Below are 263,249 nucleotides of genomic sequence, written 5' to 3' on the forward strand. Positions count from 1 at the left end.
TGAGTCTACATTTGGGTGGAAACACTTTTGAGTAAGAGACTCGAGTCCCATTTTTTATGTTAAATATACGTATTTATTTAACCTCCTGAGACCCAGGAAAAAAAGTTTGATTTTTTCATATAAGTATGTATTTCAAGTATTGGGTTGGTAAAAAAAAAACAAAAAAAAAAAACACATTGCAAAAACAATTAAAAATTTAAATTAAAAATTAAAATTTTACAACATGTCCACTTCAGTGCACAAGGGGAGTTCATTGATCACGAATGTGAAGCTAACAATATTCAAGCGCTATTTAAGAATATTAAATGATCCACTGAACTCTGTGTAAGCAGGATATTAAAACATGTTTACATAACAATATCATAAAAAAGTAGATTAATGGTCAAGTCATTGACATTTCACTAGCTGTAAGCCATTGGTTTAGGAACAAGTGATTGCACTGGGCTTTCTATTTCACAAAAGTCCATTCATTTATGATATCTGAGAAAGCACTGTGATTTTTCTGGAGACACAGGCTAACATTTGCCAATTCACACATCTCACATATGTTTTACTGTTGCACCCAAGCATTCTGCAACTGAAAGGCTTTGGACTATTAATCATTTCAGGCAAGTGGAGTGCACCATATTTTCTTACACTCTCATCCAGTTGGGGCATCCGTTTCTTGACTTCTGGAGAGAACTCTTCATCACTGGTATTATTCAGGTCTTGTTCACATGTTTGTCCCTTGTTTATCAGTTACTCGGCCAAGAGGAGCTTGAACTCCAGGTACTGGGAGTTCTTTTCAGCTCGTTTCATGACCTCGCTATACGCCATATGCTGGTTGGTGAAGAAGGACAAGTCCTGAATTAGTTTTTAGTCAATGTACTGCTGGAAATACTGCTGTAGGCTCCAATCATTAAGTGTCATTAGGGTACCTTCATCTCCAATTCTGCATTCTTTCAACAAAGGCATGAACCTAAGATAATGGAAAATTATTTAGCAAATCAAAATTCAGAAAAATGATCTATACTCAAATATCCAATATAGTTCATGTTGAACACTTTTACACCATCTTTATAAGTTAAATCAATTTACTGGAAATTTACTGGAAAACATTTACCCATACTTTTTATTACTCAAAATCAAAAATTCCAGATTCTCCTACATGTTGGTTCTGGACCAGATAGGACGACGGCACATTTCAGCTGACCCTGTGTCTTTCTCCATTACATCTGCCCCTGCATCTTGATATTCTTCGTCTGACTCCTTGGTTCTCACCCTCTCCTATCTGGCTCGCATGACTCTCATCTTCTGAAAGATCTATGTCTGAATCTCCTTCAGTGATTCTGTTAAGAATTCTCTCTGCCTCTGTCAAAATAAATTTAAGTTCAAAGTCCAGACGTCCACTAGAGTACACATTAAAAAATTAGTCATTTCCTCTGTGAAACTAAATAAGCTTCGTTCTGAAAACCCCTTCAAATTACTTACTAGATGTTGATTTTTGAAAATTAATCAAAATCTGAGTTTAAAAAACATTTTAAATGTAAATATCATGCTTACCTTTCTTTCCTCCATAAAATGTGCTTGTGGGCGTGCCAGCCATTTTGAAAAGGTGGAAAAAAGACCGTTGGCAAGGCCACACCCCCACACATGTGACATCATTTTAAAGGTACTGTTGTCCTCTCAAAGGCTACGTTCACACTGCAGGTCTTAATGCTCAATTCCGATTTTTTTAATCAAATCCGATTTTTTTTGTCTGGTTGTTCATACTACAAATAAAATGTGACAGCAAATGCACTCTAGTGTGAACGGTTCATGGCCCTCAAAGTGGCCCGCATGCGCAAAAGAAGACGTCACAAACAACATGCTCTGTTTACTGAAGTAAAAATGGCAGCTACAGAGCTAGTAGGTGTTGTTGCAGCAGTCTATCAATTTCTGCACAGTCATAACCGACAGAATTTTGACAAATTAATTAGAGAAAGAAGGACACTGAGAAAACAGAGAGCCCGTGCTTTAACAATGGCCTTGTTTGGAGCAGTGGCTGCTACCTCCGTGCAGAGGTATATATGGACACTGAGTCGTCAGGACTCAGCACAGTGGCATGTAGCGTATGAGAGATACAAACAAAAACTAAATGTGTACTACAGTGCACAAAAATGAATTTATGGGTCTGAATTACTGGTGGCAAATGTTCTAGCCTCTTAAACACAGCCATGTGTGTCTGCATATATTATCTGCATTTTATTTTAGGTAAGTGAGCTTCTTTAACTAAAAAATCTTGCTGATTAGTAACAGTGATGGGCTGGGTCTATGGGCCGTAACCTGAGAAGCAGCTATTTGTAAGTAATGTCGAGTGTGTGTTGGTGCTGCAAAGAAGGAAAGCCTGCCACATTAATGACAGCCACACTTATGTAAAGCTCCAAGCAGTATTTATAGAGTCAGCTGGGCTTCAGAAAGGGCGCAGTCAGAAAGTCCACAAACCACAAGTCATGGCATGCTGTACTCGATGCACATGGTACACAGTAAAAGTACAAATGTCTTGTGTTCTGGGGGCCTCTGGATGTCTGGAGTTTTGATCTCCTCCATACCTGCTTGATACCATAGAGGACAGGGCTGTGGCTCCCCACACTCTCTAGCACATCATTACATGGAGAAACCTTTGGAATGCAAGCATGCTGATCCACACAGGTATGCACACAGGTGTACACATGGGTATTCACAGATGCGGACTACAGCTTTCTTGGCTGCTGCCTCAAAGCACACTGTGCGCTGTCTATCTTGCGTGCTGCACAATATCGTTTATTATTTAGTAACTATTGATATCTATGACTAGCTAGTTTATTGTGATGGTGCTTTTTTTTTTATTATTATTATGTTGCTCTTTGTTGTTTGCTGTCTCCCCTGTTTTTTTTGTTTTTCTTTCTCTCCATACAGGTGACCCAGGAGTTTTTTTTTTTGTTTTTTGTTTTTTTTTTCTCTCTTCCCCCCCTTCTCACCGTCTCTTCTCCCCTTTGGTTTTCTTTCTTCCTCTCCCCCTCTTTCTTTCATTCTTTCCCCCTGTCCTATTAAAAAAAAAAAAAAAAAAAAAGGATGACAAAGGATGAACTGAAGCTCCGCCATCACGTGATGTCACATGCTGCTGTTTCTGATGTCACTTCCAAAAAAAAAAAAAAAAAAGTACAAATGTTTCTTAATCAAGGCAGGAGCATGCGGTGGTGAAAAAGCAAAAGATCAAAGAAGAGTTTGCAGGCAATGAAGAGGCCAAAACATTTATACTACCTCTTAACTCAGAGTGTAATGGAAGTGTGTAGAATTCTTATCTTAAAATATGGAAAATTAAAACTTCATGTATAGACCAAACCACTAACTGTAAAGTGTGGTGTTGATGTTTCCTTGCTTTTTTACTTGTTTGGGTTTTTTATGTGGTATGTATGACTGGATACCACTGTGCTCAATGACACCGTGTCTCTGATTGTGACTTCAGTTCTTTTCTGCCATATCTGCCAGAGCTGCATCTGTGTTTACAGAGCTGCCCAGGAAACACACACAACGTGAATACTGACACATCTGTATCTGTATATATTACCATGAAGGCTATTAATAGTAAATACATGAGTATGGCTCTCTTGTAATGAAGGGAAAGGAAGTGTATACCCCCTCTGTTCTCCCACTCGCTATTTTTCTGGTGTCACTGATTCATTTTCTGGAGTACCTTCATCTTCCCAATCCCTGACTGACTATAATTAGTTGGTGGTAAATTACTGTAAGTTAAAATAGGTTAAGTAAAGTCATGTAAAATAGCCAGTTGAAGAGAAATGATCAGTTGCTTAGCGGTTCCATAGTTCCATAGTTCCAACACGTGGGAGGAGACTTATCTCTTTCAGGTTGTGTCGGGAAAGGCATCTGCTGTAAAAATCAAAAATGCAAAGCTACCCATGGTGGTGACCCCTTGTGAATAATAACAGAATATAGCTTATTCTTTTGCTGAGTATATGATCAAGGAAGGAAGGTGCTGTAAAGTGAAACAGTTATGGCCTTAGTGCCAAAATGTGCCAACAGGTGTTTTACAGCTGACATTTGACTTGTAGTTGTAGACTTCACACGGCCGATTATCTTAACCAGGGTTCCTGTATGTGGCTTCTCCATGGTAAGAAATGGAGTCGTTCAATTTACAAACTTCTTTCCAGTAAATTGTACTAATCCATGGTACAAATGAAAATGCTCCCAGGAGCCTGCAGTTTTTGGCTACACCAACATCTTCACTCAAAACTTGTCCCTGCTGCGACATGTGCCACCACAAAACTTTCCTGCATCCTGATAATGAAATTCAAGTTGATACAGGGGAGACCTACATCAGCAGCAGCTCTAAAATTGATACAGATTTTAGAGCTGATGTAAAGTGTTGTGTTGTTGCAGTGTTGTGTCTACAAATATCAGACCTAATTTTAAATTGTATCTTTAGGCGCTTGGAGGAGGTGGAGACAGACGCAGACTCCAAAACCGGAGGTGTGTAGTGAGTTTAATAAAGAAGTTTATTTTCCAACAAGGTGGATACAAAACTCGAATTTAAATTATGACTTTTGAACTTAGATAGCATGAGATGATAACTAGGAAATTAAAACTGGAAAAAACTAGGCAATCATGGGTGCTATGGAGTCACTGTGACTTTGAGGTGCAGGGAATGAAAGTGATTGAAAAGAAGCCAAGACCAAGATCCAGGTAAGCAAATTTGGCAGTGATGAGAAGTCAACTCCAGGAACAGGCTATGAAAAGAGAGAGATAGGTAAGTATTCACACTGTAGCCTAATCAAAAAGACGTGAGGCCACAGACTAACATTAGTTAGCAGATACTCTGGCGAGGACTACTTGAGCGCGTAGATCTCATATACTGCTGGAGTAATTGCCCACAAGTGGCCAGCCAGGGAGGAGCAACCCGTCTCCACCCAGAGGAGGAGAGCTGCTGCTCAAGAACATACCGTGACTCACCCGGACAATAGCACATGGTGTGCAGTGTGTCCTTCAAAATATTTGAGGAAAGTGAACAAGTGGAGGACAAAAAAAACCCAAAACAATTATCCATCCATCCATTTTCTTAACGTTCACATGTTGTGACAAGGCAGAATCAGTCAAGGCTAAAAATAAACAAAGTGTTAGATGTGACTGTGTCCAAGCTAATAGGTGGTGTTAACATACATGATTCTTTGTCAGTGCTGCTTTCTGGTGTTGGAAGCAAACAAGTGGTAAAAGTTAATCTAACAAATAAAGCTACCAAGACCAAAACAATGATCTGAAAGATGTTTAAATGCAGCACAGCATTCTCTCTGGAGTCTTCATCATAAGTGATGTTTTCACATACATGGCCAATGGATCCGTTACTAATTGTTTGGCTCCATCCTGGTATTTTGAGCCCCAGGTGGAATTCTTGTTGAAAATGAGTTTTGCCACTAAACTTTGACAATATTGCACTGAGTGGGGAAGACAAGTAACACACTCGGTCATTTAACATGCACAGTTGAGCTACATAAACGGTAATGGTACACCAAGGTAAATGGGTTTCACAGTACACTGCTGACAATTTAAACTCCACCAAAGCCCTAACAGCATATTTCTTAGTTATTTTTTAGAGTTCTCAGGCGACCAGCAGCAGGATGTACGCACAGTAACGTGACGGGAAAGGCTGTCCACTGGAGACTTATTTCTGTCCTCCAGAGAATAAATAACCCTCTCTTCAGTCATCCATCCATCTATAATCATGTTTCATAGAGCCTGAGACATGTCCACAATCATTTTCCACAGCATAAATCTGCTTTTACAGCTGGAATATCTATCCATGCCTCTGTATGGTTTTCACAACAGCTTGTTGAAAAACACTGAATCATTCAGAAGCCTCCATTTTTGTGCAACTACAAAACCTATGTGGTTTATGCTAAAACTTCAAGAGCTTTTGAAGTTGTTTAGCTTCGGGGGCTCAAGTGTATACTGAAAAATAGTAAGGCGCGTACTAGGTGATGACTGTTATTAAAAATCAGAAGCTGTGTGTGTGTGTGTGTGTGTGTGTGTGTGTGTGTGTGTGTGTGTGTGTGTGTGTGTGTGTGTGTGTAATATATATACATATATATATATATATATATATGTCATACACAAACCACAAACCACAAAGACGCCTGCACCTTAAAATCATAAAATGATTTCTGTTGTGAGATCTTGGTTTTTGGATGTTTGTTTCCCCACAGCACAAGTAACACCTTGAGTGTGCATACACACACACACCCGCACACGCACACACACACACACACACACACACACACACACACACACACACACACACGCACAAACAACCATAATGGTAACATGAAAGGACAGCAGCTGCCCAATAAAGAGCACAAGGACAAACCAAGGGAAATAAAACCTACTAAAGGTGTGCTGACAGCCCTTCCATTTTCAAACTTAGTTTTCTTCTCACTTTTGAGACTGTTGTCTCTTTTTTTTTTTTCTTTTTTTTTTGTTTACTCTGCATGTCTCTCAGCTCAGCAGGTGCTGTGCTGCAGCGGCAGTCTGCTCCAGCATAAAGATGGGTAGTTTTGTCCTGTGAGCTCGACACCTGGGAGGCTGATTAAAACTGCTGGAAGTTCAAACACACAAGACAGGATGTCCCCCGAGTCCCTGGGACAAACACAAAGAACTTGGAAAGACAAACCTTTCTCTCTTCCACTCCCTCCCCCCCTCTCCCTCTGCTGACTTTCAAGGCCAGAGGTGTCTCTGCAGTCCAACCAGTCCAATTGTGAAGCCTTTGCTCCCATTCCTTTTGTCTTTCAACCCCCTGCTTTCCTTACAGGTGACGTTCCTGTTTTTGTTGTTGCAGCCACTGGTGTCTGGGTACCTGTCAGTTTATTTGGTCCCCAAACAGAACAAAAACAAAAAGAAATGAATATAAACCCAGGTAACAAAAATGGAAAAATAAACTGTATAAATATAAATATGAGCATAGCCCCACCACCATCATAAGTGAGGTTATGGATATATAAATGATGCAGACTGTTAGCCTATATGGTTACATAACATTTGAAATCTATTGAGTTATTTGCTTTTCTAGTACTCAGTCACTTTCTTTAGTTTTTCACCCTCTGTATTTACTCATCTTCTATACTGATAGAAAATCAGATTAAATATGCACACACTAGCAAATGAAAATGTGCCTTTGTCAAGTTCAACCCGCACACATTGTGTGTGAAGACATAATCGCACAAAGATATGGTGCTGGCAGTCAGAGCCTTCAGCTTTTCTCCACTGTGTTCTGTTGTGTGTTGTTTGTCTCATTCACCAGATCAGCAGCTTTGGAGAGCGTTCATCTATCTCTGTCAATGAACACTCACACATACACACACACTGCTCACAGGTGCAAACACCTCAAATGTGCAGATTCATGGCACATTTTTGTGTTGGCAGACTGATCTGTCACAATCTCCAGATTGGTCCACCAATTCAGGGGAAACTTCCGTGCTCTGTTTGCTGTTGTGCTTTTTGTTTGTTTGTTCACTTGCTTTGTTTACTGCTTGTACTTCCTGGGTGTTTTATTCATTCTGTCGATAATTACTGAGTGGCCATTGCCCTGTATCACACAGACAAAAATATGGAGCTGTCCGAGCCTGCAGCCATTAAATGTTTCTGTCTCACTCTGCTTTTCTCCATTGGAAAGATTTTGGCATCTGAGTCTGGGACAGTCGGCAGCTTTATGACCCTTTGAGAAAGTCGCTATGTGAGTACCTGCATCACACTGAAGCAGCTTCCCTGTTCAATGTCTATTAAACCCAAGAGACAGATACAAGCTTTTGAACAGAAAACATGCCAAGAAAAAAAAATCAAAAGTGAAAGAGAAACGCTTTATATAGATTCTTGAAATTGTACTTTTCATAAGGTGAACGTCAAGTATTATCCAAAAGAAACTCCACAAGCCGCTATGGTCTACAGTTTGACCCAAAAATTCAGTTCAGTTCAATATTTATTTATGTGAAATCAAATAACAACAAGAGTTATATGCAGGCACTTGATATTAAAAGGTAAAGACACTACAATATTAGACAGAAACCTGACAATCAGACAACATCCTCTGACCAAACACTTGGTGACAGTGGGAAGGAAAAACTCCCTTTCAACACGAAGAAACCTCAAGCAGAATCAGACTCAAGGAGGGCCAACCATCTGCCACGTCTGGTTGGGGGTGAGTGGAGGGAGACGGGACAAAATGCACATGTGGATGAAAGCCAGACATTAATAATAACTAATTATTAAATGCAGAGTGGTGTGTAAACACACAGAGATTGAAAAAAGAAGGAATAAGAAACACTCAGTGCACATGGGAAGCCCCCAGCAGCCGAAGCCTATCCTAGCATGATTAAGGGAGGGTTCAGGGTCACCTGATCAAGGCCTAACCATAACAGTGATCAAAGATTATCCAAAAACTTTCAAAGAAAGAAACTAAATTTTTAAGCCACCATTAAGAACTTTGTTTGCCAAAAGATTTTTTTCACAATAAAATTGTAAAATCTATACTTATAAGTTTATGCAATCGAAAAAGATTCGACTGAGGTAGCATGATTATTTGTGTCTCTGCATGCTGCTCGTCTGTACATACACTGCACATCACACAAGATCAGCAATTATTGTGGTGATTAAACTATTATTATAACAGATGACAGTCTGGAAAAAACATGAAAATTAAGACAAAAATTGTAGAAGATAAAGGATTCATTGACCAAAACTGAATGATCTGGCTGGTCCAGTTTTCTGGATGACACATCATTTCTTTTTCTTAATAAAACGTTTTTTAATAAATATTTTCAATTTCCTCTCGGTTACCCATAGCAGCCCCCACCTTTCTCTACCACCAAAGACAAAAGGTTTTATCCCATTCCGAATGAGACGGACTGTGCCGCGGCTGTACACTGAGCTGTGTCCAAGCCTGTTCCCAAGAGTCTGAGTAATTCATCAACAGACACAATAACAGATCACTGATTAGATTACGTTGTGTGAGAGTGTGTGTCTGTGTGTGTGTGTGCGAGTTTGTGTCTTTGTCAGTGAATACATCTCAATGTACAGCCTGGAGGGGCAGACTCAGTCACAGGGATTGACGGGGTGTTAGAGATAGAAATGAAGCAGCCAGTCCAAATCTCTGATTCTACAGTCGTGGAACTGTTGCTTGGAAACAAGGTGTTGTGCAAACAGTGCACACTGTACGGGCTTAAGAAAGGTTAAATTACCCATTGAGTTTTCTTTTGTAAATCCCCAATCAAAACACACGTGTCTCCTTCATCATCGTTTCTTTCATTCTTGGAGAAACATTATGTGCTTTTTATCAGCAGAGCTGCAGAGTCCCAACTGAATTTTATGTATTACGAAGAAAATCTGCATCCATCCATCCATCCATTCGCTTCCGCTTATCCTTTTCAGGGTCGCGGGGGGCGCTGGAGCCTATCCCAGCTGTCATAGGGCGAGAGGCGGGGTACACCCTGGACAGGTCGCCAGTCTGTCGCAGGGCTAACACACAGGGACAGACAACCATTCGCACTCACATTCACTCGCACATTCACACCTAATGGCAATTTGGATTTTCCAATTAACCTATCCCCACAAGCTGCATGTCTTTGGACGGTGGGAGGAAGCCGGAGTACCCGGAGGGAACCCACGCAGACATGCATGATTCAAAATTTCTGATTTTATTCTAAATTTGTTTAATCGTTGTTGAAGATAGATAAACTTTGCAAGAGAAGAAAACAACAAATGAAATTCCTTTATCTGTGCAATGGCCATTATCTTATGATATAACTTGACATCAAATGTGAAAGCAAAAATAAATGAAACGCTGTTATTGGCAATGACGTGAATGCTGTTTCTTAAACTTTACTCCAAATGTGCTAAATTTATCACAGCTGCATAGAGGCTTCAGTCATTTGATTTTTAGACTTCATAGGGATCGGTGGAAGGATGTAATTTACAGATCAATGTTTACAATTGAATGTAGCAATAAATAATAACATTAGTGTAAAAGTTTCCTGTTTTTACTCTGGGAAAATTACTGAGTAAAAACATCTGAAAGAGGAAAACTTAATAACGATATATTTAGGACACATAAGCATGTGTGCATATGCACCAGTTGTTGTATGATGAACTGGTCCTAATGGTATTCTTGCCATGTTTTCACCTCCGACCCCCCTCCAGCACATTTTGCCCCTAATAGCTTATCCCCCTGTCGCCATCATTCCCATGATGCTTGACGCCTTTAGTCCTCGTTGCGCTCCTCTGTCTGCGACCAAGCAGCGCCTCATTGTGATGTTCTCGCGGCAGATGGGGGCCCATTCAACATCATCAGCTGGGGCTTCAGCCCACCAAGACATTAGTCATGCCTCCAGGCTACTAGCCACACAAGAGGGCTAATTGGAAACAGATCACACACACTCACACTTGTGATCAGATTTACACGCAAAAATCACACACACAGACCAAGTAAACCTACGCGCAAATGTGCACACACAATATCCCGCACTTAATTACCCGAGCCCTCACTCTAATACAGTCTAACACAATGTGTCGCACACTTGCACTCTCTGTCTTTCAGAGGCCCCTCCATCTCCCCAAAGGATGCACCTCAGGGTGAGAGGAAGGGGGTCAGTTTATTGTTTCTTATGAAGAGCATGTGAAACAAATGAGGGACTCCACAGACGGGTAACGAGAGAGGGTTTGAGGCATTGAAGGACAGAGAGAATGAGAATCCTTCACCTCTTTTACTGTGGCTTTTCCGCTCTCTGTATAAAGGATAGCTGTGTCCCCCGTACACATTGTGTGAAGTCAGCCCAGCGTGAATCCTTAATGACTAATAGCAGATTACACCCACAATCCCCAGTCTGGCTGCACATCAACTCTGTAGGTCCCACAATCAACTAAGGGCCTCTTAATTAGCTCATCAAAACATGACAGGTGGCTACACTTTAGACATGCAAAATTACACGTCCGGGCATGTCTATGAATGAGAACATCAGGATCATGGAAGTTTTGGACTAGATATAATTAGAAGTGTTTGGAAAAGGAATACTACATGTGTGCTGCCTGGACAGTTTTCTGGTCTTGCGGCTGACTTTACTAAAGAGAAAAAAATATAAGTGTTAGCCACCACTTACTACTAGAAAAGCTTCATTGTGACTTGACATTGATTCAAGATCTCCAGAGGTTTACTGGTGGAGAGCACTGTCTTACATTATGGGTTCAAAATATCAAACTGCGTTGAAAGCTGCTGACTGTGAATGCCGTAGGATGTGACTGGCATTCATTTCATACACCGTAGAGCATTCAGTGAGCACTCATAATCAGTCTAGCCAAAAAAATATAAAACAATATGCTACCTACATCCTTACAGACACAAAAAGCTGTGCTAAGTAAAAGTTAGCCTGACAGTCATGAAAATAAAGAGAGGGGTGTGTTAAAATAAATAATAATACCTTCAGAAATGACACATAGTTATTTTTGAGGGACATGCTGGACACAGCGCAGCATTCCTGCTAGTTAAATCTGGACAACAAAAGCAGAGATTCATAGTCAGGTATTTGTACCAAGCATAGCATCTAGACATTAAATATATCTATAGTAAATGGTGTTGACGTACAAACATGCTGATTTTATTTTTTTTATTTTTTATTTTTTGCCTTATTCTATCACCCAGAGAAATTTTTTGCCAAGTTTTGAAATGACAAGGCCATCATCTTTAGGATCAAGCCTTACAACCCATTAACAAAGCAATTTTATAAGCAGGACAGCATATCTCATGATGCAAAGAAGTACCACTACCAGGACATGGAACCATGAAATTAAAATTACGAGCATTTTTTTCACTTCTGTTCAATACATTCACCACTTCAGGAATTTATATAGCAAATAATGTTGCAAAATTAAACTTTGGCGACTTGCTCTGTGATAGATTAGTGACATGTTCAGAGTGTACCCTGCCTCTCAACAGTCAAATATGAAAATGAATCACACTGCATGCAAGCTGCTGACCGCTTACAGTATCTTAAAGTAGCCAGAGACGGCTTTAACAAGCAGTGTTTAATACCTTCTCAGTCTTACTGACTTGTTAACAAATGCATTGTAAAAAGCAGGTTTTAGAGAAACTGTCCTCTTAGGACACATCTGACATGCTCCGTTTAAATTGTTGTGTCCAGTATTATCATACTGCAAAAACAATCACAAAGGCAGTGAGGAATAGCAGTAAAACCAGCAGGAAGAAACAGCAGGTAGCTTCAGCATCGAACGTGGAAATACATGTCTGAGAGTGCAAACACACATCTATGCAGTCATTTACAGTAGAAATACTGAAACCAGTGTGTGAATGAAGGCCAGTGCATGAAAGGCAAATATATATGTGAGAATATATGCAGGCTGTTGGGATGGAAACAACAAGGTTGAAGCCTGCTAGTTTGAGTCAAGGTGACTGAGTTTATTTCCCACCACCACACACTGAAGAAATAGTGTCGAGGATGTAATTCAGTATCTGCCAATTAAATGATGCCCTGGAGCGTGCCTCGCTAACACAGCTAATTTGTGAATATTTAAAGATAGCAGCTTGGCGGCAGCCTTGGTAGTGGAGGTGGGTGGGCAGCTACTATACTGTAGTTGTTCTCTGTATCAGCCGACTCAGCAGCAGCAGAGCAGGGGCAGCTATGATGGACAGCAGCTTATTAGGGAAAGTCCAGAACATGTTAGGTTTGCTCTGATGCCCCAAGGCTTTGTCAAGGAAGAAAACATTTCAGCCCACAGGGCAAACACACCCCCCTCCATTACTTATTTATCTATTCTCTCTGGATGATGTGCTGACAGCCAGGAGCAGTAGGGAGGTGCGATGAACAGGATATTGTTGTTTACAGCAGATTCTGTGACGAACTGCTCTACGGTCCACTGGGCTCACCTCTCACGCTGAAAATTAGGCAATGAATGACATTAAGGAGGCTGAAGCAGAAAGGAAGACGACAGACGACAGACCACAGGCACACGCGTAAGAAAAGAGGCCGAGACACCAGAGCTGGTTGTCAAAACTGACAGGTGTCATGTCATCGCAGCAGAGCAAGGTAGAATTTGTCCTGAGGTTTCATACCTACATGTTGTGTGATTCATTATATATTAGTATAGTACATTAAAATGCAATTATTTTAGTTTGCAAATATTTATATTTCCTTTATATTCATCCTTCTCGGAAAATTTGTATATCCTGAAAAAGATTTTCAGATTCGGGAATTTTCTTGTAACTTCATTCTAAAAGGTAAACTTTCACATGATCTGTATTCATGCATAAAGGGAAATATTTTGACCCTTTTCATTATTGTTTAATCCTGAGTATTATGACCTTAAGATCACAAAAACTCGAAATCCAATATCCTTTTAGTTTTTAGAATACTCTCGTCGTCCTTGATTTCTAGATGAAATGGAAAGTGTTCTTTCATATGAAAAGCCTGCTGAGAAACAGAGAAACAGTCCTGTTCTTGTCTCCTTAGCCCAGGTAACATGTTTCTGTCTTTGTCTCTGGTTCAAGAGTGACTTGAAGCACATGGTGGGAAAGTGACAGTTGTGGCCCCATTCCTGAAGACATCTAAGTGTGGTGGCTCTTGATCCACTGACACCAGCCTCAATCCACTCCTTCCTCTACAATCCTTTCAAGGCTGTGTGTGTAATCAAAACAGGCTTTTAGAAATATATAATTTCCCTAAATTATAAGCTGAGCTTTCAAGCTGTGCTGAAAAAAGAAATAACACAGCAATAGTCTGAGTGTTTCAACACACAATCCTGAAATGTCACCATACTGAAAATACAAATATAATATTGAAGCCTAATGTTCCTTGTGGCTCAAGTGACATATTTCATATATTGATTCCCTAACCTCTTTCTTGGGTTACATAAATACACAAAAGTCAATGTATTCAGTTCAAGCTGAGGCACTGGCTGTTGTTAGAGAACCAATCTGTATATCGACACACTCTGTGTGATCAGTATCGCAACAGAGCGATGTTTTTATGAATAATAATTTATTAGTTTGCTATTTCTTTACCGTGTAACAGAATGCTATCTGTATGGCATTTAATGAATATTTAATGGTAGAACAACATACTGTCAGGAAACTTGTTCCTCTGAAATTTCATAAGTTGCTTGAAAAAAATGTTTACATCCTGGTTTTGTGGTTTCCTCTCTGAATTAATAATGTGGGAGTTGCGGGACTAGCAACAGAAATATATAACTGTAATTTATGACTGCAGGAGCTCTGAGTGCAGCTACTTAGGGGGTGTGCATGTGCATTCAATCAATAATCACATTGCGCAAGAGAGCATGAAATTGGTAATATTAACATAACATTCTTTTGCTATGCAAGTAAACACATAAATTGAATTATTTTCGTAATCAAAGTAAGAGCAGGAATTGTATTACATCTGTGTTATGCATAAAACTGGAGTCACTTATTCTATTAGTGGCCACCACATAGGCCCATTAGATTATACAAATGTTAGCTCAGTGCTAATGTGCCTCCATTTGTCTTGTTTTGGTCCCTTTTGTGAAGTAAAAATCAGTGTTTCAGCCGAGGTGTTGGCGTATTGTTCAAATTTTTGAAGGGTCAAGAAGTTTGAATGCTTGTTCTGTGGGTGAAAAGGTTTAAACTTTCATATAAGACACCACAAGACAAAAGAAACTCCAGAGAGAAATTAGAAAACAGTCACGCAATCAACAAAATCATGAAATGGGAAATAAGTGAAGCTATCTGAGTAGAAGTTGACAAAGTGGTTAGGGTTCTTGGTAGGTCCTGACTCTGTTTCTACATAACAGCATTTCCTATCAGGGACATTAATAGGTTTCTACTCTTAATATCTGAAACTACTTTATCAGCTCTAAACCTACTCTGGGATTAAAATCACCACAAAAGCTGTGTACTGAAAGCTTCATGGCAGGCGTTTCCTGACCAGGCAACTCCTACAGATTGGATAGGTGGCCAAGTACTTTGGTCTATATAGCAGGGACTGGCAACTAAGCCAGTACAACTAAGTTGTGTTAATTTTCAACTAAGTTGCTCCAATAATTGCATTTATCAAAGTATGGCTTTTATAATGAGATATGTAACGTGCTTTGAGCTTGTGCATGAACCAGTCCCTTTACCATAGTGTAATATAAACATTTTACATATTATATAAATCATTGCTTATTATTTACACATTTAAATATGTATATATAGTTAAATGTGTATACATATTTATACACACTAGCATTACTATTATTATTCTATAATATGTGTAATTTTTTTAATTAATAGCTCAATGAATATTTTGCATGGGTCCTTTCTGGCTGACAGTTCCTCTGTGCACTATGTGCTACAGACAGCACTCTTACCCAGATGCCTTCACTGATAAGGTAAAAAGGTTGTGCATGCAGTGCCAAGCAAAACAACAATGAGGATTCAAATTCAGTAAATTTACAGATTTATTATTGCTGCCTTAAATCAACCCAAATCAACTGATAAGAAAAACCATAATGACGGTTGTATAATTCACTCCACAGGCTTATTTTGTGGTAAACTGTAGATCCCAGAAAAGGTTAGAAAAGCTTTCTTTTCCTGCTTGAGGTCAAAGGGGATTGACTCCTCTTTCCCTTGTCTGTCTCAGAAGCAGATAAACACCACTTTCCTCTCATTATCCAATCAGACTGTAAAAAAACACCACAGGGGCTGACATTTCCTGTAAGACTAAGATAGAAAAAAAAACATTGTGAGAATGTAAGAAAGGTGGAGAGGAAGGTCAGAATCGCTAGTTTGGCAATTTAAAAACTATATTTAAGAAAAGAATACAAGAGTAATAGACAACTAGATGATCATCGGTCATGCTGAATTAAAATAACCCTCAGATGACATTTCATAACCAAGAAATAAACAGTGGCATTCAGACAGCAAATTAATGCAACTCCTTTGTATTCAGTGTTGTGAACCAGTACTCAATGTTGTGACAATGACATGAATGAGTGGCAATTAAATAAGTAGGTCAGGAAGTCAAAAAGAAAAACAGATTCACTGAAACGGGTGAAAGAATACCCAACCACAGACCCTCCACTGTGCTGACAGGAGAGGAGGAAAGCAGGGTGATGGACATCAGAATTATTTGTCACTGCCAAACCACCGTCTCCTCGTACTCTCACTCTAGACGGCAGAATGTTTATGGTGGAGACAGCGTGCAGGAACAGAGGAAAGCGCTGGTGTTTCACAAGTGGACTTCTCCAACATTCGGAAGCTTCTTATCTTTGAGAGCGAAACTTTCAAACTTGAAGCTTGTAAACAATTAAATCATCTTACAATTCACCAGACATAACAAGCTACCCAATTTAAAAGTAATAGGATAAAAAGTACTATAAAGTGCTCACTCAGTCTAATTTGTGTATTGGATAATATCTGAGGAAACTGGGGTGAGATGAACACCTGATTATTTTGGTTCATTTCATCAAAGTCATCTTTCTGTCCTGGCTCAAAGCAAACGTCAGGAGGGCCATACATTAAAAAAATGCATACATTCTAATGTTTTGCTTAATAGTATCTGATTACTTTGTATTTGTTCTACTTCATCTTTTCATCTTATCTAAAAATCTGGTTGTAAAACTCTTGAGTGTGTGCGTTTTTTTGTCTTACCTTTTGCTCCGTACTCTGATATGGATGTTTGATATGCTCATGATTCAGATCTTTATTAGGGCACTTTAAGTCAGTGGATATTGTTACAGTGCCATTATACACACGGGCACAGAGGGAAACAAACACAGTTAAACACAGCCTACAGTACAAACTTGCTTCTGTTGCCATTGTTACTGTCGGTTACGGTTACCACAGCAACTAATATACAAACACACACATATATAGTTGCTTTTGCACACATGTCTATACCCTCTGCCTGCACCCTCCCCTCCACCACACCACAAAGACACACACACACACACACACACACACACACACACACACACACACAGACAGTGCTGTTGAATGACAGTGCTCTCCTGACCTTGGCGCCACTTGGAGCTCATCCAAGCTTGAAGTTGCTGGAGCTGTTGAAGCCAGAGTATCAGCTCCAGCGCTTACAGCATTGCCCGTCCTTTGCCTTGCTGTTCCACTTCTCATTCTTTACCTCACTTTCCTCCCCCAGCAGAAGCACCCGTCAAATTATTCTGACTCTACATTCACCCATGAATACATACATACCCTCATACCCCCGCTCATTACTGTCCCCGTTGCTCTTCATGACTTGCATGAAAGGCTGAGTCCTGAAATAAACGTTCAAAGTTTTGTGAGGGAAAGTGACGACAATTAGAGTTTAATTTTATAAAATAAATCAGCTTACTTAATGAGCACCAATTAAAGGCCTGTCGTAGCTGTGCCCCTTTTTTATGATGATGTTGTTGGATAGGAGGAGGGCCTCATTATTTGCCTGATACTGAAGAGAGGCGTAACATAGTGGTATTAAATTATAAAGACAATATTATCCTATCTGTATGGTAATCATTTTTCTTTGTCTACCAGACATGAACAACCTCCACATTCAACCTCCTAAGAGGTCACAAAATTCTTCATTATTTTTCAGACAATATGACTCTAGGTGATCTGGTGAAAAACTAAATTCACCACATGATTCAGCAGTTTGTAGAACCACCTTTAGCAGTCATAACTTGAATGTATGACTATCAGTTTCTCATGTTGTTGCTGACGTGAGCAGCACAATCTTCTTTATAACCTTCCTTCAGTTTATTGAAGTTTGCAGTCACTGATTTATGTATGGCTCCATTGAGGTCCCATTACAGATTTCAGTATGGTTGAGGTCCCATCATTTGACGGGGCCATTGCAACACCTTGATTTTTTTCTTTTTCAGCCAGTGTGCTGTAAATCCAATCCAATGTAACTTGATTTCTAAAGGATTTTAAAGCATCCAACACAGGACCAAAGTGCTGTACAGTTAAGAACAACAGATAAAATGAAACAGCAAAAATAAAAAACTTAATAAAACATATAATAAATAGTTATTAAAACAGCCCCATATTAAAAACATTATAAAATCAACTAAAAGACAACTAAAATTAAAAAATCAACAACAACAACAACAAGAACATCTCACAAAGTGTCAAAGGCCTGGATGAAGAGATGGGTTTTCAGAAGGGATTTAAAAACAGGGGGAGAAGAGGTCTGTCTAATCTCTAAATTGCTGCTGTGTCCTGAATCATTGTCCTGTAGCAAGATCTAATCTCAGCAAGGTTATAGCTATCAGACAGATGGTCTCACTTTAGAATATGTTAAACAGTACTATACAGAGTTATGCAGAGTTCATGGTCAACTCAGTGACTGCAAGGTACCCAGGTTCTGTCACTCTATATCAAGCCCAAATCCCCACCTCTCCGTGGTATACGGTTGATATAAGGTATTTGTTCTGATATCCTGTGTTGCCAATATGGCAGTGTGCATTATGGCTAGACATTTAAACTTGGCCTTGTCTGCCCAAAGGACAATGTTCTATAAGTCTTGTGGTTTGTTCAGAGGCAATTTTTTCAAACTTAAGACATGGCGCTATGTTTTGGGTTTTTTTAGAGAGAAGAGGCTTATGTTCTGGATTATCTGTCATGAACTTTAACATTTAACATGCTAACTGAGGCCTGTAGAATCTAATGTGCTTTTTGCAGTTTCTCTGAGCATTGCATGGTCAGACTTTGCTTGGACATCAACTCTTGGAAGATTGTGGCATTGTGTAGCACATACCTGAATGCTCCAGACCAGCAAACGGCTTTTATAGATGTGCTCTCACTTGCTGATGATCAGTTACTGAATTAGATTTGATTAGCAGCACCTGCCTCCTACTTACCCTCTTAATTCCTGTAGAAGCAGTAAGGGTGCACATAGTTTTTCACACCCTAGTAAAAACTTTCTTTTTCAGATGACTGTATACTACAAGGTCATTATTTTTTCATTATTAAACTATAGACTAAAAAAGTGTGAAAAAAATAGATGTTAACTAAGTAAATAAAAATGTAGAGGGAATCTCTCGACCTGTAGTTTTTGTCGTATGTCAACACATGCAGGACACTGACATATTTGTAAGCAAGCCAACAAATGAATGTTTATTGGTTTGCTTTGCTTGGCTTTATTTTATGTGATATACTCTAGTGATGAATAACATATATTAGTGCTGTACATAAAAATGGCACAAGTTCTTTAAGTTTCTCAAGTGGATTCCAGTCTTCTAGAGTTTCCACATTCCCACTGCCGCTGATCCTCCAGTAGATGAAATCCACCTCATTACACTTGCTTTGGAAAGCAGTCATCAGTAATAAAGTATTTACAATGTGTAGGAAGTGATGAGGAACATGAACAAACTTCTCAAACATCTGGAATTACACCAGCAGTCAAGAGCACATCCGAAGCACTCAAAAGAGATGCTTGTTGGTTTCAACAATATTAGCAATATAAGTTTGGATCAGCACACTTTTCTTTTTTTTCCTAGTGTCATGAAGTCTGGAGTGAACTTTTGCCAGAAACTGACTTTGCTTTCTCCTTTTTGTTCTTTGCCTTGTTGCACTTTGTCAGTGTGTCAGAATAATGAGGGTAAAAGAAACACAGCATTTGGGCTGGAGCAGGGACAATGTGCCGTGTCCCATGCATGAATATTCAGTCCTGCATATGGCGCTGCGCATAAGGATCTGCATCCACTTAAAGACACTAATTAAGATGCTTGATTTGAAAAGAAGGGGCTGGGGTTTCTGTCAAAAGCCTCTTAAGCTTAGTAGTTTCACTTCACTCGAGAGGAACAGTGAGAGTGAGAAAGGGAGAAGGTGGATCTTTGGAAAGGGATTACTTAAGTGTGGAGTGACCTGTAACAAAACACAGAGGAGCTTTTATTTGGAAGGGAGAGAGAATGTCATGTCACATCATGTTAAGGATCACTGAGTTTAAATAACTGGCTCCCTTTAAAGAATAATCCTGGCGAGTGTGGCTTTGTTTGCCTATTATTTTTGCTTATTTATTTGTTTTGCTTTTCTTAGTTTAGTTAGGGTTCACCTCTCTGGAGGTGAGATATTTACACATATCAGCCCCCCCCCCCCCCCCACAGAAACAACGATGTTTAATACTGTTCCAAATGAAAAACTGCTTCCTTCATGAGGCATTTATTTTCAGTCCAATTACAGAGTGCAGACCTATATATCAGAATCAGAATCCTTTAAAATATCTTCTATAATACCATTAGAATAACAAATTATACATAATATTTTACATAATATTTAAATTAAGAAAACTGACAGAATCAATAAAAGCACTGAAAAGAAAATAAGTTATATGTAATGATAAATAATGAATGTTTGTGCTGTCTAGGTTGACTAGGCTGAAAATAGCAGTGCACTGAAAAATAAATTCCAAAGAGAAATGTTGGCAGGTGTGGGTGTGTTGTTTCAGGCACTCTACACAAAAGTGATTTGCAAGCCCTATTAGCATGTAGATTGATGGCACTGTCACCTCTCACAAATGACTGTTGCTTTAACAGAACACATACATGTGTGAGCCCTACAGGCCTTTGGATTTTACTCATAAAACTGTTATGAGTGAAAACAAACTACCTGGTGTTGCACATTCGGTAAACAGGCCCCAGCAGGTTGGATAAAGGCAGAGCTGTAATTTACTCATCTTTAAATATTTTAAGGTTCTTCATGTAACACACTGAAATCCTATTATTAATGACTCCAGCAGGTGTTAAATGAACTACAGCTACCATTGTGTTTCTCCAATGTATGTTCACTGCCCAGAGGCACACACAGGCAAAGACATCAGCAAAACCAATGACATCACATACTGAAAACTGTCCTGTTATGCTGTAATGTTGCGTGTACAGTGCATTTATTGGATGATCTAAAACATTTAAGTGTGACAAATATGCAAAAACTAAGGAATCAGGAATGCTTTTTCATGGTATTGTGCTGCACAGTATGCAATGCATGTATTACTGTGACAGAGACAAGCCTATAAACTTCCATGCCGTTGTTTACCTGAAATATCCAAGTATCATTTGTATAAATACAAAGTTACATTTAATTTGAATATTAAAAAGCAATTAATTGTCACTTGTTCCTTGCATCTCTCTTGATTATGAAACCAGTCATTAGTTATACACCATTGCTTTCTAAAAATCAGTTGTTAATCATATCAAGTAATTAGCCAATGAGAACCGTGCCACTTTAGCAGTACGTTCAATTTCAGGAATAAGCCTATGTTCTCACCCAAGCCAGTATTTTGCTTTATTTTGCTAGCAGTCTGTCACATTAGCAGGCACGTTAACATAAACTTGAGAAAGGTCCTTGATGGCCATTTAACACATTTAACATAGACTAATGTTCAAATACCCAACGATCAAGCAATAACAAGTTTGTTTACTGTTTGTTACAAAATAGCTGCTTGTAAAGTTCAGTCTCAAATTCCTAGCAAAGACCGTTTATGCAATATCAGTTGTCTCTAATCAATGTTCAGAGAGTAATTTGATGGCAAGCCAAAATGCCAACAAGAGCTACTTGCAGCCAGTGTTTATATCCAGGCAATGACCTTGTGAGGGAAGAACATCCACATTTGTTGCAAATCTCTGCAGCTTTACTCAGCAGGAAACTTGTCAAATAAACACAACAGCCTCGTTCATTTATATCAGTGGCGTCTTTTTTCATAATACAGACATGATGGCAAGATAGATAGAAATGCATTCTAAATCTGATGCAGACAGAAATATGTGTATGTATTTCTACAATAGGTGTTCACGCTGGGAATTGGAAATTCTTGACCACATCCTGAGGTCGTCTCTTCAGCCGGAGCCAGCCTGTCAAGCAAAGCGTCGACGATGAGTTAAGGTTTTGTCCTGCTGTAAATATCTGGCAACCCACTAAGTAGCTATTTGGTGGTTTGAGGCGAGTGCTTCCCTTGCAGATGTGTCTCCTTTCTCCTGGGTAAACTGGTTTATCACACTCACTGGGTTGTCTCTGCTATCCTCACCATGGTTTTTTTTATACAAGAAGCACTCTTGAGTCCAAGCCTGCAAAAAAATTCTTTCCCAGTTTTCCTTTTTATGACTTGGCAAGAGTTGTTGTTTTTTTTCACTTAATGCCTGCTTTTAATCAGTCTAATTAGACTGTGACATAACAGTGATGTGTGTGTCTCTGAAATCTTGTTGGAAACTATAGTCTGTTAATATGTAAAACTATATGTTTTACATGATTCTCTGTTGGTGTCTAAACTGAATATAACTAGATGACAATCTAAACTCAGTACATAATTGTGAAAGAGAACACACTGCAGTATTGTTGAGGATTTTTTCCCCTTTGGGATCTCATTATTTCATTCACAACAAAATACCCGCACAGCTTATTTTTACATAGTTATCCATTTAAACCAATTTTTACTTGGACTGCATGACCCCCATAACCGCAAACATCACACAAGGATTGTGCTATTTATGCATGACACTGATCTTATTTTCATGTTATCTTTTAATCTTATATTTTCGGTTGACAGCTCTGACAGGCTATTTTATTTAGAAACAGCAGGGGAGCTACCTTGTACTTGATGTAATTTGATTCTAAAGCAGACAGGGAAAAGGTGCAAAACCACTTTTGTCTTCGGCAACCTGATGTTTCCAGAGTTTTATCCAGCTGTAACTGTTACTCCAAAAAAAAGTTCTAACAAATGCTGTTCTATATAGATTCCAGCAACCTGCGCTTGTGAATCAGCACTAAGTTTTATGGCACCTGTTCTATTCTTTCAATGGCAAGTCAAAAAAGGCACAAGATTTTGTTGAAGTTGCAAACATAAAACCATAATAGTTTATTCAAAATACAAAGAATAAAAGCTGACCTTTTCGTTTTAAAATGCCATAAAAATTAAAGTTAATGTGGAAACTGCTTTACAAATCTTCAAAGAAAATGTGGATTAAAATAATTATGTTGTTCAACAGAAAGACCTCGTTTTGCAGTGTTACCATGAACTGTTCATTTGTTAGGGTTTTCTTTCTGCTCTAAATGAAAACATTGTGGAAAAGCTAGTGCCAACAGAAATATTGGTGGTCATTTTCATGGGCCAGAGATTTTTCCACTGATAAGAAAACTAAGAAATTACAGAGAGACGGCAAGCTTGCACATGAAACACAGGCTGGCAGTAGCTTAACCAAACTTAGACAAGCAGTACTGAGCTGTTACAACACTGAACAAAAGTAGATTGATTATTTTCTAGTACAGACACATTTCTGAATGGGTTTGGAAACTGGGGATGGAAGCTTAAAAGTGAACCATTTTGAGGAAAACCAAAATGTTGTGAAGATAAAATGAGAGGGTTTTTTTTTTTTCATTTAACCATAATGTGTCGGTGGACAGGGGTAAAAAAAAAAAGTCTAGTCTTTGTGCTGTAGCAGGATTTCTTTTTCTTTTTTTCGCCAGTCATTTAGCAAAGCTAAAACCTTAAGCTAATGTTTCATCTACTTTCATATTGTCAGCTCTTCAGGCTCAAATCTAAGTAAATATAACTATAGCCTAGCTTGCTTCTTTTGCTACCAGCTAGCTTGATCAGCTATGTCACTTTGATAAAAAAAAAATTGAATGCAAAGTTTTCTTTACGTGGATGATTGATTGCTTTTAGACTTCTTTTTTTTTTTTTGATTTCCGTGTCAGCATTGGAATCCATGTCTCTGATGATGATCCAATATATTCAGTATTTCATCCAATGACATTTACATGACATATCCATTGTCTTAAATAATTTCCTCAGGGATTAATAAAGTATTCTGATTCTAACTTCAGCGTGTAGCCAGGGATCAAATCACTGATTTTCCGATTAGCAAATAGAGGTCATTTCTTCTCGGTGAGTTCCAAACATCCCAGCAGCTGGTCGGGGCCTTTCAAAAATGCTAACAGCAGCTACATACTGTACATGCTTTCATTCAATAAATATTTATGATCTTTGCATTATACTGTTCATAGAGACAGGTATGTAGAAAAGTTTATGCAGCTGCAGAAGTGGTGCAGCAATTTTGCAGAGCCTCTTCTCTCAAGCTGCCTTACAGGCATATATGGGCTTTGGAGTGAGATTTCTTAAACTTAAACAGGAGCTGTGGGGAAAACAAATCCTAATGGCAGTATCATAAATTTCTTGTCTTATCAAGGAGCTATTGTACATCTCATAAATTGTTATTGTTAGGAGCAAAGCAGAGCCTGCTGGAAACGACAAAAAAAGAAAAGCTTTCGAACAATGTTCAGAATTTGTATACATGCAGGCTACGGTTTTTAATCCAGGTAAACAAAGGTATGGTTGTCCTGCTTACAGGAATGAGGTGCTTGCTGAGAAATGCTAAAGCATTTAATTGTGGCAGTTTTTTAGGATGATGAGCAATGCATCCATATGGGGGCTTAATGGATTCACTTATAATCACAAGAGCTTACGATTCAAAACAAAGAGTCTCTCAGTTGGAAAGCCTTTTCTGTGATTATGTAATGCGAGTGGTGTTGATACAAAAGCCTTCTCTGTGACTGGATACTAATGATACTATCTGAGCTTTGGGCTTAATCCAGGATGGCTGGTCCAGCATGTAGAGCCTGGATCACGATGAAGTAACTGCTTCTAAACAGAAAGACGCCTTCCCCAACATTGGAAGAGTAAATTTTTTCCATTTTTTTCTACCTTTATACACACATCTTTGATGTGGCTATACTGCATGACTCTAGTTTGCTTAAAAAGCACTTGAAGACATTTAGTCATCTTTCTCTAAAACATTTCTTTCAGAGTAGAATTATCATAAACCAATTCTTTCTGTAGTCCTCCAATTAAGTGATCTAATGCAGAACCAGAGGAACGTCAAACTAATGATTTATTTTCATTATGAATTATTTTGGCACCCACTGATAAAAAGACAAGAGGTGGAAAAGAGTTGGAGATGGTAGAGCTTATTTTTGTTGGGAGTGATCCAGAGAGCCAGGAGTAGAAGTGAGACAAAGTAAAAGAGGCTAGATTGAGATGGATATGTACAGAGGAGGGAAAACTGGGCAAATGATTTTTAGGGTGGAACTGCCAGGCAAAAAGAAAAGAGGAATACCACAGAAAAGAGTCATGGATGTAAGGGATAGGGTGAGGTGGAGGCAGATGATCGACTGTGGTGAGCCCTAAAGGGAGGAGCTGAAAGAAGAAAAAGAAGAATCAGTAAATCATGACGACTTCTTTTGGCAATTACAAACATTTTTATCTGCTGTTATATATAAACAAAATGGGGGGAAAAAAACAGATTGTGACCTTTCCAAACAAAGCTGGAATGCTGTGTAATAATGAAAGTGAAAACAGCATGCGATGAGCTGCAGAGAATTAAAACAAGATAAAGTAAAATGTTGAATAAATGTTAAACCTGAGAGATGTTGCTGTGATCTACTTGAACAAAAACATTGGTTCATTTCGAGTTTAGGTCAGTGGCAACATCTCACAAGTGTGTAGCAAGGCAGCTATACGAGTTGTTTTTTAAAAGATTGAAAGCGTTTAACAACTGTGACAGAGTGGGAGAACAACTAGTTTAACATTTCTCAACATAACTATGTGTGGTACATGATATTAAGAATCAGAGAATCTGTATTTAATGATATACTGCATTAAAAAAATAATTTTGCTTTGGAAACCATTGGATTTTTTCAGCAACATCTCTAAACATCAGTAAACAGAGCATTGCTACTTTGGCATATGGATGTTAAAACTGTCATCCAAAGAAAGATCTCACGATGATGCGAGATGAAGTGAGGCAGAGAAGAAAACTGTCCAACGATCTGGCCGATCCAAAGTTAAGGTTTTCCTTAAGATCCCTACAGGCTAAAGACCAGCTTATCAAAATCCAGTTTCTATGATGCTATGTTGGTGCACATGACATTGATAATTTACACATATAGAAATGTATAGACATACAGAAAAAGACTCATACTCTGAAAACTCTGCCCACTGGGTCAAGTCCCATAATTTTAGATTGTACAAGGATTCGTTTGGCCCTTCTGTGTTTCATTAAGTCCAGAGTGAAAGCAGCTGAAATCTTACCAGAAGAAGAAAATGTTTCCCTTTCAGAATTAAAGCAGTTTGTTTCCTCAGATCATAGTTACTCACAAGGTTGATGTTGAAAGGAGTGGTGATGCAGCATGGATGGAAACATGCCCCTATCATAACATTTTTAACATGTTGATGGAATCAGCTTTAACCCTTTAGAGCCGATCGGAGCGGGAACGCTCTGTTATGCGTAACTATTTTTAAATCCCAGTAGCACTGCAACCACGTAAGCTAGCGCAAAAAATTTTTTTGCATATGAAACCGGAGGAGTTGTACTTACATCTGATGCCATCAGCTTGTCCTAGGTCACGGTTTCCTTCCACATAAAGCTTTGCAAAAACAGCATAAAAAGCGCTTGCAGGAACAAAAACATAATATTCCAGAAACACGCTTTACCGATCTGATCAGCTGTTCATAACACTTCCTACGTTGGAATAGACGTCAGCGCGAACTTTTGCATTTCCGCCATTACCTGCCCGAAACCGGAAGTGATGTCATTTTCGCGGAAATGTAGTCTTTTTTGCGATCAGGGCCTCAGGGCCTATACTGCTCTTTTTAAAAGTTATCTTTGACTTTATGACTTTCTGTGTCGTTTCTGGGATGCTTAGGACTCATATTGCACTGCTGGAAATAGTTTATTTTGATGCATATGCTGCTTTTTTGCAAATTTGCAGTATAATATTTATTTTCGTTTTTCCTGCAGTGTATAAAAATTGGTGTATTTCAAAAATAAAACTATGAAGACACTCAAAATAATTTTCCTGTGGTGGGAAACTATTTTGTGCAACTTTTTTGTATTTACAGTTTTGAGGGATAAGCCTCTTAAATTTCTCTAACTACAAATATATGTCAAAAAATCAAAAACGATTTTCAATTTTTTTGTAGTTTATTGCACTTTTTTGCAATTTATGTAATTACTATGCACTTAATGAATACATATTATTAAAATCTGGGCTATAATGGTTGTATTGATGTATAGCAACTTGAAATGCTCCCAAAAATGGCTCCACAGCATGTAAAAATATAATATAAGCTCTGGCGGACTTGGTTCTATGGTAGGTCTTAAAGGGTTAAACATTTTAAAATGTGTTTCAAGTTTGTTGAAACTGAGCTTGTATTTTTACACTGATGATTTGCACCATGGTTTGAAGGGTCAATCTTTGACTTGTATCTTTGAAAATTTGTCTTGAAAATTGTATTTATTTATTTATTTTTAAACTAAATTTCCCTCTTGCTCATAGCCACAACATTTAAACTAGATGCATTTATGTACTTGTTGATTTACTATAAATATTTTCTCTACTTACAGCTGCAATATCACCAGCTGCATTTGAGCAGTAATGCTCAGCTTCTTCCAAACAAGACTTTATAAGGCAGCATTAAAAGAATGTAAAAAGTGCTGCATTGACACTGTTTACTAAAAAATACAGGAGCACTGAGCAGCTTATGGGAAACAAAATCTTCTCAAGGCTGATAATGAAAAGCTTGTATAACTGTAGAAGGAACCAGGATAGAAGATGAGCCCATGTTTGATTTCCTCCTCTCTGTGCACGCTCAATTTAATTGTATTCCTTTTATTCCTTTGCCAAATCATGATATCGCTTTATCTATCCTTTCCTTCTCCTCCTCTGTCTTTGGATACCCTTCCCCCTTGTTTCACCCTCATAGAAGGGGCAGCAAAGCTGATCTGAGTCGGCCTTGCTGACAGAAACAGGATGTCCCCCTCCCTGTGGGATGCACGAGTGTCAGGCTGAGACAGATACAAAAGAGGACTGCAGGTCTCACATTAACAACCCTATACATGCACACTCACATATTTGCCCCATATGCTCATCACTATTCATCACCAGTTAAATGCATGCCCTCATAAGCTGACAGGAGGTGGATGGAGAGAAAGAGAGCACACAAAACAGAGAGGAAAAAGGAGGATGAAAAGAGAGCCTACATTTCAACTTCAACAGAGTCAATGTGGGGTTGATAGTTTCTTGTGTGGAGTAGGGGAAAAATGCTTTTCTCACATTTTCCAGCTTTTTTTATTCCTTGAAATAAATGCAGCCCAGGAATAAAAAAGCAATGTGTGATTGAAAGGAATCAGACTAAAGCCATGTTTTTGTCAGTTGTCAGCCATGGTAACACCAAAGACGGCAATAATTGATCATTTTGTTTCTCCCCCAGTGAAATATCCCTGATGCCTCAGTGTTTTTGTTTGCACTAGGGTTTGTGCAGATTCTTTACTTTTCTGTGAAATATGTTGACATTTACAAGGTTGACTGGGAGAACATCACACATCAGTGACATTTAAGACTTATTTTCATCTAGGCGTGATGATATGAATAAGTTAAACATTTACGTATTAATCATTGTTCAGTTATGACTGACAGCACGGTGGCACGGTGGTTAGCACTGTTGCCGCACAGCAAGAAGGTCCTGAGTTCATTTCCAACATCATTTTCTGTGTGGAGTTTGCATGTTCTCCCCGTGTTTGTGTGGGTTCTCTCCGGGTACTCCGGCTTCCTCCCACCATCCAAAGACATGCAGCTTGTGGGGATAGGTTAATTGGATAATCCAAATTGTCACTAGGTGTGAATGTGAGCGCGAATGGTTGTCTGTCCCTGTATGTTGGCCCTGCGACAGACTGGCGACCTGTCCAGGGTGTACCCCATTTCTCACCCTATGACAGCTGGGATAGGCTCCAGCGACCCTGAAAAGGATATGCGGATGGATGGATCATTGTTTTGTTATGACTGAATTTTGTAAAACAACCCCCCCCCCCCCAATATTTTTCACTACTTTCAGTCACTTGCCATTGCAATTGAACTTTTATACATTTTATTGCCATTCTCTTTACTGGACATAACACAACCTCACACAGCAACAAGAAAGATTGTTGATTCTAAGGCCTGATTTAGACTTTTGTGGGGACATTGGAGAGAGTATGATGAAACCTACATGTACGTCTTTGTGCATTATTACCTTGTTGTTGTATCCCAGTGTTTTATTTGTGGTGCCAGCCATGACAGTAACAAATAAAATGTCCATTTGCAATGGAAGGATGGATGGCACCCTTGGCGGAGGCCCTAGCAGACTAATCCCAGGCTATTGAGGCTAGCAATTGGGACATGGAACACCAAATAAAATGCGTGGACTTTTTTCCTACTGGGTTCTCACTCTTTGTTGTGGTCAGTTTGTTTGGGAACAAAAATATTTTCATTTTAATTCAATAAAATGTTATTTATATAGCCCCAAGTAACAACAGCAGTTGACTCAGGGCACTTTATATCGTAAGGTACAGACCCTACAAGAATACAGAGAAAACAACAATCAAACGGCCCCCTATAATAAAGCACTTGGTGACAGTGGAAAGGAAAAACTCCCTTTTAACAAGATGAAACCTCCAACAGAACCAGGCTCAGGAAGGAGCTGCCATCTGCCACAACCACTCTGAGGTGAGGAGAGAAAGACAGGTCAAAGACACACTGCGAGAGATGAAAAATTAATGATTAAATGCAAAGTGGTGTATAAACACAAAGAAAGTGAAAAGACGTGACTGAAGAAAAATGTTTTAAACCTAATCGTAAAAGTAGAGAGTGTGTCTCTTTCCTGAATCCAAACTAGGGTACTATGAGGTCCAAATTTGGCTATATTTGTCCCTTAACTCTTTCCAGTTTTTGTTACATTTTAATAGTTTCAGCAATCTTCCTATAGGAAATTTTCTGAAACTATTAAAATGGACCCAAGGAAATTTTGTGAGGTTTATACTAATGCTATAATTATTGCTCATTTTATTGATACAATTATTCACTTAGTGATAGATTCAAAAACTCAGGCAAAAAGTAGCTGGAAAATGCACAGGAGGAATCGACGGTGCTGAATGGGCTAATCATTGACCTGTATGTAGTTATGTTTCAGGGAGGTGCATGTCAGATTATGGTGTAGGGTTTCCAAACACCACACAGAAAATCCTCACCCAGCTGGTAGACCTACTTGCTGTGAGGAAATAGTGCTCACCACTTCACCACTGTGCTGAAAGGAATTGATTATTAATAATAACAAAATAATAATGCTAAATGAAAAGAAAGCTTTTACATTTATTGTAGTTTTTCTGGAACATGTTTGACAGCTATTCGGATCTCTGATCCTCGTCATCTTCATGAGATGCTTTCTGACATCTCTCTGTCAACAGACAAATATGAATTGGACTAATGGCATAGATGTTGTGTTTACTGTCTATATGAATACACTTTCTGACTCCACTAAGAAATTGTCTCAAACAAGCTTTTCAACGCATCCTTGAAGTCTGCCTCTTATTGATTATTGATGCTCCAGAAAACCCTCCGCTGGTACAAGTCGACTGTGTGGCTCCTAGTTTTGTAAGACAATCTTTTGCAGTCAAAAATATTGATCCAATTACTTGGATTCCCTTTAATGGAGATGGAAGAGCCAAAATATTAAAATCTGGTCTCTGCAAACCCAGAGGAAATGTAGCTCACATGTTTATCTCTGGTCAAATCACTGGCTGAGCTGACTCAAACTGAAAGGAGAAGAAAAAAGACTGAGCTCTGTTCTCTCTCTCTTGTTTTTCCTCCCTGCCCTCAGTACTTTTAAGCAAAAAAATGAGCAACTTCCAAGAACCACATGGTACAGGGGACGAAAATGGAAACAGCCCCACTTGTTGGTGCAGCACCACAATTTTGAATGTTTGAGTTGAAACAAGGACAGCTGATGACTTCTTCTTGCATGAATGTGTTTTCTTAAAGAGGAGGGGCAGTGGCAGATATAATAAGGGGGTTTGTGATATAGCGACACAAAACATATTGAAACATTGTCCTGACGTGACCCACCCCTCCTTCTAATGCCCCTCTTTCTTTTCCTTTGCCTTTAGTCCTTCACGTTCCTCCCTCTCTCTAATATGGCTTCTTTTAATGCCTGCATCGGTTTGTGTATTCAAGTGTATGTGCTATACTGCATGCATACACACGTGCATGCTAACTCTGCGTAATGTTAGACCTACAGATTGAATCAGGGCACATCTGCAAGGCATTAGAGATTAATAATACGATCAGACTGCACAGCAAAGGAAAATTAAGCAAAACAGAGGGGCGATTTTATCCTTTCGGGCCTGTTTAGACACAGTTAAATATAGTATATGCTTAAGGTTTCGCTTGGCGCAACCATCCCCCATCCCCTACTGGAGGAAATGTCTTTCACATTGTCACTTTTTCCTCCACCTTTAGATGTGTCGCTGCTTGCGATGATGGAAGCTAATGAAGTGTCGCAGGGCTGCGCTACTGGGGAAGCTGTGGGAGTTACAGGGGAGGAAAAAACAGAAGAACAAGGAAAATGAAGGAGAAAGAGGAAATGTGGGAGGCTTTAAAAAAAAAGTTTGACAGAGAGGCTCTTCTTCTGTGTCCTGACACTGCAGACGAACCACCAAGCGTCAGGTCCCAAGTGCTCAACTCCGAGATGGCTCTTAAGGTCAGCATCTTTGCGGTGTTCTTGTATTGGATTCAGAAGAACATGAGAAGTAGCTGCAATACTTCAACTCTGTTTATCAGTTACTGGTGGTTTAAGGATACAGCCTGCATCCTAGACCGATCTGAAAAGTTAATGAGGAAAAAATGAGATAGCAGCATTGTGGACATGAGCCTCAAGGCCAAACAAAACGTTATCATGAAGGAGACTGGTAAACAAACAACACAAATATGAAAGTGTATGTATTTAAAGATGTCTTTATGCAGAAAATAAATTCATGGGAAGAGTTCAGCTATAATTATGGAAAGGTGGGCCTATGAGAGAAATGAAATTTCCTTCCTTGCAGAAGCAAATTTCATTAAATTTCAGACATTTTTTCTTTTCTTTTTTTACAAATAGACAAAAAGACTTGTTGTTCCTGCTTTGCTGTTCTATTTGGCAAAAATGACATTCATTAAAGCACAAAGAAACAGACTCACTGTAGAAGTAAATGCACTGAGGCTTGTTTTCTTGAGTATTGTGTGTAGCTTAATTTCATTCCATTTGCCTGAAAGTAGGAGTTTCAGATGAGGAGTCTGGATTCTGGTTACTACTAATGGTTATGATTATACCTCTTTTAATCTGGACACATGGGACACATCTCTTTTCAGAGCTTGTACTGCTGGCAGTATACTACTGTAAAGGCAGGCTATAGGTGGCGTTCAGGCTGGCTCTGTGGATTCTGTCAGGCATTTTTCAGGGCTACATTTCAGGTCAGTTATTAGACTGAGATGAGTTTAGTTGACTGTTTCAAGCTTCAGTAACCTTCTGCCGGGGGGGAAGAAAAAAAAATCAGCCACTCATTGTTAATGCACTGTGAGCTCTAGATTTTTTACTTGTGAAAAGATGAGCTGAAGGGAAAGCTTAGCACTAAATCATAAAATATATCTATTAATCTATTAATCCTTAAAAATAACAAATTAAAATAAATTTGGGCAGATCAATCCAAATATAGATATCCTATTGTGCTAGAATTGATCCGATACCAACACTAACCAGCACTGGTATTGATTCTTTGTTTCTATGCTAGAAGTTCAGTAACTAGCACACTGAATCACACTAAATATTTTTTAACTAAAAAATATAAAAACTGTGTGAACCTTTTGGTGTTTGTTTGTCACATCCATTTCATTGATAGCCTATAGCACATTTAAATAACAGAAGCTAGATATCAGCTCTCCGAAAAGCAGTGTTTCGAAAGACATGAGAAGCAGAAAGGTGTGTTTTGTTATGTTAACTAATTACTGTGGAAAGTAAAAATCACAGTAGTTTATTGGTAATTAAAATGTGAAATTGATAATGATTCATCTCATAAAACATGACATACTGCTCTCCCCTGTAGAAGCTGCCTTTATGGATTTCAAGTATTGCTATCAGTATTGATGTTGGCAGTACTGGCCCTGTATTTACTTGGTATCGGGCCGATGCAAAATTTGCAGTACCACACAGCACTACTGATTCCTGACTACTGAAAACTTAGGGTACCTGTTTTATGAATAATTACAGTACCTGCAAGCATGCTGTAAAAACACTCAAACAGTGCTGTGTACTTTTTCTAAGTTCATTGCCACTTAGCAAGTGCTAGCATTCAAACAGACTTAATTAAGATGGTGGCCATACTTAAAAAATATAGTGGCTATATCCAAAATTCAGTGTTACTGTAAGTCCATCATGTAATATGCTGCACGAAAAAAAGTATGTTTTTGTATAATAACTATGCAGTCCAGTGGGATATATGACACATAACAGATATTTCTGGATGGTGATCAAGGAAGATGAAATCAAAAATAAATAATGCTTCAGTCACATGAAACCGTAGTTTATCTGAAGAGATGCTTAATACTGTTTATTCATCCAAAAGTATATCATTGTGGATTATGGCAATGGTCATGAATCTTTAGCTCGCATACAGTCAGGTCCATGTATATTTGGACATTGACACAAGTTGGAGTTTTTTTTTCCGTGTTTACTGAAATATATTCCATTCTACTTATATAATGGACAATGACCCAAAATGTGCTGACTCTCAGCCTTCATTTGAGAGTATCCACATTCAAATTGGATGAAGAGTTCAGCTCCTTAACATGTGCCACCGTCTTTTTAAAGGGACCAAAAGTAATTGGACAATTGGTTCAAAGGCTATTTCATGGGCAGGTGTGGACAATTCTTTCATTATGTCTTTGTCAGTTAAGCAGATAAAAGGTCTGGCATTTTGTAATCTTGCATTTGGAGGATTTTGCTGTGAACAGACAACACTCTCCAGGAGCTCTCCATGCAGGTGAAATAAGCCATCCTTAAGCTGCAAAAATAGAAAAAAAAAACCATCAGAGAAATTGCTACAATATTAGGAGTGACAAAATCTACAGTTTGGCACATCCTGAGAAAGAAAGAATGCACTGGTGAACTCAGCAACGTAAAAAGACCTGGATGTCCACGGAAGACAACAATGGTGGAGGATCGCAGAATCATTTCCATGGTGATGAGAACCCCCTTCACAACAGCCAACCGAGTAAATAACAGTCTGCAGGAGGTAGGCGTATCGATATTCAAGTCTACCATAAAGAGAAGACTGCATGAAAGTTCACTGCAAGAAACAACTCATAAGCCTCAAGAATAGAAAGGCTAGACCAGACTTTGCTCAAAAAAAAACAAAACAACCAAAAAACATCTAAAATAGCCGGCACAGTTCTGCAACAATATTCTTTGGACAGATCAACCACAATCAACCTTTTTTCATGATGGTAAGAAAAAAGCATGGAGACAGCATGAGCCAAAGCATACCACATAATCTGTAAGGCACGACGGCGGCAGTGTGATAGCTTGGGCATGCATGGCTGCCTGTGGCACTGAGACACTTTATTGATGATGTGACACAGGACAGAAGCAGCCTAATGAATTCTGAGGTGTTTAGAGACATACTGCTCAAATCCAGCTAAATGTAGTCAAACTGATTGGGTGGTGTTTCATAATACAGATGGACAATGGCCCAAAACATGCAGCCAAAGCAAAGCAACAAGAGTTTATTAAAGCAAAGAAGTGGAATATTCTTAACTGGCCACCTGGTCTTAGCCCAGCTGAGTTTGCATTTCACTCACTGAAGACTAAACTTCGGACAGAAACACAAACAAACAGCAACTGAAAGTCGCTGCAGTAAAGGTCTGGCAGAGCATTAAAAAGGATGAAACCCAGCATCTGGTGATGTCCATGAGTTCGAGACTTCAGGCTGTCATTCCCACGAAACCAAGTATTAAAAATGAACATTTTATTTTCAGTTATTTAATTTGTGCAATTACTTCTGAGCCCCTGAAATGAATAGATTAAAAATGCTTTAGTTCCTCATATTTTTATACAATCATTTTGTTCAACCCACTGAATTAAAGCTGAAGGTCTGCACGTCTGCACGTCTGCACAAGTTTTTTTCATTTAAGATTCATTGTGGCAATGTACAGAAGAAGAAAAAATGAAAAATGGTCTCTGTCCAAATATTCATGGGCCTAACTGCATCTCTTAAACCTACATGTTAGGTTTGCATGATAATCGGCTAAGCTATTTAAAGGTCGCAAACATTTAGTAAGCTAAACAATGACATCACAAAACTGCCAGAGAGAAGGAACTCTTGCTAACTTTGACTGAAACATCGTACTAAATTACAGAAACACTTTTCTGCAGAGACTGTGACTCCTACAATAATAAACACTGAAAAACATATACTAGCGCACCAAAAAAGGAAACCTTGAATGATTTTTGTACACAAGATCAGGGCCCCAGCTCCTGAATTTAGTTCCTTTTGATGAGAGAAGGATCACAGGAGGCAGTCTGCAGCCAAATCAATCACTAATCAATGCTCTGTAAGTGTGTGTGGGTGGAGAGGTTGGGAGATAGGGAGAGGTCTTGTTGGAAAGCAAGCAGCCTGGTGGTGTATAACAATGGAAAATGTCAGCCTGTCTCTTTTCTGCCACAACTATTATGAGAAATTGCTGCATTTATGGGATTGAAATACATCAACACATTTCACAATGTCTCTTGGTCCTCGTTCCCTCTCCCTCCTTCATTCCCCACTTCAGCCCCAATGCTCTGTTTTTTTGTACTCCACCTACCATCATCATCATCATCATCGGACATCAACCATCTCTCCCACGTTTTTTTTTCCTCCTTCCTTCTGTCTGCAAACAGCAGCCTTCCTAATCTAAAATCAATATGATATGGAGTGTGGCCACTTGCCTCTCAGCTGCCATTGGAGCAGTTGTGACACACACAGCCTCTATTATGTTTAATTTAGCCCCGAAAGGCATGCACGGGATTTCTCCTGTTACTTTGAGGCAAACAGTGTGCACATTTTATGTGTTGAGAAATAAATAAATAACAATCATACCAACAATAAATGTTTTTAAAGCTAATGCTATTATACATGTTCAATAGATGGTACATGCAATACATATATCAGTGTGTGGACTGATGAAAGTATGAGAGGTGAGAACAGGCTTCTCTTTTTCCCTTATTCTTTGTTTTCTGTAACGACTGCTATGGCTACAAATACAAATGGCTACATTTGATGGAAAAAGCTCTCCTGCTTCTAGCACAATGAGAACTCTTCTGGGGGAGCTAATCCCAATCAATAAACAGAAATCCGTAACAGAAATCCGACTTAAATTAACAATAAAAATGCAAACGCACTAGGATTTTAATGGCAACCGCAGCAGCAAGCAGCCCTAGAATAAGATAATCATCAACACATGATGTCAGAATATCACTTCTACTCTCAACTGGGAACCTTCATAAATATAACATAAATGTACTTACCACACAGTTGTAAATGAGCCAATCACTCAAAAGTATGCAATAAATCCTGAGAAAAATATCTAAGAAATCCTCCTGAGAAATAATATATCATGCAAGATGTTCTTTTTTCCTCAGTGCCAACTCCAGCAATTTGGTGCTACAGTTAAATGACTGTATAGTCAGTATATCTGAATTTCTTTACACAAACTAGTTGCCCATTGCTGCAACTGCCTGGAAATACAGTTTGTTTTTTAATCATCCAAAATCCTAAACAACAAGAGCACTCAGAGAATACAACTCCAACCACCCTCTGAAGGACAGTGGCTATACCGAAACTTTGATGTTTTATGATGTTTTTATTACAATATGATGGCATCAGCCTGTTATGGCACCACAGTGATATTGTAGGGCGTTGTACTGAATAAATAAAAGGTGCATTGTAAAACTTTCTCCGTGACTTTCAAAGAACATATTACTTAAGATATTGTTTCCTAGAAAAAAATGTTCAAGCTCCACTTTGACCTTGGGCGCTAACAGTAAATGTCAAGGTCAAATGCTTAGCCAAGCTAGGTACCTATGTTCCCCAAGGACATATTGTTGTAAAGTTTGAAGAAGGTCCATAAAAATGTGTGGGTAATACAAAGTTTTTACTGACTTACTGAAAGACTGTTAAAAATGAGCTTATCTATTTGTAAAGGACCTGGTAATAATTATTTGCATTTTAACACTGAAAAGTTTGTTTATAGAATAGAATAGAATAGAATAGAATAGAATAGAATAGCACATCGGTGCGTTGGTGGTTCTTTGTGTCCGGGGATGGGCGTCCAGGTACACACCGGCTCACTCCTTGGCGGCCGCTTATCGGGGCCTGGAGCCTGGGGCTCGCTCGGGCCACTTCAGAGGTGGGGTGCCCCCGGCCTCTCGGCCTGGGGCTCGGTCACTCAGGCGCAGCTGGCTGCCGGCGGAGCTCACGGGCGCGTCACTGCAACTCCCCCTGGCTTCTGCTCCGCGGCTGCTGAGTGAGCCCTCATCTGGGACTCTCCTCAGCTCTTTCCGGGACAGTGGCGCAGCTGCCCCCCTGTTGGTCTTCCTTGGTCTCTTGTGTTCTGGGGGCCTCTGGATGTCTGGAGTTTTGATCTCCTCCACACCTGCTTCACGCCCTGGAGGACGGGGCTGTGGCCCCCCCACACCCTCTAGCAGATTATTACATGAAGGAACCTTTTAAAAAAACAAAAAACAAGCGCGTCCATGCTCACAGGTGTACACACGGGTGATCACACCCACAAACTACACCCTTTTTGGCTCCTACCTCAAAGCACACTGTGTTCTGTTGATCTTATGTGCTGCACAATAATGTTTAACATTTAGTATTTACTGTCATATTCCCATATATCATTGTGATGTTGTTTATTCTATTACTCTTGTTCTCTTCTGCTTGTTTTCTTTTTTCTTTCTCAGCAGGTGATCCAGGTGATTGATATATGCATTTTTTTTCTCTGCCCGTTCTGTTGGTTTTTGTCTTTTGCCCTTCTCCCCCGTCCCTCTTCTCAGCTGTTTCTCTTTCCCTCTTTCTTTCTCCCCTTCTTTCCCCCAGTCAAGTCTGTCCCGTATTCAGTAAGTGAAAATAAAATAAACAATAAAAGGTGAATCAAATGGACCATTACGGCAAGGCTGGGATGGTCAGTTTGGTAAAGTAAATCCGTTGGGCATCTTTCTTTGCCTTTAGACAACAATTCTGATGGCAAAAGAGCCAAACGGGACAGGCCAAAAAAAAAAAAAAAAAAAAAAAAAAAAAAAAGAATAGAATAGAATAGAATAGAATAGCCTTTATTGTCATTGTACAGAGTACAACGAAATTGGAGTGCCACTCCCTTGGTGCAAGTTTCAATAATAAATATAAATGTAAAATATAAAAAGTACAAAAAAAACAATCGTAAGTACTCAAACAATAGTATGTACAATATATACAGGATAGCAGCATTAATATAATGACAGTATGAATAGCAGCATAATATAATGACAGTGACGGTATGGAATAGGTTCAATTGTTTTTGTGCTTATTTACTACGGTGTTATGCGTTTGTACAATGGACGTTTTTTACCATCAGCATCTCACCAGTGTCCAAAAACAGACATGGTATTAACAGGCACTTGAGTTTGAGCTCAATTTAGTTTAGAAAAAAGCCAAGATTCCTTTCTGAGACTCCTTTCTATATTATAAGTAATAATAATAATAATAATAATAATAATAATAATAATAATAATAATAATAATAATAATAATAATAATGGATTGGATTTATATAGCGCTTTTCAAAGCACCCAAAGCGCTTTACAATTCCATAAGTGGAACATAAGTGATGTTTATTTCTTTTAGGCACAAACCAGTAGCCAGTGTGTGTCTAATAAAAAAAGGGGGAACAATGATCTGCATAATAATCAAGTTTCTATGCTAGCTGTGACTGAGTGAGACACAAATGTGTTATTGCAAGAGGCAAGTATCTACAATGCTACAGTTCAGTTGTTTTAATGGTTTAAAGAAATGCTGTATTTGTTAATACTTTTATCTCTCTACAAGATATAAAATAAGTCAGTGATCAAGACTATTTTAAGTTAGCTATTACAGTCGCAAAACACAAACTTAACACCCTTTTGTAGTTCATCATTGCACTTACTTTGAAAACCTGATGTTCTCTTAACGTCTTTGATGATGTCTTAAAATCTTTAAGACAAGATGTTTTTAGAATATATTTAGAATTTGTATAGGTTTTAGTTCCTTTTTCACATAAGGTTTGTATAGCACTTCATTCAAATGTGGTCACATCAAGTTTCAAAAATGAAAACAGCAAGAAAAACTAGACTCTTCAAAATAATCTTTTGTATACAGCACATGGTATTTAGAGTGCCTGAATCCAGAAGTCTGACATATATGTTTTAAACAACAGTCCCCAACAACGCCACTACTATTAATGTTTGCTATGCCCAAAAGAAGTAAGATATTCTTTTTTAAGAAATGGAAGAAAGTATATCATTGCCAGTTTTATGCTTGAAGTCATTTTTAACTTACTTTTCTTTATGTGAATACTAGATGAAGCAATGCACAACACAGAGCACAACCCAAAGCGGCACTGACACAAAACATTAATCTTGGCAGAAGGAAAAACAATTGAAAAAAAGGATTTTTTAATGTTTTTCATTTCCAAACTCAATCTTATTCTCATAGATCATAAACTCTCAGCTTTGGGGAAAAAAAACAAAGGGGGAAAAAACACACACTGAATGGCTATGCATTTTTGAGCAGCATGCTTCAGGTGTCAGCCAGGTAAATTGCAAAAGTTTTACTGTGATCCCACATGAATCACTACATATTTATGTGCTGATGAGCTGTTTTGTTTGCTGTCATCAGTCTTGAGTTTCTCAGTTGGCGTCCCACATCATTGACCAGACCTGCTGCGCCTCTTATGAGTGGATCATGAAAAGTTTTTATTGCCTTCCCAGCTTCTATATTTTACTCATTTTGCAAGCTGCAGGCTCTGATTCAGGAGTGGCACTGCTCTGTGCCAAAACAGGCCAAGGTGAAATTTCTCTTTGAGTGGAATGCAGAGTTTCCAAACAACAAATGAGGCTGTTTACTCTGCAGAGGGGTTGTAAATGAAGGCATCAGGCCCACATAGGCTTCACACCCATCAAGTTCTTGGCAGCTTATTTTATTGTTTAAGTATTTTAGCCTTTAGTGCCTGTTTTTTTCATATAATGCTGTCAGTTCAAAACATTGAGTTGAAAGGCACACAGTCAGAACGCTCTCTTGAGATTTCTTGAGCTGTTCTGATCCAACTCTTCCAGCAAATATCTTCATATATATTATGTTGTGTCAAAATGTTGCTGGTAACACAAAGCTGTGATGTCTGGATTCTCATTATACAGATTCCTGGGCTCTCATACACACCTGTTCCACTGGGGTTCTGTGAATGTGTACAATTCAACCAAACATACATACTATTGCTTCATCAGCCTTTAGCGATTATATTAGAGACTTTACATCTATGCCATTAATAGGGGCTCTGTGATGTAGCGGTTAGCACATTCCCTGTTAAATCTAGAATCTAATTTAAAATACAAATCTTCATATAAAAGGCCTTGATCCCATCTTATATTAAAGGCCTCATAGTACCATACCATAGCACTTTGCTGTCAGACTGCTGGTGTATTTAAAAAGAAAATTGGAGGCAGAGCCTTCAGCCATCAGGACCCTCTCCTGTGGAAGCAGGTGAGCCTGGTTATGAGGTTTCTTCCTGTTGAAAGGACGTTTTTCCTTCCAGCTTTTGCCAAGTGCTTACCTTTAGGGGGTCATCTGATTTTGGGGGTTTTCTCTATATTATTGTTGGGTCTTTAACTTAACTGTTGACATGCAAGAAATCCCTACGACTATGGGACTATTCTTTGGTCAACATGTAGCACTTTACAGTTGTAGGACAGTAAAAGAAGCCAGAACTGCTGTGCTTTAATAAATGAACATTATTTAGGACAAGGAGTTCCATGGCAAAAATGAATGAATGACATTAAAAAGTAATTTAAAAATCTCGCTTTTGGGAATATGTGTTTAATTTGATCTTTTGTGAAGAACCGTGTATAGTAGCATCATACTTTCATATATCTAATCCAGCTACAGGAGTTGGCCTCCCAGTGTTGGCTTGGAGACTGGATTTTGACATGTTGAGTGCTAAAACAGAACAATAACTCTGGAGTCCTGTCTCCATAGCCAATCTCTTTAAACTCACAAGGTGAAAGCTCATCAAAACTTTGTCCAATAAAAAGAGCTACCTGCTAGTCCATATGACTGCAGTTTACAAGTCCTGCCCGGCTTGTAATTGAAGTGTGAAATTAAATGGAGCAAGTACAAGATTCAGTAAAGCAAACTTTTCCACTGCAGTTTGACCCAAAGAAAAAACACATTTGCTCTCAACTCTATCCTTCTGTTATTTTTTTTTCCAAGTCCTAGCTTCGTTGAATTGCTCTGCAACTAATCTTTGTCCCTCAACCGTTTCTCCATTCTTCGCTGCCCACAAACATCCTTCACCTCTTTCACCCTCAGAGCTGTAGCTTTAATGACGGTTGATGGAATTACAGTAAAAATATTGATCTGTGCCTGGAACATTGAGCAGGTCTACAGCTTGGTTGCTGGTTTTCCCTGGTTTTCAAGGTCTGCTTTTGTTCTTTCAGAAAGGGAAGGGAAAGACCACCTGAACTGAAATTACACAATTACAAAACATGGAAACTGAAATGTCACTCTTAGTTAGCAAATTACTTACAAAACAGTTTCTCCTAATTTTACTTAAAGGCCAGATCACGACCCAGGGATCATGTATTTAGGTTTTGGAACAACTCCTCATACCTAAACAACGTTTTGTGTAGATTTTCAATAAGGCAACATAGTAATGGTCCGCAGGCGCAACATATACCATATGAGTTAAGAAAAACATACAAGTGTAACACTAGCACCAGGCAGGCAGTATAAGACAAACAAAAACACCCAAGTCTAGTTAGAGCTACACAGAAGGACAATTTCAACCATCTGCAGTAAAGTTTTCCTCCATTTTCTTTGTTACCACGGTGACGAGTCAGTCTCCAGGCCTGCTTCCTTGTATAACCCCAAGAAGTGGCCAAAATAAAAGTGGCTTGAAAAATCAACCTCTGCCGTCAATATTTTTTTTGGTGATCTCAAGCTTTTAGGTTTAGGTTCTTTCAAGTTCTTGGGGTCACAGTAGAAAAGCTCTTGCTATCGCAGAGGTTGTGATTGCTATCTTAGGTAGGTATTACCCATCCAATCAAAAGTAAAAGATTGGGTGGGCAGTATACAGCTTTGATCCAAAATGAGCACACACCAGCCCCCTCTTGTCACACACAAAGCACTGAAGCAGGCAGACCCCCCCACCGTACAAAATGATCGATCAGATTGCTCACATATGGTCCCACTGCTCAACAAAAAAATCACACTCTAAATGCATGACCTGCTCTGACTCGTGAATGGACTGGAGCAAATTAGTGCTCTAAACAATAGTTTGACTTCAGTGGGGGTTTTTTTGCATTGCTCTTATTTTTGTCAGGTATAAAAAATGTAATCAAACCAGCAACCTCAGAACTACAAAGCCACTTTTCCAGGCTTTGGGCTACGTCTGTTTCTCAAGTTATTTCCAAAGGCTCCAGAAAGCAGGCTGAAATACTAGTCCTGTGGCCCATTCTGGCAGAACTGGAGTTAAGAAACCTCTGCTTCATTTTTCACTACTGAGAAGTGCAGCTCTCTGATTATTTGCCCATTGTTAACATACCAAGTCAAGCACTGATCTGATGAATGCTCACATTTTAAGGGCAAGTAATCCTGTCCTTTTTTGGTTTATGTGGAAATATTAATAACAGTGAAAGAACCTTTTTTGATAACGGAAGTGGCCTACAGCACAGACGATTAAGATGAATCAGATTTTAGTATGCAGGCAATATTTGATCAATGGCTTATTGACTTTTTATGAGATTAGATGATTATGAGAATATACTACCAAAGGCAACATCCTGATCACCTGAAAATGTGCTTTGGGTTTTCCAGCACTGGTCCATTTATAAATGATGATGCAGAGTGTTGGGAAGGTTTAAAATGTATTCCAATACAGATTACAGAATACACGCCCCAAAATGTAGTTTGTAATATATTATGTTAAGTTACTCAACGTGAGTAATGTATTCTGAATACTTTTGATATACTTAATATATTGTCATGCTTTTTACAACTACTTGAATGTAGCACATCCTGCAAATTCTTCGGTTCTTCTTGTTTTTCTCTACTGTTGAGCCCAAATCTCCCTGAATAGACAATAAATTTACTATAGAGGAGAAAAGACTTATGTTAACATAAGATAAGGTGTACGCTCGGTGATGAGTAGCCTTCAGTAATAGTAATAAATCACACAGCAATAGTACATCGAAGATACTGAAGTGGCACATAACCCAAGTAGCTACCACAACTAAAACAAGGTAGTTACAGTAGGCCAACGTTAGTACCTAAAGATGTTTCTTTAGGTTGAAGGTGAAGTCTTTTGACACTGAGCGCAGTTTGGTTGCTTGCAGAGTTTCCAAGTAAATTTCCAAGTAAACAATGCATTCCTGCCCGTGCACTGCCCGTCCATTGTATAATTGATGGCACCAACATTACCAGGACGCAATTGCATTAGAGCCTCTTATTGCATGTTTTGTTTGGGTTTCTGGCGTGGCATTACCAAAATTAGAGAGGAGATAGATAACGATATAGAGGGGATAGCCTAACATATGAAACAGAAAAAGACCTCAGTGTAAGCCATTTTTTTCAACAAAGTAACTGTATTCTAATTATCACCTATTTAAGCAGTAACTGTAACGGAATAAAGCTACTCATATTTTGTATTTTAAATACACAACGCCGGTACTCTGTTACTCCCTAACACTGATGATGCAGGATGTCAACTCCTGATCTGCCTAACTGTACAGTTAACTAACCTGTGTGTTTATGAAGGGTTTTGTTATAATTCACTGGCTGTTTGCAAGCCAAACAAGTTCCAAAATGTCCTAAAATAAAAAATATTGATCTGTGACCCTCAACGCAGTCTCCACTGGAGAAAACATCCACAGTCCATGAGAAGGGGACACAAGAAATACTGTTGCCGTTGTTGTTATTGTGTGTGTGTGTGTGTGTGTGTGTGTGTGTGTGTGTGTGTGTGTGTGTGTGTGTGTGTGTGTGTGTGTGTGTGTGGTGAGTCAATGAAACAGGTTTGCCCAAGAAAAGAAAATGATGATTGAGTCATAGCCACAGAGTGTTTACAGCTTTTCAGCACTGCTCTGCTTATTGTACCTATAAAACTCTTTTATCATTTTATAACTTCCATAAAAAGAACACACACACAGGCTCATTTTTTTTCCCGTACCATGAGTGTGAGCCAAAAACTGAATGAAACTCTTAATGGCATAATGATTATTAGTTCTTGTAAGTGCTCCAGCTGGTTGCATTGGGTTTGGCCTTTGGCTTCAGTCCAAAGTCAGAACTTCTGCAAAGTTGTAGGAACTTGGTCGGGTGGATGCTTAACTTTCCTCCTACGTCAGGCCAGGATGAGGGATTGAGGGATACAGAGGGAGCTTGTTCAATTGCTGTTCCACCACAGTTATCTAATCTTCCAGCCATCTCTGCGATGATGAGTCTGGGGACAACAAAGCTACTTTCCCCGGCTGACCGAGTTAATCTAATTGTGCTCTTATCCCGCTGCTTCCTGTCTCTTTACCTCTGCTTACAGTCTGTCTTTCGGCAAAGGAAACTACAATTTCCAAGTTGCACAGGGTCACATATGGATGGGTTTTGTGTCTTCAAGTTACTTCTCTCATCTAAAGAAACAGAAAAATGGAACATTAAAGGTTCTCATATAGCAGCTTTCTACTCGAGCACTCAAAATGCTTTATGCAACAGGTATCATTCACCCATGCGCTTTTCTATATTCACACTGAGATGAACACATTGGAGAGCAAGTTTGAGGTTCAGAAATTTTGCCAAAGGAGACTTTGGTTGGAGCAGCCAAGGATCAAACCGCAAACCTTCCGGTTAGTAACTTACCTGTTAAGCCACTTCCACTAACTTCATATGATTACAGAATCATATTACACAATAAGACAAACACTATATTTTTAAATGCATATCCATTGATTGGTTGAAAACACTGGAACCCAGGACCAGTGAGAACAGAAAATGTTTTATATTCTGGCTAACAAGACCAAGCTGTAGGAATAAAAGAAGAGAAAAAAAGGTGCAGGTGTTATCACAGAAAGTCTTTTGTGTTTCCAGCTATATGATTCACACCGATTCTGCCTGTACGGTTTTGCTATGTGCATGTTTTGGGTGCTGATGTGTCAGCGATCTAAACTACAAGATTATTCAATTCCCTTTGAATCAAAAGATGTGGGAGTGGTTGTTGGCGTTGATGTGGCCGCACTGTCTCCACCGTTCCTGTAACATTCATTAGCATTCCCTTGAGCTTGTTGATGAATGTTGTTTTACTCACATATAGCGCCAATCCTCCTCAGTTATTTCTATTTTTAGTTCTTTTTCCCATTTTGTTTTAATGTCCTTGGTGTTATTACCTTTCAGTCACCGAAGGCCTTGCTATAATATAAGATAATTTTCCAATGAATCTGTTTGTATGCTTCCATCAAAATATCTTTCAGTGCATTTCCTTCTTGAGATAGTTCTCCCATCACCAGCGGTAGTCTTTTTACTGCCAGAGTCAGGACAGCTGTCTCTTATTGGCCCCCACCTGACTTGTCAGGGCCTAGATGGAGATGATATGGATGGCCCTCTATTCTGTCTGATCAAAACCAAGCAGCGTTCCTAAAGGCAACTTGATCTCCTGCTGCAGGACCAAGGAGGTAATACTAGAGCTTGAAACACAAGACTGCAAAATGACAGAAGGAGACTTTGAGGGGAAAGTCACACAGAGAGAGCTTTATTGAATTTCTAAAAACACTGTTATTACACTTTGCATCGACTCGAGAAATCAGAGTAACATTCCCCTGGGCTAAAACAAGTCAGCAACCTATGAGATCATTCTACAGATGAGCTATGTCAACAGAATGGGATGTCTAGACTCATGTTAACACTTGTATGTCATAAATTCCTTTCCATAACTACACTGATTTTGCCAGAGGCACTGTTTTCAATCCCAATTTTTTTTCTCTTTTTCCCTTTTTAGTTATTTACTTATTGATGGGGGGCTTTCCATTTATCACTTCCTGTTCAACTTTCTGCAAATGTGAGAAAACTTGACAGGATTACATGCCAAGAGCTTCTATTTAACACTTAGTCAGAGAGAAGTGAAAGCAGAAAACTTGAAAATCACTCCTGACAGCAAGGTAATCATCAGCACTGGAGTCTGTTGTTCTCTAAAGGCCCCGTGTCCATTTTTAGCTGCAAGTCGTTTTGGAGTTTATGATGTCATTCCGGCATTGGCTTTCAGGCTTCTATTCCCAAATCCTGCTTTTAAAACCTGCCATTAACCAACCAAGGGACAGGGAGAGTAAACCAGTTATTCATCGTCCTGAGTTGTGCAGTATGTTTGAGGAGCAGATCATCAAGATAGTTGGAAACATGCAGAGCAAGTATTTCATCCATACAGATACCCTCACTGCAGGTACCCAGTGCAAGCAGAGCTCTTTTATCCTGTGTATCTTTGCTTTAGTTATGCCATTCAACGTGTCAAACACCATAATCTTCGCCCACTGAATAACACACTCACACTGCAGATGATACCGTCCTTCACATCCCATCTTTCACGTTCATGATTTCACATTTGTATTTGTTTGCTTTTCAGTTTGTTTGTGGTTTTGTTTAAATAAGCAGGTATTCACTTGCTCTCATCCTGCGTCTCGCTGTTTTTTCCTGGCGTTTGAGCCAGGTGGCTGTAAAAATGATTCTGTGCCATTTTGATTTGCTAAAAAATATCTTAGGTATATTTGATGAGAGAAAATCCCACAACCAGGCTGAGATATTTGTCCATCTGTGCAGGTGTATGATATGACCACAGGTAATCAGCGTGAGCAACCAGGAGCCCACACCTGCTGCAGGTATTCCCAGGAAATGAAAAAGGTAGAACACAAGCTACATCAATGTTGCTGCACTTTCGGGCATATTACGGTAAGTGGTAGATTGACTGGTTCTTTTTCTGATCTACCTGAGCACTCAAAGAGCTTTATGCGACATGCCTCATTCACCCATTCATACGAGCCTTTTTTCTTAGCTTGAATTGCTTTCTACCTAACATTCACACACATTCACAGTTGGGGTTAGCATCTTGCCCAAGGATATTTGGCACGCAGACTGGAACTACCAGCCTTCCTATTAGTAGGTGACCTGCTCTACCTCCTGAGCTACAGCCACCCCCATATTAGCAACCTCTTTTTTATTTATTGTATATATTTGGTCAACAGCATGTTGCATTTTCAGCTTTTTTCGCATTACAAATTGAATATTTAAGTAGCCCACTTGTAATAGCTCCATGTAAAAGGGAAATTCTGACATGTTAGCATTAATGTTAAAGGTCTACAAAGTCTGGTCTAGAATCCAGGCTGAGACTTTTCTGTGTGACATGGAAAGAGCATGTCCTTCTGCTATTCAAACTTCCTCCCAAAGACATGCAAAGGGTTAGGATGACTAGTGATTATAAAATAGCCATAGATGTGATGTGAGAGTATAAGTGCAAAGTGGATGGATGGATAAATGAATGGCTGGAATATTATGTTTTCAATATTTCATATTAATTGTCTGTGAATATTGTAGAAATAAATTAATCTACAGACATTCATATATTCTTGCAAACCACTTAACCAGTCCTGTGTTTTTGTTTAGTTTTTAGTTTTCTTGTTTCTTGTTTTTTCACAGAAACCCTGAGGACTTACACCAATAGGACAAAGAAAAGTCTACAGAAATGAAAAAATTACTACAATTCATCATAAGCAAACCATGTGGACATGCCGTCTCAATAAAATAAAATAAAAAACACTACAATGCAAAGTCCAAAAACAATATGTCCTCTGCAATTTTCAGTCTAGTGGACTGGGTGGATCCTTAGGCCACCTGTTTTGTTTTGGTGGGGTTTTTTGGCCGTATGTCACCCTTGACTTGAACAATGTGTCATTAAGTGAGACAAGTCGAATGTGTCGCTTTAAACTCGTTGACGTTCTTTTAGACCTAGAGGGCAAAATTTCCATTAAGATGGAAAAAATTTTTTCATCTGAATCTGTACCTATTCACTCATAACTCGCATATTAACTGGCAAAGCCTGCTTCCTAAAACAAGCCTCAGGAGCCACTAAACTACTTGGACTAGCAAACAAATGATTATTTATTTCTTTAATTCATTCGTGAAAATGTGTACCTTATAGCTCCCTGTACCCCTTCATAGCCTGTTCCTGCTAGATTTCCATCTGTGTCTGCTCATGCCTCAGACAATGCAATATTTTTGATTGGTTATTGATGACTGGCGGAAGCTGTTTTGAAGTCTTGAGAGGAGTGGAGGTAAGAATTGCCTCTTTTGTACAATGTGAAGAGTCATTATACAGTATTATCCATCACTTTACCAGCATCAGATGCTTGAATTATTATTTATTTATTTATTTATTTTGCCACGTTCCAGCCACAAAGAAAGACAATAAATCTCATTGTGTTCTTAAACATTCTTTCGCTGGGCTGAGAGGAGATGTGGAAAATTCTCTATGCTGCTTTTCAATAAGTTGAAAGGAAAAAGAGGAGGAACACTCGATTTATGTTTTCCACATTAAATTTGCTATCCATCACTAAACAGCAGAGAAATACTACAAGAGAACATCTGTTTAAAGCTGGACACCACAATGTGTAAGATACTGGAGGTACTGGAGACAAAAATAGATGAAACAGGTGATTTAGGTCTCTGTGTAGCCTGTAGAGCAGGTCTCTGACTGTCATGAAAGTTTATATGACCTGTAGAGATAAATTACAAACAAGCCTGGCTACAGTCCTGTCTTCCTGAAGTTGATATTAGTCATTTTTAACAGCAATGCTACTTTTGTCCTGATTGTGTAGATTTACCGTCCATAACATTTGCTGAGGAAGATAATGTGAATTTTCAAGAACACCTCCCAAGTAAAGCTGTGTTTAACATAATGCTGATTGGACTGTGTTTTTCATCAACCTAATAAGGACACATTTTAGATGATTATATGTGGAAATGTTTAAACTAAAAATCACTGCAAAGCACCCACTGAGGACAGAAAGATTTAGCAGTCGAATGAGTTCCAACATGAAATGAAAGAGGACCCTGTTCTGCTTCTTTCCAGCCTCATTTTTATCCTCTAAATGTCCACTAAAAGCAGTTTTAAATAATTCACATTTCCAACTTTTAGCAGCTCCTCAGTTTATTCTTTCTGAAACAAGCAGTCAAATCCACTCTGAGTGGACAACTTTTGGGCTGTCTGCCACAGGGCGTATCTAAGGCTCAGGAGTTGCACCATGTAGCAAATAACCACACCAAGATGGTCAGCTGACATCAGCTCAGTATGACAAAAAAAAATTTAAAAAGTTGGAAATCAAGCATTTACACTAGATAAGGTCTGCTGACCACATTGTTGGAAACTCTCAATGTTGAATATAACAGAAAATAAGAAAAAGTACAATAGGTCCCCTTTGAAGGTTACAGAAACATAGAAAACAGACACAGGAATCTTTTTGCTTTTGACTATTTAATCAACATGAAACACTTTTTTAGCCATATTTTTTGATGCACAAACCTGACCACACTCTAAGACTTAACCCCCAAAGTCTAACAACATGGAGCTATTACAAGTGGACTACTTAGATATTCAATTTGTAATGCGAAAAAAGCTGAAAATGCAACATGCTGTTGATTAAATATATACAATAAATAAAAAAGAGGTTGCTAATATTGGGGTGGCTGTAGCTCAGGAGGTAGAGCAGGTCACCTACTAATAGGAAGGCTGGCAATTCCAGTCTGCGTGCCAAATATCCTTGGGCAAGATGCTAACCCCAGCTGTGAATGTGTGTGAATGTTAGGTAGAAACTACAGTGTGGTCTTTGTTCTCAAAAGTCCTCATCCATAGATAGCTCACAATATCATCATAGCAATAGATTTCTTTCCAAACATAAGAGGCAGCACCATACACAGATTTACATAAACAAAGCATACAGTCATTTGTAGTAAATATATGGAGACTTTCTCATTTCTTGCTGTTAGATTGATTTACCAGCTGGCCAAAGAGACACCAGCAAACAGACTAAAACTTGTGCTGCATGCCTCTGCCAGAGTGCTAGAACAAAAGGCAATGATCACCTGTGTTGGCCGACTCACAGAGGGTTTTTCTTTTACCATTGATTCTAACATCCTGGAACTTGTTTTGTAAAGATAAAGAACCTTACGTGACTCTTTATCAAACAGCATATCAGATTGCCTACAGAATCAGACATGCTCGCAGTTTAAGATCAACAAACAAGAACTGTCTTTGTTTGCCTCAAGTAATAAAAAAAAAAAGACAAAAATACCTTGATGATAAGTTTCTTAATCCAACTGACATGGCTCATTCACACAGAGCTGTCCAGCTGTTTAGACTAGTACTTTTGCACTAGTGCCAAGAAAAATCTGCCATAATGGTGGTCACGAGACTGGCCACACACTTGTTCAGGACACCTTTACTTCACATTTTTTATGTATTGGGTAAAAAAAAAAAAAAGTAAAGAAAAAAGCCCCACTTGTTATTGATAACTTTAACTGACACAATCTTCTTGTGGACTGAACTGAACTTGAACCTGAGAACAGCTTTATACTACAGGCAGTAAATATAGTGCTGCTTGCAATGTTTCTCACCAACCCTCACGGAGCTAAAGTATCAACCAAATATCCTGCTGGACATCAGCCCAAATTCAGATTTTTCCCCTTTTTTTATTTATATGTTTTTTGCATGGTAGCTTTTATTTTCAAATTTTGGTCGCATAGAGTGAAATTGAGCAAAACTAAATACGGCAGTCACAACTAACAGAGGCTACATAATAGAAAAGTAACAAGAAACTGTGATGTGTGAAAGAAGGATTATATCAGCGTGCTTAAGCTCACATCGACAAAAGTGAACATTTTTTGGGAAGTAAAAAAAAAAAAGTGCCCTTTGAAGTGAAGCATAAAAGACACTTGTGCAACTGAGCTCCAGGAGTGAAGTGATGATTAAAGGAAGAAGAAAAACCTATCTGTTCCTCTAGGGTCACTGGACTGCTGTTCACCTTGTCAGTCAAGACATTTAGCTTCCTCAGTCTCAGAGTCTGAGGACACAGCTCACTCGACATCAACAGCATTGTGAAGACTCTGTTAGTTTCACATGACCAAACAAAGTTCTAAGACTCATTCTCCGAGCAAGAAGCAGAAATCCAGTTGGACGCACTTTTATTAAAAGAAAACAGTCTTCACTGTAGTCCATGTGACAGCACAGAGCCACTGATGTGCTAATGGGATTGTCATCATTTAAGGAAATCCTAAACTGAGGATAATGTATATGTGGAGTCTGTAATGATGATCCAATGGCTGAAAAAATCGAATACAATTAAAATATTTAATAAATATTTTAATAAAGTATTATTTAAAAAAAAAAATGTTGTAAGGACATCTCCAGCCATTATGTAACTTTATGTCTATCCGCAGGCAATCACACCACCACACAGTACTGACCCACACATATGGTTCTTATACACACTGGACATTCTGGACATTGTTTTCACTTCATCACTTAAATCACTTTAAGCATATTTGCACTGCACAAGACATAATGTGGATTGCACAACACTGGTCACTATATTCTTCATTTCCAGTTAATACTTGTACAGCTGCTGTTATTGTGTATATATATATATTTATATTTCTTCATACATTCTTATATAGTTCTATACTGTGTATTGTGTATTTTGTTGTACAGTTATTTTATTTTCAACTTTAATTTATATATTTTATCTTATTCTTCCCAGTTAAATTTACCCTTCATTCTAATTTGTGTTGTACAGTTATTTCATTTTTAACCTTAATTTATATTTTATTCCTTCCTAGTTAAATTTACCCTTTTTAATTTTTCATATTTATTTCCTATCTTATTCATAGCCTTTTCCTTCTTTTTTTTTTTTCTTTAGGTCACGAGCAGTTGTCTAAGCATTTCACTGCATATCGTACTGTGTATGACTGTGTACGTGACAAATAAATTTTGAATTTGAATTTGTGTAATTGTAACATTTATGTGAAATTAAACAAAAACGATGGCAGATGGTATCATTCTCAACGATGAGTAAAAATGCACAGTATAAAGAACTGAAAAAAACATTTTTTTTAAATTGGCTAATTACATGAAACCTAACAACTATCACAATTGTGAAAGTGTCCAGATAAGCTGAGACTGCAGCATGGTGTTAGAAGTTCGTGCAGACTGTTCACTGCAAAGGAAATAAAGCTCCTCTTTTTATCAGTGGCACTCTACACCATCATTTATCAGGAGAGTTGACAGGCCACTAAAGCTAATTGCCATCTATGGGTCACACTAATCTAAAAATACCAGTATGTGCACAGCTATGGCTTGTAGTCAAAGAGCTGGATGAGGATGTGCACTTTCTAGTAGGTGGAGCTCGGCCTGTCTAAAGCTTAGTCGAGTTCACAAGCATAACAAGAGAACAGTGTCGTAAAAGGCTGTTTTAGTGTCTCCAGCTCAGCAAACACTGCTGTTCATTCAGGTTTTTCATTTTCGCCCTTGAAGTCCATTGATGTTTGGTATTGTTATTGCTTGACTCTACTGTAGAGGTGATGTTACAGTTTCATCAGTGGATGAGTTGTAGCTTTGAGTGTTAGTAGCGTGGGTAACACTCTTGTACTTTTTTTATAATAAAATTGCATATGGTAAATGCCATTTTAACAAAAATGCTTTTTCATTTGTCTCCACAACACAAAGTGATGCTCTTGCCCTTTAATTTAAAACCCTTTCAAGTCCTGTGGTTGAAACTTAAAAGAAGATTGGTTTCCATTTTGAAGACACAGCAAAACTGTCATCGGAATTATGAAATGTTTTATATAAGAAAGGCTTCACGAGGTCAAGCGTCGCATGTAACACTCATAAATTAGTCTTGAATCTATGTGATACATCCTAATACGTGTTGTCCACTCTGGGAATGGCTCTAGTACAACAAGCACAGCTGTTGGCGGAGCGGTGTGAGAGGGATCAAAAGCAGCAGTGTGAGAAGTGACAGGCAGAAAAAGGTGACAAAGGTGCGTAACCACAGGAGGAAACCCAGTCTGTTTACACAAGTAATATTTTCATTTGAACTGCAGGCTTCGTGTTCATGTTTTTTCTCTGGATCCTTTCAACATGGACAGATTTTTTTACTTCCTGCAACTGGGCCCGGGACCTTAACACAACATTGAATTTGGCACGAGGGCAACGACTTGGGAAGTGATGGGAGTTTTAAAGAAGTTTTCCCTTCTCCATCTGTGTGCCTGCACTCTGATCAGCGTCAGAGCAGACATTCAAAACAAGCAGACACGCCGGCTCGTGTCCCCTTTCACCATGCCACGCTGATGATGTCACAGACTCCTGCAGAGGTCGGAGCTAATGAGAGTCAGTGCATATGGAAATTTAATACATATTGGAAAGAAGTATCTTTAACACCATTAACCAAGTAACTCTGCTTAAGTTGCACCAGTTCACAAAGCAAGCTTTTTTACTTTGCAAAGACCCTACACTGTTAGACAGAGAGCCCCCAGAGTCCCCTTTCAGCAAATATTTGGCAACACTGAGTAGGAAACGGTGACATTTGACCTCATATTATTTCCTTGCACACTTCAAGGGTAATTTCCTTCAGCAACCTGATAAAGTGCCATGAATGCTTTATATTTAGAATTCAGCAAAAGCAAAGCTCAGGGTGACAGAAAACAAAAGTCTGGTAAAAAGCTGGTAAATTGTCTAAACAGTCAAAGGGGACTGAGGAATGCTCTTACTTGACAGGCAACTGATGGAAACTGACAAAGAAATTGATTTCTGTTGTCTCTGGATATCTGACGAGCTGTTCCATCACATTTGGGCATACATCAGCCACCACAGCGCCGACACCAGCACAGTGGAGCTTTAGATTTACCATCTTCTCATTTTTATTTGATTAGATATTTGATTAGATGATATCTTCTTGACATTTTGCCCTGAGAAAGCCACAATAGGACATCTGATGTGATCAAAATCAATGGGATATTTTTTTTTCCTCTGAGGGAGTGAATGCACTTGTATTTATCATTACAAGACAACTTACAAAGGTTTGCACAGCAGAAGACTTTCCATTACTTTCCATAGTAGCTTTTCTACCCTTTTTTATTTACTTTAAAGGTCCACTTTTCAGTACATTCTGTTGTGTAAAAGGGAAAAAAAAGCTAAAAATAAATTGAACTGAAATTAATTTGTGTCACACCACCTCAGTCCTACATTTTTCCAGGCAGAGCTGAACATTGAGAGTATAGCATGCTGCTAAATCTAAATTGTCTCACCTTGTCTCAGTGTCTGTTGTTGGGTCCACAAGAGTGAGGCATTAGATGGTGGTCCACATGCCCAGAGTAGCAGGACAGATAGGACAGGATAGAATCATGACTTTCTACTGTATGTAGAATATTTTCACTTTTTGAAAATACTTTCCTCTGGGCAGTCTTTTCTGTGGGAGAAATGAAGCCATTATTTTGTCAACTCCACCAAACTGTTAATGACAAACAACTATTTCATTTACAGCATTTACTGGGTGGCTGTGACATCCAGTGGTTTGTGAAATCCAACTGTAAAACCTCGACCCGAGGGTGGAGTTTGAAACCAGACACGATGATACTGAAAGCTCACATGCTGGAAACATCACTTTACATTAAGTATGACTTGAAACCATATACAGTATGAAACACGGATGTAGCTTCCAGGTGAAAGAAATTAAGTCCACGCAGAAGTGCCTTAAGTCTGCAGTATATCTGAAAGCCAGCAGGCGTCTGTTCCTTTAAATGTCTGACGACTACCTGATCTGACTTCCGTTAATATTTTCCTTATGAGTTTATGTGCTCAGTCACACATATTGCATTATAATAAAAAAAAAAGTCAGTTTTTTAAAGTCTTGGTCATCTCATATTTCAAAACAGAGGATGATCTGTGGTATGAAACGGCACGATTGTTAGCTTATGAGCTATCAATGGTTGTATCCCAATTCAGGGTCTGCAGCCTTAAAGTACGCAGCCTCAACGGTCCTCAAGGGCCGCGTACTCAAAGACCGCTAAGGCCGGAAGTGTGAGGCTTGTGAAATGGGACGGTCTAGCCTCCGTCGCGCTGCCCAGGTTGCCTAGCAACCATGATAATAACAGCTGGAAACTTTTCATACAGCTTTGTTTGACAGAAATGAAGGAGAAAATCCTTTGTTCAGTTGTTTGTTTGTTTCTACATGAGCTTTGATCATTCTCTGTAAGATTAAGGTCAGCTATTGAACGGCGTATATTTTAAAGTAAAGGCTTTAAAACCAAGTTAGTACAAACGTCACTAATGTCACATAACTTTGCTGACATGTGGCCAACAGTAATGTTTTAATGTTCTTCATTATTAAACATTTGCACATAAATAAGTGACATAATATTCAGTACTTACTTAAAGTTTATTCTTTGGGCACCCCTCATCCGCCGTTTTTTTTTTCGGCAAAATTATCCACACCAATCCACACCCTCCGCTGCACTATGCATTCTGGGATATGTTGGGCCACAAAGTCTACACCGCCACGTCCTTAAAATTCAGGGAAATGAAGGACGCATTTGAGGGCCGCATTTCGAGCAGCCTTCGAATTGGGACAGTCTTCGTCGCGTCGCTGTGACGTAATCGGCCTTAAAATGCGGCCTTTAAGGCTGCAGACCCTGAATTGGGATAGAGCCAATGTTAAGTTATTAGCGTGCGGTTTCACAGTATGGCCCGCCCCTTCTTGTCCCATATGGTTCTTTGCAACTAAGTCTTTTTTTTTTTTTTTTTTGCCTGTCCCATTTGGTTCTTTAGCCATCAGAATTGTTGTCTGAAGACCAACAAGGATACCCAATGGATTTACTTTGCCAAATGGATCATCGTGGCATTGCCGTATTGGTCCATTTGGTCGATCTTTGTTTTTATTATTTATTATATTTTATTTTCAGATGTTACAGACGGGGCAGACATGAGTGAGGGATAGGAAAGGGAGAAAGAAAGAGGAAGGAAAGGAAAAACAGAAGGGGAGAGGGACAGTGAGAAAGGGGGGGGAGAAAAAAACTAAAAATCTCCTGGATCACCTGTTGAGAGAAGAATAGAAAACAAGCAGAAAAAAAAAAAAACAAAGCAACATACTAAACACAACACCATCGTATTAATCTAGCTAAGTGTAAACAGCAGTAAATACTAAATATTCAATGTTGTTGTGCAGCACGCAGGACAGATGTGCTTCGAAGTAGCAGCCAAGAAAGGTGTAATTTGGGTCTACGAGCAGTGAACACCCGTGTGCATACCTGTGTGGATCCGCGCGCTTGCATTCCAAAGGTTTCTCCATGTAATGATCTGCTAGGGAGTGTGTGGGGGGGCCACAGCCCCGTCCTCTGGGGTGTGAAGCGGGTATGGAGGAGATCAAAACTCCAGACATCCAGAGGCCCCCAGAACACAAGAGACCATGGAAGACCAACAGAGGGGCAGCCGCGCCACTGTCCCAGTAAGAGCTGAGGAGAGTCCCAGATGAGGGCTCACTCAGCAGCCGCGGAGCAGAAGCCAGGGGGAGTTGCAGTGACGCGCCCATGAGCTCCGCCGGCCCCCAGCTGTGCCTGAGTGACCGAGCCCCAGGCCGGGGGCACCCAACCTCCGAAGGGGCCCAAGCGAGCCCTAGGCTCCAGGCCCCGATAAGCGGCCGCCAAGGAGTGAGCCGGTGTGTACCTGGACGCCCACCCCCAGACACAAAGAACCACCAACGCACCGACACCTGAGGGAGTCCGCCACCGGCAGGGGAAGTGGTGGTGGGCGGAGATAGGCCTCCAAACCTTGGAGGGCCTGAGATGTCCCCAGAGAGGTGGCGTCTGATACCCAACCTGACATATAGACACAGACATACAGGCACACACAGACACAAACATCCATTCCCCCCCCCCCCCCCCCCCCCCCCATGCTCTCATATGCACTCACTCCACACTCAACCAACGTGGAGACAGACATAAAGAGACGCTGTACACACGATCACACTCCCCAAGCGTACTCTACAAACCGGGTCTAGGTACCCTTGCCCCTGGAGGGGGGAACTGCACCCAGACCCAGGTGGTGTTACCCTTTTCCCTGCGGTGGGGAGAGGCAGACCACCCCGACTCCGTAGCAGCAGGGAGGCCCCACACTCCAGACCGCAGTCGGACGGCCAACTCCTCCTAGCCCCCCCCCCCGCTCCAGCAGGCCGCAGAGAACGGGGGTGGGAGAAGACTCCAAACCTCACTCCACCCGCTCATTGTAGTGTTGATGCATGTGTGTTCTAAGGTGCAATTAAAACCCAGGAGGGCATGGAGCTACCTGCCAAGGAGCAGCAGGTAAGCGCATAGTCCCTCCTGCTAGCCCTCAATGTCTAAGTGTATTTAAAATTGAGAGGTGGGCAACGACGCCAGGGGTGAGGTGTACACCCTGATGGTAATTTGGACTCCGTGATTGTGCCCACCCCCAAGATCCTATATGTATGTGTAATGAGAGTGTGAATAATGTGAATGTCTAAGTTGTGGGATAAAATTGAGGCAGAGGCAGCTAGAAGGGGACAGAGGGGGGGGGGGGGGGTAGCCTCCTCTGCACCCTGGTGACATACCCCTACTCCAAGGCCCTGCATGTGTGGGTGGTTGTGGTGGAGCGGGAAGAGGGAGGCAGCTGGAGATGGGGAGGGAAGGAAGGGAGGGGCAGGTAACCCCTCCCTGGGGCCAGCTCCCCCGCTGACCCCAGTAGGCACTCCCATACTCCGCGACCCGCCAGGGAAAGGGGGCCCAGGCCCATCCAGACCGGGGCCCAGTGCAGCAGCGCCCCCCGGCCCCACAGAGCCCGGGACAGTCCACCCAACCCCACCACAGAGAAAACTGCACCCACCCCACCATCCACTCATCTTCCAGACTACATAAGACAGTAAACGCCCAGGCTGAGATCTTCCTCCACCTCTCCTGTATCTCCCCCTCCTGCAGAGAGAGTTCCTGAAGGGAGGAAAGCTCCTGCAAGATGTGACCATCTCCCCCACCAGTTGAAGAGCCCCCCAGGCGGCTCGACGCACCGGCGGCACCCTGCTCCAGGGCTGGGCCCCCATGCACCCACCCGCCCACAACCCCGGCAACACACCAACCAGGACCCAAGCCCCCAAGGCCCGGCCCGGGCCCCAGCCCAGAGACGGAGCACCCCCAGAACCCCACGCCCATCCCGGACCCACCCAGGGCCAGCCAGGCTACCAGGTCAGTAACCCACGTCCGTCAGCACAGACCCTCCCCTAGCCCCGCTGCACGCAGCCGCGAGGAAACAGTCACCTGAGAGCCAACAGAGCCCCCAACCGGACATGACCGCTACCCCGGGTTGAGCCCCCCAAGGAAGATGCCTCCGGTGAACCCCCCGACGCCCTAAGCCTGTCCCTACCCCCACACCAATCACAACAGTGAAGGCGGGACCAAACTATGACCCCCCACCCCCACTAGGTGATGGAGCTGATAAAAGGAGCCCAGAGCAATTGATCTGATGTGGTGGCAGAGGCTGTGTCAAGACTAATGTAATCTAATAGATAATTTCTATATTGGTTAGAATTAAGATTATTTTTATTTTTCCAGTTCATGAGGACTGTTTTCTTGGCTATGCATAGGGCAGTGAAAATCATATGGGCTATATTCTTTTCTGAAGTGACATTATCTAAGCTGCCCAGTAAACACACTAAGGGGGAAGTTGGAATGTTACATTTCAGACACTTTGATAAGTCTTCACATATCTTGCGCCAAAACTTTTGCACTGGTGGACAGAACCAAAGAGCGTGGATGTAATTGTCTGGTGTATTGCCTTGACAGTCTGAGCAGTTGTTGGAAGATGTAAAGCCCATCTTGAACATCCGATGACCTGTATAGTGCACTCTATGTAGTATTTTGTATTGTATTAATTGCAGACTGGGTTTTTTAATTAATTTAAAGGTTTTTAAGCAAATCTGAGACCAGAAGTTTTGGTCTAAGCTGACTGATAAATCTGCTTCCCACTTTGCAATAGGAAGGGATATTGATTCATCTAATTTAGAAAGTGTTCTGTATATTTTAGATAATAATTTGGGGGATTTAAGAGTAAGAAAATGTGCCGCGCTTGGTGGTGTTTGTAATTCAACTTGACTGAGGTTAAATTTTTTTTTTACTATGGATTTAATTTGTTGATATTCTAAAAATCTTGTCTTGTTGATCCCATATTGTGCAACTAGTCTGTCAAATGGAATAAATTCTGTTCCCACTAATATATGTTCTAAGTATTTAATTCCTTTACAACTCCATTCTGGGAAATTAATCATATTATTGTTTTGTAATATGTCAGGGTTATTCCAGATAGGTGTACGTTTGCATGGGATTAATGAAGACTCCGTTATTTTTAGAAACTCCCACCATGCTGTCAGAGAAAAGCTGATGTTGATACTTTTAAAGCATTCATGTCTTTTGATGTTTGAGCTAATAAATGGTAGGTCTGAAATCTCTAGATCCTTGCATAGTGCCTGTTCAACATCTAGCCAGGGCTCAACTAAGAAGGTATGTTTTAACCATTCTGAGATGAACTGAAGCCTGTTGGCTAAGAAGTATTGGTGAAAATTAGGCAGATCTAATCCTCCTCTATCCTTGGTTCTTTGTAGCGTTTTTAAGCTGATACGCGGGGGTTTATCTTTCCAAAGGAATTTGGAAATATATGAATCCAGAGATCTGAACCAATCTTGTGATGGTTTGTTAGGGATCATCGAAAATAAGTAATTTATTTTTGGCAAGATCATCATTTTTATAGTGGCGACCCTTCCCATGAGTGATATGGGTAAGGATTTCCATCTAGTCAGATCGCCTTCTACTTTCTTTAGAAGTGGGATGTGGTTTAATTTAGTTAAGTCTGAAAGCTTAGGAGAGACATTAATACCTAAATATTTAATATTTCCGGATTGCAGTGGGGCAGAGGAAGAATTATGGAAGGAGCAGTTAATGGGGAGAACTGTAGATTTTGGCCAGTTAATTGAATAATCTGAAACTCTTGAAAACCAGTTTATTAAAGTAATTACCTCTGAGAGGTTGGTTTGTGTGTTTTGCAGAAAAAGCAACACATCATCCGCATAGAGACTGATTTTATGTTCTATGTTCTTACATTTTATGCCCTTAATTGTTGTAGCCTGTCTAAATGCTGCTGCTAGAGGTTCGATAAAAATTGCAAAAAGTGAAGGGGAGAGTGGGCATCCCTGTCTGGTGCCCCTCAGGAGACAGAAGCTGGAGGATGTCTGGTCATTTGTTCTGATACGAGCTGTTGGGGAATTGTATAATATTCTTATCCAGTTTATGAAAGAGTTTCCAAAACCAAATTTGTGTAAAGTTGCGAATAAAAATTTCCAGTTAACTCTGTCAAATGCTTTTTCTGCATCTAGAGATAATATTATGGTTTCGATGTTTTTATCGTATGAGTAGTCTATTAAATTAAGTAATCTACGAGTGTTTGTTGAGGAGTGCCGACCTTTTATGAAACCAGTTTGGTCAGGATGAATTAAGAGGGGGGTCATTTTCTCTAATCTCTTTGAGAGAGCTTTGCAGATTATTTTAAGGTCTACATTTAAAAGAGAAATTGGACGATAGCTTGAGTGAAATAGAGGGTCTTTGCCTGGTTTTAGCAGGAGACTAATGTTGGCAGAATTCATATTTGGTGGTAGTCTGCCATTTTCCTCGATTTCCTGCAACATGCCGTGGAATACTGGTGCCAAAATTGTCCAGAATTCTTTGTAGAATTCTGCAGGGAAGCCGTCTAGACCTGGAGCCTTATTATTGGGCATACTTATCAGGGCTTCCTGGAGTTCACTTGGCGTCAGTGGCGAATCCAGTTCCATTGCTTGACTGTCTAGTAATTTTGGAAGAGTTACGTTGTCAAGAAACAGATCAATTTCATTTTTAGATGGGTTTATTTGTGGTGAGTATAAAGTTTCATAGAAATCCCTAAAAATGTTGTTTATTCTTCCAGGATCATATGTTGTGTTCCCCGATAAATCTTTAGCAGCACATATAGTTGTTTTTTCTTTATTTATTTTTAGCTGGTTAGCTAGAAATCGACCTGATTTGTTACTGTGTTCAAAATTCTGCAAGCGTAGTCTTTGTATAAGGAATTGTGTTTTTTTATTAATAATTTCATTTAATTCTAGTTTTGTTTTGCATATTTTGTTCAATGTTTCCTGATCTTGGTCGCACGCGTAGGCTTCTTCTAGTGATTTGATGTTTTTTTCTAATTCCTGAATATTTTTGTTTTCTTCTTTCTTTTTGTGTGATGAGAAAGAAATTATTTTACCTCTCATCACAGCTTTCCCTGCTTCCCATAGAACAGAAGCAGATATTCCGGGAGTGTCATTAAAGTCTAAATATGAAGTCCATTCCTTTTTAAAATATTTAATAAAGTCTTCATCTTTAAGTAGTGATATATTAAATCTCCAGTTTTTTCTTGGCGTAGTGTTATTCTTGTGCATTAGTGTTAAAGATACAGGAGCATGATCGCTGACAGCTATAGGATGAATCTCAGTGTCTGAAATGTCACACAGCAGTGAGCTGCTGACCAAAAAATAATCCAGACGAGAGTAGGAGTGATGAACATGCGAGAAAAAAGTATATTCCTTACTGGTGGGGTGAAGGGAGCGCCATGCATCGCAAAGACCAAAGTCGCTCATATACTGTTTGATTATATTTGTGGATTGCCAATTGCGCTGAGTTCCTGTTGTGTTGAGCCTATCCATGTCTTCATTTAGTCCAAGGTTGAGGTCACCGCCAAGAATGAGTGTGCAATCAAGGTGTTCAGAGAGTGCACTAAAAAATCCGTGGAAGAATGAGGGTTCATCAACATTTGGACCGTATATACTTACAATACATAGTTTTTTGTTCAATATTGATAGTTTAATAATTAGAAATCTACCCTCTGGATCTATAACTGTATCGAGTACTGTAAAATTAACATTTTTATGTATTAAAATTGCTACTCCCCGTTGTCTAGAATTATAACAGGCTGCAAACACGTTAGGAAACTCAGGTGTTTTAAGTTCGTTTAAACCTGTGACAGGTTTATGAGTTTCTTGTAATAAAACAACATCTGCCTGTAGTTTTTTAAGCTGGTTAAATATCTTTAACCTCTTTCCTCTGGTGCCAGCTCCATTTACATTCCATGTGACAAACCTCAGCATGCCCATAATTGTGTGTGTATGTCTAATGATGTACGCTGGGTGTTTCGTTTAGACAGGTGGAGAGAATGTGGAAACATCCCTTGTTTGTAAATAGAAAGAGAAAAAGAAGTGTGGTGAGAGGCTCCATAAGTCTGACTATGTGTGTGAATATTCACTAATATGAACAAGCGTGGCTTGCTTATGTGTCCTGCAAGTCTGTGCGTGCTGTTAGGCTGTTGTAAATGTGCTGCCCTTGAGCTGATGTGTTTGCGTGATCGTGGTGTGAAAATATGGAGAAATAGAGGGTGTTGTTTGTAGGTGAGTGGGGAAGTAGGTGACCACAGCAGTGAAAGACAAGAGAAAGAAAGAAACCACCTGAACTGTGAGCAACAACAACAAAAAAGAAACGAAACGGAAACATTCCAATTAAAGCAATGACGGAGGGTGACGGTGTTATATCTGCTATGACATCATATTGATATTACTAGGTTAAACCCATGTTAAAGGGGAAAGTGTGAATGAATAAGAAAAGAGTGTAGCGGGTTCTTATCTGGAGTGCAGTTAATATAACCACGGTGTGGTGCCGGGGTCGCGGTACAGCTGTCCGTCCACGTAGAGCCGGTCCACGGCGATGACAGCACGGGAGCCTTTCTGGATGAAGCTACGTCGAACTGGGAACAGGACCTTGCGTCGTTCCAGGATCTCTTTGGGGAACTGGTCGTTCACGCTGAAGTCCGTTCCTTTCAGCTCTCTGCCGCGACTCTTCACCTGTTCCTTCTGTTTGAATTGACCGAATTTGGCCACAATAGGCCGTGGTCTCCCGGTCCGCGACCGCGCGCCCCCCAAGCGATGTACTCTATCGAAGTTGATGTTCTTTACGGTGTCCTCCGGCAGCTTCAGGTGGATTTTGATGAAGCTTTTCAGCGTTGCCTCTGCGTCCTCTCCGGCAGTTTCTGGAATACCAGAAAACACAAGATTATCTCTCATGCTACGGGCTTGTAGATCGATAACGGACTCTTTTATTTTTTTATTTTCAATGTTTAGCTGGGTCACGTTATCGGTGAGAGATTTGACCAACTCCCGTAGCGTGGCATTTTCAGCGGCAAGCGATTCCACCTGCTGCTGGCTGAATTCCAGGGATTCTCTCAGAGATTTAAATTCCCGGTGTAAAATCTCCACCAGGGACAGCCTCGCATCGAAACTGGACAATCGCTTGTCGATTGACTCCAGGATGTCTGCGATGTCTTTGCCGGCAGGCGATGTTGTACCGGGGGAGTCTGCCGGGCGACATCTCTTCGATGACGGCGTCTCAATTTTGGCCGGGGAAGATGCACTCTGGGCCTTCTTCATTACTAAATCTTGAAAACAGCGGTCGATGTAATCTTGGAGAGCGTCTAAACTCTCCCCGTTGTCCTCCAGGGTGTTAGAGATGATAAAACAGATGTTGTTAGTTATGACAATTGATTAGTATATTTGGTAATACTGAAGCTTGAAAAACCTTTGTTAAACTCTATGCTACCATTTGCTTTTTTTCCGCCAAAATCTCCGGCGTCTGACGTCACCTACAACATGGGTCGCTTACCTTGTCCGTCACTTCCGTCACTTACCTTTCCCTACCGTCACTTTGCAACTAAGTCTTAAAAAAAATTTTATGCTGAAGAGCCAAGGACCTTTCTCCCATAAGCTTCTACACAGCCTGAAGTCTTTATTGAAAAACAGAGATGTTGCCCCCTTTTGGCCATTAGAAAGAATGCAGGGTTAACCCACTGCTCCATTGGCTAGACTTCACCCATCTTTTATTTACATTCTATGTATATATGTTGTTGTGTGACTTTGGTGCTTTATCTAACACGTTAACACACTAAAATTCCTTTTAAGGCTTTGAGAAGGTAATATTTCACTTACAGGCATGCTTTGTGTTTGTCGTCTATATGTGGTCGGTATGACACTGCCACCCAGCTCAAACTACAGAGGACAAGCTGATGACTAGCTGTGTGTAGCGACTCCTCACCCACTGAGAGCAGAGACTGGAGCTAAACTGTGCCTTGAACACAGACTAATCGTCCTCTCTATGTTTACAGCACCCAAGGGTGAGCTTTAATGAGGCTAATGGTGATATGACTAAACATCCTGCAGCCTTCATCTGTCAGGAAAGCAGCAGGCCCAGGGCTTTTGATGCCTGTCTGAGTAGCAAAATAAGCAGAATCCATCCTCCTGTCCTTTCAGGTGACTTTGTCCTTGTCGAAGTCCAGATATGAAATGTCACAAAGTGTGGCGTGCATGCTTGAAAATGTCACAGAGGCAGCAGCTTGTCGTACACGGATCTGAAAAAGGCTGGAGTTAGATTAGAGAAGAATCAAGAACAACTTTGCTAAAGAGAAAATAACCAATGCAGCCTCTGAGAGTTTTTGAGTGCCACTGACATTTCCAGCAATCAAAAGGTCTTTCTGGTATAAATCTAGTCTGAAACAGAAGCTCGTCAACGTGGTGCAACACATTTTGTTCTCATGCCAAAATGCAAATGCTACTACACACACTCTCTATTCGTTTGCATAGTAGCGTATTTATTCTGTTTTTGTTTCTGCACTGATTAGCCTTCCAGTCCCCTTTGTTGTGACATCTTAAAAAAAATTTGTCATTCACATGACACCATGAACTGCACTCTGCATTGTTCTATTTGTCCTCACATTCACAAGTTTAAGTGTTATCTATTCAATGAGCTTAAGTAAGCAAACATGAAAACACATCATCTGGAATACATTTAAAACCTAGAGCCTTGCGATCTAAACTTTGGGGAAAAGTGAAGTGGACAGCACTGCGATTATGAAGGGGATAAAGCGAAACTAGTTACACACATGATAAAACAGTTATTGCGAGTGAATTTCTGTTTGGTTTAAGGTAACAAATGAAGTCCACAAGTCTGAAAGTTTTGTAAACTCCAAAATCTTTTTTTTATATTGTGTGTGTTGTTGGGCTCTGTCCTATGAATATAGTGTAGTTTGCTCATATTTAAAGATGTTGCCTTCCAGCAGATGAATAATGCTGTTATCTTTCAAGATCCAACAGTGAAACCTTAAACATCCTGAATCTGTGCTGCCTTTGGAGCGCTATTAACTGCCCTTGCTGTCTCCTACTGTCCCACAGTCAGTGGCCCGGACTCAAGGCTAATTCATGCACTGTTTGAGCTCAGGGGTGGGTGTGGGGGGTTGGGGGTATGAATGTTCTTTCCAAGGTGAGACCACCTGAGTAAGTGAACCGTTGTGAGGGACATCAAAGCAGTGATGAATATGGATGCTGTGTGGCTGCAGAGTCTTCCATCCTACTCCTATAAAAGGCCCTTACAGTAGTGACACTGAAGCATATATACTCTATATGGACATGATGTGGTTTATATAAATGTCTCAGGGACACCCAAAACATAAAATAAGTGTAGGTATATATCATCAATTTCATTAGAGATTTCTTTGCACACTAAAAATGAGTTTAAGTTCAAAATATAGATTGCGTGAACCCTAGTGTCAGTGTTTTGGGGGATTTTATATACAGGTGCTCTGTGTTGCATTACCAGTCCAAATAATTAATACTTACATACTCTAAGTATGTACTGAGTCAATTCTGATCAGTTTTGACAAGAGATGGCATGCGTTACGGTAATCTGATTACTTTTTTAAAGAAAAGGTAAAGTAATGGATTACTATTGCAAAAAAGTAATTAGATTACTGTTAATTTTCTGTAAGCACGCTGGGTTACTGCGTTACTAAACCGTGATTTTGTTTGTTAGAGTGTTTCATGACAATGACGTACGAGCGTGCGACGTTCGTGGCAGCAACAGACGTGTGCAGATCAACAATAGACAATATGGAGTGCGGGAGAGAGTACGACCATGCAGCGTTTAAAGCTTGGAAGTACTGACATTGCTTTGAGTTTGAGTCCGAAAAAAACATTAGCGTCCGCTGTACACTCCGCGTGGGAAGAAAATTTTCCACAACAAAAAATTTAACTTCAAATCTGAGCAAGCACCACGGGAATGTGAAATTCATAGAGAAACCCCCGGATCCCCCTGCTGACATGACCACTGCAGCACCAGGCAACTCTCCACTGGCCCCATTCCTGCTAAACAAGAGAAAATAGACTTAAGAGACCCAGGACTTAGTGCCGTTGAAGCTTTTATTTTATTTATTTTTTGCTGTGTTTTACTTGCATCTACTTAAAAGAGTGAGTGTAAACACAATATGCTGGAATATGCAGAAAATAGTTTTAAATGTTAAACAAATTTCTTCAAGTCAAAGACTGTTGCATATAATTTAATTTGTCCTTGATGTGTGCATAAAGTTAAAAGATTAAAACTAATAAAACAAATTTTAAAAAGAGACTTTTTTGCAGAAAAAATAGAATTGGACTCAAGGGTCTATTGCTTTATTACGTATTCAGGTTGTATATCATGTTTTTTAAAAGTAACTAAGAAATGAAGTAACTAATTACCTCTGAAAAAGTAATCAGTAAAGTAACAGGATTACTTGCTTGGAGAAGTAATCAGTAATTGGTAAATAATTACTATTTTCAAGTAACTTGACCAACACTGGTTTTCACATCTGACAACAGTAAAAAATAATAAATAAAAACCTAATTGTCAATCTTTATGCCTTAAAATGAATGAGTATTACTGAAGTGACCCAAAATTCATCAAAAGCAAAATATGAAATCACAACACTGTCACAAGATCAGTCTGTGTTCTCACCGCATTTGCACAGGCTGCTTTATATAGAGGTCAGAGGGTGCCTTGAGAAATGGACACAAGAACAGACACAAGAGCTGTAATAGGTCAGCCTGATGGTTAGCACCGTGGTTAGCATAGCAAGAAGGTTACTGGTTCAAACCGCAGCAGTGGAGTTTGAGTGCCTGACTACGGCTACTCCAGTTTCCTCCCGAGTCCAAAGACATGCATGTTTGGTTAAATGGTGAATCTGAATTTGATGGATGTGGGGTAGATGAAGTGCTTGAAGCCTATAGGATAAAGTGCTTTAAGAATGTATAATTAAAGTGTGACTTTTTGTTAAAAGCACTTTGAGTGGTGAGTAAGACTAATAATATGTAGTTGTGAGTGCATTACATCGCATTCAAACCTCCAATGTAACAAAAATATCTAAAATCACAAAACTTGGAATCCATTTATTCTGAGCCAACTGAGAGCTACTTGATATTAAAACAGAGATCAAAGGAGAGGGCTGGAGAAGTCAGACGACTATAAAACCACCTGAGCTGCCATTTCAGTGAGTGCAGGAAACACGTGCAAATCTCTCTCACGCAAGGTTTCCTACCAAACACCACAGACGAGTTTGCAAAAAGAAAATTTTGTGTATTTAATATCACTGAAAGTTGAATTCATATTGATAACCATAAACTGTAGGCTTTTCTGTGATCTAGCAGTGACAGCAGTGTTTAACAGCTGTATAGCTCTAATGGTTATACAGTACATACTTATTATTACATATTTATTTTGTTTTTCACGTGTTAAATAAAACAAGACATTATATTGTATGAAATTATGCTTTCAATCAGAAACCCAAACTACGTGAAGAAAATGTATTGGTTAAAAACTGCACAGCTTTAGGGAGGCATGATTCATCTGAGGAATGCCTCACATTCTGCAGAGATCTCTGTTCATACTTAGCGCTGCTGCTGTTCTGTGAATGTGCCAGCTGAACTACCTCCAGATCAACGCCAGTAAAACCAAGGAACTGGTGGTAGACTTCCGCAGGCACAAGCATTCTCCACTGCAACCACTGAACATCCAAGGTATGGACATTGAGGCTGTGGACAGCTACAGGTACCTTGGTGTTCATCTGAACAATAGACTGGACTGGACTCATAACTCAGACGCCCTCTACAGGAAAGGGCAGAGCAGGCTGTACCTGCTGCGGAGACTCAGGTCGTTTGGAGTGGAGGGCCCACTCCTGAAGAAATTCTATGACTCTGTTGTGGCTTCTGCTATCTTTTATGGCGTGGTCTGCTGGGGCGGCAGCATCTCTGCTGGGGACAGGAAGAGACTGAACAGGGTGATCCGAAGGGCCAGCTCTGTTCTAGGATGCCCTCTGGACCCAGTGGAGGTGGTGAGTGACAGGAGAACGGCGGCTAAGCTGTCATCCCTGATGGACAACATCTCCCACCCCATGCAGCAGACTGTGACAGCACTGAGCAGCTCCTTCAGTGGGAGACTGCGGCACCCACGGTGTGGGACGGAGAGATTTCGCAGGTCTTTCCTCCCCACTGCTGTCAGACTCCATAATAAAGACTTTAACTGATCAAGCACACACATCCATACATATGCAATAATACTAAGTGCAATAATCCTTTCTGTCATCGTTGTATTTTTACTCAGTTGTATATAGTATTTGTATTTGTATTCTATTTTTATCTTATTGTATATTTATTTTATTTTATTCTACTGTATATAGTATTTTATTTTATTCTATTCTGTACAGTTGTGTACTGTATTTATTCTTATTGTATTCTAATTTTTGCCTCATAACTTTTGCACTGTCCACTTCCTGCTGTGACAAAACAAATTTCCCACGTGTGGGACTAATAAAGGTTATCTTATCTTATCTTATCTTATCTTATCTTAAAACTATACAAACACATCCATGAACCCATCGAACTGTAGGCATTTGGCTTTATGACTGTTGTCAGGTTTGTTTTTATCACCAGGCTCAGGTGGCTGACACTGAGGTGTGTATCTGTATTACCATTATTGGATAATGGGGGTTGTGGTATATTGCTGGCTTTTTTTTTTCCCTCCATCCACTCCGCTAGAGCAAGTCATAACAGCTTCATGGCTGGGCCGCAGAGGCCCGGTAAAGGTAGTGCAAGTCTGTCTGCGCTGAAGTCTTCATCAAATTGAAGTTTCATTTTCCTTCCCTGCAAAATCCCTAAAGCTGTGCCACAGTTGATCCATTTCACACCTGGAAATAGTTTCCTCAGCGTGTGGGTCCACGACGGGCTTACAGGCAGGCGGAGGAGGCACGGGACGTTTAAGCCACCATCAAATGATGGCTTAGTAATTTCACAGCAAACAGCCACGTCGAGCCAGTCCCAGCCGCTGCCTTTCTCTAATTTTATCTCTTCAGCCGCTTCTCTTTTGCCTTGTTTTCCTGTCTGTTCCACCTCAGAGACGTTACCCTCCCCCCACCCCCCCATCTTGCTCTGTGTCTGGAGCTGTCTCTATCTCTGACAGCTATGGACTCTATTAGCTGTGATTGGTTACAGCTCACAGCCATGAAATGATCATTGGAACAGAAACACCTAAACCAAAACAACTCACATTAACTGCAATGTGAAACCTGCTGTATCTGTAAATGTAGAATTTGACAGGTAAGTCATCTGATGGTCATACCACTTCAAAAGCCTGAAAGAAACCCGCTGTCCAACTTGGTGGTGTTTGTTTGGTTTCACTGGAAAGAAAATGGAGGGAAATTTACCCCCACTGTGAGCAGAATGGGAATCATGGCTGAATTTCTTTCTTTTTCTTGTTCCAAGGTGCTGCTTACATAAAAGTAAACTCCTCTTGTGTGGGTTGTTTGAGTTATTGTCAGGTTGTTTAGGACTCGGTGCTTCTTCAAAAGAAAGGTTGACAGCGGGGATATATTCTGTCAGGTGGCAATGATTCTCTCCTCCTTAAGGCGCATGTGGAGTCAAACACTATCATTACACTGCACTTTGTGTGCTTAACTGAATATGAGTAAAATCAGACGAAGGAAGACAAGAAGAGGAAGACTTCTTTTGCGATGTGGCACAAAGGTAACAGAAAGATGTAGATAACAAAGAGATTCAAATTAACTGCATTAGGTATGACTCTACCTAGGAATCCACTGGCTATCAATTATGGATTTAGGGTAGCCGGAAGATACCAGATCAACACTTCCTGTTACGTAGTCGATAAAGAGAAGCCAGAAAAATTGTGTGCCTTGCATATGGAGATGCAAGTATGCGCGTGCGTGTCCCCGTGTACCATGTTCAGATATCTTTGTGAGGACCAAAAATTTGAATGCTGCTATACTTGTGGGGACCAAAATGCCCGTCCCTGCAAGTTTAAAGGCATTTATGAGACTCAAAGCGTGGTTTTAGTGTCAGGGTTACAGTTAGGTCATGGTTAGGTTTAGGCTAAGGGTTAGTGTGTGGGTGTGTGTATGTGGTTTATCATGTGTTGTTCTGTCATGTAAAATTTGTTTACACATATTATTAAGGCAAATACCCATATTAGTAAAATTTTAAGATGAAGACATTTTAAGGTTATGATAAGGTTAGGTTAACATTAGAGTAGGCCCTTAAAAACTGTATGTAAATAATGTGAGTGTATGCATGTGTGTGTGTGTCTGTGTGTGTGTGTGTGTGTGTGGCGTGGAGGGGTTGGGGCTGTTCAGAGTGTGCGAGAGCATGTAATTCATAGAGCGGTGAGGGGGAGCGTGTGGGAGATTTAGTGATGATTTAGCGCAAGCAGTTATAGCTCTGGAGAAGTGGAAATGTTTTCCTAAGGCGTGCGGCACTTAACAGGCATGGGTTATGCTCACAAACACACACACGCTCTCTGTCACACACACACGCACACACATATAACAGCCATAAACACACCTGATTTTCCCACCTGCTGGAACACAGATGGAACACAAAAATGATGTGCAGAATGAAAAAGTGTTTGATGTGAGAACCTGCCAGTTATATTCATTCACACACACAACTCCATTGTACATCTTTTATACAGTCAGCTATACTGTATGCAACTTTTTAGCTGTGGGATCTCACGAGCAGACCACAGCATGCCTGTACTTATCATGGTAGCACTAACACTGATGACAAATTTATGATAGTGAGGGGATGGTTAACTTTTCCACCTCAGTGTCTTTGTGCATTCATCTTTATATCTACCACCCTGTGGAACTCAGCTGCAATCATTTTTCATCCCTCTAACATAGTGCTAAAGGCCTTACTGGTGTCATGAAGGGAAACTCCACAGTAAAACACAAATGTTTAAAATGTGGCAAATGTTTTGTGTTTTTTGAATGCTACTGTATGAGATTGAGAACTTACTTGTAGATACTAAGTAACAAACTAGAGAGGTTTCCAGGTTCTTAGTGGAGAGATCACACACACACATAAACACACAAAAAACCTATGAGCTGAAACTATACAAATGCTAAGCAACTACAGTTGGGTCCAAATATCTTTGGTAAAAACTTACTGTTTTATCACGAATATAAGGTTAAATCTCTTTAATTTGACAAATAACACCCATTTGTGTGCAAACTCTCCTGTTTGAGGAAATATATGTAAAGACAAATTAACACAAACAACTACTAATTGATCATAGTTTCATCTCTCTAGAGATTTCAGCTCCAGAACTGTTCTGACGTTTATAGCTGACAACGTTTAATGTGGCCTTTCTGTACCAATCCCAGTTTTCACCTTATAAACATTTTGTATTTTCTCTTGTTAAGGTTACTCTTTATTGAAGACTTGGATAATGATATGCCAGCCCCTCTAAAGAGTATTCTTCACCAGGCTGGATGTTGTTGATCTGCGTTTTCCACACCATGCAAAGTACCCTGCAATGATGTTTCTGCTGATTTGATTTGGCCACTTTTAATGCTCCTGCTTTACCTTTGCTACATTTCTGGTGGATTTTGCCTAATAAAGGTCTATTTATGAGACTGGGAGGACCTTTAGTCACATGTTGTGGGTTCTCAGCAACAGTTTTCAAATCTATAATGCCACCATACTTTTAATAACAACAAAGGCCCACATCTGTTCATAAGACAGATTCTCAGGGAAAATAATTGTGTATGAGGACACTGTTTAAAGAGGTGGCTGTAAATCTTGTGTGGTTAATATCCTCTTCTTAGCCCCTCAGTCAGGGCTGAAAGTCTACACATTAACATTAACATTAAATATGTTGTGTTACTCAGAGCACATCAGGTATAAGTGTGGTGTTTAGAATGATGGCGGCTGTGTGCTAAAAATTAGCATGATGGTATGAATCGGCCTTGTTGAACATTCACTACTCCAGAGAGAAGAAAGAATACGTATATGTGATGTGGTTCACAGGTATTCAGGCAGGTACATCTGGTACACCCTTGCCAGTTGTTACAATTCATACTCTACGTTCAGGACACATTAAGGAACACTCACAACATTCAGGTGTCATTTTTGCAGCTTTCAAAATCAATCACCTACAAAAGAGCACTTGTTATAGTTTAAGTCTCTCACAGGCTGGTACATTTATTAAAGAATAAACATGGAGATTCAGTCTCTGGGTTATCAGAATGCTTCACCAAGGACACAAACTCTATATGAGGTGTTTTGAATCTAAAGACCATGTATGGTTGGCCCCATAAAAACTGGATGAAAATCATTGTAGTTTAGTACTAATGGGAAAGCAAAAGGATTCATTTTAAAAAAATGTAAATTTTTACACTTTATCTGAAAAAAATAACTCTTGATTGGTACAGAACATCACAGAATAATCAGATCTGGAGCTTAAACAAGGATCTCATGGCGCTTCTTCCATGCGGATACCCATTTCCAAATGCCTCGCAGATTAATTCACCTCTGGTTTATAAACTTAACCTAAAGATGTTTTCTCACATGAAATGTTTGTCTATATGTTTTTTATTTTTCAATGCAAAATCTGCAGTGAGCGTAATCTGTTGGTGGCCAGACATGGATCGTGAATAATTTAGACTTTAAACTGTCTGATGCTGCTCAGTCGCTTCATCTCAGATTCAGTCACAGAAACAGGTCACCAGAACCTCATCAATAATCCACAAAGAGGGTTTTCCCATCCATTAACACCATCACTGTTGAACACACATAGGACCTGAAAACCAGCGCAAGCTAACCACGGGTGGGGGGTTAAGGTATAAATGTTTGTGTGGGACAAGATTGTTGTCAGGGGTTTCAAGTGCTTTGTTATTTAGTTTTGAGTGTCAGTGCCATCTTTCACATGATCTCGTTTGTAAGAGTTTGCTGATTAACCTGATCAGCTTTGGCTAAATTTCAAATAGCAACTCTTCATTATGGCTTGACTGAGTTTGTGTCAATTTAAGAGCCGTTACATACTTAATAATTAACCACTTAAGTGCTGAAACACTCAGAGAGCATCCCAGAAGCACAATGTAATTCCGCTTCCCCTCCCCCACTCATGAAAAGTGAATAAAAAGATCACTTAATTATTAATTCATTTTTACGGTTTCTCTGGTTTAGAAATATAAACAGGTGAAAAAAGAAAATGTTTCAAAAAACTTTATACGCTGAATAAAATCTTCAACCGTTACCATTAAGAGCAGAGTGTATGATATCGGCCACATTATCAGTTAGCCAGTGATGTACAACTATGGCTCAACTACAATCTAATATTCACACAGAGGTATTCTGGGATTTAGAAATTTTCCAAATAGTTTAGCAGGTGAAAATAACACAGCCAGCATCATCATGTATACATGCATAACTGCAGTGGGGGTTTTAAACTACAGAAAATAAGAAATAGCTCTGAATGAAGCCGATGTAGCTTGCCAGTTATTGAAAGTCAGCCCTTGAATGAGTAATATTATTAAGGTCATTAATTAATATCCTTATTTAATAAAAAATGAAAAACTGTTAATTAACTGTTCCCAGCACCTGCTACCTCAGCATTTGCGTTTGCCCGCGAGTGATTGGTTAAGCTTGGGCAGTGGGGGGATTTCCCCTCTCAGCAAGAAAATGGTTATCACACACAGCATGTTTGGCCAAATTAATCAAGTGAAAAAGAAATGGCAGTTAGAATGTATCCTTCTTTGTTTCTTGCTATACTGATGGATAATGGATATATTGAAGGAAAGTCAACATGCAGTTGTGGAAAAATGCATCCAGGTTCTACTGGTGAATGTGAATGGGAAAATCCATGCAACATTTCTATGCAAAATATACTCTGGGTAGAATTTGTTTGTTTTTTTTAAGTGGCTATTGTAAATTCTTAAATAAACATTATAATAACAATATATGTAATCCATTAAGAAAAAGTGAATAATGCCAGTCAAACTTTGAAGCGTACATGGTGTATTTAGTAGTAGTTCGTGCTTTGCTTTGGGTGGAATAGTGGGCCTGTTTACATGCCTAGATGAAGTAAAGAAAGGCTACCTTTGTTGAAACATGGTATTCTTTTATGCTTTTAGTAGTAATGTTGCACTGGATGTGATTTCTGCAAGACTATAATAAGAATAAATATTTTTGCTTAAATAATTACTGCCTTGCTGAAGAACAGCAACTTTTTGTTATGACTCATGTTAGTCCTAAATGTGTTTTAATCTAAATCTCAAAGCATTTAGTTGGACATTGGTAAACTGTCGGTAACTGACTGACTTTGCCATATTTGGAGCGAGTGGCTAAAAAACAGTGCAAAATCGGCAAATCTTGCAGACATGACAGATGCACAGATCCATTTTGAATAATGCATTTAGTAAACACGCCTGCATTAATTTTGTTGATGAATGAATACTTAGATGCCACCTGAAAGGAAACGCCTACCCTTGTGGAAAATAAGAAAATAACCAGACATTGGCCTGATCAATGATCTCATTCAGTCACTATACAAATGGAGATACACGAGCAGTGGTTCAGGTGAGATTTAATGTTAGCTCCATAATTTTTAACTGTTGCTAAACTGAAATCAAACTACCAGATTTTTGCTCATGGGATTTCCATGCCTGTATGTGAGTATGTCAGATTCTTAACTGTGGCAATGTATCATTTTTCATACAGTAACTGTTATCTTGCGTGAAAAAAATTACAACACGCACATTTATACTTACATACAGTGATTGGGCATAAAATTATGACCTCCTGTCTAAATCTGTTCTGGTCAATCTTTTGTTGCCAAAACATCCCTGACCCATTGAGGCATGGACTCCCTGAAGGTGTAGTCTGCACCAAGATGTTAGCAACAGATCCTTTGAGTCATGTAGGTTGTGAGGTGGGGTCTCCATCAATTGGACTTGTTTGTCCAACATGTCCTACAGATGATCTGGGTAATCTGGATGCCAAATCAACATCTCAAACACATTGTTGTTCTCCTCAATCACATTTCTGAACTATTTTTGCTTTGTGGCAGAATTCAGTATCCTGCTGAAAGAGGCCACAGGTATTGGGTAATATAGTTTCCATGGAAAAGGTATAGATGATCTGCAACAAGGTTTAGATAGGTGCTACATGTCAAAGTAACATCTACATTGATGGCAGGACCAAAGGTTTCCCAGCAGAACATTGCTGCTGCATCAGACTGCAGCTGCCAACATGCCTTCTTGCCATAGTGCATCCTGGTGTCAGGTGTGCAGATAAGCCAGGTAAGCAACACACACAACCTGGCCATCCAGGGTCATGCGTGTTGTTTAGGGATGGGTACTGGTATCCGGTGCCATGACATAAACGGTAGTAACCAGACCGAAAAGCAGCACACATTTTGGTGCTTTATTTCGGTGCTTTTTTTCTTGAGATGTCATACACTTTGGATTCTAGCCAATCACTTTACCTTTCCAAGGATAGTAGGCGGGCCCGGGTACGTACGTTCTTTTAGAGCAGAGCAGAAAAATGCCCAAGGTGAAGCGGTCAAAAGTCTGGCTGTACATCACACAAAAGATGCAAACTCAGCAGCCTGCAACAAGTGCTTTAAGGTGACACTGTGCAAAGGAGGTAACACCTCAAATCTGATGAAACACCTGGTGACGCATAGCGTTTTTTTAAAAGCCGAGAAATGCACCGTATTTGATAGCTTGCTGCAAGACCTCACACCGAGCACATCTACTGCGGGTGTGGTGCCTGTTATCGGACCTGGAGTTAGCAACTTCCCCCAAGAACCCAAAGAGAAGAGTCCTGGCCCCTAGCCCTGCCAGTGTAGCAGAAATAATGACGGATGATGATGGTAGCAGCAGCTTTTCTTCTCTGGGTGAGTAGCTTAATGTTGTTCATGTGTAATTTACCGTCGTAGTTATATGCCACTGTCTTCTTGTTTGATGGCAGATATCCCTTCACCCTGGCCAAAAAGAAAAAGTGGAAAACAGCTAAACATGAGAGGTTTTTGGACAAAGTTTGTGTTTTTTCCATTGTTTAAGCACTGCTTCCAGCCAAGAGTGATACCATATATGCCCTATAGCAGCAGAAAAGGCTAACATTATTTTCTTTTTACAAAAAAAACAGCTAAACATGAGAGGTTTTTGGACAAAGCTTGTGTTCTCCATTCTTTAAGCAGTGGTTCGAGTACCGTTTAAGCACTGGCACCGTTTCAAAAGTACCGATTATCGGATAAAACCTAAACGATACCCATCCTTAGTGTTGTTAAAGAAAACATGATTCATCAGACCAGGCCACCACCTTCCATTGCTCCATCGTCAAGTTCTGATCCTCATGTGCCCATTGTTGATGCTTTCACTGGTGGACAGGATCAGCATGGGCATCCTGGCTGGTCAGCAGCCCCATACAGCACAAACTGCAATGCATTTACAGTGGCTTGCAAAAGTATTCGGCCCCCTTGAACTTTTCCACATTTTGTCACATTACAGCCACAAACATGAATCAATTTTATTGGAATTCCACGTGAAAGACCAATACAAAGTGGTGTACACGTGACAAGTGGAACGAAAATCATACATGATTCCAAACATTTTTTACAAATAAATAACTGAAAAGTGGGGTGTGTGTAATTATTCAGCCCCCTGAGTCAATACTTTGTAGAACCACCTTTTGCTGCAATTACAGCTGCCAGTCTTTTAGGGTATGTCTCTACCAGCTTTGCACATCTAGAGACTGAAGTGCTTGCCCATTCTTCTTTGCAAAACAGCTCCAGCTCAGTCAGATTAGATGGACAGCGTTTGTGAACAGCAGTTTTCAGATCTTGCCACAGATTCTCGATTGGATTTAGATCTGGACTTTGACTGGGCCATTCTAACACATGGATATGTTTTGTTTTAAACCATTCCACTGTTGCCCTGGCTTTATGTTTAGGGTTGTTGTCCTGCCGGAAGGTGAACCTCCGCCCCAGTCTCAAGTCTTTTGCAGACTCCAAGAGGTTTTCTTCCAAGATTGCCCTGTATTTGGCTCCATCCATTTTCCCATCAACTCTGACCAGCTTCCCTGTCCCTGCTGAAGAGAAGCACCCCCAGAGCATGATGCTGCCACCACCATATTTGACAGTGGGGATGGTGTGTTCAGAGTGATGTGCAGTGTTAGTTTTCCACCACACATAGCGTTTTGCATTTTGACCAAAAAGTTCCATTTTGGTCTCATCTGACCAGAGCGCCTTCTTCCACATGTTTGCTGTGTCCCCCACATGGCTTGTGGCAAACTGCAAACGGGACTTCTTATGGTTTTCTGTTAACAATGGCTTTCTTCTTGCCACTCTCCCATAAAGGCCAACTTTGTGCAGTGCACGACTAATAGTTGTTCTATGGACAGATTCCCCCACCTGAGCTGTAGATCTCTGCAGCTCGTCCAGAGTCACCATGGGCCTCTTGGCTGCATTTCTGATCAGCGCTCTCCTTGTTCGGCCTGTGAGTTTAGGTGGACGGCCTTGTCTTGGTAGGTTTACAGTTGTGCCATACACCTTCCATTTCTGAATGATCAGTGCTCCATGGGATGTTCAAGGCTTGGGAAATCTTTTTGTAGCCTAAGCCTGCTTTAAATTTCTCAATAACTTTATCCCTGACCTGTCTGGTGTGTTCTTTGGACTTCATGGTGTTGTTGCTCCCAATATTCTCTTAGACAACCTCCGAGGCCGTCACAGAGCAGCTGTATTTGTACTGACATTAGATTACACACAGGTGCACTCTATTTAGTCATTAGCACTCATCAGGCAATGTCTATGGGCAACTGACTGCACTCAGACCAAAGGGGGCTGAATAATTACGCACCACCCCACTTTGCAGTTATTTATTTTTAAAAAATGTTTGGAATCATGTATGATTTTCATTCCACTTCTCAAGTTTCTTCTCAACTTTCACGTGGAATTCCAATAAAATTGATTCATGTTTGTGGCTGTAATGTGACAAAAGGTGGAAAAGTTCAAGGAGGACAAATACTTTTGCAAGCCACTGTATATTCTGTCACCTGTCTATCAGAACCAGCATTATGTCTGGCAATTTGAGTTGGATCGGACAGCTTTCCCTCCCCATGTACATCGATAACCCTGTCGCTGCATGGTTCACCACTCTTCCTTCTTTGGATCACTTTTGATAGCTGATGAAGAGATAATCAGTGTTATTCACCTTACCTGTCAGTGCTCATAATGTTGCGCCTGATCGGCGTATAATTTCTCTTATTTTGAACATACTTTAGTGGAAAAAATAGCACTCAGAGAGAAAGTTCGAAGCAGCAGAATGTCTCATAATTTTTACAGTCGCACAGTACACAGCCTCAGGACTGCTCTTTGTCACTCGCTGAGCAGAGCAGAGCAGACAGACAGTAAGCTGCGCCTGCAGCAGGAGAGCAAGACCTTTGATTGCAGAGCAGTGCTGTCCATAGATTTTCATTAGGCTTTTTTTTAAATACTTCCTAAAGTACTATTAAAAGTTGATAACTCTAGCAGCAAAGTTACTTAGCTAGTAACAATGAGGTGCACCAAAGCCTGGCGATTATTGCTGTACAATGCACAATTAACAGTGAACAATGGCATGGCAGGGTAAAAGAAAAATGCAAATCCAAAAATTAAGACCCAATGGTAAGAATGTCCTCTACATATCACACATCCTACATTTCTATTGCAAAAATAGCAACTGAAGAGTGGAAGAAAATGTAAATGAGTGTAAATTGTTATCAAGCATGTTCAAAAAGAGATTGCTTTGAAATGATCAGATATCTTTTGTACCCTAGTTTGTACCAAAAGTACAAAAACTTTACAATAATAAGTTTAACATGTATTATTCCATGAAGAAGCATAAGGTAGCCTGCAGAGTTGCTAAGACAAAGTGCCTGCTGTCATTATGCTATCTAATGTCTTGATCTATTATACAAAATAAAAAAAATACAAAAATACAAAAGAAATTACATATAACTGATATCCATAAATACATTCTGTCAAAGATAATAGCTATGAATAAGATCAAAGTCCATTTGATGTGATTTGTTAAGCTTTAAAGTGTATAAAAACTGCATAATTGAGCACATCAATGGATGATTGCTTCTTGTTTCTTTGATGTGTCTTGCTTGCTCTGTTCACAATGTGGATTTATGGATCGTGAATACAGGGAGGGAATGCTTAATATCTCTTTATTTCTTTGTGTCTATTCGTCTTTTACAACAAATTGCTCCTTTGAGACAGGTTCAGACTTGGGTCTTGTGCAGCTTCTAGCATACTTGTCCCCTGTGTGAGTGGGGAGGGACAGTACTGACTATTAAAGGACTACTGGCAAGGGAGAGTGTGGGATCATTTGTATATATGTGTGGGTAGGGTTTTTTTTTCTTCCTTTTCTTTTTCGAGGGGGCTCGCAGTAGAAGTTTCAATGTGTAATCTAGCAGCAGTGGGAGAAAACTTGCCTGCAGGGTTTTTGAGGCTTTTGTGAGTTTCCACCTTCAGAAGAAAAAAAAAAACAAAACAGGCAGCAGCAGCAAACTTAATCCTACTCCTACAAGGCAATGGGAGGCCCAACCACCAGTAAAGATAGACAAAACCAGAGAGTAGAAAGCAAAGTAGGAAAGTGGGCCTTTCTCTCACTTGTTGTTTTAAGCCACAGACAAATCAGCATCACACTTGATCAACGTTTAGAGGTGCAGTTTTTGTGACTGCCATTTCCATTTGTCTTTAGAACAAACAAAGCAAAATAAATTATAGATAAAAAGCTACAAAGTCAATCCAGTTAAAGCAATTTTAGATGTGTTGGTCATATGAAGGATGGATAATAAAAACAATAGGACAGAGTGGAGATGGGCACAAGTAAAATGGTGCATGGCAGGTGGAGCTATCCCATATGGAAAAGATATATATAAATCTTATAAAGTTATAATCTGTCTTGTTTGAAACTTGTATGAAAAGCATTCAAGAGTGAAACCAGATATAAGATCCATTGAAAAATTATATAATGAAACTTGTATGTTTTGGATACTTACTAAAACAATATATGAAAGTAATGAGAAAGTGGCCATTTTCATGAGTAAATCATGTAAGTTTTTACTATTTCTTTTCCATATGGGATAGTAACTTTCAAATGACAGGTCAGGTGGCCTGCTTTACATTCAGTCCTAATCAGCACTTTACAGTTGACTATCAGGTGATTAGATTAACTTCGTCACCAATTTCCAGACAATGCTTGGAGAATTTGTGTTTGTTGTCATGAAGTTTTCTGTCTGTGACCCCGTTCGGTCCAAACATTCAGTTGTGAAAAATGTCAACATTTGCTTGAAGGATTGTTTTACTTGTGAAAACCCCTCTAATGGAAATTGAAACTATAGAGGGAATGACACAAGGAATGTTGCAGAGACAACCTGGCTAGCCTGCAGGTAGAGAAATACGAGACAGGCAAGGCTTGTCTTTCAGCAACTGAAATTTCAAAATAATAGCCTTTTATATACCACCTCTGTGTTTTTATAACTTTGATTTAAAACGTATCTGTGTTAAACTGATCTTTACTGGCCTAAAATCCTTCTTTTTTTTTGGTATCAAAGCCTAACAAGCAGCGGTGAAAAATGCTGTGTAATGTAATTCAGAACAGAAAGTCTATGGTCATTAATTTTAGACAGTGTTTAAAAATATCATGGACACTCACTAATTTGACCTTTTGACCTTTATGGCATCACTCAAATGATTGCAAAACAAATATCACCTCAATCCAATAAGATCTGTAGGAGGAGTTTGTTAAAGTATAAGACCTGAAAATGGCAAAGATGCTGCCAAAGTTGCATATTAAATGCAAAATGGCTAAATTCTAGCTGGGTTTAGGGGATGGCTCCAAAATGGCATTTTTTATGAACCTACAGAATATCACATATGTAGTAACTGTATCATAGCACAAGGGGCTGCTTCATTGAAATATTGTAGGTGGTGCCACAGGGAAAATCCATAACACATACGTGCACTCAGAGAGCGCAACTACTACCGAACGGCAAAGGCTATACTAAAAGGTTCATGTTTCATTATGTTTTTATTACTATTTAATTTTTATAGCTAACATGCTGATGTCAACCTGCTCAACCCGATATCACAGCAAAGTGTGTAACACACTCGCCAGTCCACTGTGTCCATTTCAGGCTTTGCCTCTCCAAAGTGTGAAATATACACGCCTGAAGAAGTTGCAATAAGTTGCAGTAACAGCACAGGGCCTATTTTAGCTTATTAGCTTATTTTAAGCCAACATGAAAATAATGTCTGGGCATTGCTAACACATTTACATGTAAATACATATTAGCCGCTTAGCTTAATCTTTTCTGACAATTAAGGACCCTGGAATGTATGTTTTCTGCACACTACCGCCTTCTTGACTTTAAATCTCCTCCTGCTGGTAGTGCAGCTTCTGCATGCCTGTACATTTCACGCTTTGGAGAGGCAAAGCGTGAAATGGACACGGTGGAGTGGCATGTCTATAACACGTTTTGCCGTGATACTGGGTTGACCTGTTATGTGAACATTGTGACGTTGTAGGGCATCCTTTTGAAAAAGTTAAAAGTGTGTTGTATAGCTCTGCCAGCTGTACAACACACTTTTGACTTTGGTGTTATATATTACTTGAGCTCGAGTTGTTATTGGTATCTACCATCACATAAAATTAGTAAAAATAAATTTTAGGTGAATAGCACAAATGGAGCCTCATGAGCAAACTTATAGGCCCGTAGTCAGCCATTAGTTGCAAATTTCCTTTATAGTTCTACAATGACGTGGATATGAGTGAAGCACCAGTAAAGTGGTGGCAGTCCAACCGTTTTGCCAAAAGAAATGATCATTTGAACATGTTTGTAATGATGGTGATGTGCAATCTGTTTATTCCTCAGACAGTGCAAGAGCAGAGGCGGAGGTCTGTGCTCAAAGCTGTTCGTTTGCTTGTCTGTCAGTACGATTACACAAAAACTTCCCAGCTAAATTTCATGTCACTTGGCACAGAGGTGGAACATGGGCCAAGGAAGAACCGTTTGGTGTGGGCAGAAGTGCAGCTCACGTTTCATAAAATTGCCAAATGTGCCCTTGGCAGAGGCTCTCTGAGTACCCTTCTAGTGCATGGACTTTTGAAAACCCGCATAAATCCAACAGCCTCAACAGATGTTTTCCATTCATCTCTTATTTCTTCATTATGACAAAGAAATTGAATTACTTGTAATTATTCAAAATGTCTGGAAGAATAATGTTGATAAACCACTACTGAAAATGCATTTACACCAGAATAGCATGAATGCAATATGTAAGGCTGGGGAGGGAAGAGACGGAAGAAAAGTGGGTGGGATATTTGAGGGTAGCTAAAGTTTGGCAATATATATTTGTTGTATATAACTCCTCCAGCAGTGCAATAAATCACTGCCTGTTTAAAGACACAACATAATAGCAGGAGAAATAAGATCAGGTGATGAAAAGAGCACTCGTGTGATGACAAGAAATAAACATTATCAGCACAGCAAATGAAAAACTGAGCCACAGACGGGGAGTAAGATCACTCAGAGACTGCTTCTTTATTTTTTGCAAAACTGTAAAAAAGTTTTAGACGCACACAACTCACAACAAGCACAAGACTGTACAGTCTGAAGCACTTAAATACACACATACTTTGGGAGGCTGCTCAAGGTATAAAATAGTTCACATTGCAGTCTTTTACACGGTACTATTAATATTACCACTAATGCGCGCTCTCACATGGTCCAGTATAAACACAAAGCCCAAAGACCATTATCAGCAAACAGGCTCGCTTTCTGATGTTAATTTAGTAAGGGAGACAGAGGAGCTGGACGAGAGACCGCTTGCTGGTTGGAAAGCAGAGCCAGCGTGGTCTCGGAGTCGCCCTGGCCTTGCCACTGAGGCCAATTTGCAGACATTCATTTCCTCCAATCTGTCAGGGTGCAGGGGGAGAGCCAGAGTGCACGGGACAAGGGGAGTAGCGAGGAGAAATAAGGCTAAATGAGACCCTGGGGAACTGGAGACCACAGAGCAGCTAGCTGTGTCCTACTCTCTTCCAACACCGGGATGTATGAGGTTTTCCTCCACCTCTTTTTTTTCTTGGCTCCAGTCTTCAGAACAAAATTACCTCTTCACACTCTCCCCGCCACCGTGCTTACTGAGTAAAGATTAGCATTCAAACACAGATAGCACTGCCTTTAAAATCTGCTCGACTAGCTATTGTTACTAGAGAACAGGGACCTATTTAGGGTAAAAAGTTATTATTAACATGTCAGTCATTTATTTCAAATGAATTTTGATCTTGCTGCAGGGAACAATGTACATGTAATATAGACACAATGTCGCCATTCACTTTGAGTTCGATACCAAATATAATATCTATATATTGTGTTATATTTGGCAGTATTAACATTAATTTTAAGGGGGCATGCACTCATTTCCAGCTCCATATTTATCCTTGGATTCAATGCTACTAGTGTGAATGATTTGCATTTGATTGAAAAAAATGACTGTTTTTATTTCTAACATGTAAATAGAAATAAAATACAAAACAAAATACAATGTAAAAATACAAAAACACGAAGTAAAAGTTAACAAAAATATAGAATTGCATGAATAATTCTATATACCAACAATTTACATGCTCAAAAAAAGAGTAGTGTAAGGTTTTACTAAGTTACACTTATGTTCTTATGTTTCAGGTACATGGGCCAGACGTGGCCGTCAAAAAGGCCAGGTGGGTCTGGTACCAGGTAGTTTCTTGAGCACCTCCTCTTTTTGCATTCTTCATATGGGATGGAAATAAAGTAGCGTTGGTTCAGCACGTCGATCAAAGGTTCGTAGGTGTTACGAATAAGTGCTCATCAACATAAGATCAGACAATTTGTAATCCTTATTTATATTTCACCAGGCCTTAGTGTAGTGTAGGTGTCACAAAACGGCCGAAGGCCGAGTACCAAAAATCAAACCCACGTGCAGAAAACCCAAAGCGGAGGCTGAGGAAAAGATTTAACAAAGGTTTATTAACTAGCACAAAAATGACGTTTACGATAGTACTTGACTTAAGGCTTGACACATGGGGCATGAGGGTCTTGGCCAGGGGAGAGGGATAAGCAAGGGGACAGGTCCAAGAAAGCAATGGCAGCTGGCTGGTGATTAGGTATGTACTGGAAGAGAGGAGAGCAGTGTTAGAGCGGTAGCCAATGAGGAGTTCTGGAGAGGGTGGAAGCTATGAAAATCTTCGTCTTACTGTGCAGGTGGGAGATGGAAGTGTTGAAGGGCGATCGTGGCTCAAGAGTTGGGAGTTCGCCTTGTAATCGGAAGGTTGCCAGTTCGAGCCCCGGCTTGGACAATCTTGGTCGTTGTGTCCTTGGGCAAGACACTTCACCCGTTGCCTACTGGTGGTGGTCAGAGGGCCCGGTGGCGCCAGTGTCCGGCAGCCTCGCCTCTGTCAGTGCGCCCCAGGGTGGCTGTGGCTACAATGTAGCTTGCCATCACCAGTGTGTGAATGGGTGGATGACTGGATATGTAAAGTGCTTTGGGGTCCTTAGGGACTAGTAAAGCGCTATATAAATACAGCCCATTTACCAAGGAGAAGAGGTGGAGGTGGGTTTGGTGGTGTGTGGCAGCCAGAGATGGGCACTAATGCGTTACTGTAATCCGATTACTTTTTTCGAGTAAAGTAAGGGATTACTATTGCAAAAACGGTAATTCGATTACCGTTACTTTCCCGTAGGAACGCTGCGTTACTAAAACAGTGATTTTTTGCGAGAAATTCTCATGACAGTGATATAAGCAAGTGCGACGTTCGTGACAACAGCTGTGTGCAGATCTACCCCACTCCTGCTTTACAGGTGAAAATAGAGCAACAGGACCACTAGTCTTTGATTTTATTTATTTTCTGCTGTGTTTTACTTGCATCTATTTGAAAGAGTGAGTGTAAACACACAAAACAAAAATCATTTTATGAGCAGGAATGTGCAGAAAATAGGTTTAAATTTTAAACAAGTTTCTTCCAGTCAGAGAATGTTGCATATAATTAAATTTTTACTTGATGCATAAAGTTAAAAGATTAAAACTAGTAAAACAAGTTTTAAAAGGAGACTTTTCCATTTGATTACATTTTTTATGATGGATTATGCAGAAAAAGTAGAATTGGGCTGTAAGATCTATCACTTTATTACCTATTCAGGTTGTAAATCGTGTTTTTAAAAAGTAACTAAGTAACTAAGTAATTAATTACTTTTGAAAATAAGTAATCACTAAAGTAATGGGATTACTTTTTTGGAGAAGTAATCAGTAATTAGTTACTGATTACTTTTTTCAAGTAACTTGATCAACACTGGTGGCAGCTGTCCTGAGCGGTGAAGCTCCCGAGGTTGTTTAAGTGCAGGAGGCCAGGCAGGTGAGGCAAGGATATGATTCTGAAAGCAGGCGGGTTAACCAGATTTCCAAGATGAGTGGTTCAGTGTGATGGAATTTCCAGGAGTAACTAGAACACAAGATTGCAAGGTTAGTAGAGCACTTGAGATTCATAGACATGAAGTCCTGGTTACCAACGAACTGGCAACGAAGCAGTGTCAGCAGGTAGCTTAAATCTCCAACCTGATTGCCTCAATCAGCTTCAGGTGAGGGAGGCTGTAGGCCCTGCCCATGGGTGGATACCAGGGAAGTCCAGACCTTCAGTGGAATTTTACAGCCACACACCCAGACCATGACAGTAGGCCTTAGGCTTTAGCTCTTCTCCCTTGAAAGCCACCATCTCTTTCAGCCAACCTTCTTCAGACTGGTTGCCCCTCAACAAACAGAAGGTTTGAACAACAGATGGGTGGGGCACTCATCGACATCACAGAGAGCCAAGAATAGAAAAAAAACTGTCTGAAACCTAAGCTTTTGGTTCATATGCAGTACAAACATGCAATGCACATGCAATTCCACATATGCTGATCTCAATATTTGAAACTGTCTAATTTCTGGGGTTTTCTCTCTGTTATTATTGTAGGTTCTTTAGCTAACAACATAAAAACCAACTTGACGAAACGTTGCTGTCATTTAGTGCTTTACAAATTAAAACTGAATTGAACTGAATGAATCCATACAAAAACAAACCCAAAAACGTTTTACATTTTGATTTTTGTACGCAGAATACAGCATCTATTTGGGATATAACACTTATGTTATATGTTATATAGGGTATAGGATAACAATAGATGCTATACAGATGTTATAACATGTACTATTTTATTTCCTACAGTTGCTTAATCTTGATATATTCCCACTCTATTATTTTCATCTTATTTTTCCAATTGCCATGCACTGTCATTTGTTTTATAGCTGTGAAAAGTTTATGCCAGTGAACAATTCTCATCAGACATGACAAGTCATTATTGCAAAACATCATCCTAAACGCTCGGGAGACTACAGTTTGCAGACATAATTGTTGTGGTTTATTTGTGGCATGTTTCATAAAGCTTTTATTGACATATTTCTCATATTTTAATGTGGTGGCAAGACTAAATGTTAGCACAGAGGATATGTGTGTTGGAGGGCGCGGGGGCTGTATTGTGCTGACCTTGTGGTTACAGTAATGACATGTTTAAGAGGACGGTGGCGCCAGACAGCTCCGTAGACCCCTACCACGCTTATAATTCGAGAACAGAACTGTTTGGGTCAGATGAGCTCAACACATGGTGGCTTGAATAACACCATATGAAATGAAATAGTCAAGGGAACTGCTGCGGGCCAGAGTTGATTTTATGAAATTTTCAGGAATTTAGAACACCCAGTTACAATATTAGACTGAGCAGACAGTGTGTAATTACTGTGGCTATTCCTCAGAGGGATTTCACAGAGCTCACAGTGTAAAGAGAAGTAGCACTGATGGAGTTAGAACTTCATGTTTCACAATGTTGTTGCACTTCACACCTCTAATCTAGTGAGTGAGCATGTTAGGAAGAGCACTGCGTGTCTCTCAAGTAATGGTGGGACAAAGTATTGACAGAGCAACATATTCCCCTTGACTGCAGTGTCTTGACGATATGCTGGTGCCAAATATCCGTGAATTATAAAGCATACTACTGCTACAACTAACTCCAAGATGGCACTTAAATGAGTGTAAAATGAAAAAAAAGTAAATCACACATTATTAAAGTTAAATGTTTATGAAAATACGCACAGACACCACAGGACAGTATATAAACTCCTAAATCTGACATTACATTTTTTTTTCTGAATAATTTTGTGTTATATCGTAGATTCACAGTGTATCGGGTACCACAGAATCACTGTATCGTCAGTAGGAATTACAACACTGTTGTGATAGTGCTCTATCATTAGTTACTCTGTGATTCATCATTCAAAATAAAAGCCCCCAGTTAATTTTGGAAATTTACTGACATGCTTTAAGATGTCACATTTATCTTCTTGTATTATTGTTATCTTCACAATAAAACACATAGATGTTACGTATGTCAAGTGTATAAAAAAAATAATTTTAAAAATCTGCTTTGTGTGGTGCTACTACAACACTTGCTCTTGCTATTAAGTTATCCCACATATTATGATGAATTAGATTTAGCATATGCAATATCAAAATAGCATCATTCACATTAAGTCATACACATTGTATATGTACATTTTGTTGTTAAAATGAACTGTTGCGTTATTTGTTGATCCTCAGAAGCAACACTGCAAAGGATTTATAGATCTTGCCACTTAGTCAAAGATTTCCATAGATGATATTCCCTGTGTTGTGTTAAGATGCAGTTAAGGAATTCAAAGATTCTCCATGATGGTGAGAGGAAATGCTCTCTGTGTCACACACAGGACAGAGGATGATTAGTTAGCATAATGAAAAGCGACTTTTTATTAGGTGGGCTCGGGTCTGGGAACAAGGCAAGAAAGGGCTACTGGCAGGGAGAGACTATGAAGGTAAGTACGGCACCCATCCAGTCAGAATGATGGTATTTTATATGGTTTCCTATTTTCTTCTTATACTGTTTTCACTACTTGTGACTGAGTAGATTAGATGGCCTCTTGGGAGGGATGAGCACACCACTGTCCAATCATGTGTTTGTTCAGAAAGAAGGATAAATAATGCTATAACAAAAACTTTCTTGTTGCTGTCTGTCGTAGACTGTACTATTATTCTTTATCATTCTGCTGTAATGCAACAATTTCTCTTGGGATCAATAAAGTCTATCTATCTATCTATTGCACTGTAGACAGTGACTGACATGTTAAATAGCCAGTGCTGATTAAAAATCTCTTTTGTCCAAGTGGGTGAGTAGTTATGGATGTGTCAGCATGTTTTCCCCCATCTCCCCCCTCCTGGCCCCCTCCTTGTAAAAAATATGTTTTGTTCACGCCAGATTCAGCAGTACAATTATCACTGTGCCCTTTTCTGTCTCGGCTCTTTAGGCCAAGAGATGAAGCATGAAATGAATTCTGTGGCCATTGGCTGGGCCAGCTGGATTTAGATTGTGCCAATACAATGGCCGGGGTTGGTGCCATGACACTTATTTGCTTTTGCTATTAAGTTATTTCTCTTGGTGATTAATGAGCACTGTCAGCATAAACCTCTGTTTATTATGTCAGCATACTTTCAAATATTCATGTAATGCTCAGTCAAAGCCCAACTAAGCACAATCTGCAGTCTACTTTACTCAAAAATATCTTTACTGCCACAGGAAAAATTATATAATAAGTATGAATAAAATATAGTTATTATGTTTTTCAAGTTTCATTACTGCTCATCAAGTTGAGCTCATCAGTACAAATGTACTGTTTATAAGATATAAGATAAGACAAGGGAAACCTGCAGTCAGCTGAGACCGAAGAAGTCACTTGGATGAGTGACGAAAAGTTTTTCCCACTGAAGACGCCACGTCCAGATGAACAGAATCAACTTTTGGAGATTTACTTACCTGGATGATTGAGAATGCATCAAGACAAGTTCAAGGTTATGGGGAAAGGGTGGGAACTTATGCCATTTGTCATAGGCCAAAAGGCGGGGAACACGTTGGGCAGGTAACCACTATCTCACACAGACAGACGACCACTCACACTCAAATTCTCACCCATGGCCAATTTAGAATCACCAACTAAGCGAACACCCAGAAAGAACTCACACAGGTGTGTGGACAACACGCAGTCCCCACAGAACGGCCTCAACCACCCCACCCAAACCTGACATAAACACAGAATCACCTATCACGAGACATGTTACCTAGGAGTGCCCATTTCACACGGAAAATAGTAAATGTATAAATGTAAATTCAATTAAGTATTGAAGTGTGACATTAAAACATTATAATGTGTATGTGTTTGTACAAAACTATATATATACTCTATTTACAGTATGTAAAGGGATTTTTGTGCTAGCAACACTACTTTCCTTTTCCATGCTTCTTTTGTCTTTTGGTACTTCATTTTGTAACATTAATAATAAAAAGCTTCAACAAGAGCAGTAATTCATTCAAAACTGAAAACCTTTCATCAACCTACAAAGGTCTATAAAGAGCTCACTCAAACCTGTCATTATGAAGAAGAGAAAGAATTCTTCTTTTGCAAATCAGAGATTACATGCTGCTAATTAAGTTGTCATGATAAAGATTTGTGTTCTGACCTGCATCAACACATCTGCTCTACTGTCATGCTTGTTACCACGATTGGTGCAGAAGCGCTACTCTACTACTACTCTACTACTCTTGAGCCTAATAGTTAAACTGAGTTCACAATGCAGTAAGTCATTAATGTGGATGTTTACGTTTTTTCATTACCAAACGTATGAATTAGTGTAACTTATAGTTGAAATGTATCAGTAAAATTTAGTACTAACTTTATTGGGCGCGCCTGCAAGCCCCATCCATAACAATGACACTGTTACCCTTAAGGCCTTTACACACGAAATTTGTGCAATTATTGTGTGATTATTTGTGTCTCATAAATATTTTTTTAGACTCACCTATTCTTAATCCAGCTGCTTTTTCAGATTTTTCGCATGCTAGTAAACAGATCAGACCAATCATAACCCTGCATTCTTCCAGACCGCATGCACACAGTTCACATTGTAAAGACAAATTTTTGGCAATATTGTATCAGGCTTGCTGTGTGTATATGTTACATAGTGTCATTTTTTTTATTTATTTACTGTGTAATGCAGGGGTCGGCAACCCTAGGAAGGGTTAACTGATGGCACGACCATAGCTGGACTGGCCATTGGGCATACTGGGCATTTGCTCGGTGGCCTGATGACTTTTTTTCTTTGTAACGGTATAAACAATGAAAGGTGGTGAATTGGCCAGATGCTGGTCGGTGTGTAAAAATAACTCCGTTGTTTGGTGGTAGCTGTGGCGGTGCTTCCTCAGATTCAGTAACATTAGCAAGTGGTGGAGGCCAGCAGGTGGATGAGGGAAAGGGGAGGCAAGAGGAGAGACCCGAAGCGGCTGCCGGTCCGAGTGTCAGGTGAACTGAACTTCAGGTAAGAAGTTATGACCTGCAGTCTATCTTCGTCAGATATAAACCAAGTTTAGGTGGAGTTTATTTTCGTTGTGCTGACTTTTTACAGTCAGTTACAATAACTCGTACTGCGTCCTAGCTAGCATGATGGAGTTTCTATACAGATGGGTGGGTGCTTTGATGTTGCTGATAGTGAACTTTATTTTATTCATAAGGTTAGTTAGTAGAGTTGCCAACCGTCCCGTAAAAACATGGAATCGTCCCGTATTGAGAGAAAATATTACTCATTCCGTGTTGAGGTGAAAAGGAACAGTTTGTCCCGTACTTCAGCTAGAATGGAAAAAGACACAAAGCTGGAGTTATTCTATGTCTTTACGCTGCACAGCTGCCTCTTCTTCTCTCCATTCTCTCCCCGTCTCTTGCCTGTTGCTACTTCAATCATGAAATGGATCAATGATCAGCTGATCGGCTTTTTTCTCTTTGTTTATCTCCCACTTTGCGCCAGAAAGAGGAAACCGCCGAATGTCGCGCTAAACAACAGCAGCACGTTTAAGCTTGATCAGCTGTTGTTAGAATGTATTTAATATTACTTTCTAGTAGCTAGGGCTGCCACAAATGATTATTTTGATAGTCGACTAGTCGCTGATTATTTTTGCGATTAGTCGACTAATCAGATCATGCATCCATTGGATGTAAAACATACAGCTTATTGCACCAGCATGCATCTGCTCTTATATAACTATCATTAGCTTACAGCTTTAAGTGTTTAAGGTATGTGCTAACTAAAAATAAAGACAAGATGAGAGTTTATTAAATTTTAATGACACTTGCAGATTGTTTCGATGGAGTTTAATCTGCTTGACGTTTATTCAGCTATGTAAAAACTCTAACTTTAATCTCAGCCAAACCGATTTAATCAGGAACCAATAAAATACTAAAAAAAAAAAAGCCAAACAATAACATTTTTAAGTTATCTAAGTGACTTATATATAATGTTTAACCTGAGTAGCGAAAGACGGCGGTGGGTTTGAAAATGATTTGCCGGGAGTCCGGTGTTCTCACCGGCTCTAGTGAGCCTTGCCCCCGGCTAGCTATCGAGCTGGTGGGTAACAGACGTCTCCGAAAACGTCGGAGCGCTTTTGAAAATATGTGGTGTCTTGATAAACTGAGCAGATATTTGAGGTTTACACAGCTACATTCTCGCCTGAAAATATGTTAATCGTTTATTTTGTGACCCAGAAAGAATAATAAGAGTAATATTAAAACTAACTAGCTGCCGCCATTGTTGACAACTGAACTGGGCCGCGCTATGAATTCTGGGACACAGCTTCTTCTTCTTCGGGGTTTAACGGCAGCTGGCATCCTTGTACATGCAGTGCTGCCATCTTCTGTTTCAGTCCGTTATTACACTCTTAAATCCTACTACTTATTCCTGCGTCTTTTGGGATCTTACAAAGCCTCAAACGACGCGTCGACTATTAAATTAGTCGTCGACGATTTTAATAGTCAAAGTAATCGTGACTAGTCGACTAATCGTGGCAGCCCTACTAGTAGCTGATGTTTGCTGGAGCCACAGCTGTAAAAGCTGCTGGTCATGATATCGGTTTGTATATCTGGTGAAAGGGAAACATGAAGATGAAACCAGGAGATGTCCTTACTGAATCATCAGAGCTGAACAGGTGATGGAGAAGCAGGTTTACCATTTAGGTGACATGAATGAGTTGAAGGGAAGTTATGAACTGTTTCTGAGAGACAAATAACACCAGGATCCTTTTTTTAATGTAGCTGACAGCTGGTAACTGTGCAGGGGCGGGTCTAGCAAAGTTTTGCCAGGGGGCCAGGTAGTAGTGATGGGATTTCCGGCTCTTTTTAAAGAACCGGCTCTTTCGGTTCGGCTCACTAAAAAGAGCCGGCTCTTTCGGCTCCCAACCGGCTCTTCAGGTTGTTTTGTTGCTTTAATTAATTTATTATTAACAATAATATAAAATTATGCACAAAAGGAATTAATAATGTAAAAAAAAAGTAGATTTATTTATATATATACATATATATATATATATATATATATATATATATATATGAATATATGCAGTGGCCCCTAGAGACAAAACACGTACAAACTCCAAAACACATTTCTAGCATGAACTGAACTTCCAAAATAGAGCTACCTAGATCACTTAAATTACACAATTGAAAGCATGAAAGCATATGTGTATTGTTTGTGTATTTATACACAAGCATTCATATATAGTCAAATAATAAGATTAAAAAAAATGTTCATTTACCTGTTATTACCACACACCAAATCCAGTCGTTGGTACTTGCTGGCTTGTGTAGCCACTAGGTAACAAAAGCTCAACACTTCCCCTAGCATCCTGGCAGAGCGTTCTCACTCCCGAGGCGTAACATGTCGACGTTTTGTCACGTCCCGCGGCGTTCCTGATGAACGCGAAAGGAGACCTTCGGCGTTCTTATGGTACACGGCGGGTTATGGCTGGAATCCAGTGCAATGACGCTCCCGCGGTAATAGACGTTCCAGCCCTGTATTCCAGCCCTAAACCTAACCTAACCTTATCCCTAGCCCTGACCATAACCTTATTCCTGACCTTATCCAGGACTATAATGATGTTAAATAGCGTGTTTCTAAGCGATTTGAAGAAAAAGAGCAAACATGTGTAGATTCAGTCCAGACGGTTCTCATATTTCCTCTTTTTTCCGAGGTCGTCATTTAGGAACGTGGTGGGTAGCCGAAAACGTAATATGGTGACGATTTGTCACCTAGCGTAAAATGTTACGCTTTGGGAGTGAGAACAGGGTTGATCCTGGAGCACTTCTGTTGTCTTTTGTACGTGTTTTGAGTTTTTATGTGCTTCTGAGTTTTTACGTGTTTTGGAGTTTGAACGTGTTTTTACGTGTTTTGGAGTTTGAACGTGTTTTTACGTGTTTTGGAGTTTGTACGTGTTTTGGAGTTTGTACGTGTTTTGGAGTTTTTACGCGCTTCAGAGTTAGTACGTGATTTGGAGTTTGTATGTGCTTTGTCTGTAGGGGCCACCGTAAATATACTTTTATTTATTCACTCCACATAAAATGTAATAAATAAATCATATAATACAGAAATCAACTATTCACATTTCAACTTTTAACTATTTAAATTTTCAGCTTTTTCCTTTTACAAATTTGAAGTGAAACGACACAAAACACTGAAAACCACAACACAATTAAATATAAATTATAATATGAAAACAAAAAGAACATGCGTATTCTCTGTCATATGGACCTGCATGAATAAACTGTCTGAATCCTTTATCATCCGCAACTGAAAATAGTTGTGGATGATTACTATACCTTTCTAATGTGGCGTTGTTGTCCCTGGCTCTTTCTCTGTTTCTCCCTCTGGCTCTGTTCCTGTGCTACTGAGTGTAACTACCGCCCCTCCCCCTCTTCCCAGCGTAAAGCACAAGGCTCGCTTGCGGAGTGAAGCGGAAAATAAGTGCGAGAGAGGGTGAGAGAAAGAAAAAAAAAACCCCACGGCTCGCGATAAGGAGCCGGCTCGTGTCGTTCAAGTCAAAGACCCGGCTCTAAGAGCCATTTCGTTCGCGACCGACTCATCACTACCAGGTAGGGCATTAACGGGGAAAGGGGGGCACAAAGAAATACTTTGTTATTCTCATTTAAAATGTCTAGCTTTTAATAAATAATTATCTGAAGCTTACAACCAAAGTTTTTATCTGACGTAAAATGTATAGAAATCATACATATAACATCGAAGCAGCTGGAATCCACAGCTGTGCGTGTTCATGGAGCTTGCATTTTCACCTTCTGGACATCACTACCTGACAAGTTTAACTGTCTTCAGAACATTGCAGAGGCCTTGTTGACAGTATTCGGTTCTACATATCTGTGTGAGCAGATTTTCTCTCACATGAAGAGTGTCCTCAGGTAGCCGTCTGAATGCTGGACACTGGGAGACCTGTGTCTCTGAGTGGGAGACCAGAGATCACATTAACATGTGTGTCTCTGTATTAACAGACATGCCATATTGGCTCAGTTTATTTTTCTTATCATTGTTGTGAGGAGACCACAAATAGCATTTGCATTTTCTGTTGTACAGTTCATTCGCTGTTTTGGAGTTGTTGTTATGGATAAAAACTGTCTTTTTTTTTGGTTTCAAAATAGCTGATAACGATTCGCTGATAGCTGCCAACATCTGTGAATAAATATAATTCTATAAAGTGGTTCTATATAGTGAGTAACCGTTAATATAGAGCGTTATTAAATTTATTGCTAATGCAATCATATGGCACACTGACTTCTGAGGAAATTTTAAATGGCACTCGTCATCAGAAAGGTTGCCTACCCCTGGCGTAATGGCTAGGGCTGGGTATCGTCACTGATTTCTAGAATCGATTCAATTCCGATTCACAAGGTCCCAAATCGATTCGATCCATGATTCGATTTAATTCGATTCGATTCGATTCGATTTAAATCTGGGAAATTTTGACAGTCAGAAGTATAATTCAGATCAGAACATTTACATATTTTTGTATCTATAAAAAGGAAGCTGACACTCGCAAGACTTTATCCAAGGTGTGAGCATCACAGCAGATGCCTTTGTGTCAAAGTAGCTGAAGATAAAACACAGAAAAACGTGAAGGTGATTTTCCTGGCCTGGGATTTTATAAAAATATTCTGCAGTACATCAAAAACGAAAGAAAACCATTAATTAATGAACGTTACCTCTGACGTTACAGCGGTTTTATTAGACACACGGCTAAGCATTTTGCATTTTGAATAATATTAAAAAGTTTAAATTTGTTCAGTATTGAACAGCAGAAATGAGGTTTTCTTTTCGGAAGAATGTAAAAGGGAAAAAAAACAGCGGCCGACAGCGCTGTAAACAACAGTAGACTTGTGCGTAACAAGCAAGCGAATAATGAAGAAAGCGAAACTGTTCGAGAGAGAGAGAGGGGGGGAGGGAGAGAGAGAGAGCTGCGCATCGCAATGGAAGCAAAACAGTAAAAGAATTCATGACGATGTTTATGTGAAGCGTTTGGATCTTCTTTTGCTGCTGGTTCGGTCAATATTGTTTGGAGAGAGATCAAACTAACAGCTTTAGAATCAGCGCATAAAGGGCGTGAACACAAAGCGCGGACCCGGATCAGCGAGCTGTCGGCTTTCAGCCCCGACTGTGAGAAAGGCGACATCTAACTGATTCTGATCCGCGGGTCGCGCTGTGTGTTTAAGTCTATGTGCAGAATCCCTGTACCTGCTCTCATTTACTGTTTGGTGGTTCTTGAAATTTTGTGAGATGTCACCAGAGATTCTGGCATTTCGGACAAAATAAATTTATATTAAAAAATCGATTCAGGATTTTAATGAATCGATTTTACGTTATCCAAGCCAGAATCGATTTTAATCGGTGAATCGATTATAAAAACCCACCCCTAGTAATGGCTTTTGGAATGACTGCAGCCTGCTCAACTCTGTGTCTTGGTGTTTGTGTCTTTGTGTGCACACACAAGCATATTATAATTAGTGTTTTAGACTTAAAAGTGTCAAACTTTGAACTCATTTTACCTGAACCTAATTCTAATTTTAGCCCTAAAACCATGCCTAACATGTTTTTCTTTTTCTCTTTGCTTTTGGTTTGATCACTCACTCATTTTGTTTTAGATGAAAAATGAGAAAACTGCAAAACTACATCCCACAGTCTGCCATGTGTGCACAGCCACAGGAACGACCACACAGACACACATACAGCATCTGCAGCCTTTATAAAACAGTGGCTTAATGACTACCTGTGTGTGACGTGTTTAGGGGACATCTGTAAAGAACAATTCAAGACTGTTAAAATGAGACATTTCACTTATTGCGGTAGATATAAGACTTGTCCAAGTTCACAGAGTCCATTTACACAACAGGTGCTGCTCATCACTCAACAGGTAAGTGTACACACCTTCACACTAAGCTGTACACACCCCTCCCTCCCCCATGTGCAGGTGTCGGACGTTTGACAAAGAGCAAAATGTAAACAGGCTTGTCGTTTAGCCAGGAGGACAACATAAAAGGCGGTTTGCAGGGTTTTGAGGTTACTTTAGGATAGCTCGGTAGCCTATTGACACAGCTGCATGCCCCACCTTCTGCCCATATCGCCTAAAGAAAAGAAGTTTGCATGGAAGCCTGCACGCACCGCAATCTGTTATTTTTAAAGTTAAAAGAAAATCCAAGTGGGTAGAAAATATTCTGAAGAAGCCAGACAAAAACCCAACAACCTTTATAAGCCCCCAGAGGATTCAGAGCTTTTGTAAGCAGTATATTAGGGTTTTCTGTGTACACACACATGCCTGCACACATACGTATATACATATACGTTGACGTGTATAGTACGTGTGTGGTTTTGATTATGTGTGCGATCTTTGTGTGTACTGTCATTCCCCAGCTGTTGAGGCTGTTGCTTCAAAAAGAAGCGGCACACAATTATAAGTTCCATTCTGAGGAGCACAAAGAGAAGGCGGCGGTGGACGGGTCGATAGAAAAGACGCCCTATTTATAGTGAACTCCTGGGCATTTTATAGACGGCCACTTTTGTGTTTGTGATGGAACATGTGGATGAAGGAAATTGTCACATAATTGCACCCTGTTAAGCTTGTGACCTATCATTTTGTCGAAAAGCGAAAGGGGCTATTCTCTGCGAGCTTTGTTATCAGTGATGGCAGGGAATTTCAAAGAGAAGGGAGTGAAAAAAGGGTTTTAATCAAGTTTACATCATCTGTGAGTGACTTCAACGTAAACTGAAGTGCATCACTGCACATAAGGGACTGAGTTCTAAAGGCAAAGAAAATGATGGTTTAACAACCTTGGCTCTGCTCTCACCAAGTGAGAGAAAAGCCACATCCACACTTATGTGGACCACTTAAATTGTTTAGGGTTTTATCACATTCAGGCTCCATCTATGATAAGAGGACAGCACAAGACTGACAAGATTCACAAATCTAAAACTCAGCAGGCTAACCAGCCATATTAGTTTGATTTGGTCCATTAATTTAATCACACTCTTCACAAATCAATGGCAGTTATGCTGAAGGTTTAAATGGGACCTATTTCTTGTTTACAAATACTAATGCAAATTTTTATCTCAGTAAAGTAGCTTTGCATGATTTAATCCAATATTTTTATTATACTGAGCCTCGATTAAATGCCCTTTATCATTAAAACAGCTCTTCTCTGATTGGCTGTCCCTTGTAAACAAAAGGTTGGAACAGCAGGTGGGTGGGACTTTAAGCACATGCAGTTGGATGTGGGTGTCTGAGGTTACTGTATTAAGGCCATGTCCACACTAATACATTTTCGTTTGAAAAACGCATCTTTTTCTCTCCGTTTTGGCCTTCCGTCCACACTGAGACGGCGTTTTTGGTCAAGGAAAATGCAGCGTTTTGAAACTGCTCTCCAAAGTGGATACATTTGAAAATTTTGTACTTTTGTGTTACAACTCCACCTCATTGTTAGTCCATTTTCTTCAACATTTTTCCGCGACGTTTCAAAGAGCCGAAAAGTAAATAAACGGCAGACAGAAATGACGCAGGTCGAATCGTCTTGTGTTTCATGCATGCGCAGTACTGGAACATAAGCGTTTTCGGCCGTTTCAACTCTGTGAAAATGACTGAAAAGGATACTGTGGACGCAGAGTGTTTTCATACGAAAATGCCATTTTCAAATCTATCCGTGTTGACGTAGCCTAAGACTATCTGCTATGTTTGACATTTTATGATGCAAAGAAGCAGAGCAGAATGAAACAGAGCATTTAGAATAGTTTGAAATCTCATATGTCATATATGTCGACCTCATTATTTAAAACTTTGGCCATGTTTAATATCTGTACCTACCATTATAACTCTTTATGTAAGGTGGATGATAAACAGTGATGAAAAGATAAGCAAACTTTTAATATAATAATATTATATAATATACAATAATGTAATTTAATATAATACTTTATATGTTACTTATAAGAGCATGTATGGTGTAAAAAATAGCGCATTGCCTTTTTTGCCTTTTAGTAGAGAGGAAGGCTGATGTGCTCATCCAATTTCAAATCTTTGCATTAATGGCTGACGTGTTTCAGTATTGCTGACATGTAAAAGACACGACTTTTAACTGAAAGCATGCCATGCACCGTGTTTCTTGCACATGGTCTGTAAGATTCAAAATATACCCATTTTGAAGTAGTCACTGATTGGCAGTTCTGCCATTGGCTATAGATCTAGATCCTTCGCTGGCAAGATCAGCAGTTCCCTCCTTCTGGCCTCTCCAGATAGCAGCTTTATATTTAATGGTTTTTGGACCCCACACCTCCATGAAACTTTGGACCAGTTTTGGAACATTTTGAGATGGATGAGAGTTTTTTTTCTATATTGATGTTTTCTCAGTAAAAGTCTTCCTCTCCCTGCTTCTTTGTTGGTACAATATTACAATGTTGGACATCTTACCACCGCATACGTGGAGAAGTAGCTAGATCTCGACATACAGCCCTTTTAAAACACCCACAGTTCTCAAATACAATCAGCTTTGGCAATGTTCTCTACATTTATTTACATTTTAAAAACATGCCTTTAGTATGAGAAGACACATCTAGTTGCAACAAATCATACAAGCAAAATTTGGTATTCCAGAAGTGTAAAATGTAAGAAATTAACTGCTTAGCCAACAATTACGTTTGAAAATAGTTTAATAAGAGGTTTGCTTAAGTCCTCAGTGCTGCAGGGATAAACCATGATCCGTGCTGAAATGTAGCAGCTGAAGCTGCCCTTCAGGCAGGGTGAGTGGCTTCCCCGAGTGGATCCTGGTGAACAAGAACACCAAGTCGTTAGTGGCTCTATGGTAAACATGCAAGCTTTATAGCAGTTCTGGATTTCAGAGTTGGATGTAAATATTTGGTCCCAATCATTGTGGTTGAGGCTGTGACGCATTTAGAGTTGGATTTGAACAGCAGCCCTACACAGGCCATCCAGCCAGCAGCGAACAAATAACAACACCAAGCTGCTCCACAATGCACGTTCCAATAGAAAACACAATGCCTTATTATTCTATTGCCCCTAACCACAAGCAGCTATAAAAGCACTGCTATAACACAGACACCCCTTTCTGATCATAAAAGAGGTAATACAGGATTCTTTTGTCAGTATGGCTCAGTTTTCATTCTCCCCCTGCATGTACCTAAAAAATAATAACTAAATAAACACTTACATTAAATATAACGTAATGATCTCTGAAATGCATTGTATGACATCGATGCATAATCTACTAATAAGTGTACTGCTGCAACAAAACAATTGATAATTAAAGCGTATTGCATGCTAGCTTCTGTTTTAGCTTTCTATAAGCTATGATACTGCAAATCCTGCCAGATGAGCATGAACAGACAAGTGCAGACTAAAGGTGGCAAATGTGTCAGTCAGTTTGTTGCTTTTACTCACCTTTCTTCTTTCTTTCTCAATCAATCTTATTACAAACAAAGCAAGACATGAATCACAATGATGCTTTTGAGCATGTTTAATCATGTTGAAACAATAGATATAAGTACAGTGTCCATTAGTCAAACCTAGTTGTGTTTGGGACAACAAAAACTCTGATATGATGTGGAACCTCTTATTACGCGCTTTTATAGCAATTGTGTTTTTTATATATACATATAAATAGTTCCAATAGCATCCAAGAGTGCTAAATTGTAAGAATATACTTAATCAGTGTCAAGATTATAAAGGATCTCTTAACTCCAAAAAAGCTTAAGTACATTTTAAAAAAAGGGTTAACCCAGCCATGATTTAAAAAAATGTTTCAGATTTCAACCAACTTTAGGACATTTACTACACACTGAGGCTTACTCCTTAAATCCCATGGCACTGAGATCACATATCATCCAAATTATTGCCTCCTCCTCTTCCAATTTCATTTCTAATTGGTATCCATTTTCCCTACAGGACCACTAAAGATTTATCATCCAGCATGAGATCCATGTATACGTGCGTTATGAAACTTTGAGAATGCACAAGATGACACAAGATGATTAGCAGCATTTTATCCTGTTTTAAAATCGTAATCCCACCCTAAGAGATAATTCTGCCCACAAAGCCATATCAAAGCTTCTTGCCTCCGTTTCCAATTCAGGGGCTTCAACAGAAAGTCCAGGCCCTGCTTCATTCAGAGCTCCACAGGTTTCACCTCTCTTCAACCACAGTCTGGCTGCACTCCCCTCTGGGTACAGAGTCTCAGAGCTGTGGCCTCTTTAGTAGCAGCTGTGCCCCCGGCACTGTGAGTCATAGAAGATCTGATAGCTTTCAAATGAGGTTTTAAGATGTGGTGCCAACAGGCCAGGTGTGTGAGTCTGTATAGGCGGGTTTTCACTGTGTGTACTTTGGAAGAATGTGCATGTGTTTACGTGTGACCGCATGGATTCATTTACATTATGTACACCTGCAGGAACAAGTGTGTGTTTGCTTACATAAGTGCTAATTATGTACAGTCATGTCTAAATCTCTCTTGCATCAACTGCTGATGTTCATGGTGGATCACTCGTGTTAAAAGATTTCAACTGAAATCTGATTCATGTAAAACATTTTTCATGTAGCTGTTTGTATAAAACTTAATTAAAAACCAGCCAAACCCACGAGAGAGAAACTGGATGTTTAAACAGGTGAAAATAATCCCTTAGCTAAGTGACTGACTGTGATCCAGGTTTAAATATACTCGTGTCTGCACACAATGTTTGTCAGTGAATCACAGTAGGTGTCACTTAACCATCCACACAGCCTCTTCTTCAGGAGCCACACCAGCAACTCTTTTGTTTGTTTTTTTTGCCTGTCCCGTTTGGCTCTTTTGCCATCAGAATTATTGTCTAAAGGCGAGGAAAGATGCCCAACGGATTTACTTTACCAAATTGACCATCCCAGCCTTGCCATAATGGTCCATTTGATTCACCTTTTATTGTTTATTTTATTTTCATTTGCTGAATACGGGACAGACTTGACTGGGGGAAAGAAGGGGAGAAAGAAAGAGGGAAAGAAAAACAGCTGAGAAGAGGGACGGGGGAGAGGGGCAAAAAACAAAAACCAACAGAATAAGCAGAGAAAAAAAATGCATATATCGATCACCTGGATCACCTGTTGAGAAAGAAAAGAGAAAACAAGCAGAAGAAAAAAACAGCAATATAATAAACAACATCACGATGATCTATGGGAATATAACAGTAAATACTAAATATTAAACATTATTGTGTAAGATCGACAGCGCACAGTGGCTTTGAGGTAGGAGCCAAAAAGGGTGCAGTTTGTGTCATGGCTGTGTGCAGGCAGGCAGAGAGGAAGGATCCAAAACGCAGGACTCACGGAGGCGAAAGTAAACTTAGAATAAACTGCGTTATTGCAGGCTGCTGATCAAACAGAAGACTAACTAAACTAGAAAATATAAACTAACAGGCAGGCAAAAACAGGTAACAGAACACACAGCGGAAACCAAGGGTGAGTAGACATTGACGGCGCGACAGAGAACAAAGGAAAACACAGGGCTTATATACACACGGCAGTAATCAAGGGATGAGAGACAGGAGGGGAACACACCGGGATGAAATCACAGCTGACGAGACAGGGGAAACGTAACTGAACACACTCACATAAGACAACGACCTTCAGAATAAAACAGGAAACTAACAGACACAGAGTACCAGACAAGAGGGACATACGGGCAGAGAAGACTAAGCACAAGCAAAACCTAAACTAAACATGATGGCAAGAGAACAAAACCTAACCCAGAAATAATCATCATCATAGGATAGCTAAAGAATCAGAACATAATTATAATTAGCATAATCTGGAAACACACCAAAATACAAGAAACCGAAAAAGCAGGTTCAAAATGACCCAGAACAGTTTGTGTGTGTGAGCACCCGTGTGAGCATGAGCGCGCTTGTATTTAAAAGGTTCCTTCATGTAATGATCTGCTAGAGAAACTTAGCAAGCAGTGTGCTAACTGTAGCATGGGAGATGGGTGGTCTTGTAGGGTGTCTTGCACTGAAATCTGCTGCAATGACCTGGTTACTGCGTTCACCAGATATCAACACAATTTCGATCCGCTCCTCACGCGTTAACCTCTTCGACATGTCAATGGCTGTGAACAAGAGAAACTTGTAAATAACTCATGAAAGAATAAAGTTACGTTGAAACCAAGCACACCATTGTCTTTCTTGTGACATTACCAATAAGTTTGATGTGTCACATGGCCCTCTTCCTATTGAAAAAACAAAAGTTGTATCCAAGATGGCCGACTTCTAAATGGCCACCATGGTCACCACCCATCTTGAGGAGTTTGCCCCCTCACATATACTAATGTGCCACAAACAGGACTTTAATATCACCAACCATTCCCATTTTATTACGGCGTATCCATATAAATGGCCCACCCTGTAGACATGTCTCTAATCTGAGGTGCTGTTAACTTGCGGTTTTCAGAGGCTGGTGTCTTGGATGAATTTATCCTCGGCAGCTGAAGTGACTCTTGGTCTTCCTTTCCTGGGGCGGTCCTCATGAGCTAGTTTTGTTGTAGCACTTGATGGTTTTTGCAACTGCACTTGGAGACACGTTCAACGCTTTAGCAATTTTCTGACCTTCAGTTCTTAAAATAATGATAGACTTCGCTTCTCTTCACTTAGCTGATGGGTTTCATGCCTTAATATGAATTCCAACAGTTGTCAAAAATTACTGTCAGCTGTGTACCAACCTCACTTCTGCACATCACAACCGATGATCCCAACCCCATTAACAAGGCAAGAAATTCTACAATGAACCCTGACAAGGCACACTTGTGGAGTGAAAACCATTTCAGGTGACTACATCATGAAGCTCACTGAGAGAAGGCCAAGAGTTTGCAGCGCTGTCAACAAAGCAAAGGGTGGCTAGTAGCTCATCTCAAAAGAAATATATTACATCTACATTAAATTTACATTGTTGGTGTTATGTGTACATTACGTGTACATAGCTGTACATGTGATTGATTGTCTCATACAATGAATAGACAGCTTACAAAGAAGAAGACTGCAGGCTGGTGTCAATTTGGGGATCTCCAGCTAATCAGAGGAAGGAGGCTTTGATTTGACAAACCACACAGTGCACACCTTGATAAGGAGACTCACTTGTGGCTGGGTGCAGCTCTTGCTTCCTTGCTTAGAGTTGTTTGGCACATGTGTAGAGCTCTGGTGTATTTCTTTTGTTTGAAGATTGTGGTGGGAGTAAAGAGGACTAGGCAAGTCTGAGGACCCCATACACTTACTCACGTAGAGTCCTTTCTGTTAGAAACACTAGGTAAGTAGGTTGGTGCCACCCATGTAAGTTTGAGCTTGTTTTGAGTTGAGGATTACGGTCTTTTCCCCTTTTTTTGTTTTTCTAGGGTAAGAGTTCAGTTAAGTTTTGGATTTGTCTTTTTGGTGGGGTTTTTTGGCACAACTTAACTGTCCCTTTCTCCCCCACACTTGTTGTAAGAATTTGGGTTATTGTTTTTGTGAAAAAGCTGCCATTAAACTCGTTTTTGTTATTACACTTGTACCGAGTTTCTGCAGTTGTTGTGTTACCCCCTCCTGCCCTCGAGGAAGCGTAACAAAAGTTAAAAAAGAATAACATGACGGGGGGTTTTTTTGTTGTTGGTTTTTTTTTTGCCTGTCCCATTTGTTTATTTAGCCGTCAGAATTGTTGTCTGAAGACCAACAAGGATACACAATGGATTTATTTTGCCAAATGGATCATCTGTCATGGTCCTGGGCCATGTGGGCCCAGTATTCTCAGTTTTTGTGTGTTTTGTACTTTATTCCCTAGGCCCAGCTCTCCCTTGCACCCGTATCAGCTCCTCGGGTGAGGGTGGCTGAGGTCCCGCTGGTCCCTGCTTCTGTCCCCAGCCTGGCAGAGGCCCCGTTCATCCCGGCACCCGTACCTGCTCCTCGGGTGGGGTTGATGGACACCCAGCCTTTGCCTGCTCCGGTTCCGGTTCCCCGGGTGAGGTCAGCCGTGACCCTGCCGACTCCTGCACCCGTCTCCGCTGGAGGGTCCGAGGGGCCCGTCCAGCCACCCGCTGCCCCACCAGCAACCTCATCCGTGTTTGCAGAAGCAGACCTCCTGCCTGCCACACAGCGATCCCTGACATCATCATGGCATTGCCGTACTGGTCCATTTGATCAACCTTTTTTTTTATTATTTTTTTTTATTTTATTTTCAGTTGTTACAGACGGGACAGACATGAGTGAGGGATAGGAAAGGGAGAAAGAGGAAGGAAAAGAAAAACAGAAGGGGAGAGGGACAGTGAGAAAGGGAAAAACAATCTCCTGGATCACCTGTTGAGAGAGAGAATAGAAAACAAGCAAAAAAAAAACAAAGCAACATACTAAACACAACACCATCGCATTAATCTAGCTAAGTGTAAACAGCAGTAAATACTAAATATTCAATGTTGTTGTGCAGCACGCAGGACAATAGCGCACAACGTGCTTTGAATTTAACATACATGTCTGTGTTTTCATACATGAGCAAAGCCAGCCAGAGCCACATGCCTGTCTAGTATAAATAAAAGACAGCCATCTATGAGATGTTACATATCATGGTTAGCTTAGCTCGTCGTCACTAGCTTGATTGTATGGCTCCAAGATAGCACAAGCTAATGCTAAATTTTAAAGCTTACTAGCTAAGTAGCCAAATTTACAAATTAAAAAAACTAGAATTGTACTCCCTTTGTACAGTTATTTGAAATATAAATGCACAAGATATATTCTTTGTTAGAAAAATACATTAAAAATCTCCAAAAGGCACCAACTGTATAAACACAATTAAGATAGTGGAGGTGTAGCCTACCAGAGAGCTACCAGCTACAGCCACCTGTCCTGAAACATCTGTCATTTAAATAACATATAACTTAACACAATTTAAATGGAATTATGGGAGGTAACACCACACACCCTGTAGTTGTCACGATAGTCTAAATTTGGTATATGCATAGGGGTGGTTAATTGTCTTTTGGAAATTCTCTCAAGTGGTCATAAGATAAGATAAGATAACCTTTATTAGTCCCACACGTGGGAAATTTGTTTTGTCACAGCAGGAGTGGACAGTGCAAAAGTTATGAGGCAAAAATTAGAATACAATAAGAATAAATACAGTACACAACTGTACAGAATAGAATAAAATAAAATACTATATACAGTAATTTGAGGAGACTGAGTTTTTTGGCACCTTCACAGTTTACTTTTTTTCCTGTCTCCACTTACATCTGACCCTTAAAGAAACAGTCAAACAGTGAAATACATGAGTTCTTATTTGGAGAACATTTACTGATGAAGACAGCTGGGTTTTTTTTTATTTTTAGGAAGTTTCATTTGGAAAAGTCTGGATTTAAACCAGTCATCAAGAATAAAGCAGTACTTATGTCAGTCACTTATGTCTTTTTACATTTGTTAGTATATGTAAGACATAAACTCCTTATAACATCAGTACTCTTTGGTAAAACAAAAGCCACATTTTCAATTAATCTAAAATAACACCAGTGTTCCTCTTTTTGAGAATAAAGGCCCTTCTCGTTGTAACTTAGGGCAAGAAAGAAAATTAAAAACAGCTCAATGCTTCGAACTCAAACAATAAACCAAAGTGAAAGCCATGTCAGTGTGTGTGTTTGATTTTGACCACATGTAAATGAGCCCATTGTACAAGAAGAACATGGAGCAAGCAGAGCATCCACGAAAATAAACCTCACAGAGAAAAGCCCTGTAGTTAGAATGGCCACAGAACGGGCTGTTGGGCTCCAAACCACGCCACAGCAGGATGCAGTGTGTGTGTGTGCGTGTGTGTGTGTGTGTGCGCGCGCGCGAGTTTATGTGGTGGCACAGCAGCCAATCCTGTCCATGCGGACTGTGGTGTGGTCGGGTTCCCCTGCTAAATTTAATAAGGGTCTTTGCTTACATCATGGCCAAAAGAAACAGAAAGAAAAGAGGGAGACTGGAAGAAGTAAAAGAATCCTCCATCAGCGTTATAATTTTTAAAAGACTATTCTGGTGGTTTGATATGGTTAACTTTGCTAAAAGCTACATATAGCGTAAAGCTGCATTCATACTGTTTGGCCTCTCAGCTCAGAAAATTCCACATTCTTAAAATAAAAGTCACTTCTAACATGTCGTGCAGTTACACAGAAACATTGGCATTTATTTAGAGCAGTGTTACATTTTGTGCTCATATAAAGCAAAGATTCATGGTTGTAGTGAAGGAGGACATGCAGAGAGTTGTGTGTGGCAGTGGCTAGAGGTACTAGAGAGGAGAGTCGCTTTGTTAGTTGAAGCTCTTCATCCTCTTAAGGATATTTGAGGATGTGTGGAAGTTTTCCAAACCAATTGAAGTGTGTTTTGTGGACTTGGAATAAGTATTTGATCACATTCTTAGAGGTATACTTTTGGGGGGTGCTTCAGGAGTATGGCATGTTCGATCCCAGTACTGATGTAGCTTTGTCCGCAATCAGTTAGACTCAAGGGTGCTGAACTCCATCAGGGGTGCCCTTTGTCACCAATTCTGTTCATACCCAAAAGGTAGATTCTGGTCGTGTCCAAATTCATGGGCGGTCGCGGTCTACGTGGGCCGGGTCCTCAGAAGGTCGGGTAGGCCGTAAGTAAACGGTTGGGGAAATTGGACGGTCTAGCCTTCTGATTAGCGTCACCGCTGTCTCGGTGGAGTTTAATAAACTCAGCCGTCTGCTCCTTGCTATCTAAAATATAACAGGACACTGGTGTAAATTCTCGACCATCTCATACTTCTGTTTTATCAGTTTTCTATTTGACGTTTAGTCAGCTGTGTAAAAACCAAGGAGGAACCCACCCGGGGGATTAATAAAGTTTTATTTTATCTAATCTAATAACTTTAATCTCAGCCAAACCGATTTACTCACGAACAAACAAAACACTGGAAAAAAGCCCAACAATAACATTTTTAGGTTGTCTAAGTGACTTATATATTACGTTTAACCCGAGTAGCAAAAGTCCGCGGTGATCTGAAAATGATGTGCCGGGAGTTGTGCCGTTCTCGGCTGCATCAGTGACCCTCGAGCTCCCGGCTAGCTATCGAGCTGGTGGGTAGCAGACGTCTCTGAAAACGTCGAAGCACTTTTGCAAATATGCGATATCTTGATAAACCGAGCAGATATTTGATGTTTACACAGCTACTTTCTCGTCTGAAAATATGTTAAAAGTTTATTTTGTGACCCAGAAAGATTAGTATGAGTAATTTTAAAACTTAGTAGCGGCCGCCATTGTTGGAAACTGGAGTTTGGCTGGGCCGCGCTATGAATTCTGGGATATGGTGGGCCACGAAGGACACACCCGACCCATCATTCAAATTCAGGGAAAAGGAGGACACATTTGTCGGCTGCATTTGGAGGAGTCTAAGAATTTGGACAGCCTTCGGCGCATCACTGTGACGTAATTGGTCTACAAATGCGGCCTCAGGAGGATGCAGCCCATGAATTTGGACACGACCAGAGTTTATCTGGGCATAGTGTTTTCAGTGGAAGAAACGTTTCGTCTTCAGACTTGTTCAGTCTCTGTGGAAGTCACTTAACTGGATGTCTTAATGCATTCTCAATCATCCAGGAAAGTAAATCTCCAAAGGTTGATTCTGTTCATCTGGACGTAGCGTTTTAAACGCTATGTCCAGATGAACAGAATCAACTTTTGGACACTTACCGGTAACTGGATGATTGAGTATGCAATGAGACAACTGTGTTCATAGTTTTTTGGGGGACTGAAAATCTAGGCTTAGCTGGACAAGTGAAACTACAACTTCTGTCAGTGAAAAGAAGTTTAACTACACAATTAATCAATGAGATATCTTAATCTAACACAACAGTTCACTTTTTCTACATGATAAAGAAATTATTCTTCTTTATCAGTGGGAAAAGATGGAAAAATGTGAAAACACAGTTAAAAGTCTAGAATATATCTCCTTCACAGGCCATATGAGGTCATAGGAATAATATACCTACTTTGCTAATAATTGCTACACTCCAAAAATGAGCTCTGTTTCCTATGAGCTCTGTTTCGAGTTATTATGCTGTATATTAACTTACATGTGAGAGAGAAGGGAAGATGGGTAAGAAATGAATCGAATACGTCTCAGGGAAGACTTATTATAAGCTAGTGGCAAAAAAAGAAGGTTGTGTCTTTGATACACACACACACATTCACATACACACATGCAAATAACACACAGTTTTAAAAAGTACAAGACAAACTTAGAGCACCTGCCTGATTTTCTGTCTGCGGTGGCCTCGTCCTCTCCAAGCACGCTTCTTTATTTATCAGCGGAAGCTAAAGTGATTAACCCACAGCTGTTCTCCCTGCATCACACATACACATACATACAGACACACACAGACTCACACTGTCACTCCATATGTTGCACAGACCAAAAGGTGTCAGATACCAGTGGCATCCTAGAATGGGTCAGAGAATATAAAAGTCAGAGGAAAGCTGGTGTGACATTTTGACACTTTAAATGATGAGGTTCTCTGGGCAGATAGTAAGAGCAGTGCTTGCAAGACCATACAAAGTCATTCCCAGTGTGTGCGTTTGTGAGACAAGTCTGAGACCTGAACGAAATCCCTTGCTGCTGTGGAGACAGCCTCCCGGCCCACTGCGGACGCATTAATCACAGGTTATAATTAAATGTCTCCATCTCTTCACACAGAGACAGGATGGGAAGTGAAAGAGGGCCAGAGCTGCTATCAGGCTCACGCTCCAGCCAGGCCAGCCACCCAGAGTTCACCACACCCAGGTCTTGATCCCCCTCTGTCATCACAGTCGGTGGTAGATATTGCACAGAGGGGAAATATTTTCAAGCCATAACTCTGGGCTCTTCTAGACTGCTGCAATATGAATATGGCCTAGCATCACTTTTATTAATCTCAGGTGTTTGCAGTTTCAGAAACTGTTTTCTGTAATGTCTGTGGTCCTTGAATGATATACATTGAGCTCCAGTATGTGATCAGTGCTCTTTTGTCAAATCAAATCAAATCAAATCAAATCACTTTTATTGTCACATCACATGTGCAGGCACACTGGCACAGCACATGCGAGTGAAATTCTTGTGTGCGAGCCCCACAAGCAACAGAGATGTGCAAACACAACAACACAAACGAGCAAAATACAAGAATGGCCAACCTGAAACTAATAAATATATGTACAATATATAATAGTGTATGCATTTCTGGATGTGTATACTAAATATTTTCCTACGTGTGTGTGTGTGTGTATACACATTTTTACAAATTAAATAGTAAAAAAAATAAAAATAAAATAATAATAATAATAATAATAATAATAATAATAATAATAATAAAATATATAAAATATACAGAGTTGAATATGTGCAAAACAAGTGGCATTTATATACAGTATGGAGTGCATACAATCTGTCTTTTGACAAGATTATTCAAAAGCTACACAGTCGAATGTCATGTAACTTAGTGATGGACAAGCACAGGGAGAACCCACACACTTTTGGTGTAAATCTCCATTACTTTCTTTAAAAGTGCTAAATAGGGAATTGGCCTTGGCAGAGGATACACCTTTTGCATCCAGCTACATCTAAGGATCATTTGTTAATAGCTTGAGTGGCAGCACCACCCTTCATCTCAAAGTCTTTCCAACATTTCTGAAGGAAGTAGTTTCCTTAAAGGTTATATAATGTGCCACTGTGCTACACTGTAGTATTTGTGCCTCTTGTATATTTATACTCTTACAGAGTCTTATACACACAAATATAATCTCAAGATATAGATCTGTTATCTACAAAAGCAATAAATGAGTGAACTGTTCAGTGGCTTAATGTTTTTTTCTCTCTTAAGACAGCCTAAGTCATTTGTCCAAAGCATTGTTCATTAAAATGCTCTGCATCGAATCAAGAATAAGTGACATTGCAGAGCACTTTTATTGGGATGAAATGTAATACTCTGATGGATACGCCGCAGGAGAGTGGAGAGGATGCGTGTGCTGAATGATGATGTCCTGTTTAGGAAGGCGGGAGCTCACATCCCAACTAAAGCTGCCTCATAATTAGAAAGTGGAGTCTAAAGCCTTGCTTCCAGTCAAAGAGACTGTGGACATGTGAGTGTGCTGGGCGGTATGTTTAAAATTTGATCTTCATATTGTAAATATGCAGTCACACTCTTATAATAAATTCCAACAAAATTCTGAGTATCACAACTCACTGCAGCTAACAAGTACCCAGTGGTTACAGTCATACTGCAAACCTTGCTTTTTTCATGAGTGTTTTTTAGAGGCTTACTGTAAGCTTTTCATAACTTTTCACTGACACTAAAGCCACGTTCTGCACTGACTCTCTGCACTCTGAGCATCTTCTGTAGAGCTATTTGTCCTTCTTTTCTGCCGCCGCTGGCACCAGCTCTCTCTGCAGTGCAGAAACATAATGAATGTCAGGCTGAAGCAAAATAAAAATAAAAAAAATACACAAAGTTTGCAATTAGCCTTGATTTTCAACCACCGCAAATGTAATTTGTATTCAATTTGGGACCCTTTAACAAGGGTGTGATTGGGATATTTACGAAACAGGGATTTTTTTTCTTCTCTTTTTATACATTTCTAACAAAATAGAAGAAAATAGAAGAGAATCGCTGCAGAGGGAGGGAAGCTGGTTTTCTTCTACCATCAGCCTTTTTATGAATTTTACATATAAATAAATATTTCCAAAACATGTCACATGTTTCAGATTACAAGCTCATCTGAATGTAATTCAGTGCATGTGCAATTGCTACAATATACTATCTAGTTTTGCAGTCTGAGGTAAAATCGCTTTATTTTGTTTAAAAACTTCTCTATGCTTGGTGGAATCTCTTTCATGTTACCACAGGGTTGTGCAATGTGTGTCTCCTAATGAGTTTTGTGACCTTTTTTTTGGACAGAACTGCATGGTATCAATTTGTGGTGTAACTATGTCATCCCCACTGGAACGTTTTGTAAGCTAATTCAGGGGAAAGAAATAATGCTTCCACAGCGACCTTATTTTGGAATTAATTACCTTTTAATATAGCCATTACTTCCCTCCGGCAACTTTTGCAAATCTGTGGTAGGCCTACTGAATAATGACTGTGTAATGACCTCATCTCATGGTCATTACACCACACTGTAAAAACCACTGCTCTGTCATTTGCCTCCAATGACTGAAGTGACAACAGGGAAGTCCCCCCCACCCCGTGCTGCAACCAAATGTCTAAAGAAAAAAGAGAGAAAAAAGGAAAGCAAAGTAAGAATGAGGAAACCTAAAGAGAAAAAAGCTGTTCACTCATTGCCCCAAATGCAGGTTGTTGTTCTTTCTTTCTTTCTTTCTTTCTTTCTTTCTTTCGCCTCTGTGGACCACCAGCCTTTTAAAAAGACGCAACTTTACAATGTGATACAGAGAGCAGAGATTTTTCTTTTTTTTTGGTCGATTCGATTTCTTTCGGGATAGGGGAACAGAAAGCGGTATGAAGAAAAATAACACCTAGAAAAGAAAGAACTTGAGGGAGACTATTGCTTTATTCTGTCATATAACTTATTATACGATAATAATAAATCATTTTCAGCAAATTACCTTTACTTTAATTTAGCGGAACCGAATCATACATACGGAGCACCCCCTTAAACCTTCTCATGGTACAGTCCACAGCTCCTTTTCGTGTCCACAGAGTCGGGAACCACAGCACAACATGTTGGAGACCGTAGCCGAGCCGTTCAGCTCAGAGTTAACTTTTTTAATCCCGGTTTTGTCGCGTTATCGCACACAAGAGGAGGAGGCGGAGGAGGTCGCCGAGAGAAAGGGGGATAAAAAGCCAGTCATGCTATGAGGTTAGGGTGAAAGCCGGAGCGTCTTCTTGTAAAAGAAGCCTGTTGATATTTAATTGTGCACAGGAGAAGAAGAAGAGGAGAAGAAGAAGAGGAGGAGGAGGAGGGAAGAAGGGGAAGGGAAGCCCAGAGAAGCGAGAAAAAAGCGGGGTCCACGATGCAGCTGGCCGCGGTGCTGTGGGGCGCCCTCCTAACTTTGCTTCTCAGCCGGAGTCCAGGTAAGAAAATGCACGGACAACAACGGCGCGAACCGGGCTTGAATCTGCATGTCAGTGGGTCCGAGCAAGAGGTGGACGGAGGGTTGTTTTTTTTTTTTTTTTTGCACCACTGTTATTTGGCACTAGAATTTAGTTTTAGGTTGTTTTTTTTCTGCTTCTCATAAGCGCATTCAAACTACAGCCAAGTTTCCCTGTAACAGAGAAGGGGCCATGTAGGTGGTTAAAACAGTGGAAAATGTGCTCGAGTGTGTTTTCATTGTTTTCTTAAAGTCTTGTTTGACAAACATACCTGTGTAGCTCACAGATCTGTAGCAGCAGTCCTTTGGATGGTAATACCTGAAACTTGTGAAAATGTGTATATATATTCATTTTTTAGCACTCATTTCGTTTTGTATATGTGAAGCTTATTATTTTTATTACTTATTTTAGTTTCTTTATTTTTGTTTACCTTCACGTACCCTGTTTATTTTGTGCGCGTGTGTTAAATGTTAGCGTGCCGCTTTGATTTAGGCTTAAATGGGGTTTCATCAGTCTTATTTATTTATTTACTGTTTGGTGTTTTATGGAGGTTGAGGACGTCGGCTGGTACAGTACGCGGTGGGTGAATGGTGGGGATGTTCTGTCAGATCTGACACATTTCTTGGCTGATGTTGGAATAAGCAACCAGATGTTGTTGCTTTTCTAATCTGTCTGTTGTCTTGGATACCTAGAAGCTGAAAGTTGGTCATGTAACTCATGAAAGGGTTTTTATTTTTAAGAGAATATTTGCTTTTTGGCTGGCATATAAGCTGATGCACAGTGGCTTTAAAAAAATCTCCTTTTATTTTGTGCAAATATCCATTTGAGTAATTGCCACGTGACCTTCATGCTCTTATTTGTCTGATAACTTCTGAGAAAGAAGCAAATTTGGATCACACTCCTCTGCGCCCTGATTGCGGGTGAACCATGCTGTTTATATATGATATTTTAGATTCTGTCACACCCCCGCTGACACACCATAACCAGCAGTATTTGCTATATTTCCACTACTCTCTTTCTATGTTTCTCTAACACCTTGTATTTACAACATGTTAGAACAGCCGCTGGAATGCAAGGACCCAGCAGAGGCAATGTCTGAACAGACACGTGCACAAGCACACACTGAGCTTAGTGTCATACACACATGGGTGCTGCACACTCTGACATGCTGTGTAAAGATTTACCTGACAGGAATAGCGAAAATGACATCTGTAATTGGCTGGTCGGACATCAAATGGAGGTTGGTGTAATTGTAACAAGTTCTAAATGTCACCAGAAGACTGTATCTAAAATGTCAACCTGATAAGAGTCAATATCCAATTGAAAACAAAAGTCACCCTGGATGACATGCTATATATAGCGGGTCCTTTCATCCTTCCAGATATGGTTATCAATGCCCCCACCCTCCTTGCACCTCCCCACTTTATCTGGGGCGGAGGCCTGCGCTCCTTTGATTATAGTCTTGTTCTGTCATAAAGCAATTAAGCCTGCCGGGCCTGTATCATGTCTTAAACATTTCATTGTGCACTGGGTATGAATGGAAGCTGCTGCTGTTGGCATTTTCCATTGTGGCGAGTAGCAAACACCACAGCTCCAGTGCTTTGTAATTCTTCTGCTTGATAGTGGTTTTGCATTCCAGTCTTTAATTGAAGATCCTTAAATCTGAGCACTTTCCTTTTGGGAATCCCAAAAATTTAGTATTTATTTCCTCTCTGGTTTATTTTTTTCATTTTTTTTTGTCAGTGTGGAAAAGGCTCTGAAATAGCTTTCAAACTGTAATTTGACTCGGACAGCTAAGACTTGCACTTAATGAATGATTATTTTAAGACTAGTGGCTCTTTGAGGGCAGGATCTCATACCACAGCCATCCAGTGGTTGGGGAAACTCCAGGATGAATGAAAGCCTGACATCGATAAATGCATCTTTATATGGGGACAGTAAATTCAATTCCAGTGGGTCTAAACCATGAAATGTTCATCATCTTGGCCATAAATATTGTCCAAGTGATGCACCAGTCTATCATCGACATATGAGTTTCTCCCTTTTGACTGTCGTATTTTAAGATATACATTATGGGTTCATGTGGAGATGAATAAAATGGGAAAGGCTATAATTTCTACGCTGTGTACAGTAAATGACATTATGAAGGCCAGCTGCTGGTCCCATTTGACAGAAGATGCCCCAGGGCTATAATTTATCAAACTGAGAGTGTGGGTGTGTGGGTAACTGAGTCTCAACGTGTTTGAGGTCAAGATGCCTTCTCAGCTAAGTCTAGTGGCTTCGCAGTAATAGGCTGTGTTGGACTAATGGTCTGCTGGAGAGAGTGTTACACTCTTTAATTATGTGCTCTGGGACAGTAACCCCCCACACCCCCTCACAAACTCCCACGATCTCTACTGTGCTCTCTCCATTTACTGATCAACTATCAATCAGACTTGCAGTTTGAGTCAGAGGCTGTGGTGTCATTCCACTGAAGATCGCCAAACATTCGATCACTGTTGTGTGGGCAATAAAGCCTCATTAAAATGTAAAATCCATGACCCTTTGGGAATGGGATGAAATGCTCTTCTTACACGATGATCCGTACACTGCAGAAGTGAACAGGACTAAAGTGAGACGGTGTTTCTGTATGAATCTGACAGCTGGGCAGCCATCCAAGAAAAAACCTCCTTCCTTGAGTGTTTTTTTTTTTTTTTGTCTTATTTGCTGCAGCAGCCAAACAAAGAGGATAAAAAAGAAAGGCAACGATGACAGTAAAATACGAGAAAAAGATTTGGTCTGAAAAATTTGATTCCCCTCCCCCTTTTCAAGTCATAAAAATGTACTTTGCAATATCCAGTTAGTCAGGGATTCGTACTGTTCTTTATTCGTGTTTCATCAAATAGCAGATGATTTTGGCACAGATTTTTGAAGTAGGTAGAAGTTTAGAGAAGAAAGTCAAACAATCCTAAGACCACTGGATGGTGGCAGTTGGAGGAACAGCGGCCTGAAAGGGGAGGTGGGGAGTTTGGCCCCATGCTTGCTTTCGTCTGCCAGCCTCTGTGCCCTTCCCTGCCACCTGTATTGCCTTATCAGATTGATTAGTCCCTTGACATTGCCGCTCCTCATCCTGGACCAACAAACACACACACATATTTAAATGCAGTCTCCTTTTCACACAACCTGCAGGCATGGATTTGCAGCAAAAAATTTATGGCTTTGTCTTGCAAAATGCCTCCAACACCACATTTGATTAAATGTCCTCAGAGTAATTGTGTTGGTATTAATGGTGTTGCAACGTTGATATTTCCAAATAACTCAGCCTAGAGACAGATTGATGGCGTGCCATAAGTTGTTTTTGGTACGGATTCCACTCTGTAGACGACTTTTCTCTGACGGGGAATGGTTGATGTGGAGGATGTGGCCGTGGTTTGGGTCAGTAAATTCGACTGCTTTGTCTTTAGTCTTGGCAAGGTTTGATTGTTTTGGCAGAAGCTTTTTGGGGGGCTTTGGGGGAATTGAGAGTTTCATTAATGGATGCGAGACTAGAGCTGCTGTGTTAGATGAGTGCATATGATTTTTGTGGCCTAAATGAGTGTGTTTGTGTGTGCCCTCCTCTGGTCTAGCTCATTAGGTTGGTGTAGGCCAGCCTTTTGCTTTCACCAGGGGAAGGTAAAGTGGGCCACCTGATACCCCCACTGTGCTTTGTCTGTCGGTGCTGAGGGGATGGAATTGCGGGGATGGAATTGCACCTCCAAGGTAGCAGTGGAGGTAACCTGTGATTACTTGATTCCCAGCCCCCCTTCCAACATTCTCGAAAGGATAATTGTCAGACTTCTAACCCCTCTCCTTTTTCTCCTCGTGTCCCTCTGCTTTCCTATAAATCACCGGCTTCTCTCCCTGCAAGACCTGACTCCATTCAGAGAGACCCCTGAGGGTGGCTTTCGTCTTTAGGGCCGTTTCAGATTTCAGAACATGATGCTACTGCCTCTGGGCCCATTTCACTTATGCTCAGCGCACTAATATTCAGTGTTACACATGTCAGGTCTTACAGCACAAAAGCAAGGAAACAAACAAAGTCAACTGCTGGCAGCACTCTGGAGATTGGTTCCCAGTCTAACAGCAGAAATGATCCACTGGTGGAACTCTGTGCCAAAGTTGTGACTTGTTCTGCTTTTGCTGCTTCTTTAGCGTGCTAAAAAGATCTGTGTGTCTTTGTTTGTGATATTTGTAATGACATTTGGTGGAATTTAAAGTGCAGACTTTGATCTGTCAAAATACATTTTAAGATCTGTCCAGGTTGGACAGATCTTAAAATGTATTTTATTAGCATTTCATTTGTATCCATGGTGTAATGGTTAACATGTATGCTTAACATGCAAAAGATCCCCAGTTCATCATTGGGAGGAGACACAAATCCCTGGAAGGACTGCATCAGGAAGAGCAACTGATATAAAAAGCTGTGTCAGATCAAAATATTCAGCTCCATCCACTGTAGCAAATATGAGATCAGCAGAATTAGGGTTTCTGTGATTTGCATTACATTTCATATAGTTGATTGTCAGCCCTGCGACAGACTGGCACCTGTCCAGGTTGTACCACGCCTCTTGCCCTATGGAATAGGTGTCAATCCTGAACTGGATAAATGGATGGATGGATGATTGACAGCTGTGGGTTGTGCTTTACCCAGTGATTTTAAAGCAGAAAACTCCTTGAATGTTGGTTTGTTGGTTTTCAGTTTTGACATTCAGGCGTTGTCAAAGCCAAGTGAATTTCACCAGTTTTGCTATGGAATTAGAATTTTTAACATGTTTTGTTAGCTGTGATTCCATGAGTCTTGAAACACAATGGCTAACCCACTGAGTTTTTTGTTTGTTTGTTTGTTTTCTGGTGCTAGGGAACTCTCAGTATAGTTAGTAGATATCTGAGGCACGATTTTCATGTCCTTTCCATTTGAAATGGAAAGATTTCCATTCACTAGCTTATGTTACCCAGCACATTTAGGCAAATATCAGCCCTCCTTTGCTCTCCACCTTCTGTCTGCATCCATGTAACCAAAGCTTGCTCAAACATGATGGCCAGTAGCACTTGGACTACCAGTGAAGTACAAATGGAAACCATAAAGGTTTTAGTACCAAAAGTCTTGCCTCTATCTACATATTAATGTTAGCTATGTGTTTGTATAGATTAGCGTTTCACTAAATCAACCATAATACACATTTTCTTTTTTCTGCTTTTCATAAATGAGAATGCATAGCTTTCTGACTGATAAGGTAACACATATGTGAACAGATCAGGCTTACTGTCTGTCCAACAGTCAAGCACATCGCAATCTGTGCTTGACTGTTGAATCCTTGGACCCCAAAACCAAACCCCAAGTGACTCATTTGAGAAATTGGTCATCCATGTGATATAATCGATACATTGACAGCAAAAAAGTTTTAATACAAATGTTAGTTTCATGTTTAAGTGCTAGGAACAAAAAAAGTTCCCATCATTGTTTCACAGTGATTCTTTGAATCTGAAAGTAGTGCAAAACTCGTAGCATCTGCTGTCTTTTATAATTCTTCTGGCATAAAATTCATGCCCTGTCACCACACAGGTCTGAAAATGAAAAAACACATTTTTTAGGCCATGTAGTATGAATCTGAGTTCCTTGGGGGTTGCAGATTATTGGGGACTGTAATAAACTCTACTTCTCTGTCTCAGCGGGGGTCTGCTGTAGAGGACAGAAAGATAAGCAGGGCTGGAGACTCACTGTCTGAGCACAACCAGGGGAGGGGGGCAGGGACACAAAGACATTCTGAAGGTCACTCACACGTTCGGATCCATAGTAACTTAATTCTCCATCCTTTCTTGCTGTGACATAGGGAAATTTCTACAGGGACATTAATGACATTCTGTCAAATTTGGTGGAAGACATTAGTGTGAAATGATTGTGGCATCAATGGATTGTTGTCATGAAAGGCCTCTTGCCATCCCTAAATCTGGTTTTAGCCACAAATTTGAAATAAGCCGCTCATTCTTATGCATTATCTGGGTAACCGAGACATCATGGGACACTCTTTCCAGACAAAAAGAGGACGTTTGTCTGTGGCCAGTGTCTGCATGGTTTCAGTCTTTAGCGGGGGCACGAAGGGAAATTTGTGCAGGCGTATACTCACCGTGTCTAATGGGTTAACTGCAGAGTGCAGGGCCCACACAAACATATGGTTTTGAAATGGCTTTTGGGTTGAGAAACGTCTGACAAAGTTTTGAGGACTGGACAATGTCTTTGTTGTCGTGTGTGTGTGTGTGTGTGTGTGTGTGTTTTTTTTGTTTTGTTTTTGTTTTAAAGATTTACTAGGAATGTACTGTACCTTTTTGCAGTTTCCGTATGATACAGAGCTGCTGATGCCAAGTAAAGATCTGATGATCAATCAATGAGCTGCATTCCACTTTCAGGGAAATGTGTAAGGCAGCGTTGCTTTCCTAACAGATAAATAGACCCACAAATGTATTAGTGCAATAATAACTTTCAACGGGACTGAAGCTAATAATAATAAGAGGTCAACACAGCAGGCTGCCCTGCATATTTTGATGTGGCCGATTTTATGTTGGATGCGTTTCTTGATGCAACCCCCAAGGGACGTTGTTTCTGGTCTAGAATGGGGGATTTAGGTGGTTTATTACTCATTGCTATAGGACATCTTTTACTTAAAAAAAGACATCAGTGAACCACACTGGGGGACATGTTCAGTCAATACTCAGTATGCAGCCACTGTAGTTTATCTTGACTCAATTTCACATACATCGTTATCAATAAATACTATAGTATAGCACTGAATGGATCTGGCCTGGAATATGGTCTCCAATAGGAGCTCAGTGTTTCTCTGTTTGATTAATGTTTGCCAACACTATAGAAGAACCACTTTGTCTTTGTCCTCCTCTCACCATTTAGACAGTAGACAGAAAGCAGACTGGGTGAGAGTTGAAGATATAAATAACTATAAACAGTGAAAGACATGCTTCTTTATTAACTGAATATGACCTCATTCACTACGCTGAGGTCATGGACTAAGTTTGTTTGTGTGTGTGCACGTGCACATGTTTTGTTCTAGACTGCTTGGCAGCTCACAAACAGCCCGGCATCAATGCGGTTTATGGATTGAGGGAGATTTTTCTCTTAATTGATGTCAAAGCCGTGACTCTGGTTTTTGTTGTACTCCACAAGATTCATCTTCAGCCCACCAAGTTTGTTTGAACACACACCCCCTTAGCTTCCTTTCCATTCGTCTTTGTCATGTCTTCTCCCCTTTTGCAGAGAAGATCTGGATTTGAACATCTCTCTTTGTACACAGACTCCAAAATACCTTTTTTCTTCTGCTAGAATTTACTTTTAAATGGCTACTACAGCATATCAAGTAACTGTCCTTTTTTAATCCGTAAACTGAAAATTACTGAGGACAGTGTACTGTAAAATTTCCATTGTGCTTTTCTGTTAATACCTATCATATTTTGGACTATTTTATGCTTTGGGTAAGCTGTAAACCTGGTTTGTATTAGACTCTAAAAAGAGCGTTTTGGCTGAAAAAGCAGCTCAGAGCGTCTTTTGATGTTTTTCAGATCATATCTTCTGTTCCTCTTCTGCTGAGCACCTTATACTCTGAGATTACTCAGTCACCCTTCCTGTTTGCCAGTGGGGGTCCTGCAGATGGGAGACAGCAGCTGTCTCTTAGATTACCTCTAAAAAGGTGCTTTAATGAAGGCTCTTCACCTCACTCAACATGCCTGCATGCACAAATGACCTGTTCAGACATTGCTTTTAGGAACACACACACTCGCAGCTTCCATCTCTAGCTTTAGATAAGATTAGGGTTAGATATGAGTTTACTTAGACCCCACGCACATTCAGTCAGTTCTTTAAACATTAAGTCCTACGTTTAAAGCACACGAAAAAAATTAATGACAACAAAAGGCAAATTAAATAAAAGTCACCCAAATTCACTCTATAATTACTTTACAACCATAAGAATAAAGTGAGCTCTATTGATTAGGGATACATGGGAGAGTTTTGAAAGTGAACGCCTTTCCTGTTCTTGTCACCAGGCCAAAAATGGATTTAAAAGACTTCCTGCAAAGATGTACCTGTGGGTGACTCCTTGGTAGTCTTAATTTTGTCACTAGCACAATCCTTGTTACCTCTGTCCTTTGTTTTTACATTTTACCATAACTGAGCAACTGTTATTAATGGCTTATGACTGTAATTACGCTCAGCCATGCCCAGCAGTTTAACCCAAATCAACCAGGAGCAGGCATATGCTGTACCACCTATGGAATTAAATCTACGCACACACATTCCTTTTCATATCTTAGTGAGGACATCTCATTGACTTAAATATGTTTTCCCTAGATGCTTACTCTAACCCTAACCCTAAGCGTCAAAAATGAATGCCTAATCTAACCCTCAGCCTAAACCTAACCATAACCTAACTGTAACGCTAAAACCACATTTTGGTTTGAAACCTACATTAAAGGTCTGGGGCCCGTTCTTCGTACGTCGCTTACTACATCCAAGATCAAATGACACATCCAAGATCAAATCATCGCGCTAACCGTGAGCTCGCTAATCCGGTTCCCCGAACACACCTGCTGTTGACGATTACTACAGCTGGACGCAGGAATGTGACATCACTGGGTGTCGTAAAAGGGGCTACGCATCGATAGTAGAAACATTGATCGGCAACCCGCTGATTGGTCGGCGAAAATGTCGAAGGGGCGTGCTCGGTATTTTCCGGCAGCAGAGCAAGAACTCATGAGTGAGGGATTTCAGGAGTTTCAGAGTTTAATTAAAACGCAAGAGAACACTGCAAAGGCTGCAAAAGCAAGGAGAGAGGGCTGGCAGAAAGTTGCTGACAAATCAAACTCGTAGGTAATTTAATAATAATAATAATAATGGATTGGATTTATATAGCGCTTTCCAAGGCACCCAAAGCGCTTTACGATACCACTATTCATTCACTCCCACATTCACACACTGGTGGAGGCAGCTACGGTTGTAGCCAGGCTGCCATATCGCGCCATCGGCCCCTCTGGCCAACACCAGTAGGCGGTAGGGTAGATCTATCATATGACACTATATTGTCCAATATCATATGGCATTATATTATATTATAATATGTTATATTATATCCCCTTTCACATTAGAGCCACAACAGGACCCACAAGAACATGGGAACAAGTAAAAGTGGAATACAGGAGTATTCTACAGAATGGTAATATTTATCTCTTAGATTGCTTTGCGTCTCTTGGCAAGGTAATACTGGCCTGTAATACTCTGTTAGTTTGTTCATAACAGCAACCAAGAAAAGGGCAGAGGAAAAAAAGACAGGTGGTGGTCCTGCACCCCCTCGTCAACAAGTTGGTTAAGTAAATAATACCCTCACGGGAATATCGATATCTCTCTATGAGCACACTGTCGCGCTGAGCTAAAGGATCCTGTCTATCCCGCAATATACGCTGAATTCTGAGGACTCTCCTTATCAATCTTGCACCTTCCGCAATGGGTTGGTCGCGTATACGGACAGGACATGGCTGCGACAGGCTTCCCAAATCCACCTTCGCTTTTATAGCCGTGGTCTCTCATCTTGATTACACGAAGTAATTTACAATTACTACTCTGAAATATGAATTACATCTGTAATAATCACATACATGTAATAGAATGTTAATAGTTCATTTCCCTTTTTTAGGAAATGACCTGTATGTATCTGTGTGACATCAATAAAAGGATCAAGTGCTGCATTATCTTTAGTTACATTGATAATATTTATTTATGGTGAAACAGTGGAAAAATATCGCTGTTGCTTTCGTATAAATGAAGCGGACATACCTGCGTGGCCGCGATCTAATCCTGTTTACATAAAGTAAACCTGCTCCCGAGCAGGTTTACGCTTACGGCTCTGTTGCTATGACAGCAAGTCCCGGATGAGCTTCGGGGAACCGACTGATCCAGGATCACGCGAAATCGTCAACAATCTAATCCGGCTAACCTACTTAGCGAGGTACGAAGAACGGGCCCCTGGAGTTTTCCATAGTTGTTCATGGAAACTGTAAATGTGGGGTCTTGTTTTTTTCTATCAGTAATAGCAGTGTGGATGTAATTGAAGGAGGCTATTAACAGGGTACAAGACCTATCAGAAAGAGAGCAGAGGCTTTAGGAATGCCCATATCAACTATTTTTTTAAATCCTCAAAACAAAGATTGGATTTGAGAGCAAAGCAACACCAACAAGCCTCAAAGGAAATGGCAGGCTACTAAATTGGATGATTGCAGAGTGATCTTTGTGGACTTGGCAAGATGCTGTAAAAAGGAATCCTTTAGAACATCTAGTGAGGTCAAGAACTGTCGAGGAAGTAGACATTTCATTGTCGGAGTCTGCACCCAACGCATGCCTTTTGAGAGTGTAAATACAGAGGGTCTACACCAAGATGCAAACCAGGAATAAACAGCAAAAAACATCTAAAAATGCCTGCATTGTTCTGGAAGAAAATTCTTTAGACAGATGAATGCAAGGATGACTGAAAGAAAGGGGGGAAGAAAAGAGTGTGGAGTAGAAAAGCAAAGCGTACAGTATCATCTGTCAAACATGGCAGAGTCAGTGTTATGGTATGGACATGTAGAGCTCCCAGTGGACCTGGGTCTGTTACGTTTATTGCTGATGGTACTTCTGATAGAAGCAGGAGAGTGAACTCTGAGGTTTCTGGAGTGATGGTATTTCACTGTGCAGACATAATTAAATGGTGCAAAGCTGACGGGGCTGTCCCCCATTGTATACATGAATAATAACCAAAAACATAATGCAAAAGAACCCCAATACCTCCTCAAGATAAAGAAATGTAACATTTTTAAATGTCTAAATCAGTCAACTCAACAGATCCTGCTTTACATTCACTAAAGATAAAACTAAAAGTTTCAGATAGTTTGGAGGTTTTAAAATCATCAAAAAAATTGTATAGTTATGTCAGTTTGTTACTTTTGAGCCACTTAATCTAAATGTTTAAGGAACTATTTTTAGTAAACCCTTTGAATTAAAGCAAAAAGTTTTGTCAAATCACGATTGCTGTATTTCTCATTAATTTGCTGATGTACATAAGAACAATTGTATAAGATGTGTGACTGTGCAAACACTGTCTGTCTGTAATAGCTCAGGTATATAGTCACTCCATTTTTACTTCTCCCACAGCAATTATCTCCATGTACACACAGACATACACTCACAGAGAGAAGCTTCCTTGGGGCTCATATGATCTCAGAGTGCTTTTGCCCTTCTAGAGTGACATCTCACACTTTTGTCCCATCGATACTGACGCACAGTGATGTCACCCAAAAGTGCGAGAGCTGAAATCTAATTCTAGACACACACATGCGCACACACACACAAACACACATAACCTGCAAGAGAGTGGTTGCTTTGCCGCTGTGATGAAGGTGAAGCTCGGTATGGGTTCAGGGCAAAAGTGTTTCTCCCTCATTTCCCACCATTGCTATATGTCTTTGCGCTTGTTCTTCACATCCTATCCAATGCTCTTTGTTCTTCGCTATTTTCTGTCAGTGGACCCCTACCCTGCAGGCACCAACTCAGCTAAGCTTGTGATGAGGGAAATGGAGGAGGTAGCTGTGGAGGTGGTAAGGGTCTTTATTAAACAAACAGTGAAGGGCTGTGGAGGCTCCATTGAAACCTGGAGCCGGAATGGGGACGCGACTGAAAGAGCAGCACTTCCTAATGAACTCGAGTGGCCCATAGAAGCAACGGCCTTTTCACAGAAGCCAAGAAGGACAAAGTGTCAAAACAAGCCCGGCCCCTTTTCGTTCAGAGGGGCTACACGCCGCCTTTTGACTCTGTGGAGTGTGGGCATCTGAAGCGGAGGCCATGAGGAGAAAGGAGGAGGAGGCAGAATGTACTTGTTAAAACAATGGGCCCTTAAATCAAGCACCTCTCCTTGCCTCTCTTCTTTTCCTCAGCTCCCCTTCTAATATCGCCTCAGCTTCCAATTAGACCTGCTCTTGCACAAGCAATTGAAAGCCCCCATATATCGCAGGGGCCTCAGAGGAGAGGCTTTGCATCTCTGTAGCAGTGTTGCCTCTATGAAAAGTCTTAGTATTCAGAGGAGAGCTCTGTTTGGGCTCCTCAAAGCACTCAATCTGCCACTAGGGACTTGTGTACCATCATGTCCTCTCCGTTCACCGCCTCTACTTTGCTGTCTTCCTTCTTTTCTGTACCTCTCCACCCCCTCTATTCCTCTTCTCTCCCTCTTCTTTCCACTCTCAGCCAAAACTCTTTTCTTCTTCTTGTGACCCCTCCATTCCTCCTCCATGCTTGGCTGCTTGCGGGGCTGGGACAGGAGCCGCGCACTGCCGGGCCCCGAGTTGTTTAGCCATGGATGAAAAGCGGAGACAAATATGTCTGTGGTTCAAAGTCCATCCCGGCAATTACAGTGACTGATTAAAGAGTTGGCCTACACACAGGCAGCTATGTATAATACTACAACTCCCACTCTGTTTCATAACAACGCCATCAGAATAGAGCTGAGCTTAGCAGGGCCTGATAACGGGCCTTGTTTACCGTGCACTGATTGAGAGTCAGTGCCATAAAAGTCTGCTATTGTTTTATGGACAGAGTTTATAATAAGTAGCAGACAGTGTTGTATTCATGTTTATTACATTTACAGACTGGTAAAAAATAAACGGGGCTAAAGGACTGTTGAGGCAACGGTGGCTTAACCGTTGCTGAAGCAAACAGTCAAATCACAGCTCAAATGTAAACTCATGCCTGCTTTTTGTGGAAACTGTGAGACATTCGTTGGAATTATATGTGGCACTTGCTATGCTTAAAGTAGCAATACATTATTCAGTAGCAGAGTAATCCTCATTTGACCCACTGTCTGTCGGTAGGCATGCATGATTGTGTTTGCTACACAAAGTGTCAGATGAACATGTTTCTTCTCTCGCCAAACACTGAAAGCTTTCTCACAAATAAAGGCTGTCTATCTCGGTGTTGTCTGCTTGCAAGGTTGCACTTGGATTTCTGATTTAACTTGCACCTCCCTGTCTTAATCACATGCATTGAATGTCTCGAATGAAGCAGTGTGATTACAACAGGGGTCAACAAGAGCTAAAGGAATGTTTGAAAAGTCGAGTCTGTCAAGGCTTTTGAAGCTCAGATCTCTTTATCGAAGTGATATGATACTGATGTATTAAAGTGATTTGGCTCATACTTGTTGGGAAGGTTGAATTTCATGTGAATGTCTATCTTGGAGTTCTGGCTTTTTATTTTTATATGTCTTGACTATAATGTTGCTTTCAAAACGAAGGAAAATGTACAGAGATTTTTGTGTCAGCTGCCAAACAGTATTGTACTGATGGGCCACATTATTGGAAAATCCTGGAAAAAAAATCATAAGTAAACAATGGAGTTTTAAAAAACAGAGAATTGCAAATCTTTTTGGTGCCTTGTACTTTTAAATGTATTTTGAAAAGTTCAATAGATTGATCACAGCCCATATATTTTGTCATTTAAAAAAAAGAAGAAAAAAAAGAAAAGGCATAGCCATACAGGAAGAATAAAAGAGAGCTGAGAGCTACGGTAGCACTCCCAGGGGCCAAAGTTATCCTTTAGGCCATGAGCCAAAATTAATGGAAGAGTATAACAAGAAAAGCAACAACAACAAAACTCTCATCCAGAACCAGGGGAGCCATCTGCCTGAATGGTAGTGAACTGAAGCGGGCCATAACAATATTCTGCTGAGAGTCGACACTAATTGGGTCAGCATGATTTTCCACTTTTGTTGCTAGGTGGTTGATCTATGGGGTTTCTATTCTGAGAATCGCCTACTAAAGTTATTGCGTTGGCCATCAAGAGACAAATCAGTCTATGTTGGGCAAAGTCCATCGTCTCACATTGTCCTCATTTTAACTTAGCTCACATTTATTTTAGAGATCTTGTTCCATATCAGTCGTGGCCCAAAAGGGTTCTCTAAAAGACTTGCTTGACTTTGTCTTTCGTAATTTTTGTGTATATATGGCCTTCAACCCGGGAGGCCTTGGGCTTGTGTGCCTGTGTTCTTTCGACAGAAATGGCAATGACGCTACAAGCCCATATGGGCATAATTGTTGTTTTATATGAGAACTAAGGATTTGATTGCTGGTCCAACTTGATTGTTGCTGGTAACAGTGATGGGTTATGTGGTTTTCTTAAAGCCAATCCTTATAGTATATCTGCATTCAAGACAATTGTTTTTTCATGCCATTTCCTGCATGGACAAAGGAAGACATGAGTATCGCTTTGGTGCCAGATTACTAGAGTGTGCATAGTTACTAAGCTATGAAGTCATTGGGAATAGAGCAGATACAATTTTGGGGTCCACATCACAGACTGTTGGTAAAATATGTAGTCATTGTGGCAGCCCTGATTGTTCTGGCCTCCATGTTTTGAAGACTCGATATTAGCATTTGACTGCCACTATTTTGCTCATTTGGAGCCAGAAGTGACCACATATGGACTAGGAGGTGGAGAGCTAAGTTGTCAGCTAAGGCTAGAATATTGCACCTATAAACTCTGCAACACACAGAAACACGTATCTGCGAATCAGTTCTAAGAAAAAGACTGTCCCTGGGCCTCTTTTGTTCTGTTGTTGCTCCGCCAGCCGAAGAGCCGAAGTGAAACTGAGTGTTAAACAACTGAAAACACTGCAGCCACTGTCTGTACTCTTGATATTGTATTTTTTCTTTTTATCTTTGATGGGGTTTTTTTTTTGTTGTTGTTGTTGTTTTGTTCCGTTGTTGTGCCCTTCTGTGTTCCGGCCCACTTGTCAGCAAATCAGCATTCAACCGACGCACATCATCCATGCTGAGCAATGTGAAGTTAGGATTTTGGAGTTTGCGGTGATTGCAAACACCTCTCTGTGGGCAAATGCATCACAAATGGTCACAATTGCAGTAGCTTCAATTAAGCATAAAGCATAGCCAGGACTGGACTCAGTCCTATTGAATGGAGCAGCATGCAAGACTGTTTTAAGACGATGGTTAGTGTCCAGAGTTGCACATTGATTTTTCAGTCTTTATCCAACTTTGTTAGTCGGATGGCTTCAATCTCACCAAGAGGCACAACTGTTACCATACAGACCACACTGAAATGAATTGCTCAGTCATCAAATTTCATTTCAAAGGTTGATTTTTGTTGGATTTTGTCAAGTTTGTTGTGCATGCAATATTAAGGTATTTAAATACTGGTTATACATATGACCCAGATCAGCTAAAAGCACACGCTATACACACATGTCCATGCCTTGCTATTAATCTCATCTCTCTTACCTGCTTCTATACTACAATTGGTAACAAGACTGGAATTGTAGCCCGGGGTCTTTAGCCTTCAACCTAAGGGACTGTATACAGTGGCTTGTGGAACTTAAATTTCCTGCAGAGTGTGTTCACTTGATATAAACAGCATTTGGAGAAAACTTCTAAAGAGCTCCTGACAATATCAGTCAGCGGCCCTTGTGACTGCGTGTCCTCCCGCTGACGACTTTAGATGCTCGACTGATTGCTGTAACCTTGGAAGCTAAACGAAGACAAAAGCACGTTTTAGAGCGGTGTTTAAAAAAACACACTTGCTTCTGAAAATGCTCATATAATAGGGTTGCTGTTTGGTCCTTTTTCAGTTAGAGCAGTGGAAAAGGCTCAAGGCTTTTTACTCTTTGCAGTACTCATAATAACTTTTCATTAACTTTACGCTCAGCTTTAGGTGCATGGGTGGACTCTGAGATGAGCTTAATCCTGTAGCAGGGAGAGAAAGGTCACGACATGTGGCTTTAGGAAATCAGAGGTGTCTCCTTCCTGTACATTTGCATTCATTCATAGCAAATCCTCGACAGGTGCTGCATCTCAAATGTGAGTCTCTCTCATGCCGCTTGCATTTGCCTCTGTTGTGTTCGTTTTTATGTTAGGGTGTGTGCGTGTATGTGAGACAGGTGCCAGGGTGCAGTCTTATTGCCCAGCAGTTGCGGGAATAAAAAGGTTCAGCTGGTGCCCGGTGATCGTTGTCCAGCCCTTAGATATGTGCCTCTGGCAGAGTGCCACAAAAACATATTCACACCAGCTAGGAACCACTCAACTCAGCCTGTTGATTGTAATAAATGCGCATATGTACCCCCAACATCTCCCCCCCTGTTGTTTGCCTTCGTCTCTGGTGCCACAGCTGAAGCTGGCACCCCTCATACGGCCGTTCCCCTCGGGCGTTAAGGTGGATACTGTCATCAAGCTGAGTGGTGCCAGTTCCTTTTATAATTGGATTTAGTGTTGGCTCTCTTCTGCCACCCCAGCCGGATAGAATTGATTTATGAGTGAGGCCTGCGAGTTTGTATGTGACGGAGCCATACAAGCAGTCTACTGCTCTGACGGCTTTGTTCTCTGCTAGCTTCCCCTCTGACACCAAGCTGTGTGGCGCTGTGACTTCTACTAATTTAGATTAGCAAATGTGATATAATTTTATTACTCACTCTTATCTGATAAGCTGATTAGAAGTCAGTTTTAGTTGTTCTGCTGGCCCTGTTTTTTCAAACTAGCCAAGGAGCAGATGTTTAGATTTTGGGATGAGACTGTTTTTATTTTATTTTTTGAAACAAATGAATCAGAATGTCAAATCCAATTTCAAACCTATTCGAGATTTTCTTTTTAACCACATTTAAAATGAACTAGCTATTGGAATGAAACCCTTGTGACCATTTCGGTGTCTACTTGAAGGCTTGATGCTACACAGTCTCTCAAATGCCACTTGCATACTGCCCCCACTACCCACTCGGGCTCAGGTGTAGGGTGTCAGCACCCTGCCTCCTCCTCTTCCTGCCTCTGGGATTTTGGGTGAAGGCTATTCTTGACGGAGGAGTGTGCTTGATCATTTCGCCCCCCCCCCCCCCCCGGCCCCCCTTGTGCACAAATGCGCTCTTCCCCCGCATCGAGTGACCTGTCCCCCTTCCAAGGAGGACGCAGAGGTTATGTGCCTCCAGGATGCACAAACACCTGTCTGACCACTTAGGCAGCACAGAAACGGCCCAGGAATGCAAACAAATCCTCCCCCTACCCTTGAACTGCTTCTAACCTCTGCTCGTGTTCAGGAAGGGAGCGGCGGTCAGGATGATGGGTGGATGCTGTACCTGTCATCTACCTTCTGGTGCCTTCTCAGTAGGAGTAACTGGAGTGTGAAATGTCCTTCATGCGGCCCAGTGTAGGTTGGAGTCAATTCTTCCGTATCATTTTGCTTCACAGCTGTTACTCCAGCACAAAAATACACAGTGGTGTGGTCGGCACCAGCAAGAATTAGGAATGGTGTTTGCAGCATGAAGAGATGAGCCATGGCTTTTGTAGAACTCTCACTTGATATGCGAATAATATCCTGGATGGGCCTCTGCTATTTTGGCCCAGCTACACTTCATCTGATACTCCTTGATCTTTGATCACTAATAAATGGAAAGTTGACCTAAATAACTTCACAGAGAACAAAGGCAGCGAGAACCTGAAATAACCTGTTTTTAATTCAAATACTTAGTTTTTGTGTCTCTTCTCAGCAAAGTTGTCGGTCAGGTCATATGGTATGAGACACAAAAATGGTAGTTTTTCCATTTCCTTAATTCCTTTTTTTTACCCGAACGGACTACTGACAGAGCACTGAGATAAAAAGTAAGACAATGTCCAGGGGACATCAAGTGCTGACCTCGTGCTCTTTATCAGCCAGACGGCTCAGGGCTCGCTGCTCTGCAACAGAGCCACCATTCAGTGCAGCGTCAGACTGGCTAACGCCGATGCAACACATGATGCACCACTAATTTGTTCAGATCCAATTGAAACGTGCAACATTGTACAGAGAGTATGAAGGAAGTGCTTCAGACCAAATTAGGACCTAATCCTTTTGTCATTCCATGTTTTCAGCTAGCGGTGATTATTTGTTTTGAAACAAAACTGGTGTATTTATTTAGCAAATGGTAATGTTCAGCAATTGATTTTATGTTCTTTATACCGTTTAGGCTTACAGTTGTCTTAGTTTTCCTCTTGAAGAGAAGGAGCCCAGGCATGTTGAATTCAGCAGTGCTCTGTTGTGTTCTTCCTGAGAACAATGCTTGCACTAATTGTGATGAATAGCAGGAGAGAAGTGCTGATGCTTTCTTGTCAAACTACTCTTGATCCAAACACTTTTAGTTAATATACAACACGTGCTGTTCTGCTGCTGCCCGGTTTATTAAAATGTTCGACAAGTCTATTAAATATAATATTTAAAATCAAAAAGTCAAAAAGAAAAGAATCATTCACAACACACATCAGCATCTCTTTACTCGTCTCATTGTTTTAGTGCTTTGAAAGGCTGCTGACCTATCAAGCAGTTTCGTTTTTCTAAAGATCGGCTTAACTTGGATCACTTTGCAGAAAAGCATTATGGGTCAGCGAGACCAAAGAATAGTGACATGAAAGCAGCTACATCAAATATGCTTCCCATTCTGCACTGAAATTGCTTTATCTTTCCTAAAGACAAGTGTGCTGCTGCTGCTGCTCCTGTTAAAAGCAGCAGCAGCAGCAGCAGCTCAGGATGTCTGTGCCAGCGCTGAGTCACGGACAACTTAATGGTGTTGTGCCCTGTTTACTGTGTTTACAATGTCCTTGCAGATATTTCCATTCCTCTGGGAGAGAAGAAGCGCTTCTTATCTGCAGAGCAATGGCACTAGAAAGGGAGAGAGAGTGCGAAAGCGAGATGCAGGCTGGGGGAGGCGAAGGGGTGAACATCAAAAGGAAGAGATGCTAAATATACTCATCCCTTTTTTTGGCTCTACATGTGCATCTATATCTCAGTGTGTGGGCTTCACGAGAGGAAGCTGAACCATCAACGTGTAACTGATTCACTCCGCTGAGAGGTTCTCGACATAGAAGCGTTTCCGCTGTAAGGTGCCTTTTTGAGTAGGAATTGATTTCTAATTCAGTGTTGGATTCAACCTGCACATAACACAGCTGCAATACTAGCTTCTTACCAGGCTGTGTTGTGCTTTAGTTTACGGTCTTCCATTTACTTTGAAATATAAATAGGTTTATTATTCTTGATAGTTTTTTATAACCACTTCAGATGTGGCTCTGTCAGACAGCACCGGACGAACTGTCAAGTATTGAAGTGATGATATATAGTAAACCCCAAAAGAAATCAGAAAAATTGAAGGTGAACGAAGGGTAAGAGTAAGTGCCTCACCTGTGATTCTTAGCTGTTATTTATTGAGTTTCTTTCTCTTCCCTGTCTCCTATCCAGCCACTTGATTATTTCCTTATCAACACACACACACACACACACACACACACACACACACACACACACACACACACACACACACACACATCTCTTCTAACACACATTTGACTTTGCCAAAGGCTAATCTGAGCTATTTCCAACCACGTCTTATATTTGGTAACCCTTGCAGGAACATTGGGACAGCACCACGGGGTGACTTGGGGATGAGGGACAGCAACACTGATAGAGTACCATGAATGTTATCGGCCATACTGGACTTGGGCTTGAACGTAGCTTAGATTTAAGCAGTAGTTGGCACTGAAAAGAAGATTGGAGCTTTGCCAGAGTTTCTCAGTTGAGTCTGACTGTCTGGTCCTTGATGTAACCTTGACTGCTCTGGAGCTTGCTTTACCGGCAGACCTCAAGTTCTAGATCTGTTCCAAGCCAGGAACAACTGCGCCAGACTGTCATGCCCAGACAAGAGTTTCTGACTCCAGCATGGCCTTACCTCATGGCCCCTGGGGCTGGATGCTGATGCTATGGGACCAAGAAGGCTGATAGCTGAAGTGCAAGAATGAGGAAATGTTCCAATGACGGTAGCTGAGGTCGGAGATCTTCTGTTTTTTTTGTCTGATACACCAGAATTATCATGCATGATTCTCAAAGCAGCAACTCATTCAGTTTGGCTCAGTTTTTAACTCATTGGAAGCAAGCGGGTGCCTCTGGCAGTTTTTTCCTTTGTTGTCTGTGAGCAGCCAGCTGTTTATAGACTTTCTTCGCCTCTGTCTGTAGTCTTGTCAGAGGGCTGTTTTTCCCCTTAGTGAAGGCTCAGTGTTGCTTGTGGGACTGTCAGATCTTTAGAGGTTGACCTCTCCAAAACACTGGGTTGGACTCGGACACAGCTACGGTCATTGTGCTGGCAGTTAATGATTTTGCCCCTCCATTTTCACCCCCGGTCTCCTTCAGTTCCGCTTTCTCCTTTATAGACCCAGGAAATGGCTGCCCCAAATGAACGTAACTTCCAGGTCAGTGGACGTGGGGTGAGTGGGTCACGTTTGGGTTGTGGCAGTCATAAAACGAACAACATGGCAACTTTTTTTGTGTTGCTTGAATTTGGGAACCTTTTGTGGTGAGCGCACACACACACACGCAACCACATGGGCAGATGTGCGTTGCACGTGCATAAAAATATAGGAACGTGGGTTTCTTAGGATTCAGAGCTGAGAGAACACGTGCGCCCGGCTCTCGACTTATGTTGATCTTTTTTGAGGTTTTCTTTCCACTCAGTCTACTTTTCTGCCCTCTTCTCTTCCTCCTGTTAGTTTTTTGCCCCCGCATACTTCTTTTCTGGATCTATCTCCTTGTCTTCGTCTCATTGCTAAGCAACAATGGCAGCCATGACAGATCTCTGCTTTGGCTCACACAGTGTCACATCTGACTTTAGCCAACCCCTCCTTCTTTCCCTCATAAACACACATATACACCCACATGCTATACAACCTAGTGCCATGCTGGTTTATGATTCTGAAACCCACCCCCACCCACAAAACGGCTCCCTAGTCAGCACCCCCCACACTAAGGTGACAGGAGTGAAGCGTCCAGCTGGATGGAGCTGTTGTGGTGCTCTCCTCAGGGCTTTGATCTTTTGCCCTTCATCCCCCAAAGCATTGCCTGCCCTGCCATCCTGGATAGGGGCTGGGTCATTTCTTGATTTAGCACTGCACAGGGGACAGAGGCCCGAGGAGGCAAAAGTGTTGGAGAGATGTGACGCATACTTGTGCCGGGTTTTGCGACAGCTGGGACAAGGTGGAGGCCCTTTTTCTAGATCATCCGTCCCCTGTGCCCCACCAGCCAAGGCAGCCTTCCCTGCCTTAACGTCCCCCTAGCCAGCACTCACTCTTGGCTCCTCTTAGCTCGACAGCACAGACTCATTGTTTTTAAGCCTCCCTTCGGTCTCTGGGGAGAAGAGGGAGAAGGCTGAGGCTCCCTCTCTCTCCCTTTCCTCGGTACCCCTTGATCCCGGCCCCATTTTTTAAAGCTTTAAGACTGACCTGTCAGCCACTCTCTCTTCCCCAGAGTCAATGTAGGCCGGCCCCCTTAAAGAGCCATCCGCATCGGCCTTCTGTTTGAACAGGCCCCACCAAAAGACCCCTTGTGCTGCCCTTTGTGTGCACATAAATAAGATCAGAGTTAAAGTCCCTGTGCTCTTGTGTGCAGAGACGGATCCTGTGGGCTAGGAGGACTAATGCCGCTTGGCAGGCCCATTGATCCCAAAGCTCCTCCCAGGACGTTGACCAGCTTTGCAAATGCCCTGATGGCTGATATGCTACTTGGAGCTTATGGATGCATACACTTTTAGCTGGTAGCTCCGGTGTTAATCTTGGGTGGTTTGACAATGTGTATAATGTAACATAAGTGTGTCTTTTTCTCCATTATTTATGTCAGACTGGCTCTGGACAGCGTCAGTGTGAAATGACATTAGTTTTCTAGGATTTCATTGCCTTACAGTTTTTTATAAATAAAATAATGTAAAAAAAAAAACCCTGAATAATACATATAGCCAGGTAGAAGATTTTTTTTTTACCCTGTATTCCACCTACACACACAAACCGTAACTATATGTGCTTCAACATTGATGCAGTATTTGTATTATTAATGTTATGACTGAAATCCTTACACTAGCTTAAGCTAAATCCCCTGGCAGACCATCAAGCACATCAAATCTCAGTGTATGCCCAAAGCCATGGCCTTCTCCGGGAAGCTGCTGCAGTCTAAATCAGCCCAGATTTATAGCAGGTCTTGGCTGGAACACAGCTCTGCTTAAACAATCGTCTCTCTTGTAACTGAAGAGGCAAATAAAAAAGAGATGGGCTACTCTGCTGGCGTCAGGATGAGATGTCCTAAAGCTGGAGGCCACTGCATGTCTGTTCGATGAGGGGAAAAAAACATAGCCAGTGCTATAAAACTGCGGTCTTTACTCTTTGACGACGCACTAAGGAACGAGTAAGGAATAATTGAGCCAGGGTCAGAGAGGAGGAACTTGAACGCTGAAGAGAATAACAAATAGAGCAAGGTTAAAGGTCCAGTTGGTGCAGAAGGCAGAGAAAAACCAACTGAAAGAGAGGAATAGAATAGCCCTTTATTGTCATTGTACATGTACGATGAAATTATGGAAAGGCCAAAGGGCCTGCGAAGAGACGAAGGGAAAAGGTTATCAAGGCAAACCGTTACGAGGGGATTAGTTGAGGGGAAGTTGCGCTTATACACTATCAGTGGCAGCTTAGTTAACTAAGTTCAAAGATGCTGAGCCCTGAGCTGGTATTCGTAGAGAAGTCTACAGTACGCACATTGAAGAACAAAAAGAGGCCAAATTATGAAATCCTGGAAGAAGTTGTGTTCTTGTCCAAAGTCGTTCTTGTGTTTTTTGCCCAGTGCTCCTCATTGTAGTGTCTCTACGCTTCCTAGAAAGCACTCAGGGCAGGACTGTGATTGTTTCCTCTGTTGGTGTTGGTGAAGTTTGTATACTGTAGGTAACTGCCAGGCAGTTCTTGCAGCATTATTTTTATACTTTCACTTAACAATCACAGGAAATAACGCCAAATATTTGCATCATGCATAACACTTCAGAATACTGTGTATTGTGAAAATGTGATATAATCAGAGGTTAAAAAAATAAAAACAAACTATTAAAAAACCCTATGTATTTGCAATGTGTGCCCAAGCACAGAAAAACGTGTCATTGTGGAACAAACGTCTAGCATGATGTCAGGGGATATCATGTTTCCTCTGGCGGTCTGCTCTGGGTCCAAATCCCCCTGTCATGATGATTACTTGCGTGTCAATGCGTCTGGAGCCACTGGGCCACCTGTTCTCATTCCTTCATCATCAAAATCGTGGTGGGAGCCTGGCATGGGGACAAGAGGTTGCCACTGTTTGGTGTTTTTTACAGTTTTGAAATTGTTTGAGCTGAAAACAGTAGTAGATTTGGGGTTCACCAAGTGCTCTTGACAAAGACAATGTTGTGTCAGATGTGTCAAATTAGTGTCAGATGTATTAAAAGAGCAGCAATAATAAATGTACTTACAGAAAAAGAGAGATTTATTGCTAAAGTTAGTTTAAATGTGTTTTCATGGTAAGCTCAAAAAGGCAGTGACCAATCATTTGATGTCTAAGTGGCCAAAAGATCTGAGCCGTGTCGTTTAGCAGTACGCCTTTTATTTTTTTCTAGGTGATAAACTTGGTATCAAAGTTAAGCTTAGTGATTGTATATAAGAAGAAAGTCTGCCAGATTGAGATTTTGTTTTTTGGTGAGGTGCGGCAAGATGTTTGGAGTCTTTCTAGGACCCCCCCCCCCCCCCCCCCCCCCCCCGCAAAAAAAGCAAACAAACAAAAAAGCAATTTTCATGCTGACAGAGTGCCTTTAAGAGAAGAAACAATTGTTTTCCATATATCTGTGTGGGAAGGAGGTCTTTGAAAGGTGCTCTTTAATGAGTGTGAATAGAGTCATCTCTGGCTGCTTCTGTGTTTCATGTGCAACTCAACCACTTCTCCTCTCTGCCTCTAATCAATCTTCGAGCCTACCCCCCACCCTCTGTTTTTCTTTCTCCTCTCTCCTCTGTACCTCCTCGTGTGAGAGGAGGTTGGTGGCAGTGATGGTGGGGTGAAGAAAAGAAAGGGGGAGAGTGAGTGAAATACACAGAAATGAGTGCACAAAGAAGAAAAAGAGTTGCTCCACTGTTTCTTTAACATGGTTAACTGTGGTCGAGGCTGCCCGGGGTCTTTTTGTTTGGAGCCCCACCAGGCATTGTGGGAACAGCACAGCACTGCAGAGGGAAATTTATATAATCTTTTACGGGCAACATGTATCTGATTGATGTCAGTTTTGGAGATAAAGCAGAATTGTTTTTGTCTGTGGGACACAAAATTTGGTACCACTAGTTGAACGAATTAGCCATAGTTTGTTTTTGTAAAATCTCAGCTAGCTGTTGGGTCTGAGATGTTATCTAGACACAGACAGATGACAGCATCCTTCTCTGTCTGTGTCTCAATGATGGACAGTTGTAAACAAATACACACGACAGTGGTGCAAACAGCACAGTTCAGCAGTACTTTGATCCAAAGAAGGAACGGTTGCATTTAAGCTGCGTCACAGTACACCGACCACGAGACCAGAGCAACCTGAGCAGTTCAGATATCAGTCTGCAAGGAAAGAATGCTGCAGGTGCTACCACTGCTAACTTAGGAGATGATAGCTGAAATTACCTGACACCTGCCTCTTAAAAACACTGTTTTCTGACTATTTTTGTCACTTTCAGGCAGGTCTGTCTGTCTGTGGTGCCATAGTATAGTGGTTAGACAGATTCATCTAACGTGGGAAAGATCCCTGGTGACACGAATCCAGGAAGAGCCTCTGATGTACAAATCTGCCAAAGCAAATACTTGGATCCATACACTGTGGCGACCCTTTGTGTGGGAGGAGCTGAAATAAGCTTTAGGCTAGTTAATTAGACGATTGTGATGCTGGTTAGGTTGGTGCTCTTTTTAAATCAGTCACCATCTGTGAAGCACAAATATAACCCAACATAGTCCTGCTTCTACAAAAGTAACCTATTGTAGAAAGATGATGTCTGAGTTTTCAGATTTTTTCTTTTGTTATTGTTTATTTATTATTTGCATTCCAGTTTCTGACATATTTTTTAAAGATGTGTGATTTATTTAAATTGTGGTTTGTTTGTTTTTTTTCCCTTTTGGGAATTACTTACCATTGTGAAAGAAATGTTCTTTACTTACTATAGTACTGCATCAGCGTTTCTCCCATTGAATTTCAGTTATGAAAGAGGAAGAGGATAACTGTTTTGTTTTCCTGGGGGTTAGCCTAGTTAGCTGCATAGTGCATGGTGGAACAACCACAATAACTGCAGGAACTCTCCATAGAAAAATTTTCTATGGAGATATAAAAAAAAAAAATGCAACGAGGGAGAGTTACAGAAACTGAAAGCAAAGTGAAAGTGAGCAGTTCTAAAGTCTACCACATCAGCAGGTTATAAATATTAATATTTATAATAATATTGTAAACATTCCTTGTTATTAGCCCTTTAGGAGGTATTCTTGCTGGTTGTTTGGCTGGCACGGATCAATTATGAGGGATGCTGCGCTGAGGAAAAAGTTTAAGCAGCTGCATCTTCCAACCTTTCCAAAACTAAAACTCTCATTAATATGTGAATAAAGGAGTGTCTTTTTGAAACTGTCTTCTTGTTGCTCTTTACACAGGTGTATGAACTGTACAGGTAAAGCAGTGGTGTTGGTGTGATGAGCTGGATGATGTTGGTTTAGTCGAAGCTCGCTGCTCTGTGCTGGCCTCTGCCAAGCTGGAATGCTTTGAGGAGGAAAGAAGTATTATGGGGGATGGGAGTTTTGTTGGTGATCTTTCTTACTCCTTTTCTGTCCATATATCTCTCACTCTCTCTCACTCTCACTCACACACACACACACACACACACACACACACACACCCCTCGAGAGTGGCTGTGCAGTTAACTGTAGCTCAAGTTCATTGTGGCTGAGTTCCGGGAGGCTGTGGTGTTGGGGAGGGATGGGGGGGTGGTGGCAAGGAGGAGCAGTAATTAAAGAGCTTTGGTCGAGGGGGCCCCTGCGCTCTGTTAGATGCATTTCACCCCCTCTACCCTCCCTCCCCGTAATCCCCACAGGAATAAACAAATTGGGCTTTTCAGCCTGCAAGCTGGGCCTGGGGGCTCATGTAATGGGATAGTGTATGTGTGCTTCGGACAGGGACAGATCGTGAATACAAGATACGGGAGAAAGAACATGTGTTTCTCAGTCAGTCCTGAGTGTGTGTGTGTGTGTGTGTGTGTGTGTGTGTGTGTTCACCACAATTGCCGTAAGTGGCTAATTGCTCCCAGCTCAGTGTTGAAGTGTGAAGACGGACAAAGAGGCCTCAGCTTCATTTCCTTAATCTGCGGGTTTGGTTTCTGAACCACATCATTCTGGGACGCCTCTTAAACACCTGAGCATCCTGCTCACATGTAATAATGAACAGAGTGTGCTGCATGTTAGACCTATAGTCAATCGGACACCCCCAGGCTGTTGTCCCAACGTGTGTGTGTGTGTGTTGATTCCTTAGGATTGGGAGATTGTGCAGGCTCAGTGTTTTCACTTTAGTTCTCAGACAGTTCAGAAGAACGTGTCTGTTTGCAGCTGTGTAGACTCTGTGGTTTTTCCTGTTCCTTTGGAGTCCATTGCAGGAATGTTTGCTGCACTCCCAAATCTCATTATTTTAGTAGTGCTGAGCTTGTCTTATGTCTTTATCTGATGTGAGATTAGTTGGCACACAACTGCTTCCTCATTTAAAGTGAACTTCTGTTCCCTTTTTTTTTTTTTTTTTTTTCCCCAGTCGAGGTCTGATGTATGCTTCCCGACCCGAATCCTCAGCTGCCGCTAATCCAAATCTCATTGCGGCAGCGCTGTACACCTCCAAACATCCTAATCGGATCAGAAGTGCAGGAGCATGATGCCAGGCAAATGAAACCAAGGAGGGAGAGTGTATCTAAATCCTCGTCTTAAAGCTTAAATGAGCATCACACGTCCGTCTGTCTTTCACTTAATGAGAACGACCAATGCAACAGTTTTGTTAAGTTAACGAGAGCTGCGTGCGTGCGCACGTGCATGAGCGGCTGTCTGTTTTGCCATCAGGACCTAGATGGCCACAGCTGATCGATTGTGAAGCGTTTTTCTTTTCTTTTTTTTTTTTTGTGGGTACAGGGAGATTAAATGAATCCAGCGCCTCTCGTCTTAATGAGCCTCAAGCACATATCGTTTCACCGGCTGCTGCACTTAAAAAAAGAAAAAGGGAAAAGCTTGCCCTTCTCTTTATCTGTTCCTCCGCCTCCACTTTTACCATTCTTTCAGGAGACTTGAGAGGGTTTTGCAGTGCAAAGCAGGCAATGATTTACTAAAAGGTCCTTTAATCATTACAGGTTTTATTTCTCTGGCCTGTCTGGAGGTCAGTCTCATTGTTGCATTTCTTTTCTATTTTTTTCTCCTTACACAAAAGGAACTCTGTTTGTCATCAGGTTGAACTCTGGGCTCGTCTGCCTGCAGGTCCGATGAGGATCAGCAGGTTGTTCATTAAACATCGCTCCCAATCTCAGCTGTTTCGTGTTCCAGCAGAATGTGCTGCTGCAGATGCTGTTCTGTCACTGAAGAAAGGGCAGGAAAGAGATCCACAAAAGAATATTTCATTTATTTATTTATTTGTTTTAGGAAAAAAAAACACCAATGAAGCTGGCATCCTGCTGAAACCTGTCTGCCTCAAAGCCTCATTACTTAAAAAAAGAAAAGATAAAAAAGTCAGAAAGCAAACGGCATCATCTGTAAAGAGAGAAAGAAAGCAAATTTGTTTACGTCCCCAGCCTCCTCTCCCAGCCGCTTCATCACCATCATCTTCCTTCTGTTTAGCACCCGCAGATGCTGTGAATACAGTGAATACATGATGCTTGCTTTCAGCACACATCTGATCTCCCAGCTCACTGCAGTCATGAAAGGATTGCTTTTTTTTTTTTTTTTTTTTTTGCATCTCTTAACTTGCCTGCTTCCCCACAATCCTCTGCTTCATTCACTTCTTTGACTTAAAAAAAATCTGGGCTGAGGGATGGCGAGGTCGGAGGCTGGTAGAATAGAAGAAGAAGAAGAACAAAAAGAGAAAGTCTGAGTTTCTCCTTTGATTCCGTCTTTAATCAAAGTCTAGAATATTCCATCAGTAGCGATTGCTGCCAGTGTTCCTCCTCCACATTCCTCTCTTCCAAAGCACAGTGGTTTGTAACTCTCTCTGCACTTATCGTCTTGTTTTTTTCCTCCCTTTCATTTCATCTCTAAAGTGGGCCGCGTTCACGTTGTGTGGAGAATCTTCAAATGCAGCAGAACGAGGAAGAGACACGGCAGTACGAATTGTGACAACGAGGCAGGAGGACGGGGGAAAGTGCAGTAGACAAAATGCAAAAGTAAAAAGAAAATCGCTATTGTCTGTGCTAACACATGCTTTATATGTTAAATTGAATGTGTGTGCGTGTGTGTGTGTGCATGAATGGATGGAAGACATTTCAGGCAGCTTCAGAGGGTGCTATTACCAAAATCAAGCCAATGAGTTACCAAAAACTGCTTTAATCATTACGGGTTGAATTCTTTAGGCACGTCTGGGGGTTACGTTCATTGTCTCTCACTTCCAGACAACAGAAGCTGTTTGTCTGCAGCTTTTGCCAGCAGAAACAGAGGAAGAGCTTTTCAGTTTAGAATTGTTTCTTAAGTAAAAAACATGACAGCCAGCCAATGAAAATCTGAAGTGGCAAAAAAAAAAGAGGAAAAAAAAAAGGTTACATTTAATTCTTGAAAGTAACACTGTCAGTTTATAACCCTGATCTGTGTCTTATCTGTGTTTTGTAACATACTCTGCAGCGTACTCTGTCATTATCACTTTTCCCCAAAACTTTGCTGCTTTGCAACAACAACAGCCAACAATAACAGGCAATTATTACAGTTTCACTTAACAAATGATTGTTATGCCACATTCAGCTCACTGATGGGAACAGGGGAGGCCGCATGTGTTTCAGAGTGTGTGTTCTCAAGCATGGCGGCCAGCACCCTGCAGGCATCTAAGCTGGCAGGCAGGCCCATACAGGCCCGGCGCTAAGATCAGACCTTTCTTCTGCCGGTCTTCTGCCTGCATGGTGTGTGTGTGAGTCAAAGTGGCCCAGACAGGGCCGTTCTTTTAATCAAGGGTGTCTGAAATCAGTCAGGACCGATAACATACTTGTGGGAAGAGCTTCAGAGGGAGCATAGAGACGGTATAAGAAGGAGGGAGGAAGAATGAAGAGGACTGGTGGGAAGGAGCTGTGGCACCAATAAGGAAATTCAGGACAGTGAGATGGAGGTGTGGCAAGTACAGAGCAGAGCGGATAATTGAGGCATGTATGTGTCGGGAGAACGATCCACTCTGTACTAAGAGTAAAATATTACGCCGTCAGTCCATTTGTCCGAAAGGCAGGCTGTCTCTCAGGTTTTTGTTATGGCTAAGCCCAAAACAAATGGATCTAAAGTGAGACATGTCAAGACGGCAAGACAGACTTGTCGGGCTCACAGTGCAAATACAGTAAAAATAAAATGAGGAAGATTGACCTTTAACTTCTCGTCTTGCAGCTAGGGCTCATGGGAAAATATTTTGCTTTGCATGAAAATAGCAAAAGATCAGCTGGGACTCAAATCAGTGTTCTGAATTCATTAGCACCTAACAGATTTTTTTTAGTATTACTTCTATATATATATCCAGTGAAAAATGTGTTAAACCTGTATTTTCTTTCTTATGACCAGTGTGGGGCAGATCCTCTGATTGCTTGATGAAGTTTGGTTAAATAAAAGTGTATGGGACTCTGCTGCCTAAATCTATGACCTTAGTAAACACTTTCCTAGTGGCTTTATAGCCTCAGTTTCAGGTGTTTTTGTGTTCAACATGCTCTTCATTTTGTATTTTACACTTGGCATTAGTGTCCACCAGGATGATAAAGTGGGGTATGACTTAGGGTGGACCTGTGTTGTCACATTGTAAAACTGTAAAATATTTTTTACCTGGAATTCTATATCCTGGCTTGAGCTGCTGAGAGTGCTCCTTTTCCACCATGTAACCGAACTGGTAACTAGCATCCACTATTTGCTCTTCCTGTCAGATAGAGGGCATCTATCAGGTGCTCCAGTGATGTCTGGTCAGGTCATTTGTTTATATTTGGGTCCCACATCACCAGCCGTTGGCATTTCCTCCTTCCTCACGTGCCATCACAGCCTGGTTCTACTCTAGTGTGTTTTTTGTGCCTGGAGGAGTGAAACAAGTTTTGTTGTTTCCATCTTCAGCAGGAACAGCTTTCTTGGATATTTTGGAAAGTATTGTGCTGCGCTGCTGTTGGGGGTTTTTACCTTTTGTTGCCAAATCACTTCAATAACATGGAAGTGATCTCCATCTTTAGGCACTAAATTGTCAGCGGAGGTTTGCACGTGGCTTTTGCTCTCAGGCGTGTTTGGGCTTGTGTCAGTGTTAGGGAATGTAAACACTTTGTGTCACTCTGTCATTGATGTGGGGACATGGCACTTTTTTTCTACATATTAACATGTTTAACATTCGCACTGATGAATACATTGCAGAGCCAATCAGGTTTTAGTATCTTGCTCAAGGATACAGCCAGGGATCAAACCACAAACCCTCTGTAAAGAGCCACAACCACCCAGCTTTAGATCCAGTTACATAAAGTAGGTCTTTATCACTTGGGTTATATCAGGTAAAAAAAGCTTTAGCTATATTTGTCTTGTTGTCTTGATTTCCTACTCCAAATAGATTTGCCAAAACCATTTCTCTGTTTAAAACATTTTGTAAATGTTTCCTTTTTTGCCTCATTGGATCTGTGTTTAGCGATTTGGCCCGTTATGACATTTCCGCTTTTCCTGTCATCCTGAAAGATGGATTTAATAAAAGTGTACAGAGGGCCTGGACTTTTAAAACAAGAGTGATGTTGATAAAACTCTCCTCTTGTGTTATTTCCTCTCTCTCGCTTTCATTATACTGCTGCTGTTTTTGGGTCTTTGGGGGTGGTGTGTGTGTGTGTGTGTGTGTGGGGGGGGGGGGGGGCTGCTGCATGAAGATTGATGTCTTCATTTTCTGAAATGCCCCGGGCCAAATTAACATTTATTGAGTTACATCCAAATTTTGCTTTTATGAGAGTCTAAAATAGGACCACAGCTTCCAAGGCAGATATTAAATGACGGAGAACGGCTTGGGACACGAAAACCCTTCATTGTTTTAGCTTTTATTGTTGATCAAGGTGGGGAGCTAAAATCGAAAAATAGGATCAGGTTCTAATTTGATGACTGCAGCATCTACAAACCAGGACTCTGATGGGCATTGTTCTTTCGCTTTCTGATGGGGGTTGATGCTCTATTGACAGTTGTTATCGTGCAGTTGCATAATTATTCTCCAACCTCAGGGGATCCATAACTCGCATCTTCACTGCAGTGTGATGTGAAGGCTGTGGCAGGTTAAGCGCCGCAGACTGACAAAGCAAATATTTGTGTCGTCTCTTTAAACAGGAGGTTTATTAGGGCAGCGGAGTGGGCTGCTGTCATTTCTCCTTCCAGACGCGTGAAAAGCTTTCTGTCATGTTCAACTTTCCCTCCCGGAGTTAATCCGAACTGTCGTGCTGTAGAATGCTCTGGTGGCATGAATTAGGACAGACGCTGAATACCTTGTTTCAAAACAACATTATTAAACCTTATTATTAAATAACCTCTGCATCTTCTAGTTTATAGACATCAAGTGCTTTCGCATTCCTGCTACGCAGAAAATGGAACATGCACAGCATAGCAACAAAACCAGTTAGAGATGTCTATAATTAGCTTAAGTGAAGCTGTACCTCTCCATCCTACACACACAGTGGAAAATTGGAAAAAAAAAAGTATCATCAGTGGGAGTTTTGCTATCAGTGTTAAATTGAGGGCTGCACATTTACTGAGAAGCTGTGACCAGTGAGGTAAACAAATAACATAACATACAGCTGCCTCAGATGATTTCTTAGACATTAGGGTTCCAATATGTGCATTTGACTATTTGCATTGAAAAGTTGAACAATGCGTTTGAGTTAAGAAGTTAAAACTCCATAACCATAGTTTTCTCTCTCTGATGATCCCTTTTCATGCCCATAGGAGTAATCCGTTTGTTCCGTGCAGGGCAACACCGCCTTTGAATTGGAAGCTGACTGTATCATCGCCACCCTTCGCCTGCAGAGCTGTGTTCTTATGAATTCCGAATGAAGGCTCGAGTAAATGATTGATGCCAACAGTTTCTCTTACTCTCTCTGTCAGACCCTGATATCTTTCTAGTTTAAGATCAGTCAGCTGGTCAAGGTTCTGACTCTGCAGATGCCTCTAATTTCCTACAACACAACAACAAATTTCTAGCACTGCCCTCTCTTTGCCTTTTTCTGTTGTCTCCTTCCTCAAACAGACAATTGGTTTCTATTGATTTCCTGAGCATCATTCCCAAGATGACTCATCCTTTTTTTTTCTCTGAGCGCTGACAGTCTGGCCCCATGAGGAAATGCTTTCTTTAGGTTTCCTGTTCTACTTTAGGTGATGCTTGTCAAGGTGCAAGGTCCCGTCTGGGCCTTGAGGCTCAGAATAGTTGTTCGTGATAGTAGGTGGGAAAGATTTATTGTGTATTCTTTCTTTAGGAGAAGTAACAACATCTTTAGTGGGGCTGAGGTTGGCAAGAGGTGCGCTGTAGTGCCCCTGAGGAGAATTTGGCCTTCCTCGACTGTTTTGTAAGCATTTGACAGGTGAAATAGTGTGGGAACTGCGGGGAGTGTTACTTTAAAATGCTTTTTGTTGCGCTTGTCGGGGATGTGGAGGTGCCTGGTGAATGCTCAATAGCTCTGTAGGAGCCGCTGGTGAATGGTTGAGTGCTGGGGAGAAAATGGCTTCCCGCAATAGTTGTGCAGATTGTTTCTGAGGCGCTTTTCTGTCGGGAAACTGTCCACATTTCTTTCCCCCAACTGCTGGCTCCCACAGAGGGGTTCAGAAACACTTCTTTTTCTTTTTGATTGATCAGACTGACATGCAGTTTGCCTGTTTCTCAGCCTGGAGCCAGTTGGACAGTCGCCCTATGAAGTGATGAGCCACATGTTTCGCAGAGGCCCAGCTTACTCGCTAACATCCTCGGCCTTGGGGAGAAAGACTTGCTGTGGCGTTTATTGTAATGGCACAAAGCTGCCTCACTGTCCACACTCATTTTCTTTGTTTTCACTGTTGGGTTCCATGTGTTGTGGAAATCTCACATGGGGTACAGTAAATCAAAATCAGTCGTAATTTCGTCTCAGGCAAATATGCTTCTGATCAAACCAATAATTGCTTTGTTCACTCGCTCTCTGAGTCAGATCCAAACGCCTTCAGGCTGGAAAGATCCAGCAGGTCTTTATTCAAAGGTGGAAAGATGGTTGGGCTAAGGCACAGCGATGGTGAGCTGCCCACGTTTTGATGATTGGGTTAGTGGGAGGGTCACATGAGGTCCTGAGAACCCCGAAAAATGTGGGGAGCTTCTTGCTGCCTTTCATGTTGATACACAGTGTGTCTCTGTGTGTTAACCAACAAGAGCGATGATAAAGTTTGAGGCAAAGACAAGTGGATGGGATAAATGCAGGCGAGGACTTTCAGGTAACAGGAACCAGCCTCTGATGGACAGTATATTGGATGGATAAAGGAATGTGTGCTCTGAGAGGAATAGCTTGTGGTTGCTTTTAGAGACAGAGAAAGTAAAGCAGAGAGTGAAGCAGAGTGAGGGATTGTTCAGAGCCAGTGCCTGGCGAGGGCCATTGTTCATCCTTCCCTTTTGAGCTGAAGGAGACAGGAGAGTTTCACACGCCACTCGCAGGCATCCTGCTGGGCAGCCCCGGAAGGGGGCTATTGCTGCCGGTAAAGAAGGCCTGGTCATAGGGATAAATTACTGTGAATGGAGGGGTCTGTGTTTGCTGTTTTCTCCTCTTTTCTAAAAGGAGCCAGAGAGGGAAAGAATTCAACCCCAACCACAGGTTGTCCGCTTCGCTTCTGGAAAGCCTCTGCCTTCCAAGTCACCAATTTAACATCCCTCCACCCCCATCGCCCTAAAAAACTCTCCGCTCTCCCACCGCCTCTGGAATGCTTCAGGGGTTTGTTGTCCCGTAGGGTCCAGGGTGGCTGTCCTACAAGGTTTCTAAACATTTAAGATCTTCTTCATTGGAGAAGAGGAGGATAGAAAATGAATCCAAATAGGGCTGTGCGATATGACCAAAATCTCATATCCTGATATAAGACCTCTATCTTCCCGATAGAGCTGGGCGATATGAGATTTTTTCATATCACGATATGTTTTTTTCATTTCAGGCGATAACGATATCTATCACGATATAAGCCAAATAACTATATTTGTAAGATTTAAATGTGCCGTTGCTCACAAATAAAATGTGAAATAATCAGCAGCTTGTTTTTATTTAAATATTTATTTCCCATAATAAGTTCAACAGGGTAGATGTACTTAAGGAACATGAGACTTTTTCAGATAAATAAAGGCAAATATTGCAAACTACACAAAAGGCAGCAGCTAAAGCGTTTAAGTTTCAAAATAGAACAAACGAAACAGACTAAATTGTCAATTCCACTTAGAAACAAAATATTAATTCTAAAAATAAATCTTAGTTTGTTTTACAGAAGAACAGACAAAACTGACTAACTTTTGTCAATATCAAATAAACTGAGAACTAAAAGGAAATTCTCAATCTCTCCTTGTTGTATAGCTGAGCTTTTCAAACAGTTTTAACAGTTACTTTAGTCTGACAAAAGCCGAATGACGAATTAGCGCTTCCAGTCAGAGACTGAGGCTACGTCCACACGTACACGGGTATTTTTGAAAACGGAGATTTTCCGTTTTCGTTTTAAAAAATAATCCCGTCCACACATAAAGGCAGAAATGAAGGAAAACGCTGCTATGAACATGCCAAAGCAGCAGGTGGCGCTAGATTCCTAACCGTGCAGAAATGTTGGCCAATCAGAAGTCTAGAAGCTTCGGTGGGAAAAAGTAAACAAAGCTGGGGCATAGAAGCAGAACCGAGTCGTATGTGTGGAGGGACTAACTGTGTGTATATGTAAGCATTTAAACACTGCAGAGAGTAGAATTAACAGTAACAGTATTGTAGAAATTCATTTCACCGAAACAATAACGTGGCGCACAGTGTGACGCATGCACCAGTTTATTGTATTTCCAGACTTGCTTTCGGCACAATTTACAGTGCACGCTACTCTGTTTTTTGTCAGACTTGAAATAGCCGAAATACCTTCACACTACGGAACTTCTATGGCTCTTCCGTTCAACAATCTCTCCGGCATTGGAACCATCATCTGTTTTCTCTTCGGTCACGCTCGGTTGATTTTTCTAGTCGGCACACTCATTTCCTCCATTACGCGCTGGCTCCATTACCCGCTGGCTGCTTCCCAAACAAACACACGTGCGGCTTGGCACTTGTGCTGTACGTAACAAGTCACGCGACGTGACGCTGCGGCTGTGATTGGTTCGGCTCTGCGCTACTTAATTTGGATTGGCTGACCTTTTTTTTTTTTTTTTTTTTTTTTAAGAGGACAAGAGTGGCGAGGTCTATCGCGATAGCTTAATTTCTCTATCGAGTAAAAGTTATATCGCGATACATATCGTTATCGTTCTATCGCCCAGCTCTACTTCCCGATAACGATATAAATCACAAAAATTTAACATTTTCTGTAAATTCTGTGAATCTCGGGCAGCTTGACTTGCGTGAAGTGTTTCCAGCTGGGCGTCATGTACCTGGAGTCGAGTGTTTTAACTGATGCATGAAACTATACATTTTTAGACATAAGTTTAATGGCCACTGTTTGTGAGTATTTATTACACGGCATGCTGTGGGGAAAAACCTTTACCGTCGTTGTTGCTAACGACAACGCATAAAAACAGACGCTTGTCCGTCTGTGGTGTGGTTATATTAAATATAAGAGAAAGAGAGAGAAATTAATATAGCCACTACAGTGACCATCAAAACGATGAAAAAATATTGCCGTAAACAGTTTATTTTGCAACACCACGAAACAAACGATAGTGTAAAATGAAACGATATATCATCTGATATATATCGTTATATCAAACAGCCGTAAATCCAAATGATATTCAGAGAATCGCCGATATTGTCAACAAATTTTTGGCCTACCTAGTGAGAGTATGATTTTTACTTAGTCTGTCTAGTTTACATCAAACTCTTTATTTCACTAATAACTAGAGATTTCATTGGCTGGCGCAGACGCTGAATGATATCTAGAACCACCACTGGTTAGCCTGCCAGTATGGCAATGTGCAACGGGAAGGGCCTATGTTTACTGAACTAAACTTTCAAAATAAGAGCATTGATTTATTGTGTAATAAAACCATGGATAGTGTTATTTTCTTGGATGGGGGGGGGGAGTCCAGCTGTTTTCAAATCTGTGTTGACTAGTATGACTGGTAATCAGAGATTTAATTGCCAGACTGAGTCTTGCCCAGAAATAAGTGTCTTTTACATGTGTGTCTTTGTTTGAAGCCTCCTAATATGGCAGCTCACTTTAATGGCCGACCACTGGAGTGATGTAGAAAACAAAGAGTTGAATTTACGGAGTCTGGCAAACTCTCACTCGGAGATCTGAAATTTTACAAGCCCAATTTTTGCCCCAAATCCCAAATGTTAACATCATAGAGGCTCTGGTGCCAGTGTGGGGGAGGTTAGTGGAGCCCTTCATGCTGCGTCAGTTTATAACTGGATATTACAGAGCTGGACCCCAGCGCCTGCTCTCCTCATCCAGTCAAAGCCCATAAAGTGAGTTACAGCTTGCCCACATGGAATAATCTCCTCTTATTACACTTATCCCTTCAGTGTGAGTTCACATTCACAGACATGGACAGAACTGAGCTGCTAATACTGATCTGGCATGAGGCACTGCCTTGAAGTCTGTTCGAGAGAGTGCTGTGCTTGTTTGGTGCGTTACACATCTCAAATGAATGTTTGTACAGATGACAAAATTAGCTGGCACTGGCTACATGTGTAATTTATTCAGGTGCTCTGATGTGTGCAGCGGCAGAATTAAATGGGGCATGGGTAAAATATGATCTGCGTGTACAGTTTGATGAATTGGGGGTGTTGCACAGAAGGGTGAAGATCAGGTGTTTTTCTCCAGGCAACTCGTGTAGCGCAAAGAAACTGACTCCACTGGATTGGATGTGATCTCGTTGCATACAAGCAGAAATAAAAATATGTAAAACTTCTGCTGAGAGTTTTCAGACTTTAGACAGCCATTTTACGTCGTCCGCATATCTGAGTATATTCTGCCTATACTCTGGATTACCTACAACGGTGGGTTCAGCTATTTTGATTTGAGCTAAGTAGGGTCTGCCGCTTCTATTGGCTGGAAACATGGAAAGTGGATCACTTGGTTTAGCTTCAGGGTATTTTTTTTTTTTGTTTGTTTGTTTTTTCAGATTTGCATACTTTGGTATAGATATGTTATTCTGTTAAATTTTGTTTTGAGTAGTAATGTATGCACCATGAACACAGCACTGGCCGGATGTCATTCTGTTCCCCTCAGGGCCAGACTTTGGCCCTGACGTCCTGTCTTATCTCGTCTTGGCTTCAGTTGCCATTCCGCAAATATTTAGCGAGTTTCACAACTTGGTGTACTGTTTTTCACCTGACAGATGTAATATAGTACTGAAAAATTCCTCACGCTGCCAGAGTCCAATCTTTGAACTTTGTCAGGAGAGCTGTGAAACTGGTACTGAAGAAGGGTTACTATTTTCTTAACCATCAAACCCTAGTTCTTTAGCCAGCCAATGGCTTGAAGGCTACCAGTTTAAAATGCTGTGGGTACTCAGGAGCCATGATCATTAAAATATTTCAGTTGATTAACTGTTGAATTGACTAATGAACACTGGTAATAATGCCAACTCAGAGGCCTGTAGGGAGGACCTCTACATATAATGATTAGTGGAAAACCACATATATACTGGAATGGCTATTAAAAATTGAACCCCGGCTAGCAAATGGAACTCTTCTCGGGAAGGAAAGGGGGGCTCATTTGATGCTGTGACCTGTGAATCACTGGCAGAGGCCCCTGTTGGGGGATTTTGGTGTTTGGAATGAGTATGATTTGAATTGTGTGTGTGTGTGTGTGTGTGTGTGTGTGTGTGTGTGTGTGTGTGTGTGTGTGTGTGTGTGTGTGTGACAATGGGAAGAGGGGGGCATGTCAGTTGGCCAAAGAGTCAATCTGTGGATTAGAGCAGGCTTGGACACCAAGTGCTAGCTCAGCACATTACCCAGCAAGTGCAGCGTTCACAGCCAGAGACAGAGCTCAGAGCTCTGCTGTGTTTACACTGTCGGACTTGACACATGCATGCACACATGCACAGACGCACGCACATTCAAACAGTCCTATCGGTGCTAAAGCCACGACACGATTTTATGCTCTCACTCTAACTGCAGCGATGCTCTTTAATCTGTAGACGTGAGAAACTGCTGAACCTTTTCTTCAAACCTGTCATTTAGTGCCAGAAAATTATTGATTATACTTTTCCAGGTATATTTAACCTCTCATTAACCCCCCCCCCCCCCCTCCATTTTCTGAGAATGAAAACCTGCATGATTGGTCTACTAGTGGATACTGCCTCTTGCTTTTATTTTGAAGGTTCAGTTGCTCCTATGTAGCTAGCCTTGGCCCTTCTCTGTAGTTTCTCTCATCCTCTGACTTGATGTGTTCCACCTGCACCAGCTTGGATTGCAACTGCTGAACGACTTCACGAGGGGTTCCTCAGAGCTGACCCCGGCTGCAGAGGAGAACAAAACTATTGTCGCTAGCTGCTGGTGGAGATGGCATCCAATGAGAGACAGGCAGCAATTATTGATTGTTATTTCCACAGGAGCATCTTTTTATATGATTTCAATTATTTGAAAGCACTGCAAGTGCCCTTTCTTTTGTGCAACCTTTTCATCTCAGCGGAATTGTTCACACTGCTGCTTTTAAACAAGCCAACCAGATTTTCACTCTCTGTGTCTTTGCCCTCCTCTATGACTCCACACACAACACTGTTGCTTTCTCACCCACTCTTCATAAAAACACCACAGGAGTCCTCCCACACAGGCCTACAACTGTCAGACCTGCAGCTCTTCTTCTGCCTTGCCTGTGTTTCCACCATTCTGTGCAACGGCTTCATTATCACCGTCAACTCCTTTCAGCACACGTGTGTCACCCTTGTGGAGAAACTCTCATCCGGTTTCCCATCAAGCCTCAAAAACATCTTTGTAGTGAAGGAAATGGAGGAAATGGAGGTTGTCCTGATGGATTTTTCAAGTGTTTTTGCTTTGATTACTGCACTGAATCCTTATGTCATTCAAATCCTGTACATAACACATGATATATGAACGCATGCACACAGTTATTGGGACCCCAAACCACATAAGTGCAGTGCCGAGCAGCCGGAGTCCTCACAGTACGGTTTCAGCCTCAGAAAATGAAATGTATAGTACTGCACACACTCCCTGTAAAAGGAAATCTCCTTTTCTCTTTTTCAGTGAAGAAAACAAACTTACATGTATCCTCCCCCACCTCATGTCCACTCACATGCCTGTTCAGCGGCCGTCCACTCATCCCTGGCCAAGAGAGTTATCTTTGAAGTGACTTCAGAGGGAGACTGCCGACTGGCCTTGCATGACATTGTCTGTGTGTGTGTGTTTGTGGGTGAATGTACTGTACACAGCTTCCCTCTATAGCCTTTAATTTATAAAACTTCACCGGCAACAGGGTAATGTTCACTGTGTGTGTCATTAAGTTGAATTGGTTCATTTTATGGGAATGAAAGACAGTATCCACCCACATGCTTTTAGGTGACATGTAGTTATTAGGCAATGATTGGCTAAGTGTATACACACACACACACACACACACACACACACACACACACACACACACACACACACACACACACACACACACACACACCTCTTGCTGAGTTATGTTATAAAAAAGTGACTGAGAGCTGCAGTGTGATAAGACTGGTGTTATTAATGAAAGTCTGAGATGAGCAGGCGCGAAAAGAACCCCGCTGCTGGACCAACTGCCTCGTTTTCAGACAGTCCTGCCTGTCTCTGTGCGCGTGTGTGCGCGTGTGTGTGCGCGTGTGTGTGTGTGTGTGTGTGTGTGTGCGCGTGTTACTGAGCAAACCAGGAGGATGAGCTGGTGATGACGGAGCTGTCCAGAAAGATTTGACGTCAGCTCTAAGCTTGTTTGTCTGCTACTTTGTTTACATACTCGAGTGCACAAACTGGATGTTGACAGCATTTTAAGCTTATAAAGCTTTGCATATATATGACTTCTCAAACATGTTGTTCCCCACACTTGTTTTTTCCTTTCCCCAGCACGGTTCAACATGTGTTGCTGTGGTTACGGCTTGCCACATCAGGGCGGTCTGACCTACAGTCGGCAAATTAGTAGGTGGAGATGAGCCGATGTTAAGGAGAGGTACTGGCAGGGATGATGAGCTGTTCGGCATCATGAAGCCAGGTCAGCATAACCCGGAGCCATGGTGACCACAGAGAATTCAGTGAATGTGTTCTTTGAGTGTTGGTAGCAGCTTTACAGCTTCCATATGCCGTGAAAGAGAGAGATCCAGATCACGAGAAAGGGCTCATAGCCTGAGGTACGCAGTTTATATTCATAAATGCACCACTAATCGATTTCTTTCTATGAGTCTAAAAACTGAAAGGTAATAAATCCTCTGAGAATGATCATCAAGTCTTTATGGACCATTTTGAACTTTTTAAGTGTATTGTTTTGGTTTTACGGGCCATTTAATGTGCGGTTCAGTTTCACCACTGTCATCGGCCGTGTTTTCAGCAGCGGCCGCAGAAAACAAAAAGTATGAGCCACCTGTCCCAGACCAGACGGCGGAAAGTTACCAGATAGCCAGAAAAGTGGATGAGACCAAAGCGGAGCTGAAAGTGCAGCTGTTATCTGATTTACTATCATCACATGGGCAGGAAGAAGCTGAATTGATTGTCTGCGTGACACCCTGTAACAGCTCGACCAATCTGTTGTACTGAAGAAGCTTTCCTTTTGCAGAAAGGTGGGAAAAGAAACAACGCTTTCTAGCAGCAAATATTACCGTAATTCCCGGACTGCAGAGCGTACCTGATTAAAAGCCGCATGCTCTAATTTTAGAAAGAAAATCAATTTTGTACTTGTACAGGCCGCACCGGATTTTAAGCCGTATGCGTTTCACTCGTAATATGAGATATTTACACAGAAATATTACACGTGAGGATTTTTAACATTTAATTTAATCCGTAAGGTAACATAAACGTTATGGTAACATACAAAAAATGCTTTTTTTTCCTCGAACAGCGCCTGTAACACGGCTACCTTTACTGATACATACGTATACTTAACACACAAATTACGTTGCTTATGTTTTTTTACGCAACAGTGCACAAACAACATTACAACGTCTCTTAACAACCGGTAAAAATATATACCGTATATATACTACTTATCAATTTTATTGCTCTACTGTTACCAGGCAAAATGTTTTTGGCCGCATGGGAAAAAAATGCATTAGCCGCACATCAGTATAAGCCACAGTGTTCACAGTGTGGGGGAAAAGTAGCGGCTTATGACCCGAAAACTACGGTACTTTTCTGCTCTGATCTTGTCTTGTTCACAGATTATCAAATTATAGACATTCAGATTTTTTTTCTTTTAAAGGTAATAACCATCTGGTTGAATCTGTAGAGCGTGTAAATTTGATTTATGTTCTTTCAGACACTTTTGTATTGGGATATAAAGCCAATTTAAATAGAAGATGGGATTGAAATGGGATGAAATTAAAACTCGGATAAGCTTGTATATGCTAGAAAAAAAGATTACTTACTGCAGAAATATTACTGTGTACTAAGGATGGGTCATTTAGGCCTAGGAAAATCCGAATATACTGATAATGAAGTTTGTCTCCCTCAGGAAGCCAAAACAGCATTGCAGCTCTCTTGTTCTCTGTCAGTCATGAATGAGAACCACTGCAGGTGAACAGCTTTTCCGTGTATGCAAGCAGTCAGGCGTCTCATTCTGTCCGCAGTCTCACGCGGCGAGGAGTGACGAATGCTGGACGCTGTTGGCCGACAGCAAGCCGGTACGCCAGTTGTGTCCATTCTCAGTATGCAGCGCTGCGCAGTGCTGCATGAATGTGGCCGGTTTTGGATGGTTCGGGCTGAACAGTTGCTGACACGCTGAGTCGCAGCTGTTTCTCTCTTAAGCTGTGCTTTTACAGCGCGGCACCAGCAGCCGAAGGGTGGCAGGAAGAACAGAAGACGCACACAAAAGGCCGGACTCCTTCCTTGTGCGCTCCCCTCCTATACTCTGCATCAGATGATTCACCCCCACCAACCCCCATCCCTCTGCCCAAACCCAATTTCCTGCTTATCACTTTTTTACAGCCACGCACTCGCGCACTGCAAAAAAGATACCGCGCCGACCCTCCAGGTAGACTCCAGGGAGGTCCACGCCTAATTAACTGGCAGCCTTTTGACATTGTTCAAAGCATGTGGCCACCCGCTCTCCAGGCCAGAGTTACCATTGTGTGTTTTGGCCCAACTGCTCTCTCTTCAACACTTCACACTCGTCATTGAGCTATTTAACAACAGCAAATTGTAAAATGGTGAAACATAGCTTGAATATACCACCTGGTTAGATCTGAGGCTCTCGCGCCACCCCAGCTTCCGGCTCGGTCCTTGCTGTAGGTGGGTCTGGGTTTAAACATGGCATCCACGTTGGTTTGTGGGATTTTGTCTGTGTTTACCTTTTTGGGGACCACCTGTCTTGTTCCATACCAGGCCTGTTTAGACAGTGTAAGGCCATAGTGACCGGCAGTGGAGGATCTTTGGTGGTCTTTGGTTTCTTTTTCTCTGCCTGCGGTCTTTTTTTTTTTTTTTTTCTTTCCTGAGTCACAACTCACACACTGGGCTCTACCAGCAGCAGGTGATGGGAGAGATTAATTATCTGTGTCTCTGCTCAAAAATGACTGTCAAACCAATCCACAGAGCGGGATATAGCTTAAAAATATCTACATGTACATTTAGACCAACATCTATCCTTGAGTAACACTAAACAAAGCAAAGCTTCTGCTACACACACACACACACACACACTCACAATCACCCACACAATCACAGTCACAATCCAGATTCTCTTTGTTGGAAACCTTTTGAAAGTCTACAAGTTTGATAATATCAAGGAATTTCCCTAAAAAAAGTTGATACTGGTTTTGGAGCTTTCTGTGTCTGAAACTTGTTGCTATCAGTTTTCCAAACTCACATTTCAGGTGATTATACTGTACGTGCTCCTCAGCCTTTATTCAGATGATGTATTGTTGCTAAACTTGTGCTTACAACTCAAAGTGATCCTCTGTCTTTAGAAAACAGCCCAGCTTGTGATCTGCTATCTGTGTGATTCATCAGAGGCTTGTCATGCTGGCGCTCTTGAAAGCACCGGCCTGCTAGGCCTGGCTGCTGCATAGTGTTTGTGTTTGTTTTGTTACTTTTTTTTTGTCTGCAGCCTTACATAACAATCTAGGGGTGATGATTCCCTCTTTATTTTCCTGCTAGGTTCACCCTCTCATTATAGACGGTATAAATGTCTTTTTGTATGCCCTCTGACCGAGCATTTACCCGTCATCATAAGCCTCATCGAGGAACATCGGCATCTTCTTCGGTTCATACATTTTTGGTTTTAAAGTTGTGATTACTTTCACTGACGGGGTTACACGAACGTTTGCTGTATTTACTGGCATTTAACCCTTAAGATTTTATTTTTTCCATTTTGCTCCATGTTCACATCAGTTCACAGGATGAACATTAGATGACTTGATTTTCTGGTTTGATAGCTTTGTGTGTCAAGGGTATTAGTACCATAAAGCACATTTGCTACACCTCAGCAGTGTGACTTTTTGTTTGTGACATAGTGTTGGCAACATTGTAAAACAACGGCTCTTATATTACAGGAACATGTGATACAGTCTTTCCTTCACCAGAACTCTTTCAGTCTACAGGCAGTTTTTGTCCAGTCTGACACTGAAATATTGATGATGTTACTGTGTCTGTATCTGAACATTTTCTAGACTGCCACACCATCTAAGCCAGGGGTGGGCAATCTCAGTCCACGAGGGCCGGTGTCCCTGCAGGTTTTAGATGTGTCCTCGAACCAACACAGCTGATTTAAATGGCTAAATTAGCTCCTCAACATGTCCTGAAGTTCTCCAGAGGCCTGGTAACGAACTAATCATGTGATTCAGGTGTGTTGACCCAAGGTGAGATCTAAAACCTGCAGGGACACTGGCCCTCATGGACTGAGATTGCCCACCCCTGATCTAAGCGGTTGGAAATATGTGAGACTGTGTAAGACAGTGTGGTTGATTGCTTCCTGCTATAGTCAATAAGTTTCTTTGGCTGCGGTTGAAGCCAGTGACCTATGCTTTTCAAAGTATGTTTGACAAATGTGCGGCCTGTGATGTGGTTTCATGTTGACAAGACTTCTGCTCCAGCTCGCACACTTTAATTTAGCTCAGTACAAGCCCACACTCACATCTGAGTAAAATACGCATAAGCTTAACGCTACAAAGCCAATATAAGTGATCCGTGTCAACCTGAAAAGTTTAACACGGGGAGTTTCAGACCCCAGTCTGTCCAGCAGACAGGTAGTCTGTCTTTGATAGCCCCATTTTGTTTTTTTCTGAGAGTAAATGTCCCACTCCTAGGGTCTGAGGACTGTAGGAATTATAGAGCATTCATGAAAATGAAAACAAATGTAACAGGATGTAAATGAAGAGTTGTCTAGCAGAGGGTAAGGAAGAGGGGGGAATAATGGAGGTATCTGAGGGGAAAGTGTGAAGAGGAGATGATGGAAAGACAAGAATGAGGCGAAAGAAAGGGAGAGAGGGAAATGAAAAGAAAGAGGCCATTAATTTAGTGCTGTGGGAGGGATCTGAAGGTTACTGAGCTCTCTCTGCCAGGCCCTCCTGGGTTGACTGATGCCTTTGTGAGGAGGCCAGGAACCACACACACACATACGCACACACATTCGTATGCGTGCTCCAAGAAACTTTGGGTTTGTTGCGGCAGGCCAGCTTCAGCAAAACAGACGTGTACATACGCACACACGCGCGCGCACACACACACACACACACACACACACACACACACACACACACACACACACACACACACACACAGATGGCCATTAATGGGCTTCAAAGTGAGAGCAAAACGGGAAACCTTTATTTATTTCCTCCCCTGGTTATGGTTTGCTGTGATGTGTCTGAAGATGTGGTGTCTTTTTTTTCTTCCTTCTTTTCCTTTTTTGTGGTAGTAAATCAGACCCAGTGTTTATTGGTATACAGATGCCCAGTGTATGACATAAAAGGATAGTAACTGATATTTATATTCGATCCATCTAATCAACCGTGTTGCAACAGAGATAAATTGAAGATGTTTTATAGATCAAAATTTTCTTTGCTTTTTTTAAGTTCAGTGTAGATTTTATTGGTTATTTTGTAGTTTACTTGTAGATTCTGAGCTTTACAGTATAATACCGTCATCTGCTTACTACTGTATTTTTATTTTAGTATTTCCATGTTATTTTTTCATAAAAATGTTATTACTATTTAATATTTTAATTGCTGTATGCCTATATTAATAAAACCGCCTATTCCCGTGCTTAACAATGTTCTGAATCAGCATGTCTACATTCAGTGTACCGTAAATATAATTCTTTTTCCTTCTTGGACCGCCACAAGATACAAGCTTTGACATTCTCTTTGACTCGTGTGTGGGACCACTGGTGTATTCAACATTGCAGTAACCACCCTAAAAATAAACTGGCTGCTGTGATAAATTGCTGTAGCGGTCACACTGGCAAATTGCTAACTAAATGTAAGCTAGCTAAATGCCATGTAACTGAAAAAAAATATTGATGAGTAAATTATTTGAAGTATAACTTTTGCACCTTTTTGCAAAAAATATGCAAAAGTTTTTTGCACTCGGCAGTGTGCAAGTTTCCACAATTGAAGCAACCGCCTGCTTGGTTTGCTATAATGTTGTCCCCTGCTCTTTTAGATGTTTTGTGTTTATTTACGCAGGGATATTTGAGGGAATGTATAATTGGGTGCACTGAAGATGGAGACTCAACTCTGACTTGAGAGAAAAGCCACGGTATATACTGTAATGCTACATATTAGCTTGGTATTACAGTTCAGTGTTCAATTGTGTTCTGAATAGAAATGTAAATTTCACATTTACATTTCTCGTATGTTATTTGCATATTTATTTATTACTCTTTTTACAGCATATGTTTTGTAACAATAAAAGTTGAGCTTGTTACAAGAGATTGGTCATAAACACTGGAAGGCTGTCTCAGTCCACTGAATGGGGATTCAATAGTTCAGAACATGCTCATTTCACTGATAGTCGACCTAAAAAGAAAAACCTAAACATAATAAACTCCAGTCTTTAGTCACATTTTAGTGATTTCTCTGTCAGATGAGTAAATTGACTAAATTATCAGTTTTTAGCACACAGAACTCATCAATCACTTTGTTAATCATTAGTGTCAGTACAGTCCAACAACAATGCATATTTCACTGTCAGGGGTTTTGTTTTGTTTTTTGAGGAAGAAACTTCAGGGGGAAAATTTACTCAGTCACTTGTTGATGCTTTTAAAAGACACCCATCCTACTTATCACAGAGGATTTCAGTTGGAAACACCACAGGACATGTGTACACATACAGATGTTCTAAACATCATCGCTCTCAGGAGCTGAAATGAGTCAGACTTTCTGTGTATCGTAGCTTGTTTTGTTGTTGTTTAGCTCACTTTAAACTTAACAGTAGACTTTACTCCCCGAGACTCTCTCCCGCATATTAAGCCCAGTTCAGCTGAAAGCAACACGTGGCCTCTGCATCACCACATAGCTTAGATATTTCAGTAAGGCATATGTGTTGAGAGGAGATGGTCTCAGCTTTTCAAATGCACAATCACACATCCTTGAAAAGTTTAATTACTCTGTCATTTTGGGAGCTGAAAATCTTCGAGATGCTTGGCCTCGCTGACTTGATATAACACGACCCTTTTAGCTTATTTTACTTTATTCTATATCAAAGTGGTTTGTGAGAGGGAGGACTAAAGATTTGCACGTGAAACCTTTTCCAAATCAAGGATATTAAAACACTAAAAACAACAAATATATTCAGTATGTGTTGAATAACTGAGTGACTAACCATTGCAGTGCTGTATGTGTATACCAAGGCACTGATGTGCTTCTGTTATTTCTGCAGCTAAGGAGCGTCTTTTTACATGAGCAGCACAGTCTTTCGATCACTCTGTAAAATAGATATGACAGATATCAGAGCATAAAATTCAGAAGCAAGGTTATACTGAATCTATTCAGAGTCCTAGTTTACTGTGTTTACTGTTAAAGTTTACTGTTGAGAGTTATGAAACAGAAAATTACATTAAAGTGAAAGAAACTGTGTTTTTGTTTATAACAAAAAACTGTGGCATTCTCAGGCTTTTATCCAACATACTAAGCAGGGAGCAGCTGAGGAGTGTCAAGATTAAAGCGAGAAACAAAGCAGGAGGTCACGGGCAGGGATAAAAGTCCCTGTCTCAATACTTTACAGTTATTATGTATATCTGGCAGAATCATTTTGTGGTAATATGAATTCCAGTGCCTGAGTTAACCTGAGCATGTGCGATAAACTCTAATCTTCTCTTCGTGTGTGTGTGTGTGTGTGTGTGTGTGTGTGCAGGAGTTCAGGGCAGCACTGAGTGCTCATGTGGGAGGAACCACTTTACGTGTGCGGTCAGTGCATTCGGGGAGTGTACCTGCATCCCAGCCCAGTGGCAGTGTGACGGAGACAACGATTGCGGGGACCACAGTGACGAGGATGGATGCAGTGAGTCTTTGTTTCTCACTTTATTTTTTTTTTGCTGTTGGTATCATCCTCAGTTTCTCTTTTCTCTCTCTGCTTATTCATCTACCATGAGGAGGAAAAAGAAACAGATAAATAAAATCGCATAAAGACTCAATGACCGTGTTAAACTCACCTCATTGATGGGCACGTGGTTGTTGATGAGGAGGCATTGAAGTCAAAGCACTGCATGTTTAGTAAGTCGCCTGTGACAGTAATCCAAGTGTGTCCCTCTGAGTTTTTCATTTCAAAGACACTGTAAATTTGCCAAATATATTTTATACAATCTGTCGGTTTTTAAGTTAAGCGTTATTTTTTTATACTTACCATAAAATGTTTTTTCCTCAAATGCTTTCCTTAGGTAGCCAAACTTCTGAAATCTTAACAAGCATCTGAAGAAGATTTTTACCTGATTATTAAATTAATTGAAATAAAAAGACATTCTCAATACTTTGAGCACTTGAACATTTTTGATACTTTTCTTAAAACATTTCTTTTTTCCATTGTAATGAACTTGTATTTACGTAATTTGTTGTAATGTAATTTCCCTTTTAAAGGTTTAATTTAAATCTAGATCAATTTTCTAAGCTGTTACGTCAACCAGCGTGCCAGATGCGGTTCTAAAGAGTAAATCAGCTATTCCCGACTGAATATTATGCATGAGCCCCATGAGCAAGGCATTAAAATCCCATCACTTAACCAAGACTCTGGTTGTTCTTGGCAGGTCTCTGGCACTAATTTCACATAACTGGATGATTTCTGAATTTTTCTATAAATGTAGAAATGTTCTCAGGCAGAGGCTTTTTTTCCCTCCATAAAAAGTAAAAAAAAATCTGTAATTGAACCCATATGGATCCCATCATCACCCGGTGAAACGGTGAATGGGTCACTGGTCAGGTGGGGTAGTACTTGTGAGCCAGACGCTCTGCTTGGTGTATGCCCCGTGCAGAAAAATGCTTGAGTGACTTTTGGCAACAGATGAAGTTTGGCTGGAGGGGAAGTCTTGGCAGCTGAGGCAGACAGGAGTATTCTCTTGTAGAGCATGTCAGTTTGTCAAGTGGAGGAGATCTCCACAGCATTTTTTTCTTTTTTTAAACACCGGTGTATTGGTGTGAAATGTCAATGCGAGTCTTCTCTTTTTCTTTCTCCTCGCCTGCTCACAGCGGAAAAAAGCAAGCTGCCCTTTTATTTGAGACTTCCCCAACCTCCTTTAGAGCTGCGTGGTTGTTTGTGTATGTGCTGATATGCTTTCTCCATCAGTCTTCCTCTGTCATATTAAGCTAGTTAGAGGTTGGGAGAGGCGTTATTGATCTCTGGCCAGTTGAATATTCAGTGTGTCAGATTGCCGTGTATTGATCTGCATCTTGTTACTTATTTAAGGAGACGCATGGAAGCAGCTGACAGATATCAGAGCATCTAGCTGGACCTTTCTAATCCATTAGTACTGTCTGATCGATCCTCTGCTCCACCGCTCTGTAGTTCCACGCTGGTTCTCTTGGATTCTGTCCAGTCAATATCATAATCGCAATTCTCATATCACATAGATTTTGTATTGTTGTAGTAGTCAGCCATTAAAAACCGTAGATACTGTCAAGCAAACGCACCGCTTCTTCTTGCTACTGCATCCACTAGATCAATGATCACATCACATATCAACTTAATGCAGTTCAGTTTTCCAACAGCGAAGACTACAAATCATGAAACAAAGTATCACTTTTTTCCCTTGATATATGCCTGTATTTATAGTTTAGAAACACTGAATACTTTATAATATTTAGAATCTATTTTCTCCTTGGCACTGCAACAAGTCTTAACAATTATTAGACTTTTACTTAAGTCATGTTGTGTTAGCACTGCAACAGATTAGTGACCTGTCCAGGGTGTACCACGCCTACCTATGTCAGCTGGGATAGCCACTAATTTATTTCTATAGCAACAACACACTTTTGCAAGATTCGCAACATTGCAAGGTAAAGACCCTACAATAATACTATTTCCTCCTTCTTTGTGTAGGTTCCTCCCTTGTCAATTTAGGTTTATTTGTAGTTTATTTAGCACCTCTGCTCAGCCTGCTTCAGTTTCTCTAGCAGCTGAAGCCGGTACGACTGGTCCAAACTGCTTGATAACTGGAAGAAACGCATACATCCATGGAAAGTTGCCTACTTAAATGAACACTTTGAAATAACACATAGTTGATGAGTTGTGTTAACAAGAATGCGTCCTGATTGGCTGCGTCTCCACTAGCACCGCAAGTCGTACAGCTTTAAGCGATCACAACTCCCAAATTCTGACATTAAATTTATTGTTTCATCTTTATTGAAATCTGATCTGTATTCCAAATATCAGACGAGAGTACATTCATCAAAGACAGGCGCTTACACTCACTCCCTCAGATAAAGAGCATATTTGTCTTAGAGTGTCTTCCAGTTCTGAGATTATTGTTCTGCTAACTAAATTATGCATTTTCTCAAGTAAGTAAGATTTCAACGACTTTTTGAAATGTAATAACATATTTTTGTGTGGCTGAAAACCCCACAGTGCAGGCCACTTAGAAGCAAGTGTTTGCACGTGTATTTGTGTTCATGTGGCATGTAACGCTGCCTCTACAGGGAGTGCAGAATTATTAGGCAAGCTGTATTTTTGAGGAATAATTTTATTATTGAACAACAACCATGTTCTCAATGAACCCAAAAAACTCATTAATATCAAAGCTGAATGTTTTTGGAAGAAGTTTTTAGTTTGTTTTTAGTTTTAGCTATTTTAGGGGGATATCTGTGTGTGCAGGTGACTATTACTGTGCATAATTATTAGGCAACTTAACAAAAAACAAATATATACCCATTTCAATTATTTATTTTTACCAGTGAAACCAATATAACATCTCCACATTCACAAATATACATTTCTGACATTCAAAAACAAAACAAAAACAAATCAGCGACCAATATAGCCACCTTTCTTTGCAAGGACACTCAAAAGCCTGCCATCCATGGATTCTGTCAGTGTTTTGATCTGTTCACCATCAACATTGCGTGCAGCAGCAACCACAGCCTCCCAGACACTGTTCAGAGAGGTGTACTGTTTTCCCTCCTTGTAAATCTCACATTTGATGATGGACCACAGGCTCTCAATGGGGTTCAGATCAGGTGAACAAGGAGGCCATGTCATTAGTTTTTCTTCTTTTATACCCTTTCTTGCCAGCCACGCTGTGGAGTACTTGGACGCGTGTGATGGAGCATTGTCCTGCATGAAAATCATGTTTTTCTTGAAGGATGCAGACTTCTTCCTGTACCACTGCTTGAAGAAGGTGTCTTCCAGAAACTGGCAGTAGGACTGGGAGTTGAGCTTGACTCCATCCTCAACCCGAAAAGGCCCCACAAGCTCATCTTTGATGATACCAGCCCAAACCAATACTCCACCTCCACCTTGCTGGCGTCTGAGTCGGACTGGAGCTCTTTGCCCTTTACCAATCCAGCCACGGGCCCATCCATCTAGCCCATCAAGACTCACTCTCATTTCATCAGTCTTAGAAAAATCAGTCTTGAGATATTTCTTGGCCCAGTCTTGACGTTTCAGCTTGTGTGTCTTGTTCAGTGGTGGTCGTCTTTCAGCCTTTCTTACCTTGGCCATGTCTCTGAGTATTGTACACCTTGTGCTTTTGGGCACTCCAGTGATGTTGCAGCTCTGAAATATGGTCAAACTGGTGGCAAGTGGCATCTTGGCAGCTGCACGCTTGACTTTTCTCAGTTCATGGGCAGTTATTTTGCGCCTTGGTTTTTCCACACGCTTCTTGCGACCCTGTTGACTATTTTGAATGAAACGCTTGATTGTTCGATGATCACGCTTCAGAAGCTTTGCAATTTTGAGACTGCTGCATCCCTCTGCAAGATATCTCACTATTTTTGACTTTTCTGAGCCTGTCATGTCCTTCTTTTGACCCATTTTGCCAAAGGAAAGGACGTTGCCTAATAATTATGCACACCTGATATAGGGTGTTGATGTCATTAGACCACACCCCTTCTCATTACAGAGATGCACATCGCCTAATATGCTTAATTGGTAGTAGGCTTTCGAGCCTATACAGCTTGGAGTAAGACAACATGCATGAAGAGGATGATGTGGACAAAATACTCATTTGCCTAATAATTCTGCACTCCCTGTATTTGACTGATTGGATTGAGGGAAATGGATCGTAAAACCGAGAAGAGAAATTTTTATGTTATTTAACAACATTTTCCAAGTTGGTTTTCTCGACTGTTCTTGATCTGCAGGTGTGTGTGTGTGTGTGTGTGTGTGTGTGTGTGTGTGTGTGTGTGTGTGTGTGTGTGTGTGTGTGTGTGTGAGACCGTGAGAATCCAGAACGACAGTAGCCACACAGATAAACACAGAAAGATACATTGTCCTCCCTGCAGAATTGTTGCATTATAGTTTGTGTTGTTTGAACCTTAACTAATTTCTCAGCAATTTCCAGACAAAGCAGAGTTCTCCTGAATCACGCTGGAGGAATCTGTGTGTGTGTCTGTGTGTGTGTGTGTGTGTGTCTGTGTGTGTCTGAGAGAAACTCATGAAGATGGGAGTGGAGGCAAAGTGGCCTAGTGGACTGTGCCTATGAAGCTATCTGTGTAAACGTCTGATCAAATTACAATTTGGAGATCATGTGGAAACTGCAGTTCAGCTGTGGCTGTCTGTGTGTGTGTGTGTGTGTGTGTGTGTGTATCTTGCACTTGTGTTCCCCCAGATAAAGTTTCATAGCTGCACAGAGACCAAAGAGAGAGCAGAGGGGAACACAGGGGACTAAGAGGAGCATGTAAAAATCCTTGTTGTGGTTGTATGCGTGCGTGCATGTGTGTTGGATAAAATATGTGGAGTTGTGAATGTCAGTGCTGTAACTTTAGGAGCTGCTGTTGCATGAAGGTGAGAAGGAAATTGACTTTACAGCTATGGGTCTTCTCTTCACCTCCCATTACTTTGGCCTGTTTATACTGGACCATACTGGGGAGGGTGTGTTATCATAAATTTCACCTTTTTTATAAGAACACTTCTCAAGTTGTACCAGTTAGTTTGCAAGATTTGCTGCTTCACTTGCCTTTTATTAGGTTGTAAGTTGGGGCATTACAAGTAAACAAAACGCTTAGTTACAGCCTGGTACAGGAGATGGTTTTGACCTCTATGGATATTTTGCCCCTTTATAACTGCTCTGAGTGGGGGAGTTGTATTACTCATTCACTTGGATACTGGCATTGACTGGCATCTGGATACTTGGAGTCATTAAACAGGATTTGTAACTATTATTAAAAGTACACTAGTCAACCCAGTCAGGTACCAGAAGAATTAAAAAAAAAAACAAAACACTAAAGTAACCTAGACAGCTCCTGCCTCTCAGCTTCTCAGCCATGTCCCAGAAGCCTTGTCCCTCATTGTGTTCTCCAAAGACTGTTTCCTGGCTGTTTTTCACAGATGGAAAGGTTGTGTCTATATTTCACATCTGGTCGCATACTGAATTGGTTGCATAATAGCAATAGAATTGGAACATCAGCTGGTAAATCAAGTCGAGGACTTCATCCTCGGTACTTTTTCGCAGTGACAGTCTGGTACAAATGCCCACATTAAAAGAGATACTTTCTCTGAAGTTGTACTGCTTTATTTTACCCACAGTTATTCAGCTGTAAGTTTAACAGGTTTGTAAGTGGCGATCAGTAAATTAAAGTCTGTGCTAGTTTCTCAAACTTCAGAATAAAGACAAAATATCTGCATGGATGATTTTGAGCTATTGTGTAGAAATGATCGTAAAACTAACTAAAGATTTAACTAATAACTGAGCATGATTATGTTACATGTTCAAAGTGGGTGACTATTATGACAGTGTCATCAGAGGTGGTTAGTTGAAGAGCATTTTAGTGGGTCGCACATCTCAATGCCAGGATACTAATTAGCCTTGATGAAGTTTAATGAAGGCATAACTCACAGACGTTTAATCAAATTAATAACACCCCCATTCTTTCATTGACAGAGCTGTCTGAGCTCAGGGGGTGTGCTCGTCTAAATGTGGCAACATAGGCACATTTTACTATGTTTGATTGCAGGGTGTAAGTATAAGCTGTAAGAAGCATGAAGTGCTGCTCCATTGGAGGAATGTGTTTGTGTTCTTGCCACTCTAGTTTCACATCCATACAATCACACAAGAGAAGGAAGGGCATACTTTGTGAGTGTGGTTCCTATGGAAATGGCTGTAAGGGCTTATTGTGTTGAAGGTTTTCACAGTTAGATGAGGGCAAACTGAAGCAGAAAGTGAATAAAGAGGAAGTACATCATAATATCTGAAAAGAATGACACTTGCCTCGTGTTGAGGTCAGCGCGTTCACCTAACCTTCCTACTGCTCTCTTCATAAATCCACTCCCTACCTCACTGAAACTCTTGTGTCAAGAAGTGAGGGGAAGAACCTATTTGATCCTGCTTTTAAAGTTTTCAAACCTTAGTTTAGGAATTCGGAAAAAGATTTAGGAGGAAAAAAAAAAAAAAAAAAATTATGACATTTATGATTAGTTTTAAACTTTGGGCATGCACACAGGCAGCATGAGCAATGATTAAGGAGACATTAAAGGGGACTGGGTCATATTCTTGAGGGGGACCAGAAAGGTGCAGCCCTGTGGTAGAAAGAAGGATTCAGTGCCCACAGAGGCTACAGAGACGCACGTGTGTGCAGTCCAAAAGCCATCAGCAAATTGCCCATTTAGGAAGTCTCCTTGTGTAGCTCAATTGCTGACTGGTTGGAAAGTAGGCTTGAAAACAAAAGGAAATGATGGCAGGAAAAAACAAAACCATCATTGTATATTATCAATTTTTCAGGGGCTAAGCTAAACAGCTAACAACAGCATAAACATAATCAAGGATTGCCCACATTAGTTGTTGTTAATATTTTAGACATTGGCCCTTGGTGACAGTGTACAGCTGTAACATGCAAACATGGGCCTAGAAAGCTCTGCGTAGCACTTTCTGGACTACCAAATCATGTGCCAAGTACCTTGAGTGCACATGACACCAAAAAGCTCCTAAAACTTTCAGAAAAGCTGCCATTCTTTTTATTTTAGTAACCCTGATGTTATCCTTGTAGTTTTGACCTTCTTACAGTTACAGTAGCGATTTCCCACATTGGTTTCTTTGCTGCACTTCATGCTGCAGGCCTGTTAATGTTCAAGTGATCAGGCCTTGCCATAGCTGGACTGGCCGGTGGGCCGATGGTAATTATTTGTTTTTATGGGCCGATGGGTTTTTTTTCGTTTTTTGTTTTTTTTGTTTTTTTTCCCCTCCCCATAAAGGTTTCACTTCAATCATGAACCTGATCAATGATCATCTGATCAGCTTTTCTCTCTTGTTTGTTTATCTCCCACCTTGCGCCAGAAAGAGGAAACCGGCGGATGTCGCGCTAAACAACAGCAGCACGTTTAAGCTTGATCAGCTGTTGTTAGAATTGATTTAATATTAATTTCTAGTATCAGCTGATGTTTGCTGGAGCCACAGCTGTAAAAGCTGCTGGTCATGATATCGGTTTGGTTATCTGGTGAGAAAGAAACATGAAGATGAAACCAGGAGATGTTCTTACTGAATCATCAGAGCTGAACAGGTGAAGGAGAAACAGGTTTACCTTTTAGGTGACATGAATGAGTTGAAAGGAAGTTATGAACTGTTTCTGAGAGACAAATAACACCAGGATCCTTTTCTAAGTAGCTGACAGCTGGTGACTGTGCAGGGGCGGGTCTAGCAAAGTGTTGCCAGGGACCCAGGTAGGACATTAACAGGGAGAGGAGGGCACAAGGAAATACTTTTCTTTCTTTTTCTCATTTAAAATGTCTCGCTTTTAACAAATAATTATCTGAATCTTAGAGCAAACATTTTCATCTGATGTAAAATGTATAGAAATCCATTATTGTACATAGTAATTTTTTTAGGGTCCCATCATAATTTCTTCAGAAGTAGCTAAGTACTGTATATGATGCCAGTATTTTCCCACATTTTCTAGATTCTGTACCAGTACTGTGTGTAAAATGCCATCAAAAAGTCAACTAAGTTTTATTCTTTCTCACCTGTCTTTCTGTCTCCTTTCACTTTTTAAAGGTTGCCATGTTAGAAAAAATATTTTGCCCTGCCATGCTGTTTATTGATGTGGCAAATTAATTGTTTATGAAAATATATGTAAATCTGTCATCAGTAATCTGTAATGATCATGTCTCACCTCTAGTCTTCTCTGTCTTAATTTCAGGTTTTCACCATGTGTTGTAGATAGTTCAGGAGGTTAACTCGACCAAGCAGTCTACTTTCGGGTACTGTTTAGAATACCAGAATAGGGAGGATGGTGTAGGTTTAAGTTTATTAGACTGATGCATATATACCAACGAGACAGTGTACATCACTGTGACAACAGTGTTTGTTTTCATTCAACGGCTTTATGGTTTTTGCTATAATACTTGGTGGGCCGGTCTCTAGTCAAAATGCCCGGGCCGATTTTTTGTCCCAGTCCAGCCCTGGGCCTTGCTGTGACTGTCCTCTCTCACAGTGAATGTGATTGGCATAGAGCCGTGCTCACCTTTTGACTGCGACCCGTCCAACAGCTGCAGTATGACTCATTTTTCTGTCTTCCATCATATCTTATCAGGCTTTCGATTTCTCTGACCTCTTTTCCCAGTTCAAGGCAATACAATTTATTAGCACACAGTAACACTGGATATTCATAACAACAGCAGATAAGACAAGATAACCTTGGACAACTAATACATCATGTGTTATTTCACCATTCATCTCCTCCTACTGCATCATCCTCCCTCACTGTTATAGGTCATCCTTCAAGTTATTTCTCTCTCTGCATTTCACTTACACTGAGCTAAGCGCACCTCTCTCTCTCTCTCTCTCTCTCTCTCTCTCACTCACTCACTCACTCACTCACTCACTCACTCACTCACTCACTCACACACACACACACACACACACACACACACACACACACACGTTGCAACAGTGTTGGAGTCCTGCTGAGTTGAAAGCGGCCGAGGTTGCGAAAGAGTAAACGATTTCAGCTAGTGAGAAGACAGGGGGTGCCGAGGAGATATATATATATATATATATATGTATATGTGTGTGTGTGTGCGTGTGTGTGTGTTGACCGTGAATGTAAAATGAAATGGAAGAGGAAAATCTCTGTTGGGTGAGATTGAAAGCGCTGCATGAGACTTGGCTTCCTCTGCTGTCAGCTCACACAAGTACGTGTGAGGTTTGGGAAGCGGGTGTGTGTACTAAAAACTCAAACGCACACATTCACAGGTATATGCACACACACACACACACACACACACACACACACACACACACACACACACACACACACACACACGTTTGGCATTCCAACTTGTGAGGACCCTCCTGTCAGGTATAACTGGGCCTCCAGGTGGTGTAATGTTTACCATATTCATGAGAAGAAGTCATTTGAACAACTCACTGACTTGGTATTCACGACTTTGTGAGTGTAAATGTTTTAAAAGACCTCTGGAACTGCCACCAGTAAATGTTTTAATGAAACCTTTTATGCAAGTGTCTTTTAGAGTTATTAAGTTTAGTTAGAGTTATCAAATATTTGTCATCTAAGTCTTTAAAATTATTAAAATGTCTTAATTTTTGTCTTTTTTTTTTTTTTTTAGCTTCAGTTTGAAGTCTGGTCTTTTTGTATTTTTCAAATGAACTTTTCCCAGTTGAACTTGAAAAAAAGTGCAGACAAGTTTACACTTTAAAGGGAATTGATAAATACTGGAAGGCCTCAGATATGTGCAGGACTTGGTCTAATCCTGACCCCTAACTCAAGATCAAATCCTCTCAACAAAAATAAGTGAGGAGTGACCACCGTGTCCTTGCATTAAAGTGATTCTCATAAGAGCATTCATATATAGACGGCCCCCCACCCCACACACACACACACACACACACACACACAAACCACCAAAAACTAAGAAGTACCCCCTCCTGTCCTTTAATCCACCACTCTCTGCAGTCTTAACCAATCAGAGAGCAGCTGTGACCGCAGGAGCTCAGCTGATCTGAAGGTGGGAGCGAAGAAGATTAGGACCCCATTCCCTCCTTCTCTATGTGTTGATTTTCTCTCTGCGTCCCCCTCATGTTTTTTTCTCTCTGTCTGAGCCCCTCTGTCCTTGCAGCCTCCTTAGCCTCCTTGTCTCTGCCCTCTGACCACAGGAATCCTGCACGCCCAACTCCCTTTGCTTTTTTGTTTTTCATCCAAGACTTTCTCATTTATATCTCACTAAGCGGTTGCATTTCTAGCATCGCTCAGTTCATCTCCCTTCCCCTTCCTTTCCCTTGTTGTTGTCTCATCAGTCTCTTTCTTTCTGTCCCAGGATTTGACCGTAGTTGTTTGGACACATTAACATAATCCTCCTCCTCTCTGATTTATCCAACACTCGCTTGGTCCTCTCCTCCACCTCCCTCCTAAATATTTACTCCCTGCTCTGTAAACCAGGCGGGCAAACTTGTTCACACAGAAGAGGGCATGATTAGAGGGTGATCGAGGGTAGAAGAAAGTAACAGAAGCAAGAGGGAGAGACAAAGGGGTTATTGGACTGAGGCCAGGCTTTACTTTCTTTTTAAATCTTGTACAAACTTGTCTGAGTAGGTTTTCAATGTTAACTACAGCAGAGGTTGTGGATTTAAGCTTTAAAAGTCTTTAAAAGTGTAATCAGTGCACTATCATATTAGAGGGCTTAACTGTGTAAGCCAGCACATTTAAGAATTGATGTTTTGCAACCCTTGTTAAAAGAAAATACTGCTTATATATGTCTTTTGCATTAACAGTGGTAGTTTTTTTTTTCTTTTTAAAGTATTTATTTGGTTTAGCATATAGTTTATGAATCTTCATTTTGATGCAAAAAAGTCACAGTACTTGTGATTTGTATGCCTCAAGCTGAAGCTGGGCAAGTGTTACCCCATCACATTTTTCTGGATTTTGGTGAGTTTCATATTAACATTGTTTTACATGTCTTAGCCTATGCTGTGTTCTGCCAGCTGATATTGATTTTATTGGCAGACTAAACTTTTTTTTTGTTCCCTTGCCAACCCTGTGTTGTTTTGTCAGAGATTCTGCCCACGCTTTAGTTTGATGAAAAGAAATAGGAGTGCTGTGTTGATGCAGTCCTAATGTTTAATAAATGCTGCCCAAATCTGCTGGCTTACATCTTAATCTGACACAGTTTCAACTTCTGTACTTTACCCCAGCAAGAGTTTAGCTGGTGTGGTTTACAGTTGGTTTTAAGTCATTTGGAGGAAAACAAAATGTGGGTCTGATTTGTTGATTTTAAAAATCAATAAGAGCTTTTGTGCTGTCCAAAACTGGGGTACACAGGGGTGTTTAAGTGGCGCAATAGTATATTTTTCACATGACAGCTCAAATCAGAGAGATTGAAAAGAGCCGCCTGCTGAAAATAATATGTTTACTGCAGGGTTTGGGCTTGGTGCCAAACAATAAGGGAATGGCCGCAGATCCCGGCGTTTCGTTTTATGTGAAGAAAATGGCAGCCAGAACTGAAAATAGTTTTACAAACACAGAGTGCTGTTGCGTCGCTGCACTTAATTAAATTGCATTGATACATAATGAATTGCACAATTATAGCAGTTCTGCTGAACTTTTTTGACAGCCAGACTAAATAAACATTTTGCAGATATCACCTCAGGCTGTGAGCGCGTGCGGTTTGCACAATTAATAGAATAATTGAAAGTAGGGAATGATAGATTGGTGGGTGCTGGTAAAAAGTAAAGAATAACAAAGGAGGGTTATAGATCCTATTTAGTTCTTTCCAGGTGGAACTGTATTGTAGTTGTAGTTTTTTTTGTTTTGTTTTTTTTGTTATTTAGCTAACACGTGTGTTTTGGTGCTCACATGTACTTCACCTGGTAGTTGGGTTTCTTGATTTTTCTACTAAAGGTTCTAATGCTCTACATCTTGGAGCGGCTTTTTCATTTTTTTTCTGAATAAATGCCAGAATTAATAGTTGATTTTGCTGATGGCTCAAGCACACGTTTGCATTAATCAAATGTGATATAGGTGGAGAGAGAGCAATAAGGGGCTAGCTTACCTCGTATGGGTTCTATGGTGCCGTGTGTAAAAAATAAATAAATAAATAAATAAATTTGTTGGGCCATGAACCAGACAGTGGCAGGTTTCCATACTTGTAATATGATGTGAGAATCAGCTGTCACCTCACATGTTATCATTAACAACTTACACTCTCGAAGTGTCACAGCACTACATTCATAAAATGATACTGCAAAAGTTTTACCAATCCCACCCCGAAACCCCACCCAAAAAAATTATTAAAAAAAAATGCCTATACCAATTTCTTACAATAGTTTCTGTTATTAGTTTGTTACTTTTCAGTTTGTTTTAAGTCTTAAGTCTCTCCATTTACCCTCTTCTCTTTTAGTTTCCCCAGGTACGGATGCGTTCCTTCTTTCACTTCTTCTTTGATCCTCCAGGACCTAACACAATTACACTACCCCCACCCCCCCACAGTGTGTTTTTGCATCTTTGTAAACCTGTTTCTTTTATTTTAACTTTGTTTATTATCCTTTTATCCTTTTTAGCTCATCCTTCCAGAAAGCTGATAAGCTTATGGCATGATGACACATCCATCTCTCTATCCACGGTCCTAAGAATTGCTTTAAAGGATCTCTCTAGAATATTTCTCAGATTTTAGTGAAACTTACACACAGTGATAGCCTAATAGGTCTTCACCCAAATTGTGGTCATGTTCTCACAAGCACTTTCCTGTGTATTGTGAGCTGAATATGATAGTTAAATATAAAATTTCAAGAAAGCTAACATAAGAAAATGGATGCATTCATTCAGCTGGAGACTGATGATCCTAATAGTCATATAATGCTGAATTAGTCTGCACCAGAGTATTTCCTGTCATTCAGTTTCTTAAGAGGAAAATATGTGGGCTGTGAGGATGACAGCGCTTAAGTGTTACTCACTGGTGTCAAGCGCTCCGCAGAGATTTGTCATGGCAACAAGCAAACGCTTCAGCATTAATCTGCCATAATGGACGGTAAAATGTCCTGTCAATGTGCTGTATCACCACTAATCTTACACACACTTGTAAGTCATTCAGGAAAGCCACTCTTGTGATTCATTTGTACTTTGAGTGATTTATTTATTTTAATTTTGTTTAATTTATTTATTTTGTAGCTTTAGATACAAAACAGTCTTGCTGGTCCAGACTAGTCCAGGAAAGTTCAGGCAGAATGATGGAGTGAACAGCTGTGGTTGGGAGGGCTGGATTTGCTTCATCCTTTAATTGGTCGAGCATGCGTTTTACTTGATCATGCTCATTCATAATGGAGACTATTATTGTTGGAAGTTTAACATTTTAATCTTGATGTATCAGAGGATATATTATAGACTCAGCAACATTTAAAATGCCACATAAGCATTAATCTCTTTGCATTAAGCATAGAAAATATGCTAAATATGCTGTAAAATGGCTCTTTGAATAGGGGCTTTTTAGATAAGAAATATTTTAGTTTGTTCTGTAACTATATTTGTGATGGATTGCTTTAATACTCCCGGGATGCTGTTTTTGCAGCAAGTATTAGATTCAAATAATTTCTGTGCCACTGCAGTGCATAGTTCCCTCGTCTTGCACTTTATTTTGTAGTTTGTGCAAAAGAGCTGGTGATAAATAAGGTAATAAAAACAGGAATAAACAGTTGTTGGTGACTTGTTTTGAGGGTTTGCTTTATACAGCAGACTATGATAAACACTGGACAGAGTTGATTATGTTGCCTCAGACAGGTAGTAAACACAATTCTGCTGTGAGTTTTCAGTGGGTTTTATGAATGCAAAGTGGCGTTGTGGACAGGGCGAGGTCTGTTTACTGTATAGGTGGAGGAAAAAGTCCATTACACAAGCAGCCGCCAGACACACTCCTGGAAAAAACTGTGCTGGCAGTACCACTGTGCTCTGACGGGCTCAAATATGCGCTGGATAGCAACCAGAGCTGCCCAAAATCAGATAAGCCACCTCTGTCGGGATCGGCTGTGAGAGGAAAATAAAGAGATGGACAGAGGGGATTAGTCTGGGTTTAAGGAAGGGTGAGGGACGTGCTTTTACATTTTGAGACATTTTTGTATTATTTTTCAATGTGTGCTTCCTGCATTTAGATTGGAAATGAATCAGAAGTATGGCAGCTCCAGACTGTTAACGGTTCTTTTTATGCCACTGATTGTATTAAGGTCTTCATTAAGGAATTTCTACTGACACAAATGTAAATTGAGTTTGTTCCATTCAGCAGTGAAAAGGCTGAATTTTTTTTAACATTTTTTTATCATAATCATCATCGTCATATAGCCTGCAGAAACAAAATTAAAGACACAAGGTTATGCACAGTTTCACAATTACTTTTGCCGCCATGTCACAAGTCCAGAGTGGGTTAAGCAATGAAAGACAGGACTTTCACACCCTCTGACCATGAATCCGTTTAGAAGAAAAAAGCTGTAGTTCCCAATTAGACACAGATGCACGCTACATGATTCACAGAGAAAAACAAAGATTTACTGATGTGTGCAGCATTTTTAGTTCTCACAAATGCACGTGCTAGTCTACACGCTAAAGCCAAGCAATCTGAACACGTGCAAAACAACTTGGCAAATAAACACGTGTGCAGCTCCACACGGATCTACAAATACATGCTGCGTTTAAGTGCCGGTGGAAACTGGACCATCTCGGCTTTCGGTGGATTCACATATCATCTGGCGTTGGGAAAGGCATTTTCCAAATGGGACACAAGCGCTTTGATTAGAACACAGGTTTACCAGCTAGATGCTGTACAGTAGCCAACAGAAACAAACAAACAGTGTACAGACACGAGTACACCATGGCAGGACATCCCAGTGACTCGTCCTCTGAAGTGACTATATAACACTTTAAAGACTGTCATCAATTTTCACCGTTACACCCTTATATTTGTGACATGCGCGTGCACATCCTTGCACTTTTTAAGCTTGAAAGAAGCTGTGTCGCTCTCTGGAGTGCACATCTGTTTTTCTGTCTCCCTCTCTCCCTCATGTTTTCATCCTCCCATCCGTCGAGCTGGTGTGATAAGCGGCGCTTAGGCAGATATATTGGTCCCATTAGAGCCACTTGATTCAGCTACTCTACAGTGAGGAGGCAGGCCATTAACTCAAGGCCATTTAAAGACGGCCACATACATCTTCCTAAAGACGCACACACACAAAGACACACATGCATATGCAAGTCAGACGTGCAGTCAGTAAGCGTGCACACTTAACAGAGCTCATTATTATCACTTGTAACATAATGTAACAATGTACAAGTTCTCTTAGATCATGTGTCTACCAACACAGGCAAAGAAAGAAAGAAAGGGAGGAAAAGTCAAAGCAAAAGGAGGCACAGAAACCCTAAAACACCAAGAACTGTGTGACAGTTGCATTCTCACACTCTGCTCTGTTGGCTGAAGCCTAATGGAAAAGTTTAGGGCTTCAGAGCTTGTGTGAAAACGGTTCCATTTTCTTGTTATCTCTATGGATATCTAGCCATGCAAACAGCTTTGGCTGTATTTTAAATGTCTGTTTCTGAGATTTGCGCCTTCTGTTGTAATGAAGGTCACTAAAGCCTCGCGGTGCTTACTGCCCTGAAAGTTGCATTGGAAAGCAGAAAAAGAAAAACTTAACAAGATAATCACTTTTTTTTTTTTTTTAAGAAACTGTTCAGAATTCAGACTTTCCTCAAATATTCCATCCTCCCATTGATTGGGGCTGGAGGCAGAAATCTCACAGCAGGACTGATGTGCCTGCACATGTAACAAGTAGGGCTCCCACAAACGATTATTTTGATAGTCGACTAGTCACCGATTATTTTTGCGATTAGTCGAACATTAGACGTACAGCTTATTGCACCAGCATTCATCTGCTCTTATATAACTATCATTAGCTTACAGCTTTAAGTGTTTAAAGTATGTGCTGACTATAAATAAAGGCAAGATGATAGTTTATTAAATTTTAATGAAATTTGCAGATTGTTCCGGTGAAGTTTAATAAACTCCTTGCTATCTAAAATATAACGGGACAACGGAGTATATTCTTGAACATCTCATGCTTCTGATAATCAGCTGTCTGCTTGAGGTTTATTCAGCTGTGCAAAAACTATAACTTTGATCTCAGCCAAACCGATTTACTCAGGAACATATAAAATACAAAAAACCCCCCAAACAATAACATTTTTAAGTGACTTATATATGTTTAACCTGAGTAGGTGGGTTTGAAAACGATTTGCCGGAAGTCCGGTGTTCTCACGGGCTCTAGTGAGCCTAGCCCCCGGCTAGCTATCGAGCTAGTGGGTAACAAACGTCTCCGAAAACATCGGAGCGCTTTTGAAAATATGTGGTGTCTTGATAAACTGAGCAGATATTTGAGGTTTACGCAGTTACATTCTCGCCTAAAAATATGTTAAAAGTTTATTTTGTGACCCAGAAAGAATAATAAGAGTAATATTAAAACTAACTAGCTGCCGCCATTGTTGGAAACTGAGCTGCGCTATGAATTCTGGGACAGAGCTACTTCTTCTTCTTCGGGGTTTAACGGCAGCTGGCATCCTTGTACATGCAGTGCTGCCACCTTCTGTTTCAGTCCGTTATTACACTCTTAAATCCTACTACTTATTCCTGCGTCTTTTGTGATCTGAAGCTTCAAACAACGTGTCGACTATTAAATCAGTCGTCGGTGATTTTGATAGTTGACTAATCGTGGCAGCCCTACTAACAAGTATAGTTCACCTTTGATTATGTCTGTATTTTTTCCCCTCTCTTTCATCTCAAAATGGGTCATTCCATCTCCATGTTACTATTTTCTCAACAGGAAACATTTACTCACAGTGGAGACCCATGTTTACTTTTTCTAGTCTTTTGGCTCTAGGTTTGACATAAGGAAATGACTGCATGCATTCACACACATTTGTTTGTTAAAAGTTGAAGCAGCGTAATCAAGCAATATCTGTTGGCTACATGGTTACAGAATACGGAGACTAAAATAATACTGCACATATTCATGGAAAAACAAGGCTTTAAGAATTGACTTAACTTTGTACTGTAATATTTAATGCAGGTAAACTCTCAGTATAGCTAAAGAGGTCAACTTTTACACTTACACTCTTGTTTCTTCACTGCGTGTATGTATGTGTGCGTGTGCACCAGAGAATAACTGGGGAAAGGAATGAGGCTGGTGTTGATGATGAGACTTGCAGGTGTGTATCATTGTTTGTGTGGGAATAACACATAGTATGCAAGTGGGAATTCTTTAGCTTGGATGAGAAAAGCTCATTGGTGAAGGTCAGGGTGTGTGTGTGTGTGTGTGTGTGTGTGTGTGTGTGTGTGTGTGTGTGTGTGTGTGTGTGTGTGTGTGTGTGTGTGTTCTATTACACGTGTGAGGACAGCATCACACAGAAGAATAAATGGAAAATGTTCAGGAGCAATATTTTTGAAAGGCTTTGAAGCATGACTGAGACAAAAATTTTTGTACTATTGGAACACTTCAAAGTGTAACTATGGGAGGTGAATGAACTGGTCAAACAACCATATAAATTTCAAAAGGAAAAAAAAAAAGTTTGTGGTGGTGGTGGTGGTGGGGGGGGGGGGGGGGGGGGGTGTAAATGGATATCAGCTGCAACTGTTATCCAACTGCAAATGTGAAGATGCTCATGAGGCCGCTCATGATCACAATGAGCTGTGCACCCGTTTTGAAGTTAGATGCCATCTTTAACCAGGGTTTCGCTAAGACATCATTCTCTGAGCTGTCTTACTTTATTGTGGGGCTGAGGGAAGCATGTACATCATTGCAGCTATTAATAATATTCGCACAATCCTGGGAAATGTAGGAGTGTAGCAGGTGGAGTTCATATTAGTTGAGTTCATCATAAAGTGATAACTGGAATGCACAAGATGACACAGCGGATGGAGGGTCTTGTGAGCGTTGAAGTGTGTGTGTGTCTGTGCGCGCACATGCGTGAGTGTCAGCCTCTGAGGAATGCAGCGGTCCAGAGAAGAGCAGCGCCGTACAGAGCCGAATCCATGTGATAAGAGAGATCAAGGCTCCAGGAGACCTCATCAACTTACCTAGCAAGCTCCCTGTTGATCCACCTGATACCTGGACCAGGCCACACCTACATACTCTCCCTCTCTCTGTATCTCTCGCTGATTCGTCCTGGACTCTTTATTTGCATGCATTTTGTATATCTCCCAATTCATGTGCTTAAACAATCCCGCACTTAAGCAGAATATGTTTATTTAGCCAGTGCAGTGATGGTTGGCTTATGTCTGCATGTGTGCTTTTTTGCGTGCGCGTTAACACCACAATCTCTAAGTCTTCAGATAAGCTGAATTATTTATTGAAACGTTTCCAACCCAGCATTTTTCCTCCTTTTGTTGTTCGAGGCCATAAATCTGCTGACGCCTGACCAGGAAATGTACAGGAATGCAGCTCGATCACTTTACTTAACAAAAAAAGAGGTTTTCACAGCTGTCATCAGTCTTCTGATAGGCTCTCAGGATATCACAAGTTTAAATACATTTGTGCCAATGCTGGGTTTCTGCTTGTTTGGGACATTATGAGTTAAACTCTTATTTTATCTAAGCTGAGATTTTCTTTTAAGAGTGAATCTTGTAAAATTTATTCTAAACGGCACTACTTGACCTGTTTTTTTTTTTGTTTTTTTTTTTTAAATTTTGTACTTGATTTAGCCATCACTCCCTTCAGCCACACCATAGAAGTCTTCACAAAATGTCATTTCCTGTTTACTTTCACTAGTGGTTTCAACTCCTAACCCTAACTATCAAGAAACACTCAAATACAACAAATAAAAGCTTACTAAGCTTTAAAGTTGTATGCTATTATATTATTATTTAGTTTTACAGTGTTGCTTGCATTCTGAAGGTCTTTCAATATTTGTTTGGACATTTGCTGCTTTTTCTCTCAATTTCAGTTCAGTTCTTGTAACAGACCATTTCCAGAGGAATCGGTGAGGTTCCTAATTCAAAGGATAAACCAGACTTGTGTCTCACATAACAGACAACTTATTAAAGAACCATATTTAAATTGCATTTTCAGCCACTTTGTTACTAATACCCTGCTGTAAAATCTTTCAATTTAAACCATTGCTTTTAGCTCAATCTATGAAAAATACACAATTTGACAGGCGTAAAGTAATATTTTTGCACCAACAAAGTAATTCCCAAATTGTTGTTAGCCCAAAATTTAACATACTTTGCCATGGTGTGCAGCGAAACTGAACTGGTAGAACATACAAGAATTGGCAGTTTTCAGGTGGAGACTGTATCGTGGTTTGGGGCTGCATTTCAGGCAATGGTGTAGGGGATCTTATCAAAAGATTACTAAATCAGATCAGATTTTGAACCGCCCTGCAATACCAACTGGAAAGCATCCAACTGGCAATGGCTTTGGTCCAAAGCTTAAACACACTGCCAATGCAGTAAAAGCATACCTGAATTTAAAAAAAACCAAACCAAAAAAAAAAAAACCCACACAATGGAAACTTATCAGTCCACAGAATGTGGATTCAACATTATTAAAGCCGTGTGGGATCATTTTGACAGAGAACAGAACTAAAGGCATCAAACATCCAAAGAAGAGCTTCAGATGTCGTTCAAGAAGCCTGGAGAACTAATAAAGATAATATTGGAATTGTATTAAGTCTAGTGTTGCCTTATAGACTATATTTGCATGTATGTTTGCATGTTTTAGTTGCTAATTATTGCATTTATTTTCCAATTTCCTGGGAAAGTATAAAGAAATTAAGGGTGACTCAGTACATTTAAACAAGACTCTTTTGGCTGTACTGTAGTTTTCATAATTCATTGGCTGTATTTCAGTAATGTTGTAAGAGATGGTTGCACATGAAACAGATAAACTATTTTACTGTGGTTCATAAAATGTGGCTCTTAGATTGTGACGGATCATGTCTCCATTTCAGGAATAATTTATTATAATAAAGTAAACACTGTTGTAATGCCTTTGTAGATTTACAAAGCTTTCTTTGTTAGGAAATGTTTATGGATGATTTCTCCTGTTTTCTGATTTTACAGATATGTAATAAACTCAAAATGATGACTTCTACACACAGATGCAAGCGACAAGCTAACTTCAGCCCCTGCGAACACTTTGTCAAAATGTAGATTATAGTCATTACTGGTGATCATTATTATTCTGACATGTCACAGACTCTTTCTTCATCACAGTAAAGACTTATACTTAAAGTCTTTTAAAGACATGTCAGTCTTATAAGACGTGAGATTTTAGATTTCAACATACATGAAAGGAGTTTTGTGGTTTTTGTTGGAAAAGTCAGAAAACGTGTCTCTGGCCTTTAAAGGCGAGTGTCTTTGGTGCTCTGTGATCTTTATGGACTAGTGTTTTTGTTTTTTTTCCTCCTCAAATTTTTCTTGTTTAGAGTATTCTCAAAAACTGTTGTGTGTTTTAGTGTCTCGAGCAACACGTTTGGTTTAGATCCATAGGCAGTTGCATTCTCGTGCAAGCGGCATGATTTGACATTCGTACCATGATAAGCGACGGCAAAAAACTGGATCCACCTCAGTAAGGTTGTAATCTCAACTTTTACAGAAAAAGTAGCCGGTGTGAGCATTCAGGCATGAAGCTGATATGTTAAGATGCTGTCAGATTACCTGAAAGGACTGCCTTTATGAAAGGGGCTCACAGATTCTATAAAATATGTTGTTAGCTGACAAAAATGTAAAGTTGCTTAAAATGTCTTCCTGCGATAAAGTGACACATACCAAATTAATGTGATGTCTCTGTAAGGTGATTTTACATCTTATATTGAACTGAATCCAGTGGCTGTCTAAATGGGGGGGTGACTGTGTGATTTAGACAGAGATCTTCAGAATGTGAAGAGAATGTGTAGACCAAGAGGGAGACAGGTTCTCTTTGCTTATGATTCTCTCTCTGAATAATGTAGTATCCATGTTGGGGTATATGGGTCAGTGGGGTTTTACTTCCCCCTGGAGACCAAAGGCACACCCCAGCACACACACAGATGCACACTTGCTTAATTCACTCCCCGAGTCCTGGCTTGTCTGCCTGGCTGGTTAACTCGCTGCGTGATGTCATACATTTTTCATAAAGTCTGCATTGCTTGGTCAATATTTCATATTTGCTATTGACAGTCGGGTGAGAGTCCATAGTAAGGAGCCGCTGCTCCCTCTTTTCCCTTCGCCTTCTCTCCCTCCTACTTCCATCCCTCTCTGGCCTGTAATTAAATTAGCTCTGTCTGCAGATGACAAAGGGCCAGTCATTCGGGTGGTGCTTAGATAGCAAGTAGCTGCACTCTGTAGAGCGGATATGAAGTTAAGGAGGAATGCGCTGAGCTGAGCTCAGTACCTCTGTTAGGAGAAAAAAGGTGGGGAAGAAGAGGATGCCTGGATCCAGGCCTGACTCACGCAATGAACTTAGACCAGATACAGAGTGAAGATTTTTTATTTCAGCTGTTTGGCAAACTGACCTTTAGGGCACCTAGTAGCCTCGCAAGAGTGATGACTGTGTTATGTTAGGTTATGATTAATAATTATTTTTAGTTGTGATGAGTACTTGTCCCATCTGTGGCATGGTCAAAATAATGTTGAAAATGCCTGCTGCAGCATTACACTGTCTAAGTTAGCATATTTGTATGTTTGTTTGTTTTTTTCATCTGAAGCTGCATACACACTTTGCTATTCGGAGCTGACCCAGATGAAATATGACCAGGGTGGAAGAATGGAGGCTATATCTTTGTGCGCGTCTCCAAAACTGTGGGCCTGTGTCGCACAGTGAGAGCACAAATGTGTCACTACTCGTCAATCATTAGGATTGCAGCATGAAAACATGCTCTTATCAAGCTCCCTCAATCATCTAGATAATTACACAAGCCCAAATGGAACAGACAGAGGTAAAACTTTTTAAACTGCAAATAAAAAATGATCGTTGCTTCTAGACTCTGCATTTTGAAGCCTCAGGATTAGTGTTCAGCCTGCTGCCATATTGGTGTCTTGGAGCCAGAAATTAGCAGCTAACTAGCGAGTATAGTTAGCAAACAGGAATATGGCATACACACGAATCACATTATAATCAAATACCAAAATCAAAGTATAAACTACTAAAATTGTTTTTACCACATAGCAGACTATGTTATTTGTCAGATAGTTCCATTAAAATGCTGCAGTTGATACTAACAGCACAAACATGAAGAGGTCCAGATTAGATGCAGCTAAATGCTGTAGCTGTCTATGCTAGCACACTTGAAGCCTCAACAGTATCTGGCCTATAGTTTAGTAGGTATTTTGAAAGTACTTAATATTAGTTTTCATTTTGACAATTTTTATTTAAATTTAGTCGCAGTCTTTTGAATGAAATGTCATTTGATTTTCATCATAATCTAAGTTCTTTTAGTTTTATGGAGTAAAAAAAAATGTATTTAGCTGTGATAGTTGCTCCACACAGTTTACAAAGCGTCATTTGTTGACAACAAATGTATAATATGTCCATGTGTCTGCTCTTCTCTTCCTCACGAGTGCTGACATTTAGTGTTTTCATGAGAAACGTGGAGCATGGGAGCTAGTTTCCCAGGGGCAGATCAAATGTCCGTGTCTAACCGTACCGCTTAAGATTACTTCAGAATATTTTCATCTCGTTTTTATTCGTTGACAAAAGTGTGAATACATTTCATCGTAGTTTTTGTCCTCATGCATTACTTTTTATTTAGTTATTGTCTTGTAGTTGTCAGAAAAAGAGGACATTGACGCAAACTGTCAAAATTTATTGGTCAGCAACACTGCTTATAATATCCTCATAAAGACATTAGCACGTCCCATCCATGTTGTTTGAGTTTTTTTCTTTTGTGGTCCTCTTCTCTCAGCTGCTCAGTGTGTTTGTTTGTTTTCTCTGCTGACAGCCTTGTTGTCTGCTCTCGTTTACTTGCAGTGCTCCCCACCTGCTCACCGCTGGACTTCCACTGTGACAATGGCAAATGTATCCGTCGCTCTTGGGTGTGTGATGGAGACAACGACTGCGAGGATGACTCCGACGAACAAGACTGCCGTAAGTACACTTTGTCTTTCTTGAAAACACAAACAGTAGCAAAGACATACACTCGACCTGCTCCGTTTTACTCAAGGGGATGACTTATTAAAGTGAACAGATGTTTGAGGCAGCCATGTGCAATGAGGTGTTTGTTTAGAGTCTAAAAGCGTTGCCTGTCTGTTGCACTCACAAACACACGGGCAATCGCATGTGCACACGAAAACATTGTGGCAAAAGGTCAGCTCTCCCACGGTCACAGCACAAGACTTTGTTTGACCTTTGACTTTATTTTGCTCCTCTTTTGTTTTGAGGAGTTATTTGTGTTCTAAGTCGTGTGTTCTTGCTGAAGTATCCTCAGCTTCCTACCAGGCAGAATCGTGACAACACTTAAACTAAAAGGAAAAACCTGAAGCTTTGACCGCTACAGTGAGGGTATCTGTGGTCTCTGTGTTGCTATGTGAGACATTTTGCTTGATTTTGAGGACATTCTTGAGAGAGGAGGGTAATTTCTCTGTTCTCACTTCCGTCTTTTTTTTTAAAAAATGGGTTAATGCAGCCTTCAGAAAATTGTCAGATAAACATGATAAGGAAACCATCCTATTTTACTAACTCAACAATGTGCTTGCCCTTTTAACGAAGGTCAGTTTTAGATTCATTTGAGGTTAAGAATAGGAGTTGTGCTCTTTAAAAGAGGTCATCAGAAGTAGAGGAGTACAACTGCTTGTCTGTGTGGGGTTTTTTTCTTCTTTATTTGAGGTGTGGCCAGTGGTCAGATTCTGAATCCACATTTAGTCTCTATATTTACCCCTGACAACTCAGAAGGCTCTGTGTGTGCAACCTGATCGGGGTGGATGCATGCTGCAGGCTGGACATTCTATCACAGCATCAGAAGCAAGTTCGGCGATTCAGTTCGATCAACTTTAACACTCTGTGCGGAGGACTGGAATAGTTACAAGCAGTGACATGTCCTTGATGGAGTCGACACATGGCAGTTAGGCAGTGTCCTTCAAGTAACTCACTTCTAGATCTGTGAAGGATCTTCCACCAACAACATGTTGCTTAAATTATACAATTCATATCAATTATTGGCGATTGTATTTTTTACTTTGGCCCCAATAAAAGTGGTATAAGGGTGACAATACCGAGAACTTGACATAGACCTCTTATGCTTCTTTGCAACCATAAACCTTCTTTCTTGGACTCAGCTACAGTAACTTTGATTGATTCACAGTTCATAATAATCCTGGTTGTTGTATATTTTGTTATTATGCCGCCTCTAAACCAGTTCTGAACAAGCCATTTAAAGAACTCTTCTTTTAAAATTGATCACCTAGGGGTGATCAATTTCAGCTTTTCTTCTGATTGGCTGCCCCTCAAAAACAGAACGTTAGGTGGGTGGGGCCCGGACAGATACTTCCTGCCAGAGCTGCAAGTATTTGAACTCACATTTATGCTGGGCTCATTATTTGAAACTTTATGATCATTCACCATTGTGGTAGAACTAGAAAAGTAGAAAAAACAAAATAAGGGCAAAAGTAACTCCACTTGATAATTCTGTACATCAGATCGGGAACAACTCGTCTTTCAGCATATTTTGGCTAATGTGGAATTAAGAGTAGATCACAAAATCTGTATTGTGATTCTGGCTCTGCAGAGGAGTGGTAGCTGGGTTGGGTAGGCTTTTGATGGAAGGTAGCTATTAATCAAAAGAAGGAACGTTTTTGCTTTTGGCTGGCTTAGTAAGCTTCTGACTCAGCAGGTTGGTAACTATAGACCAGAGTGACAGTCCTATTGGTAGCTCCTGGTCTTGGTAGCAGTAGCTTAAAACTGTGCGTCTTTAGTTTATACACATCAAAGGTTTTAACAGTATTGTAGTTCCATATATATTGGATATCAAAGATGACAATGACCTCATATCTTGATTGGGAACTGCTATTATAAATTCTGTATGGTAGAAATCTGGCCTTCCCATTTTGTTTTTATTTTAATGCAAGCGAGGCCTGTTTTTGTAAGAAAAAGTGATATATGACTAATGCTAGTGTTGGCTGGATAGCTTGATAACATGACGCATAGGGTCACGGTGATAGTAAATGAGGTTCATATTTTGGCAAGCAAAAGTGTATGAATATTTTTGCTCAGTTTGGTGTGTTTTCTTTTCATGTTGATTAAAAAATAAACTGGAACCACCTTCTTATGCTTTTGAAGTAGGGCTGCCACAAACGATTATTTTGATAGTCGACTAGTCACCGATTATTTTTGCGATTAGTCGACTAATCAGATCATCATCCATTGAACGTAAAAGTACAGCTTATTGCACCAGCAGCATCTGCTCTTATATAACTATCATTAGCTTACAGCTTTAAGTGTTTAAGGTCTGTGCTAACTAAAAATAAAGACAAGATGATAGTTAATTGAATTCTAATTAAATGTGCAGATTGTTTTGGTGGAGTTTAATAAACTCAGCCGATTTACTCAGGAACAAATAAAATACTGAAAAAAGCCAAACAATAACATTTTTAAGTTATCTAAGTGACTTGTATATGTTTAACCTGAGTAGGGCGGTGGGTTTGAAAACGATCTGCCGGGAGTCCGGTGCTCTCATGGCCCCCGGCTAGCTATCGAGCTAGTGGGTAACAGACGCCTCCGAAAACGTCGGAGCGCTTTTGAAAATATGTGGTGTCTTGATAAACTGAGCAGATATTTGAGGTTTACACAGCTACATTCTCGCCTGAAAATATGTTAAACGTTTATTTTGTGACCCAGAAAGAATAATAAGAGTAATATTAAAACTAACTAGCTGCCGCCATTGTTGACAACTGCGCTGGGCCGCGCTATGAATTCTGGGACACAGTTTCTTCTTCTTCGGGGTTTAACGGCAGCTGGCATCCTTGTACATGCAGTGCTGCCATCTTCTGTTTCAGTCCGTTATTACACTCTTAAATCCTACTACTTATTCCTGCTTTTGGGATCTTACAAAGCTTCAAATGACGCGTCGACTATTAAATCAGTCGTCGACGATTTTGATAGTCGACGTAATCGTGACTAGTCGACTAATCGTGGCAGCCCTATTTTGAAGCCAATAAAATGAATATGTAACTCCCCACCAAACCACTAGCATTAAATCTGTAGAGCTAATCTGTTGATTGTAGCACTGAGTCTTGTGAACCATTTGGTCACTCTAGCCAATTAAATGTTGGACATGTGCATAGGATTACAGGGACCATCTTGCTGTATTTAAATACAATAGAATCTGTTTAATGGCCTATGCACAGACGCCACTTTCACTGTTTTCTCAAAATTCAAGTAGTTTATAGGTGCAGCAGGTAGAGGATAGCTTGCGAATGATTTTTCTGTCACCTGGTGATTTCTCCTCCTCCTGTGCTGGCCCACATATAGCATGAGCAGCCAGACACTGAATCACTTACTGATGGGGGTGGGGGGTGTCTGTCTGCAATGAGGGTGCTATGAATTTTTCATCTTCATGCCCAGTAAATTTTCCTCCCTCCTCTGTTTCCCATACTTATTATTTCATGCTTCTTTCTTTCTCCATTTCTTTCCCCCTACCTGGTTTGGCTCTCCGTTCCCAATATGTGCTGGCCAGTATAGGTTTCTCCCTAAGATGAGGTGGTTTCATTGCATTATTTAGGCCTGGGGAGACAATCCTCCACGCTTGGCTGGAACCGAAGTAGCTGTCAAGATTTCAGACAAACATGGAGAGTGAGGTGTGCCTCGGTGCAGAGCAGTGTGTGTGTGTGTGTGTGTGTGTGTGTGTGTGTGTGTGTGTGTGTGTGTGTGTGTGTGTTAAAAAAGGGGTTTGAAATCTTGACGTTCAAAAGATATTTTAATCTGGCAAATAAATATTTCGACACCTGTCTCAGCTCATACGCACATGTAGAGAGCGTGGTATCGACTCCCAGTGCTCTTTGCCCTTTGACTTTTGGCTGCTGTGTGAATGATGAGTTTCTTGAGGGCTTGTTGACCTCTGACCTTACTCTGTTTACTTCGCTTATGGGAAGGGAGCTAGAGCATGGGAGAGGCAGAGAATAGGGGGCAAATCAATTATTTTCTTGCAACCTGAATAATGGAACGAGTTTGATTGTCAATTGTCCAGGTAAAATTAAATTTTCATTGGAACCCACCAAAATACTTTTTTTTTTTTTAAGGGGGGGGGCGAACTGGCTGAGGTGGGGGCGAGGTCAGCGGAAATTTAGCAGTTGAATGAATAGCATGCTCGTGAATGTTTAGTCTTAGATATTTATTTTAATACACTTGGCTCTGTATGATGTCACTGAGAGTAGATGGTCATTTAAGGCACACAGCCCTAAGCTTTGAGCATAAAAGCTCCACCCACCTGTTATGCGAATCTTCTGTTTGCGAAGGGCAGCCAATCAGAAGAGGATTGGCTTAAAGGGAGGGAAAATGGAGCTAAAACAACTAATTTTAGAAAGTGGATGATTTTGTAGTGTAAAGCAAGTTCCAATGATGAGTGTAATAATTCCCAAATGTAGAGGATCCCTGTCAGAACTTTCTAAATATGTCATGTTTTTATATGGAAAACATTCTAGAAAGATGCTTCCCTTTTGGATCTTTGTTAAACATTAATTTGGACCCAGATCATATATACGTGCAATGGCTCTGGGTTCTTATGTCATGTCACTCATCTGAGAAGTGAAGTGTGGTTCTCAGGTGTATTTGTGTGGTGCTATAATACTCTTGAGAAAAGATGAAAGCTTTCAGTGGAAAAAAGACGAGCGTTACCCTTTTCCTTTTTGTCGGGTCGTCTCTTCTGTGGGCGTCCTTCTGTTTTTGTCTCTTCTTATCTCTCTTGCTTTGTCGTAACTGTCTAACACTCACACACAGCAGTGATAAATTATAGATTGCCTACTGCCAGGGGCCAGACATCACTGGTTTTCTTTGGCAAACCTGTTTGCTCGGCTCCAGCCGTGCTTTGCCATCGACTGCAGCAGTAACGGTAGAAGGCGGCGCTTTGGAAGTGTGATGAAAGAAGCAAGGCGAACCAGTTGTTTCGATAAATGAAAGGGTATGAAAGTAAAACACTGTCACAGGGCTGAACTCTCACAAGAGGGAGTGACTTTGTCTCTCTGTTGTGTCAACTGTTTGTGCGAATGACTAATGTTCCTTTTATCTCCAGTCTAAAGGTTAACTGCATAATGAAACACTTCCTAATGTACAGCCAGCACTATGTGTAATTAAGATATAAAGCATGCTGCTAGAGCTTGGTGAAAGAAATCAATCCAAAATTTGAGCTGGACTAGAAGAATATGCATTAAAGCAACTTTACAGCAGTGTGCCCACAACCATAATGCCTCAGAATCTGCCTCTAAGTCAGATAAAAGTGGGTTAAATCAGTAAAGTGTTCAGTTCTAACACACAGACAAACATACTTTAAATTATATTAGTAACAGACTATAAAATACCAAAATTTGACTGAAACACAAACTTCTTGGATGCTCTGTAATACAGAACAAGCCAGATTATCAAAACTATTTTTTAGTACCAGGCTGTAAACATGTTGCAGTTCTGTAAAGTTGGACGGGGGTGTTTGGGGGCCGTCTCGTTTTTGGAGCCCGTCCCAAGTAGTTGGTTGAGAAATGGCAGCTTTTGGCACATTCACGCTGGCTTCTTTTTCTGGTTCCTGCTTGAAATAACACATCCAGTCTTGGATTTTTAGACAAAAAAAAAAAGTTCTTCAGTTGCAGCTTCACAGCCTCTCTGAATGTTTCCTAACAAATAAGAAAGTAGCCTTTTTGTTAGCTTGGTATTTTTAGGTTGAAATGCAACGATCATTTCAAGGCTTTTATGCAGTTTGAGTAATAAATCAAACATTTGACTTTTTTCTTCCATGAAAGCTCGTCTCTATTAACATCCACTTTAACCATCATGTATTCAGCTAGAGCCAATTTTGTTTTTTTTTTATTTTTAAGGTTTTATTTTGTGCCTTTTGTGAGGTGTTGAAAATGTGCTTTGTAAAAGGAAATTTATTATAGCTGTAACACAGACCACTTTACACAACCTTATCGCTTACTGTGTTGCAATGCGTGTAAATTAGAGATTTTCATATTGAGCAACAAGACATTCAGCCTGAAAGCTTCACAGTCACAGACCTGCAGTGTTCTGAAAGATCCGCCTGTTTATGGAGGGCTTTTTTTTTTTCTGCACAGCTTTTTGCTCTTAGTTTGACTCAAAGAATTAGAGTTGCCCAGATTTCAGGGTAGCTTTAGTGTCTTTTCATTGTGTCTGTGTTATATGGTGTTCTGAAGTCTGTCACTTTTTTCTGCCTGCATAGCTCCCAGGGAGTGTGAGGAGGACGAGTTTCACTGTCAAAACGGCTACTGTATTCGCAGCCTCTGGCACTGTGATGGCGACAACGACTGTGGGGACAACAGTGATGAACAGTGTGGTGGGTACACACACAAAGAGGCTCACCTAAGCCCGAGCATGCAAGGCCTTTATTCATTCCGACAGTATTTGTAATAGTATATGAGCCTGTGTGTTCTTTCCATGGCAGACATGCGTAAATGCTCAGACAAGGAGTTCCGCTGCACGGACGGGAGTTGCATTGCTGAGCACTGGTACTGTGATGGAGACACGGACTGTAAAGATGGATCAGATGAGGAAAATTGCCGTAAGTTACTGAGAGAGTATGCACAAGCTTTGTTTTGTAGACACATTGACAGGCCAGCTTATATTTGTAGGGCATCATCCACGATAACTCAAGTCAGATCAGAGTGATGGTACACTGCAGCATGTAAAGTCAAAATTGTGGCCTCAGAAAGGGGCAAATATGCTTACCAGTAAAGCTGTATGTAAACCAAGATCTCACAGTAACAAGTTTACCCCAGACCATGTAAATGTGTTCACTGTCTCAATGTAGAGCTGAGCTTCTGCTTCATTTCATGTATAGTTTCTGACAGACTCAGCAAAGTAGCATCAAAACTTCAAAGTGCCTCCGACAGCCAACTGCTGCACCATCTTTTCCAGCATCTGTTTAACATGTCTGCGTGTCTGTGCAGCTTCAGATGTGATGACAGCCACCTGCAGCGTGGAGGAGTTCCAGTGCGCATATGGCCGCTGTATCCTGGACATCTACCACTGTGACGGAGATGATGACTGCGGAGACTGGTCGGATGAATCGGACTGCTGTGAGTTCCCCGTCGCATAGCTAGAAACACACCTGCAGCATTGTAGACGTCAGGGTCTAGTCTCAAACCTCCAGGGGGGGAAAAGTGTACTTCTTAGACACCAATCCAAGTTTTGGGCAGAAGTAAAGATTTGACAGGAAACACACTCAGTGTTTAACTAGGTGATCCAGACCAATCGTGCCTCTCCGGCTGGTGTAAAGAATTGCTGTCATCTGATTACACACACAGGCACAGATAAACATTTCTTAGGATCCCTGCCAGTGATCGTGGCTCTCACTAGACTGTGTTGTGCATGGTGGATGAAGGCAAAGCTCTTTCCGTTTTCTCTTCCCTCTCCTTCCTTTTATTCTCTGCCTTTCCTCTGAGTGCAACTCAGATTCATGTGTTACAGCTTCCTGCACTAGTTCAGCTGGAGTTTAAAAGTACATTAAAGGCTCATCTGAACAGGAAGTTTAACATCCATCATTTTTAGTGGTTACACCGACCGAGTCTGTTCCAAACTGGGCTCAGATACTGAACGCTGACAGTTAAAGCATGGTGCAGTATAGGGCTGCGCGATATGACCAAAATCTCATATCCCGATATAAGACATCTATCGTCCCGTGTTTTAACCGATGCATGAAACTATACATTTTAGACATAAGTTGTGAGTATTTATTACACGGCATGCTACGGGGAAAAGCCTGTTCTAACGTTTGAGTCTAAGATTTATTTTTTAGCATCTGGCGGCTCTTTTTTAATTCTCATCTGTAAATAATCTGCTCTTTCACGTGATTCAGTTTATTTTGAAAAATCTCAACAGGATCTTGAGCTTTATTGTGAAAGGTTTATGTAGAACATAAACAAGCGGACACGCGATGGTGTTACTGTCGTTGTTGCTAACCACAATGCATAAAAACAGGCGCTTGTCCGTCCGTAGTGTGGTTATATAAAATATAAGAGAAAGAGAGAACTTTAAGAAATTAATATAGCCACTACAGTGACCATCAAAACGATGAAAAAATATTGCCGTAAACAGTTTATTTTGCGACACCACGAAACAAATGATAGCGTAAAATGAAACGATAGACGTTTTTATATCGTCATCCGATATATATCGTTATAAAGTAAAGTAAAGTAAAGTTTATATCGAACAGCCCTAGTGCAGTAAAACATCTGTAAAAGAGATGCAGCATGTAACTGATGTTGCTTCAACTACTGGTTATTTTGATAATTTGACTTGAGTATTATTTGTTTTTGTCCATTAATACTAATAACAGAAAATGATGGCTGTCTAAGAATCAAATGATTTCCCATTTATAAGTGAGAATACATCTTGTGTAATTGCACTGAAGTTGTCCCAGAAGGTACTGAAACCACAAACAGCCATAAAGTTTCAGTCCATTTAACTCAAATTGGTCAAGGTGACGCCTTTCACACCGCCAGCAGCTACCACTGCTCTACCTGCACCTGTTGCTCAAAGCAACCAAATATATGGTGGCCCTGAGAGGTCACACGGGCCGCAACTTAGGAAAACACCAACAAATATATAAAAAAAAAAAGAGGGAAAAAAATCACAAAACAAAATTAAAGTGTTTGTGGAGAAACATGAATGTGACGGACCATCTGCAGAAGTGACAGAAACCAAAGCGCTGAGAAGCTTAAAAGAAGCGCAGGGTTATCAAATGTATGTTTTAATCACATGAGTCATATAGTACTGTAGATACACATTTTCTTTCAGCCATTTACTGTTAGCTTGTCACTTCCATGATGTTTTTGTGTCCCCAGAAACACTAAAGAGCTGTTAGGAAGTGGCATTTTTGCCATAGTTGAGGTTGATAAGGTGGGTATTTTACCATTGGATTTGATGCAAAGTGACTCTACAGAAGAAGAAAAAAATGTGAATTGTTGATTCACTGTCTGTAATCTTGAAAGCTGATTCTTTGATAATAGTGTTTATGTGTTGTAAGAAAGGCCCTCTGGTAGCTGCACGAAAATTGAGCTTCATTGTAAAACACTGAGTGCTGATTTCACATCCCGACGTTCTGTTGATGGCAGGTTGGGCTCAGGAACAGCTGTTGCTCGACAGCCTGTGTCATAACTGGAAAGCACTCTGTTAGATCTGTGCTGTCACTGTATCTCTCTCTCTTTCTCGATCACACGCACCCACACACACACACGCTCACACACACACACACACACACACACACACACGCAGAGGGAAGCCACAGTCCTGACATAGACTATCATGTTTCGTTCGCCTCGCTCCAGAGACGCTGCCTGCTGCTGACTAATCTCTCGGCTTCTCCCCTCCCTGTTCCCTTGTCTCCGATTTCTCACGTTCATTTGCTCATCATCTTTTAACTGCCCACCACATCCAGCTCTTTCACAGACACATGCGCTCGAGCCCAGTGGTTTCCCCCCACTTTGATGTGTTTATCTGCAGCGCAATAAGCACGGCTTCAAAGTTTTGCAACATCGTTTGATCATCTGTAAGGTCAAATTATTCAACTGAGCAGCTCTCTGTTTTTTCCTCTCATCTCCTCCCACATCCAGGTTTTTTAATTGCTGCCTCACTTTTGAAGTGTCGAACCTTTTTCGAAAGTTGAGCTGGCATCAAAGCGTATTTGAAAGGGGGGGGGAAAGCACAAAAGGGGCAGCAGAAAGACCTTAAGAAATACTTTAGATAACTGTGTGTAGGAAATACAGAGGCACATAACAGATCTAAATGAACAAAGTGTTGTTCAAGGTTTGTTTCAGGTCCTCGCTGATGATTGCGTGTCCCCTGTGGCTGTCCTTCACTCTCACACTGCCTGTTATTCTTCCTGTTTTATTTATTTATTTCTGACTCAGAATGGTTCAGGGCGAGAGCGTTCTTTTTTTCTTTTTAGTAATTTAAGTCCTAGTAAATTCTGTTTTATGCTGTAGTTTGTACACAAACACACACACACACACTTAGACAGAGAAGGCATTTCTGAGAGGCATAAGACAGCCCATCCTCAGACAGCATTCCTTGGCACGGACTCTCCAGACACATGAAGGGCGCTTTGTTAGAGAAGTCGACACTCTCTCTCACTCCCTCTCTCCCCCTTATGTGAATACACACACACACACACCCAAAAGAGATCACACTTGCAAGCCTCGTTACCACTGATGCCGCTTTGGGCTGCGTGGCTGAGCAGATGAAAGAGCTCAGTTGCTGTTTTTGTGTGCATGTGTGCGCGAGGGAGAGAATAAGAGATAGACAAGAAAAGGGGGGATGAATCATTTGGGTGTGTGCGCGGGTGTCGGTGTGTTAGTTGGTGTCCCACGCTAATTCCCTTGGCCAATAAGTCTCTCTCTCTCAGCTTCTCTCTTGTGGGAAAGCCACCTGCTGTTTTGATCGTTTCTTGCCCAGCTGACAGGCCTGCACAGCGTTGCTAGAAACTGTCTTGACTCACATGCCTGCTGTAGCTTCGATGGGAGCCGACTCGTCCTGTCATGAGGAAACGCGTCGAAGAAATACACACATGCTCACACACGGATGAAGGGTTTAAGATGCTTATGTCTGATTCAGCTTTAATCTTCTCATCCACCTCCGTCGTCATCTGCTGCCAGTTTGAGCTTCACTTTGATCTGATCACATGTAGCGATGATGGTGGGTGATTTAAAGGTGGGACATTTATGATCTCCGCTTAGAGATGATCATGCAGCAGCTTAAGTAAGCAGATCTAATTACTATATGTGGGAAAAGTAATATATGTTTAGGTATGTGGAATGCGCTCAGAGAAGATAGAGTAAAAATGTTTATTCTGTGATCTTGTGACAAAACTTTCACTCTTCAAAGGTGCATAAGTGGGATCAGACATGGTGCAAACTTGTAGATGACTTACTTTTCCAAAATAAACAAAAGGGTACCAAAAGAGACCTGATCTGAATAGACTAAAAGGTAATGGGATTGAAATTTGGTTAACCTGAACACACCACAATGCTTGTTAGTATGTGTCATTATCTGTCGATGAACCTGTGATTGCTGATATATTTGCAGAGTTGTGGTTGCAGAACGACCTCTCGGAAGTATGGAGAAACAATAAGAGGGCTACTTTAGCCAGAGAAGGTGCTCTGACAGTGAACTAGTGCTTTGTTATGCAGTACTTGACAGCATTTGTACCATGTCAGTTCTGCGTGGCACTGCATTTGTGGCAGAACAAATTTCCATCAGTGTCTTTGTATGACTGTAGCTGAATACAGCAGGAATGAAGAAAAGCACCACCTTGAGGCGCTACTGAGCATTTGTGGCGTGCAAGTAAAGTACAAATACGCAAAAAAAGAACTCCGCTGACAGCTAAGGTGACCTATCCGCTGTCGCTAGTCTCACTTTGTGTCGTCACTATGCAGGATTTTTAGAACTTTATCCCACATGTTGAGACAGCATCTTACATGTTTCTTGGCCCTCATCAAATTAAAACATGCAAGTCTCACACAAAAGGCATGACTCAAAAAGGTGATTATTTAATAAGAAATTAAACAGCTGGACTTACCAGTGGTTATAATACAGGGATGTTCAAAGACTGTCATACCATTAAAAACGAGCCTCCTTTTCATGTTTGCTATAGCAAGGAAGTGGACCTGTAACCTGCACAGTTTGTGTATATTTTTATATATTTTTTAGATTTATATATAACTCCAGGCTAAATCAGTTATATATATGTGTGTTTATTTAGCTTCACATCAGCCATGCAGATCAGTGGAATTCATGTGCAGCAGCGGGATGTGCATCAATGCTGCATGGAGGTGCGATGGCGAGCACGACTGTGACGACCGTTCAGATGAGAAGAACTGCAGTGAGTAGCCGGTGTCCAGAATTAATGAACAAATCAGTTAAAAATTAATCATTTCTTCTTTTTCCGTCATTATTTCAAAAAAGCATTCACCCATAATGACTGAAGTCCTAATGACTGATCTAAAACTATAAGAGTAATATGTATGTTTATGTGCGTCTCCTGCAGCCACGTCCATGTGCACGGCCGACCAGTTCCGCTGTGGAACTGGACGCTGTGTCCGGTTGTCATGGAGATGCGATGGCGAGGACGACTGCTCGGATCGCAGCGATGAAGAGGGCTGTGAGAAAACTGGTAAGGCTCTGGTTGTTATCTTGTTTTCAGCCGCTAAAAATAGTACAAGCTTCAACAGTAACCATGACAACAGCTCTGAACAGCCCTCTGCTGAGAAACTTCTCTGTTGGGAAACACAGTTGCATTTTAAAAAAAGGAAAAAAGTTCAGATTTTTTTTTTTTCTTTTTTGGTCTGTTCCTTCACTGTGCTGTGGAAAGACGAACCGCAGAGACAGGCCTGTGTATTGTGATTAAAATAACAGTGAACAGGCAGCGAGGGGGAAAAAGCTAGATGGAAACTTTTTATTCTGTTTTTAGATACTATCCACCAATAAAAGGAAGCATGGCGATAAAGAAGTTCAGCTTTGCAGGAAACCTGTGAATACCTGAAATGTTTCTTTTATTGCTCATCACACCATTTTATTCATATTTAATGATCTATTCAAATCCATTGTGTCATTTTTAAACCTGCTTATGTGCATCATAGTCCATGCACAGTCACCTGTTGTTCATGCTTGCATGTTACATAGGGTACACACGCACACACAACATTAAATACGTACATACATGGGACTTAAACCACAACAGGGAATTAAAGACATGGCAGGCAACTGACTGTCACAACCATAGCACATACTATTTAGATATTTAAGGGAGAACTACTTGGATAAATATGGCGTAGAAAAGTGTTTCACTTATCAGATCTGTGTTGTATCTCCTCACAGACAGTCCTCCATGTGCCCCTGATCAGTTCCAGTGTGGGAATGGCCGTTGTATAGGCCTGCGGAAGGTTTGCAATGAGGTCAATGATTGTGGTGACGGGACTGATGAACACCCACACCATGACTGCCGTAAGTGTAAGAATGGTGACATCGGCATCTGGACACCAATATGACGATTACATAATAGTTTAAAGAGTTTAAAGGCAGATAGCAATGACGACATTTGGTATCCAGTGCATCAGTCGATAGTTTTTTTTCTTTAGACACAAGAATGATAAACAGATTTACCTAACATTTGTTATGTGAAGTTATATATGAGTCCTTACTAAGATAATATTAAATTGTAGAAATGATCTTATTTTATTGTTACAATAAATTATGGAACACTGGTAACATGTTTGAAGGATGTTTCTGTGTCTTCTCTTTACTTTTTACATTTATTGGTCTGCCATTATAAATACAAATACCGATTTCATCAAGGTAAAATGTAGTCCTAATGCTGACTCGGTGAGATGACGCTGTCAACAGAAACCATTGGAACAGCTGAGGGTGTATAATAAATGCTCACATAAATTTTAACAGCAGTTTATACTGTATATGTTGACCTGGGCCAGCCTGATTGCCATCGCCATCCACGGGCCTAGCTGCTTGTGTGTCTAAAATATTTTAAGGCCCAACAGTAGATGAGTCAGACACTTTTTATAGTGTGCGGCTGTATTTATACTGAGCTAGGATGCTGTGTTTATGTTCCTGTAATGTTTCTGTGTTGTGCGCAGGGCCACGCTCCAACGAGGGCAACTGTAACCAGAATAACGGAGGCTGCTCCCAGAAGTGTCAGATGGTGAGAGGACTGGTCCAGTGCACCTGTCACACTGGATACCGACTGATGGACGACGGCAAAACCTGCCAGGGTAACACTGGCTTGCTTGCTTGCGTGTGTGTGTGTGTGTGTTGGAGAGAGAGACAGCAGAGTGAAAGTGAGTGAGCAGGTTGTAGCAAGTGTTAATATTCATGACCTCTGCAGAGTTTGACAATTGGCCAGTTGCTACTTTGTGTTAAACATCTGATAGCTTCACTGACTTCCTACATGTGACAGTGCTTTAAGAATTGTTCTCAGTTTGCTACAACTCTACTCCCTCACTCCACTCATTCAACGTGCACTTCTTTTATAGCCTGAAGATGGTCTTTTGGAAATTGGTAATATAATTTACACATTAGGAACTAAACCAGTCATATAATTTGGTTAAGCTAAGCCTTTTCTTTTGCCAAGCATAGATGATTAAATTGTACAGAGAGACTCCAAGCTATCAACTGAATTAGAGGTGTCTGGGGAAAACGAATCAACAAATAAGCAACCAACCCAAAACTGAAAGTAGAATACAGATCCTGACTGAGTGAATTAAGCAAACCTATAAAAACTACAACTTTGCTCTACTTGTCCTGCCTTTAACTTCCTAAATACGGCCAGGGATTGAAGTTCATTAGTCCAGTCAGTCAGTTTTGCAATTTGTTAGCAGGGTTGTTTTCCAAAAGTATGAAGAAATTTCGCTGGAATTTCACAAGAATTTTCTCTTTGGGCTGGAAAGTTATTGATGACTGTTTGGTCTTCTTATAATCTTGGATTTCTGCCACTAGCTAAACATTTTATTTGCCAGAACTTCCAAATCATGAAGATACATTCAAATCTACTCGATGTATTTTTTCCAGCTTCCAACAGTTAGTGTGCATGCATGTTGTGAAACTGATTTAGATAAAGGCTTGAAAACTAAAATGATGTACATATGCTCCAAAAGCATCAATGAATTTTCCCTTTCTGCACAATGTGTGACATTGTTAATACTGTGGGAGATAAGACACCAACATCTATATGTCCCTCCCCTCCCTTCTTCTGTCTCTGTGGTCTGTTCCAGATGTGGATGAGTGTGCTGAAGAAGGCTACTGCAGTCAGGGCTGTACCAACACAGAGGGGGGCTTCCAGTGCTGGTGTGTTCAGGGCTACGAGCTCCGACCTGACAAGCGCAGCTGCAAAGCTCTGGGTACGAATGACTGGACTGTGTTTCATCCCTGACATGTGACCGCAGAGAGCTGTCGTGGTTTGACTTCTAATAAAAGTACAGTTGCATAGTGTTTGTACGTGTTTCAGCAGTAACTATATCCGCTGCTCTGTTGCCGGGTCTTGGACTTGCATTGAGGTCACCTCATTCGGAGGGTCTGGACTCAATTTAGATATGCTGCATAGGTAGAGGGCAGACCTGGTGCAGCAGCACATCAATCTGCTGCGGTCCAGAGTTAAATGCAGGTCAGACATGTCTGTCACACAGCTGCTGCAACCCAGACCTTTATATCCAGTCAGATTAATGCTTTGTCTCATTTAAAGTGACCTTTTGTCCTAACTGAATTTTCTTTATCTCTCTTGTGTGTAGTTACTTGCCAATTTTAACCTGCTAACCTTTGCTTCTCCTTTTCACTTTAACACACGTCAACTCCATTCACGTCCCTCTTTCTTCCTCCCTTTAGGTCCCGAGCCAGTGCTGCTGTTTGCCAACCGCATCGATATCCGTCAGGTTTTGCCACATCGCTCCGAGTACACCTTGCTGCTCAACAACCTGGAAAACGCCATCGCTCTGGACTTCCATCATAGTCTTGAACTAGTCTTCTGGTCAGATGTGACTCTGGACCGCATCATGAAAGCTAACCTCAACGGCTCCAATGTGGAGGAGGTCGTCTCCACCGGTCTGGAGAGCCCAGGTGGGTACAACAGCTAATGGGATGCAGGTTCAGATGTAGGACAACAGACTCATTTATCATGTTTCCAATTTATTGGACTCTGCTGCTTTCTGTCCAACTATACTCTGCCCCACTCTACTTCATTCATCACCTTATTCATAAATGAGTTAAGCAACATAACATCAATACTGGTGAAACTTGAAAGTCTTTGGTGCTTTCTTCTTGTCTTTTTAATTTATAGTTTCTCTCTGGTTCCTTTATTTCTAACCCTGACCCTCCTTTTCTATTTCAATCTGTGTTTTTTGTATACATATTTGTGTTCGTTACATTTTGTCTTATTCTGTCATATTTAATCTCTTTCACCACTAAATTTTCTAAAAAAACATTATTTGCTTTCTTTAAAGTTAAAAGGATCATCATCTAGCACACGTGTTGTGCATGTAGCTAGAGTCATATTAGATTTAGCTTAGCCTACCATAATCGCTTAAAACAGAGAAAAGGCTAGCCTGACAGGCTTACAACTCACCAGCTAACACACTGTATCTTATGTATTTAACTTGTCCTAGTAGTATCAGTTATGCAGTTTTTATTTCATAATCATGATTTATTCTTTCTACTGATACAGTAGTATCGTGATTCTCGCTGTACCAGAGGTTAGCTGTGATTACAGTCAGGCTACAAAGGCAAATCTGCTGCTACATCCTTTCTTGATTTTGTTTTGATTTTTTTGCTACATCATGACATTGATTTAGCTGGTTTTAAAGCTGCACTAGTGACACCACAATGTCTTGCTAGCTAAAGCGTTTGAACCTGAGAGGCAGATGATGTCTGAACAGGTTGTATGAGTCGGTTTTAGAGAAAGAAAAAAAAAAAACATGGAAAGGAGTAATTTGCCTAATAGTTTTGTTTAATTGGCTTAAAAAGTCCACATCTATATTAGTTTTTAATTGTTATGAATTCAGTTTATTTACACAGCAATTCAATTAAATTCAGTTTTATTTATACTGCGCCAAATCACAGCAACACTTGCCTCAAGGTGCTCAAGGTGTAAGGTAGTAATACATAAAGAGAAAAAAACAACAATCATATGACCCCCTATGAGTAAGCACTTTGGTAACATTGGGAAGGAAAAAATCCCTTTTAACAGGAAGAAACCTCCGGCCGTCCATCTGCCGCGACTGGTATGATATGCAAATTGGCTCAAGAGTTGGCAGTTTGTCTTGTAATTGGAAGTTTGCCGGTTCGAGTCCCGGCTCGGACAGTCTCGGTCGTTATGTCCTTGGGCAAGACCCTTCAACTACCGCCTGCTGGTGATGGCCAGAGGGGCCGATGGCGCGATATGGCAGCCTCGCTTCTGTCTGTCTGCCCCAGGGCAGCTGTGGCTACAACTGTAGCTGCCTCCACCAGTGTGTGAATGTGAGAGTGAATGAATAGTGGAATTGTAAAGCGCTTTGAGGGTCTCAAAAAGCGCTATATAAATGCAATCCATTATTATTATTGTTATTATTATTTTTCACACCATTTGGCTTCAGTCCAACAGAGGTCCTTCAACCCACTCATCAAGAAATAGTTCTGCACCTTGATCCCAGTAAATCCACAACTTTGACTTTGTTCACTGGATTTTTTTTTTTTTGAGATTTATAAAAAGAGACATTATAATAGGTGATGAAGGTTTATTAGATTAACTATTAGCAAGATGATAGATGTTCTACCAGCAGAACACTTTCAAAAATAAGAACTAACAGCTACACAAATAATTATCAGACAAAGCAAATTGAAAAAGCTAAAGAGTATGCATTGCTTGTGTCTACTTGTAACATTAGTAACAAAATATTGGTTCATACTTAAACCAAACTCAGAATGTTCTTCTCTCCTTTTAAAGGTGGACTGGCCATAGACTGGATCCATGACAAGTTATACTGGACAGACTCTGGGACGTCCCGTATTGAGGTGGCAAACCTGGATGGGACACACCGCAAAGTACTGATCTGGCAGAACATGGAGAAGCCCAGAGCCATTGCACTGCACCCCATAGAGGGGTACGAGTCCAAACACACGCACGCACATGCAGTCTATAATTCACCACAGATGTACACACACTCATATATACATATCCCCTCTGGATGTGTCCCAGTTGTAGTGTAGCAGCAGAGCAGGGATTAACGTTTGGCGGCACAGCCATACCCACAGGCAAGCATCTGTGTGGAACAAGTCTTTCATGAAAGGGGCAGCAGCTAAGTGTGTTTTCTTCCTAGCTTTCATGAGCTGCAGTGGCAAGAGAGAGTTTTGGATGAACCCCCAGAGAAATATAAAGCTAGAAAACTCATTCAGCTTATTAGGTTGCTCATTTGCATGGGATAATTGAAAATTATATTTTAAAAAAGAGTGTATCCTCCCTCTGAGCCCGGACAGAACAGATGAATGCTGATGGGGAGGACATGAATGATGAGGACAGAGGAGACTTTTCTTGTTAAATCAGGCATCTGTTGTGTCTAGAATCCTGACAGCCGTCTGCTTGCCTCTTGTCTTTAATGGACACCATGACTATCAGCTAATTTACACCCATCTAGTCTGCCGCTGTGAACAAACAAACTGAGCGTGATTGCCCCATTTTTCTTTTCAGTAAGATCTACTGGACCGACTGGGGTAACACACCTCGCATCGAGTACTCCAACATGGACGGCTCAAACCGCCGTGTCATAGCAGACACACACCTGTTCTGGCCCAACGGCCTCACCATAGACTACGCTGGCCGCCGCATGTACTGGGTGGATGCCAAGCACCATGTCATTGAGAGAGCTGACCTGGACGGACGCAACCGCAAGGCCGTCATCAGCCAAGGTACACTCCTAGTCTTGACTGTTACACACGTTTGCTGGAGCTAGCTTAGTTGCCTAAAGAGTGGGGCTGCAAAGTCAAAAGCTTTACCCAAAAATGATGGGCCTCTTGAGCAGCCTTGCTTTCAGCTCCTTACCTGTTTATTCCTGCTGTGGCTGGTTCTTCTTCCTCTGTAAGTGACCAGGTTTAAGGATGGCAACGTTTTACATTTAAGCACTTTCGAGTGACTAATTTCAGCAGTTAAGACAACATAACTGCCAAGTGTAAGTACATGTGAAGTGAAAAACACACAAATTATGTTTGGACCAGAAGCTCAACAGTAGATTCAAGCTTCAACAGATTCAAAAAGTTTTCATTTTTGCCACCAGAGTGAATAGGATCGATAATGCACAAGTCTTTAAAGGAGTTCTTCAAACTGGAATGACTCACATACTGCTCATAATTCATATGACCTCACAAGCTGCTGAAGGATTCTTTTTTCTTCTTTTTTATTAAAAGCTCTGAGAGAGGCTGGAGAAACAGAAGAGATGCTGTATGTGGTGCGCAGAGGTCTGGCTGGAATTCAGGCTCTCATTCTCAATTTTCATTAATTATCACACTCACGCTAAGAAACACACATGCGGTAAACAAAGGGATGGATGTCGGATGTAGCACGCTGATGCCTCATTACTCCATTATGCCATGTGGCGTTAATCAAAAACATATTTCCATTAAAGAACACATGTGGTTACCGCTGAAGTGTAGACACACACACACACACACACAATCTATAAATGACGACGTAAAGCCAAATGTGTGGCTCTGTTTATGTTCTTGGTTCCAACTGAGAAGTGCATATGCACACTAAAAGTGGAGCTCTTGCAGTGTAAGCAGGCAGGGTTCTCTCTCTCTCTCTCTCTCTCTCTCTCTCTCTCTCTCTCACTCACTCACTCACTCACTCACTCACTCACTCACTCACTCACTCACATGCACACACACATGCACACACACACACCAGCTTATTAGATTTATGGGTGGGACTCTAAAGTCCGCAAGCATTTGGACAGTCACAGTTTTATAGGACATGAGATTCAAAATTTGCTGGGTTTTTTTAATATAAAGGTTAGGCAATTTGCAGCGATTACACAACACAAGTTGAATCAGGATGAGTGCAGGTCTCAGCTGACAGTCACTTTCAATTTGGGGATTTTTTTTCCGCTGATGAACTAAAAAGTGTGGAATCAGTGATGATGAAGAGGGTTTAAGAGTTTGAAAAGAGAGAGAGAGAGTGGCAGGGGGACTGTTTGATGAGTGTGTGTGTATATGTGTGTATGTGCACACCATCAGCCCTTTGAGCTCTCCTTAATGATGTGTGCTCTCAGGATAAAAGGCTGTAATTGGCCCTGTCCTTCCTCCACAGCCTCTGTTTGCTCAGACAACACACAGGACAAAATAGGACATTTGTGTGTGTCTTTGAGTGTGTGCATGGTTACATTCTGAGCCACTACGTCAAGGAATGTTAACAAGCATTTATCTCTCTGAACCTATAGTTCTGTGTGTGTGTGTGTGTGTGTGTGTGTGTGTGTGTGTGTGTGTGTACACTATCTGGATTTCTGCCAGCTCCTCTGTAACTGGAATTGGAGCATAGGCGGTTGTCACGGTAATCACCACTATCCTGTCTGCACACCTGTACACCACGAGGTAGCGAACAGGAAGAGATAGGGTATTGCATACTTGTGTGCTGGTGGGGGAGTGTTTATATTTTTTGTCTGGACTCGACAAATGCACAATGCTGTATGGCAGAAGACTGGACATTTAATATACCCAATAGGGTATATGTAGGTAGACTTAAATTAAACTATGAAATAATGGCCCCTGTGGACAGCACTTTAGTTCACAGGTATGAATTAAATTTAATATCTATAGCGCTATATCACAACTACAGTAACTTCAGGGTGCTTTAAATTGTAAGGTAAAGACCCAACAGTAATGCAGAGAAAACCCCAACAGTTACCTATGAGCAAGCACTTAGGGACAATGGGAAGGAACGGTCAAGAAGAAAACTCGGGCAGAACCAGGCTCGGGAAGTCGAGCACTTCTGATATGAAGCTTTCTTTTCAGTGGAGGCACAGTATCCACAGTCATACACAGTTGTGATATAACACAACAAGATAATCGGCCTTCAGGTAGCTGCTCTACAGTGTTGACACATGGTATTGAAGACGATAACAGTGGAAGAATTGTATCATTAAATTTAGTTGCAGCACTTTCAGTAAGACATCTACTGTAAGGAAATGTATTTCCTACTGTTGTGTAATCCATCTGTGTTGATATGCATTAGTGCACATGGCAATATATGTTGCTGTCCAAGTGATGTCTTTTTAACCAATGGCCCTACTTGTTTCAGCAAGACAAACCAGATTCTGCTATAATATGGTTCAGCTTTACAGATAAAATGCATTAAAGTGGTATTCCTAATATCACTATAGCTTTTTTTGTTTGTTTGGAAAAACCTAACCCTGAAACTTCCCATCACACTATGGACCAGCGTTCTGTCCAGCCGGAGGCCTTGCTGTGTTGCTGGTGACCTATAACAGGAAGTGAGACCTATTCAGGCAAGCTGTGAGAGGAATATGAGGTGCCACGTGTGTTAAAGAGGACATAGCTGTGAAGGCTTGGTGGGATGTTTGATGCCCTGTCCTCCTGCAGCTGCTCCTGCAGCTGTCCTGGGGAGAACAAAAAAGGAGCAGGAGCAGAGATGACAAGGAATGAGCTGATCATATCAAAACAATCATTGAGATGTTGGTGACTAAGAGGAGGGAACTGGGTGTACTATTGTCTCCCTCATGTTGAGATAAGATCAGAAAACACGTTGAGCCACTATCATTTCACACACACACACCTGGACCTGTTTGAAAAGAAGAGACGAGGGCAAATGTAGAGGTGCTGTTTTATTTTATTTCATTTCTTTTGTTCAGTTTTCTTGAATAAACCTCATCGAACAGTCACACAAAACGCACCCAGATACTCTGATCCTTGTGGCTTATTATCGCTGTGATCTCGCTCCAGTTTTTGACGTTTACCACTTAACATTTCTGCTGTGCCGTACAACACTGTCATTAAACTAGCAACGCTGTTTTTAAAAGCTGTGCGCCAGCACACTCGCCACACCACTGCGGCTCTGTGTGGCAGCAGAAAGCACTTTTTCCATCCGTTCGGCGTGCCCATCCGACTGGGCTTTGCGGCTTCTGTGCTGGAGGAAGATCAAGGCTGGTGAAAGAAAAAGAACATTGATTTGGACAAGTGTGGAGGAGTCACCCTAGTGTGATGTTCCCACAGGAGACATATCTGCACAGGTTCCCCACAAATCAACTATTCGTGTAAGGAACAGAAATAGCCACAGAATTAAAGCCTTGGAGCAAATTTTTCCAACCTTAATAAAAGCAGTTAGCTTTCACGTGTAAACATTAATATCAAGGAGGACTGGAACAACAAATGACACGACTGATTATCCCATTTGCATTTTCTCTTTGTTCTTTTCTCTGCTTTGACGAACTTTGAAGAGGCTTTTCTCAAACAAAGAGATGAAGCCTCGTCAAACAGCTATGCTTGAACTTTGATTTTTAAATATTCAGCCGCAGATGTTCAAGGAAAATCTTCCATTTAAGCAGTGAATCTGAGTGGTTAGTTAGAAAAAAAGGCAAGCTTTTTGTCTTATTGCCAGAGTACTTCTGTTAATACAAAAACAATGTTAAAGATGTTAAAGAGCATTTAGACATCGAGCAGGCATCGATCTCTCCTTCAGAAATCTCACACATATCCTGTCCTGGTTCAATTTTCACTTTAAAATCTGTGAGTAAAGTTTTATTGTGGACACATGAGCAAAACTAGTCTGCATCAGTCTGATCCGGTTTAAGCGTGTTCTCTTACATTCAGTTTCCGGATGGAAAAGTCACATTATGTATGGAAAACCTACGAAGCGCCTCTGGTTTTGGACACTCTTGCCACAACTTAACCAACTACAGAGTGGTTTGAGGCAGTGTAATTGAAAGCAGTTCTAAAATGGGGATGATATGACATCAGCCAAGCCCACAGCTCTGATGTTTGGAGAGTTAGTGGAACAGGCCAAATGTAGCATGTGCGCTTTCCATTCTTTGTGTTAGGACTGAAACTTCATTGAATCATTACTTTGCTTATTATAAATGTGACAAACTCAGCTTCTGTGTTTGGGGGGGTTCTTTTTTCTCTCCTTTTTTTTGTTTGCATAAATGTCATTGTGGACTGTCGCCTTGCTAAACTCTGTTCTTGTCTCTCTTTAGGCCTTCCCCACCCATTTGCCATCACAGTGTTTGAGGACAGCCTCTACTGGACTGACTGGCACACCAAAAGCATCAACAGCGCTAACAAATTCACAGGAAAGAACCAAGAGATAATCCGCAACAAGCTGCACTTTCCCATGGACATCCACACACTGCACCCACAGAGGCAGCCTGCAGGTCAGTATCGGGCTGGGTCAACAGCTGGATACTCAGACTGATGTTTGTTACATATGTACAAAACTTGAAAATGATATTTTTGTTCTCAATAAGGTTTTTGTCTGGTTAAATAAAGGCCTTATCTAGGGATGGGTTGCAGATACACAAACTAAATAGACTATTTTTCACATTTTTCTCTCTGAATTATTAGTTTTTCAGCTGACAGCTGTTTGCAACTTTCTGCAAGGTCACAAAGCAGCAGCTTGAATCAGAACAACCAATAGCATCACAGTGAAACAGCAGAAAACATTGCATTGATCTTGTATTGATTATGTTGCATTTTACCTGTGTAGGTTTTTCTCAGTTGAGACTGTTACTGCAGTTTTGGGTTCATGGATCGGACAGTAACACACAGCAGCAACAGGAAGCTGTGCTAGCTCTTTTGTACATAGCTTCAGCTTGAGTTAAAAGCAAAAGGAAGGAGTCTAGTCTAATCTCATTATATTTGGATATGTTTACTTCCCATTATTTCAGATCTGCCAGTGACTGGCTGGGAGCAATGACTCTCTTTTTAAAGTATCCAAGTTTGCAGCTTGTAGCAGTAGATGATGTGCTAAATGGTGAGCAACAAAACATCAAACACAATATCAGCATTAGAGGAAGGAAGATGAGCTAGTTGAAGGCAGAAATGGGAGACTTATCTGAGGATATCATTGCAGGCAGAAATGAAAAATTTGCCTCACACAGTGGCGAACCCCACCATAGAATGATTTGTTGCACCAGTGTCAAGACCCTGCCGTGAACCGGCCAGTTGATGTGTGTTTTTCATCAGCATGATAGCAAAGACTTTGCTAACAAACCGTGTTGAACTTGACGTCCAGCCAAGAGAAAGTTTTTGTTAACGTGCTGATAAAATACTGCAGCAGCCCGACACTAACATGAACTGTGAGCTGCCTCCGTGCTGGCAGGGGGAGGTCAGGCACTTTTAGACAAGATTTAGTCAAGTCATGTGAGTTCATGTCTGATCAGAACAAAAGAAAAGCCGACTCAGAACCTAAGTGAACAGAGCCCACACGCTGTGACCTTTTAATGAAAGAGGAGGCAGACATTTTTGGAAGTGTGACTATTTGTTTTGTTGCCCTGGGTTTGAGGAGAAAGTGGATTTGAGGGGTTTTTATTTTTTGAACCACTTTACATGTGATATACTGAGTTGTGTCTGCCTGTCTCTTCTCTAGGTGGCAGGAACCGCTGTGGCACCAACAATGGAGGCTGCAGCCACCTGTGTCTCCCCAGCAACAAGACGTACACCTGTGCTTGTCCCACCGGCTTCAAGAAGGTGGACAGTTACAGCTGTGCCACTGGTGAGTTCCTCCACTGTTTGTTGTGGAAAGTACAGAAATACTGCTAATATTATATTATTATAATTAATATTATATTAATATTATAGTAGTTTTTAGCGGCATCTATTCATACTAAAGTCATTTTTAATAGCCAATAATTTGGAATCTTAAATTAAAAACAAAAAAAAAAAAGCTCTGTCTTCTGTTTTGACTAATGAACCGTGTGTTCACACTAATGAAGAGAAAATAATCCTGTAACACATGGTTAATCTGATCAGCCCCACGATTAAGGTGTAGGCTGTCAGAGGAATCAAAATTTCAGATGAAAAATGCCTGTGCAGACAATTATAAGACACCTACTGCATGTAAAGTGAGATCTCATTTAGGGAACATTTAAAGTGAGTTCAAGTGCATGTTATGGTTGAGCAGCTGAAGAAAATTTGAGCTAAAATGCAGCGTTTTCATTTTTTTCCCCACTGTAAAGTCATGCTGCTTGAAATTGAATAAAAAGTATTCTCATGACTCTGTTTAATTATGTTAATGCAGAGGGTGTGATTTGTGATATTAATCAGTGGTTACATGTCTTTGTGGTAGAGCTGTTTTACTGTGTTTAATGCTGACCCCACTGTTGAACCTAGAAGACTGACAGAAGACCTTTGGTCTTTAATCAGGTCTTGACAAGTTCCTGCTTTTTGCCCGAAGGACGGACATCCGACGAATCAGCTTCGACACAGAGGACATGTCCGATGATGTCATTCCTCTGGCTGACGTGCGCAATGCCGTGGCGCTGGACTGGGACTCCAAAGACGGCTACATCTACTGGACAGACGTCACCACCGACTCCATCAACAGAGCACTGTGGAACGGCACCAAGCAGGAGGTCAGTGATACCTGGAGGTTGACTGAACTCAGTACTGCAGTCTCGTCATTTCTCATCTGGCCCATACTTAAAAAAGGAGCAGAGGAGGACGGCAGCAGATTTAGGTTTATACATTACTGCCATCTACTGGGACTGAGGTGAAAGAGCAGCAGCTGGTCATCCTCTGTAGAATGTAGGAGCCTTCAGCACATTCATAACTCACTGCTGCAGGTTTACTACAGAATAACATAAAACAGACATGAAAATATTGCCATCAAAGCAGTAAACAGTAACTGTCAGCATGGATCTGAGCTGATCTTTTTCTTTTTCTTTTTAAAACAGGTGGTGGTGGAAACCAGTCTGGAAAGTCCAGCAGGTTTAGCAATTGACTGGGTGACCAACAAGCTCTACTGGACTGATGCTGGTAAAAAGTCTCATTTCATGTATTCTGACATAAAATATCATTTTATATCCATTTTCTTCATTGACCAGCTCAGCAGGGAGTGCTCCTCAATTTAACCTGCTCGTGTTTTTGGGTGTCAGGTACTGATCGTATCGAGGTTTCTAATGCCAATGGGAGCATGCGGACTGTCCTGATATGGGAGAACCTGGACCGACCGCGGGACATTGTAGTTGATCCGATCGGAGGGTAAGATGATGACATTTAAACAGAAACAGCTTGTGAACCTGGACAACACATGGAGTTCTAACTTGTTCCTTCTTTCTCCTCAGCTTCATGTACTGGACTGACTGGGGGGCCAACCCAAAGATCGAGCGTGCGGGAATGGACGCCTCCAACCGAATTGTCATCATTTCATCCAATCTGACGTGGCCCAATGGGCTCGCCATTGACTATGAGACCAAACGCCTGTACTGGGCCGATGCTGGCATGAAAACTATTGAATATGGCAACTTTGATGGTTCTGACAGACAGGTAAGGTGTTAGGTTTTTTCTGAGAAAACATTTGAAGTACGAAAATGTGTCAAGTCTTGTTTGTGTGTGTGTGTGTGTGTGTGTGTGTGTGTGTGTGTGTGTGTGTGTGTGTGTGTGTGTGTGTGTGATTATGCCTGTTCAGACATGTTCTAAAAGAGCTCATCAGACCTCTGCTGTTGTTTTTGCACACAGGTTTTGATTGGGACTCAGCTGCCTCACCCCTTTGGCTTAACTGTACATGAGGACAAGCTGTACTGGACAGACTGGCAATCCAAGAGCATTCAAAGCGCTGACAAGCTCACCGGGTTGGGGCGCCACACACTGGCTGAAAACCTAGAGAATCTAATGGACATCCATATGTTCCATCGACACCGTGAGACAGGTGTGTGTCTGTCCACTAAAGCATAGAGTTTTGTGTGTGTGAAGGAGAATTGGACTTGCAGCTTTAAACAGATATTTACAACCACAGTGTTGAATACTGTTAAACCTCTAGCTCAAGGGCGTAGATTTGGTTTTGGCATTGCTGGGGACGGATGATTCAACCACCAAACCCTGCCGTTTCTTTTTTTTTTTTTTTTCCTTTTTGTCTTTGCTTCTTGATAAAAAAAAAAGGGAGAAATATATTTGCCTACATATGCTATTCTACATGCTTTTAAGCCATTTAAAATTACAATTCATAGTTTTATATGTGAATTATATAATGTTAAATTACTATTAAACAAATGACTGACTAAAGTATTTTAGGCTTTAGTTTACTTCCACATTCCATATAAATCAGGTATCATACAAAAATAAAAATAGCTTCAAATACAGTCATGACAATAAAAGAATATGACTTTAAGGACAACATTACTTCAGTTATAGTACACCAACATCTCTAACACATTAGCACTAAGGGAACACTGAATGACCTGGTGGTTTTTGTCCATAAAGCTACTCGTCTAAGATTACCACAAAGTAACAGATCTCTCAGCAAAATTATGCAACATTTTAGCCACACTATTGCCCCGATCAAATCAGTGAGCTGGGATTTTTTATTCTAAACATGGACTACTGTTACAGCAACAGACATGGACTACTGGTGACCCACACAACAACTCAGTGTCCACTATGTGAAGGAGCCGAACACATGCCTTCTCCTCTCGTTAACTGAGATAAACTGCTGGCCTATTTGTTTTACATCTATACTGTCTAGTCTCTCCTGGTGGAAATGGCATACAGCAGCATTGTTTAATCTCATTTGAGTCATTGTTGACCTTAGCCATCTTTTTAATCTTCTGAGATCACTGAAGTATCTTTCATCCTAAGTACATGCGTTTTATCCTCAGACTAAAATTATTACTATGTGCTTGATGTGCGTCACCTTTGGCCCTGGCTCTTCCCCTCTGACTGCACTAGGACATATTGCTACCTGATAAAATAACACATTGATTCGTGCCATATAAAAAGTGAGACATGTCAATTCAGATTCTTTGTCAAATATACACTAATGAATCAATTAACATCAGCAGCCTAACAATTGTTATGATGATAAATACTAGTTAATCTATAGCACCAAATCATCAGTAAGTCACCTGTGACCTCGCCTCGTCACCTCTGTCCGAGCTACAACATGGCAGAGCTGCCTCTACGTTATTCAAAGCCTAGCATAGCCTGTAACGTTATTATGACGGACACATTTTATGAGTGAACTTGAATTTAAGTGACTTACAGGTTTCTTTGAAAAATACTTTCTTATATCCAGGTTCTTTTTGCAGCCATCCTCCTCTCCTCCTTGCAGGTCCTCGCAGCGCAGGCTTGCCGCTGCTAAAACTAAACAGAGCTCCCTGAAAAGCACAGCCAATCACATTGGCCATATTTGTCACATGATATAGGACTCCAGTAGAGTATGTAATTTAACTCTTTCTGCACCGCTGGGTGAATGAGACGGTGACAGATCGTTTTTTTCTTTCTATCGGGTTTGTTTTTCTTTACTCGAACAGATCAAATTATTGGTGGGGACAATTTACTAATCGCTGGATATTGGTGGGGACATGTCCCTTCTGTCCATGCCAAATCTACGCCCCTGCTCTAGCTAATTGATGGAATTTGTAGGAAGCCAAATGGGACTGCAGGGTGCCGACTTGTGAGCCAGCCTTGTTCTTTTAGCGTTAGCTAAAGCAGCCAAAGTGCAAAGCAGGGCGAGCCAGTCAGATGTCAAAAGCCACATCACGTTTTTCAAGTGTAAAACATCTTTTCATTATAAAGGCACAAAGGTATAAAGGCTGCAGTGTGTACACAGCAAAAATACAAATAAAAATATGTATCTTACACAAAGGAAGCTCTTCTCTCTGATGTGTGCTGGCTTTTCTCTGAGCTCACATCCAATATATCTACTGACACTAGGGAATTACAGGTAAACTGAACCCAGATCATTGGCTGAGAGAACAGAGCCTGTGAAGCCTGTCTGATTTCGGTGATGTATTTGGCTCTGTTGGGTGGCTAGAAGGGTTTTTCTGTTTGTTTCCCCAATGTTGTTGTGGGTTTCTCTCTCTCTCTCTCTCTCTCCCCCCCCCCCCCCCCCCCCCCCCCACACACACACACAAATTCTTTCATGCATCTCCCATTCATTGCTTTCAAGCTGACTTAGAAAGTAGGACAGGAAGTGACCCGAGTCTGTTTGCCTCTCCACCTGTAGTGCATAACCCGTGTGCGGTGAATAATGGAGGCTGCAGCCACCTCTGTCTCCTGGCGCCTGCTCCCAAAGCCTCCAGCTGTGCCTGCCCCACTGGCATCAACCTGCAGACGGATGGAAAGACCTGCACACCTGGTATAAAACAAACTCTGTTTACATCTCAGTAACATTTAGTAAAAAACAAAACAAAAAAAAGAACGACACTTCACAGTTTAAAAGTTTAACATGTACAAGCGTGTGTTAAGATCTTACAATGTGTTCTGTCTGAAACAAATGCTTTAAACAACATGTCCATCTCAAAGGGAAATCCGATAAGGAAAATCAATTTTTAAAGGACCGAGAAGATAAAAGTATGTCAGCCGCTTTTTGTGTTGCGACAGGAAGACGCTGTGATATGTGATCCTTTTGTGTGCAGGCATGAGCAGCTTCCTGATATTTGCACGTAGGACTGACATCAGGATGGTTTCTCTGGACATCCCCTACTATGCTGATGTGGTTTTGGCCATCAATAGCACCATGAAAAATACTATTGCCATTGGTGTTGACCCCAAAGAAGGTTTGTATGTCTTCTTAATTTTTTTTGTTTCATAAATATAACCGATGTAGGAATAAAGTCCTCAGCTGTGTGTATGTGTTTGCATGTGTGGCACCTCATGCAGGAAAAGTCTACTGGTCTGACAGTACGCTGAAGAAAATCAGCAGAGCCAACATCAATGGAATATCACACGAAGACATCATATCTACAGGTGAAGGATGGCTTACATGTATAAAGTCTTGTGACTCCGCCTCGTCAGAGTGTCATGACTTCATCTCTCACTGTCTCACTGTAGGGCTGATGACGACTGATGGTTTAGCAGTGGATGCTGTTGGCAGGAAGATCTACTGGACGGATACAGGAACCAACCGCATCGAGGTAGCCAACCTGGACGGCTCCATGAGGAAGGTTTTGGTCTGGCAAAATCTTGACAGCCCTCGAGCAATCGCCCTCTACCACGAGATGGGGTGAGCCTGATAGTTTGACGGCCTTGTATAGTCAATTAAAGCAAATCTCTGGTTGTTCTATGTTACTTCATCTTCTGTGTTCTCTTTATCTTCCCGTCCTCCAGATATATGTACTGGACAGACTGGGGAGAGCATGCTAAGCTGGAGCGCTCAGCGATGGATGGCTCAGACCGTGTGGTGCTCATCAATAACAACTTGGGCTGGCCTAATGGCCTGGCCATTGATATGGCTGGCTCTCAATTACTGTGGGCTGATGCACACACTGAGGTGATTAAATGCTTCCAAGAATAAAATAAAGTGGATACAAGTCACAGTTAAAGATTTAAAAGCTAATAATGCTGTTTTCTAAGATGTAAAAGCTTTGAGCATGAAAGCGTCAGACGTTATGAAGTCATGGTGGTGATCCCACATGTGGTACTGGTCCTCTGCAGCGCATTGAAGCGTCTGACCTCAATGGGCAGAACCGCCGCACCCTTGTGACTCCAGTCCAACACCCGTATGGTTTAACCCTGCTGGGGTCCCACATCTACTGGACCGACTGGCAGAGCCGAAGCATCCAGCGAGCCGACAAGAACTCTGGGGCCAACACCATCACAGTGCGAGCCAACCTGCCAGGCCTGATGGACATCCAGGCTGTAGACAGGGAGAAGCCACTCGGTGAGTCTGGAGGACGGGAAGTGGAGGTCACATTAAAGATCTTTATGATTCCTTGACTTCTGACTTTTTGAATTTTTCTCAACTCACATGGTGATTGAACAATGTCAACATACAAAGTGTGCATGTGCGTCTTCCTGTTTTAAGTGCGCTCCTGTCTCTTTGCACTAATTCGTCACCCTGTGTCCTTTTAAGGCTTTAATAAGTGCGGGAGAAGGAACGGAGGTTGCACACACCTGTGCCTTCCTCGTCCCAACGGCACTTCCTGCGCCTGTCCCACTGGGATTCTGCTCAAGGGAGATGGTAGGTCATGTGACGATTCTCCGGAGACATACCTGCTCTTCTCCAACCGCGTGAGCGTGCGCAGAATCTCTCTGGACACCAATGACCACACTGACATACACGTCCCGGTGCTCGAGCTGCACAACGTCATCTCGTTAGACTATGACAGCGTTGATGGGAAACTTTACTACACCGATGTCACCCTGGATGTTATAAGGTGCAAATGCTAATTTTTGAGATATTAATTTTGTAAAGCACACATTTTGAATAAAGTTCGCCACTGTGCCACTGGTTGTGCACAATAAAGTTGAAGTAGCCCCTTATCATACAACGTCCAACATTAACTTGTTTTTCAGGCGCGCTAACCTGGATGGCAGTGGCATGGAGACGGTGATCAGCCAGGGCCTGAAGACTACAGATGGACTCGCTGTGGACTGGGTTGCCAGAAACATGTACTGGACCGACACCGGGCGCAACACCATTGAGGTGGCCCGCCTGGATGGAACTAGCCGCAAAGTCCTAGTCAACAACAGCTTGGATGAACCCCGAGCTATTGCAGTGTTTCCAAGCAAAGGGTAAGAGAGAGGAGTGCACTGGGCTTCACTGACAAACAAAAGGTTATGTTTGGTCTCCGTAGCTCTTAAAGTCAGAAATAGACTGCACTGAAATAGGCAGACAAACAGGCTGACTGTCAGCACGAGGTTTTTATTGTTGTACACTGAAGAATCACATAGTTGCAGAATTGTTTGTACCATAGAAAGACATGAGCTTATCAGGCTCACCTCGCCTCTGCAGGTTTCTGTTCTGGACTGACTGGGGCCACATCGCGAAGATTGAGCGATCTCACCTGGACGGCTCAGACCGGAAGGTTCTGATCAATACAGACCTGGGTTGGCCCAACGGCCTAACACTAGACTACGACACACGAAGGTTAGCTGAAGCATGACTGAGATATCTGTATGTCCTGTAAATGACTTTAAAGTTTATTATTGTGTAAGAATTCTGCAATAACTGGTAATGAATCCTGCAGGATCTTCTGGGTAGATGCCCACTTGGACAGAATCGAGAGTTCTGACCTGAATGGGAAGCTGCGTCAGGTCCTCATCAGCCCGGTGTCCCACCCATTCGCCCTCACACAGGTACCTCCAGCCCCCCCCCCCTCTCCTCTTCACCCTCAGCTGTCATATGCTAGGCTGACCCTTTTCTTCCCTGGCTGCCTTCTCCAATCACCCGCTCTTTCACTCATGAGCTCACCGTGTGATTCTCTCCATCTTTCAGCTCATACTGAACCCATTCGACGTAACCATTTCTTCTACTTCGCTTTCACTCTGACCCTCATTTTTCTTCTTCCCCCCTTCCCTTTCTTCCTCTCGCCCCCTTCTCCTTGTCCGTGTATTTTTCCTCCCCCTCTCTTCTTCTCCCTCGTTTCCCCAGTCGAAGCCGGTGTCCTCCCCTCTAACTCCTTTCTCCCGACTCTCGCAGCAAGACCGCTGGATCTACTGGACGGACTGGCAGACTAAGTCCATCCAGCGGGTGGACAAACACACTGGCCGTAACAAGGAAACCGTGCTGGCCAACGTGGAAGGCCTCATGGACATTATAGTGGTATCTCCTAACAGACAGACAGGTAAGGAGGCTTTTTCTCCTGACAACTCCATCTGACGGGGAAGAGGCCAAAGGTGTCTCTGTTTATTACCTTTTGCTGAAGGAGCCAAAGCTACTGTGGATTTATGAAATATTGTCAGTGCTAGATAATTGGTCTGTCAATATGACGTTCACGTGGTTTGCTTGTGCGAGTAAGATAACCCTTTCTCCAGCATGGCAAGAAATCTGATTCTTGTTGATAAGGCTGATGGATTTCTTTCAGCCCGTTTAGTATAATCAGATAAAACAGATAAATTATTTTACTTGACACAGATTCTGGTAATTGGGTTGGATTGCATTTTAATTTCATCACTGTGCTGTTACTTGATGCCATCATAACTAAAAGCTCTCAGTTCTAACCTGATAAATGGACCAAAGTAACGGAGGAAACGCTCATTATTTTCAATTATGTTCAGTTAGTTTGAGCTGAACATAAATGTGAACGTCCCCTCTCCTTCCCTTTAGGTACTAACCTCTGTGGGATCAATAACGGCGGTTGCACTCACCTTTGCTTTGCCAAGACCAACAGTTTTGTATGCGCCTGCCCTGATGAACCAGACGGGCGACCGTGCTCCACAAGTAAGTGTTCTCTGTAATTTATCAGCCTGTACCAGTTAAAAAGTTTTAACTGAACTTTTTAACTGAAAACGGTAAAAAGTCACAAATAGGTTTTATATAGCAGAAGAACACTAAAATGGGCAGCACGGTGGCACGGTGGTTAGCACTGTTGCCGCACAGCAAGAAGGTCCTGAGTTCAATTCCACCATCAGGCCGGGGTCTTTCTGTGTGGAGTTTGCATGTTCTCCCCGTGTTTGCGTGGGTTCTCTCCGGGTACTCCGGCTTCCTCCCACCGTCCAAAGACATGCAGCTTGTGGGGATAGGTTAATTGATTAATCCAAATTGTCACTAGGAGTGAATGTGAGTGTGAATGGTTGTCTGTCCCTGTGTGTTAGCCCTGCGACAGACTGGCGACCTGTCCAGGGTGTACCCCGCCTTTCGCCCTATGACAGCTGGGATAGGCTCCAGCACCCCCCGCAACCCTGAAAAGGATAAGCGGAAGCGAATGGATGGATGGATGGAAGAACACTAAAATGACAAACCAAGAAATGGCCACTCAGGCCCTTGTTCCTCGTGCTTTGATCAGTTTCAGGTTACATCCCCACCTCTCCTGCCAGAGGGCCCAGCAGCACTCCTGTCCCTAACAAGATCCCTAAAGCTCCCACAGACATCCCACAGAGAGGACCCTCACTGGTCAAGTAAGTCTGTTGTGTTCATTAAATGGTTCACATTCTAGATCCAAACTGTGTTTGATCTAAATGAAATTGTCCCACTAATGAACACAGTTGTAGACTTGTCGATCTACCATGTTGGCATTTTAACTTTGGAATACAATGGATCTGTTTTGTGTACTTGTTTCTGCCTTACACATTTTTAGAATCCACAGAATCTGAAAGATTTAATGTTAATACACAGTTGTAAATATAGCAAAGTTGTTACAAATCATATGAAGTCCTCTGTGTTGCAGTCTATGGTAAATTAATATTTATTTTCCTCCTTATCGTTACAGCTGCACTGACAAGAACCTAAACATAGAGGGGTGTATGAACACTGTGGTGACAGCTCCTCACGGTCAGTACACCGAGACATTCACAAAGTCTGCCTACAGGGAAAAGAGAAAAGCTAGGCATCACTCTTTCTGCGAGATACAGTACATCCAGGTTGAGTTTACGCTTGAGCTTGGTTCAAAGACTGGCAGCTCACAAAGGCTGCTAGCATAGCTGTGCGACTAGTATAAAGTACACCTCTGAACAGGATCTTGACACAGATTATTGTTTAAGGACTCAGAACAGAAATGTAAATGTAATGTGTTTGTAGACAAAGACGGTTGTAGCTGTTGGTTAACAGCCAGCTAGCTAATGTTAAAACAGCTCTTAAGCTAGGCTAATAGTTTCTCCCCCTACTCAGAGTTGGACATCAGTAATGTTTGAATGTGGGACTTAAATAATATATCATTCGCATCAACCAAAGACCAGTTATGACTGTGAAGGTGAATAAAAATGTAAGATATAAGAACACAAAAAACGGCAATAAAGAGCTACTTTTGCTTTAAAGCTATTCAGTGATAAGCGTTGGCTATTTTTACTAAATGAAATTACTTCTCAAGACAAACATCGCAGACATACAGTTATGTCTGAAAGACTTAAAATAATATTCAATAACCATCTCAAGCTCGTTTCTCACTGGGTATTATGGGGTTAGCTGGGTTAATGACTGACCTGCAATGTTTGTGTAAAACTTTGTAGCAAATCAGTTTAAGCAAAGCCTGTTAACCACCCCTGTAATGTGTCCTGTCTGTTGTAGGAGAGGGACTTCATGTCAGCTATGTTATCGGTGGGGTTCTGACCATTCTGGCGATTCTGATCCTCATTGCCGCTTTGATCATTTACAGGTCAGTGTCCTGCACAACATTGCTTAAAAAGAATGTTTAATTACCTACATTTGACGCAGAGGATAGGTAAACCTGTAAATTAAATTAAATTGTAATTGCTCTTATTGTCTTATTTTTGATCAACAGACACAAAAAGTCAAAGTTTGCTGACCCAGGAGTGAGCAATCTGACCTACAGTAACCCCTCGTACCGGACGTCCACACAAGAGGTCAAGATCGAGGCATCTCAGAAGCCTCCAATATACAACCAGCTTCGATATAAGAAAGAGGTAACGAACGGTCCGCAATCTGTGAGAAGTTGAAAAGGACACATAATGGATTTAACATGAATCCATGGTATTTGCATAGGATGATCACAGACTGTATTGTGTCTAAGCACAGAGACAAATCCCTTTACTGTTTGTCTCTGTGAATAGAATGATTGTAACATGTGACACGAGTAGGTCACAGACACCAGCACTCATCTTCTCCTCCCCTCCTTTCTCTCCCTCACCGCAGCTCTCTCACCCCTACAACTCCCTCTCTCCCTTTATCTTTTGACCCACTTGTCCTGTGGAGAGGTAGTTACACAGCATGAAGGAGTCGTGTAATTCTAAACCGTCTCTTTGTTTTACTTCTGCCTTTCACAGCATGTCGCCTGAAAAATCTTAATGAATAACCTCCTTCTTTGGATGTAGTTTCAGAGCTCTGTGATCAGCAGCATGATGATTTTTATCCTACTGAGTGACTGTGTTGTGAAATTGACACTGAAACTGGCAACAAAGCCAAATGTGTGGGTGGATTTTGTTAAAGGTGCTACATGTATCAATAGTAACATTAAGTACACAGTGTGTCAAGCTGACAGCAGTTGTTCGGCTCATACTGTATTTCCCATAGAGCCTGCTGGTAATTTACAAGTAAAAAGGTTATTTCTTAGTAAAAAATAAATCTAAAACTAGCAGCAGCTTCCAGTATTCATCAATCTTTTTGCTTTGGAAAAGTATGCACCAACTTGTTTTTATTCTGTAAAACAGTCCAGATTTTTGTTTCTTCTAATTACGTACTTGTAGCACCTTATTCTAAAAATGTATGTAGAAATGTGTAAAAAACAAAACAAAAAAAAAGCTAAATCCAGGAGCAAGCGGAGCTCCTGCAGCATGAGTTTTGTGGGTTTGAACGTGACACTTTGTTCTGGAGTGTTCTCTGACTTATCCCTGAGGTTTGTCCACCTTTTAACAGGCTGAGAGCTTTCTGCCTGATGTTAATACATTTTAATTAAAAAGAAAAAGAGCAAAGCGTTAGCATTAAAGATGAAAGAAAGAAGCATGACTTGACACATCAAAGGTGGATGATCTCTCTGAACTGCCGACGCAGAGTCAATCACTAATAGTGTTGTTGTTGTCCAGGGGGGAGTGGACGGAGGCTACACCAAGGAGAAGATCCGCATCGTGGAGGGCGTGTGCCTCCTGTCCAATGATGAGCTTTACTGGGACGACCTGAAACAGATCAAGCCGTCCCGAGGCGGGCTGCACACCTGCATGCGCACAGACACCGTGTCCCTGCAGGCCAGCAGCGCTTCGCTAGACGACGGCGAGACGGAGCAGCTCCTCCAGGAGGAGGCGTCTGAATGCTCGTCCATAACCACCCTGACCCCTTCTGCCATCACCCCGCAGCGTCACGCCCAGCACAGCCTGCCCGACACCGGCTGGGTCTCCGTACGCAAGCCCTCCACCGAGAGCGAAGTGTGAAGGAGGCCCTCTGTGCTTTATCTTGACCATCATTACCTAATATACACATGCAGTCACCTGTATTTAGAGCTGGTACAAACACACAAAGATGAATAGGTACAGAACACAGTAACAGCTGCATATGTAAACTAATGGTACATATCAACCTGGTTAGACACAACTAAGCTACAAAACACACATGTCCTGTCTTTAAAATTGGGGCTCCGTCCTACTTGTCCACACGTGCAGTGCAGTATCCTCAGTGCTGCTGCCTCGAGGCAAAAATGGAGCGTGCTGGAATAAGAAAAACAAAGGACTCTGGGGAGGAAGTGAACAGAGAGACACAAGCGTTAATGTGGAACCTTTTTTTTTTTTTTTTTTAAAGGATACAGACTCTCAGTGCGACGCTTCTCTGTATACCACTTCACCTTTCTTTTTCTTTGTTTTTCATCCTGGACGGAGCTAAAGCAACATACCCCCCGGACGACGTAACCACAGAGTTCCCTCTAATGCCACTCATGTCTTTATGAACTATATTTATGAACATGTTTGTGGGTTTTTTTGTTGTTTTTTTTAATTTGTAGAGTGGGTTTGCTGACTTTCAGAGAATGATGAGTGCGCTAAGCTAGAAGTTTTATTTTTGTGCAGCAGCACCTGTTTTTTTTTCTTTTTTAATTAATTTTATTTTTCAAGAGTTGTATTTATGACAGTGCCAAAGGGTGGGGCTTCAGAGTCTCCATGCTTCTTTCTCCATTTCACACTTCAACAGAGATTTATTCTCATTCTGGGATGTTTGTTTCCTCTGACTTGCCCCCCCTCAACCTCACCGGTGTGGGAGACCTCAGTGTTGGCATCTGCTTCTTTACAGCCTCCAAGGGATTAAACTAGAAATGACTGTAGCAGGTTCTCTCAGTTGGCTGCAGGAGGCCCTCCATTTTCTGTTTAAAGTTATACTTCAGTTATCGCTGATCCTCGGGCAGAGCGGAAGTCACCTCGATGAAGTAACAGCCTAAGTGCCAAATGTTGAATTCTTTTTCCCACTTCAGCTGTATATTTATTTCTCCTCAGATGCACATGCACATGGCATTTTCTCACTTATATACTCCACAGATAAAGCTGGTGAGCGATGCAGATACTTGTAAGGTTGTATGAATCCAGGTATTAAACGTATGTCTGTTTTTTTCTGTCCAAAAACACCGGGGGTTTCTCTGAAACCACTTTATTTCATCGGTCTTTCCAAAAGAAAAGAATTTGCTTTCTAAGTAGGTGATTAGTTTTTTTGTGTTTTTATTTTTGTTTTTTTCCCCCATTGCTGATGTGCTTGCGAAACACATTTTTGTAACCAGTGTGTGTAATATCCACTCACCTTCTCCACTAATATGAGATTCATTCTTACTCTGCTTGATAACTGATAGCAAGTAACAATAACAGAAATATTAGATGAACAAGTCATGAGTAACAAACGTTTTAGATTTTTAGATCACCACAAATAACAGTGTGAAGCAAGTCTTGCCTCTCAGCAGCCATCTTTGAACATTTATTTTGAAGACTCTATGTAAATGTATCTGGAAAAACCCTCGTCCTTAACTTCTATGTTCATATGGCCATAAAAAGCCATGTGAACAGATTTTTGATGAAGATCTGACTGGAAAAACGTTAGTTAACTTTGTTCTGTTATCTGCTTCTGACTGCTGACACGATCAGCGTGTCTGCTGCTGTTGCTGCTCGTTCAGATTATGAATACAGAAAAATAAAAGATTTTTAACAAGGTATCTTACCCACACCTTATACGCCTGTGGGTTAGTGCACCTTTACCATGTTCATGGGTCAGTGCTTACGAGATGATTGGCTAAGTCTGGCTCTTTGGGGGCAGACGCAGCACTGCTGCCATCTTTAGCATTTCAAAATTAGCCCATAGATTTGTGGCCAGTGTTATATAACGTTTCTAGTTTGAATTAAGTTTTCTTACTTCCTCAAAGTTCCACTTTTCACTTTCTATTAGCAACCAAGCTTCAGAGGCAAAGATATATTTTTAAAAAAATTAAAAAATCTTGGCACATACAACCAAAATCTTGGCACATACAACCAGAAGTATCTGCTCGGCCAGAAACACTTGGAAGTAAATGAGAAAATTTGTGCTTTTGGTCGTTTGAGTTTAACTCCATCATATCGGACTCTGTGAGGTGCGCTCACAGTGTCTGCCACAGCACAGTGCAACAAAAGGGGTAACTTTGTGCACGCTGTGTGTTGAAACATTTATCAGACAGCTTACTGAGAAGTGAATTTAATGGCTATCTCGCATTGCTTTATTTTTAGCGCCCCATTCTGCCTGTCGATTGTGGCGCAAATGAAAATACTATATTGCTATATGGACAAATATATCTTTGACACATTATAGAATTGTGTATTTTGAAGTATCTGCTACAAGCTCAGCAACATGCTGATCTGCTGCTAGACGAAGCACTGAGGCCAATGAGAGAGGGGCTTGGCAGCTACATGACTACAGTCTCTGATGGTTGGTCGAAGGCAGGCCTACAGAGCATCATAGCGACCCAGGATCCAGTAATCCACACTCACAGTCCCTCCAACTCTGCTGCAGGAATGCTAAAACTGTACAGATTTTATCACGCGGATGTAAGCAAACATTTTTGTTGATACTGGGCTGAGTTGTATAGTCTTTTGTACAAAGGGATTTCATGACCGTTTTTAGACTTGTATTAATTTTACTCACTGGAAAAGAACAATGTTTTTGGGTTTTTTTGTTTTTTGTTTTGTTTTTGCTGGATTATTTTAACCACTGTGTTCCCAAGCCTTGTAAATGATAGGGAAGATGCCAGTTATTTAATAGTGCTCTTTTATCTTATGAAATACTGGTCACGTATAGCTGTTGTAAAGTTAACAAAAAGAGATATTTATGATTTTCGTTTTCGTTGTCACTTGATGTGTAAATATGAAAAGACTGTATATGTATGGCAGTACTAACAAGCTGTGTTGTGTGATATAGTGAATTATCCCTTTGCTATCTTTTAATATAAAATTGCATTTGCATTTCAATGAAACCTTCGTCTCACTCGTCTGTGCGCTCGTTGCTTTTAGACAAACGTGTTTCCTCGTCTGACATGTAGCAATGAAAAGGGATGCTAAAATCTTCAGGTGCTAATTCAGATATTGTTGTTACAATAGGAGGGGAGATTTAATCATGTGGTTTGGGGGGATCTTGTCAAAACAGATTTGTGAGGAGAAGTTGGGTCAGAATTTGATCTGCCATGAGTCTGATTGGCAGCAGCTTCACATTTCAGTATGACAATAATTCCAAACACACTGCCAATGCAGTAAAAGCATAATTGATAATACATACAGTGGACTGGTAAATAGTGTTTTTTCTAATCTAATTGAGCACAAATGCTTTCAAAGCATGCAGGATCATGTTGACAGAGAGTGGAACAAGGTACAGCCAACATATAACGAAAAGGTTTTAAAGTCCTTCAAGAAGCCAGGCGATCCTAAAGAAATGAGAAGTAAGCTTGCCTAAGAGTTCAGGCTGTGATGAAGCAAAGGTGGACATACTGGCTTTCAAACTCGTTAGAATTGTTTCACCTCTGGTTTCCCTATGGAAACCCTATGTTCAAACCCAGGACTTTCTCACGGTGAGGCAACAGTTCTAACTGTTATTTATATAATTTATTGGACATTTTTGTAACAAAATATAAATAAATAGCAGTCATCTTATACAACACCATCATCCTTTCAAGCCTATAATTTTATCAGGAATCAGTATGGTGGATAGATCTTCACCCATTCTTGAGCTTTCATTACATTAGTATTCAGTATAAAAGATGCAGGATGTATAAATGTTACAAATTACAACCAATGTGCAGTATCACTGAGGATCAATGGCGTTTTTGCACTTGTTTTGCAGAGGAGCATGCAGCAAACTCATATGTGTAACCATTCAGTAAACATTTATGTAGAAGACACACGCACAAAACTTTAGCGCCATTTAGTGCTCAGGTTTTTCTTGCACTGTTGTTCATCGACGTTGTCTGGGCTTCTTCTTCTTTTTAGTTTAATAGCGGTTGGTAAACCAGCTTAGTGGTGCATTACCGCCACCTGCTGCACTGGAGTGTGGCTCCTCCAATAAATGCCCACACCTTTTCCGGCTTTTAGGCCAATCAGCGACGCGCCCTGCGTGAACACGGGGTTTGAAATATGCAGAGACTCGGCTAAGCTAGACGAGAAAGAGAGTTCATCTGATTTTGTAAGTTTTATTCGGGTGTTTTTGTGACATTTTTTGTAGTTTGATGGGAGGCACAGTGATAAATTACTTTTTTTTTTTATTTGAAATGTTTCACTTGTGACAGTCACTTAGGTTTTAACCGAATGCTAGACGCTAACGTTGCTAAACAGCTAGTGGTAAAGCTAACTCTGCTTAAAAGAATTAGATTTATTTAACCTTACGTTAACCAGCGTTACTGTTTGTAACATAATCCACCACCCGGGCTTGAATCCAAGTTAACTTGCATTTTGAACCTTTTCCATTCTCTATCATCTAAATGATTGACCATTTTTTGTGCCTGCTAAACTCAAGGTTCTGCACTACTTCCTGTCACACACACAAGACCCATGTCAGCGGCTATGGCGAATGATACCGCGTGGATGACGACGTGGAATATGGACACAAATCCCAGTAAGATGACTGTGCCGATTATCTAGTGGTTGGGTTGCTGGGTCCCCAGTTCGATTGTGTGCTGCACAAAACAAACACTGCATGTTAAAGTGGAAGCGGTGCTGGGTGTGGGAGTGATGAGTTGCACTAATCAGCTGGGGTGTCGAGTTGACTGCTTCAGTCTGATCCAACCTGAGGACACGCAATGTGCACAGGGGCCATCTGACCCAACCCTGCTCCTCTATACACATGTTGTATGCTTCTTTCAAGTTAAAACGCACACACACATAGAAACAACTGGCCACATAGCAAAAAGCTTACAGCTCTCTGCAGGTTGTCCCAGGCATCCTGGAGCACTTATTGCCATTGTGTGAATTCTGTCTCTTCATGTAATGACTCGTTTTGAGGTCAGACCTCAGTCCTGCTTTAATAATTCCACATTTGACTGTCTGTGTTTATTTTCCCATGTGCTGGATAATGAAATCTATGGGTTTTGTATGGAGCCACAGTCATGCAGCATTTGGCATGCACTGTAAACCCTGACAGAAGACTGTAGGGCTAGGTGATGAGACTTCATGCAGTACTACATTAAATATACTCTTTAATTTACAAATGTCATTGTTTATTAGCAGGTGTGATCACCCTAGAAAGCATTATGTAAACTTGATATCTATTTTACATAATGCTGATGATGCCATACTCTAAAAAAGTCACATTTTCAGAACAAAATCATGGTTTAATAAAGTCCGTATTAATGTCACCTGTCATATTAACTCAATTTTTTAAAATTTTTTTTATTTATTTATTTTTTTGGACAAGGCAACAGATGCTGTGGTGTAGATGTCATGGAAGGTCCTCTTCCCCCTCTCCAAGGCAGAACTTCGAGCTCCATGACCTGATGACACGAGCTCCTTCCTTCTTTAAGGTCTGTGTCTGAATGTCATCTGTTTGCTGAGCTATTGGAATGATTTTCTCTTGTTTCCAAAGGGCATGCTGTCATTTTAGTCAACTGCGTAGTTTCTTTAAATCAGTCATGTTTTATGAGAAACATGGCATCTGGTATAACATTTTAAAAAAGTATTAGCCCTGTACTCTGATTGGTTTGTCATAGATTATGTTTACCTGTTTTTTTTTTTTTGGCTTTATTTGCTTTTACAAATTTCTTTCATCATACGTGTCCTATGGTCAGCTGAGCTTTTTTAGTGATGCCAGTTAATACAGCTGTTCACCATGAAATGAACCAGGTAAACTCACTTTTTATTTTTTCTCACGTGGGGTTGTGACAGTGATGAGTTGCACTATTAGTCAGGCTGGTGATTGCAGTGGCACAGCCAGCCTGTCCTGACAAGCTGTGGTGACACCTCAAGGTGCACAGGGGCCATCTGAGTCATTTCCCCACCTGACAGGAAAAAAAATAGTGGCTGGCTCCTTAAGGTGTTTTCTCACTTGATTTTCTTTCTCCTTTTTTGTTTTGTTTGTTTGTTTGTTTGTTTCCTTATTTTCCCAGTCTTAAAATTGGACAGCTTATGCTTACATGGGATGACCCAAATATATTCTGCCAGCAAAAGTAGGTGGAGGAAGAAGGACCCCAAAACTGGTGAGCACAAACGGCATAAATCATACATCTTTTATAGATGTGAAATTTACAGTCGATTATCATATTTTAAAAACGTGCATGTGTTGTTATTTAACAAATGTAATCAAAAAGACAAATGGTGATTCAGTCTTGCTGCAATAAAAGTGTGTACAGTTGTGGTCACACATTTACAGAATGGGGTTGTTTTTGGCCATTTTTCAGAGAATATGAGCACCGTCACCCCTTTAAGTTTCTCTTCATATGAGCACCTATTGGAAGAAAGCTGTCCTGATTCCTGCCATAATGTCATCATGTGTTGTTATATGTAGTGCCGACGTAGGACAGTTTTCCAATCTCATTGTACTATTGTACTATGTTTGACTGTGCAATGACAATAAAGCGTTATCTTATCATTGGTTCTACTATTAAAGTTTTCTGTCCTTTCTCCTTTCCTCGTCTCTGCAGGCAGCTTAATATCAGAACACTGTCAGCCCTACAGCAGCAGACACTGCAGTCACTGGTACAGCTCTTTGTGGACCTTCACTAGTTGTGCACATCACCAGTCACTGAGCTGCTGCAGAATGACCTACATTGACCCGATGTTACCCAATGCTGGAAAACAATTTCCAGTAGTGAATTCTCGAAGGATCCAAACCTCTTCCTTCTTATTTGATGATTGAAACATCAGCTTGCAACCTCGTGCACAGGTGAAATATTATTATTATTATTATCATCATCATCATCATTTTTTTTAAAAATGTATCTCATGACTGATGAACAGGTAAACTTAAGTAGTTCTCTACTTGTTGTCTTGCTATTGTCTCATCTGTTAGGCTTTGCCAATACGTTGCTCTACAGAGGCCAGTTTTTACTTACTAAAGTGTTTTTCTTTCTGTTAGCGAGGAATCGGACAAGATTTTGCATCAGAAGAAATATCCAAAGTGGTGGGGAGCATCATGACCAGCCTTGGAAGATCTGTGTTATTGGCTTAAATTGAACATTTTCCTTCACTCTTACCACAGCAACAACCATCCAGGCAAATACTGTAATAAAATGGCACAAACTTGTATCATATTTCTCGCAGTTCTGATTTTGGGGTCATAACATCCAGCTCTCAAATAGCTGAATTAAAGCAGCAGAGGGTTCATTAATCACTTTTGCTGAAAGTGTTTTGCAGAAGTGACAGCAACTGGACTCCTAAGAACGATTACAGTTTCAGTGAATGCCTTGCATCATCAGAGGCTTCAGCTCATTTTAAATATCTGCTTGTTCTATTGTTTTGTCATCGAGCAGGGTTAGAAGCTTGTTTGCCTGGCACTATGATGTGTATGTATTATTGTAGGGTCTACCTTACAATATAAAGTGGCTTGAGGTGACTGTTGTGATTTGGTGCCAGATAAATAACTTTGAATTGAATTAATCTGTATTCAGATATTTATGTACCCAGAAAACGGAGAAAGTAACTGTATAGTTGTAACATTGAAGATTCTCTGCAACATCTGTGCAGGAAGCAAACTTGAGATGGTTGGTGTTAAACTCAACAATATCCTGCTGTTCACCCGGTTAGCTGTAACTATACTGATAATGAAATCACTGGTGTATTTTTACACCTTTAGATACTGATTTACACTGGCTCTGCAGGTTTGGTGTATCTGTAGAGTATCAGTGGTTTACACATGGATTTCTTTTGAATAAACCATAATTGCTAACAGACATATGTAATGTAGGTATTTGGCACCAGTACAGATCATCAACCAGATATGAATAGATTATAGAGAACTGGCTTCTTTATTTACACAGAATTGAAAGGGGGGGGGGGGTAAAGATGGGACCACATTCAGGTTGGCTCAATCTTCACTTTAAGAAAAAGGGGGGGGGAAATGAATATAAATATATAAAAAAAGATGTGCTCCTGGTATTAAATTACAAATGTGTACATCCTCTCAGTATCACATTCCTATCTGTTGTTTTTGTTTGGTTTTCAGTCAATACAGAAATATGAAATGACAACATGACCTAAATAAACTAAATTCAGACATGTGACAAGTTGCTGTTCTCCATGGTTTCCCATCTCTGCTGTATAGTAGAATTTTAACCACCAGGTGGCAGTTGAATATCAGTGATCACCTCCAGTCTGTTGCCTATAATGAGGTAACACATTTTACTGGACTAATTAGTGCCTCAAAACTGCACACACTGATAACTCCTGCGGCATCGTTTTTCATCCGTATCCTGTGGTGCACACGCCATGTAGGATTCTGTGGAAATGAACTTCACAATCGCTCTCGCACAAACGTGTTTTAACATTGTTTTAATGTAAATGTGTAAGACTGCCATTACCTCAACTGTATTGCTACACTTTAAACACTTCTAGCTTTTAAAGTAAAAAGTTTAACAATTTAAAGTGCAAAACAGATGAATTCAAATGTTTTGGGGGATACATATGTAATCAAATATATTTTGAACATACTGACCTGGTATTTGCTCAGTTTGAACACGAATGATTTTAAGTGTTTGGATGTCGCACTACATGTCATCCATTCATTTTTTTAAAAATAAATAAATAAATATTGTAACTTTGAAGCTATTGAAATGATTGGCTCAACCTTCCACTATGCTACAGTCACATTAAGAAAAACAGTGGTCAGGATTACTGAAAAAGAAAATGTATCAATTTGTGATTGAATGGGTTTAAACTGGCAGTTACATGGAATTTAATAAATCTGTTGCTGTCTGCATACACAGAATTTCACATCGGCTACTTACAAATTCCCACCACTCAAATTCCTCTTTGTGACATGGTTGCTGAAGGGCAGTGATTTAACTGCAATATTACACAGGTACTCTGCAACTTATTTTCAGAATACAACCAGCTGGCATCCTCTATTCTATTCTACTCCTCTATTGCAAAGAGATTGCAGATTGATTGATTGCAAAATCTGTATCCATAAATTAGATGGCAATTATTTGTAAACCTTCACCAGTCGGAGAGTGACTGAGTCAGCCCAAGTCAGGCTGTGATTGTTTGGAAGCAGATTGCCTCCGACACGGTGATCTGTGTAATTGTCATGTATTTAAATGTGCAAGCATGGAATTCCTTGTAACTGGTCACTAATTCCAATCATTGGAATCTCCTTGCAGCCACCTCCTTCCTAGTTGCAAGGAAGTTGTCTTATATTTGCTGTAGTGTGACTGAGCCATTAGTTATGATGCCTTGAGGCCCAGGCTGCTGAGAGATCTCCTTTGATGTACTGAGCTCTTCTCCTTCACACCCGTCTTTTTCATTCCTGCTCACTCTTCATCCCTCTCTTCTTCCTCATCTACTAAGTGGATGTGGTAAATGGCTGCTATCCCTGACCCTGGCTCTGCAAGAAGTTTCTTCCTGTTAAAGTGACCATTTTTCTCCCCACTTTCACCTCATATAGGCTCATTGAATGGCTTGGGTCTGTAGAGTACAATATATAAAGTACCTTTAGATGACTATTCAGGGGAATCAGCAGTACATAAACTGAATAAGATTAAACTGGATTTTTATCATTTTAAGCAAATCAGACTAATGGGTCAGTTTATAACCCTTCTATGCCACCCACTGAGAAATCTCAAAGGACAGATATTTAGGTTGCTTTAGCCTGACAGTTGCTTTGCAAACAATGTCCACCCCAGAACCTTTCCATGCTATGCATGACTTGATTGATATCATGAATGTTGTCAAGGTCTGTTTTGTATGAGGTACGGAATTTTTACTACTCTCACTGCCAGTGAGTTTCTGTGCATGAACAGGGAGCTCTCAGAACAGAGCTGGCAAATATAAACCACTGCAGCTGAGGAACAGACAATCTGTGTTCTTACTGACAGATTTATTGTTGAGATTCACATTGCCTGTTTCACTGCATATGTATATTTAAAAATCAAAAAAAAGAATCAGTGCTTTCACACATTCCCACGGGGGTTTAAAATATAATTTTTTCCTCCTGCTATCTTGCATCACCTTTCCCTGTGACTCAGAGCGGTGATTGACAGCAGCGAGGGGAGCGATCATAGATGGCTGAATGACTAGTCTGTGGTACCAGAGGCAGGGCTTCTTTTGCTTTTAACTGTACCCACAGGGGAGTTGAGGAACATCCAGCTTCTCACAGATGTTTCCAGAGTTTTGGTTAGAGGGAGAAGTCCAAGACTTCAGAGGGAGAGGGGTACAACTCTTAAGAGATAAACAGGTTTGTGTAGCCTGAGGAGGCCATCCTGTGAGTGCGGAGGTCCGGAGGGAACTAACTCTGTCACAGTCCTCAGAGGACATTTTTACAGGATGCTTTGTAGATGTGAGATAAAAGGAAGGGATTATATTGTAAGTTGAAATCATTTTTTGCTAATGATGCCATAATCTTTTGTTCAGGCACTGATAATCTCAGATCCCAGGCTTCAGTGTGCACATAAATATGTACACATTGTTGTCACATGCTACACCAACACATGTTTATTAGTAGGAGGTAGTTTTTCCTTCCCCCTCACTGAGTCACGGTGCACTCATACTCCTTGATAATGAAAAGCCAATTAACATTTCTTGTCTGAAGTGGTTGAATGCACGAAAATGTTTGTTTAGTGCCTTAAAAGATCGTACCAATGCAGGAAGAACATTTTGTGTAATGGCTGCATTGCAGATTTTCTCATTTTTCTCATTTAAACATTTTTGGCTCATGTAGACAGCACCATAGCAACAGCAGGTTGTTAACTACCAGCCAAAAGAGACGTTTAACCCCAATGCTAACATGCTAACTGAAAAATCTTGCTTTATGAGACAGAGCTCAGGTTTTGATGTCTGAACAGGAACTATGTACAACAGGCAAACATTTACCTGAATCACAGGAGAAACTACAATAAAGCTAGCATATTCACAATTTTTCACACTGCAGTCAAAAACAAAAGAAAAACTGCCACATCATCGTGGGCGTGATTTAAAATGCTCATATTGAAATGTTTCCCTGAAAAAGTCCACCACATGCCAAGAGTTCATTGAAGTGTACGGCACAAAAGGCAGACTGAAGAAGACAAAAAACAAGCTGCTGTTACTGCAAAGCTCAACGAAATCTGAAGCTTTCTGATTTAATTAAGTTCATTTGTAGCGTTCCTCAACCGCAGACACTCAAACTGAACGTTGATATTTTTGTACATATACTTAATAGCATAATTATAAGAACACATATTTGTCTGTTAAATTTAAGGGTAAAGCTTTTCACAGTGATTTCAATCAGGGTCACCACAGTGGGTAGCTTTGCATATTCAGTTTGGCAGATTTTTATCCTCACATGCCGTTATGATGGGATTTGTGTCTGCATCTTTGGAAACTACACTATAGAGTCACCTGCAAATATTACTTGATTTGAATTTGAATAATTCTGGTAACATTCAAATAAAAAAAAATAATCCAGTGGTTTAAGGATAAATTACTATTGTGAAATAAAAGAAGTCAGTGTGCATCTTATTGCAGTTCTTCATCTAATGCTAACCTCAAATTTATCAATGCCCTCTCCATGAAGAAGAAATTAAACAATGTATTTGTTCTTGTCTCATTTTAACTGAGTGTGTGCATCTTCATTTTCAGTAATGCTACCTTCTCTCCACTGTTTCACCTTGAGTATCAATTATAAAGAGGACCTTAAAGAACACCTCCAAAATGATGCCAGCAGCTTGCAACAGGAGCAACAGTTTCAATATGTGAAACTAAACCAAAGCATAAAGCCAAGACAAAGCTGCAGTGGCTTCAGGATAAGTCTGACTGTGTCTTTGAGTGGGACCCATGTAACCTCTGGGGAGAGACCTGAATACAGTGGGGCAAAAAAGTATTTAGTCAGCCACCGATTGTGCAAGTTCCCCCACTTAAAATGATGACAGAGGTCAGTAAATTGCACCAGAGGTACACTTCAACTGTGAGAGACAGAATGTGAAAAAAAAATCCATGAATCCACATGGTAGGATTTGTAAAGAATTTATTCGTAAATCAGGGTGGAAAATAAGTATTTGGTCAATAACAGAAATACAACTCAATACTTTGTAACATAACCTTTGTTGGCAATAACAGAGGTCAAACGTTTACTATAGGTCTTTACCAGGTTTGCACACACAGTAGCTGGTATTTTGGCCCATTCCTCCATGCAGATCTTCTCGAGAGCAGTGATGTTTTGGGGCTGTCGCCGAGAAACACGGACTTTCAACTCCCGCCACAGATTTTCTATGGGGTTGAGGTCTGGAAACTGGCTAGGCCACTCCAGGACTTTCAAATGCTTCTTACGGAGCCACTCCTTTGTTGCCCGGGCGGTGTGTTTTGGATCATTGTCATGTTGGAAGACCCAGCCTCGTTTCATCTTCAAAGTTCTCACTGATGGAAGGAGGTTTTGGCTCGAAATCTCACGATACATGGCCCCATTCATTCTGTCCTTAACACGGATCAGTCGTCCTGTCCCCTTGGCAGAAAAACAGCCCCATAGCATGATGTTTCCACCCCCATGCTTCACAGTAGGTATGGTGTTCTTGGGATGCAACTCAGTATTCTTCTTCCTCCAAACACGACGAGTTGAGTTTATACCAAAAAGTTCTACTTTGGTTTCATCTGACCACATGACATTCTCCCAATCCTCTGCTGTATCATCCATGTGCTCTCTGGCAAACTTCAGACGGGCCTGGACATGCACTGGCTTCAGCAGCAGAACACGTCTGGCACTGCGGGATTTGATTCCCTGCCATTGAGTGTGTTACTGATGGTGACCTTTGTTACTTTGGTCCCAGCTCTCTGCAGGTCATTCACCAGGTCCCCCCGTGTGGTTCTGGGATCTTTGCTCACCGTTCTCATGATCATTTTGACCCCACGGGATGAGATCTTGCATGGAGCCCCAGATCGAGGGAGATTATCAGTGGTCTTGTATGTCTTCCATTTTCTGATGATTGCTCCCACAGTTGATTTTTTCACACCAAGCTGCTTGCCTATTGTAGATTCACTCTTCCCAGTCTGGTGCAGGTCTACAATACTTTTCCTGGTGTCCTTCGAAAGCTCTTTGGTCTTGGCCATGGCGGAGTTTGGAGTCTGACTGTTTGAGGCTGCGGACAGGTGTCTTTTATACAGATGATGAGTTCAAACAGGTGCCATTCATACAGGTAACGAGTGGGGGACAGAAAAGCTTCTTACAGAAGATGTTACAGGTCTGTGAGAGCCAGAGATTTTCCTTGTTTGAGGTGACCAAATACTTATTTTCCACCCTAATTTACGAATAAATTCTTTACAAATCCTACCATGTGGATTCATGGATTTTTTTTTCACATTCTGTCTCTCACAGTTGAAGTGTACCTCTGGTGCAAATTACTGACCTCTGTCATCATTTTAAGTGGGGGAACTTGCACAATCGGTGGCTGACTAAATACTTTTTTGCCCCACTGTATGTCAGATCAGAGATGCCACCCCTCTAATCTGACAACTCTCAGCAGAACCTCACCTGAAGAATGAGGTTGCCAGGTTTGTTTAGAAGTCACTGCAATGATTGCCAAAAACAAAAACACTTCTACACAGTCTCACATTAATGGTCTGATGTAGTAAATCACATATCAGTGGGGTTTTTTTTTCTATATATGGGTCATAAAAAATGGTGGATGCTCATATTAAGCATGGCTAAGGTTTCAAATGTATGGGCAAGTACAACTGTGCCTGATATGTTTACCCGAGGCACAGCTTTGGCTATGAGCACAGAAGCCCCACCCACCTGCTGTTCTTCCGTTTGTGAGGAGAAGCCAATCAAAGGAAAGTTGGCTGATAGAGAGGGGGAAGGGAGATAAAACAGCTTATTAGGATAAATTTCCACTGACATCAGAAAAGAGCAGCTAATAAGAACATCAAATATCTGTTATTTAAAACAAACAAACAGACATATCAACAACAACATGCTTTCATTATTGCCATTAAGGATTGTATCAACACAATTAAATTGTTCCGATATATTTTACAGTGGTTTTAATGACACCTGCCTGGAAAATTCAGGGGTTTTTTGGTCCAAAATCAAATTTCAATTTGCGCTTCATTGATTCATGTCTACACAGGTTTGAGGAGCTCTTTCTCACTATGGTAAATGGACTGGACTGCTTCTTACATAGCACTTTTCTACTGTACTTGAGCACTCAAGGTACTTAGAATAGAATAGAATAGAATAGAATTCAACTTTATTGTCATTGCACATGCACAGGTACAGGGCAACGAAATGCAGTTTGCATCCATCCAGAAGTGCTTTAGTGATATAGATATATTACAATATATATTAGCAATAATATAGATATGTGAGTATATTACAGAAATGGGTCTATTATGGTATGTTATAATGTACACGGTATGAAGTATGTTGTGAATATTCTATAACTATAAGTATGTACAGGCTGTAGTGAGTACAAGCTATGTACAGGATATGAACAGGATATAAATATGAAAAACTATACAGAATATGAAATAAATAACTTTACAGAATCTGGGATATACAGCTATACAGAAATGGGAACTATGCAAGTTGTAAACAGTTGTAGGATTAAAGATTATCGAATGTACAGAATGATTATTTACACAGAGCTATACATTAGTGCAGTTAAGATAAGTGAGGGTGTAGATAGTTCTACAGAGGCTATATAAAGTGCTAGTGGTTGTGAGTGGTGGTTCAGTCCATGTTATTATTGTGTTTGAGGGTACAGTTGTCCATTGTGGGTGTGTGTATGTTCAGTCCATGAGTTTAACGTGGGTCAGATGTCAGGAGGCAGAGTTCAGGAGTCTGACAGCTGTGGGGAAGAAGCTGTTCCGGTACCTGGTGGTCTTAGTCCGGAGGCTCCTGTGGCGCCTCCCAGAGGGCAGGAGGGTGAAGAGTCCATGTGATGGGTGACTGGGGTCTTTGATGATTTTCCCAGCCCTTTTCAGACACCGCTTCCTGTAGATGTCTTTTATGGCAGGAAGTGGTGCTCCGGCGATGCGCTGGGCAGTTTTCACGACCCTCTGCAACGCCTTCCGGTCCGAGGCAGAGCAGTTCCCGTACCAGACTGTTATACAGTTGGTCAGGATGCTCTCGATGGTGCAGCAATAGAAGTTCACCAGGATGTCTGAGGACAGGTGGTTCTTCCTCAGAGTCCTCAAGAAGAAGAGGCGCTGGTGAGCCTTCTTGACCAGCTTGGAGCAGTTGGTCGTCCAGGTGAGATCCTCGGAGATGTGGACTCCCAGGAACTTGAAGCTGCTCACACGCTCCACAGCCGTCCCCTTAATGTGGATGGGTGGATGTGGGTCAGCATTCCTCCTGTAGTCCACGATGAGCTCCTTGGTCTTCTCGGTGTTAAGCAGCAGGTTGTTTCTGTCGCACCACTCAGCCAGACGATCCACCTCCTCCCTGTAGGCGGCCTCATCGTTGTCACTGATGAGGCCAATCACCGTGGTGTCATCTGCAAACTTAATGATGGTGTTGGAACCATCAGCAGGTCTGCAGTCGTGGGTGAAGAGGGAGTAGAGGAAAGGGCTCATCACACAGCCTTGTGGTACACCGGTGTTCATTGTGATGGTAGATGAGCAGCGGTTATCCAGCCGGACATGTTGGGGGCGGTTGGTCAGGAAGTCCAGTAACCATTTGCAGATGAGGGAACTGATACCCAGGTCTGTCAGTTTCCTGATGAGTTGTGAGGGGTGGATTGTATTGAATGCTGAACTGAAGTCTATAAACAGCATTCTGGCGTAGGTGTTGTTGTTGTCCAGGTGTGAGAGGACAGAGTGCATTGCGATGGAGACTGCATCCTCTGTGCTCCTGTTCCGGCGGTATGCGAATTGGTGGGGGTCCAGGGTGGGGGGGAGACAGGATTTGAAGTGTGCTAGGACCAGCTGCTCTAAGCACTTAGTGATGATGGGGGTGAGTGCTACTGGGCGGTAATCATTGAGGCAAGATTAATATGACATGTCTCATTCAGCAAAGCACTTTTTTTTCAATGTCTCAGTGCTTTCTATCTAACACACCCACTCTGATAAAAGCATTGGGAGCAACTCAAGTTTCAGGATTTTGCCCAAGGATGCAGACACTTTGGGATGCAGACCTGAGGAGCCAGGGATGAAACCACCATGCGTCTGATTAGTAGATGACCTGCTCTACCCCCTGAACCACAGCCACCCTGCTATGGTAAAATGAATAGGGATTTTTCAGCTGGAGCCTTCACAGAGACCCTGTAAGTGACAGTAAAGTAGCCGTTGAAGAGTTGTGTAATCTAAAATACTTGTTAATTAAGAGTTCATTACACTGCTGTTTGCATCAACAGCATGTTTGCGTTATCAGTTATTCAAAGGTGGAGATTTTCCATTAAAGCCTGAACACACCAGCAGGCCCCCCCACCCCTCTGTATCACACTTGTTCAGTGTATTTGATAACAGTTTCAAAATTCAATTTGCAGCCAATCCATTTTTAAGCTATGCTGCTGCCTCGTGTAACGCTGCGGCTTCTGATAAGGTGGTTTTTCAGATACCTGGAAGGTTCTTAGTAAAGTGTATATCCTCGAGCATTTCTCCATATACATGGAAATATCTAAATAATACAGACAGCAACAGATTGAAATGCTAATGTGGTTGCATGTTTTCCTGTGTGCTTTATTTGTATCTGCTCAGCAACAATGACACGCAAAAAAAGAATGCAGCACATGTACTTAATTGGAAACTTCTTTTTGTACTCACAGAAACGTGTGACATGTGCAGATGAGTCATTGCTTTGCATTTTTTCTTTATCTTCCCACATTGGTAGTTTATTCTTTTCGGTAATTGAAAAACAGAGCGGGATATTATTTTGGGACCCACATGTACAGGGCAAGACCACAGGCTGGATACTTTTTTATCTGAATATGAAGCATCAAAAGCCTAAGTGGAAAGTGGTAAAAAAAATGTTAATAATAATTAGGAACAGCTAACGCCTTCAGCTCAAGTTCTGCTGGTTTAATAAAAGCAGCATGCAGCAGATTTGTATTAAGCACCGTGCCGGTGTAGCTGCTCTAAAAACCACAAGGGAGCACACAAATGAATAGCGTGTTTGTTTATACCACCTCAGGAAAATGCAACTAAAATAGGCTGATATTTAGCAGGCTGTGTTCTGCCATGATTCCTGCTCACAGACACGCCATTTATTTTCATAAAGCTTATGCCTTTTGGCAAACTAAAACCATGAGAGCATGCTCTGAGATCATAAAGAGGCTTTCAGAAACACTGCAGCATGTCGCTGCCTGGGAACCGTGTCGTGTCGGTTGTAGTTTTATGGCGAGATCTGCTAAAAGAAAGCTTGTGCACACATGACTTTCTGTGAATCATGTGCCGTGGTGAAGGCAGACAGGTGATGGGGGAGTTTGGAGGAGTTACATGTTTGCTGCCAGAAAAGGATTTCTTCTTCTTTTTTTTAAACAAATGTGTTCCAGCATAGATGCACTGAAAAATGTGTAGTGTAAACAGAGTATGGAGGCAAATTTATACACACTCAAAGTGAACAGGTAGATTAAAACAGCAGGGCGGACATGGAGAAGACACACGGCTGAGATTTCTTACAGGTATAAGGATGTCTGTTTATAAACTGACTAGTCCATAGCTCAGCAGAGAGGATGATGAGACAAAGGAGTTTAGAAATCTGTAAAATCTACACCTATCAAATGCAGGTAGCGGTTTGCTGAGATGGCCAGCTCCAGATAAGTTTTTATCTTATCTGTTTTTAGGCCAGAGATGTGAAGCAGTAACAGCAAGTGGGCAGTTGAGGGAGCCTGGGAAACTCGAGTATTCCCAGGAAATTCTGAATTTGAGAGCAGCCAAATTGAAAGGAACTGACTGAAAGTATCTTAAATGGCACAAGAGGTGGGAATCGACCCAGAAGTGAAGAAATACTGGGACACAGTATTTTCTAGCACTCAATGCTTTCTGTACCTCTTAATGAGATTTCGAAGCTAATCTGGTTCACACTCAAGCAAACTGGTCCAGTTCTCTCAGGTTTAATGGTTGTCTTTTTGTATTGTTTTTTAATAGATGTTCCAGTGAACTAAGATCAGGAGTTTTCAAATCCTGCCTTGACTGCTTTTATATGCACAGCTGGAGCAAGGCGTAGTTATTAATTGTTTCTGGTACAACTGTTCACGGTGCAGCAGCAGTAGCTCCGACTGCTAACTTGTCGGTTAATTTGACACATTTTGCCGCAGTTATTTATCTATTTTTATTTTGCTTTCTAAACTTTTCAGCTGCACGAGCGTGCAGCGAAAGGACAGCGCCCAGTTGTGTTAAGAGATTTGATTGGGCAATCCAGTGCTAGTTGTGAAAATGAACCAATGGGCTGCTGTCAGTGCTTGTAGGGCCGGTGGGGCCTGCTTGTGAGCAATTTCAAACTGAATTTCTATCATGACCGTGGCTGACCTTCAGTACCTTTACGGCCCACCAGGGGGCCCTGTCCGACACTTAGTGAGTCAGTGATCTACAGTATTAAAACACGCATTACCTGCATCCTTTTGTCCCTAACAGCACTGATGAACCCTATGATTTTGTGTGGCTGACTGCAGTTCTTTGCAGTGTTTTGGTTCCCGTCACATTTTTGACTCCCTAAAAGCACTTGCACTTTTGTTTTTTCACTATTTATGTTATATTTGTTTCTATTTATTCAACTTCTGTTTTGTTTTGTTTTGTTTTGTTTTTTTTAAATCAGTTTCCCTTTTGTTTTGTGTGTTTTTGCAGCATTTCTCTCTTTGCTGGTGTTTTGCATTTGACCTCTCGGGGTTACTGTAGCGAACACTCATGTGGCATGGTGAAAAAGAAAAGAAAGTTTAACCTTGAATTTAGTGGAACTTCTTGGCAGCGTTAACCTCCATCTGGCGTTTCATGCAGCTGCTCGTGAGTCTTGCACAATAATGAAAAGCGTTTTTGGAGCATTCCTCTGTTTCACATGGTTTCATTGATCAATATTACTGGGAGAGTCTTGAATGACCAGCACTTGTCAGGTGATGTCCCAGCATCTCAACTGGGTTAAGATCAGGACCTAGAAAAGTAGGAGCACAATGATTTTCTTTATGCTGTCCTTTCAGTAACACTATTCTCAATTTTTCCTATGGTGGCTACAAGAACAAAGATTTAGGCAGTTTGAGGAGATTTCTGTAGGTGTGTTGCTGTTGGATTCATCAACTCTTTTATTGATTTCCAAAGAGCCACAAATTGCATTTGTAACCTTTACTAGCTTCGAGACCTAGCTCACTGTGGCTTGTCTTTCTTGAGCAGAGCTGACTTTGTCAGTAACCTGACTTTGTAGGATTTTATTTATAGACACATCTCTACAAACCAGCGAACAAACCAGAGAATAAATAATATATAAGAGTAGCTTAAACAGCAGTCATTAGAGTAAAGGTTTTTTACATCCTGTGAGTGTTTACTAAGTGTGTTTAAAGGAACAATAAGGAACAGAGCTCAGACCTTTATGTGTCACTCCAGACTTCCTTGATAAACTTTATTGTGTCTGGCACAGATTAGAGGGAATCTTTGTCAGATGCACAAAGAAACCCTACAAATTAACTGAGTTTCCGTCATAGAGGTGCTTTGTTTTTTTCTTTTAAAAGCATTTTTCCCCTTCTGTGAGCAAATCTGATGCGCTTTACCAGAAATGCTGAAGTTTTGTTTCATTTGTATAAAAGACATTTTCCCAGAAGCATTGTGACTTGTCACCAAGCATTGTAGTAAACTTCTTTTGCACTGTTCACTTTCAAAGTTGGGTGTTACTGAGTGACTTTGATTCAGAACGCAGCTCATGATGCTGCACAGCTTGATCTTGGAGTTCAGTTTGTATCTATTTCAAATTTTCTTTGCAGTCCTCTACCATTCAGACTACCCCTGATTCAGTCTGGGGTGAGATTGCTTTACTCCAAGTAAAGTGGTGAAGATCCTCCAGTAACCTACAGGAAATGACCTAACAATGTTAGGTAACAGGAACATAAGGAGATGGAGATGCCCTTATGCTCTTTATCTTGACCACACTTGCCAAGTGTTTTTTTCTATTCTGATTCCCTTGCTCATGTTCAGCGTAGCACACACAACAAGCTGCTTTCACTATTTATCTAAAGGCGATAGAATTTATCTTGTTTTACAGCATCAATGGTTTACTCTGCATGATTGAAAATAAAGGGTTTTTTAAATTCAGCTCATTTGTAGGAAGAACAATGGATTGTTGCGGTGAGGTAAAGATGGCAACAGTTTTTGGTTATACCTGTATCTATCACAGAAATCCACATAAGGAGGAGAAGCAGTCAGTGAAACCGCTCAGCGACGTCGCTGGAGATTTGAATGTTGTATAGATGTAAGCTTCAGTCAGATCCGGGCTGACATTAACCTTCCCGGCTGTCCCCTTTCCCGCTCAGAGGTCTGTCCGTGATGGATGACCTCTCCTTCACACACAACGCACGGATTTCTCACAGCTCATGCCCATTAAGAGCATATCCTTATAACAGGATTAAGGGGCCAGTAATGGAAACTCAGGGTCCCGTAATCTCCTCCTTGATACGTTTTGCTCTGATCAATCTTTGTTTGGGTGCCTGGGAGGTAGTTGAGAAATGTCATTGGCTGCAGTTTGAGAGGTGAGGGCGTGTGAAAGCGTGTGGTTGTGGATATTCAGTGTCACATGTCAGATTCATTTGTCTAACTTGTTGGGCGTGGATTCATATTGTGCTCTGGCTTGGGGTGTCGAGAGGAGTCATTAGTTATTATCTGTGAAGGGTGTTGCATCCATGATTTATTCGGTGCCGCAGCAGAGATTGTGCAGGTGCATTATGCCATCATTATAGCTTCAAGCGTGACCCAAATTTCCTCTGCCCCTCTCGCTTTGCCCTCCTCTCCTCCTTCTTGTGCCCCCACCCTCCTTCAGTGGTGCCTTCTGAATCCAGATGGGGAGCAGACTGTGACTGCAGCTTGTTATGAGCCGCGCTGTGAGACCAGACCAGGCGGAGGGAAGGCAAGACAGAACAAGAGAGGAGTAACTGGGAGAAAAGCAAGTGGATCTGCACAGCACCAAATCTCAGAACATGCATGAGTCCAATATTGTTTACTGCTGTGAATGTAAGGAAACAGCAGAATTTTAACAAATCACACTGGAACAGTTTAGCAGACACATAATATGTACAGCTGTATGTACACACACAAAGACACACACAGTTGCTGCACATTATATGAATCTTCTGTTACACCAGGAGCTTTGTGACTTAGTGTGTGGCATGCAGGCAACAGAAGATGAGCACATTGTGGTTATAAAGGGATGGGCATGGTCAGCAACAATATTCAGGCAGGCTTTGTCATTTAAATGATGCTGAGTCAGTACTAAGTGGCCTAAGTTTTCCCCACACTATTACAGCATCACCAGCCCAACCCTACTGTCTGAATGTCACAGGAGAAATGGAGACACATCAGACCAGAAAACAATTTTCCAGTCTCTTATTGTCTGATTTTGGTGAGCCCACGCAAATTGTAGACTCAGTTCTTAGGTGACAGAAGTGGCATCTGGTTAAGTCCATTTGTTGGGCAGGGGTAGTCTTTTCCCACATTAGCCCGTCTGCTTCGATGTTTGATGTGTTGAGCACACTTACTGGACAGTTTTTCTTTTTCAGACCGTTCTCTGAAAACCCCGGGGATGGCTTAGTGGGGAAATCCCAGTAGATCAGCAATCTCTGAAATACTCAAACCAGTCCATTTGGCTGCACCCTTACTCACAAGGAGTGATTCACAGTCAGTCTGCATGATTGATTTGTCAGAGTTTTACACAGAATACCATTCCTGTCACAATCCTGAAGGATTTGTACCTCTTCCTAAGATTGAGCTGGGGATCTTTAAGAGGTACATGTGTAAACCACTATGCTACAGAGCCACTGGAAACAACCGTGCAACACTCAAAGTCTCTGAAATCACCCTTTCTCCCCATTTTGATGCTGGTTTTGAACCTCAGCAGGTGTCCTTGACCACGTGTAATGTAATTTGTTTTAAAAAAAAAGACAGTTCAACAACAACAAAATGCCAGAGCAATGAAGCTATATCAAAGACGCTATAATTAAAGTCAATACAACCGATGGGTCGGTCCATTGTTTGGTGACTTTACTTCAACTAGCTTCCCTTGCTCTCTCTTTTGCTTAAGCTAACAAGAAATGCAACAATTTATTAAGCAACTTGTCTAAATCAGTGTCACAACAACAGTGTCCAAACGAATTGTATACTTTCATAGGTCAGTGACTTCAGCAAAAAAAAAAATCTCTCAAATGTGATAATGAGATTATGGTATGAAGCAAGAAACCTGCAGTGTGTATTAGTGTAATGCTGTATTTTTTGCATGTAATATTTAATTTAACTGTGTGACTGTGAATGAGGCTTTCACAGTGAAAAGGGATGAAAAGTTATACAGGGGAATCTGACCCTCACTGACTTATTTAACTACCTGCACCATCTTACCTTTTCTGCCAATCATTCACGCATACACACACACACACACACACACACACACACACACACACACACACACACACACACACTGCATCATGTGGTCAGATCGCTGCACTACCTATTGTTACACAGCACCACAGTCCTGCTGTGCTGCTGCCTACCTGATATCCTAACATAGTCTCTTGGTATTTTTTACTTCTTTGACTCCCTGCTCTGTGTCCTAAGCTTTTTCATGTCCTTGGTTTCTCAAGGTCAGTCCCCGGCACAAACAGCAGCGGCGGGAGCCCTCAGCTCAGTCTGGTTGCACATTCATGCCATGCTGGTGACCTGGGAAACATCCAGCCAGGCACGTCTGACTCAAACAAAGACTTTGCAGTCAGGATCAAGGTTGTGGGCTAACGAACTCTGCTTTACTGTGAAAGTGTGTTGGTACTTCAAAAGATGTTACCACTTTGGTGTTTTGATAATGGTGACAATGCGCTCTCTGAAACAGTTAAAATCTTACATAGGTGTTCAACTGTGTTGAGATCAGGCCACTGTGGCAGGTTTCATATGAGTTTCACGGTTTCCTTTTTGCCCCATGGATGCAGGCAGTGTCACTGGGACTGAAATCTATTATTATGTGATAACGGTGACTCCGAAGAACTTGTGTTGATTTAAAATGACCCTTCACTCTACAGGCCAAGTGGACCATAATCATGTTAGTGAAATGCTCCTCACAGCGTAACAGAGTCATCAGATTCACTCACTGCAGGTTCAGGCTTTCCTTTTAGTTTGTCACCTATGTGTACTGTCCACAGTTTATTTACAATAAAAACACATTAAATTCCCCTCTTGGCAATGTGCAACAGAACTGTATCACGAAAAAAACCCCCACCAATGAAGGTGGCTCAGTTAGATGTATATCATTCAGTCATCGGTCTCTTGAGCTGCACGGTATGCATCAGAGAGCCTCTATAGAGTGAGGCAAGGTTATGGGAAAGGTTCAGAGAAAGCGCTATGACTCTGATTCATCTACTCATCAGAAGGTTGGTGGGTCGATCACTGATTCCTCTGGACTATGTGCTGAATTATCTTTGAGCAAGATACTGAGTTTGAATGTAGGTTGAAATGTTAGAATGCACGTACGCATAGATAAAGGCGCTGTGTGATCAGGTGAATGAGACTATTTACCATTTAACCAAGAAGCACTCATACATTTAGAATCACCATATATAGGTACCCATCCATCCATTCATTTCCGATTATCCTTTTCAGGGTTGCGGCTATCATAGGGCGAGAGGCAGGGTACACCCTGGACAGGTCGGCAGTCTGTCGCAGGGCCAACACACAGGGACAGACAACCATTCGCGCTCACATTCACTCCCGCATTCACACCTATGGGCAATTTGGATTAATCAATCAATTAACCTATCCCCACAAACTGCATGTCTTTGGACGGTGGGAGGACGCCAGAGTACCCGGAGGGAACCTACGCAAACACGGGGAGAACATGCAAACTCCATGCAAACCTTCTTGCTGTGCGGCAACAGTGCTAACCACCGTGCTGCCTATATACAGGTACCATTGCCTAAATGCTCCCAATACAAACAAAGACAGCCAAATTTTCATTATATTTTTAAAGATAAGAGGAAGGTTTGACCCTATTTGACCTTGAAGAAGAGGTCAGAGGTCTAAAGTAATGCGATATTTAGAATCCCCATATATCGTTGTTTTCAGTACAAACAATGGCAGTAAGAAGCATGGTTTTAAATAGCTCTGTATAGAAATATTATCACTTTGACTTTTAGATCAATGTATTGACCTTGAAGGAGAGGTCAGAGGTCAGATGTGACATGATACTTGAAATCTTTACACATCTTTCTACATGTTGACAATACATACACAGGTGTGAGAATCAAGGTCTAAGGCCTGCTGTCAATTTTGGTCCAATACATCTTTGAGCTGACCTTGAAGACGTTTGTGGATGTAAGCCAAACTTTAATGGATCGTTAACACGAGTCCATACACCATTACAAAGTTTTTATCAGAATTCATTCTACAGACTGTCGTGTTTACAGACAGAATGACACACATGCTTGCAAATGTTACCAAAATCATAACCTCTGTGGTGGAGATATAAGAGTGTAACACTTGGGGCTGGGTATCGTCACTGATTTCTAGAATCGATTCAATTCCGATTCACAAGGTCCCGAATCGATTCGATCCACGATTCGATTTAATTCGATTCGATTCAATTCAATTTGAATCTGGGAAATTGTGACAGTCAGAAATATTATAATTAAGATCAATACATTTACATATTTTTGTATCTATAAAAAGGAAGCTGACACACGCAAGACTTTATCAAAGGCGTGAGCATCACAGCAGATGCCTTTGTGTCAAAGTAGCTGAGGATAAAACAGAAAAAAATATTCTGCAGTACATCAAAAATGAAAGAAAACCATTAATCAACACATGAACATTACCTCTGAAGTTACAGTGGTTTTATTAGAGACATGGCTAAGCGTTTTGCATAATTTAAAAAGTTTAAATTTGTTCAGTATTGTATGGCAGAAATTAGGTTTTCTTTTCAGAAGTATATATATTAAAAAAAAAAACGTCGGCTGACAGCGCTGTAAACAACGGTAGACTTGTGCGTAACAAGCAAGCGAATAATGCAGAAAATAGATTTTTAGATGGGGAAACTGTTCTTGAAGTACAGAGAGAGAGGGAGAGAGAGGGAGAGAGAGGGAGAGAGAGAGAGAGCTGTGCATCGTGGTCGAAGCAAAACAGTAAAAGTAAGAGTGAATCCATGACGATGTTTATGTGAAGCGTAGTTTGGATCTTCTTTTGCTGCTGGTTCGGTCAATATTGTTTGGAGAGAGATAAAACTAACAGCTTTAGAATCAGGCATAAAGGGCGTGAACACAAAGCGCGGACACGCCGACAGATCAGAATCAGCGAGCTGTCGGCTTTCAGCCCCGACCGTGAGAAAGGCGACATCTAACTGATTCTGATCCGCGGGTTGTGCTGTGTGTTTAAGTGTTTGTGCAGAATCCGTGTTCCTGCTCTCATTTATTGTCTTAGCTGTTTGGTGGTTGTTGAAATTTTGTGAGATTTCACCTGAGATTCTGGCATTTCGGGCAAAATAAATTTATATTAAAAAATCGATTCAGGATTTTAATGAATCGATTTTACGTTATCCAAGCCAGAATCGATTTTAATCGATAAATCGATTATAAAAACCCACCCCTAGTAACACTGACTACCTCTTATACTGACAATTAATCACAGATTCATTACATCACCTGACAATACTGGCCTCCTATAGCAAGGTTAGTTTATTGTCTGAACAAAAAATGACGAGTGACAATCTTCATTTGTGGGCCTCACTGAAGCTGTAAACACAGGGCTCTATTCCATTCTGTGTCCATGCAAAAGATAGCCAGTTTGAGACCAGGAGGAGACGTGAATCCCTGGGAGTGTTCAGGAAGGGCAACCGAGTAAGAATCGTCCAGATTAGAATATACACACTGATTAGCTGTGATGATCTCTTGCAAGTGAGGGAGAAGCCAACAGAAGGTAATGAACCTGTAAACATGCCATTATTTCTATCACCCAAGGTAATATGGCTGATAACGTCTCCCACCCCATGCAGCAGACTGTGACAGCACTGAGCAGCTCCTTCAGTGGGAGACTGCGGCACCCACGGTGTGGGACGGAGAGATTTCGCAGGTCTTTCCTCCCCACTGCTGTCAGACTCCACAACAAAGACTTTAACTGAACAAACACACACATCCACACATGTGCAATAACACTAAGTGCAATAATCTTTTCTGGCATCGTGGTATCTTTACTCAGTTGTATATAGCATTCGTATTCTATTTTTATCTTATTGTATATTTTTATTCTATTTTATTCTACTGTATATAGTATATTATTTTATTCTATTCTGTACAGTTGTGTACTGTATTTATTCTTATTGTATTCTAATTTTTGCGTCATAACTTTTGCACTGTCCACTTCCTGCTGTGACAAAACAAATTTCCCACGTGTGGGACTAATAAAGGTTATCTTATCTTATCTTATCTTAACACAGGGGTGTTTTTTTTAATATAATTTAAGCCCAAAGAGTCATGCTCATTAAATAAAACACAGTTTCTTTCTTATGTAGTAAAACTGAGACGCCACATTCTGTTGAAATTGCACTTGGTTTCTCCCACTGATCTATTGCAGGGATTAAATGTGCAGATAAACTTCTTCACATTGACAGAAATTGGATTTTTACTGATCCGGCCTGCTCATAGACCAAAGTGCGTTGCATGTAGCCCGTTGTATGTAAACTGAGTTTGACATCCCGTCACTACCACATCCCTCAAATACTAAACCAAATCATCATTAATATGAAATGGTTGTATTTAACATTTTGTCTTATTTTCAGAGCAGTTTTCTTCTAATTTCAGTTAACGCTCCTCTTTACTCACTAGCTAGTTGCTTATGTTGCTGTTTTGCCTTAGGTTTGAGTGGGTAATTATGCTGGAACTGGAACTAGGTAAACCAAAGCAGTAAATAACAATATAAACAATAAACTGAAAGAGCCTGCAGTACTCTATGGAGCTGAATGAACTATAAAGCCAGGTGATGGTTTCATTACTTTCACTACTTGTAATTAGAGGGTATTAATCTTTTTGGAATCCACCCTCAGACATGATATATACTCTAAATTATTATAATCACAGTCCGATAATGCAGGTGACCCACCTTAGCATTTTCATTGGACCACTGTATTGTCTGTTTCTTTAGAGCTTTTAAGTAGATTGGATTGGAGATCTTATGGAGGGAAGGTCATAGACACGGGGAATTAAAATAGATTTGCCCACTGCAGTGATAATTTAAAGAGGCAGGCTGAAATTACCAGCCACAATATCCATTTAAATACATTATATATCTTTTTTCTTCTGTTTAAAAATGGATTTGTTTGGGAAGATAGCTCTCAGTCTGGGATAGGCAAGAGCTGGTCAGCCTTACGAGTTTTCATGACGTAGCGATCACAGAGCTGTCGAAGAGGCCAGGTGAAAAACAGGCAAGGATATTGAGATTCCTAAAATTTGCCAGTGTGAAATGCATATTACACAAAGGATTTCATTTTAGTTTTCAATCTCTTGGTTCAATTGCGTTCTTTCATTCTGAGTTTCCAGGTGCAGACGCTGAGTGATTAGAAGGAAGTGAAGTCAAACTGCAGGTGTGTTTGGTCTCTTTTCCTACATCTTCTTTTTAAACCCTGCGGGGACACTCCAGCACTCTCTCTCTCTCTCCCCCTCTTTCTTTAAGCCCCCCACATCCAGATGAATCATCACTTCAGAGAGAGGATTATCTCTCTGAGTCACACACGCTGCTAATATCACACCTTCATGAGGCTGCAGTGCGTCTTACAAGGCATTGTAAGAAAGTGCACGCCACATTTTTCCGTGAACAAAAGAGCTGCCATGAAGTTCAAGGTCAAAACAAGCTGAAGTATTTTGAAAGAATGGAAAAGTGTTTTTCTAAGAATTAGATCCAAGGTTGTGGATTTTTTTTCTTTTTTCATACAAGCTGAAGTCTTTAACTACTAGAGAATAAAGATGGACTAAGTACTGTATTTGAACAAGACAAAAAGTTGGGAAGACCTTTCTCTAAAAAAAAACAACAACCATTGTGTATCTCCAAAGGGGGCACGACAGCTTTCAGTGGGCAACTGGTTATTTCTGCTGACCATATATCGGGCAAACATGCAGAATTGCCTCCTAGAAAGTCGACTGTTCTTTGTTCGGTTTGGAGGTGAGTGTTCCTGTCCTTCGGCCTTGATTGAGAATACAGAGCAGTTTGTTGTGAGTCAGTGGGGAAACACAGGTAACTTTTTTAGTGTCCAGAATAAGCCAGAGAGAAGGAGCCTTCCCCCAGCCAGGCAGCTACAACATTAAAGTGAATGATGACTTTAAGCAGTATATTTGATGCCATCTGGGCTGAACTGCTGAGCTTGGCAGTGAGATGTGCTCAAATGAAGCTGCCCTGACTGTCAATAAGAATGAGCTCTCCAGCTTGAGATGCCAGACCTTTACAGAAGAATTGAACTGCTCTGACGGAGGGAAACATGGCGAAAGCCGATACACGCAATTCACTCAGATGCTGTATAGCGCATTGTGCGGCCTTCTTTCTGATGATTTATTTATTTATTGTACTGCGATTGTGCAAATGCATATACAATGGCATATGACTGGTGGAATGACTCGCCATTGTTTTTCCAGTGACAATATTAAGTACGCTAAATAGTACAAAATGACTGTGCCTGTGTGGTGGATGTACTTTTCAAACACAGCGAGGAAGCATCCCTATCCTGCCACAACAGCCTGCATTCCTCTGAAAAGGCTTTCTGAAGGATTTTTGATCTTGGCGGTAGGGATTTACTCCCAGTCAGTCCCAGAAGCATTAGTTAGGGTGGACAGTGATGTTGCACATTAAAGCCAGCCTCACAGTTGGCGTTCTAGTTCATCCTGAAGGAGCTGGATCGTGTTTGGAGCAGGGATCTGTGCAGGCTGTTTGAATGCTTCCACACCAGAGTGGGAGTACAATTTCTTTTTGGACCTGGTTCTGTGCATGGCTGGGATGTTAAACAAGAAAACAGGCAAATAAAGTGAATAAATTGACCATTTTATGAAGTAAGTGAAAGAAAGACTATGGCTTAACAGAAGAACGCCATTTCTTTTTTTGTATGTCTCCTTATTAAGTCAGAGTGAAATTACTGAGACAGGAAGTGACCCTCATGTGTTGTTTCATGTTGTTTTGTTGAGGGATGCTGGCGTTTATTAACAGGATTGTCTAAAAGGCATACATTTCAAAATTTTGTATAATTTCATAAGGATTTGATCCATAGACATGTTTAACCCATGTTATCCTTAAAAATGAGCCTAAGAAGTCTGAGGACAATGCTCTGTCAAACTCTATTCTGTCGTTATCACTTTCTTGCCAGCCCTCTGCGAGCCAGTCAGCCTCTGTCCTGTGTGCTTTAAATATTAGCTCTTCTGTCATTCGTCCAAACCCACCTCTTCTCCATCTCCATCTCATTCTGGCCAGAGCGAGGTCCTTGTCCAAGTCTCCACCTGCTTCATCTCTGCCACCACTGGCATCTAAACTCCAGGTGGGGTCCAATCTGACAATAAGTGAGCTACTGGAACAAGGATTAGGCATAAACGGACAAAACATTTGCTACCAAGTGATAGAAATGTCAGGATCAAGGAACACAAGAAGATTGAGAATATATTTATATGCATTCTCTGAGCATTTTCCTTTGTTCTTAGGTCATTTTGATTACTTTCAGTTCTGCAGATGAAAACTAGATTATCATCTACTGAGCTCCATATCAACAGCCCGGGCAAACATCAAGGAACATAAGACTGCAAAATGAGAAACAATGGAATTTCTTTAACTTTTAGTTTGTCTTGTGATCCCTTTCTTCGTGTCTTGTACTAATACTGTACTGCTACAAGTAGCAGCCTCTTTGTCCTCTGCCTCCACCTTCATCTCCACTCTTTATAGCTGTCTGTCCACGTTTTGTCACTTATATTTCTTTCCATGTCTAAGTATCTTTAGACATCCAGTTGGGCTGTTTGAGTGCTCAGTGGATCTTCAGGTGTGTCTCATTGGCTTTGTATACAGTTGTGGTTCCATTTTATACACACACCATGTAACTGTAGCACCTGGGGTTTGACTGCATATTTTATAAAAACGTTTTGTTACTCCCGTGGCTCTGGCAAATGGGGCCAACAATTATGCATTTTTTCTATGGTTATGCTAAAACAATACATCCAGGTTACAATCAGTGCATTAAGGCATCACTGGATGCTAGGAGTGTACAACTGGCCATTGTTTTATATGAAAACAAGAGCCTGATGCTGGCAGTGTGTTTAGCTTTTATTCCCAGTATTCAGGTTTGTAAAAGTGAGTTTCTTTTCTCAGCATTAAACTTTCCATGCCAATTAACCCCTAAGCCCTAAGTAGAAGATGCAAAATCAAAACCCCAAATTAAAAGTCCTGATTACAGGCTCTGATAACAGGTCCATAAAAGTCCAAGGTCATCTTCTCAGGAATGTCTAGACAACTTCCAGCACAGCTGCTATTTTGAGATAAGAGATATTTCCTTCAAGTACTGCTCTGATTGCCTCAAATACGTGCAGAGTAAACATCAACTTGTCTTAAACCAAAATTCCACGTGAACGATAATCGGTGGTGATGATAGCTTGGTCTCTGCCTACAGCTGAGCAACGAAGACAGTGTGACAGCTGTGGCAGAATGCTTGTCATCTTTCCTTCAATATCCATGCTTGGTTCGAAATGCCATTTGTCAGCGACTTCACCTAGGCGGTGTGAGTAGCTGCATTAAAAATAGGTGAGTCTAAAAAATGTTTTAATGGGCAAAACATTCTCACAGATTTGCTCACAGAGCTGCTTAGAGTGTCCCCTTGGTAACCTACCAGAGAATGGCTAGATGGATTGCTAATGTTGTTGCTAGCAAAATATCTGACCGTGATTACTTAATCATTTATTGTTGTCCATAATGTTTACTCTGTTATCTCAAAGGGGTTTATTTTTATTAAAGAATAAATGAAAAAAATATATATAATGGCAAAGACGTATGACCCAACAGCTGCTTTCTTACTAGCAACTAGCTAAAAGTGCTCTAAGGCGTGGAGGACTATGGCTAGCTGTAACTTAGCTTAACCACTAATATTACCCTCAACTTTGTTGCCATTATATAAATAACATAATAAAACATTTTTAAACACATGGGGAAGATGTCGGCTACGGTATAAAACTACAGCTCTGAGTGTTTTTTAAAGAAATAATTTTAATAATAATTAAATTTTTAAAATACATATCTACCTACTCAACCCTCGTAGCATAGGCCTCATATTGAATATGTCTGACATAGAAAACCTCATATCAACTTATGGCAACTGGTTCAAGGCCTCTGTGATAATTATGACAACTGACAGCTGTGATAGCTGTGACAGTTAACGTGAAGAGGATATTTTTCCCAACTGAGCTTTCTCGGCGCCCGAATGCTTCTTTCATCTGGGTCTCAGACCGAAGGGCAACATCACCTTCATCTTTAAAGACAGTAAGGTTGGCTGCAGGCCATGGCTTAGCTTCTCCTCTATCATCCTCCTCCTTTAAAGTTTAGTTTAGTTCAGAGTCCCGACATTTTTCTTTGTTCTTCCTCGACATGGTCGTCATTTCCATGGTTTACATATTTCATAACAGTCTGAGCTCACCTGAATCCACATGCATCATATACAGCTGACAACTAATGATGCATCCTTTATTTTTTTTGTTTGTTTGATTTTTTTTTTTGCACTGACATTGTTTCTAACCTGCAGCAGAATTTACAATATTACAGTTGCTTTCATTTTTGGTCGTGTTCCCCCCCCCCTCCCCCCCCTTTGCAGGAAATATCTGGCTTTTCCATTCTCTTTGCCAGCTGGTTGCCTCTTTTATTACAGGCTGTTACTCAAAATGAGTCTGTTTTGAATGAACAAAAACAGTAGAGTTAAAGACTTTTCACATAATCCTTGACTGTCTGTCACGCACCTATCTGCCTTTCACGTAAAATGGCAGCAGAAATATCTTGACTCCTGGAGGTGAGACTAAGCAACAGCACAGCAAACAACCCACGTCTGAACAAATGCACGCTCCATTCTTTTCAAAGTCAAGTAAAAAAAACGTTATTTATCCCCAAGGGGCAATTAAGATAGATGATACCTTGCCGACCATACATACAATACACAAACCTCACATTGGGGAGACAGGACAGGCTAGGTAGCACTAGCCGGTTGACCACACTAGCAGCGACCCGAACCGAAACCATAGAAAATGCACAACAGGAGGAAATACGAGGAGAAAAAAACAACTCCCCCCAGACTGAGCTCCAACAGGGAGCTCAGTTTGAGAACATAAAAAATCCCCACCTCAGCACATAGCACATGAATGATCGCATCTCACAACATAGAAGACATAAGCTTCGAAATTACAATAATTTTATCACAACACTGGCAATATACAAATCAGCAACATTCCCGAGACGGTGAATTTGTCACCATCCATCTTGCCATCATCTCAGTGTTAGAACTTGCTAGTAGATGATGGTGAAAACAGACTGTAAAAATGAATGATTTGTGTTCCTGTGAACTGTTTGTGTGGGCCCGAGTGCTGCCACTCTTTCCAAATGTGTAAACTTAACGTTACAGAATATATTGTCAAACAAAATCGCTGCACAAATAAATCAGCTATAGCTTATGTCCCTTAAATGTTAATATGTACATTATGAAGCTGTGACGTAAATAACCTCCAAAATTCAGTTATCTCTCATCTAGTTGTCTTGACTTACAGCTTGATTCAGTTTTAGCCCTGCCCGCCTCCAGCTTAAAAGATATATATTTTATCTTGAACTTTTGCATTCTGATTAGAGCGACAAAATCTTTGACTTTTTTTACTCAGTGCTAAATGAACAGAAAAAATGTAGCTCTGGCTCTTAAAATCTACATTTTACTTGCCCCACTGGGTCCTTGCAAATTTAAATTACTTGGCATGAAATTCCAGTCGAGAACTAAGACAGTTGTTTGTCTTGATAATCTCAGAGAGAAACAAGAATATTGTAAAAACTTTGTGGAGAGTAGCCAATGGTCTCATCTGTTATTCTCCCTTTGTCTCGCCATGATAAAACATGAATTATTCTGACCTGCTGTCAGATGTGCGCCGTCTTTCAAACTGCCACAGTAGTGTGCAGTTTGCTTCACATATTTCCCTTCATCTTGTCTAAGCTCTCCTCAGGGACAGCGAGACAGATTTCATGTGTTGGACATGATTCACTGTACATCTTCCTTCTTTGGCTGCGGAGATTCTCTTGGGGTGAAAAATTGTTGAAGTGACAGCACTTCTTCTCACAGCTGGAGCTGACAGAAAAGAGTTAGCCGTACTCTAAGTTATCAAGTAATAGATTTTTCTTGCGCAGGGCAAGCTAGCGAGAGGCGCAGGGCAAGCTAGCGAGACAGAAGTGGACCTCCCCACCCTCATTCAGATCTGGCGTTTGGAATTATTTTGGTTTTCATGTGACGTATGACCCTGAAGGTTGCCATGTAGTGCTTTGGTTCGTCAGTGTTCTAAAACATGCGTCACGGCAAAGCTACGAGAGCGTCTCTCAGCGTCTCTCAGCATGGGCCCGAAAAAAGTTCTGTCAGCCGAGGAAGGAGACGATATTAAGAAGTCGCTGGAGTTTATGACAGAGGAGATCTCTACTGTCAAACTGCAGCAGAAAGCCATCCTGGACCTGGTCGAGGAAGTTAAGGCTCTCCGCATCCAGAACGCCGAGAAGGATCGGCGGCTGGCGTACCTGGAGAACAGAGTGGCGGATTTGGAGCAGTACACCCGGATGAACGATGTTATCATCACGGGGCTTCGCATCAAACCCCGGTCATACGCCCGGGCGGTCGCCACTGACAATGTAGGAGGGCCAGGAGAGGAAGATGTCAACTCCACGGAGCATCAAGTGGTTACCTTTCTACGGTCCAAAGGTGTGGAAGTGGATTATAACAACATTGAGGCTTGCCACCCTCTACCCCGAAAAAATGACAGTAACAAACCAGCCATCATTGTGAGATTTGCAAACAGAAAACAGCACTGTTAAAACAAGGAAGGAAACTGAAAGGATCCGATGTCTTCATGAACGAACATCTGATAAAAAGAAATGCGGACATTGCCAGGAAAGCACGTTACTTGAAGAAACAGGGAAAAATTCAAAATACATGGACCACCAACTGCAAAGTATTCATTAAACTCAATGGAACACCGGAACAAGCCAAAGTGTTGGTCATCAGAAATATGGAAGAGCTGGACAAATACTGAGGTCAACTTACTCTGGAGGTATGAATACACATGTGACGTGACACACAACACAACACATGGCACAGTCCAAAAGAACTTCATCTGCATCCGGCAACAATATCAACATGACTCATTGGAATTCTCTTTATGATAATCTGGAACTGAGAACATTTCGATACACAGACCATAATGTTCTAGACTTAGAAAAGGATATAGACCCGGAAAATAATTTCTTCTACAACATCAGCTGTAACTGCTGCTACTTCACTGATGAACAGTTTAAGCACACCATCAACACGGAAAATAAATTATCAATAATCCATTTTAATAGCAGAAGTCTGTATGCCAACTTCAACAATATAAAGGAATATCTAAATGAGTTGACAAATCCATTTGGAATTATTGCCATTTCTGAAACATGGATCAATGCGGAGAAAGGAATGGACTTTGGACTGGAGGGATATGAAGTGAATTTTGAAAATAGAAGGAACAAGAGTGGAGGGGGAGTAGCTGTGTATGTGGATAAAAACCTAAACTACAAGGTGGTAGAAAGTATGACAACTGTAATTGATAATTTACTAGAATGTATAACAATTGAAATTTATAAGGAAAAAGAAAAAAATGTAATAATTAGCTGTATATATAGAACACCTGGCTCTAGTATTCAAGTATTTAATGACTTCATAGAGGAAATATTCTCTAAAACAAATCAAAAAGTTATGTTTATCTGTGGTGATTTTAATATTGACCTGTTGAATCCAAAAAAGCATAAAATGACCGACGAATTCCTAAACACTATGTACAGTTTGAGTTTACATCCTAAAATAACCAGGCCTAGCAGAATTACACCACATTGTGCCACCTTACTTGACAATATTTTCACTAACAATATGGAAAACAACATTGTGAGCGGAATATTAATTAATGACATCAGTGATCACCTACCAGTTTTTGCAGTTTATGACACTAATTATAAGAAAAATCAGCATGAAGAACAACTGAGATACAGACGTGTAAGGACAGAAGAAACTATGACTGCATTTAAGAACGATCTATTAAATCAGGACTGGGACAAGGTGTACAAAGAAGCTGATATTGATATTGCATATGGCATATTTTTAAGAATATTCATGCAGTTGTACGATAAAAACTGTCCAACAATAAAATACAACAGAAAGCACAAATATTCAGATAGACCATGGCTCACTAAGGGTTTACAAAATGCATGTAAAAAGAAAAATACACTCTATAGGGAATACCTAAAACAAAGAACAAAAGAAGCTGAAAATAAATATAAAAAATACAAAAATAAGTTGACCAATATTATACGTGTATGTAGAAAGGAGTATTATAGTAAAATATTGAACAACAATAAACATAATATGAAAGGAATATGGGATGTTTTAAACGGTATCATTAAAAATAATTCTGGACAACAAAGTTATCCACAATACTTTATCGATAATGGCAATATTATGGAAAACACTGCTGATAAGGTCAACAGCTTTAATCATTATTTTGTAAATATTGGACCAAAACTGGCAGAACAAATTCCTGAGTCACTGCCATCAGTAGAATGTAGTGAAAACCTGATTGATAGGAACCCTAACTCAATGTTCCTCACATCAGTGGAGGAAAAAGAAATAATTGACATTGTACACATGTGTAAATATAAAACATCCACTGATTGTAATGATATTGACATGAAAATCGTCAAGAAGGTCATTGAAGGAATTGTAGGACCTCTAACATATATTTGCAACTTATCATTTCAGACGGGAAAAGTGCCAAACAAAATGAAAATAGCTAAAGTTGTGCCGCTGTATAAAACCGGGGATAGACGCCACTTCACAAATTACAGGCCTGTTTCTTTACTACCACAATTCTCCAAAATCCTAGAAAACCTGTTTAATAAACGATTAGACAAATTCTTAGATAAATATAAATTACTCTCTGACAGTCAATATGGATTCAGATCAAAAAGATCAACATCTCTGGCATTAATCGAATCAATTGAGGAGATTACGAATGCTATAGATCAGAAACAGTATGCAGCTGGAGTATTTCTGGATCTCAAGAAAGCATTCGACACAATCAATCATGACATATTAATTAATAAACTGGAACGGTATGGGATTAGGGGGGTTGTACTGCAATGGGTGAAAAATTATTTAAGTGACCGGAAACAATTTGTGAAGCTGGGTGTCCATTCCTCATCATGCTTGGACATTGCTTGTGGTGTTCCACAAGGCTCTGTACTGGGTCCAAAATTATTTATTATTTATATAAATGATATTTGTAAGGCATCTGATATATTAAAATTAGTATTATTTGCAGATGACACAAATATTTTTTGTTCTGGGGGGAATCTAAAGGAGCTGCTGGATACAATTACTTCAGAAATGTGCAAAATTAAAAAATGGTTTAACAGGAACAAACTATCGCTAAATCTAAGTAAAACTAAAATTATCTTATTTGGGAATTCCCTTAGAAATGCACAAGTGCAGATTCATGTAGATGGTGTGGAAATTGAAAGAGTACTTGAACATAAGTTTCTTGGTGTGATTATAGATGATAAATTAAACTGGAAGTCTCATATAAATCATATACATAACAAAATTTCAAGAAGTGTCTCAATCTTGAGTAAAGTAAAACACATTCTGGACCACAAATCACTCCACATTCTCTATTGTTCCCTGATTGCACCGTATTTGAATTACTGTGCAGAGGTTTGGGGCAATACTTACAAATGTTCGCTATCATCAATCTTTATATTACAAAAAAGGGCCATAAGGATAATCCATAAAACTGGTTACAGAGATCATACAAATCCACTATTCTTAAAATCAAAAATTCTAAAATTCACAGATCTGGTTCATTTTCTCACAGCACAAATTATATATAAAGCAATAAATAACCTGCTTCCTGACAATATTCTAAAAATGTTTTCTAAAAGGGAACGGGGATACAATTTGAGGGGGGAATTAAATTTAAAACATCCTCGTATCCGTACAACATTAAAAAGTTTTTGCATCTCTGTGTGTGGAGTGAAGCTGTGGAACAGACTAAGTAAAGATATGAAGCAATGTCCAAGCATGGCGCAGTTTAAAAAGCGGTTTAAGGATATGGTTTTTACAGGGTACAGGGAAAAGGTAGAGATTTGATAGGGTGTTCTTGTCTAATATTTTCATGTGTGTGCGCATGCACAGGTTTGTTGGTATGGGTATATATGTATGTGTATATGTATGTATATGTATGTATGTATGTATGTATGTATGTATGTATGTATGTATGTATATATATGTGTATATGTATATGTATATATATATATATATATATATATGTATATATGTATGTATATATATATATATATATATATATATATATATATATATATATATATATATATATGTATATATATATATATGTATATATATATATATATATATATATATATATGTATATATATATATATATATATATATATATATATATATATATGTATATATATATGTGTATGTGTGTGTATGTATGTGTGTATATGTATATATATATATATATATATATATTAAATATATATAAAATTGTAGGTTGTGTATCCTTCAGGTGTTAATGGGGTTATTGAGAATGTGTATATGTGCGTATGTGTGTATATACGTAGGTATGGATAGATAGAAACATATATGTGTATATATTAAAAAAAAAAAAAAAAAAAAAAATTACACATAACATATAATGTAATTACAAGGAGGTATTTCTGTAGTCTATTGATACTAGATAGTGGAAAAGGGGTGGGATTAAATAAGCTTATGCTTCTTCCTGCTCCTTTTTGAACATGGACGTTATTTGGAGTTGTGGTTGCTCGTTTTCCTTTTGTTTGCTTTGTTCATTTGTCTCTTTTAATTCTATTTTTTTTTTTTATACTTTTTCAACATGTTCAAAATAAAGATTCAATCAATCAATCAATATCTGGTAGCTGATAATATAGTAATAAGGTGTATAAGATAGAAAGTATTTTTAATCTGTCTCTCATTTGTAATAATAATTTTTAACTGCACCCACAAGTACAGTGTGAACAAATCAGTACAAATCCTTCAAAATTAAAGCAAGTCACAGACCACCCCTACCTTCATCTTAATTCTCCCTTTTTCTTTGTAGAAAGTTAATTCCCCTGTGTGCACTGTGTTTTTAGAATGGTGGACAATGTATTATAATGTGCGTGATATGCAGTTTTTCCATCATTTTTAAATGAATGCGGTACAAACTGTCGAGAAATCGCAAGTGACACATATACAACTGAAGGCAGATATAGCCTTAGGCAGATCTAAGTCTACAAAAATACAAAAGACTTTTTGATTTGATTTGAACTCGAACTTTGCAAGACAATTGATCCCGTTTCCAAATCCAAAGGGGAAGGATATTGCCTGGAAGAGCAGCTATTGCAGACACAGAGTGAAACTTTTACACCGGTGTTCAAATTGTTGAACTTCTTGCAGCTTAACTGCCCTGCCCTTGTTTTGACATTCTGTTGAATGAATTACTCTTGCTAAACAATTGGTGCCATGTCTGCAGTGATGAATGTGGTGTACCAAAGTGTGTTTGTGAGTGGAGAGCTCAAGTGGAGAGTCTCAATTTATCAGTATCTGTTCTGCACTGACTCTGGCTTCAAACAAACAGAGTGAAATTGTAAAATGTAAAAGGCCAAAACTTGTTTGAGTTGTAGATTATGTGCTCTCATCCATGGGGAGCTCAGAGTATCCGTGCAGCTTATCTAAACTTGAATGTGGTGGTTTGGTATCTAGTAGGAGACAAGTGGATGGAACTGAAAACAGCGGGATAATGTATGAAAATCCAGGGATGGGGGATCTTGGGATTTCCTGAGGGATCCTGGAGGTTGCAGCTTAAATAAAGGACATTTGGACAAGCTGTTGCCAAACCATCTATGTATGGTGTCATACAATGGATGGATGAATTGTAACTGACTAGGAACTCAGTTGACCTGAATATGACCTTCCATGAACAAGAGACACGAGTTAGAGCAAAATGAGAGCTTACACCGATATCCTTTACCTGACAGCACACTTACGGTTTGAAGTCTCGTTGCATTGTTAGAGTTATAATGGGATTTGGGGCAGAAAAAGTTCAATGCAAACAGTATGAACTTAAACAGGACTTCCTTTTCAATCCACCTGACAGGTTCCTGTCACCTCATTGATTACAAAGAGTACGTGAACTAATAACTCCACCAGTGGCTTTTCCTAAATGCAAGCAGGTGGGGTTTGATGACCCTAACCCTAACCCTAACCCAGAGCTGCCAGTCTGATTCTACCACCAGCCTCATTTTTGCAGAAAAAAAAATGGTAACAGTCATCAGTGCTGTGACCTCCTGTCACCAACAAGGTAATAACGGTACATGAGTGTATTATTTGTAAGGAGCTTATGTATATATTTGACATTACCGCAGTCTGAGACACTATAGATCACAATTTCTTCTTAGAGTCTGCAAACTCCCAGAAAAGCTTTATTAAAAGGAGTGATTTATCTAATCTGGAGGAATGAGTGATGATGTGTGAAACCATGAGAGATGATTAAACCTCTCTAGTGTCAGGGAGATGGTGCCTGTCATATTCTGTTCCTCGTCAGAATTTAAGACACCGCTGCAGTGACATGTCGTCCTTTAAACCCCGCACTCGCTTTCCTTTATTCCACCCTTTGTTCTTTAATCCCCAGTTGATGTGGCAGAAACACAGATCCATGAAATTAATTGCTGTAACGATTCACCTCGCAATGGGCTAAAGTGTCAGTTGTGGGTAACTTTTTCCCCCAAACTTTTCCATCAGTGGTACTTATTAGAAATGGTGCTCATTCAAGGAGAACAAATTAGCTGACCGATTATTAACTAGCTTTCATGTGCCAGTTGACTAAATATCAGGCCTAAATATCAGCAAACAAAGATTCTGCTGAACATTCGTTCAGCAGAGTCTTTGTTTCCTGCCTCCCAAACTGACCTTCAAGGGGTCGATTCATCCAAATAACACATTTTCTTACTTACCTATTGATCCCGTTAAAGTTCGTGATAGGACTTTTCTGAGGACTGTTTTTGTATTAGCTCACCAAGTTTTGTAAAGTTTTTTAAATTTGTCAGACACAAGTCTGCACTAAAGGAGATAGTTCACTGGTTCTTTCACCAATGTCTGACAAGTTAAACTATAGATTAGACATGGACTTCAGCCTTGGGATGACATAACAGTGAGATAATGACTATAGCCATGGCTGGGGTTTTGCTGTAATTCTAGCTGTGACACATTCAGCATTTTACATAAGTCGACTGGCTAAATGTCCTTTCAAACTCCTATATTTCAGAACCTCTGCAGTGTCTTAGTAACAGTAGGTCATGATGACAGCTGGAAACATTTGGGTAAAAAAAAAAGAAAAAAGAATTTAAAAGTATTTCAGGCCAAATGGAGACATGTTGGTATTAAATGCAGTTTAGCGATGACATGGAATCATGTAGACCACCAAACAATATGATTTGTGGAAACAGCTTAAAAATACTATTAGAATAACCATGCGCTGAACTAGACAACGTTGTGTTAGCATTTTAAAATGAGTAAGGACTAGAGTTGTCACACTACCTGAATATTAATTTCAGATTTGATACTGTTACACAGGAATGTACTTGACACCGAGGGTTGAAAACAGAGAAAGAGTGGCATTAAGCTACATTTGACTGCTCCCTTGCCAAAAGGGGTCACCAAAAGCGGGTATCTCCATGTGTTTGTTTTACGCCCGATGCCCTTGACATAACCCAAAACAGATTTGTGTTGTCAGTTGGAATCAAATCAGTGACCTTCTGCTTGCCAAGTGAATGCATTGACCTCTAAGAAGCCATTAAATAAAATAAATATTAGAACAATACAAAGATAACATCAGTGACAGAACTGCTTTTAGGTTGTCTGTCATAGTAAAAGAAAAATATAGTAATATAAAGTATTTTTCATCATTTGTGAAGTGATTGAGAAGTTTGTCTAAAGGGTACAGGTTACTATGCGATAGCAGTATCTTCAAGTTATATTGTGAGATTTTATTCTCATTACTGACGGCAAAACATTTCATATTTATTTGTTTTTCCATCTGTATTTTTTTTAATTTTTACTGAATAATCTATTTTATTTCTAAAAGAATGACAGAGAAGGTGATGAGTAGGTCTTGGACTGCTCACAGGTAAGCAACAATATTTTAGAGAAAAACAAAAATAAAAGGGTGCCAGGATATCTTATCTGACATCATATCCATACAAAATATGTTTCTTTGTCTTAGCATGTGTGCGTGCATAATCAGGGCAAAATGCTGATCCCAGCATGAAGAAAGCAGGATTCTTTGTATAAATAATACAGCCCAGTGAGATTTCCATTTTCTCCCTGATTGACTCTGAATTGGAAAAAGCTTTCTTTGAACACTGCTGAGGTGTGACATCACACTGGAAAGCAGATTGCACAATGAGAAGATATATTGAAGAGATCCGGCTATCCATCCATTTCTCAGACTACTTGTATTACTCAGAGCTGGAAGCCACTGAAGTCTACTCCGACAAGCATTGGATGAGAGGTGGGGATACTCTCCTAGCAAATCAAGTACAGTCGACAGTAGAGGTATACGTTTACGGTGCTCACACTCACTCCTATGGGCAGTGAAATTGGCTCCAAAAACTGGTCACAGTTGAGCTGGAATATATTTAATCAGCGATGGGAATTGCTGCATTCTTATCAAGAGAACTAGAAACCATATTACTCATCCATAATGTATGAATAAACAATGACATTTAAACCCAACTTTAATGATTGTGGCATTTAAATTGCCGTGACTTATTTTTCTAGGGTAATCAGAGATGACAGATTGAGTGATTAGAAATAAGACACAGTCAACCTGTGAGTGTTTCTAAGGTCAAACTGGAGGTTTAGATAGGTTTCCTGTGGGTCATTTGAACAT

General features: G+C 40.8%; 1 protein-coding gene, 1 long non-coding RNA gene, 2 other non-coding genes and 1 pseudogene across 5 annotated transcripts; all 5 read left to right on the plus strand.

Moving 5' to 3' along the window:
• The first annotated feature begins 112,722 nt into the window (after nucleotides 1-112,722).
• On the plus strand, nucleotides 112,723-223,724 carry lrp4 (low density lipoprotein receptor-related protein 4). 2 transcript variants are annotated; one of them, XM_086294398.1, is made up of 38 exons: nucleotides 112,723-113,066; nucleotides 160,833-160,979; nucleotides 184,048-184,164; nucleotides 190,454-190,567; nucleotides 190,676-190,792; nucleotides 191,181-191,309; nucleotides 195,992-196,111; nucleotides 196,277-196,402; nucleotides 197,107-197,232; nucleotides 197,880-198,014; nucleotides 199,014-199,139; nucleotides 199,621-199,851; nucleotides 201,713-201,869; nucleotides 202,454-202,671; nucleotides 206,967-207,143; nucleotides 208,358-208,483; nucleotides 209,134-209,342; nucleotides 209,664-209,745; nucleotides 209,865-209,970; nucleotides 210,054-210,255; nucleotides 210,448-210,637; nucleotides 212,933-213,064; nucleotides 213,345-213,485; nucleotides 213,589-213,675; nucleotides 213,760-213,931; nucleotides 214,036-214,198; nucleotides 214,363-214,588; nucleotides 214,781-215,084; nucleotides 215,224-215,442; nucleotides 215,663-215,797; nucleotides 215,898-216,006; nucleotides 216,302-216,494; nucleotides 216,977-217,090; nucleotides 217,656-217,767; nucleotides 218,079-218,140; nucleotides 218,873-218,960; nucleotides 219,087-219,228; nucleotides 220,345-223,724. In XM_086294398.1, exons 1-38 carry the CDS (start codon nucleotides 113,006-113,008, stop codon nucleotides 220,684-220,686), a joined length of 5,757 nt encoding a protein of 1,918 aa, XP_086150524.1. In that variant the 5' UTR covers nucleotides 112,723-113,005; the 3' UTR covers nucleotides 220,687-223,724. The 2 variants fall into 2 exon arrangements, with proteins under 2 accessions (XP_086150524.1, XP_086150525.1); XM_086294399.1 differs by having other exon boundaries at nucleotides 216,350-216,494.
• A 1,045-nt stretch (nucleotides 223,725-224,769) lies between these two features.
• LOC147339411 (uncharacterized) lies at nucleotides 224,770-227,981 on the plus strand. The gene is made up of 6 exons (XR_015130266.1): nucleotides 224,770-224,923; nucleotides 225,254-225,352; nucleotides 226,151-226,256; nucleotides 226,839-226,928; nucleotides 227,373-227,614; nucleotides 227,807-227,981. It is a non-coding gene; the product is annotated as an uncharacterized LOC147339411 (long non-coding RNA).
• LOC147339412 (small nucleolar RNA SNORD67) lies at nucleotides 225,459-225,563 on the plus strand. The gene has a single exon (XR_015130367.1). It is a non-coding gene; the product is annotated as a small nucleolar RNA SNORD67 (small nucleolar RNA).
• LOC147339413 (small nucleolar RNA SNORD67) lies at nucleotides 226,610-226,723 on the plus strand. Its single transcript, XR_015130369.1, has one exon. It is a non-coding gene; the product is annotated as a small nucleolar RNA SNORD67 (small nucleolar RNA).
• Nucleotides 227,982-248,758: 20,777 nt separating the features above from the next.
• Nucleotides 248,759-257,639, plus strand: LOC147339414 (uncharacterized; annotated as a pseudogene).
• Nucleotides 257,640-263,249: the final 5,610 nt, after the last annotated feature.

Source organism: Aulonocara sp. 'chitande type north' Nkhata Bay, linkage group LG1 (genome assembly GCF_057382095.1).
Source record: "Aulonocara sp. 'chitande type north' Nkhata Bay isolate Kocher_YH1m ecotype deep benthic linkage group LG1, A_spYH_male_GT1.1, whole genome shotgun sequence".
Lineage (NCBI taxonomy): Eukaryota > Metazoa > Chordata > Actinopteri > Cichliformes > Cichlidae > Aulonocara > Aulonocara sp. 'chitande type north' Nkhata Bay.

Coding starts and splice junctions, on each gene's coding strand:
- lrp4 (XM_086294398.1), top strand. CDS start 113,006: ATGCAGCTGGCCGCGGTGCTGTGGGGCGCCCTCCTAACTTTGCTTCTC. Junction 213,676..213,759: donor CGAAGACATCATATCTACAG/GTGAAGGATGGC, acceptor GTCTCACTGTAG/GGCTGATGACGACTGATGGT. Junction 218,961..219,086: donor GCCGCTTTGATCATTTACAG/GTCAGTGTCCTG, acceptor TTTGATCAACAG/ACACAAAAAGTCAAAGTTTG.